Source organism: Oculina patagonica, chromosome 1 (assembly GCF_052425735.1).
Source record: "Oculina patagonica isolate OP01 chromosome 1, crgOcupat, whole genome shotgun sequence".
NCBI lineage: Eukaryota > Metazoa > Cnidaria > Anthozoa > Scleractinia > Oculinidae > Oculina > Oculina patagonica.
The window spans coordinates 10,486,518-10,774,875 of record NC_135758.1 but is presented as its reverse complement, the minus strand read 5'-3'; the positions used below and the strand labels follow the sequence as shown (position 1 = coordinate 10,774,875).

General features: G+C 38.2%; 11 protein-coding genes, 1 long non-coding RNA gene and 1 pseudogene across 15 annotated transcripts; 6 read left to right on the top strand and 7 right to left on the bottom strand.

The window, feature by feature from the left end:
- Nucleotides 1-7,928: 7,928 nt before the first annotated feature.
- LOC144656045 (uncharacterized) lies at nt 7,929-32,641 on the bottom strand. 3 transcript variants are annotated; one of them, XM_078516278.1, is made up of 21 exons: nt 32,611-32,641; nt 31,772-31,934; nt 29,931-30,043; nt 27,310-27,343; nt 26,606-26,688; nt 25,659-25,711; nt 24,859-25,013; nt 22,547-22,633; nt 21,401-21,442; nt 21,097-21,179; nt 20,883-20,943; nt 19,422-19,491; nt 18,646-18,692; nt 17,957-18,076; nt 16,628-16,694; nt 15,441-15,613; nt 13,648-13,703; nt 12,650-12,719; nt 11,392-11,448; nt 10,647-10,839; nt 7,929-9,126 (listed from the first exon to the last, which is right to left on the bottom strand). In XM_078516278.1, exons 1-21 carry the CDS (start codon nt 32,625-32,627, stop codon nt 8,885-8,887), a joined length of 1,986 nt encoding a protein of 661 aa, XP_078372404.1. In that variant the 5' UTR covers nt 32,628-32,641; the 3' UTR covers nt 7,929-8,884. The 3 variants fall into 3 exon arrangements, with proteins under 3 accessions (XP_078372404.1, XP_078372406.1, XP_078372410.1); XM_078516280.1 differs by having other exon boundaries at nt 18,646-18,689; XM_078516284.1 differs by lacking the exon at nt 32,611-32,641 and adding an exon at nt 32,487-32,591.
- A 3,858-nt stretch (nt 32,642-36,499) lies between these two features.
- LOC144644915 (uncharacterized) lies at nt 36,500-37,106 on the top strand. Its single transcript, XM_078504484.1, has 2 exons — nt 36,500-36,722; nt 36,808-37,106. Exons 1-2 carry the CDS (start codon nt 36,500-36,502, stop codon nt 37,104-37,106), a joined length of 522 nt encoding a protein of 173 aa, XP_078360610.1.
- A 1,596-nt stretch (nt 37,107-38,702) lies between these two features.
- On the bottom strand, nt 38,703-43,504 carry LOC144656470 (fibroblast growth factor receptor 1-like). Its single transcript, XM_078516692.1, has 7 exons — nt 43,432-43,504; nt 42,968-43,152; nt 42,332-42,514; nt 41,004-41,215; nt 40,055-40,095; nt 39,684-39,780; nt 38,703-38,922 (listed from the first exon to the last, which is right to left on the bottom strand). The coding sequence occupies exons 2-7, from the start codon at nt 43,100-43,102 to the stop codon at nt 38,742-38,744; spliced, it is 849 nt and encodes a 282-aa protein (XP_078372818.1). The 5' UTR covers nt 43,103-43,152; nt 43,432-43,504; the 3' UTR covers nt 38,703-38,741.
- Nucleotides 43,505-62,620: 19,116 nt separating this feature from the next.
- LOC144655797 (uncharacterized) lies at nt 62,621-75,788 on the top strand. The gene is made up of 5 exons (XM_078516029.1): nt 62,621-62,732; nt 62,816-62,891; nt 68,208-68,867; nt 70,956-71,240; nt 71,604-75,788. The coding sequence occupies exons 3-5, from the start codon at nt 68,252-68,254 to the stop codon at nt 74,489-74,491; spliced, it is 3,789 nt and encodes a 1,262-aa protein (XP_078372155.1). The 5' UTR covers nt 62,621-62,732; nt 62,816-62,891; nt 68,208-68,251; the 3' UTR covers nt 74,492-75,788.
- A 9,112-nt stretch (nt 75,789-84,900) lies between these two features.
- Nucleotides 84,901-123,107, bottom strand: LOC144655764 (DENN domain-containing protein 3-like). The gene is made up of 47 exons (XM_078516027.1): nt 122,928-123,107; nt 121,837-121,952; nt 117,771-117,897; nt 116,887-117,039; nt 116,446-116,514; nt 115,560-115,615; nt 115,197-115,257; nt 114,395-114,494; nt 113,152-113,263; nt 112,973-113,024; nt 111,952-112,097; nt 111,272-111,333; nt 110,599-110,698; nt 109,223-109,329; nt 108,610-108,654; nt 108,448-108,527; nt 108,124-108,154; nt 107,687-107,720; nt 107,398-107,463; nt 106,657-106,763; nt 106,189-106,322; nt 105,247-105,293; nt 104,778-104,864; nt 104,344-104,399; nt 104,102-104,204; nt 103,611-103,636; nt 103,428-103,468; nt 102,919-103,023; nt 101,490-101,536; nt 100,705-100,761; nt 99,802-99,872; nt 99,082-99,212; nt 98,788-98,886; nt 98,109-98,178; nt 97,641-97,665; nt 94,920-94,982; nt 93,967-94,045; nt 92,548-92,582; nt 92,388-92,465; nt 92,139-92,226; nt 91,062-91,128; nt 90,726-90,804; nt 90,144-90,219; nt 88,793-88,923; nt 87,659-87,781; nt 87,284-87,349; nt 84,901-86,922 (listed from the first exon to the last, which is right to left on the bottom strand). Exons 2-47 carry the CDS (start codon nt 121,936-121,938, stop codon nt 86,644-86,646), a joined length of 3,873 nt encoding a protein of 1,290 aa, XP_078372153.1. The 5' UTR covers nt 121,939-121,952; nt 122,928-123,107; the 3' UTR covers nt 84,901-86,643.
- On the top strand, nt 92,508-185,523 carry LOC144656441 (histamine H2 receptor-like). The gene is made up of 2 exons (XM_078516666.1): nt 92,508-92,513; nt 183,928-185,523. The coding sequence occupies exon 2, from the start codon at nt 183,951-183,953 to the stop codon at nt 184,920-184,922; it is 972 nt and encodes a 323-aa protein (XP_078372792.1). The 5' UTR covers nt 92,508-92,513; nt 183,928-183,950; the 3' UTR covers nt 184,923-185,523.
- Nucleotides 182,419-223,566, top strand: LOC144655960 (uncharacterized). Its single transcript, XM_078516163.1, has 20 exons — nt 182,419-183,069; nt 198,855-198,977; nt 201,106-201,271; nt 201,874-202,061; nt 202,734-202,911; nt 206,958-207,130; nt 207,400-207,630; nt 208,287-208,446; nt 208,779-208,951; nt 209,980-210,021; nt 213,711-213,870; nt 217,610-217,821; nt 218,256-218,440; nt 218,891-218,989; nt 219,444-219,587; nt 219,822-220,007; nt 220,272-220,483; nt 221,073-221,113; nt 221,285-221,381; nt 221,946-223,566. Exons 2-20 carry the CDS (start codon nt 198,917-198,919, stop codon nt 222,124-222,126), a joined length of 2,889 nt encoding a protein of 962 aa, XP_078372289.1. The 5' UTR covers nt 182,419-183,069; nt 198,855-198,916; the 3' UTR covers nt 222,127-223,566.
- On the bottom strand, nt 191,112-192,134 carry LOC144644901 (uncharacterized). Its single transcript, XM_078504462.1, has one exon. It carries the CDS (start codon nt 192,132-192,134, stop codon nt 191,112-191,114), a length of 1,023 nt encoding a protein of 340 aa, XP_078360588.1.
- On the bottom strand, nt 211,360-213,161 carry LOC144656634 (uncharacterized). The gene is made up of 2 exons (XR_013571340.1): nt 212,974-213,161; nt 211,360-211,876 (listed from the first exon to the last, which is right to left on the bottom strand). It is a non-coding gene; the product is annotated as an uncharacterized LOC144656634 (long non-coding RNA).
- Nucleotides 223,567-231,212: 7,646 nt separating the features above from the next.
- Nucleotides 231,213-244,443, top strand: LOC144656119 (platelet-derived growth factor receptor alpha-like). The gene is made up of 15 exons (XM_078516348.1): nt 231,213-231,959; nt 232,528-233,272; nt 233,863-233,928; nt 234,379-234,571; nt 236,340-236,554; nt 236,876-237,060; nt 237,174-237,266; nt 237,627-237,749; nt 237,908-238,087; nt 238,555-238,769; nt 239,063-239,103; nt 239,273-239,369; nt 239,514-240,633; nt 243,930-244,157; nt 244,190-244,443. The coding sequence occupies exons 2-13, from the start codon at nt 233,155-233,157 to the stop codon at nt 239,692-239,694; spliced, it is 1,707 nt and encodes a 568-aa protein (XP_078372474.1). The 5' UTR covers nt 231,213-231,959; nt 232,528-233,154; the 3' UTR covers nt 239,695-240,633; nt 243,930-244,157; nt 244,190-244,443.
- A 193-nt stretch (nt 244,444-244,636) lies between these two features.
- LOC144656393 (long-wave-sensitive opsin 1-like) lies at nt 244,637-246,316 on the bottom strand (annotated as a pseudogene).
- Nucleotides 246,317-252,205: 5,889 nt separating this feature from the next.
- LOC144655919 (uncharacterized) lies at nt 252,206-269,417 on the bottom strand. 2 transcript variants are annotated; one of them, XM_078516109.1, is made up of 19 exons: nt 269,365-269,417; nt 267,517-267,593; nt 266,865-266,980; nt 265,639-265,833; nt 264,636-264,846; nt 263,844-264,142; nt 263,011-263,233; nt 262,697-262,720; nt 261,383-261,635; nt 260,647-261,000; nt 260,039-260,065; nt 259,328-259,517; nt 259,025-259,189; nt 258,502-258,580; nt 257,983-258,101; nt 256,816-256,962; nt 256,155-256,323; nt 254,175-254,371; nt 252,206-253,599 (listed from the first exon to the last, which is right to left on the bottom strand). In XM_078516109.1, the coding sequence occupies exons 1-19, from the start codon at nt 269,391-269,393 to the stop codon at nt 253,063-253,065; spliced, it is 3,411 nt and encodes a 1,136-aa protein (XP_078372235.1). In that variant the 5' UTR covers nt 269,394-269,417; the 3' UTR covers nt 252,206-253,062. The 2 variants fall into 2 exon arrangements, with proteins under 2 accessions (XP_078372235.1, XP_078372242.1); XM_078516116.1 differs by lacking the exon at nt 269,365-269,417 and adding an exon at nt 268,448-269,057.
- Nucleotides 269,418-270,309: 892 nt separating this feature from the next.
- On the top strand, nt 270,310-273,924 carry LOC144656569 (uncharacterized). Its single transcript, XM_078516792.1, has 5 exons — nt 270,310-270,426; nt 271,895-271,942; nt 272,095-272,145; nt 272,578-272,638; nt 273,403-273,924. The coding sequence occupies exons 2-5, from the start codon at nt 271,896-271,898 to the stop codon at nt 273,598-273,600; spliced, it is 357 nt and encodes a 118-aa protein (XP_078372918.1). The 5' UTR covers nt 270,310-270,426; nt 271,895; the 3' UTR covers nt 273,601-273,924.
- The last annotated feature ends 14,434 nt before the right edge of the window (nt 273,925-288,358 follow it).

The following is a 288,358-nucleotide window of genomic DNA, read 5'->3' as shown; positions in this document are numbered from 1 at the left end:
GGTGGTAACAAAAAGATTGTTAGAGGGAGGGGCGACTTAGAATGTATTTTGTCAATACTAAGCCCACGGGAGAGCGGAAAGTGTTGCCACCATAATAAACACAGATTTCACATCACGGCAGTACGGCAATGTCGGACGGTATAAAACTATTGCAAATTAAACGGCGAAAAAATATATTCATCATCCGATAACAGACATCCAAGTTGTTGTGGATTGTATGGTTCTGTCAAGGACTTTAAACATTGTAAAAATCTCTTTGCGAAAGCTAACAAGGAGTTGCTTGCTGCGGCCGAGGATGTATACGGATGGCTAAACGGCTGATGAAAGTTTTTGAATGGCGCAAATCGAACAACGCTAGCTTAACGGCTGATGAAGATTTTTGACCGGCACAAGTCGAACGGCTCGAGAGTAGAGCACATATATTTTTGCCTGAGAGAAACAGTTAACGTTGTAGTCGTCTGCATTCGTTGTGCAATCATTATTGTTGACAAATGTATAACGCATTGGAAATGACTTTCAGTGGACATCTCGCTCGTCAGAACACTGCCGTTTGGAATGGATGACACTTGGCACAATTTATAGCGAGTACTTCGCGTTTACTTTATTAAATGCGAGTAAATTTTCATTTTAATAAAACGAATTAGCGGGCGGTAATTTGTCGGCCGCGTTGATTTGTCTTGGGAACTTTGTAAAGCGGCCGCAAAGACGCAAGGAGCTTTCGATTTGAAGCCTGTGAATAAACTTCTTTCTAGAAAATGATAAATGAAGAATAAGGAAGCGAAAAAGCAAAGCTCTCCGGAGTTCTCCCAGAGGGAAAAAAACCTCACAGGCCAGGAACAAGACAGTGTATTCCCACAGGAGATATCTTTGGACTTCAAATCAAAAGCGCTTGATATTTGCATACTGTCAAAGATCGTAACATTTTCGAAAAGCTTGTTGAATAAAACTCAAGTCTTGAATAAAACGTGCATCAATAATCGAGTATTATAAAAGCGAAGATGCCTTTGGAGCAGAAAAAGAACCGTGACTATTAATGAGGTGTTTGTGAAGCGACGCATAATGTACTAACCTCGTACGTGACCGCCAGCAAATACTATAAAGCTTCTTTGTTTGTCGTTCGATGCGAGCATAGTTACTATGATGCGAGCGAGTGGATAATTCTTTTGAAAGGATAACTCGAGTTGTTAGAACGGCTGACGATTTTTTAAACGGATATTTCGAGTTGTTAGAACGGCAATCAATCCCGTTCGCGTCTGTTGAACTGTTTTATTTATTATACGAACAGCTATCCCTTTCCAAACTGCTAGCCGTAAGGCACGTTTTCACTGCAGAGGTCACAGTTGCGGACGTTACACATTGTAAATATCTTAGCTTCGGGAAGCGTGATCAGGAATTGTTCGCTGCGGCCAAGGATGTTATGATGAACCTTTTTCACATTGCATCTATCTATCCATTTTGTATGAGCGCGTAGTAGCCTCACTTGGAATGCGACAAAGAACAACACGACAAATTTCTTGACATTAAAGGACCCCTCCCTAATGTTCTCAATTGTCCATGGGACACGTGACCAGACCCAACCAGGGTCTCTCTTCTCTCGCTCTGGGGGGCGGGGAGAGAGAGACCCTGGGAACGAGGTTGCACGTAGGGGGTGGGTCATCTTATTTATTAACTAACTTTAAATTTATCAGTATATAAAACTGATAAATTTCTCCAAATGAACATTTTTAAATGAATTTCTCGCCATTTCAGAAGGCCCAAATATAAAAATTTCCTAGGGGGAGCAAACCTTCTGACCCCCTAGATGGCTTTTGATCATAACATCAGGTTTGCCTGTCTTTCTTCGACCTGCATAGAATCACGCTCAGCTTTTAGCCTTTTAATACCAGTAAATTCAAACTCTTTGCAAATATGGATGATGGACAGTGGTTTTAGTTTCTGTTATCAATTTCCGTATAAAAATATGAACTCTTAAATAGTTGTTTATGAATTAATATTGCATACGCAGTTTCAGTTTTCGCATATGTTTTTGTCTGGACAAAAATACGGAGCTTTGGTATTAACTGAAAAGTTCGAGAAATAATGGTGTTTTTTAAGTTTACATATGAAACTCCCTTCAAAACTCACGAAATGTTATTTCTGCATGTATAATTTTCAAAGTTTCCAGGGGAGACATGCCCCCTGGATCCCCAGTAGGTTACATCTTCGGCGTTCACGTTTCAGATCTTTGGCGCTCCGAAGAACCGTCGTTTTAAATCATGCGTATAGGCCTGCTAAGAACTGGAAAAGTAACATGCATCTAGAGGAATCATTTTAAGGCGATAACGTCAGTCCATCGCCTTATATCATAGACGGTCGCTTCTGCATGCATTGCGTGCCGTGTATGATACTCTGATCGACAACAACGTGCTAGAATTGCAGAAGATTTCAGGAATACAACCCCGGCGACTGATTCACGTCAAAGTGCGTATTGACAGTGTCAATAGTACGATAACTCATTGGCTCATTGTGATAATTACATTGCGGATCTAGTGGTGGTAATAGAAGACCATAGAACGAAGAACGCTCGGGGATCGCAAAACGGCCCGTTTGCCATATAACGCGAATGCTTAAAAGGACTTATATCATCACCCTTACCTGGTGAAAAAAAGTAATCAACCTGGTGGATATTTGACTTCCCTGGTCGATTTTGGTTAAAAACCTGGTGGAAAATCAGATGTCACCAGGTCTGTTACAGAGGGGTGTATTAGAGAGGTGTCCGTATTATAAAGTTAGGTCACCACGATGGCGTCACTTTTATGATTCAACTGAAAACAGGCTCACGCTCGTCTTTTAAACTGCATCCAAGTTGATCCAGAAATGACAATGTCTATCGGTAGCCTACTTAACTTGCATTGCACATCTTATCTACATACGGTACAGGAAACACTGTTTTAAAACGATGTACAACGCAATGCTGCATTAAAAATGAAATATAAAGTGCACTTTTGAAAACTTCTTTCGATATTTTACAAGTGCAGAGTGTGCTTTAACAGTAACTTTATCATTCTATTTTCTCTTTGGTCACAACCACTGTACATGTTATGGTATTTTATTCTAAAGTTGAACTCCCCAGTTGAATATAAAGTGAATAAAGCGTTGTTGTTTTGTAACTACAAACAAACAATTGTATAACACACAACTGGCTATCGTCACCTTTTCGCCGAAGTGTCCGTAATATAGAGGTTAAGTTTATTTGAATTTGCTCTCTAAGGCCGAGATTTAGTGTCCGTTGTCCGTATAAGAGAGGGTCCGTAGTAAGGCCCGTTTACACAGGCGATTTTTGTCGCGCAACTCAATGCAATTTTTGTCGCGCCGAAGTTGCATCAAGTCGCCGCGATATCGCAGCGATAAAATCGCCATGAAATCGCCGCGAGTTTGCACGCGTGAAAACTAACAGCGATAAAATCGCCGCGAGTCGCAAGAGTTTCGAACCTGTTCGAAACTTGATGCAACTTCGACGCGACAAAAAATGCATTGAGTTGCGCGACTAAAATCTCCTGTGTAAACGGGCCTTTATAAAGGTTTTTCTAAAATATTATATGTGAGAATTTTGCCCGTGTTCTTAATAGAGAGGTGTCCGTAATAGAGAGGTTTCTGTACGGAGAGGTTCGACTGACTAGTACTTTTCCGCATTTGTAGCGCGCGAAAACTGAGAGAGAGATAACAAGTAATAATATCGGTGGAGGTAGGGGTACTAAGGGGACGGAAGAATTTGGGACGCTGCTCGCCAGCTTACTGTACAATTTTGAAAAACGCCAACCAATTTTTCACGGCTAAGTTCATACAAAGATTGACAGCTTTGCAATTGCGCTAAATTAGATTATTCGTTGAGCCACAAAGTACTATTTTTAGTATTTTAAATTGATTTTTAAAGAGCCAAAACACTCAAGATATTCAGAAAAAAGAATTGCGTTTTGTTTGCCTATAACGTAAGTGTTGACAGTTTGACCGTAACCTCAATTTAAAAATTTAGAACAGTAAAAAATATATATATATCGTTCGAGCGTACATGTTTTCTTAGAGCCAGTACCTCACTTAAAACGTTCATTTGGAAATCAATAAGTAGAATGTTCGGCTTATTTCATGTGGTCGTACTTCTACCGTTCAGTTTCGGGTTAACTAAGGGTGAAAGTTCCCAAATAATGCAAGCACAGCCTGTTCCTTCTTGCCTTTTTCTTTGCACCCAATCGTTAAAAGAAAATAACAAACATCTGAAATTAAGCTTTTGCCGAGTCCAGCTGGTAACACAGCCATCAAGTCTTTACTCTCAAAATTATAGTACGATGCCCTACGGCCTAGCGCACGCTACTGGTGAACACGAGCGTAACATTGTGCCATCGTACAAATTTCGTGTTACGGTGAAATGCATGGTTTTTGCGTATACGCACTGCACGGAAAAAAGTGTTCATTTAGGCGTTCCGGTACTGTTTAGACACAGTTCCGCACTGTATAGGGTAACGGGTCTTTTCTCCCGAAAGCCCGTTCGCCCTGAGTCGATTTGCCCGGACTAAAATTTGGATCGGCCATATTTATTTCTAAGGCAATTAAAAAAGTAATTGGCGTATCAAGGGGCTTATTTGGCCTGATCCTTCATAACTCTCTGGCGAGTTGATGTATGTATAAAACAATCTTTTCACTCAAAATGATAGTACATTGCCCCAGACTCGTACCCAGTCGTTACTCGTTTTTTTCGTTTTCGCTACGTTCGAAGAGGTTGATGGGAAGGACATAGAAAAAGTAACGTCGCTTCGCAAAATAAGTTCGTCCTTCCCTTGATGCCTTGCCCGCCGCTCAAAAAGCAAGAGAAGCGACTGGGTACGAGTCTGACATTGCCCTACGGCCTTGCTCACGCTACTGATGAACACGAACGTAACATTGTGCCATTGCATGAAATTTCACTGACGGTGAACTACACAGTTTTGTTTATACGCACGGGTAAAAGAAAGAATTAAGGTGTTCACTTTTTTCTTTACAGTTCAGGCACAGATAGTGCAGATACTCACGGACCTGAGCTAAACAAGTGCAGTGTAAGTGTTATTTTGTACAGCCAAAAAAAGAACCTTTTACTAGATCAGTTCCTTTGGCAGCTACTCAAAAAAGTTTTTTGTGTCAGGTTTTAGCTTGCATAATATACGACTGCATTTGCATTTGCTGGTACGGACACCAAGGGGACATGCCAAAGTGTCCGTATTATCGGGGTGTCTGTATTAAGCGGGCTTTCAGACAAAAAGTCACGGACACATGTTTTATCGACACGAAGACAAACTAAAAGGCAGACATTTTTACGGAAAAAAACGTTGTTCAATTGAGAGGGTCTCAATGGGGTTAACCATTAGTCGTAAAAAGGCCAAAAATTTAAGCGTAAAAATTGGAACATTTTAACTGTTAGCCGTAAAAAATCCGTCAGTAATTATAAATAAACCAAACTAGTTCACTTCATCGTCCCAGAATGGTCCTAAGATCTAAAATATGTTTTTTTCAATAATGGAAATTAATTATCAACTTTTAAGAACATTGAAAATTAAGTTAACCGTAATGGAAATAAATTAACCATTAGCCGTAAAAAGCCAAAATTTTAACCGTTTACCGTAAAAGCCAACTTACTTTAAACGCGACTAAAACTGAATTTATGTTGATTGGTTCCAGACAAAGATTGAGTACCCTTTCAGATACACTTGAGCTCTCAATTAATAATGTTCCAATAAATCGTGTATCCACAGTCAAATCGCTCGGTGTGTTGATCGACGAAAACCTAACTTGGCAAACCCATATTGATAAATTGTCTAAAAAGATTGCATCTGGGATTGGTGCCATAAAACGAGTTCGGCCTTTTGTTCCACCAGCTACACTGCTTTATATATACAATGCTCTAATTCAACCTCATTTTGATTACTGCAATCTTTCGGCTGGGGTAATTGCGGTAAAACTTTGTCGGACAGGCTACAAAAGCTTCAGAACCGCACCTCTCGCGTGTTAACTTCCTCTAGTTATGATGCTGATGCCAAAGATCTAATACGACAACTGGGTTGGAAAGATTTGTGTACCCAGCGTCAAATTCAGAAAGCCTTAATGGTATATAAATCTTTAAATGGCTTGGTTCCTGAATACCTGTCGTCTAAATTTCTAAAACGTAATGGAATTAATGCACTATTCTCTAAGGGATTCCGAAAAAAAACTGGTTGTACCTCATCCACGAACTAACTATATGAAAAATAGCTTTAGTTACAGTGGTGCAACTCTCTGAAACAGCCTACCCTGTAATCTCAGGATGATAAAATCCTTTTATCAATTTAAAAGTAAAGTTAGACACGGCATTCATGGAAAACAGGATTAGTTAAATGGCTTTACGTCTTTAATTTTTATTAATTAGTATTGATTAATAATATATTTGTATTAATTTTTATTATAACTGTAATTTAGTAGTATCTTCATGGTGTTTTTAACCGTGTATAAAGCAATGTAATAAATAAATAAATAAATAAATAAATAAATAACCCCATGGAGTCCCTCAATTGAACTATAACTGTATCAATTTATATCCATGGAAACCTTAGGGTCATTTATCATACACCCTGAAGCAACATTAATTTTATAGTAGTGCTCTTGAAATCAGTTGAAAAAGTCCGTGACTTATCTTTATAGGCGGAACAAAGCAGACATTTTTAACAGCAACAAAACGTTAACCGTAACTGTAACAAGTTTGAGCTAAGAAAACCTTACACTCATCTTCTCGTACTCTCGGACAAAAATTACCTTACTGTTCTTGAAACGCGAACATTGGAATCATTTGAAAAGGTCTGCGACTTAACTTTATACAAGGAATAAAGCAGGTTTTTTTACAGCAACAAAACGTTGTCCAGTTTTTTCTGTAACTGTTAGTCTGACATGTTAAACTAGGGAATCCTTACGCTCATTCATATATACTCTCGGACTAAAAATACCGACTGTTCTTGAAAATCGACAACGTGCATCGACAAAAGAAGTGTCCGTAAAGCGGGGTTAACGATGTTTAAGAATTTGTCACTCGGGGCACAAAAAAGTGTCCGTTGTCCGTATTAACGGGTGTCCGTAATAAGCGGGTTAATTATAGTGAAAATATGCAAGCTTCTCGTCGGGACAAACGAAACGGAGTGTCCGTAGAGCGGGTTCCACTGTAGCAAAATATCATAGTTTTCATACTTTCAACAGTATTTGCCACAAGGCAACGGTAATTTAAGCTTATGTAACGGTTGGAAGCGACTGTGTTGCCAGACTCTGTTGACTTTAGTAAACACAATTAAAGAGTTGTTTTGTTTCTTCGATGTCCGTATTAGACTGACTCGTCCCCAGTCGTCCGCCATGGGTCGACTACGGAGGGAATCACGGGATTTTTTTCGCATGAGACGACTGGGGACGAGTCGGCGTATTAGAGGTTCAACTGTGCTTAGGTAGTCAGAGGGCCAATAACTGAAATCAACCAATCAGATTGCTCCAATAACTTAAATAAACCAATCAGATTGCACCATTATCGGTCCCAGCCTGAGTATTTTCTAAGTATTGGAACCGGTATTGTCCCGAATGATCTCACCCCGCACCCCGATTCAGAAAAGAATAAACTTGACACGCATGAAAAACTCATTCGTATTTTGAACTGGTTTGTAAAACAACGCAAAGGAATTCTTTTCGAACTGAAACACCCAGAGGGTCCTCAGTCAGATTATATTTATTTTGCAGCCCTCCGAATAATTCTTAAAACGCGCTTTATCGTCGGGAGATAGGAAAAAAACCTACAGTGATAACCATGGCGTAACTGCGCCCTTACACGGGGTCTCCGACTACGGGAGGGATCCGTAAGCAAAGGTTCAACCGCATCTCAAAGCTTTGCAAACAAAACAAGCACAACACAAAACTGCAGGTCAGGTGTTTTATATTTCGTGGGGACTTCAACATTATTGTATAGCCAATAGTTCTTCTCGTTATCAACAAAAACAACACACACTCTTTTTTCCTAAAACAAAATTCTCCCACCACAGCGTTCAGTCATAAAACGGAGCGCTGAGTATTGTTACCGTATTTAGAAATTGCATCTCATAGAGATGGCCTCTCCCTGTAGTGAAACCTGTGATTTCCCAACCCAGTTTCCCCAAGGTAATTAGGTGAATAGAAAGAATTACAATTGTTTGCTTGTTACAGGATCTTGGGACTATGGTAAAAACTAAGAGTAACGGGGCGGATAAAAGAAAAAATAGCGAGAGTAGACTGGAGAGGGGTTAGCTAATCCCCTTTCCCCAGATCCCTCTCTTTTTTTTGTTTTCCTTCTTTTTCCTTGCTTGCCTTTTTACCAAACTTTTGTTCGTTTTCCACACAATCAGAGTCTTGGGTGAGGAATAACAAATTACGTACGGGTCAAAGTTCAAGGTAAGTATAGAATCAATGATTGGGGTTTTCAACGACATACATTTGAAGTGTTGACCTTTTTGTAAGGCGCTAACGCCGACACCTCAGCTTTGTAAAGTTTTGTGAAAATGTCCGTGAAGGAGGCTAGTCTTCCGTGCTCAGGTCAATGCAAAGCGTGAACACTTGTGAAAAGGTCAAGGCGGTCGTGAAGATTATGTAGAAGAGCGATTGATTGAACGCGGTGTACAAGATGTCATGGATGGATATTTTAGGGGCAAAACCTTGCAGAACCTGTTCAAAGACACAAAATAACAATTCTTGCCCATGGAAGCTGTTTTGAAATCGTTTCGCATCCCCGAATTCAAAGAGATAGTCTGTCCCCAATCCTCCCCCCCCCCTCACCCACCCACCCACCCACCCACCCACACACCACCACAAACTAAAGCCCCAAACCCAATTCTCGTTGTAATTATCTCACGGCCCAAAATGGTCGCCTCGCCGGCCCGTGTCGACTTTCACGACTGTCTTTGCTCGGCGCTGCGACTTGTTTGTCACCAGGGGAATGACTTTCTTCTTCGTCCGACGAGTCCCCTTCGCCGTACGCCACTAATGAAGCGATGGTAGATGACTTCACTTCAACGCTTTCCTCCGTCTTTGACTTCTTAGTTACAGGGGCGGGTTGTGAAAATGGCGTAGCTTCTCGCTTTCCTGCTGCCAAAACAAAAGCACAACACAACACAAAAAGACAAAAGAAACACAGAAAATAAAGGAAAAAAAAAAGTTACCAGCACCACAGAGTCCACAGGGGTTCACATGAAACAAGAACAAAAGTCATATTAGTAAGACAGCTAACAAAGTCAATTACAGTAGAATCCAGATTTTTCGAACCTCCAAAGGGAAAAAATTGGCTCAAAAAATCGGGGATAAAATTGCAGTGTTCGACTGAGTAAAAAAAAAAAAAAACAAGGAAAAGTGAAAGAACTTCAGTTCGGGATATTGGAAAGCTCGAGAAACTGAGGGTTTGGGCAATTGGGATTCCTCTGTATACTAAAAGCCCCCCAGCCCACCCCTCCTCGACTAATTATTCCAGTATCCCTGCCCAAGATGGCAAGCCACGACTTCGCCTTCTATGCACCAATTTATTTTGTTGATTTTTGACGAGATATCTTAGTCGACACTTAAAAACAAACAAAAACCAAACGAGACAGTCTCCATATATCGTTATATAATAACCTGAATTCTACGCGCATTTTGATTGGTTCTTACTTATGATCTATCAGAGTACAGACACATGGATGACGTCACGCGGTGGTGTGACTCGCGCGCGTGATCAGAGTTCATAGTCCAAATCAGAGTTGTCGGTAAAGTTTTTCAAACTTGCGGGGCCACAACAAAGCAAAAAAGTTCAGCTTAATTACAAATCTTCAGTGAGAAACAATACGCCAAGCATCGTTCACTTTTCGAAGCATTTAACTGGGCGAAACAAGCTTGAAAAAGACAGTGAATTATTCGAGAAATTATCCGAAATCGGTATGAAAGTTTGACCGATGTTGTACAGTTGGACGACGCCACGGAAAACAAACGAATTGGACGAATTGCGGTTGAACGCTTCGGTTAATGCTTACAGATTTGAACCGAACTTTCCAAATCGGAATAAAGGTTAGTTTTTTCATTGACTTTCAATTGACCATTTTTCTGTTTATTCAATCGGATTAACAGTGCTTCGTGTTAACGAAAACTTAATAGTGAAATCAAAACAACTTAGCTCATCGGTACGGCAGCATTGCTTACACAGAAGTATGCTGAAGTCTTGTGTTATTATATAAAACAAATAGATTTCATTTGCCGTGCGTCTGTTCAGTAATAGATCACAGAAGACGTCAAAATGTGGTATGAACATCAGTGACCCACTCGGCTAGCGCCTCGTGGGCCACTTCTCTGTTCATACCACATTTTGACGTCATCTGTGATCTATTACTGAACAGACGCACGGCAAAATGAAATCTATTTGTTAATTAGAGTACTGTAATTATTACAAACAAACCAACAAACAAAAAACAAACAAGCAAAAACATAAAAGGCCTAACGTTACTTATACTACAGAGATTTCAAAAGTTTTGGCTGTGATTAGGAACCACAGCGATGAAACTAGCATAGGAACACAACAGTAACAAAACTTGTTTATCATTATTGCTCTATGAGAGCTGGTGGCAACACAGTATGGACCTTACCTGCTGCTGGTCTGCTACGGGAGGAGGTCACTGCGGCATTTTTAGCATCTTTAGGAGGCAGAGGGGCTGTGAACCCAGGCTCTTTGGGTTTGGTTTTCATGACCGGCGGGCCTGGAGGCGGGGGCATCATCTTAGGCTGTTGTTTCTGATCATGAACTGCTGCAGCTTCACCTAGATTTAAGATGGAGGAGTCCTAGAAGAAAGTCATCAATCAGCAGGCAGAGGGAAAAAAGAACAGACATGTTAGCAATCGCCAGTCTTGATGGTGGGCTGCTAAGAGAGGGATCAAAATAGGCATCAGTAAAAAAGCAAACCCTCAAGAATGAGACAATTCAAGTTATTTTGCTTCATTGCAAAACCTTGGTAAAAGGGTAGATCTTCCGAATCCTAGTTACCTACAACTGCCACTACATAAATGCAGTTTCTGTGGTATGAGGGGTCTAGAAGTATTGCTACTCCCCCCCCCCCCTGGATGGGGAGGGAGTACCATACCTTAAATGAATTATTTTTTTTTTGGTTTGGCGGGTGTGTGGGACGGGGTATCTCAAAACCATTTCCATTTATACGTCAGAGTATCTGCAGAGTAGACGAATATGGGGCATGCTGGTGTGTTTGCATGCGACTTTCCACCCAACTAAACCTGGGCTGCTTCTAAAACGACACTGTGTCACATGGTAAGATTTAATTAATATGGCAAGCAGACAGAGTAAGTAGTACTGGAATAACAAGAACAAGCCCAGAGCACCTGATTTCTGGAGCCACTCGCTGAACGATCCTGCGTGGAAGAAGCTTTGAATGGAATCTAAATTTGTGTTTGAACAAACATTATCAAGTTACAGGGAAAGAAGAAAAGAAAACAACTTGTTAGCACCTGGAAAAGCAAATACTGCACATGATCTTCAAACTACATTACATTGTAAAGAAGGCACTTAAGGTTATCCTTGTAAAATGACTCCCCATTCCTCCCCTCCTCACTTGTTATCAAAAAAACCCAACTGATATACACATACGTCGACGCCAGACGACAACACTTAGGGGGCTACGAATTTTAAAAGCAAGGCAAAAGAGACAAGGGCTTTTACAATGAACTTGACTTGGGCTACTGATGCTAAGTGTTTTTAATACTAATATAAAATCGCATTATACACAGACGCGCTTGGGCAAAAAAGGTTTCAAACTAAACCCCCAGTGGGGATTGAACCCACCGCCTTTGGACCCAAGGTCCATTGCTCTACCGGCTGAGCTATGGGAGTTGTGGTAGTTTAAAATGTATCTAATTGTGCTAAAATTACTCAAGAACCACTTTAACACCCCTTTAAAAGGTAAAGCCCTGAGCAAAGTGGCCCATCCTTGCCAGAACTTATCCCGGTTTCTGTAGCATTAAGGACCTAGGAGTATTTCTATCCCCTCCCCCCCCCCCCCCCCCCCCTGGATGGGATGCTAGTCCATTGCAGGGTTACCGTGCAGCATTATTTTGCTGCTACCCATTTACCTGGGTGGAAAGAGGCACGATGAGAGTAGAGTGTCTTGCCCAAGAACACAACACAGTCACCCCGGCTAGCGTTCGAACCTGGACCGTTCGATCCCAAGTTCAGCGTGCCTAACCATTAGGCCACCGTGCCTTCCTCTAAGACCCTGTTAAGGTGCATTTATTTTTGGTATGCCTTAGACATTAGTGGTATGTACCCAATTTCACATACAGTACATGTCAGAGCACCTGGGCTAGATACATGCATTTAAGACTGTGCCTAGAAAGTCGGTGGACTGCTTAGAAACAGGTCTTAACACCACGCCATAGATTTGGTTTGCCATATTTTTGTATAGCATTGGCATGAGTACCAGTTTTTTATGTGTTGGACCACATACACAATGTGTTATGAACAGTACTTTTGTGGGTGGTATTTTAAAAAAAAAAAAAACAAACCATACACGAACACCTTACTATTACTGTCAAGGAATTTTTTTCGAGGCTGGTTCACATGTACACTAGTCAATAATGGTACCTTTTCTGTGAACTTTCTTCTTGGCGGCTCTTGAGACTGTGCTGTTCCAACATGTGACTGCTCTTGCAAACTACAAAAGAACATGGGGCGATTAATGAACCATTTCACCAACCTGTAAAAACTTATGGCTTTCGAGAGTACTAATTTTCGCGATTTTCGGGATTCAAATGTAATCGGGAAATTTAATGAGCGCAAAAAAAAACATTGCTCGCACGCAAAAATTAATACCGTATTATCAGGCTATTAGCCAGGATTTAAAAAGTGGGAGTCCAAAATTTTTATAAGGCCTGACTTTGTCCCCATAGGAGGGCCTGAGGAGCATGCAAGGTCTTTTCTGCAGTTATGAGTGCAAAGGTATCTAAAGATTTCCAAATTTGCTAAAAAAAACCCTCTGTATACAGTTATTCATATTAATTTTCTCTGAAAAGTGGCCGTCCATAGGACTCCTTGACTCCCACCTGGCTAAAAGCCTGCGTATTATTATATATCAAAACAATAAAAAAATTGAAATCTTTGGAACTGCAACTAACTATCCTTAAAAACATTTTTCCTCTTTTGTTTACGACTAGCACCCTTCGGCCTCCTCTCAATACTGTTATTTTTGAGCTTGCAAATCGGCCAAAAACCTCTTTAGTACAGTCACCAAAGTTTCGGTTTGCAGGCTCCTTGTAATTACATAGCACCAGATATTTGTATATTTCCAGTAGTTCCTTAGTCTGACAAGTGAGCCATAAAACACTGACAAAATGGCCAAATCTAATACACTTTTGCTCTAATTTTTCATGCAATCGCGAAAATTAATACACGCAAAATTCGGCTCCCGAATTTTCGCGAAATTAAGTTCAAGCAAAAACTAGTAAGAATAAGGTAATCTCGCACTAACTTCTCTGTTGTTTTATTTTTCTTGTGTCATATTTCTCCAAAACTTTATATCGATGTCTTTAAAGAGCTCAAAGCAAGTAAAAAGAGCCCACAGTTAACATACATATTAAATGTACCTTGTTGGCGATAAACTTGGAACTTCAGGTTGATATTCATTTTCCACTGGAGGAGGCTAAAGAGAAAAAGACAGGGATCTGACTCATGTATAATCATGCTTTCTATTTTCTCACAGTTACTTGCACAAAATGGAAAAGGGGCTACATTGTCTCTAAATGATCCTCCGAAATAAGATACTTGCAGAGAAGTTTGAGAAGTCTAAGGAAAAGTGAAGGAAAAACTTGATTTTATGATTTTTTTCAGATTTTTTTATTATTTCACACTATTTACAACAATTAAACAATATTAACACTATTTACAGAAAATGCAATAATTAAAATAAGGAAAATATACAATAGATACAAAACCAAAATAAAATGTGCTCAGTGACCAAAGAAGAATATGCTATCGTGTTGGTCACTGACACGTTAAAAAAAAAACAGACAAGACACATAAATTACTAGAAATAATAGAATATGAATAACAAACGTATGTAGAATAAATATGTTAAAAGATGAATAAATCATACTAAATTTTGTTAATGTTGGCCCAAACTTGGCCAGCAAAATTGTTGTTGGCACAACATAAATTAAATTTAAATCATTCCATTGAAACCTGCTGTCTGTAGAGCGATTTTCAATCCCCCGCCCCCCCTCCATCCTTGAGTGCCCTAAACATTAACCCAAGTTATCACTCTGACCAATCACAAAGGTCACAGGAAATCCAGTGAAGCAATGACAACTCAAAGTAAAAACATGTAGCTGGTACGAAGTGCGAAAATGAGTCACAATTGGTTTTGGTTTAAGTTCTGTCTGAATGAGAAAGTGGTGCTTGATTTTTAAAGAAATGATTACTAAACCTACTGAAGCAAAACCGAAGCAAATGTGAAGCACTTCCATGCTTAAATGAAAAAAATCCGTTATCATTGTAGAGTAGTTTTGCTTTGCTACAATCTTGCATATAAAACCATTCACTGCCAGGGCTCAAAATAACGGCCGATCAAAGGACGATGTCCGGCCAAGATGGCAATTTATCCGGACAAATGTTCGGTTTGCCGGACATTTTGACCGGTCATGCACCAGACCAGAAAAAATTTGTTAGAATATCAGTTTATAACGTTAATTCTAATAACTTTTTGAACATGTGGCAATATTAAGTTTTTGCTTAATATACAGTATCAGAGAAAACTCTACAACGTTCAAACCACAGATTACTCCAAAGTAAATTCCTTATCTGAAATTTACCTGAAGTATAAATGTCATTTCTATTCAGAAACATGATGCATTTTTTTCGCTAGTTTTTGATCCGTGTAGTTTTGTTCAAGTCGGTTTTATACTTCAGTATTACGCGAAACGTCGAAGAAAAGAACGGGCACGGTCGGAAAAGCGTTCAAAGCTTTGTAACTTAAGGCATCTGATTTGAGCGCGAAAGAGAGAAAACATTGTGAGAGATGTTTGAATTCTGCCTCAGTTTATTGAATGGCGCTATCGCATCTTACAAGGGTATTAAGAAAACCAAAAAAAAAACAATGCAAGCAAAAAAGTGAAGAGATGGCAGGTCCTTTTCCACCACACCAACAAAGACGATTCAACGAACAGCAATTTAAGCGACTACTATTTCAATATTTTGACCGGTCAGAAACGACATGTGACCGAGCTAAAATCGGTTTGGCCAGTCAACACGACCGGCAACTATCCAAAAATTATTTTGAGCCCTGCACTGCTATCCTGACTCACCTTAGTTTACAGTCAACAGGTTTTTGTTCATTCGTTTTGTCCATACAGTGAACTAAGATGCCCACAAAGGCACATACCTGAAGAGGAACAGGAGGTGGAGCTTGTACTGGAGCTTCTATATGAGGTCCAGATGGGGATGGACCACCTGGAGGTGCACCTTGGTGATGAGGGCCAGGAGGAAAGCCATGATATGGTGCTGGACCTCTGGCAGGTGGAGCCATGGGAGGGGGATGACTTCCATAGCCAGCAACTATATTGCCAAAAACAAAGGAAAATAATCTCATTGCTGAATTTCATATTACTTTACCGTGCTGCATTGCAAAGGTCATTGGGGAAACTCAAGCCACTAGAATCGCTGGAACATTGCCACTGCCACCAAAAAAATTAAATCAAGACTTTTGAGCAATGCATCTCATTTCTCCTCAACTAGTAAAATTGGGAAGTTCAGTTGGGCCGAAGTTGAGAACTTTGCTTCGATTTTCACAATTTGACTCTCAGCTCACCTAAGTTCCCAATTTCCCAACGAACTTTGCAATACGGCGCATTAAGAAATGCAGAATCAACTGTAACTTCAAGTATAAATTAATAAGATATCAAGCAGCAACTACTGACTGGCCTTTGGTGAATACCAAATGTCAGAGAATGTCCTCTGTTCTTAACTTAACATTTCATATACTTTGATAGAATTTTAAATCTCATTCCCTAGACCAATCAACATCTGCAAGTGTTCAATAAGATAATATAAAAGATCATAAATATAAAAGATCCCAAACTCACGATTCAAGAAATTGAATACATGAATACATGATTTATATACGCGTATGAATGATTTATGTAAGCGTATAAATGATTTTATGTAAGCGCATTGAGTGGGACGTGACTACTTGAAGACCATGGTGTTGTGTTACAATTTAGGGCGTTGGGAATTGAAGTGCTGTAGGCTTTGTATGGGGTTTAAAATAACGTAGATTAAAATTGTAACACAACACTGCGCTCTTCATTGACAAGTAGTCCCGTCACACTCAATGCGCTTACATTAGTCATTCATACGCTTACATAAATAGTTCATACGTTTAAATAAAATCATTCATACACTTACACAAATCATTCATACGCTTACATAAATCATTTATCTGATCGATTTCTCGAATCGTGAGTTTGGGATGCCTGTGATAAGTCGAGCGTGAAGTAAGAAGACGTTAATGACAATACAGAAAGCAAAATTTCTTCAAGGTCGGCATTGAGACCAACAACAGTAGCCTACCTGGCGGTGGAGGGGGGCCATAACGAGGCAGAGGTGGAGCACCATGGTGCACTGGAGGAGGTGGAGGCTGCAAATAGAGAAATAATAGCAAAGTAAGTCAATTTACTTTTATCCTAAAACATAGGGAAACCTAATGTACCATGTACAAATACTTTTTCAAGACATTTGGAGAGCACACAATGAGCGACAAAAGTCCAAGGTTGAGACAGTTGGTTGAAATTACGGGTAATACTAATTTAACATTCCCATTTTTCTACCTTAAATCTGGTGCAGCTTGTGAACCACTCCCCCTCCCCCTTTTCAATGTTGTACACAAATGAGGCAAGTCGTGCAGATAGCAAATCTAACATTGTTTGGGGGGAGGGAGGGGTAATATCGAGGGGGTGAGGGGTAAAATTTGTCCAAGGTACTTAGAAAGTGCCAAGTGTCTCAACACTTTTAGTGCCCATTGAAAACTACACATAATCTTACAAATGAAAAATAAAAAGCAAGACATTTAGAAATTCAAATTATTTGTGTTGGAAAGCAAGAATTATCTTAACTTTGGTTAACCAGAAGTCACCAAAGTCAAGAGAGGAAAAAGGGTACAAGAAAGGCAATAAAAAATTATACAAAATTTTTGGCATCATAATAAAAAATTATTTATGTCAATGGCAATTCCTCTCAAGTTATTTTTACATCATCAGCTTTTGGATGGATGTTTCATGGAGCGGCTGCAGAAACCCGTAAGGGTTGAAACGTGTAACTCCCTATGATTCGCATTGTACAAAGCGTTTGCACATTCGTTTACACTAAGTACCATAAAATTATTTGGAAAATCACGAGATACATTTAACCAATAAAAATTTCTATATTTGGATTAAATTCACAGCGCGCGCTAGCTCGCGCTCGATGGCGTAATCTTGTTTGTGAACAAGCTTGGTTGAATAAAGTTAAATTTGATTAAATATTCCTGTTTTATCTTCATGACGTAGACTGGAGAACTTCGCTTCGATACACTGAAAGAATTTCTTCAGTTTCTGTAAGAAATTTACGGCGTTTAGGTCGAAATTCAAGCAACTTACCGCAAAACCAAGAATTATGTTGCGTGTGTCATTACGTGTATAAAGCATTCGCGTACAAATTCTTTGTGTTTCCAAATATGGTACTTAGCAAAATGAATATTCAAACGCTGTGAACGCGCGTTACACGTTTCAACTCTTATGGGTTTCTGGCGGCTGCCGGTATTGGTCTGTACTTCTTCTCTTACATGTACCTTTCATCCTCTCTTACTTAAGTCAATTAAATGTCACGTTTAGCAGTGCTAGTACATGTAAACAGTGTTAGTACCTGATGTGGTGCCGCATGTGGAGGGCAGCTGTATAGATATCCAGGTCCTGGTAGAGGCTGGGCAGGCTGAGGATAACCATTACCAGGCGGGGGTGGCTGAGGATATCCATAAGCTGGAGGCTGGGAGAGAAATGGAACAGAGTAAGGTTTAAGGTTCCAAAACTTATGGCCCACTGAAAGTAGAGTGCTCCGATAAAACTTCATGGTTGTTCCCTATCCCAAAAGCAATGACCCTCCAAAAGTTAAAGCCTCTGAGCACAGCAACCTTAGTTCAAACTAGATACAAAAACAAGGTTCAACAGGCTGTATCAAAATAACTGACTTGTTTTTTATTCATAACCCTAATGTCAAGGGTACTCTGCTTTGACATACATGTATATGAATTCTCTCTGACAAGATTTATCCCTTTCATCCTCTATACTTTGAAAACATTCATTTGATGTTTTATTAGGATGAATTTACCCACATGATTAACGTCTTAGCTACCAGAACATAGCCACCCCCCTTGTGCCCCTCCTAGACTTGCCACAAGTAAACTTAATAAAAGGGACTTAGGGAAAGTCTACAACCTACTGTAGGAAAGGGCTGTTAACAAGGGCCATTACTTTTGAAACTTAACAGAATATTAGTCTATTATTTAAACTTAGTTTACAAAAAGCCAGTGTACATACACTTGTTTGTCTACCAACCTGATATCCTGAAGGTGGTTGATTCATACTGGCTGGGTTGCCAACTGCTAAACAGTTAATAAAAAAAGTCAGAACTACTTACACCATACGTACTGTGCAGGTTTATGTAACACTACCGCCTGAAATCATATGCACATTGACACGCGTAAAGCACGAGGGCAGAACGCGTGTATTGCACGTGTGAGGAACAAGACTAAACGGCGCGGTTTACAAACGAAACCCGCGCAGTTCACAAACAAAAACCAAGGTTAGAAATTTTATCTCGGTCAAATGGACGATTTCAGGCGGTACTGTAAGTACAATAATTTAATTTGTAGTTCATTCACCAAAAAGCTACAAGAATGGTTAAAAGAGCAAAAGATGAAAACAGCACATGTAAACTGTGGTCAATTTGTAGTAAGCACCACCTGATCTCATACAGTGGTGCATGTTCAACATGACCAGCTTAATATCGGAGGGTTGTATCAGCAGATGGGAAATCTAAACCATCCATCTACTTTCTTATACCTCCTTTTACGGTGCATTATTGTAATAAAACTGCACTTTTAGGTATTTTAAAAAGACATCGGGCAATTAAATGATAAACAGGGTTCCAATTGAGGTTATATGAGACATTTTGAGATCTGCTCTGCTACTGACCCCTGGATTTAGGTGTAGGACTAAGTCAAGGCCCATTAAAGCAAGAGTACATGAATTGTACCATAAGCTGCTGTAACTTTGCAGTGCCTATTATGCAGAAGGTGCTAAAATAATCTAAGCATAGTAAGTACACTAACCATTCATATATGGTGAATATCCATAATGTGATCGCCTTGTTTGCTCAAACGCTTTGTATTCTGTATGGACCTAAAATATTTAGTGGATCACTTAACATCATTCATAAGGAAATAATACAATGTACCTAGAAATTGTGACAAACTACACTGTACCTAATACTAATTATTATTAATAATTTTAATTATACGGGGTACTTCACCACACTTTCTAGAATGCGATTGAATTTTATTTGTACATGTATGGCTGCTAATGCTTTCGAGGCAGACATACAAGTTTAATATGATTCTTTTTCATTCAAAAATGTTAAGCTTTCATTTTAAAGCAGCAAAACGGTCAAATATCCAAATTCATGGCCCAGAGAATAAATACTACTTATTAACCGAGAGTGCGGTCATTACAGGGGAATCTCAGACCGAGGCCTTGATGTACTGACCGAGCAACAGCGAGGTCAATATATCAAGGCCGAGGTCTGAGATTGCCCTGTAATGACCAAACGGACGAGGTTAATAAGTTATTTATTATATGGCCTTTTAGCGCTATTCTAAACTGAAATATCTAAAAAACACCGAGGTGAAACTCGCTCTCGCTCTCTGTGGCTCTCTTCGTCGCTCATACTAAAAAAGTATCGGTATGCTAATATTTTTCTTTCAGTTGTTGAAAAGATAGACATTTTGTCGGTATTTATTGTCGTTCTCGCAATTGCGCTAGTAGCTTTTACTCACAACTCAAAAAACCGCCGAGCCGAGCAAATTGTTCATAATGCCCGGTCATTACAAGAAAATAATGCCCGCTCAGTAGCCAATCAGAGCGCGCGTACTATTGTAGCCATATAATAAGATGGCTGAACTTACATGTACATTTGTATTTCAGTCAAACTTCACGATGCTTCAACCCTCCAAGTTTATTTCTTTCCTTAGTGGCCATTTGGCCACTGACTGCTCAGGTTTGGTCGCCAGTGAAAAATTTTAGTCGCTAAATTAAGCTCAGGCTTTCAATCCTTCTTCTCAATTTTAGTTGCCAGGCTGGCGACTTTGGTTCCAATTTAGTCGCCAGCTCCAAAATTTTAGTCGCCATGGCGACTAAAATGGTCTTAACTTGGAGGGTTGTGCTTAGACCATACTACATGCAGCTTATGTGGGAGGCGCGGTGGCCTAATGGTTAGCGCGCTCGACTCTGAGTCGAACGGCCCGGGTTCGAGGCCTGGCCGGGGCGCTGCGTTGTGTTCTTGGGCAAGACACTTTACTCTCACAGTGCCTCTCTCCACCCAGGTGTATAAATGGGTACGGCGAATTTACTGCTGGGGGATAACCCTGCGATGGACTAGCATCCCATCCAGGGGGGAGTAGCAATACTCCTAGTCACTTAATTCTACGGAAACCGGGATAAGCTCCGGCTGTATGGGCCTCATGGCTCGGGGACAGAGTTTACCTTACCTTACAAGCAGCTAATTAAAAACTCACCGTCTGTATAAGATTTTCCACTAGTTTCTTTGCTGCTGCTAGGCCATCAACTTTACTGTGGCTGAGAGGGTTAGAATAACAGAATCAAATATACTTTCAGTGTAGTGACTAAATTGACTGACAAATAAATTATATGAACATTGTACAACATCCAAAGGCAAGCTTTATTTCACTTGAGTGGAAATTAGGACAAAATACAAACTCTTTTCTTTACCTAATGTAAATGTAGAGTGCTTCAAAAGCTTCTTTCCCAGAAGTAGGTTCAATAAAACCAGATCCCCTGCCACGAAGTTGAACCTAAAAATGAACAATTCAAATTATGATCAAAGCAAATCCAGTTAGTAAATGCCATGAATCCAGGGAAGTTAGACTGACACATTTAAGAGTCTACATGTACGTGTAGTCTGAAATTCAGGACTTCTTTTTGTACTGTTTCCCAATACCAGCTAGACCTAAAACTGTAAAGCTAGATTTTTCTGGCACTCTCTTGAGTGGCACGACGTTACACTGACTCTCACCTTGGCTCCTGTTTGCATGGTGATGTGCTGAAAATATGATCCCTGAAGAAAAAAAAAACGGTTAATACATAATATTACACGTAGATGAATTGAATGTACAGGTCTGTAATATCATACATAACAGGTGATTCAAGTCTGGTACAATATTTTTTAATGTAGCATTGCTTGGCCACTAATTAATGGCACCTTATTGGGCGATAACTTGCATGAAAATTGAATATTCAACACTGTGTAGTCTTCTCGATCAAAGTGATGGGTGCAAGCCCCATGTACTGTCAGTAGAATGTCAGAGCTTGTTGTCAGCCTCCCTATACACAAATAACACCAACAACACAATGCTTAAAGGGAGTATGTCACGGAGATATCACAGATTTTTGGTCTAAACTGTTCTGAAACTAGTGGTAGGCAACCTAACCCATAAAAAACAATATCTTTGAACATCTAAAGGAAGATATCACCTTAATTTGTAAATAGAAATCAAGCAACGACTATAAATATCGAGTTTTTGAAGATGCGCGGAAACAATTTGAAAACGTTTGCCTAACGTTTTCAAATTGCAATCCGTTTCCATCCGCGCCATCTGCAGTCAATAATGCTAGTTAACAGTTTCAGTGCTCTAATAGAGCAATTTGCAACAAAAATGGACTATTATTTCTAGGTTTCATGCGACACAAATATAAATTTTGGTGGTTCAAAAATCTGGTAAAATCCGTGACATAGTCCCTTTAAAAGAAGTTCCGTCTGGTTGTCCAAGACAAATTGTACCTTTTCATGCTCATTTACTCAATGGGCAAGGGGCTCAGGCAAGTCATCTACCAGCTAAAGAGAGTAAACTACTTGAAAAGCATGCAACTTTTCCTGGCAAGCAAAATTTGAGAGCTGCTTGTCTAAGGGGAAAGCTGGAGTTAAAAGTTTTTTTTTTTTTTTTTTTTAGTTTTTTGAACCCCTGCAGCAGCAACAAGAACAATCACAACAGCAAAAACATCTTTATGTTAGACCTGCAACAACATGCTTACAGCTTATAAGCAATGACAAGAATTTTGGCTAACTGTTATTATGCTTGCAAGTTCTCCTCATTTCCTGTAAACATACATTATTTATAAAGTTTGTAATTTGTAACATAACTTTGCCTTGTCTGGTACATACCCCTGGCCCTTGAAGCTTCTCCTTGAGATTAAATTCTGGCAAAGTATTATCCAGACCAACAAACACTTTGTCTTGAACATAATGCATCTGCGTTTTAAAGAACAGGTGCAGAAAACATCAAGCACACAATTATTTGGCAGGTAAACACTTGAAAGTGTTCTTGACTAGTGAGAGTTATTTTTGTACGTTACAACTGGCCGAATTATCTCTCACTGTTAAAGTAAAAATAGGAGAATAGTGATGGGGCGTTATTCACTCCTTCAACAAATTGTTGTAAACTCTCAAGGGAATAAATTTCACTGCCGGTGATAAATACATGTACATCACTGAAAGGAAATATGAACCTGTCAACACTTTTCGGGACAAATGGGGTTTGATGGCGTGTGTTGCAATAAAAAGCTGTCAACACTCTGCAGATGCTGTAAATGCACATTACATAACAAATTCAAAATGTGACTTGTCGTATCAACAAACGCTAAAAAACGCACCAACGGCCCCAACGAAGCTGAAAACACAGATACAATGTAAGCATCATAAGAACCCAAACGTGTACCATACAACTAGGTATTTTGCAATACAAAACTCAACGCACATGTTTCTGAAAGGCAATCTATCTAGTAAACAGTCACTCATGTAATGCTTTAAAGTGCCTATGAAGTAAAAATTAATTGATGCTTATATAAAAGACTTTTACAAATAAAAAAGAATGGCGTTTACTGTTTTGAAAAATCTTATTTCGTTCAGGAGATATTTAAGTTTTTGTGTTATGCAAATGAGTAAAGTGATGACGTCATAAATTGTTCCAGTAAAAGATAGTTCACAAAATCAAGGATATCTCTAAAAATATAAGATTGATATTTTTGAAACTTGGCATCGTTAGTGACCTTCCTCAAAAGGTTAAGATGGCTCATACTATGATGTTACCATGGCAACACTCTTGGTTGCAGTCTCTTTCTGTCATAAACCAAATATCTCCATTTGCAACCCTTAAATGTGGGACAGAGGGTCAGGCTTGGAACACACATGATGCTATATTACCCTAACTCTCCTCATTAGCTTGTTGGGAGTGGATCATCTTTGGTTAAGCAAAAACCGGGGATGTCGGTATTAATTAAAATAGGTATTTGCAACAAAACTGTTGCCATGGCAACGGCACGACAGGTGTCATTTTGTGTCTTTTGTGGTGTACATTAATGGTGCCAAGTTTGAAGAACACAGCTCAAATATTCCCAGAGATATTCTTAATTCAGTGCTTCATCTTTTTGTGGAACAATTAATGACGTCATCACTTTCCTCATTTGCATAATACAAAAACGTAAATATCTCTAAAACGAAAAAAGATATTGCAAAAAGGAAAACGCCATTCTTTTTTATTTTAAAAAGCCTTTAAAATAAGCGGCAATTATTTTTTACTTCATAGGTACTTTAACCTCGGGCACTTAAACACACTCAAGTAATTAAAGTGCCTATGAAGTAAGAATTGATTGATGCTTATTTGAAAGACTTTAACAAATAAAGAAGAATGGCGTTTACCGTTTTGAAAAATCTTATTTCGTTCAGGAGATATTCAAGTATTTGTGTTATGCAAATGAGGAAAGTGATGACGTCACAAATTGTTCCACTAAAAGATAGATCACAAAATTAAGGATATCTCTGAAAATATGAGAGTGATATTTTTGAAACTTGGCACCGTTAGTGGCCTTCCTCAAAGGTGCAAAATGGCTCATACTATAATGTAACCATGGCAACACTCCTGGTTCCAGTCTCTTTCTGTCATAAACCAAATATCTCCATTTGCAACCCTTTAATGTGGGGCAGAGGGTCCGGCTTGAAACACACATGATGCCCATATCTCTTTAACTCTCCTCATTAGCTTGTTGAGAGTGGATCATCTTCGGTTAAGCAAAAATTGGGGATGTTGGTATTCATAAAAATAGGTATTTGCAACAAAACTGTTGCCATGGCAACGGCACGTCAGGTGTCATTTTGTGTCTTTTGTGGTGTACATTAATGGTGCCAAGTATGAAGAACAAAGCTCAAATATTCCAAGAGATATTCTTGATTCAGTGCTTCATCTTTTTGTGCAACAAGTAATTACGTCATCACTTTCCTCATTTGCATAATACAAAAACGTAAATATCTCTAAAACGAAAAAAGATATTGCAAAAATGAAAACGCCATTCTTCTTTATTTTGAAAATCCGTTAAAATAAACACCAATTATATTTTACTTCATAGGCACTTTAATCCCTTATTGTTTTGTGTTTTATATTTCTACTTGTGCTTTATGCATTAATCTTTTATTGAACTTACCCCTACTGGCAGTGTCTGTCGGTCAAATATCGCTAGAGGCTGATTGAAGGAAGGAGTGGCCATGGGTGACGAAACAGGCATCCTCGGTGGCTGATTTGGTGGATAGGCATTCACATCGGCACCAGCCATTATCTCTTTAATCCGTTTCACAGCCACTAGGAAAAAATAATGATGAGAATTCAAATTACACCCTCTTTCAGTGTTACCTGCATAGCAGCTTTCTATCGATATCCATCTTTCGACGTGCTAAACAAACAAGACAGATCAGAATTCACCAATCACAGCCCACTAGCATGACCTTCTGAACTTGTGGGCTCATTTGCATGAAACCAACACCGGTTTGCATCAGTTTTGATTGGCTAATATTTTTATTTGGCTCATTTGGCTCATTTTGATTGGCTCATTGGCTCAACATGTCAAAAGATGATTCGAAAGATGGATGTAAAAAGATAGCTATGGACATTACACTACAAGAGGGTATAATGCTCACAGGAGATGGGGTCAGGCCTTATGGTTATCAGTAGAATTTCACAAATGTTTTTAATTAATAAAAATACCAGGAGTGATTGGCTATTTAAAGCTATCATACTCTATCAGCCATGAGGGTACAGTACACATTCTGACACTGTTAACTCAAAATTGTCGAAAGAATGCTTGCGTGCATGTACACAGCTACAAGTTTCAAAATAAAGGCAATTCACTCCACAAGTGATTTTGCTTATTAAGTATTTTCCTCAGTGGTCAGTTCTAAGAGGTCCATAAATTGTATTATATGCCATTAATGCTTGCAAATAGCTTACAATCGACTTTCTCCTGAGTGAGTCCCTGAATGCAGAGGTACAATGGTTTTACTCTGAAACAGTGACAAAATAATAGCCCTCAATCAGCATAAAGTTGAAACCTTTACGTGAGGTTCTAGATAATTATCTTTTATGTCTGGTAAAAAACAAACAAACAAACAAACAAACAACAGCAACAAAAACGTGTCAGATCTGCCAGGTCTTTGTTTTGACAGCTGACAGCTTTCAGTTCCATGTACATGTAGTGTATACTTAACAATCATTTTACGAGTGCGCGTTGGATATGAGATGGTAGATAGTCAACAAGGCGTGTAGCTCCAAGTTGGCCATAACAATCTCATATCCAACAAGCGCAAGTGGAATAATGTTTTATTAAAAACGCCCAAAGAATTGCAATAAATCATTTTTGCTCCCTTGTTTTCGTTGACACGTATCGGCTACCAGATTTGTGGTCAATGGTTTATGAGCTCATATACCATTGGCTGTCAGCCAATCAAAACGCAGGAATTGCAATACATGTATACCATTGCTAGATTTTAATAAAATGCAGTAAGCCAGTGTGTACTTGTAGGTCCTTATGGTATTATTCACTTTTCAAGAAGCATCTTCACAGTGAATCAACACAATAAAACCTGCATCTGGTTCTTTGGGATGTAAATTTTTTTGTTAATTCCAGTTAAAAAAAGATAGGTAACCTACATGTAGGATCATTTTTAATTATTTGTGTCGGCAAATAAAATGGTTTTGGTACCAATTACCTCTTGATGTGAAAGTTCTCCGTAAATTTGATTTATAAATAACCTGTAAAACTGAATTTGAACCCTTGATAAGCTTAATCTCAGTTTGGTATTAATCATAATCATTAACAATTTAAATTGTTTTTGTAACCAGTCTGCAATTCACCAAATTATTTTAAGGGTTAAAATCAAGTAAAATATCTCTTTTACCCTGTTTCTTCTGCTTCCCTCTTTTCTTGTTCAGACATGAATTTTCCTCTTGTAGACACTGCAGCTCCACTGTAACGGTTGATCTGAATTGAAAGGGATAGGAAGGTCAATTCCAGACAAAATATTAAAATGTTATTGTGTACATCTACATGTAGGGCTGATATCCAAATGCCACTAACATGACCCCCCCCCCCCCCCCCCCCCCACCCCCCGTAAGGGGCAAGAATCCATCACAGGCTACATGTACATGTATCCCACCTCTCAGACATGAGGACAGGATTTTTTTAAGCCCTTCCCCTACCCTAGAGCTCCCCTCCCCTCCCCCGTCGGAGAATTGTTGCCAAGTTGCTCCTGACCAATACTTCACCAGTGTGCATAAATTTACATTGTAAATTGTACATTCAAGTTACAGTGCATGTTGCAGTTTAAATAATTTATCATTGGTTTTAAATTTTTCAAACCAGTTTGATTTCAATTTCATGTTGTTTCGGATTATGATAAAATAATAAGTATGAGACAATGAAAAATAAAAATAAAACTGGTGTGAACAAAAGATAAATTTAAACCACAACATATACGCCAAAGCAATTGAAAAACTGCATCAGATTAAAATTATTATGTATTTCAGTCATACTTAAATGTACTTATTGTTTTCAGTTTACCGGTAAGTGCTAGACAGCGTTTTAGGAATAAACTATTTTTACCTCATCTTGTGTTGTTCCACGGCAAAGGAGAGTGCTGGCAGAAAAACAACAAAAAAAATGTTAGCTCCACTAATGACACAGAACTGAAAATGTATTACGGATACATGTTAAAGTGCCTATGAAGTAAAAAACTTTTTTGCCTTTTTTGGTAGCTCTTTATGTCTACTTTCCGAAAAGTTAAAAAAAGAATAATGTCAAAGAGAGAGAAATCGGACTTTTTGCCGCCTAAAGTGCCCTCGGTAAGACAAAACAGTGGGTCTGGAGCCTGGACACGAATTTGGCTCGAATGACGTAGTTAGTGGTTCCACGGATCAGTTTACACTTAGATTTTGTTGATACACAGTGAAGTTCACTACTTCAGCTGAGATTGTTGCTGCTTTTTCGTTGATAAATCGAAATCTTGTCCGACAAGAACGATATGTTGCCATCTGCGGACTTGGCAGAGCGGGTTTCTAGCAGAAATGAATCGCACAACGAAATATCGTGACACTAAATGGACTGAAGTAGCTAGTTGGACCTGTCCAACCGCCGCAAGCCGATCAAGCGCTCTTTCACACAAGCACTGGTCGACAAGCACGATTGAACTTCGGCGAAGCAGATTCAAATGAGAAATTCCCTATAAAAAATGAATAACTAGAATTTTTATTGTTTCTAAAAGCACATACATCGACGGGCTTTGATTTTGTGAGTGGTTTCGCAGTGTCGCAATGTGCTTCGGAATTGACACGAACGCTGCTTGCCGCGCCGAGGTTGCTTGCTTGTCGAATGTGTAAATTCAGGTTACGGTACGCCTATCCCGGTGGTTATTCGGTATTATATAACGATTTGGTTATTTTAATACAAGAAGCGATCAGTTGCTCGATCACTTTCATTTTGATTGTGTTCTTGTGTGGGAAAGTACAGTGGACTGACATATTTCTCCGAAGCGTGAGAGTGACATAATTAAACTTGACAACACGGCAAGATAACACTTCTTCAAACTCAAGATTAGCACTTTTTGACTTCAATGAACGATACCAAAATTTCCTCTTCAAGAACAGACAGAACTGCAGTTTTTGCTCTTTATGGTCCGTTAGCTCTACGGTATACAACCGTCGACTTCTTTATCCGGATACGATAAATCCTGATTACAGTGCGTGTTTATCAGCAAAAATTCCGGCGAAGGCAGCCGTAAAATTTGTCCAAGATTTTGCGAGATCTCAGTGTATTGTTTAAAAGTGCATTCGCCATAGAATACTACCGGAACTGCAGACGTGAGTGACAACATTCGAAGCGCGCTACTTGAAACACAAGCATTTCTAACTCACTCAAGTTGAATTTACATTCCATATTTTTGCTTCTTTCACAGATGCATCGTTTGCGTCTGGCGATTGATCGTTTCGAGTGTTTGGGAAAGGAAACGACTGCTTCCTTACGATTATAAAACGATCTACTAACATACAATTAAATTTTGAGGAACAAGAATAACACGTATACTGTACCCAGCTGTGTAACATATTGTAAACTCCTGGCGCGACTGCTAAATCTTTCTTCGGCTAGTCAGGGCAGAATGATATAGAGAGACCACCATATCCTTTACAGAGATACTGACTCTTTTAATAAATTTTCTCTTCGCTTCATGACTTTATCGTTTCATTTGTGGCAAGGAAGAGCTTGTGCTGAGAACAGCGATCCTTGAACTGCCGACGGAACAGAATTCGTTTCTTCTTGCGTTTTCATCAGAACGAATAGCTTTACTATACAATAGAAATTTCGCTTCCATTTACTCTGCGAAGCTTCACCAAAGGAAATAAGTGTATTTGTTGCAGTTTCGTTTGCGCAATTGCCTTTGTTTGACTCAAAAGCCGAAATATAGCTTTCGCCAGCCCTCTTTGCTCTCTTTACGCCATAATCCTGGTGTCTTTAGAACCACTAAGTACGTCATTTCCGGTGAAACCGGAGCGTTTGGCCGCGCGCGAAAAGGACCCACTTCAAATTGCGAAATCCAAACTTCAAGGCTCAAAAAATACTAGAAAAAAGCGCTTTTGATATCTTAAACACGCATATTCGTGCTAACTAAGACATAAACAAGCAAATTGAGCAAAGTTATTTTTTACTTCATAGGCACTTTAAGACAACTTTTAATTCTGAACTTGAAATGCAAACTGAAAGGCCTACCGGTACATGTATTTGATTAATTTGTACAATGTAAAATTCTAAGTTGGCTCTAAGTCTCAGGAGAATTTCAACTTTGCCATTGATCTTGCCCTTATTTTTGCTATTAATAACTGTAAATAATGTTTACAAAAAAGGGAGAAAAGGTTACAGAGAAAACTATCGCCAAATCTCGCCAATTTTAATTGTGCATAAAATTAGGGTAAGGGATGATTGTTAAGAACTGACTTAACTTCTGGCAAGGTCTACATGTTCTAAATCTATGCCAACTTGGCTTTCTCGAAGGGAAACCAACCCTTACTCAGTTGTTGTTTTGTTTCAGTGATTGGGCATCACCTAGAAACCATTCATACACTGTACTTTCCTTTAAACATTTTTGGCTTTTTCCCCTCCCAATGACTTCTAATCACCCTCTGTGGGAAGGATATGGATATTTTCTTGAATCATGCATGATTTTAATGTCATACCGAGCTGGAGAATCATTGATCTCCACTTCAGCAGTCAAAAGATCTTGAGTATTGCCATTGTTAAAAGGAACTGGTGGTGGAGCTGTGACTTTCGCTGCTGGTGATGGAACACCCTAAAAAGAAAATAATAATTTATATGCATTAAGTTGACGAGAACCTACAACAGCTGAACTTCTCACTACAGTGGAATCCCATTAATATGGACAACAAGGGGACAGGCCAAATTGTCCGTATTATCGTGGTGTCTGTATTAAGCGGGGTCTCAGAAAAAAAGTCAAGGATACATGTTTTATGAAATAAAACGATTCTTAAGCCGATCTGTTTATTTGGGAACTAAATTTTCTGTGACTTTCCTGTTCACCTTCATGAGAGTTCAAAAGTTTGTTTGTGCCTGCGCTACCAATCCCTTGCGCTCCTTATGTTATTGATTTGAAATTACATGTTTTGTTGACACAAAGACATAGGCAAACGTTTTTATGGCAACAAAAATAATTTATTTAACTGTAACAAATGCAAACTGTGAATGATCTGACTATAATGAATAGTTTTACGAAAACCTTACGATCTAATCATACCCTCGAACTAAGCATTAATAAACTCAACAGTGGAATTATTTGAAAATGTCGCAACTTTACTATTATAATAATTATACAGTGGAACCAGAACATTTTCTATAAAGTTTTCTTTGTAACTGACTGTAACCGTTCTTAAACTCTACAAACTCATTTGAAATAGTCGGTAACATCACTTTGCACGGAAGCTTTTAGCTTGCGACACAAGCGGTAGCTGCTGCAAAAGGCAAAGAAAGTAAAACTTTTAAATAGGAACAGCAGTCAGAAAACCTTATAAAAGGTCTTTGTAATAAAATGGTTTAACTCCTCGAATTCTGTTATTATTTGACCAGGGTTCAATGTCTTCAAGTTAGCAAATAATCGCGACAATGAAAATTGACCTGTAGTGCATAGATAAACAGTGTCCGTAACGCGGGGTTGACAATGTATACACCATCCAAGAGTTTGTCACTCAAAACATAAAAAAGTGTCCGTTGTCCATACTAACGGGTGTCCATATTAAGCTGGTTAATTTAAAAGAAAATGTATGAGGTTTTCGTCGGGACCAACAAAACTGTCCGTAATACCGGGGTGTCCGCATTAAGCGGGTGTCCATAAAGCGGGGTTCCACTGTATAATTAAATCAAGTTTAAAAAATGCCCCACCTACAACTGTATGTTACTGTGTTTGGTTAGTCGAGGAGCAGGCCAAAAAACAATGAGCAAAAAATTTGGCACTTTTCCCTCTTTCCATTCTTTAAGCTTCTCTGTAACTCACCAAACTTCTAAAACAGGCTAGTAGCTGTTCAATAAGTTTGAGTGTGTTCAATATGCGAGCCAGTGAGGCATGCAAGGCATGTAAGCCAAAAATCCCAATAAAAGGCCAATCACAAACTACCTAAACTAACTATAGTATAGACTAACCAGAGTATTATTTAGGTTTACCAATGTGATATTTAGGCTAACCTGAATGGCTTGCATGACTCACATGGCTCGTGGATCAATTCACAAACCACGCGAGTCAGAAATCCCTTTATCCCAATAAAAGGCTAACCGCAAGCTACACTGTACCTAAGCTAACTGTAGGCTATAACTGGAGTTCTATTTAGACTAACCGCAGTCAAGTGCTATTGAGGCTAGCCAATGTGTTATTTAGGCTAACCAAAATGGCTCGCACTTTGTCAAGACCCAAGGTGGAGCAGGCTTTGGAAAAGCTGACCACAGTGGATAGTGACCCTAATGCAGTAACTTTAACAACAGCCATGCAAAAAAGAGTACCAACAAGTCTTACCACTGATGGAGGAGGGTTGCCTTTAGCAAGCTTCCCTTGAGCTGCCAACATTGCATTCAGCTTTGCGGCTCTTTCTTTAGCTGCATCAGTTGCCGACTGATTGCTATTAGCTGTACTGTCATCACTACTGGTGGACGGTACATCCCATTTGCTTTTTCTTGGACTGTACACAATGAAAATAATATCCTTGTAAAAGTTTTAAAGCTTATGGCCAACATAGAAAGTCTCCAAAATGATCTCCATGCATAATTTCTTATAGTACTTTTAGCTCAGGAGAATTGTTTTCAAGAATAATTATACTGTAACTGCCAAAACAAAAATTATCTTGCAAAATGGATGTTGATACCTTTCAGGGAGACTAACATTGTAAACAAGAAAACCCCCTGTAACAAAGTGTGACCTAAGCTGTAATAAAGTATTTTAATGGCTCAAAAGAAAAACAGAACTTGCATTGCATAAGCTGTTGATGTAATGATGGAATGAGTGAGGCATGAATAGAATTTTCATTTAGATAATCAAAATAAACAAGTGATTTTGCTGTCCTTACAAGAAATTAGCTGAAGCACTAGCATTGTTTCATTTTCATGCTCTTACTAGTACTGTAGCTAATAAGCTTTTTTATAAGCTTACTGTTTAAACTGACAAAGATGTGAGTCACATTGAAGATGTCTTACAAATAATTTAGATCTAGCATCCCGGTCTTTGTCAAACTTACTTGAAAACCAACACATCACAACTTAAAATTACGTTATTAACACTTCATATTTCTCGTACAGATGCTCGTGTTTTGCTGTTCCGAGCAATGAGTAGAAAACGAGAGAGAATTTTAAAACACTTACCGCCGAAAAGTCGCCATCTTGGATTCTGCAACGCTCTGGAATAGTGCATGATGGGATGGATTTCACCCAGATCCCTCCTGCAGTCGCAGGAGAGGGTGGCGGTGGAGGGGGGGGGGGGGGCGGAGGGGGAGGGGGCTCAAAAGACTCGCGGATTGTTCGTTTTTGTTTCGTTTGCATGTTTCAGTTCGGTGTGAACTATTTACACAGTGGGGGCTACTATCCAATCAACACGTTTAAAACGTTTAAGCAAAGGGAAACAAACCCTGGTAAAAACCACAGGCGTCCCAAGCTCAAAAGTCGTCTTTTTGATGTGTCAGTGTTGAGCGCCCTTCTGGCGGCCGACTCTACATATGTGGTGTATCAGCGACAGAATTGGTGAAAAATGTAAATGAGACCTTTTCGTGTTTAATTGTTACGTAAACATTTTAGCTATATTTTCCACCTGTTGATTTTGTTAATTTTCCACTCGTGTTTTGTTAGCACGGAAGAATTACTGCTCAAGGGCAAAATATGAAAGCAAAGCACAAGGCTTAAGGGAAAAGGAAATTGCATGCGTGCAAAAAAACTTCACTGCTTCGCAATTCTCGCCCAATAATAATTCTCGCCCAAGCATATCCTCAAAAATTTCACAATCTCATCTCTCCTCTAACTTTCCGCTACTTACCTCTTATATTATTATACCTAATCGTACCTTTTTGGTACGCTTCGGTAGCATATCAGGCGAGTTTGGTCAAGCCATGGTTCGTATTTTGGCGAGACGCAGTCGAGCCAAAATACCCATGGCGAGACCAAACGAGCCTGATATGCAGCCGAAGCGTACCAAAAAGGTACGATTAGGTATTTACCGTACCCAAATTCAGCCAAAACTCCGGTTATATTTATCGCTCTGTTGAAGCCATGCTTGCAAGGTACGTACTGCAAATTGTGTTGACTAGGTCTTCATCACTTTTACCAAGTTCTTCTTCTGTCTTTTTTTCACTCGTTTGTTAAGAGTTTCATTCTCTAAATTTTCAAAAGCAAAATTAAGCGAAAAAGTTGGAAATTCCGACTCCATTTTTTAGTCTGAATGTCTCAGTACTCATCGGCAAACATCGCGCAATTGACGAGTGCGCTCAAGTTTAGTTTTGGCGGGAAAGTTTTTCTCTTTTTTACGTCCGCTAAACACCACTTAATTTAAATTACGAAGTTCTGTTTTATTGGTAAACCTCATTTCAATTCATCGTACAGTAACACTACTTTACTTCAAAGTGACCGTGATATGGTGGCGTATCAGGTCAGTGACTTGATATCGTAGGATATCAGGACAGTAGATCGCGCTTCTGATTGGCTACTTGCGAATTTGGGTACGGTAATTATGCATATCGCTCTGCGTCCCGGAAACGAAACACTATTTCTTTTTTGCTTGTTGAAACTGTTGTAATAGCTGCTCGTTACCCGTGGCCTGATCACTACACACTAGTCGGACTTTGTTCGTTGATAATTGATTTAGCAGTTATCCATGCCACCGGTTTGAGTTGTGTAAGTGCCTCCACATATGTGGCTTGATTCAAATTTCATAACAGTGCAAATAGTTCAAGCCCCCGGACGGAGAAGGTGAAGGCAAATAGTTCAAGAACATCACTTCACTTCAAGAAGCTTTCCCTTGAAGAACGTTAGGCTACAGGAAAATACTTAAAGGTTAATCAGAGCGTAATTTATTGAGGCCCAGTTAGGGGTTTTATGGATAAGGGATAACTCACAAAATTATCTTAGGGATAAGGTATAACAACTCAATTTTTGGGATAATGAAAATCAGATTAATAGGGATAAGAGCTTCGGTAATATTAGGGATAAGTTAAAACTGCCCTCACAATTATTGGTGTTAGGGTAACCTACACAGCCTTGACAGGGTCTCTTTATTGTAGAACAAATTATATGCTTGGAGAATTTTTGAGTCGAAAACTTTATCATACTATTGTCAGACACATTTTTGCCGCAATGTTTTTTCACAATAAGGTAGCAGTAACTGGGCGATCGAGAATACCTTTATAACTAACAAGCTTTTAGGGTTTAGCGTAAATATGACTGAAAGTGGGAAGCATCGTATCGCTGCATTTCTTGATGCCAAGTGGTGTAAGAATGTTTTAACATAGGTTTTTTCCTTCGGTTCTTTCTAGCTAACATCCAAAATGCCAACTTAGACTTTTTCCCTAAAAGTTAAATTTTTTTATCGATTTTAGAAAATAAGAACCTATTCCCAAATTAAATTAGGCTAAAGAGGTTCTTATATAGAGGGTGTCTAACTGAAAATTTTAGCCTAACAGGTTCTCAAAATAAGGTTCTTAATCGCAGGTTTTTACTGTATATTTACCACAATAACTATGTTTGGGCAGTTTAAATTTGTAATAAGGTACGATATTTAAAAACTATTCACCGTAGTGGAGGTGGCTAGTGGTGGATACTATCCGAGCCGCGAAACGGCGTGATAGATATTCACCACTAGCCACTGACAGGTCCTGGCACTGAGGTAAATTATAGTTGTTTCAGTATAATTATACTAAAACAGGGAGATAATAGATCCCGAAAGGAAGTTTTTGAACTAGTTAATTCCTGTCAAAGATTACAACTTTCTAACCGCACGTCGCTCGGAGGTAAATGGCAAAGGATATTCGGAGTTTTAGCAGCCAATCAGCGCGCGCCAATTAGTTTAAGTAATTGTAGCCTTGTGATTGCATTTGGCCCTAATAAAAAGTTTCTGGCCAAACTACAATTTCGAATTATTTACTTCCCTCGCTTCAATTTTTTGCTGTGGTCTAATGATAAAGGTTTTGAGGGGTAGTGCTATCCACCCTCCCCTCCAACTTCTTGCCCTGTTCTCCTGAAGTTGACACAAAAATGAAGTCTAGTATTGGAAAGCCTTGCATGTTTAAAGCGTCTCAGAGTTTGCAAGATGAATAGACTCGCAAAAATTATTTTTGGTTAATGGTTGCCACAAACGCAAAAAACGAAAGACTGTTTCGACGTATGTTACATTGACTTTTTAGTTTTAATATTTTCAATTCGGCTGACAACTAGTCTAACTATAGCTTAATCCTAACTCTACCAATATCAAGTGTAGAAGAGCACTCGCTTGAATACCGTGACGATAGGTAACGAGAATCTTTAATCTTCTTCTTAAGCAATCTGGCCATTTAACAAGCTAGCAAGCAAGCAAAGCTAATTTAAACTCGTAGGCGTACGGCAATTCTTTGCCAGGGGGGTGGTGAGACATTTGCCCAGAAAATTCTCGCAAGTTGCCTAAATTTTTACGAAACAGTCGAGAAGAAACGAGGGTCAAACGAGGATGAGAGTTGACTCTCATGAGAGTTTTCGTCAACTCTCATCGACTATCATTAACTTGGGCCAAACGAGAGAAAACTCTCATCAACTCTCATGAAAAATTTGAACACGTTCAAAGTCGATGAGAGCGCATGAGAGTCGATGAGAGTTCGATGAAGTTGTTATGGAACCATCCAACTTATTTAATCTGACTTTCTTTTCTACTCCAATCCTGGAACAGACTATCCTTGCGCTCAGTCAAGATGACTTTCGGACCCTCACGTGACTTCAGCTTGGACTTTTCCTTTCAACCTGTTAGTGCCGTATACATTGGAACTTTGCTTGGTAAAATCAAGAGCAATAAACTTCAACATGGCCTACTGAGTGGAAATCAAGCAATGTAACACCTGTCTTCAAAAAAGATGATGCTTCCCTAGTATCTAACTACAGGCCAATCAGTATACTCTCTGCTATACCGAAGATTCTAGAGAAAGTAATGTTTGATCAACTATACAATGCATTTCAACCGCTGTTTTCTTCAAACATGTTAGGATTCCTACGTGGACACTCATGCTGTACTGCACTTATTAAAATGGTTGATGACTGGCGCTTGGCTCTAGATTCGAAGAAGGTGACTGGCTCCATTGCAATTGATTTATCCAAGGCTTTTGATTCTATTTGTCATAATTTTCTTCTCGCTAAACTAAGTGCCTATGGTGTCAGCGATGAGGCAACGCGATTCTTACACTCATATCTGTCTGACCGAAAGCAAAAAGTGAAAGTTAATGGAGTCCTTTCCGATTGGCAGGCTACCCGTACATTGTGGTGTTCCTCAAGGCAGTCTCTTGGGGCCACTATTGTTTAACATATTCATTAATGACCTGAATTTTGTTGTTCAAGGAGCTTCATTGCGGCTTTATGCTAATGATACGACAACGTATGCATCAGATACGAACACTGCAGCTTTAGAGCTGTCTCTTAACCAAGATTTGCAGAAACTTTCATCTTGGTTTTCTTCAAACCACTTGTCAATCAATCATAACAAAACAAAAGCCATGTTTTTGGGAAAATCCTCTGACCAGCCTGTTTTTCATCTTAGCGATTCTCCTATTGATATAAAGGACTCCCTGAAGATTCTTGGTGTTCTCATCGACAATAAACTGTCCTTTAAGGAACACATATCAGCCGTTATAATGTAAGCCTGCCCATATGCCAAAATTGCGAGCTCCGAGGCGACTAAAAAGATTGGTGCCTGCCGATGTTGTACTTTTGCTGTATAAAGCTTACATCCTACCCCACATGGAATACTGCAGCCCACTTTTTATCTGGGAAATTTTAACAAAACGTTAATCAATAAACTTGAATCTGCTAACCCCCAATTGTTAATTCTTTGAAAACCCTTCTGAATGCTGGAAATAGCTTAGAATATAATTCCATTTTGTCTATAGCAAACATGCAATCACTCGAACATAGAAGGTACGATCAATCACTCACCTTGCTTTTTAAATGTATTAATGATAATGGACCGAGTTACATCTCCGACTTATTTCAAAGGGGTAGGGGGGGGGCTGCAGCCCCACCTGCCCCCCCCCCCCAACCCGTACGCCTATGTTTAAACTAAATCTACAATGTGCAAGCTTTTATGGCATCTTAGGGTACGCTCGGGATGACAGCCAAGCCTTAGCCAGGTGGCTAAAAACAAAGTACTCGGATGCACATCCCAAGCGTAAGCAGCTGACTTCCTAAGGCAAGCAAAGATTAACCAATCGAAACTAGAAAAATACGACTATTTTTAAGGCAAAGTTTGCCTTGCTTCTAATTAAGAAAAGTAGTTGTCAAGGTCGCAAGAAAGACAAAAACAAGTTCACAGGTAAGGTGTTTTTCTGAACGTAGACTGATTTCTGGGAAAACAGGAAAGGTGTGTCGGCTAATCTTAGCTTGCCAATACGCCCTTTGATCAAAAATTTAAACGAAGGTATTTTGCTTCATAACAATAGTTTAACCAAAAGTAACCCGGCAAGTTGGAATGTCAACATGATTTTAAAACTGATCCCCCTTTTTAATATTGCTTTCTTCAGTTTACAATGCAATACAATTACTATATTTACCCAATCGCAAAAGGCTTTTCACGGATTAATTTATATCAAATATCAACTAAGAGCAAAATTTTCAAGAAATTAAAATTATTTCGAAGCGTAAATGTTCTCTTTTGAGTAATGCGTACTATACAGGTACCACATTTTGTTCAAGCTGGTTTCAGCTGTGGTTTCCTTTTGTAAAAAACTCTTTTAGTTGTTTACTTATTTATATTAAGCGTTTCTATAAAGCTTTATAATAATATTCGTAGTAGTTTTTACAGTTTAATTTAAGCGCTGATTATAATATATTTTTAGTATTAATAAAGGCATTGCTGAAAGCGAATTTGCATAAAGAGTGCCAAGCTAATAAACAACTTAGCCTTTCAACTTTGCCTTTTTACAACCGCTTTTGTATCAATAAAGGCATTATGTAATCTAATTAAGCTGTTAATGATTCTAACAAGAGTTCGCTCCAGCTACTGAACTCTCGCTTAATTTGGCTTTTCAATTAGCATCGATCACAGAGGCCTAAGATATGTCCCTTTGTCATTTAGATTTATTACTAGAGCATGTATTTTTTCATTTTCAATTATACTGCTCATTTCTAAATTAAATCAGTATGTGCAAAAAACTGTTTTTAACTTACCCTTTATTTTTTTTAATTAAAATTAAAAAAGAGTGCATTCAAATTAATTGTGGTCATTTAAAGTTTTCAGTTTCGTGGTGTATTCTACCATGGTTTTCTTTGTCGCTTTTCTATACGCTGTGTTCATTAGCTTTGGCGAGCACGTTGTAGTATGCACTGGATTCATCGAGCTTGCTTACGTCACAATACGGTACATCCTTTGCCATAATTACTTCAAGTCGGTCAATCAACTGCGAGAAACTGGGGCGAGTCGATGGATCTTCCCTCCAGCATTCAGACATTAATTCATATCTATCATTGATAAAGAGATGACAATATGTGTTAAGGGACTATGTCACGGGGATTTCGCAGATGTCTGGTCTAAACTGTTCTGAAATAAGTGGTAAAAAACTTTACTCGTGAAAAACATTATCTTTGAACATTAAACTGAAGATATAACCTTTATTTGGTTGAAGGTGCGCGGAAGCAACTTGAAACGTTGGCTAACGTATATCTACAATATCGTTGAATGTAGCTAAGAAAATTACAAAAACATGCACCCAGTCTCCAAAACAATAGCAATTGCTACACTAGAGGACCATGGTAAGTACAAGGTTACGAGAGCCGCTACACTACTAAAATACACGCAGTTTCTTAAAAAAAGTTGTAGTCATTTGAACAATCATGATGTCGATGTGTCGATGTACTGCATCATTAATGATTTAATCAGAAATACTCCACACGTTTATTATTACATAAGTAATGTTTGACAAAAACCCTCTAAAATACAACTCCTTGCTCTTAATACAAACTGTAGCAATGATGAGAGTTTTAGTAAATCGTGTATGCTTTTTTATCTTTAGTCCTAGCTTGTAACAGTAAGGGTATGTCTACATGGTATTTCAAGTAGTAACAGAATTGTTATTTATACCAGAGTTCCATCAATACCGCCTGTTGTACAAACAGTTCGGGACATCATTATTTAACACACACGTATACTAGCTATAGTTCCCAGATAGCAGAACTATTCCGAAAAAAGTTAATGCAACACACACCCGTTTTTATCCACTTACACTTCATCGCAACACATATCAGGCCTTTCCATGCGATAACCAGACTTCAGCAATCTACACAGCTCGGAATTTGTTAAAGTTGGGTACGGGACAACTCCTGAATTCGGCATCAGAAAGATAAGAAAATTGAATAAACATTTTTGTCAGCAAGACTGAAATAAATCCCCACCTTAATGGTTATAAAAAATAAATAACTTCAAAAATAGAGAATTTTTTTCGGTATAAGAATGGTTAAATAACATTGTATAACTTTAAAAAGTGTATGAAAGTGTAAGTAATGTACGTGTTTTTTAGGTGTACCAATAAAGTGTGTTAATCTCAAAATAATAATATAAAAAATAACAACAAAAATATATTTTTTAAACACTTACCCATGGTGGCCATTTCCCAAAGAAGAATACCAAAGGACCAGCTATTTACATGAAAATATAAAAGATAAAGAGGCACAACTAGTGCAAGTCTTTATTCTTCTAGGTAATGTATAAATCACTTTCAGTGTTTCTGATGTTTCCAACAATAACAAAAACAATTGAAATCCTGACGACTCTAAGCAATTATGAGTTTTGTGTTCAGCTAGAACAATAATTAACTTTAATTGATTCATGCGGTTGATCTCATTGGAATTGTGCATAACATTAGACCTAAAAGTGAACCTAAAATATCAAGTTGAGAGGATTGAGGTATGGTTAGAGCGGGTTTCACTTGAGTGTCGAAAGTAAATTGCGTTTGCTTTGGTTTTGCATTACTACGCTTAGTGATTGGCTTAAAAATTTCGCGCCACTTTCTCAGCCAATCAGGAGTAAAACCAAAACCAATCGTGACTCGCTCGCGCACGTTTTCCCGCGCTTCGTGACAGCTACATGTATTTGCTTCGAGTTTTGATTGGTTCACTGGATTGTCTGTGTCCTTTGTGATTGGCCAGAGTAATTACTTTGGTTTTGGTTTTACGACACTCAATTGAAAATTGCTCTATTTAATTTGTTGGAAACCTTCTTAAACCTTTTTTTAAAGTTACTCTGAAGCACTATGTGTTCTGAAGACAGCATGTAGCGTGTTTTAACTATGTCGATGAAGGAACTTAAATCAGTTTTGGGATACTAAATTTTCGTGACATAAAAAAAAGCATTTATTTCATTTATCCAAAAAGTTTTCAATAAAAAGCACACAATTATTTATTTTTTACATTCGATATTCGGAAATGCCTATTTCTAAAATGTTGAAAGCATGACTTTTTTTCTCACCCTCGAAGGAACGGCATCAACTTTCGCCCGTGCTTCTGAGGAAAAAATACCTTGTCATTACACAGAAACAATCACTTACACGTCACTCTTGATGGTGTAAATGCTGTCAAAAATAGATTCCGGAGCCATCCATTTCACAGGAAGCTTTTTTGTCTTTTTTGCACTGTACACGTCCTCGTAGATTTGACGCATCAACCCAAAGTCCGACACTTTGACTCGATTATCACTGCCAACCAGAATATTACGAGCTGCAAGGTCACGATGAATAAAATCTTTCTCGGCGAGGTGATTCTAAGTAAAAACAAAAGAACAACAACTACAAATGAAATGCTTTTCGGTATTTCCTATCCTATTTCAATAAATCCGTGTTGAAAATGATACTTTTTGACTCCATACTTCTGCACATGTCGATGGTCTTTGCTTTAAACCATCGGACGTGCAAGTAAATTCATATGCCCTCCGTCGTACAACTCCCCTAGGATTTTCGCTCTACTATGGCAAAGGGAAATTATTTTGCACTGTATGGAAAGCCCCTAGCTTACTCTACAAGATGACGTATTTTTTTTGTTGGCTGTGACGTCATTAAAGCCGCCATCTTGGATCCACCGTGTTGGATTTCAACATTTTCTAAGAAAGTCAGAAAATAACGGAAATTGAAATCCACACGACCCCTCAAGCATGTATTTGCTTTAAAACAGATCGTGATTAAATAAAGGTTATTATTATGAAAATCAAGCCAGAATACTTATGGCATTTAAAAATAAACAAATCGTACGGTTTTGTTTAAAAAACTGGAAAATAAAGAAAAAGTTTAATAATGACGATTTTTGGCGAGACCTTGCCATGTCAACGTCAAATGACATGGACACATGGTTTACATATCAAATTTTCCGCAGGGGATAAATGAACGGCTACTAAAAGACTCAGCATTGTACAGTAAATTCTCTTTTCAAATCTTTGAAAAAATAATGGGGACCCTTCGACGTCCGAGGGTTAAGTCTATAGGGACATGTCGCACCGACATATACCAGGGAAAAACTCACATAGATTTCACACATACTTGACAATGCATCAGGGACTTGTTGCAGCGACACTTAACTTGAAAAGTATTAGAACACATAAGGGGACGCGGCGCTGCAACAAGTCTCCACTGCATTCGCTTGTGTATCAAAATGTTCTGATTTTGTCCCTGCTACACGCCGCTACCACACCGTCATGTCTCTGTGATATGTCGACTCGTGTGTCCGTTAAATCAATGCCTTGACATTACTACTGAACGCAATAATAAAGACCTTTCTAGACGAACAAAACATTTTAAGTCGTCATTTTTATTGATAGGTTGAGTGCATCAAATGAACACAACCTTATTTATAAAAAAAAAAAACTGCATGTATATTTAAAGATTACCATTCCTCTTGCGATTTGCCAAGCAAACGAAAACAACTGTTGAGTAGTAAAGCTGTCTGCTTCATCATCGTCATTGTCAAGATTTTCAGTTGAAAGCAACATGGCAGGATTGCTCTTCCCCTGCAATGTCGATGGCCACGACATCAGTTCTATGTTTTCCTGATTGTCAGAATTGGCACTGTTCTAGATGGATAAAGCAAGAAAATTCTGAACAGATAATGACATAATACAATAAAATTGTTAGAACAGATTATAGCGTGAGGTTTATGTGATGAAACAAGATTTAGATTTCAATATCAACTGAGACATGAAATAATACTAATGTGAACTGGAAGGAGGCCAGTTTGATAACCCCCCGACCGAAAAGGGGGGGAGGGGAGTCATTTTTTTTACTAGCTTCAAAATGAAAGAATCCTTAAAATAGTAGTTTTCCAAGGTAGACAAATACCAACAAAGTGATAAAACCCGAAAATAAACAAGGATGGCTTCGGATGACGAAGATTAGGACGGATTATGAGCAACAAACTTGAAAAAAAAATTGCCATTTTTTTCTAGTTGAGTTTTCCATGACCTAGCTCCTTTTAAGGAAAAAAACATCCTTGGGAAACATCTTACCATCCTTGGGAAACAGCTTACCGTTCGCCTCCTACGACGCAACCACTGCAGCAAGTCACCAAACGGAACGTACTCTATCACCAGGAACTTGTGCTCTTGCAGTGTGCAACAACCAACCAGTGATACAATATTCTGGTGTGAACCCAACAACTTCATCTGCTCTATCTCATGCAAGAACTCTTCTTTTTGATCTTCACTTGGATCATCTAGGTACAAATGCAATGAACAAAAAGGTCTTGATTAGCAGTAGAACAATGAGACTTAAAAAAAAAAAATACTCTACTTTTGAGGTCTAGGAACACTAAGACATTTTTACAGTGTTCAACTTTCTTCGTCAATTGCAAAGTGTATGACTAATGAGTTGAATAGCAAGCTATATATCTAAATCGTTTTATTATTGTCATTATTGAGAAATATATATTACAAAAACATTACTGTACTGTATTGGCTTTACTGTATGTTCTGGCAAGAAGACGGGAATATACCTTGCAAAACTTTGACAGCCACCAGCTTGCTTTCGTCTTTTGGCTTTAGCCGTTTGCTGTTGTCAAAGACTTCTATTCCAACTCGTCTCTGTAGAGTTGCTTTGTAAACCACACCAAAAGCTCCTCGGCCCAGCTCTTCCTCGTATTCTATTTGCTCTGGAAGCAGTTCCCACTTATCAAGCGGAATAATTTCGCGAAATGTTCTAAAAAAACAGGGAAGAAAATGGGTTAGTAGCCAAATAAATACACCAGTACTAATAGATGGTATGTTTGGCGCAGTTTCAGTGCTGCTATTAGGCCAGTATGTTGGAGAACATTAGCTTGCACTGCATCGATTCCTGTCTTTAAGCAACATATGATAATTTGGATCCGTGTCAAATATAAAGTGCTTCACGGGTAAAGAATTCTTCATCTGCATTTCCGCGACATCTAAAAGGCGCAGAAAAAGGGGGGAGAATCAATTACAGTAGAACCCCTCTAACTCGAACTCTGAAGGAAAACAAAAAACAGTTCGAGTTAGCGGGGTCTCGAGGTATCGGGGTCGATTGAATATTTAATTTTCCAAGTTAATAATTAAAACTTTACTTATTTTTCAGCACTTCAGTATACAGTACAGTGTAAAAAAACTTATCTCGTCAGAAACTGTAACACGATCATAATATTTTTTTTTAAACAAGCGGAGAATGGCTGTCAAATACGTGATCTGTTTGTTGCTCTAATCAATGGGCATCCGTGGCGAGTTGCAAAAACAGGAGTTCGAGTTATCGGGGTAAACTTGACCCAATTTTTCACGGGAAACGAAATTTAGTTCGAGTTAGCTGGGTTTTCGAGTTATCCGAGTTCGAGTTAACCGAGTAAAAATGACTGAAAAGTGGGCTCAAATCCAAAGTAAATGGAAGTTAGTTCGAGTTAGCGTGGTGTTCGAGTTATCCGAGTTCGAGTTATCGGGGTTCTACTGTACTAAAAGTGAAAACTTTTATGATATAGTGTTGAAATGAGGGTTGAACTCATTTCGTTTGGCTTCAAAAGCAGAGGTAACAACGACAGTTAATAACCTTGTTTCACGTTTTTGATTTGACCTTCTGTAGCACAGAAATCCCAGAACGCAACATAAGAACAGTAACATGATAGAGGCGATAGCAGAAAAGACGTAGGTCGCTGTTTTATCAGCGATCATGTTTTCTTGTATTGCTTGTGCTGTTGCTTGCACAGTCTCAGCCACTGAAAACAAAAAATATATAATTAAATCAAATTAAACAAAACAAACAAACAACAACAATAACAAGCATTTCATTTACAGTTATAATGATGATGATGATGATGATGATGATATAACAAAGATGATGATGATGATGATGATGATGATGATGATAATGATGGAGATGTCGACGACGGTGAAGGGTTAATAGGTAATTAGATAAGTGATAACGTAATTGAATTAAGACTGTCCCAGTAAAAACTAAATAGGCAAAAACTACATTACAGTAAAGTTATCAAGTTTAAAGTTATCTTACAACTTTTTGGAAGACTTCTTACAGAACGAAGCTGATACCAGATTTCATACCGTTTTCTTGCGTTGATTTTCTTAATTCTTGCACTGAAAACAAAAAGCAAAAGCAAAATAAAATCTAAAATCCCCTTTTAAAATTTTTTTTTTTATTTTAATAAAAATTTTTTGTAAAAAAATTATAAAAAAAAAAAAAACAAAAAAAAAAAAAAAAAAAAAAATTCTCTTATGAAATAGAAAACGTTAAAGAAAACTCTATAATGTTTTTTACAACATGCTCAAATCGAAACAATAGGAAATGCCAGAGCATTTCAATATTTACTCAGTTTTGCGTTTATGTTAGACAACCTATGAAGTTATCAATGAGCATTAAATTCAAGGAGTTTTGAAATAACCGCATTTTTTGTGAAAGAAGCCTAAGAAATGGTAAAAAAGCTCAAACTTAAGCTTCACTCTTATTCGAATATTTTGAAACTCGTGGAAGTCTACCTACTTCTAACGGTTTGGATATCGTATATGGGACATTTGTAAACGGAACGAGGGCTAAAGTAGCAAATTTCTTTATGTAAAGTCTTATCGTTATTTTGCGCATAAATTTTACCACCTCAATAGAAATTCCAAGATATTTCAAAATTCCTCTTGCAGATTTTGATGAAATTTCGCAGAGCCGAAGGCAAACACCCAGGGTATACGTAGCAACACGCAAAAATTACAAATGCAGTAGCTGATCTTGTAACCTGCCAGTTTTGACTTCGTCAGCTGCAACGGTTTGGGCGTGAGAGCAAATTATAGGATATAAAAAAAAAAATATATTTAAACCCCCAAAAAGGGCTTTTCAGCTCAATATAATAAAATTACAAATACAGATTAAAAATTGATTAAATATGTACTACAAAGATCGAAAAACTGTGTTCAGCCACCTTAAACATTACGTTATTTTTAATGCTTGTGACAAACGAAGAGGATGTCAATATCCCAACCCCGGGCCTAGCAGTCAGTAATGCCAAAAATGTCAAAAAATCTCTACTTAATACAATCAATGTGCACATCGTCCTCTGTTTATCTGGTGACTAAGTCGGTCAAACAATTGGTCTGAATAGAGTAAAACTTCATTATCATGCAACTTTCTTAACCCTTGGACCTACTCCCCCCAAAGGTTTTTTCAAAATTTTGTAAAGGAGGTTTACTCTACAATGCTAAAGCTTTCAGTAGCTGTTCATTCATCCTTTGCGGAATTTTGATATGTTAATCATGTGTCTATGATATTTGACGTTGCCATGGCATCGTCATAATTACAGCAGGTTTGGCCACAAATCGTCATTTTAAACATTCTTCTTTATTTTTTTCCAGTTTTTTGAAAGATAAATGCACGATTTGATTGTTTTTGCATTCCATAAGCATTCTGGCTTGATTTTGCATCATTTCCCGTTATTTTCCGACTTTCAATTCTAAAAAAATGGTGAAAAACAAGATACGATCAAGATGGCGGATCCAAGATGGCGGCTATAATGACGCGTCACATGACGTCATATGACGTCACAAGCAACAAAAATATGTCATCTTGTAAAGTTCTCAACGGGCTTTCTACTCAGTGCAAAAAATATTTCGATGCGCCTTAATAGGACAAAAACTCTATGGAGGAGTTCCATCCCACCCCCTGGAACGATGGCGAAGGTATGAGTTTACTTGTACGTTTTTTTTTTTTTTTTTTTTTTTTTTTTTTTATTTTTTTTTTTATAATTTTTTTTTTTTTTTTTTTTTTTTTTTTGTTTTTTTTTTTTTTTTTTTTTTTTTTTTTTTTTTTTTTTTTAATTTTTTTTTTTTTTTTTTTTTTTTTTTTTTTTTTTTTATTATTTTTTTTTTTTTTTTTTTTTTTTTTTTTTTTATAAATAAATATTTATTATTTCTTTTTTTTTATTGGTGTATAAAAAATTGTTTTTTTTATAAAAAAAAAAAAATTTAAAATTTTAAAAAAAAAATTTTAAAATTTTTTATTTATAGAGAATATATAAAAAATAAAAACATTTTACTAACATAATCGAGAGAGGCCTACTACATACGTCCGAGGGCTAACAAACTTACCGAGTGGAACAGCAGTGAAATGCAACACAAATCCTCTCTGCTGTATACTGCTATCTGAGTGAAATTTGACCAATGTGTAGTTGCCAGTTACCAGGACTGTTCGTCCAGTCTCGTTACCACAGTACTTGCCAAGATCATGGTCCTTTTCATTGGTAATAATCAAATAATCCCGACTGCAAAGATATTATTTAAATTTTAGTAACACTTGTCATATTGCAATGATTCATGCCCGGAGTACAAATAAATAGAACAAGGCTAAGCAAGAGAGATAACGTTTTTTGAAACACGGTAACGTTATGAAAGCCTTTTTGCAGTACTAAAATTTTAGATTGCCCTATATTGTATTGCATATCCTTACTGCGCTGAATTCGACGCGTAAACAAAATGGCGCCTTTTTTCTATGCGGCTTAGTTCTGGAGAGAAATAAATCGTTGCTTTCTCGTAAACGAGTATGGTGACCTATCAGTTTTTTTGTAATAATTTGTTTGTATCAATCACGTTATTTCTGTAAAATGAAAAATGGTAATCGGCCTTTAGGCAAAGTTTGGTTGAAAATCTATCCCCAGTTCTATTTTGGGGCAATGACGTTAGTTTAATACTTACTTGCATGATTCACTTTTCTCCAAGTAGAACTCTTTGAAGGAGACATTCATTGCGCTACTGCCTTGTGGAATAGGAACCAAAGAACTACAGTCCGTGTTATTTGGGTAGTTGCCAGGATGTCCAGGACTTTTCAGTGTATTATTTATCACTGGGCGACACCCTTAAAAATAAATGTAAAAGAAGGCTTATTTCACATGAAAATGCATTTATGTCCAGGATTGAACGCAAGTATTGTTTTATGAGCACTTCATGTTTGACTGTGTTATTTGAAATTTCCATATTACTTCATATTGGACAGATTTTGGTGTGCTTTGGTGACATTTTAATAATGAGGACACTTGGTGACGCCTGCCATGAGAACATGCTCTTATTAGCGTTCAATCCTGGACATATCTGTCAAAATGACAGTTTGCTTATACTGGATAGTTAAATAGAGTATTAACGTAGTTGCCTTTAATCAATCTTTAGCAATGATTAGCCTTCCCATTTTTTGTTTCAGTTTTTTTGATGCATTCAGCCTTCAGGTGGTTTTCAAACTACTTGAAGGTACTCAAATCACAGAGCAACTCTCATTTTATGTTAAGCATTTTTAATTTAATTCCTCATTTCTTTTGTGTGCAGGTTATGAAATGTACCTCGATCTAACACTTTAAAGGCAACTACAATTAAACTTGAAGAATGTATATCATTCTAATTATTTTCCCCATGAGATTCGTAACATGGAATAACGGATTTGTATGATGTTGGAATTATGTCACTTGTTCTGAACAGCCGCCATTCTGGATTCCACGTCTTGGATTCGCTACTAATGGTTGCTACTGTAAATCAAGTTCGAGAATAAATGACATGACCTACCAAACCTAATTGTTCTCAGCTCAATTTTACGTAGTCATGCCCAAAGTTTGTTAATGTTATCAAACACGACAGACAATGTTTATCGTTTGGAGATGTGATAAATGTCTGTGATATGTCTTTTCAATCAAAACTAAAAGGTTTTCAAAAAAAAATGTATTTTAAAAATCTATTTTGATTTAGATCAGATATAGAAAACAACGTCGAAGATTTGGGATCCTTTGTTTTACCTTGATTGATGTATGGGTTAGACAATGCGATTGCTTAATTTATATCTTCAAAGGTTTAAACTTCCGTTCGTAGTCTGTATATGGGCATATACCCAACCATATATCTTCAGAAGTTAAAATTGTTACACAGTGGGAACCATACCATTCAAGCATGCATCGGGTTATTCTCAAACTATGCAACTTCTCTCACCTTTTACTACAAACTCTTTCACATCAGTTCCATACTTGCTGGTAGCCACACAAGTGTAGTTACCTTCCTCGTATAACTCGGCTCTAGCAGTTTTTGTTGTATTGACCAACACTGTATGGGTCCGCATCAGTACTAATGCGATGTATATGGGAGGGGATCCAGTAGCTGAACACCAAACCTGGTTTCTTAGACCTGTTAGCGCTGCACGATCTAACATTATCCTGGGAGGAACTAGTATAATAATGTTAAAATTCAATTAGCATTAGCATTTTGAAAGAAATTTGAAGAGTAGTAGTTAACTCCTGCACATTTTGGGCTTGAAGGTGGCTAATAAGACACTTTTGTAACTTAAACCATGATGTCCGATTGTACGTTAACCAGACCAGTACTTTACTTGTTTAAAGTGCACCTAACCCCCGAAACAATACTTTCAAAATTGATTGTACATGAGTTAGAGAGTTGAATGGTTAAATATTTCTCCATCTCAATGTTGCGTTTTAAGTTATGAAGGTTTATTTTTCCAATATGTTATTGAGTATGACGTCTACCCAGTCTTTATTCAATATACAGATTTTGACTGGTTCACACAAGCAGTATTTAAAAAGCATTATCATAATACTCGCAATTTCCACAGTTTTTATTGTAAATTTGGTGTCTGGTAATGGCGAGCAAATAATGATATAAGCAAAACAAGTATGCTTAAAAGCATGGGTAGACGTCATACTCAATAACATCTTGCAAAAATAAACCTTCATAACTTAAAAACGCAACATTGAGATGAAGAAATATTTAACCATTCAACTCTCTAACTCATGTACAATCAATTTTAAAAGTTATGTATTGTTTCGGGGGTTAGGTGCACTTTAAGCCGCCGCATGAAAATGGAGATTAACGGAAAATTAAAGGTGGCTTAAATCTCCTTACAGTTGGTCATGCAACTTAAAGCTATCAATTAAATGTTCTTAAAGGCCCCTAAACTTGCAGTTCGCATTAAAGGAACTTTAAGTTCGCTTAACATTTGTTGTCTCTTATACCAATCTTTAAACATGCGTGTAAAGTTGGGTACAAAGTCAGCTTTAAAAAATGAAAAGGTTGGGAAAAGCTGAGTTAATTCCAGTTTTACACCAATTACTTTAAGTTTACACAAGAAAAGTTATGTTTTTGTGCTGTGAAGCATCACTTTGTTTGTAACTGTTTTAAAGGAACACTACGACGGGAATTGTTCTGCTTTCCAGTAAAAAAAGTACTAACATTAGTGAAGTACACTCGCTAGAATACGAAATGCGCCGGGAACAAAACCTCAAGAAAATGGTAAAGTAAATGGTATAAGTAAATTGTTGTTGAATGAAGATGGTAGCCGCTGTAAGTTTTTGGCTGTTTTCCAGACCACTTAAGGGCAGAACTTAAAAAAGTAAGCCCGACTTTTTCAAGTTGTGATCTAACTTTCCTGATGGCATCAAAGAATATCGTTTGCTTAAAGCTACAGTACACTTGCGTAGCACGTGTACAACTCTCAAGGCTCATACTTTTGTGCCGCAAAGCTCGCGTGACAGTGTCCCTTTAAGGCATCAGAGATGTAAATTGATTTTGTTTTTGTCTTGTGATTAGAAATCCATAAAAAAATACAAATTTGTCAAATCTTACCGTGTGGAAGAGCGATGAAATTTATCACAAATCCTCCTCCTTGTTTACTTCCGTCTGAGTGGAATGTTATCAATACCTCGTCTCCAGTTGAATAGATAGTCCGTCGAGTCATTTGTCCACAATACTTACTAAATTTCTGTTCTTTATCATGCGTAATCGTTAGATAGTCAAACCTGTGAAAAACATAATAATTAAACGGTTCAATTTTTTTTTTTTAGTCACCACATAGTAAACACAGAATCTCTGGAGAGTCAGTTGCAATAGGCAAATACATGTCGTGAATACACTAAAAGCGCACTTTTTACTATGTTTTATAGATTTTGTCGTGTTTAAAACATAACGTATTTTGTTATATCGTTATCATTAACGTCAACAACATCATCATCATCATTATTTATTATTATTATTATTATTATTTTAATTTAAGATAGGTCACCTTCTGGAACCGAGGAGGGGGCTTTGAAAGCCACCACCTTCGCCCTATGTAACTTCCAGAATATTCAAGCAATCACATTGAACCTTCTATGATGTATAGTATGACTAAACATCTAACTTTTGTGTATACATCACGTGTGATAATGACGTCATATCACGTGACAATGACATCATGATGTTAAAACAGCCGCCATCTTGGGATTCGCCATCTTGGATTTCAAACGTTTTTCCCCCCCCCCCCCCCCTCCCCCTTTTTCCCCTCTCCCCCCCCCCCCCCCCCCCCCCCCCCCAAAAAAATCCCCCCCCCCTAACTAAAAAAACTAGTTCCTTTGAAAAGGCAATATGAATTGGACGAGGAAATAAAATTATCGGGAATCACAAGCCATACTTACTCGCATAAGGAATCATACTCCAAGTCAAAAAATATAATGGAGATGCTCATCGTCATGTTTTGTGGAATAGGAACTTCCCATTTACAGTCTAGGTCGTTTGGGTAGTTGTCAGGATAGCCAGGACTTTTCAGTGTGTTATTAATAACAAAAGAACCACAGTTATTCACTGGTCGTCCAGTGTCTATAAAAAAATAGATCGATATAGTTAAAACCCGCAAGTAAAAACCTAATAATTAAGAATCCTTTAGGCAAAAATTTTCCAATTAGACCCCTTTTTTTATAAGAACCTATTAAGCATAAGCAGGTTCTTATTTTCTTAAATTTAAAAATGTTTATTGGTACTTTTGGGAAAATAAGATAAGCAACCTTATGGATCCTCTTTGGAAATACCAAACCTAGGAACCTTACCACTCCAGTTGAAATGATAATGCCATTATTGATAATGATAAAATATTATTGTTGAGCAATTAAATAAATAAACATAAAATGGTATGCAAATTTCACATAAGCAAAGGATGAATACCGCTTTAATTTCTAGCTGAAACAATGTAAATTTTTCTTCAGAAAATAAGAACCTAAATAGCCTAAATTTGTTTTTATTACCCTTTATGCAAGAACCTGTTTTGGCTAACCTGGAAATATCAGGTTCTCACTCGCTCGATAATCGCGGTTTTTTTTTACTGTATAAAGCACGTTGGACTCTTTGCAATAGTGTAAGTGCTGATCGTAAAACTAAAAAAAGAAATAAATAAATCTAGAAAGAAAAACTATTTGACTACCAGAACAAAAATTGCAAAGTTACAAGTTACCAATGGTGCTAAAAAGCTGTTTAGGAGTGGCTTTGTATTGATGATTTGATAAAGCCAGTATTTATAAAAATAATACTAGAAATGCTTAACGTATTTTGTGAGCCTTCAAAATTCTTATCTATATTTGTTGCGAATAGGGGAAGCATTTAAGCATCAGAGGGTTGTAAACAGCAGATTGCACTGAAAGCAGTTATTTATATTCGTCTTTCTTGAACTTAAACTATAAAGCTGGGTTTTTCTTACATTTATCAAATATATATGAGGCCAGATTAGTTCCTCATGACAGTAGGTTAACGTAGAAGGTATTTGCCTACAACCATTTAAAATTGGAAAATTCGATCGCTGTATTGACTATATCTGACTCCGACGGCGGTACTTACCGACTGTAATGAGTTTGAAAGTTAAATAAAATCCTTTTTCTTGATTTTTGCTGTCAGTGTGAAACTTCAACACTATAACTTCCACTGCAAAAGGTATGGTATAAGTTGTATCGGTTTTACCACATATCGTCTTCAACACGTCTGTTGTCTGCTTGTCCTTGTAGGAGATCTGTAAGTAGTCAAAGCTACAAAAAAAATACGGTTTTTGCATATATATTTTTCACGCAGAATTAAACTAGGAAACGAATATTATACAAGATCATCGTCATATCATTCAAAGAGTAATTAGTTAGAATAATAATAATAATAATAATAATAATAATAATAATAATAATAATAATAAAAATTATAATAATAATAATTAGTAATAATAATTATTACTACTATTTATATAAGCGGAAGAGGAATACCGGTAAGAGGATTTAGTGAAAAGATTTTTAACATTATAGTGATAGTTATAATGATTAGTAAAGAAACATTTAAGAGAAACATTTTCGTGGATTATATTTCAAGAAATAAAAATTGCTAATAGTTATTAAGGTACAAATTCGTTTAGTGAAGCATTGTACATAGGTCATTTTTATGAGTACTGAATAAAGTTTGTTATATTTAAAAAGAAATAAATAATGATAATAATACTAAAAGTATGTGAGGATAAGAATTTGATTTGCATATTCAATAAAAGTCAAGAAACGTATCGGTTTTACAAGGTGGTACTTTTTTTAGACCCGACATTCTTCATATTGTCCTATGTTACTAGAGACGTGGTACCCGTGTGTTCGAGTTTTGGCAAACATTTTGTTGTTCGTTTGGTTATGTGGCTCTAGTACAAATCGTGAACACTTCTCACTTCCGGCTAAAAAGGGCAGCTTTTCAACTTCAAAGCCTGCGAAAGTTCATATTACCAAAAAGTAAGAACTATTTATACCTGCACGATCCTTTATCGTCCTGATCCTCAAGTTCAAAATAGTTAAACACAATTGTCACGCGTGTATTGGTTGGAATGGAAACCAAATAAATACAGTCCATGTTGTTTGGGTAGTCTTCGGGAAATCCAGGACTTGTCAATGGCTTTGTGTAATTTACCTTCTCTGGACCACATCCTGCCAAAGAAAGGTTTTTTAAAATATGTATACATTATCTTATGTATCAGTCAATTCCAAGCGCGATCATGCCTCCCCCCCCCCGTGCAAACTCACGGGAATTTGATTTTTTCCATGTCTGATCAAATTGCCTATGTGGGCCAGTTGCATGGTCAAATGCCCCACCGGTCAGGACTGAAATGTCATTGTGAGTTGGGTTTTCTCGTTAACACTTGGTCTAGACGGACACTCATGCCCTCAGCCAATTTTCATAAGAAAAGATACTTTGAAACTTCTTTACATTAACGTAGCCAAATACTAACTTAACAGGCTTAATTAGCTTGCTAGCGTTCTAAAGTTTATGATGACACATTTTGTCGACGGTCAAATGCCCGACCATCCGGGCTTCTGTTCGATCAAATTCCCCACTATCTGGGTTTCACTAGCGGTCAAATGCCTGGGTGTTGCCCGGGGGATGATCTCGCATGGAATTGACTGAACATTATAGGTGAATTAAGTTATTGTGAAGCCCTGTTCAATTGTTATGAACGTTTTATCTAAAAAGAGCACAATAAGCAACAATAGAATACATTCTTATGAACGAGCCTTCAGTAAAAAAACAATTAACTTTATTTCAAACATAAATATATGCAATGTTTTTATCTCCCGCAATTTGCTACATGTATTAAGCTATTCGAGACGGGAGGTGAAGAAGGAAATGAAGAAAAAGAAATTAATTTCACAAAAAGGGTTTATTTATACTATTTTAAAGGAAAGAAAAAAGTAATAATATAAGAATGATATTATCAAATAACAATAGAAATAAATAACAATAATTGTGAATATAAGAGGAGATTAAGATAAACATTTTATGCAGTTTGTGATTCGATTGAATGTAATTCAACCGCCATAGACGTCCTCAGCTCAAATGATATCGTAGTAGCGGAAGCGATGAAAGGCGGCTTTTCACAGGCTATTAAACATAAAATTACAAATTGACTTTTATAAAACTGTCTTAGGTTTGTCTCGTAAGGCAAGTGCAATATTTTTTCAGACTAAAGTACCGAAACGAGAAAAGGAACGATTTTTAATTTCCAGCTTTACATCAAATATTCATCAAAACTTAATTTCGATTTAAATCAAAACCATTTTCAAACGATGGAAAAATAACACACCGTTTGTATACACAGCAAAACCTCGGTAACTCGAACTTGGATAACTCGAATTCCCCGCTCACTCCAGCTAAATTTCGTTTCCCTCGATCCAATTTTGACCAATTTTATCCTTATTTCTCGAATTACAGTTCTTGCAACTCGCCACGGATGCTCAGTGAAATATCCAATAGTAGCATAATCTGATTCTAAAACACTAAAACTAGCACTTTCTCATACTTCCACCGTGGTACAATGCTGTACTAAACCCTCTAAGCTTTTCGTTCTGTTAATTCCCAGTAAAAATTATTTTCCACTGAAAAGAAATGTGACGACGTAATATTAGAATCGCCAGCGATCACGGATTTCATCATTTTCTTATTAGAAAGTCGAAAAATATCCGAAAATGATACAAACCAAGCAAGAATGCTTTTGAAATGTAAAATAAGTAAATCTTAAGAAATCTGGAAAAAATGTCAATAAACACGAATTTTGGCCAGACCCTTTCTCAGCTGGCGGATGAGATTTTTCTATAACACCTTTTCTGTATAAGTCAGAGGAATACTTTTTTCTAATATTATATAATATTATATTCACAAAAGACCAGAGAAAATAGCGTTAAATATTATGGGGAATTAATAACCTCAAACTCTTTCATGGCAACAGCCCTTTCAGATTACGGATTTATGCAAGGAAAAGCTAAGGCTTTTCTTGTGTAGTAAACAACCCCTAAATTTGCAATTAGTTTCATAATTTCGTCGTCATAAAATAACGGATCCCCCCCCCACCACCACCACCACCACCAACGAGAATTTAAGCCCGTTGCCATGGATATGTGTTCTCACCTTCCACTGCGCGAGTAACTTCGTTGTCATTCCACATGTGTAGTAAACAACCCCTAAAGTTGCAATTAGTTTCATAGAGCAGTTTTCAATTGAGTGTCGTAAAACCAAAACCAAAGTAATTACTCTGGGCAATCACAAAGGACACAGACAATCCAGTAAACCAATCAAAACTCGAAGCAAATACATGCAGCCGACACGAAGCGCGGGAAAACGTGCTCGAGCGAGTCACGATTGGTTTTGGTTTTAGTTCTGATTGGCTGAGAAAGTGGCACGAGATTTTTAAGCCAATCACTAAACGTAGCAATGCGAAACCAAAGCAAACGCAATTAACTTTCGACACTCAAGTGAAAACCGCTCTAATTTCGTCGTCATAAAATAACGACCCCCCCCCCCTCCCCCCACCACCACCAAGAATTTAAGCCCGTTGCCATGGATATGTGTTCTCACCTTGCACTGCGCGAGTAACTTCGTTGTCATTCCACATAAGCAATAAAAGCAAGAGGAGCATTTTCATGGTCTTGAAGAACTTCCTTTTCTTTAAGTTGGCTACTCTTTACTGAAGGATCGCTATTTCTGCAGAGAAAAGATGATTGAAAATTTAAAATGTCTAACATATCACTTAACCAAAGTAATGAAGAGCGCAATGATTTTGCTGTAACTATCAAAGTAACTAATCTGTCGAAAGGATTCACTTTTTTAAAACTTTTCCAGTTGTTAATAAAGGGGCTGTTCTCGGTATTCTAGGTAATTAAATATTTGTTCATTAATTAAGAGCTCTAAACTTTAAATTGGCAGAGAAAAGTCTTTTATTTGCAAAATAATGGCTAGATAAAAAACAAGGATACTTTTCGAGCATAGTCGGACCGATTTCAAGAATACCCGAACGCAATCGTCTTCTCGAATTTTGCCCATCCATACACCTTTTTGGCCTTTCTGGGTTTCTTTTGAGTTCTTCTACAGTTTTAAGCCGTTATTGTGATATTTGAGTTAATTTTATGAACAGTTGGTCAGTGCCGAAATTGCCTAAAATTTGTGACATAGCCCCTTTAATTCATCAATAACAGTGACAAATATCCATTCCTCACGTAACTCTTTATTTGTTTCCTTCCTTTTTTGAATTACCTGACGCGCTTCACCTAATTTCGCGAGTTATTGATATTAGCCCTCCGTAGAACTCTCTAAAGGTGGATTTCCACTGGCGTGTAATTTCTTACGTGCGTTTGCGTGGTTGAAAAATTAGAGAAAATGTATGAACGACTTACGTACAAGTTTACGCAAGTCGCTCATACATTGTCCCTAAATTTTTCACGCACGTAAACGCACGTAAAAAAAATTCCTCGTCAGTGGAAATCCAGCATAATTTTCAAGAACATTCACTTGATTAGCACGTGGGACTTGAACCGAAACAAGTGAACGAGATGCGATTCAAAGTTGTAAATCTTTGTTTACAATGTTTGTCTCATTAGCATAAGCGCTTCAGTTTCTGAGCTACAAAAATATCAGTTATGAAATTGAAAGACGATGACACGATTAACTTGTGCTATAAATTTGAACCTGATGTATCAAATACTTTTTCTTTGATGCGGGTTAGTTTGAAAACTTAAAATTTTACAAAGAAAATATGGACTCATTATAATTACTTTTGCCTTGGAGAATTTTGCAGTTTTTGAAAGTTAATATCTTTTTCAAAATTACACGTAAAAAGCTGGAAATCTCGCCGATTATTAAGTTTCATAAGCTGTTAGCCTTAAACTTATGGAGTTATTTTGGATATAACAGGATGCCTTCTTTTCGCAAGACGTGTGCTAATGAGGCAAAATGTAAACAATGATGTCAGCAACGATCGCCTTCAGAGAAAAACCAAGTTACTTTGTCCACTATTTTGTACGTATAATGGGTCAATAACAAAACGCTTTGTGCTTTGAAGTTTAATTGAGTCAAAGAAGGCTCAACGAAAAATGCCAAAGCTAAAAATGTCGCAAAATGTTAAAATTTCCGTTCCAGGTTACTTTTAAGGCAGCCTTAGGCAAATTTATTGATTAAAAATTAGTACAATTGAGTGGTTGTTTTCGGTTTGGGCATAGCACATGACCAAATTACAAAAAACGTTTTGCTCCCCTCAAACCTCAAAGTCTCTTTTCAGTTTTCTCTTTGAACATCAACACTTTCAAAAAAAAACCTTCTAATAAAACTATAAATTACTGAACTCAGGTTCCATAATAACGAATTGCGGTCATTTCGTCCGTGGGTCGATTCGTTCCAAAGTTATTTCGTTCCATCACAAAAATAATCACTCAGCGAAGTATTTAACAATTATTCCACGAGCGCGCGTTGGATATGAGATGGTAGATAGCCAACTCGGCGCTACGCGCCTCGCATCGTTGGCTATCTACCATCTCATATCCAATTAGCGCAAGCGGAATAATTGTTTTATTAAAAACGCCCAAAGAATTGCAATATTTGAGCTCCCCAGCTGTTTTTGTTGACGCTTTTGCCTACTATATTTGTGGTGAATGGTATATGAGCTAATATACCATTGCCTGTTAACCAATCAAAAGTCAGGAATTGTAATATACCATTGCTAGTTTTTTATAATGTTTGTTATCTCGTGTATTTCAGAACGGGGTATATTCGTATGTTGCACGCTTGTTTCGACTCATGTTTTGAGCGCTTGTTGTAAAAAAAAATTATTATAAAAAATAAAAGTGTCTTTATTTCAGTTGATAAAATACACATCAAATGTTACAATGGTAAAACTAGTTATAAAGAGCTAAATTGTTTCGAAGTGATTATTTGGTGAAATGAAGGGATTATTCCGTGGAAAGATTTCACCATAAGATGAAAAAAGTGACTTGAAACGAAGTGACCTTGGAACGAAGTGACTGGATACCTTAATAACAACAGGTGATTTCGATCACTATCTCTGTTATTTTGGACAGTTGCCTTCCTTTGTGCTGGTTGCCAGCTGTGTCAGTAGTTATGAAAAATGACTATGTTATCTACATCTCGTTTTTTTGTTATAACTTGATAGCCGTAGTCCAAAGTTCTTATGCATGACCACTTCAGATACCTTACATTCACCTTGAGCTTCGTTCACGCCATTTTTAACTTGAAGCCCTTTTATGTTGTTTTTACGAACCTTATTCTCACTAAATTTCGCTAAAAATCAAAAGCCATATTTGTCATATTTCGCGAGTATTAAATTTCGCGATTTTGATGGAAGATAGAATTAGAGTGTATTAAATTTCGCGATTTTTTTCCATTCTTCAAAATGCTGCTTTGTCCTCAAAACTTTAACAACATAAATAATATGACCATCATCGTAAAAAACAGCAGCAAAAAAACAAGCCAGACACAACAAGCATAAGGTAGTTCACAGTCTAAATACCCGAGTGGCATTTACGACTGCAGAGGCAAGAATGTGAAGAACTTAGCTGCAACGGACTGTTCGGACAATTATAATAATAATAATAATAATAATTACAAAACTTCTAATTGAATTCAGTTATTTTATTGATATTATACGGTATTAAATTTCGCGTGTCCTATATTTCGCGAGTATTAAATTTCGCGATTCAAAATCACAAAAATCGCGAAGTTGAAAATAAGGTAGATACTTTTTGCATTTTTATTAACTTTTTTTTTTAATTACAAGTTTGCACTTCCAAAACGAGGCTTGGAGATAAATTAGTTCCTCTGTTTATAAAATGCATAAAATGTATTATTAAATGCTTATTTACCATATTATTACAAGGGTTTTTCCTATAAGAAAAAGAGGGCATCGGAAAGGCGGCGGCCGCGAACAATTCGCCATGGTTAATACTGATGTATCCTTCTGGGATAATTTATGATGAAATAAGTTAGACTTGAGATATGATTCCAATTTAAAACACATTGAAAATTTGTTATATTTGACGCCCATTCCACTACTGTAACACCCTTTTTTATTTAAGAATGTCCAATTATCGGCCGATGCTCACCGTGCTGGATAATCTTGACCTGGATAATCTTTATATAAAACCACGGTCAAATCATCAGTTGATAACAAATTATACCGTATAATACTAACCTCAAAATAGTAATTTAATTATAAACAGGGGGAAATATAAAATATATAAAAACCTGCTTTCCACGAATGCCGTACCTTTAGAGTAGAGTACCTTTTCAATTAGATCTTTAAATTGCCCAAGGGACTCCGCTTGTCATACGTTGATAGAAGGCTATTCCATAAGATGGCGCCATCATAGGTAAAGCTATTTTTGAAATAGTTAGTTAACGTCCTCATAGGTTTAAGACTAACATGATATTAAAATGTGCCTTTATTTAACCAATGGCTAATGACGGTAAGGTTACATGTCAGAATTTAAATAATTACTAACTCTTGTGGCCAATATTTACCACACAAAAACAAATAGGAAACTTAAAACTCGCTCGTAACCGAATTCCATGCAGCCTTGTGCAAGTTCTTTGGTTGATGGTCTTTAATTGTAACCTTTTTGCAGCTTTGACGTTTCTACAAAAAAGGTACTCATTTAAAAAAAAAACGTTTATGTGGTACTGGCAGACCTTGTTGGCTCGATTGAAATAGAGTTATTTCGCCTGTCTTGATTGAAAGGAGCATTTTTTGCCTGCATTACATAAGTTAATTTTATGTTTAAGTTTTGGCAAACAATCGCTATGCACAGAAATTAATTCTATGACTCCAAATGAGAAAAGCACAGCTTCATTGCAGAAAAATGTGTCTCCTGGGAGTAATAATTTAAAACTACAACCAGACAAGATTGACTTTGAAAACTGTTCCCCCGGATCATATTTCAAATACCCACTGATATCGCAATCTGTTTCAATCTTCGTGACTTTTGGCCATCCTTAACTTCTTTTGCATCTGGCGTGTTATTGAAATATTCCTCCACTGTTTTAACAGGTTATTTTATATATTTAAATAAATTTGGTCATTTCCTATGCCTAAGTTTGGCTAAAATCCGTGACAAGGTCCTTTAACTTTCACATTGAAATCGGGAATATGGTAACTGAGACTCCAAAAAAGGAACAAGAAAAAGAAACTAAACGAAAACGCCGGGTAATATCACTCTGCATGTGGTAATTTTGCATAAGTAAAGGAAATCGTTTTGTAAGCTTTTCATAATTAACATTTAAATATTTACCATTTTTTTAAGACCTCTGCGTCACTAAAACACGGCCGAAACAACGTCGACTATGCTCATTCAAAAGGTTAAGATAAATTCAAGTCGTATACATATATAGATATGAATAAGTTTGATGAAAAAGGAAGTCAACTGCAAACCGCTCACAGGTCCATATTTAATAAAAAATGCAAACGTTTCGTCCTCCGGGCTTCTTCAGTGTATATTGGGCAATACCTGGTCCAAGTATTGACCAAGTATTGCCCTATACTGAAGAAGCCCGGAGGGTGAAACGTTTGTATTTTTATTAAATATGGACCTGTGAGCGGTTGCAGTTGACTTCCTTTTTCATCCAACTTATTTAATTCTTTGAGTCACAGAATCGTGTATTCTTTTCGATCCCACTCACAAGCAGCATTTTTCGTTGGAGACACAGTTTCTTAACATTCAATCTATATTGATATAAATACATAGCTACTAGCGTAAACAGAGCTTGATAATATTCATAAGGCGTCATTCTAACACTTGCTTAATTAAGCTTGTTAAAGTTGTTTGACTATCTAATTACAGTGGCGGTGCTCTCGCGTGAAGACAGCCACTCTTACTAATTAGTCACGACGAGTCTTAAGAGGCTGTCTCTCTCATAACGGTCCGATCGGTTCCGGATCGAAAAATAAAATCGCCTGATTCTTATGCGTGATGAAAAGCCTTTATGCCAAAGTAATAAACACAACTATTTTGGTTCGTGGTTTTAATTTTGACCGATCGGTCGCTCGCGCGCGCCTAAAATTCAAAGCTTTTTTAAAGTCATCTGTGCAAAGCAATTATAGGGTGTAATGCCATAGTTTTAACATAGTAAGAACAAACTACGTCTATTTTATGTGCTGTAGGAGTTTCAAGCAATTTACAGTTAGTTGCTTAAAAAGGTTAACAATCGTGTTAGATTTTGGGCGAGCGCGAGTGATTAATCGGTCAGAATTTTTTTTTAGCCCCAACGAAAAAACTTAAAACCAAGAACCAAAATATATTATCAGTGAGACAGCATCTTAAGAGGTTGCTCAAGGAAAAAAAAGAAAATACCGAATTTAAAGGAATGCAGTATTTTAATTATATGTACGAGGAAGCGGTACTATGTTGAATAACCCCGACCACCACCACCCGCCTCTTCACCAGTCCTCATTACCCGCGTCCCTCCTGCAGGATTACACTATAACATAACATGAATAGAATACATTTAGGAAGAGGAACTTTAAGAGGCTTTGTCACGGATTTTACCAGAATTTTGAACATCCAAAATTTATATTTGTATCACAAGAGGCCTAAAAATAATATTCCATTTTTAGTAAAAACAAATTGCTATATTAGGACACTGAGACTGCAACGAGCGTCTTTAAGGTCTGTGGGCTGTGGATTGCTCGGATGGAAATAGCCCTTGAAAATTAAGGCGTAGCGTTTCAAGTTGTTTCCGCACAATTTCAAAAAAATAAGGTTGTATATTCCTTAAGATGTTCAAAGACAATGATTTTCATGGGTTTAGTTGCCTATCACTCATTTCAGAGTTTCCCAAAATGATCGCGGGTCGCGGGTCGCAGGTTTCAAGTCCTTTTAAGTAGCTACGTCTCGGAGATTTAAAAGCGATTGAGTTACAAATTATTCAGCCGTTTCTTTTTACGTTTATTGCCCTGAATATGCTCTTTAACTACATGAACTTATCAAGTACGATTGCTGAGGATACAAAGCAAAGGTGCCTAACGATCAATTTTCTGCCAGCTCCCAGGACAAAATGTTTACCCATACATAATGTAGGTAACGTTAACAACTCCAACCACTGACCCAAATATCAACGGGCTCAGTGCGACGATGTTGTTTGGGTTCGGTTGAGTAAAAGGTTGAGTTTAAAATATAAATTGCTTCGAAGTCTGGTGCTGAGGTTTTATTACATATGCTGGTTTAAAGTAAGTGATGCTTTTTCTAAATAACAACAAGTGCAAGGAGAAAGAAGCAAGATCTGATGTATTTATGTTTGTTTATTTTCTAGCATCGCGTGTACACGAAAATGGGCTAGACGATTCTTGAGGATTTACAGACAATGGACCACGCGACATGAATTAAAAGTAAGTTTTATTCAATTTTAGCTATTTGATTTTAAAAGCTCAATGAAACGATTTCACTGTAAGATCGAGAGATACCTGATAACTGAAATTTAGAGGCGAAATTAATGAATATCGATGAACATAACGAACAAAAATACTGACATAAGCTTCAGTCTTCAGTCAAATTTATATTTACATGTACACGTGTTGGCACGTGAAAGCCAAGAGAGAAATTTAAAGCTTTCTTAGTCTGTAACACGAATAGCTTACCAAAAGGTAAAGGCTGGTGGAATTCGAGGATTTAGATTGGTTTGGGGGGCAGTGCAGAGCTCTGTACATGTGTTTAAGGGCTTTACATGAAGTTTATATTTTGCCTCATGTATCATTTAATCCATCTGTGGATTGAGTTCGGCAATTGAACGAAATCAAACACCCAACTTTGAGCGAGTTTGATTTCCCAAACAATCGAACTTAATCGAACAAATGGAACCAATAATTATCCATCACGATTGAGTTCGGCAACTGAACTCAATTGAACAAAATTAAATGGATTGCGTGGCTCCAGGGCAAAGAAAGCCCGTCAAAAGCAGTTTTTTCTTGTCCTTTTTTACTATTATTTTATTCAATAACAGAAACCCCATTTGAAATAAACTGTCCATGACAGTTAAGAGAATATAACAGAGCAAAGCTATCATTATTCTGGGATTATTGTACCATTTTCATTGTAAGCTAACTTACAATTGCGAAATGACAACTCGAAGTATTACTTTCATGGAAAATACAAGCAAATCACTAAGTTATCAAAGCATTTACAAGCCACAGGTAAGCAACCAGTTTCTGTTGATGGTAACCTAACTGTCTGTGCTCGTTTGCAATTCCGATTGCATGGCCTTTCTTGCCAAATTTTCATAAAAACCTTGAAATCTTTGCCCTCAGACTTCATGTCAAAGTGGCAATCCTTGAATAGCCTTTCACTGTACATTTAAAGCTAACAATCCACAGCGCATCTAAAGCCATTTCTACAGAAGGACTTTAGGTTCACGAGAAACTCATGCTTCACTCCCGGCTGAAGTAGCTCGAGCCTCTAAGAACTGGTTATAGATTTTTAATGCCAGTTTTACCAAAATCAAGAGTTCAATAATGAAATGTTCGATTGAGTTCAATCGAATAATTTTTTTCGGTGAGTGCTATTTTTTTTATTGCCAAACTCAATCGAACATCAATCCATGAATTGAGTTCAATTGAATTTGATTAAAATGCAGTTTAATTGGGTTAGATTTACTATGCTGGGCTTTTACTGTAAAGACAGTAGGCAGTAATTTTTTGTTTTGGAAGGCCAATTTGGCAGGCCTTCTGATAGGGTGTGGCAAAAAAGCAGAAATTATGCGGCAAGAAAGTGCTATTATGTGGCAAATTATGCGATTTTATCTGAGCGATTTTATGCTTGTTTTACAAGGTTTGAGGAAATGAAAATCCATATTGTACATTTCAAAAAAGAATAAGAGCACAGAGGAACGATAAGTATCTGTATTAGAATGAAATAGATTATTTTCACCTCATTTGCGTTTATTCCAATGTAAAATGGCTTTTTGTGTACACTACATGACGTAGTAGAACGTTGAAGACTTTTGGTGACATTATATATGAGGTGTAACAAGATACCGCTGAATGAATAAGTGAAGGCGCATGTGTTTACGTATGGTGTCGAATGATCGAACACTCTATGATGTTTTTTACTTCATGGAAGGATTTAAACATTCTGAATTCAGCCAGTTTTGCATGTAAACTTCAGTACAATACAAGAAAGCAAAGATAGAAAGCAAATTTATTTTTGTGAATGTTGTTACAGCCAAGTTGAAACTGAAGTTGCGGCCAAGTTGCCTGCCCGAAGTAAATTATATATATATGGTGTTTGATAATTTGGAAACCACACCAGAGGTTTTCCAAGGTTTTTTGACAGGTAAACCACCTTGAAACAAGGTTAAAATTGTCTTAGAACTTTGTTAAAGCAAGTACCGGTATTTCCTTAATCTTTACTCAAATTGTGTGATTTTGTACCAATCACATGCAATTTTTGATAAATTATGCGAAAAGATGCGATTTGAGGTCAATTATGCGAAATTGCAACATCGCATAATATCAGAAGCCCTGATTTGAAGTTACATGTCGAGGTTCACATGGGGTCAACCCTCCAAGTTTATTTTTTTTTCCTTAGTGGCCATTTGGCCACTGAATCCTCAAGTTTGGCCACCAGTGAAATATTTTAGTCTTCAAATTAAGCTCACACTTTCAATCCTTCTTCTCACTTTTAGTCGCCATGGCGACTAAAAATTAATGGTCTTAACTTGGAGGGTTGGGGGTACTCAGTTGTACTGCCTGCATGCTTTATGCCAGCCGGCTTGATAATCCAAATATTGTATTACATGTCACATTAATTTTGTTCCATTTACAATCGATACCAAAGTTTTGTTACAGTAAAGAGAATGTTTCTTTACATACAGTGTATGTCACAAAAGTGGGACTAGGAGTAGGAGGCGGCAAAAGATGGCAACCCTCCAAGTTACGACCATTTAAGTCGGCATAGCGACTTAAATTTTGGAGCTGATGACTAAATTGCAACCAAAGTCCCCAGCCTGGCAACTAAATTGCAACCGAAGTCACCAGCCTGGCAACTAAAATTGAGAAGAAGGATTGAAAGCATGAGCTTAATTTAGCGACTAAAATTTTTCGCTGGTGACCAAACTTGAGCAGTCGGTCACTAAGGAAAAAAACAAATATGGATGGTTGAATGTTCATTAAGTTGAATCTCGGCACTTTCTGGCCAGCCTCAATACCTGGGGTTTTAAAATCGAAGAATCAACCTCCACCTGTATAAACTTAACTGAATTTAAAGTTCTTTGCTCATCTTATAATCAAACTGAGCAGATATACAGCTGTACACTGTATTGCAGGGGACACAAGCAAGCCCCCTTTTTTTGTTATGTGTTTATATTCCTTGGTATTAGAAACTATTGCTTTGAATTTGAAGCTGTTGGCCGGCATGGGCAACAAAGAACAGCTAAGGATGTCAAGCTTTAGAAGTCTCAGGCTCAGAAATTGTTTTGACTGTTACATCTCTGTTTCAAGTTTTAAAACAAGGGTCTTTCTGTCTCACCATAATCTTGGACTAACCATTCTGTACCCCTAGAAAAGGGAGTTTCATGTATGTTTTACATACATGTACTTACAAGTAGAGTTTGAGCCAGCGCAACTGCCTCAGGAGACAATTTGTCCCTCTGTTGCCTTTGCAAAGGGACAAATAGGCAATAGCAGGGGACAGAGTATAATTTATTATAACATTAACACTGTCTTTGTCCTGTCCAATAAATTGTCTCTCTGCTGCCGAGGTTTCGAATTCAGAAGTCAAGCGTCATTTCCCTCTTCATAAAATTCGTTTTCAGTTTTTTCTTTTGCTTCGTCGATGATTTTATCTGTTTCACGTTGAAAAGAACTCAAGATTTTCCTCTTGGACATTTTTACAAAGACTATAAATGAAACGAGCTGTCAACATGTGCAAATCCAGCCAAAGCCAGTCAGGCGTGAATGATGCCAGTCTCATTCAACTTCCAAAACTTAATAATTTATGGTAAAAGTGATCCTCACTTGATTATTGCTTTTGAGCTTTTGAGTTTTACAAGATGGTAGAGTGTGCAATAATTCGGCGAATAATTATATTGTTGAACAATTTCTTCATTATTTATCACCGAGCTTAAAATGTACCATCTTTATTATTTACTACAAACTTGATGATTTCGACATTGCTGATCCTAGCAGTATGCAGGACGCGTGTCACATATCAACCTAGTAAATGGCCCAGCTCTCAATGAGTCTCTCGTAGCTCAGTTGGTTAGAGTGCCCAACCGGTATCTGGGAGGCCATGGGTTCGATTCCCATCGGGGACTCAGATTTTTTCTTTGTCTCACGCTCGTGTCATGTTGAACAATTTCTTCATTAATTATATACATTATCTAGTAGAACGACAGGATTTCGTTACTACAATAGTGCAGAGTTTTATGGGAAAACACTTTGGCATCTGCTATGTTTAAGTACTTCGAAAATAACGGCATAACAAAACCGTGGATGAATCTGCATAATGCGACAACATTTGACACTCACAGCTTCTACATGTTCGTATGTCACAGGTTTGGAATGTTGTTCAAGGAGCGAAGCATGAGACAATAGTGTCTTTAAAAGCAATTTATAAGGTGCTGATAAACAATTTTTATATGAAAATGTGAAATGCTAGCCGACAAAAAATTAAATACATTTATTTAGAATAAACCAGCTCCACGAATACTTGAGAGAATGTCGCAAGTTCGCGCTCCGGCTCAAACACTTCAAAGTCGAAATACCAGATTAGTGTCTTAGGTCCAACATGAAAAAAAGTGCTCCCAGATTTTACAGTGACCAATACTATGTGAATCTCATCTTGTTTGCTCTTCTGAATGTTTACCATATAATTTTACAACTATGCAACGGATTTTTGGGTGGGCTTGTAAGAAAAATAATAAAAAAAATGTTTCAAAAGGAGCCACCACAGAGTCGATTGTAAAACGTTTAAAAGTTAAAAAGCAATAATAAAGCATATTATAGACCTTTTCAATACTGTCATCCAGCAGAGGGGGGCTTATATCTAGAGGGGCTTATAACCGGATGCACTTTTTGTCTCCAGGTATATGGGCCTATAACCAGAGGGGGACTTAAAGTGAGGGGGGGGGGGGGGCTTTGAACTGGAATTTTACGGTAGTCCCTTTTTGTAGATTAAAAAAAGTACAGGTGTACACCTGTATGTACGTTGATCCTGACCCTGCTGAAGTTACAATATTTTCCCTGAAACTCATTGTGCTTGTAGGGCTTTGCCATTTGCCAAACACATAAACTTTATCAGCCACCTCAAACTTAATAGTTTATTATTTTATAGTTTTTCAGCAGGAAAACAAACTTTAATTTGTTCCAAATAATATGATTTAACATGTTCTCTGACATGGACATGGCTCTGCTCTGTTACTAGTATGTGCATTTTGCAATTAACTAATTTAATTAATTGCCTAATTATTATCATTTTTAATTAATTCATTAATTTATTTGTCCGTTCGTTCATTGGTTCTCATTTGTCCGTTAATTTTATTCTTCCCTCTCTCCTTCCTTCTTTCCTTCCTTCTTTGTGATATCATTAAAAATAATCTTCAGTGTCTTCAGTATTAAAGCTTAAAAAATTTAAATTTAAGGATAAGTGTTATGGAAATACAAATAAAATAATGTTAAGAGTACTTCAACATTTCTTTCTTGCTTCTGTAGGATTAAATTGCTGATGACCACAAAATCAACATTTGCTATAGACAATGACATCTGATGAAGAGAAGAAGCGTTGGCTTGTGGTTGGAGTGGCTATGGTCGACGTGATGGCTCCGGCATTACGCGATACTGTCAAACAAGGAATGGATTTGCATTATAATAATCTTGATGCATACTTGCGTGGTCTGCTTGTACCTTTTAGCCTGAATACACTGACATACAGTCAAGCGAGTAAAGATAGGACCCTCCAAAGTTTGAAATTTGAGAATATCAATAACAACAGCCAAACTCATGGGAAAAGCAAGAAAAACTACAACTACAGTGTGTCTTCATCAGTTGACCTGGCAAAATTGTATCTTCCTGACTATCTTGCTACATTTTCAGCATTTGATGAGTCCCTGGACTTGAGTGCTATTGTTCGCCTACTGGGATGGTCCAGACCTGCACCCATCTTCCCCTCCCCAAATCCTCTGCTCTGTCTTCAACAAGCTGCAAATGATGTTAGACACAACAGGAACAAATGGGCACATCCAAATTTAATTGAGTGGACTCAAGCTTTTTTCAATGATTGTTTTTCAAAGCTTGAGGATTTGGTGAAGAGTGTCAGCCTGGGTCACAAAGAGAAGGAAACTTTAGAGCAGCTGTCTTACTGGCGAAAAGAAGGTGAGATTACACAAAAATTGGCAAAAATTAACACTGTTGTACTTAACGTTTCGGTTAGTTCACATTTGATTGTAGATTTTTGTACCTTATTCTAAGTGGTAAATAGTAATTTCACTTTGTATTCCACTGTGCAAACTCTGAAGTTCAAAACACAGTTAAGGATTGTGCTTTTGCACCCTTTAACCACAAAGAAAAGAAACAAAATGGATGAAAATCTAATTTACTCTAATTGTAAATAATTTAATCTAATTGTCCAAGACACGATTTCTTGAATCTGGTAAATTAAGCGGTAACCGGTTGTTTCGCCTACGAGTTGTTTCGCTAACGTCCAGTTCGCTAACGAGTTAGGTCGATTCGTTAACGTCTAAAGTCGTTTTGCTAACGAGCTGTAGGTCGTTTCGCTAACGTATAAAGATAAATAAAATAAATAAATAAATAAAATAAATTCTTCATCAACAGAATAAGACAATCGAACTCACGCTCTTGCCGAAAGACAAACTCGAATCGCTTCAAAAAGTTAAGCTTGAAAGCCCGAAGTTAGCGAGCTCTAATTTCCAAGACTTAAAGCCGCCATTTTGTTTCCCAGAAGACAAATTGTGCATTGTAAATTCAAATTTGTATTTCTACTTTTCAGAAGCGATAGTAGTTTGTTTGTTTTTTGTTCAATATTTGCTTATTTACAAAACTTCACTAAACTTTAAGTCTTTGTTATTTGCATATGTTCAGTTAGCCGACCCGAATTGGTCGATTGTTGAAAAAAAAGCTGGGTGAAATAAACTTTTGATGACGTATACTTGTCTACAATGTTGATCAGTCTTTTATGTTACGCGGAGGACTGGGACTTGACTTCCAGCCCTTTTTCGGACAAACATGGAGACATCTTTAACAACGGTATGTTTTAAACTGTCGTGTTTACGTCGCTGAATTTGATGTCATCGTCAAACTCAACGGGTCTTTAATGCGGATTGTTATGTTTTATTAGTACATATTATAAAATATGAATATTCGTAATACGTTAGCGAAACGACCTACAGCTCGTTAGCGAAACGACTTTAGACGTTAGCGAATCGACCTAACTCGTTAGCGAACTGGACGTTAGCGAAACAACTCGTAGGCGAAACAACCGCAATTCAATTAAGCTACAGTATGTTTCCTGAGAGGTCCATTAGGAAGATTGATGGCAGTGAAAAAAGCAACTATTGGTTCAAACTTAAACTTCAAAATGTGTGCATATGTACAAATAATTTTATGTAAGTTGGGGGGAAGGGGGCAATCGTCCAGACCCTGGAATAAGAGGAGGGGCCCCCACTTGCAAAATTATTTTTTCTTGGCCCTGTGGGCCATGGTTTGGCCTAAAAATAAGGTGGGGGCCCCTCCCCTTTATCCACCACTGGTAAGTGCACACAGAAGATGGAATACTGATATACCATTGGAAAATGGGCCCCACCTTTATTACACTTAATCAAAGAGGTTCGTGCATCATCTTTTTAGAATTAACAGTGTAACCTCGGCCCTGCATGTGTTATTAGAAGCGTAATGTTATCCTGTTTGGAAAGACTGGATGCTGTGAAGTTTTAGACTTGGTTCTGCACAAAATGATGTCATGTGTTTGTCTTTGCTGTGGTCAGTCGTACAGCATCAAAGATTGCAGAAATTAACATTAATTTGCCGATATTACAACAAATGAGATACAAACACTTAAAAGGAAGACAGAGACCAACTTAAACAGATTATCTCACATAGTGATGTAAACTGAGATGCATTAACATGACAAATCGTGGTTATGTCACCGAACATCTCTCACTGAAAATATTATGGATAGGTTTGTCCATTCTTTATGGTTGTGGTAATGACAAAATGAATATTTCTGTGTAGTTGATATATAAAAATGTACAGAATAGATAATCAAGTATTATTTGCTTTTTATCATTTTGAATTATGTAAAGTGATGAGTAATACATTTCTTAAGTTAAAATAGAAGACAACCATTATGGAGTCGCTCAGTAGTCTCTATGAATAACTCTCAAACTACCGGTATTTTTGTAGGGGTAGATAGGTTAACGTTGTTAGTGTTTGTATTGTTTCAAGGTTGCCAAATGATCATGGTTGATCAGAAACTTTTGACGCTGGTGCAGCAATCCTGGGAACTCCTTCGCAAGGAGCTTGCAGCATTTCAAGAAACTGTTACCTCTCTCCAGGACCAGCAGCAATCTTTAGAAGGCAACGTCGAAGAACATCAGCAGAAGCTTGATGAGATATCAGCACAGCAAGCTGAACAGGCCATGCAGATTGGTGCTTTGGTACAACTGCAGGATGAGAATTACACCCGGATGTTGGAGATGTTTGAGAGCTTGAAAGAGCAAATGAGACAAGGTATGCTGCAAGTTTTCCTGTTCCTTGATATGTGTAACTTCACTCTTTTCCTGTGAGGGAAGCAGAGGTTGAGGGTTACGTGTCTCCAGAAGAAGCCTTACCCTGAAATGGGGGTCAAAGTCCAGTAATCTTCCTACCGGCTCAGTTTTGTGCTAAAACAGCCTCTCCCCTGTTTTCTCTTAGCTCATACAGCGAGACCTTTTTTCCCTCTGCTGTTTTCTTGCCTCTTGCTCAAAGACCTGAGGAAAAAGAGCAACTGACAAGAGTGGAGCTCTGGGGCGCTTTCTGGATATTTTTTCTTGTTTATTTGATTTATGTCGAAAGTTACCAGTTTTTTCCCTTCCCTTATTTATTATCTTTTAGAATCTCTTCATGTAAGACCCTTTGATTTGGAAACCTTCCGCGCCAAACTTGCCGATCGTTATAGAAGGACAGCAACCGTACCAACGTCTGTGTGGTCAACCAAAAGCAAAGTGGACATTCGCAAGGTCTACACACGTCTGTCTATGAAGAAAGAGAAAGAAACCGTGCAAGTAGATTACACAAAACTTTTCATGAAGACTAAGAATGGTCTTGTGCCAAAGAGGATACTTGTCGAGGGCCAGGCAGGTATAGGCAAGTCCACGTTTGTGAAGAAGCTCACTCTGGATTGGGTTGAACCTGATGAAACAAGCATGTCTGAAGAAACAAATCATCTGAAGAAATTCGAACTGGTTCTCTTCATTAAGCTCAGAGATGTGTCCCATTGCCAGACCCTAAGAGATGTGATCAGGTGCTCTGGCCTTCTGTCAAAGGAAGATGAAGAGCTTACAGACACTTTGCTTGGATACATTAGAGAAAATCAGAGCAACGTCCTGCTTGTATTTGATGGCTATGACGAGTATGGAAAAGGAAGCGATTCTCAAGTTTTTGATGTCTTAAAGTCAGATTATCTACCAGATTGCTGTGTTCTGATGACGTCACGGTCCTCTCAAGCCGATGACATCCGGGAATTTGCAGATGTCCAAGCTACCGTTACTGGGTTCAATAGAGAAGACATCGAAAAGTATTTGGCCAAACGGCTTGGAGAGGCTGAGGCAAAGGATCTAGTTAAGCATCTTGAGAAACAAAGGCTGACAGATACAGCAAAAGTCCCTTTACTTGCTCTCTTTTTTTCTATTCTCTGGAAACAGGGAAAGGCAGAATTGATTTCCGGGACCAGGACAAAGGTCTTCAATGAAATTGTCCGATGCATCTTGGACTATGACCATGGGAAGTGTACTCCTCCCCAATTCAAAACTATAGAGGAAAGCAAGGACATCCTCGTTGAGCTGGGTAAGGTGGCTTTAGAAGGCCTGCTAAAAGATGATCTTCTCTTCGAGTATGGCAAGCTGGCAGCAATCAAGAGTGAAGTTAATGTAATTCATGCTTTCCTGCAAATCACTGAAGAGGCAGAAGAAGTACGACCAACTGAAAGGGTTTCTTTCATTCACAAAACCATTCAAGAATTTTTAGCCGCCTTGTATATCGACTCCCAGTATGTTCCAGAGGGTAGTCTTGGACCGTTGCAAGAGCTAGCCAACAATTTTGAAAAGTGTCTGCATTTCGAGAATGTCTTTCAGTTCGTTTCCGGATTGTCCGATCATGGAGCAGTTGTGGTTCTAGACCACTTCTTTGCCATTAAAGTGACCGATCCAACCCTTGATTTATCGAAAACAATTATTTTGCCAGGAACAAGTGAGCAAACATGCTATGATGTTACTGACCGGCAGAGAAGATTTCATGACTTGGTTTTTGCGGCGTTCGGTGAAGCGCAATGTAAAGAAGGACTCCTGAGACGTTGTGTTCTATGCACAAGTGGAATGGTCCTACTTTCCGAACAACTCGTTCAAGATCTTCTGGAAGTCAATAATGTTACCACTGAAATGCAATCTGGAGCTATCATTTTCAGGAAATTACAATGGGACTTTCATTACTCACTAGGAGAAAACTTAAGGATGTTTCTGGATAGTTTAGACGTAGCAGTGAAGATAACAGAAAGATCCGAAGTTCTGCACCTGGGAGATTTTTACAGAAAGTTTTTGAATTGTGGATTTCTTTGTATGTGCAATTTTAGCGCCATCCTATTGGTAAATGCAGATAGGCTGTCGTTTTACATCACCGACTTGGTTGTGGCTTGTTCGTTTCATGGACTTTTGTTCACTGGAACTCCTGTTGGCCCAGATCCATTTTACGATTTGGTGGCAGAGAGAATCAATAACGACCAGGAGTACCGACAATCACTTCGACTTGAGCATCTAATACCGTTTTCATTTCCTTTTCCAGCACGAGACGATACTAGATCACCTGTAGCCGAATTAAACCTTGAGCCCGTAGAGTCGTGTCTTAACTATCTTCAATCTATTGAATGCGTTAGCACTTCAAGCAGAGAAGTACATGTACTTCATCAACTTGGTGTGAGTGCTGCAAAATCCAGGTATTTGAATTATGTAGATCTACAAGTTGATTGTGATGTGTATCACTTTTTGGAGCAAGCAATGGAGACAAATAATCGCTCTCTTCAACTGTCCATTCGACATTCACAAACTTGTACGCCAGCTGGAGCGAAAAAACTTGCCATTTTGTTGCCAAAATTTAGCAACATCTCAGCTTTAAGCCTTAACTTGAAGCATTGCACTGATGAAGCTGTAAGAAGTTTAGCTGATGCTATCACCCACACTTCTCTCAAGGTACTTTGCTTGAAGGAGGTCGACTTGACTGACGATGCAGCCATGGTTCTTGGTCGGTCTGTATGCCAAATGTCAGATCTAGAGGTCCTCATCATCAATGGAAAGAACAATAATTTGCGATGTCCTCAGATGCAAGCTTTGTTTGGTGGAATTTCTAGGGAATGGCCCCTGAGAGAACTTGAACTGAGCTGTTTTCGTGTTGAAAGAGCCGGTCTTGTTTTCCTTCGAGAAAGCTTTAAGTTCTTTCCTAGATTACAAGTCCTTCAGCTTAATCGCTTAGCTATGAATGCTAATGATGTCTGTTATCTCATTAACGACGTAAGCTTTCCAGAACTGCTTCAACTTGACCTTTCTGGGAACCAACTAGGTCATGGGATAACTTCAATCAAGGAACACATTGCTTGTCTTCCAAATCTCGATCAGCTTGTCCTGTATAATGCAGGCTGTTCTGAAGAAGACATAAACAGCATAAATGAGGCCGTCAAAAAGGTCCGTCCGATGTTCAACGTTTTTACCATGTCAGGCCTGGAACAGATGTGGTAGAAACAAGATGCTAATTCTCAGCGAGATTTCTTGTAACTGTTTCCAAACTATGCATTGGCATTCCTCTTCACAAGTGATCAAAAAAAACGAAATGCCAAATTCCCCGTCAAGGTGGAGACCATTGGGAAAACGTCTTTGTATTCGTGATGGTTATTAACATTTCTTTTACCACAGATAAACGGTAACTATTAGAACATGTTCCACTGAACGATATGAAATATTTATATATACATTTATGCATTGAAGTATATTTATTGTTATCTCTTGTTCTCCGACTTCTTTATGAATATTTGTTTATATTTCGTCTTCTTGAGATCAAGAGACAAGCATAATTCCCTTCAAGGGAATTTATACTTGTTAAAAATAAGGCGGCGTTTCGCTCAAGGAACAGCTTAAAAACCACTATCAACATTAGCAGGCCGGCAATGTTCGTTCTTGCTCAATTTTAGTGTGCACTGTTTACAATACTTGCGTGCCAGTTGTAGTTTCAGAAGTCGAGTTATAGGTTTTGCCAATGTTATGAAGTCAGAGAGATGATGGCAATCAAAAACCTTCTGAATAAGAAAACTGTAAAACACATTGATCTTTTTTTTTTAATAATTGTTATTTGCATAACACATAGTTACATACACTATTTACAATACAAGCTACAACGTATACCAATACTTAACAATATTACGTTAACAATACTTAACAATATTACGAGTTTTTACAGTTCTTTCAGTACTTCGGTTTAACATAAACCTACTTACCCACTCGCTCGCTCACTCATCGCACAATCACACAATTACATACAAGAATTACATGGCAAAGTTACACCTGTTTGAGCCTTTTACAATGTATATTTAAGTTAACAACTTAGCATTTACATTTCCCATTTCTTCTTTAATATATCTAATGTATTATTTTTAGTACAAATGTATTTCTCTGTTTCATACTTTAATGCTACTTTTAATTTATAACCTCATATTCGGAAGTTCATTATTTCTTCTGCAACCCCATAAGTAAATTTTTCCTACAAGTAATAGATAATTTAGTAAGGGACGTTCCGGAGTTAGAACACCGACTACAACATCTTTCAAATTAAGATGTATTTGTTGCTTTGTCAAAGTTAAGTAATATGAATCAAAATCCTTCCAAAAGGAAATTGAGTAGGAGCAGTCAAAAAAGAAATGTTGTATTGTCTCTGATTCCCGTTTGCAGAAAGAACACAGATCATCTTCAATGTAACCGATTTTATGTAATTTTGAATTTGTATAAAGTATAGAGTTTAGGGACTGGTCAATAAGTACGGGGGGGGGGGGGGGGCGGGGTGGGTTATGTAATTTTGATCTCCATTTAGGGGGTGGGTCATCTTATTTATTCACTAACTTTAAACTGTTACAGTTCCAAAAACATTTGTATTCATTAATTGATAAATTTCTCCATGTGAGTAGTTTAGAATGAATCTCTAGCAATTTCAGAAGGCCCAAATATAAAAATTTCCCGGGGGAACATGCCCCCAGACCCCCCTAGATGGCTTGTGATCATAAGATCAGTTTTGCCTGTCTCTCTTCAACCTGCATAGATTCACATCGGGCTTTAGCCCTTTTAATACCAGTAAACTCTTTTCTCAAACACTTTGCAAAATATGAATGATGGACAGTGGTTGTAGTTTCTGTTTTCATTTTCTGTTTAAAAATATGAACTATTCAATAATTGTTTATGAATTAATATTACATACTGTTTCAGTTTTCGCACATGTTTGTGTCTAAATTTTCCCATGGACTTTACACACAAATAGGTGGAAAACTTACAAAAGACTAGTTTAGGAAGTGATAAATTCTTCTTCTCTGACTGGTGTGTTAAAAAAAGGAAAAAGACGTACATGGAACAGCAGTGTTCATCAGGAAAAAGTAGGGTGGTCTATGTAAGGAATTTCACTTTAAAAGCTGATGTCAAATTAAAAACCTCCAACCCCTAACAGATGATAAACAAATGATTGGTCCCTTTTTTTAGGAAAGGGGGTGGGTCATGTAATTTTCAATTTCTTATCAGGGGTGGGCCAGTCAGTTTTGAGCCAGAAGGAAGGGGTGGGTCACAAATTTTCAAGCCACCACTTTTCCAATTGCTCCGGCCCACCCCCCCCCCCCCCCCCCCCTGGTACTAATTGACCAGTCCCTTAATACCTTAAACTGAAAGGCCTTGACGTATGGCTCAAAAGCAACAGAATGGGGAAGAGAAAATGCTTTTTTCAATGCTTCATCGGATAAATTAAATTCACACTTAAGTTTTTGTGCAATATTAGGAAAGCGTGCCTTTTTACGGACAAAAAGAGAGTAATAATCCTTTGATTTCTTTTTAGTAACATCGAAAAGGCAGCCGTTAATCTTAAAAGATGGATTCAGTTCAGTCTGCGTAATCTGGAATAAAATTGGCATTTCTTAAATTGGGCGGTACAGAATGGCGTAGACCAGTCCATTCCAGAAAGTTCGTCTTCTCTATATGTTTCGCAAGTAATTTATAGGAGTCAATATTGTTAAGATCAAAGCGCAGATCTTCCACGGTCCGAATTCCATAATTAAAGTACCTTTTATAGAAAACTGGTTTGTTGTTTATTTTTATTTCGTGGTTATTCCAAATTAAGTTTTTCCAATTGGTATCAGCTGCATTTTCTGTGCGAAATTCAGACCACCACTTCAATAGTTCTCTATAGAATTGAGAATTTATAGTTAAATCTTTAATGTTATAGTTGCAATTGAAAAGATAGAAGCCACCTTCCTTCATTAGAAGATATTCAAAATATTTCTTCCATGTGCCGGAATTATCACTAAAGATTCTTTTCATCCAGGAGAGGCGGAGAGATTTGATCGTGCTTTCAATATCAACCATTTTGATTGCTTCTTCCTCATAGTTATTTATCGCAGATACCCTGGTTACTTTGTCTTTACCTTTCCATAAAAATTTGTATATCAATTGGTTTAGTTCCTTAATTATATTTTCAGGGGTAGGTAACAAAGAGGATATGTAAACAACCTTCGGTAGAAGCAAAGTTTTGATGAAAGTAACCTTCCCATAGAGAGATAAACCTCTAGAAGACCAGATATTGATAAATGTTTTTATCTTGTCGAGTTTTTCTGAGAAGTTCTTTAGATAGAGCAGTTTTTTATCGTATGTGAAGAAGATTCCGAGTGCTTTTATAGGATCTTGCGGCCATTTGATTCCAAGCGGTTTCATTTCATTTCCTTTCAAAGAGCCTAACCACAGTCCCTCTGTCTTTGAACTTTTGACCTTTAAACCTGAGAGTTTTCTAAATTTGTCCAATAAATGAAAAAGTTTGTGGGCTGACTCTATGTCAGAAAGAACAGCAGTTGTATCGTCGGCATATTGTAAAAGTTTAGTTTCTTGTCGTTCAATTGCAATTCCTTTTATTTCTTCGTTTTCCCTAACGGCAATCGCTAAACTCTCAGAACTCTCAACAGCAAAAAGGAAGAGATATGGAGACAAAGGATCGCCTTGCCTGACTCCACGTGTAAGATTAAAGTATTCTGATGACATTCCATTATTTATCACACAACTTTGAATATTTTTATAAAAAGTACTTATCCAACGCTTGAATTCAGGGCCAAAATTAAAAGCATCCAGGCAATTAAACAAAAAGTTCCATTCTAAAGTATCAAAAGCTTTTCGAAAATCTATAAATATCAATAGACCAGGTATATTTTATCTTTCCGTGAAATCCATGATGTCAAGAATCAATCTTACCGTCTCACCAATATAACGATCTTTAACGTAACCGGTTTGATTGCAGTGAATAATGTGAGGTAGGACATCTTTAAGTCTAGAAGCAATTACTTTCGATATTATTTTGGCATCGACATTGACAAGCGAGATGGGTCTCCAATTTTCCATTAACGTGCGATCTTTTCCTTGTTTTTCTATTAAAGTAATAACAGCTTGCTTTTGGGAGTCGGACATTTCTTCATTTTCAAATGACTCATTTACGCAATTAATGAACGGTTCACAAATAAGATTCCAACAGCTTTTATAGAATTCGATTGGTATTCCGTCATTTCCAGGGGACTTGTTGTTTTGAAAAGTTTCTAAAATCCGTTTGCATTCGTCAATTGTAATTTGGCCTTCGCATGATTGCTTCTGATCTTCAGACATGTGAGGTATGTTTAAATTATTCAAAAACGACTTGATAGAATCGGTGTTTGTCGAACTTGTTTTGTATAAGTTGTGATAAAAATTTTTCTGTTCGGTAAATATACGGTAAGGATCAGTTGTAATGGCGCCGCTAATTAGCAGCTTTCTAATATGTTTTTTGACGTGATTTCTTTTCTCTAAATTTAAAAAGTATTTAGTACTTCTTTCTCCGTGCTCATGCCAGCGAGCTCTTGCTCGTACAATTATTCCTTTTGTTTTCTCTTCATAAAATAATTCCAGTTTTTCTTTAATTTCATTCAGACAACATCTCTTCAACTCACTTGGATCATTTTCAAACTGCCTTGTTGCTTCTTTGTATTCCTGTTGAATTATTCTTTCCTTATCGATTCTCTGTTTAGCTTTGTCTTTAGAGTACTTAATAGTGTGTTTTCTGATGTTGTATTTGATCCAATCCCAAACCGAGCGTTTGTTCGATAATTCTTTTTCGCCCTCTGATTTCCATTTTGGAATATTAACACTTAGGTAATTCAAATATTCTTCGTCATCTAAAAGTGTGACATTCATTTTCCACAATCCAGGTCCTTTTACCTCTCCAACTTTACCGAGTATAAAACTTATTGCCGCATGGTCAGGTCAGTTAGTATCGCAGGTATAATGTCAGGGGAATTGACAAAATCACAAAGATTGTTAGAGATGTAAAACACATTGATCTACTATTCGCGCCAGTCCCTTACAAGAGCGAGTATAAATAAGGGCCCTGCATCTCATTTCGGCCCAGTTCGCGTAAGAATCCTTCGCTTCTGTTACCTGATGTGTTGTAAAAGCAAATATTAAACTCCGTTTTGGCCGCTGTCTTTCAAGCTCTTCTTCGACGCCTTTACACTTCTGCAGCTATCCAGTCCCAAGTCCGGCACTATCTGGTAAAGTAGCGTCGTGTATTTATCTGTTTTTACACGCTTTTCTTTTGCACACGAATATTTGTTATGTTAGTGTGCTTTGCCTCGCAAACATCGGGTTTGTGCAGTGCTTTCCTTTTGCACACATTTATTTGTTGTTAGTGTGCTTTGCCTCGCAAACATCGGGTTTGTGCAGTGCTTTCCTTTTGCACACGAATATTCGTTATGTTAGTGTGCTTCGCCTTTGCACGGCTTTAATTTGTTTAGTCAGCGTGCTTCGCTGATGCTTTTTGATGTTTTGTTATGCATACTTTGCCTTTTGTACACTGGTTCGTTCCTTCCGGCGAAACTTATGTTTTGTGTTGTTTGCCTCACAAACAACGGGTTTTGTGAAGTGCTTTTATTTGGCTGTATTGCTTTTTGATGTTTTGTTATGCATACTTTGCCTTTCAAATTTCGTGTTTGGGTAGTGCTATTCCCTAGGCGCCCATTTTTTAATTGTTTACATGTTTTGCTCTGGCATATCTGTTTGGGTTTTCTTGACAGCAAAAATCACTGTTTTTACACGTTTCGATTTTACTGCCCTATTGTCCCGGGCCATTTTTCTTTTCCTTTTCTTCCCATGGTAGCCTGAAAGGGTGTCTAATGCCCTAGTCGGATTACTGACGCTCAGCCTGCCATCCCTTGGGTGGGTTCTCTCGTGCATTTCCAGCGCCAAATATTTTTGTCCTATGCCATGTACATTTATCCTGGATTGTTTACATGTTTTGCTCTGGCATATCTGTTTGGGTTTTCTTGACAGCAAAAATCACTGTTTTTACACGTTTCGATTTTACTGCCCTATTGTCCCGGGCCATTTTTCTTTTCCTTTTCTTCCCATGGTAGCCTGAAAGAGTGTCTAATGCCCTAGTCGGATTACTGACGCTCAGCCTGCCATCCCTTGGGTGGGTTCTCTCGTGCATTTCCAGCGCCAAATATTTTTGTCCTATGCCATGTACATTTATCCTGGATTTTCTGTATCTGTAGTTCTGCCGCCCAAGGGAAGGCAGTCTATCCTCAGTTGCTTTATGATTTGTCTTTGTGGAAAAGTGCTCGGCTTTAGGCCGGGGATAGCGAACTTTTGCTTAGATAACTGCGCGTCCTGTCCCGGGCCATTTTTCTTTTCCTTTTCTTCCCATGGTAGCCTGAAAGGGTGTCTAATGCCCTATTCGGATTACTGAAGCTCAGGCTGCCATCCCTTGGGTGAGTTCTCTCGTGTATTTCCAGCGCCAAATCTTTTTGTCCTGTGCCATCTTATTTATCCTGGATTTTCAGTACTTCAAGTTCTGCCACCCAAGGGAAGGCAGTCTAGCCTCAGTTGTTGTATGCTTTGTTTGTGTGAAAAAGTGCTCAGCCTTTGGCTGTGGATAGCGAACTTTAGCCCCTGGAACCTAGTAGTTAAGACCTTGTCAGCTAGATTGGTTAGTGTCTTGCTAGCCTTTTGTCTTCAGTTATGGGTTGCTGGGAAGGATTTTTCTGGTTTGAGTTTTGGGTCTTTGGGTTTGAGTATTGGTGATGTCTTGGGTCATCTGGTTTTGGGCCATGTAATGCGCAGACGTCTGAGCGCGGGAGCATATCTCCATCTCTTATTAGCGAGCGTGAAAGGGACTGTCGCGAATAGTATGCTATTCGCGCCAGTCCCTTACAAGAGCGAGTATAAATAAGGGCCGTGCATCTCATTTCGGCCCAGTTCGCGTAAGAATCCGGGCTGTTGTGGCCGAGACCTGTTGTTTATTCCTTTCGCGCTTGCCTCTCTATGCTACCGTGCTTTTTCTTTTCCCACCCTCCCTCGCCATTTCCATTTCTGCTTCCAACTTACCAAAGCGCGGTCGCATATCTCCATCTCTTATTAGCGAGCGTGAAAGGGACTGTCGCGAATAGTATGCTATCAAGTAATAAGATTCCATTATGACTATATCGTGGTCACAGTTTCTCCAGTTTGGTCTGTTTAGTGTTTAAATCAAGTTTTTTTTGCTTTCTAAAACGTTTCAATAAAAGTTAGATGGATTGAAATGGATAAATAAGAGTACTGCGAACTGTTATGAAGTATGTGAAAATCCCAGTGCCCTAATGATTGCTCCCAGGATCGCGATATTCAGGCGTGCATTTCGGGCCAAAAATGGATTCGCAATGTTTGAGAAGTGCATGTCAGGTGTGGGCGTGGCCGCTTGTCTATTACAACGTATCTCTCCACACAGAAGTGAAATGTGCATTGGCAAATATGGTGTTGTTTAACAAAAATGCTGGGACGTTGCCTGCGATGGCCTACAACCCCAGTAAAAAAACGCTGGGAAGGTTCTTTTTAGTGCAGAATGCACTATTGTGATGGTTTGGTGGGTTGGCGTCTGCTAAACCCCTAAACCACTAAACCACTAAGCCGCTAACGCGGTGTAAACTTTTAATCACCAATTAATTAATTAATATCAATTAATTAATTATTCCTGAGGAGGGGTGGGGGTGGGGAGCACCTGACCGTACCCCTAGGTAAAACCTGGAACAAATCTACGTTACTTTCATATGAAGATTTCAAACGTACATATTTGTTTCAGAAAACCCTTTGCTCTCCTTGTGGTACTACTCAACGTAATTTACACCAAACGCATCCGCAGATTAGTCTACGTTTTAACGTTGTTTTCTGGAACTATCATGAACATCGCTTGTATTGCGTGTTTGCGGTAGGCTTCTTGTAGACTTCTTGGCGCCAAGTAAAAACCGCAAATTAATTAAATTAGATTTTGAGACTTTCACAGCGCTTTCGTAATTAGGTATGCAAAAACGTGAACCGGGATTTTCGGCGTGAACACCTGATAACCAGGAAACAAATATCCTAGCTGTACTGCGTTTTAAAAAACCTGTCGAAAAATATGTTTTTTGATTAGATTTGTTTCTTTAGTTTTTGAGAATCGTCTTTCGTGCAGTCTAAACCGTAACTTAATTAAATTAAACAAATGTCATCGATGCCGCCGTAAAACAAACAAAAAACAAAAGTTTCATGTTATCGCATTTTCAAGGAAGACAAAAGTATTTTGTTACAAACAAACAAAAGTGTCGTGTTACGTTTGCAAAGATTAGCGTAAGGAACACCTGGGAAAGGATACAAGTAGCCTGTGAACAGTTTTTCCGAAAGTAAAATATAGCAAATAAACACGAACATATATTAAACATCATACTTTCAATTGTTCCATATTGCATTCTGCACTTACCAAATCATCGAGATTTTTTTCTCTATCCCTCCCCCTTATTCAATGTTGAAGTATACCAAGAGACTTTAACCCTTTCACTCCCGAATGTTACCCCACAAACACGTTTTTTAACCGATAAACTGAATTTTTGGTGCTATGATCTTGAATTTACCTTAACGTTGCTCTAGAAGCGCTTTTTTTACACTTCAGGAACATTTTGATAAAGATTCCGTGTAAAAATGTACAATATTTAACTTTGGTGCATGCGTATAAGCGAAAATTTGGATTTTTTTTTTTTTTTGCTGAGCCGTTCCAATTTTTTTTGCTCCTTTTGCTTCCGTCTTTTTGGGCTTTCGTATTCTCATTACTTTCTACTCTTCATATCCTTTCTTCTGGCCAAAAACGTTTTGACGTTATCATTGGAAAACCCTGAAAAGGGGACCTTGATCACTTAAAGGTGTGTTGGCCTTTTTAAGCATGCAACGATTTTGCACTAAAACGGATCGTGTTTTTCTCTGATTAGCTCTGTGATGATGTAACCGATATTCAAAATGAACAGTCCTGTAGAAAGGTCGATCCAAGCACTATCAAATTCTTGTCACGAAATTCCACTGACGTGCTAATTAATGACGTAACAAGTGGTTCAATGAATGCACCTCCAAATATCGTCTAAAATGCGCGTTTAGGAGTGAAAGGGTTAAATCACACTATATTGTCTATCATAATGTTCAGTAATACTTTAACATTGATATGGGGAAGAGGGGGGCCCATACACACATTGGGGCTTTTCTGTTGGTTAGATCTATTTAAAAGTCGTTGAAATCAAGGCGTTCATCTTCAACCTTCCCAACGATTTTTGTCTGAGGTTGTAGAATCCCATCCAGGGGAGAAGGAATAGTCCTGTGAAGTGATGTGAAGTTATTACTTTATTTACCCTCCGATTGTAGTTATAGTCGCTTCACGCTAAAGAAGCCGAAGTTAAGCACCAACCTGATACCCCAACTTGCTCCTTCAATCCCTTGGACTGGAAAATACTTGAGGAATATTCTGGTTTAAGGCGTCTTCTTGCTTGGGGCAAACTCATCAAAAACTACATTAAAGCATAGGGAAGGTTTGTAGTTCGATACCCAATATGACTAGAGGAAGATTATTAACGTTCTGATTTACAAGGTTAAGATACCCAGACGAACATTTTATCGATCGAGTTTAGAGTACAGCTCTGCTGAGAAAAGTTGCATTTTTATTTTTCCATTCAAATGTCAATAAATTGTTTAAACGAACTGCTGCTCGGCTTTACAGAGATACTAATTCCGGCTTTCCCAGCGAAGCTATAACATTGTGCCTCAGATATATTCATTAAATTCTATTTTTTTTTTCGGTATCTAGTCTGTTTTAATTCATAAATAGTGCGAATTTCCTTGAAGTTTAGACATTAGATTCTCCATTGTCCCCATACATGTCCTGCAATATTTGCGGTGTTTGCCCTAAACTAAGATGACGCCAAAAACCGTCAGTATTTTACCAAGAAATCTTCAAAGGTGGGTTATTAAGGCTGGTTCTCACTGGACATAAGCACGCGCATAACGGCATAAGAATTCTTCTAATATGCTGGCCTCACTAGGAATAAGCATAGGTACAAGGCAGACAGACAATTTTATGTTGTTGTGCTTGTGCTCATTCCTAAGGGCAGCATTAGAACACGGGTGTTCGCTCTTATGTGTTTTACTTGTGCCCAGAAAAGAACAGTCTTTAAAGTGACCATTTGTTTTAGACACGATACCGATCTTCTCGAAGACTTGGTCAACATCTGTATTAACCTTTTTTTATTTGTCATAGACAAGAAAGGATTTTAAAGCCGGTTTTCACGATGGCTAGGGTCTTGGCTCTTGACCGCCCAGCCGCACGCCATCTTGAAAGCGGAGATGGGCCTGGGACGAGATTGATCAAAGAACGAACAAACATGACAGACATACAGGCGAACAACAAACACACAGACAAACAAAAACAAAAACATAAGGAAAAGAAAACATTCAGACAAATAAAGGAAAAAATGCATCAACAAAGAGACAAGGAAACAAAAAAGAAAGAAACAGAATCAACAATCAAACTTTCAAGCAAAACAAACAATAGCTTAAGACAACAATTTCTAGTATCAGATGACTTTAATTGAACCTGGAAACCGCGCATCGTTTTTTTATTCGAACATCACGTGGCTTAATCATCATGATCTAGCATTATGTACTGGTTACTCTATTAAACGTAATCAAACTTTAAAAGAAGGCCAACAGTCGGGACGCGCTTTCCACCGTGACTGTGTGTCCTATACATTCTGCCATTTGTTTCTGAAGTAAATGACCGAGATCGAAAAAAACAAAGTCGTTTAGGGTGGCTCGTATTTTTAGAATTAGACATGCCCGTCCTTGGTGTTCTATCGCAGCTATACCAATAATGTTTAGGAACATCTTTAAGTAAAAACTTGTACAAGTTTTACGAATGAACAAAAATAAGTTACTGTGACGTCAAAATTTACTACCATGACAACATCACATGAGCTCTAAGATACCCCATTTTGGACCTTTTGAGGCTAATAGCTAAAAAAAACTACCCGGAGAAAGTTCCTGTTTTTTTACCGACGAAAGAAACATTTTTATCCTTTTTTTTTCAAATGTCAGACTGTTTTGTCCATTAGACAAAAATATATCAAAAACAAAAATATCCACCATCAAATTTTTAAATCTTTTACGTTCGTTTAGCCTCACAAATAAAGCTTTTACCACTTTTGTCGTTGCCATGGTAACGAATTGTGACGTCATGCCGTCTTCAAATTGTTTACTGGCAAAACCTTCACAAAGTTGTACTAAAATTTAAAATTCAACGTTATTGGTGTAGCTGCAATAGAATGCCAAAGACGCAAATATGTAAACCACTACGAGCAACCTTAAAGTTAGACTTGACCTTGCCTATGGCTGGATGGGTCTACACGTTTCACAATTGCGCGATACCGACTGAGGACCCTACTGGCATTATTATACTGTCAAAAGATATATAAATAGTATATGCTATCTCTTTGAATAGTAATTAAAATCTTTCTAATTATACAATCTAACAATATCAAATTTTTTTCGTATTACAAAAAAAATAAAATAAAATAATAGCTCTCACTTTAAATGCTGTCAAAATTCCCTGAAAATATGTTAATTGCCGGATTTTCCTCGGTATATTTTTGATGTGAAAAATTTCATTAAATCAGTAGAGAATTAGCGAGGAGTAATAGTTTATCGTTAGCTACTATTAAACGAGAGGAATTGTATTACACAAGAGAGCAATCTTACACAGGCTGGTAAAGTTTGTACCTTTTCTTTGCCTACAAATAATTAAAGATAATCACGAACCTAAATATTCAATATTCAAACACACATCACTGAAAAAGTCTGAGCTATTACGCACCATTAAACTCTTCATTTTACATTCGTACAGAAATGGCACAGGTACATTAAGCGTTTTTTTTATAACTATTTGTTAATTGCGAGGAATCGAAACAACAATCAAGCGCTTAACACACTTTTTAAGACCTTGCATTTTGCATGGCATTCAAGCTTTCAAGGAAGTTTAAACGTTCGTAAGGATTTAAGACTTGAGACAGTTTTTAGGATGCATTGCTGAACATAAATTCATTTTGTAAATAACCTTAGCCTCGAACGGAAACAATTGGTGACATTTCTTCCTTCAAAATGGAAATGATCTTTGTTTTACGCCTATATAGAGATCTATAAATGAGAATGATCAAGTGCGAGATGGCGGCGACATGGAATTAAAAAATGTCAAATAATAGATTGTGTCACAAAATTAAACACCAAAATTGCAAAATGAATGCAGTATTTATACACTAATATGTTGATGATTTCGATATGTAGCGCGTTTCGTTGCGCTCCAGATCGAATTGTACTGTATCTTTCTTGCAAATCATTTGAAAGCCATCTTCCTCGCAGATACTAGCGACTTCGGGTTGCGTTTCCTCTTCTGGTTCGGGACACTTGGGATGATCTGTGGCAAGATGTGACCCCCACACGGCAATGCGCCCGTCCCGTGACCCGGGACCCGAAATCACAAGTCCATAGTCCGTTATGCACATTGAGCGAACCCGGTCCTGGTGTAAACACAACTCCTGAAATGAAACGATTTGTGGTCAATCCGAGAGCAAAGCCGAACAAACAAACAATTTGAAAAGAAAATACAACACAGAAGGGCATACTAAAGGCCCTTCTCTTCTGCCTATAGAATATTTCCGGTCACCTAGAAAAAAGAACAGTTTTTTCTTGTTTATTTGTTTTCTTCACAATCGTTATTCATAGGTCATGCAACGCTACTCTGTCGCCCCAATGAAACGTCGCGTGACACCCAAGTATGGGCTAGGAAGGAGACGGAGTGATCTACGAGAAATGTTTCTGACGTATGTCCCTTCTTGCGTCTTGGACTAAACAGTTACATCTATAAATTTTATAAGTCAATTTACATATCAATCATACCATTTCTACTTCACACTTTGCCGTGTTCATGACATAGATTGTGCCACTTTTGCTTCCAGCCCAGACCTGCAACAACGTGAAATGTAAATAATAATTAAAGAGTTAAAAAAAGGTCAAAATCTTGTAGCTAACATGCATAAAAAATCCCAACAATTCCATGGTTTTCCTTTAGTTTTCACTTAGCAAAAGAAAAATAAAACAAAAAAGACTAATCGAATAAAAAGTTCTTCAAATTTGTTTTCATTTCCTTTAAAAAAATAAAACTTTTTTTCGAGCAGTGACTCACTCCGCTGTGCCACAAATGTGATGTCGCTACGTTATTTCCCCACGACATGTCTCTGCAACATGTTTTACTTTTCATGATATTGACAATACCTTGTTATCCACCTTGAGCATGTACGTGAAGCCACCACATTTACAAACTACACGATTTTCGCTTTCACAAGTCTCAGTGTTCCAGATGACAATAAGACCCTTCCTGTCACAGCCTGTCCACACCTGGTGCAAAAAGAACAAAGTACCAACAATAAGAATGAATGAATGAATGAAATACTTTATTAAAGTGTCTGAAGTATTTAGCTTAAAAAAACTAATTGTGGACACTATTTACATTATTATATATCTAAGCTATTTAAAGTTAAAATATTTACACTTAACTTCTAAGAAGAAGAAAAACTGAAGAATCGTACTACATAGATTAATAAATAAATAAATTACAATAGAATATATAAAATTTTATCATAAAAATAGGTGAAAGATAAAAATTGCAGTTAAGAGTTAAAAATTAAAAATTTAAAAATGTATATCGGCTAGCTGACGTGAAGCCACCACATTTACAAACTACACGATTTTCGCTTTCACAAGTCTCAGTGTTCCAGATGACAATAAGACCCTTACGACGGCTACCTTATATTAAAAAGGACTGACTGACTGACTGACTGACTGACGTCATCTGACTTACTTAACTGACCCGACTGACTGACTGACTGACTGACGTAATCTGACTTACTTAACTAACTGACTGACTGACTGACTGGCGGACCGACTGACTGACTGGCTGCCTGACTGAATGACCGACTGACTGACTGACTGCCCGCCTGCCCGCCTGCCCGCCTGCCCGCCTGCCCGCCTGCCCGCCTGCCCGCCTGCCCGCCTGCCCGCCTGCCCGCCTGCCCGCCTGCCCGCCTGCCCGCCTGCCCGCCTGCCCGCCTGCCCGCCTGCCCGCCTGCCCGCCTGCCTGCCTGCCTGCCTGCCTGCCTGCCTGACTGACTGACTGACTGCCTGCCTGACTGACTGACTGACTGACTGACAGGCAGACAGGCAGATTGAGGGACGGACCAACGGACTGATCGAAGGACAGACATACGGACAGACCTAACTTAAAGGGCCAAAAAGGGCCATATAGAAAACCAATAATAAATTATAGAATGTCAGACCAAAACGAGTTGGAGACAAGATAGAGTGCTTTCTGCTGTTGTTTCTTGTTTTCTGCTGTCGAAGAACACCCACCTGGGTATCGGACACTTTACACATACAATCAATGCTCATTGGGTGTCCTTCCTCATTGGGACTTGGAGTTAGAACTTTGGCAGGTTTATTGACTCTCTTGTGATTAATGACGTACACTGAAAACCTTGTTGCTGTGGAGATAATAGAAAGAGGTTGTTCATGTACCAATTTAGGGGAGCAGGGATGGTTAAATGGTGAGAGACTCGCCTCCAACCAATATGGCCCGGGTTCGATTCCCAGTCCCGGCGTCATATGTGGGTTGAGTTTGTTGTTGGTTCTCGTCCTTGCCTCAAGGGTTTTTCTCCGGGTTCTCCGGTTTTCCTCTCTCCACAAAAAAACAACACTTCTAAATCTCAATTCGATCAGGAATCCGAGGGCCACAGGTTTGTTAGTCGCAAGACTATTAAGTGCTACCGACGTAAAATAAAGACGATTTATAAACGGGAAAGTGAACTTAACAAAATTAACTTTCTTAACCACTAATGAGGTTCTGCATGAGTGCATTTCGACACGAGGTAACGATCCTTCGAAAGTACTGAGCCTCTGTTATCTATCTATTAAATCTGGGGTAAAACAAATGTTGTTTTAGTGTTCCTGACGCTTCAAAGGTAGCGATAAAACGGCACTCAGGAATAACGACCACAAAAATGGCAGTGTTCGTGGTATACTGTTGTAGTGCGGATTTTTTTTTTAAACACGTTTTATCCTCAGTACCATTTCTTAATGCGGCCTTATGCTCCGCCAGGAGGTGCAGCAAGGACAATGATAATGGCTATTTCTTTGTATAGGACAAGGCCTAATGCGTTCGAATATTGATACGATTAATTGTAATCTAATTGACTGCCTTGCCCCCAGCTCTGTCGCATATTGCCGGTAAAAGGTTGGAAAAGCAAAGCGCTTGCAACAGGCCCAAAATTCCACTCGCACCGCGCTCAAACGCGCGGGCGCGCAAGGGGGGAGGGAGGTTGGGGGGGGGGGGGGACCTTAGGACGAAGCAGTCTAATTTATTTAATTTAAATTTCTCTAGTCTTTCCAGGTTTTTAGCAACACATCTACTCAAAACAGTGGAAAGAATTCTAATCGAGACAGTGTAAAGTGGAAGCTTGTTATTCTTACCAAATTGTGACCATACTGGCTGGTTGTTGAAATTAAACGACAACAGTGCCGGGAGAAATAATACGTGACAATGCCACAGAAATACAGTTCAGCTTCTGAATACGCTATCTTGCTTTATTTTTTGGTCTTTATTAAAGTATTACAAACAATAATACATTTTCAAAGAAAATGGGGTGTCTTGATTTTGTGTAAGAATACATCCGAGTAATGAGTTGCGTTATGAAGTGCCACTTACCACACCAGAACGTATCCCCAACAGCAGCAAACCACAGGAGCGTTTTCCTGTCCTTTGGGTTTAGTTGGACCTGAAGCTGTAAGAAGCAACAGAAAAAAAACATCGCAGATGATTGTAAACGATAACTTCGTTCGCGTAAGAGAATTGTCGTGTGCATTACATCTTGCCACAAGAATTATGTTAAGTGGCATGATTGTAAGTAGAAGTGACAGTTATGTAACATTTCTTACTTGTAAGTGGTGCTACTGAAAGTGACGCTATCGTCACTTGTGTAAAGAACTTTTTTTAAATGAAGAACTTAAAGCTCTGCGATGGACTAGCATCCCATTCAGTGGAGAGTAGAAATATACCTAGTCGCTTCATGCTATGGAAACCGGGATAAGCTCCAGCCTGATGGGCCACTTTACTGAATGCAGACTAAGCAAGAATATTTATGACATCACAGAAAAAAAAATATCGAAATGCTATTTTTTATGTTTTCACATGAGATAATCCGACCAAGCTGGGCGCGAAGCTGGACCGTTCAGACACATTCAAATGAAAAAGTAAACAGGACATTATATTGCGTCGTGCTATTCTTACCTCTTTCTTAGATGTGAGAGTCACAGGATCCCATCCTACGATCTGTCCGTTCAAACTGGCGCTCCACACTGTGGTTTGCCTGTGAGAGGCACGACGTCGAAATGTGGTAAGAACACTCTACTAGTTGTGTTCCACAATATGAGCTTAAGAATTTTGTTACAATGGCAACATGGTAGGTCCCAGACCCCCCCCCCCCCCTCCCATGCTCAAGACGTAAACCAGACGTTTTTCTCTAATACGGACACCCTCTTTGGTCGCCTTGGTGTCCGTATTATTAAACGTGGTTTGGTTTTACCAAATAAAAATACTGCTTCATAGCTTAATGAAAATGGTTACCCGTCAACATCGTTAGTCTTGGTTATGTGCGAGATGGAGTCGTGATGGCCTAAGAGTTGTTGATAAGCTGCAAAAAATGAGAAAAGTAAAAAAAATGACTACAGTCGAAGCTCTCTTAACGGACACTCTCGTATGAAGACAGCTCTACTTACGGCCACCTTGTTTACTCCCATACAAACTCTGTATTCAGTTTACATTCTCGTAAGCGGACATTCCCGTAAGCAGCCGCGGACACTTTCCGAGATTACGACTTAGACTTTTTCTTTGTTTTTAAGCTCCCGTAAGTGGACACCGCAAAGAAAATCATATAAAAAACCTCTGTATCTTGTATTAATCAATCAACTTCACATCGCCGTTTGTCACAATGATTTTACTGTAATTACAGTACCATATTTCAGTGTTTGTTTTGTCGTCATCCATGCGTCCGGTTACATTTTTAAACACCACTAACATGCATATTACCATTATGTTAGCTGGGCAAGCTCCCGTAAGCGGCCATCTATCCCTTACACCTCTAGTGGCCGCTTACAAGAACCATTCTCGTAAGCGGCCAGCTCCAGTTGCGGACACTTTTTTCGCGTCCCGGGGGTGTCCGCTTATGAGAGCTTCGACTGTAATTGATATTTATAACTTCTTCTGTAAGTTGTAGACATTAATTTTTTGTTTTGATTAAACATTGGATTGAAATGTACTAGCGGAAACTGAGAGTAAAGTTTTTATGAGTCAAATGAGTAAATTAGAGTAGAATTTGAAAATAATGCTGCCGTTAAAATCTAACCGCAAGCAAACTGGATTGCAACTAGCCGAAAGCAAACCAGAGTTGAACTAACCGGAAGCAAACTGAAATGCAACTAGCCGCAAGCAAACCAGAGTAGAACTAACCGTAAGCAAAGTGGAGCGCTTCTAAGCTTACTTGTATAAAGGGAAACCGTGGTTCAATAGATAATAACCAAAATTCACCTTGACTCATTGTCTTATCAGAATCATTACGCATGGACTTATTTGACTCATAAAACAGGGGACCTCGCGGGAACTGGCTTAGCTCGAAACAACAACAACAGCTTTATCTAGCCGTACCTTTTCCAGTAAGCGTGTTGATGACGTAGATAGTGGTATCTAAGGAAGCAGCCCAGACTTGATTCTTTCCAACTGCCAATAGGCAACTCTGTAGGAAGATATAGACGTGAGCAGTGACACACCCCACGCACGAGAGGTGGGCTGAGGTAAAAGGGCAGAAATATCTCTCGCAGCTCAGTTGGTTAGAGCGCCCAACCGGTATCTGGGAGGCCAAAAAAGAGGACAAAGATTCCCCTAAAAGGCACTTACCACCCTGTCTTTTGCATGTCTCATGTGTGTTTCATATTCCCACTCTGTTGCGTCTATCACAACGACATCACCAGAACCCTAGACAAAAACATTGACAGTTGAAGATGCGCATTCCTTTTTTTGAATGTAGTTCATATTGTTTCGTTTTTTCTATACTTACCATAGCACACCAGACCTTTGGTCCACTGTCTTTCGCTGAAAAGAGAAAAAGAAGAAAAGCAGCAACTATATACTAGTTTTTAGACTAGAGGCGAGCTACTTGCTAGAAATGTTCACAGAATTTCTATTTACACTATTACAGTGTTGGTATAGGTAGGTAGGTAGGTAGGTAGGTAGGTAGGTAGGTAGGTAGGTAGGTAGGTAGGTAGGTAGGTAGGTAGGTAGGTAGGTAGGTAGGTAAGCATTGGGCAATGGCATCTTCCACAGATTGATCAACTAGCCTTTGTATAAAAGAGGCTTAGGACTGACAAAAGAGTCCTTTTAACTTTTGAAGTCCGAAGAGTGACCAACATTTAATTTCTCCTAACAATATCATTACTTTATCAAAAGAAAAGGATACGAGAATTAATAAAATGATCACCAAAGTAAAATTGACTAGAACTTTGCACAACTTCTCCCAACTAATACTATAAGAAAATGTATGGAGATCAATCAAGAGAATCTGTATCTGAATATTGGGGCTTAAGGTCGCGGGGGACACCTTAGGCTCATCATTATGCATTTATTTAAAGCGTATGCACGAAGTTCAACGACTGACATCGAGAACTTTACGACGAGATATTTGCATAAAAAATATGAGCACGCGCGCGTGATTTGATGTGTTTGCGTCTGGAATTGTTTGTCTCTTTGAAAACGCATTGTTCTCATCATAAAAGCGTGGAATATAATTACCATAATAACCATTTTGAAACCGTTTTTTGATCGGGACACCTTCGGAAATCTCAAAGTTTGGACTTTTCCGACAATTTTGTGGCAGAGAATTCAGCGCGGATATAGAACTTCATGAGCTGCCACTGCAGAGAGGTAAACTAGGAATACTGTAGTGTGTTATAACAGAGGCGGAATTTTAAAAGAGCGCTTTTAGAAAGAGGTAGAAGGCATTCAATTAAAATTTGCGCATTTAAACCGCCATAACTTGCTGGAAAACTTTAAATTAAAAAATCCGCTTCTGTTATGACACTCTAGAGATATTGACTGATTAGTTTTTGACAAGATCACAGTGTGCTGTCTCCTACTCGTTCTACAAACTCTGCCACGAAATCATGTTCTTCCCAATTTGGCAGTATCGTGGCTATAACATCGCCGTAGGTACAATCTACCAAATAAAAGATGACATACATAATCTTTTATCATTTCTTCATGTCTCTGTAAAATTTGAGCCTAATCGCATTCATAACAGCCGAGGAATAAGCGTTTTAAAAGATGCAGGTCAAGCAAAATTTCGCTTCATGAATTTATTCATGCTGTATATATCCCCCGCGACCTTAAAAGAACTTGCAGAATCAATCAAATCAGAAGTGTCCGAGGGGTGCTTATTTTGCATTTCACAATAAAGTGATTTACAGATTGTACGACTTACAGCCTGGCACGTATAGGAGTGCTTCTACTGTTGTTTTCTCCATGTCCTGAGGTGACGTACTTACTCTCTTCAATAGAGTCTTAAAAATCAAAGGAAAATAACTTAAAACCAGTTGAACAGTCTATATGTCTTTGTAAGCCCTACGGCTTCCTTCCCGAAAATACCTCCCCTTATATCAGGCGCAAAAAAACTCTCCGATACTAGGCTTCCCGAATACAAGCCCATGACCTAAATGCTAGATTTAGCTCAGAAAGATAGAACTTCAACCGATTTAAAGCCTTGTATGGGTCAGTTTGTTTTGCATTGTATTAGACTTGTTACAAAACGACCTTAGATCTTGAGCGCTCTCCATTTGTATGGAAAACCGTTTTTTGGTGGAAAATCAAATGGAACGGGCCTTTCCACCGGATTTTTTTCGAAAAAAAGGATACCATCAGAGGTATTCCAATTTTTCCGTTTGCTTTAACAACCAGACCGTTCGTTCGCAGAGCAAGGTCGACAATTGAACAAAAGAACGCTAAAATCTACCCGTTGAATCAATACAAATTTATCCAAAATTCCTGTCGAGTGTAGATAGGAAAGTTTCTTCCCTAAGAGCAAGGGTTTTTTCTTTGAACTTTCTTCAAGGCTTCAGATACAGTAGAAAAGTTTCACCCTCGATCTCCGTGTTTTTTGGAACCCACGCTCTTCGCAGTACTATCGAAACGGGAATTTTCAAAAGGAACAGTTTCTTTCCATTCCGTGAACGTGATGAAATATTTGCACTGTTCCATTTTTGAAAAATTCTCACCGAAAATTCCATGTAAATGGAAAGCGCCCCTTGTTCCGTGTTTCATGTAGCTATGTTTAGTGAGTTTAACCACTAAAAGTCTATACACACTCATCAGACATCATAAATATAAAACTAGCAGATTTAAAGAGTTTATAAATGGATGGACCCATCTTTTTCTTACCTTTCTGGTATGATCCGACAGTTGTTCTTTAAAGTCAGTGAGCGTGCTAAAATAGAGGACATGCTACAAAGACAGTAATAAACAACAACGCTTCAGATTACTGATTTACAATTAATGCATAAACCTGCAATTTTGAGGTCCAAATAATAACTGATCAAGATCGATTCTAGAGAAATGCGAATATCTAAACCCTTTTACAGAGGGTTTCACAAAACTTTTGACGAACGGGTTCCGAAGTTTGTTCGGAACTTCCGAAGTTGGCGACGAACTTGGCAATTTGATCACGTAGTTACCAATCTTGTTACGAACTTCGCCACGAAGTTCGGAACTTCGTTGCGAACTTTGCTACGATTAATCAAAGTTATGGCCGATTTAGAAAATTAGATGTCGCTGTTTAGGGACAAACTACACCACAAAACCTACGATAAATTTCATTTTTCAAACTCTAGTAGCCAACCAGTTTGCCTCAAGGTTTCAACTAATGTTGCTGACATCAAAACAAATCGACTACATGTTTTCGAAAGATCTTTCGCTGGGAGCGAAAGCTCTTCTTATATATCATGTCGATTTATTTAAGGATGAATCGCTGTCACCGACGAGAACCAAAGAACAAAGGAAGGAAGTACAGGGAAACGAAACTTTGTCGGCTACAGAAACACGCAGAGGAAGTTTGACATGTACAAGTTTGCACGTGGTCACTAATTGCTGAACGTGACGAAACATTTTGCAATAAACAGATGTTATTTTCCACCAATTCCTTTGGATCTCGCTACCATAAATGTGGGTTGTATTTGCTTGCAGTACTCTACGTAGTAGTTAACATCATCAGTTCGAGCGGAGCGTATTTTGTTTCCTGCCTTTCTCGGCTCGATAGGTCCTTTGCGAACGAAGGTGTCAACAATACTAGAAATGGTCTGTTTGTCGAGTTTCAGCTCTTTTCCGAATTCTGTTGGCCCTTTACCTTGTACCTTGTAACCAGTCATCTACATTTTTTCCCCTCACATTTTTTGGTAAAGCTTTACTTTGCCGGGTGAAAGGATTCATAATTGTACCTCCGCTTCTGCAAACTTAAGTTTCCGAACTACGTTGCGAAGTTCACGTTGGAATTTCGAACTTCGCAGCGAAGTTCGAAACTTGATTTGCAACTACGTAATCAAATTGTCAAGTTCGTCGCCAACTTCGGAAATTCCGAACAAACTTCGGAACCTGTGCGTCAAAAGTTATGTGAAACCCTCTGTTATTAGAAATGGATAACATATTCAAATCAGAGACTCCTGAGCACCAAGTTGAATCCACCTTTAAATTCCCAGATTAAAGAGTTAACTTAAAACGAAAAACAAAAAAGTTTAGACAAACTTAACAAAATGAGTTATAAATTAATAAAAAGCCTGCAGAAACTAATTCTAAAGTTTCAGTTTTGGGTTTTGTTCAGCCAAAGCAGCAAAGTAATGAATAAGTAAAAAAAATAGGTCACCAAGGGTGACATGAGTCTAATGCCGTATGGCATAGTGATACAGATTGCGCGGTTTTCGTAAGCCGGTTAAAATTGGTTAGAGGTTTGTGTTCGGGAGTTTAATTTAAAATGCTTATAGCAAGCTAGGGGCATCGTGGATGATTATGGATGAAAACGAAACAGTCATAAATGTTATATGCTTCAAAAATTAAAGTGAAGGTTGTGTTACTTCTTCCGTATTGTCCGTAAAAGCAGAAACGATTAAAATTTGGACAAAATTGCGTGACGATTTACAAAAGCATGTAAAAGGGGAACTAATCTTTCATTTTTCACCATTTTGATGATGACTCTGAAGATTTTGCATAAACACTGATAGTGACTGACTTGGTAGTGAAGATTTTTTAAACGGGGGCTCACGTAAATGACCTTTTGAACGCTGGATAGGCATCGGCTACATACACAGGAGCGAAGACTGTTTATCATGTGTACAATTTCGCGATCATCACTTCCTATCATTAACCATTTTATGATTTTTCTAGCTGTAAGAAGAACTTAAGATCTCTGGGTCGTAAAAGCATGGAATTCGATTTCAGTGTATGGCAAAGGCCGGGACAGTGTAATACTGCAAAGCGGCCAAACAAACGCATTTTGATTTAGTCGCGTAACTTGATTTACATTTATCCATGTACATCTTTTATTTTTGAAGGTTTTTGTTTGCACTGTAAAGAAAAAATTGGTCAAATTCGATGACTTAAAAAAAAACGAGGTAAAGTTCTATTTTTTAAAAAAAATAAATATTTGGTCGCATTGTGTAAATAAACGCGGTCGCCGCAATATTTTTTTCTCAAACGTCTTGCTTTTTAAGCAAGACGAAAACACAAGTGCTTAACTGAACTGAAAACGAAGATTTATTTTCACAAAAGCTTACAAATGTCTTAACTGGAAAATTATTACGTCCTGTTCAAGTGTTGAATAATCGTGACTTGAGAAAGAACTTTTATATGCGTGGGAACACGTGTCGCTGATTGGCTGTTTTTAATTGAAACAACGTGCGTGTCCGTACGGAGTCCGTTCTTGCGCTGATCATTTTTTCTACATTACAGCGAACGATTATCGATCCCGAACCATTCCCTTGGGATTGCTAACAGCTTTTTTCATATAACAAAGAGTCTAATGCGCATGCGCAAAGCGCACGCAAGCATTAGACTCAACAAAAAAACAACAGAAAAACTAAGGTCATAAACCAAAAGAACTTCAAGTCATCGTACCATTGCAGTTTGCTCTGGATAGTCACTGTTGAATAAAACAAAAACAATTAATTTGAATCAATAAAGAATATTTCGTAAAAATGGTTACCTAGCTGTACGTTTAAGAGCATATTTGCTGACTTAGAAACAAATGTAGCAAACTTTCTCCAGCTTTAACATGACTGCCACCTGGTGTCATACCCTGATTCTCTAGCTGCTGTTTGTTTTTTTTATTACAGTCCAAGAAACCACTTACCGACCCATCCATACGCTCACCCTGAAATGTGTTTCAACTACCCCTGTGTATGGTCATGTGTGGACATAATCGTCTAAACTGACACAAGTTTTGTCAACAGAGCAGACATCGTTGATCGCAATCAACTTGTTGCGCTAAGATCCGACCAGTTTGAAATAACACTGTCCCGATGACCTGACTACGCACAGAAAACCCTATACTATCTTATGACTAATACTGTAACGATGGCTTACCTTTGTCTTAGAGCGTCTGCCATGATCACATTCTGAGCAGCTTGTTTTATTATCTGCGGATCCTTCCAAGCTTGAAACAGAAACGAGAAATCAGTCAAGGTGTATCTGCGTAGAGGCACCAATTTCGTCCCCAGAGGCCGCGATCTTTCTGGTCTGCGCCAGGGATCGCGGCCTCTGGGCTATTCTGAAAGCCCGCCACAAAGGTGTCTGAACATGATTGGCTGTTGAAGACTTGATCGTTTCACTATAATCTCCGGCGCACGCGCACAATCTTACCGGAACCAGGTTTTCCTGGTTCTGGTTTTGAATTCGTCCAGAGCCGTTGAGTTTCCCGACCGCTGGTTAAGGGGAACGCAGGCTCTGAGAACGAGAAGATCCAATAGGCCATTTCCGAGTTACCTTTTGCCTCTGTTTCAAAACGAGTCTACAATGTAAGTGCGAAACCCTTCATATGAAAATGAGTTTCACCTACAGGCCCATTTTCATGCAAACCGAACTCATTTTCATTTGAATGGTTTCGCACGTAGACTCGTTTTGAAACAGAGGTAAAAAGTAACTCGGAAATGGCCTATTGCAATTCATTGCTGTATTAACGCGAGGAATGCCGGTTTGGACTGTAGCAAAAAAAGAAAACTTAAGTGAGTGGCAATTGTACGGTTTTACTGTGAATTGCTCTTACCGTCAGCAATCTCGTATCCTGCTTTGATTTCCAACAAACAATTACGCCAGGAATCCTTGTCTTCTTTGACAGAAGCTACGAACGGTACAAAATCCCCACCTGCGATTAATGAGAATTTAAAAGCTTTAAACCCAAAAACTGCTGGTTTCTAGGAATTCAAGAACCATACACACGCAAAAGAATTGAGCGCAAAAGTTCTATTCGGCGCAGCTGACTCCCCTCTCGTATTCTGGGAATCCTGCCATTTAAATCAGGTAACACAGCTCTTACACAACTAATTAGACTCAAACTTACGCTTGCTGGTTATTTTAATGGCTGTAACACCACGAAGGAGAAGGCTTTCGGAGTGCAGCTCTACGCTCTTAATGTCTTTATTATTAACAATTGAAGTACACTCATGTGTTCCATTAGGCAAGAACAACAACCTGAAAAGTAAACAACACAACATTTAAGCAATGGCTATATTTGCCGAACAGTGCGTTTGCGTAGAGCGAGCTATCGTAAAGAGCAAGGCGAGGCCTTTCACAAAACGTTTTTTTTTTTAATATTTTGAAAATTTAAGGTGGCTCTGGACCGCTCTGACATTTTTTTAAAACTTGGCCAAAAGTTGTATCATAACATGCTTATCATAATTCAACAATAAAAAATCGGGGTCACCGACTCATTTTCGAGTTATTAGCACTGAAAGGCTCTAAAAGTGAGGGTGCTCTTAACAGGTTATACTTTTGCTGTGGTAACAAATAATGTCAAGAAATTGAACGCACATTGTTGACCAATGATTAAGCGTTTGTTTCGTACCATAAGTGTAATAGGAACTTACAAAGAATTGTAGTAATGACCTTTTAAAGTAGAAGTCGAACCCAAATAAGAAAGTTGAAGCAAGGAGAAACAGGTACAAACGTACATGACTACAAACACTAAAACCTCAAAAGCTACTACGTTTGTCCTGATACTGCAAAACTCCATCTGAAAAGTACACAATAAATTCCGAAATTTAAATAAAGCAAAACCAACCTGTTGACAGTGAGAACAAGCCATCCCATCCCTTGGTTCGTCTTGATGAGTTGTGACATCTTCAGCACATACTGTTGATAATGATTGATAATATCCAGTCAGCAGTTAATAGCTAGCAGGGGAAACTTTAAAAGATAATTGTTCCCATGACATTTAAGGGCAAAAAATTTAAGACGGAATCCATCAGGAAATTGACTAATATCAATTTAAGTTGGACAAAAATCGACCTTATGCGGTATTTTCTACTATTTTTAAAAACTAAATATGCAAGTTATTTTCCGTGATAACACCAACAAAAATTTTCATATCAGAGCCTTAGAAAATGAATTCAGTTCAAAGTTCACAAGATCCTTGTTAACTTTAGGTAAAGTCTCACCGTGTAGCTACTTTGTAAAATCGTCTTTTAAGCGATTTAGTGCATTTCAGTGGAACTTCAAAATTTGTTTCGATGTTTGGCGTTGTTAGAAATGATTTCTTTTGATAAGTTTAAAAAAAAAAATTTTTAAAAAAAATAAAAATATTTTTTTTATATTTTTTTTTTAAATTTTTTTTTTTTTGGGGGGGGGAGAGGGGGGGGTTTTTGAAGGGGAGGGGGGGGGGGGGGGCTTATATAAAAAAACCTTTTATTATATTAAAAAAAAAAAAAAAAAAAAAAAAAAAAAAAAAAAAAAAAAAAAAAAAAAAAGAGAGTAAAAAAAAAAAGACACCTTCACCCAAAAACAAAAAAAAGAAGGCCCCAAAGAAAAAATAAAATGGCCTATTTTAATAGGCCATTTAAAATACTCGAAGTCCTGGCGGATTCCGTCTTAAATAAAGATGCCCCATTCTTGACCTAGGTTCTTTAATTACGCGTAACCACGAGTTAAAAATCACAACAAATTGATTGTACACTAAACACCTCACCTCATTTTCTTCTAAGAGAACGTTTCGCAGTGAAACGCTTTTGGCTTTGATACTGGCCTAGAAACAAATCAAAGAGAAGCACGGTTGGTGTCGAACTTAAAATAGCCCCATGCCAAGAAAAGGCTTCGTGTGCAAGTAACAAGCTTACATGTAAAAAAAAAATCCAGCAGAAGCATGTCTCAAGAACGTAATTCAATGGCAAAGAATGAGTGACGCCCATGCGACGAGAGGGAATGAATGTGATTAAAAAAAGGGAACGAACGATCGAACGAACGAACGAACGAACGAACGAACGAACGATCGAACGGACGGACGAACGAACGACCGACCGACCGAACGAACGATCGAACGATCGAACGATCGAACGATCGAACGATCGAACGATCGAACGAACGAACGAACGAACGAACGAACGAACGAACGAACGAACGAACGAACGAACGAACGAACGAACGATCGAACGGACGGACGAACGACCGACCGACCGAACGAACGATCGAACGATCGAACGATCGAACGATCGAACGATCGAACGATCGAACGAACGAACGAACGAACGAACGAACGATCGAACGGACGGAGAACGAACGACCGACCGACCGAACGAACGATCGAACGATCGAACGATCGAACGATCGAACGATCGAACGAACGAACGAACGAACGAACGAACGAACGAACGAACGAGTGAACAAACGAACGAATAAAACAAAAACACCCTAACACCAAGTTTATGACATTAGTGGCTGAAAGCAAGGTGGTAAGTATTTTTCATTGTTCCTTACTTGGTTAAAAGCTTCATAGAACGCTGCAAACGTTTCAGGATCCACCACTAAAAGGAAAAAAAAACATTGCAACATGAAGCAATTATTACATGTAAATCAAACAACAGCAACAAGATAATTATTCAACAAATGCGTTGCCTATATATTGGTCAAAAGTATCTGTCATCCGTACATAACAGATATCGTGCTATATACGTAGGTTGCGGCATAAGTCCGTAGTGTGGCGCTGCATGATTACAGTTTTTCTAGTGCAAAATGTGTTTCGTTGACATTTTGTTGAATAATAAAACAATTATCCTACTTAAGCCAGCGGAATATCGTGGATTTTTCAGTCCGTTTGATTTTTCTGATTTTTTTCCGCGCGATTTCGCAGGAGAACTATTAAATATCTAACCAGTTAGATCAAGCGTATATTTTTTGGCTTTTTCATTCGTGCATAAAGAAGAAACAGTTCAAATTGCAATATCACAAAATATATTTCTCTCTACCGCCATTACATAATAGTGGCACATAAAGATAATGTCCCCTAGTTGATGATTTTATTTGAACACATTGGAAGTGGATCGATAACGTTCCGAGACATTTTATGTTGTTGTCTATCGGGTATTAAAGGATTTAGTGTTCTATCTCGTGTTAGAGCGGTTTTCACTTGAGTGTCGAGTACGTTCTTTGTCTCGCTTAGTGTTGGCTTATCTCGTGCCACTTTCTTCCATCGCCATCGCGACCCTCCCACGTTCCCCGCTCGCCGCTCTTTTCTCGGTGGTTCACTGTGTCTGTTCCTTGTGGTTCTGTTTTGGTAGACACTACTGCTCTATCATGCTACTTCAATTCTTAAAGGAGCTGCGTCACGAACACCTTTTTTTCGCATTTTTACTCTCCTTTGTTTTTTTCTACATTACAAAACTATTATTTTGAGGTTTTCTTGAGTTGGAAGTAATCAGAAAAATTACTCAAATTAACGTTCCTTTAAAGCCAAAAAAATGGGTGTTTGCTGTTGTTTTCTTTCGTCCGTTTGGATGACTGAGGTATTCTAACGACAGATCGCCTATAGCCACCTTGCCATGTGTGAAAACGTTTGGAAGTAAAGTAACCAAATAACATCTTATGAATGGCTGGCCATAAAATATAAGGGTTTGTGTGAAATTTTGGGAATTTTTAAAGTCTAAACCCACTAAAAGCACAAATTTGGTTGGCTCTTTGATGTTATCGAGGTTTGCATAATCGTATAGCTCCCAAAAGTTTTCGAAATGAGCATTTTTCACATAACTTGTTTTTCATATTAATTTTAGTTTCTTAAAAGTGTCCCTTGGTAAACCAAACCGAATTTACTTGGGTGGCTTTCGATTTATATGCTCTATAAATCCCTATGTACTGGTTTTCTTGTCGTATGCCTGATATCAGTAAAATTCCTTGACAGATCGTTTCTTACCTTCTGTTCTGGAATTCATTGTCAATGCTTGGAAGAGTCTTGTCCCGGCATCTTGGCTGTTAGCAATCTGTAGCATGCTGGCATGCTTCACAAATTCTGCGAGAACTAATGCAACAAGAAGAAAAGTTACTGAAGCCTTTTACGACCAACTGGCTAAGCTCCTGGCGCTTAAACCCCCAGTATTCTGCCAGGTTGCCTAAGGAATAGGCCCTTGCATTTCGATCCCGTCGGGACATGGATTCAAAATCAGCCATGTTGGGTTGCAAGTCGCGCAGTGGGACATTCAGAACAAAGGCAAGGCTGAAGCTTGCGCGGTTAGTCTTGCAGCGAGTCGCCATACTTTTATTCTGACTGTCCCACTGCGTAACGTTCGTCCCACGAAATACAGTTACTTAATAGTCATAACCTCCATGCCTGGGAGCCAATAGATTTCGCTCGTCATTGCTGAGCCTAGGACATCAATCATGGATTATCAAAGGAGCTTACAAATAAAAACAAGCCAAGCTTACCCAAAGGAGTGGATGGGATTGCAGAAGTGACCACTTCTTTCCTATTAAAAAGGGCGTAAATGTTAGGACACGTATAGGCAAAAAAAGATAACTTATATATTAGCCAATACGATTGCCGCCTTGTCGCATTGAGTACGTTGTATGATATACATAAGCAAAATATAATAAAGAGGAAACGCTTACCGATCGAGTCGGAAGTCAACTTTTTCCTGAAAGGAAAAATAATCGAAAAAATATATATTCAGAAGGATTTTATTCAAAACAAGTCAACTTAATAATATAAAATGCATAATCCCTTAACGGTGTTGCTAAACCGGCGGAAAGGATGCGGCTAACATGAAAGACAAGGAGGCAGAATGAGAACTAAATAGAGCAAAAAGTAACCTATGCAGTCAATTGTCAAGAGCAAGTCCCTGATCGTGCAAATTGAAGTTATTTTTGATAGCTTGAATACAACTACACTAGCTCTAACAGACTGCAGTCCTTAAGGCATCTCAACAAGTTTTGTTTTGATACACCGTACATGCAATCAAAGAAACCACCAGTTTTCAGCCGCTCTAAGCATTGCCATATAGCAACCAGACTTCTAACAAATGGGTCAAATACTTGAGGCATAATGTAACCCATTTCCGTAATCGCCGTTGTTAGCTGAATCTTCACTTTGTAGCCCCTACCTTGGATTGCAGTCTTAGATGTTCCGCTTTCCTCCAAAAGTGTCTAGTTCGTAGCTCTTCTACTTCGTCATCCTTGAGTTTGCACATGATTTCCTGTACGGTCCTACAAATATTCAATAACACAACATACAAATTACTGCCCAGACAATCAGCCGATATAAAGCTTAAGTCTAATTGTTAACAACAGTTTTGCCGATATTTTTTTTACCTGCGCAAGTCTTACCTTGGACATTGCTACTTACGTGGTTGGAAAGAGCTGCACATTTCTCGACGACACTCCAAAGAAGTCATCTACTGCCTGTTGAGTTGTCAAAACACCACAGGTTAAAAATACCACCAGCCAATAATAAGGAATTGTAGTCGTCGAAAAGATAATTCTGTTTTACATAAAAATTCTCTTCCTTTTCTTTTCATTACTTCGTTTGTTTGTTTTAATTATTGGTCTTAACAATGAGGGGCCGTATTAATAAGATGGCCTTTGGTAGAGTTTCACTACAATTTTACATTAATTGCACTGCTAGTTTTCGAGGCAAGAAACATAATTTTATTCCGCAAAAAGTGTTGATTTTCATAAGTATACCTTTCACTTTACATTATCTCGACAAACGTGATTCCAAAAGTAACAAGTGACATGAAGGAAATGGTAATGCAGCCACATTTTAACGAGATTGTATACCTTGATGTTCTGTCCACACGCAATTCTTAACATCCCACGAAGATACAAGTAATTGGCAAGAAGACTTGAAGAATTTTTCATAAGATCCTACATAAAAAAGAAAAATGAGAACGGTTTTGCAACAAAGCTTTTGATTTTTCTTACCTATGTGGTACGCTTATCGTCCCAACTTGCTACTTAAATGGACCCCAAAAGCTCGTCATTAAAACTTCTGTATTCCCTCAGTGAAGTAAGAGATCAATGCACCCGGGTACTCTTCAGAAACTCTTAAATTTTTTACGCGCTTTTCTCATAGTACATTTCCAAAGTACATTTGAAAACTAGATGAACGCCCTCTAAACGTTGGCAAAATGTTCTACAAGAAGTGGTGATTAACATTTTCACCCAAAACAGTTCCTCAATTTAGTACGTGCAACACAGAGATTCGTTACACATTTTATTACCATGATTATGAACGACCTTTACTTACTGCGATTTTCGCATCGAGTGACCCTAAGTATTCTTCGTAGAAACTTCCTATTGGAATAGAAAACGCTTCATTTAGCAGACAAAATCGGTGACATATCGTATTTCTTTGTGGTACCTACGTAAATGTGTTGCGTGTAATAATGTTTCATAAAAATAATATAAAAATATCTTTAAATTTCTGTTGACTTAAGAAAGGAAAACAAAACAGAATTATACTACGTAACCTCTACAAGACATCAAGAGTGTGTCTGAGAGCTGCAAGCTGATAAAGTAAGCTTAACTCGTTAAAAATAAATAAAATGACGAAGTCATGAAATTCAATTTTTAGCAGCAAATGTTTGGCAAAGCCCATGAGGTGCCAGCTCTAAACAACTGAACAAGTCACAAGGCAAAAACGTAGCAAATGCGACAGGATCTTTTGGCAAAAAGTAATACTTCCGGTTCACAAGTGGATTTGTTGCAGAGACGTAATCCGTGCGTCATGTCTCTGCGTCTTGTTCTCTCGTGTATGCAGACCTTGAAGGGACAAGTTCAGGGACAAAATTCTATCCCGTAGGTACCAGACGTTTTCACGACAACTGATACTTCAGATATATAAGGTTATGTTTACACGGGACCGGTCCGGAACTGATCCGGTCCAATTTGCGGACCGGATAGGCCTTTTGTTTACAAGGGACCGTTCTGCAACCGATCCGGAAAGGATCCAAAATTGGACCTGAAAATTAGCAGGCCCAGTTTTGGATCCGTTCTGGACCGGTTCCAGAACGGTCCCGTGTAAACAGAAGCCGATCCGGTCCGGTCCCGTTCGGAACGGTTCCGGACCGGTCACGTGTAAACGTAGCCTAAGAGAGTTGCTGCAGGGGCGTTATCCTTACATAGTGTTCCTTCTAATTTGTCCCTTCGTGTGTAGATCTTTGAGCAGTAAAATGTGACCATTCCTTACCTGTGTAAATTCCTTCAAGAGTGAATGGTGGCAGAACGAAGATACTCAGGTTTTCTTGTGGGTTTACAAAATATTCTTCGGATATGATGGGTACAGGCACGGAAGAGGAACTTCTTTTTCTCAAAGGTCCTGCCCTGAGAGATAATAATAATAATAATAATAATAATAATAATAATAATAATAATAAACATTTTTATAGCGCCTATCCAGGTCTGCTCTAGGCGCTTTACAAATCTATAAAAATTCGTTAAAATTAGCTGAATAAATCTTAAAAATTAAAAATGTACATTAAAAGTAATAAAAAGTAAAAATCACTAAGAGTAATAAGTTTTTTTTTAAAAGATAAACCAAGAATCAGGAATAGGATGACAACAGAATAAAAGCAATTGTGTGTTAACCAGTAAGAGTGGCCTAGCCACTTTATTTGAAGTATAGACGTTAGTTGAGAAAGAAAACACAACGACTTACTTGTGAACAACTCTCGTCTTCTGGGCCATGAGAGTAAAGTAGTCTGTTTTCTCTGGATCGTGCATAAGGTCGTAAAGAAACATGCTGAATGCGTGACTCTTGCATACCTTGAAAACGTCGACGAATTTGATTAAGTTGGAGACAAAGAATATAAGGTATTAATTCAGACTGGCGGTCGAGCGTACACATGGCGTCTAAATGACACACCGTATACCAATCTAAGTCGGATTTTAAGTTTAGACTTTCCCTTGGACTTTAAGCTCATGACTCCTTTTCCTAAGACGTCAGGTTTATTTAAAAAGCTTGAAGTACAACTGGGAAACGCACCAATTTACTAGCTGAGCTTTTGTAAGTATACAATAAGTCAGTCTGCAACAGCCAGTGACTGAGATAGATATCGTAACTTCTTTAACAGCTACAACTTTAATACCCCCAAAGGCAGGAGTACGCTGCTTAACATTTTTCACCAAGGACGTTCGTAAATTACAACGGAGTTAAAAATGAACTAAGACGTTCATCCAGTTTTAGCTGTTGTCTATTCCGATCCCCAAGGAAACAAAGAAACCTCCTTGTCGAAAGTATGAGACATTGCCTCTAATCACTTTTGTGTCGACTGTCGTCTAAATAAAGAGAGCTAGCAACTATTAGAAAGAACCGAAATTGTTTTCATGTGCCAACATCTTGGTTGTTGACAATTTACATAATATAACAGAAATTGTCAAGTTGTAATAGCTTGCTAACCTCACGATAAAACTCTTGGTCATCTGAAGGCTTTGACTCGATGTAAGTATCCATGTCAAAAAAAAGCTTTGGACAAACAGACAAAGAAAAGCATTACAGCTATAACAACATCCATGTCTCGAAAATATATTTACTTTTACAAATACCCAAAAGACAAAACAAACAAACACACAAACAAAAAAAACAAAACAAAACAAAACAAACAAAGAAAACAAAACAATATTGAGTAAACGTTTATAAATGTTTGTAAACATTTCTGAGGAAGAAAACCAATAAACACGCATCTTACATCTTCCTTCTGGACAATGTAAGTCTTTATGTCACTAAAATAGAAAGAGTAGTAACAAGTACAAGTTAATGTCGCGATGCCAAAAAATCTGTTCCGGGAGTTTAACTAAGGTAACAAAATACCGGAAGGGCCAAAAAATGGAAAATTATTTTCTAAAGATGGTTATGACTGGGGAAAATTGAGACAGTTTATGGAGAAGCAGCAAATTTCATTCAACATAAGAAAGTTGTTATGTAGACGTCGCAATAAACAACGCAGTTACAGCCATAATAAATTCGACAAGTCAAGACATTTGAAGGAAAAAACCGACTATCAACACTTCACGTTCAAAGTAGGGTGATTTGCAGTATTGGAATGCATTACTTACAGTTGTTCTTTATGGATAACCTTTACGAAATTTGCATGAAAATTATTTCAGTAAAGTTGTATCCACCTACCTAAACATTCGTAACATCATCTCTAACGTGGCTGAAGTGAGAGCAAAACAAAAACAGATGAACAATAGAAAAATTGCAAAAAAGTAACTTTGGCGTCTTCGTTCGACATAGCTGCAGTCTTTCCCGTATTCTCGTATTAAACTAGACCCACATGTAGCTTGCAATGGCAATTACTTCCGGGAATCTTTCCAAGCGCTAATCATGTAATGGACTATCAATTACAAATAAAATAGCAGGACTAATCACATATCATAAACATACCTTGTAGAGCATTCAAGAAAAGTTAGAAGTATACAAAAATAAAGTTTGGTTAAATTTACTTACATGCCAAAACAAGTTGTTGAAAATCTCTCACAAACTTCTCTCTTTCCTCTTGCATTTCTTGTAAGGAGTAAAACGTTTGTCTGTAATTAAAGAAATTCCTTTTTAGTTAAAAAACTGGCTGAAAGAAAATGTCAAATTTTGAAACTTGATAGTTAGTCATACCTTTGAATGAGGAGCCGGTCAAAGTGGATTTCTGCGTTTTTCATTCTGAAAAATGTATTTTCAGATTAGTACTTTAAGAGATATAACGTTTAAAATATTACACCACCTTAACACAATCAAGTTGCAATACTCTACTTTGTATTAAGTCGCTGCTTTACAAAATATTTGTTTAGCATTCTGACACCTTTTTGGCATCTTTTGGTAACTTTCAAATGGCTTTCGCCCCATTTGGCTGATTAAAAACAAGAACTGTAAGATGTGGAGTTGGTAAATTTTGCAGTTTGCTCTAAGCGAAAATACTGTCTGTTCCGTCTCTTTTTCTTGTAATTTGATTGGCCAGGTGAAACAGAAAATTGTCAGAAGATGCTCAAAAATGTGTCAAAAATTCAAAAAAAGTTTGTTAAGTACCAACGGTCTGTCTCGAAGCACTTGCATAATATTATTACCATGGTCACTCTCTACGATGCGAGGAAATTATAAATTCGGAACCACAATAAATTTCATTTCCGCACAGCCTACTTGTTATAGAAAGCAGGCTAAACGATCAAAAATGAAGCACACCTGATGGTTGCCCACGGCAACGTGAAAGAAGCCTATCAGTGTCATCAATTACCTGAATTTATACATGTCTGTAGCATAGGTTGGCAGTCGTGGAATTTTTGCATTTGGATGTAGCGTTACGGATCCATCTTCAATGTCCGCAATAACTATGCTAGATAACTGAAAAGTGAAATAAAATGAACTCACAGTGAAAACTACAACACTGGATGTCTTATCAGACTGAAAAAGAAAGAAGTTACAGTAATCCTTAAATAAAACAAAACTTAGAGAATAACGCTAAGGTAAAGAGCAGAAAAAAACATTGGAGAATTAGAGAAAGTGAAATTGTTTGTTCATTCGCATGAGTAAGATAGAAAAAAGGTCACTCAGCGAAATACATTACAGTAACTCTGTAACTCAGTTTAAACTTTACTCCTACACTGCTTTGAGCTAAACCTATTTTGCTCTACTGAAAGATCAAATTACATGTATAACAAAGCACACTACAGTCACGCATGGCAACCGTTGGTCATGTACGTTTCTTTGTGCACCTTAATTTCCGCCTTCTTTTTGGTAGTAAGAAATGTTAGACACTTAAACTTACATCGACACACCACTCATTGAAAGACGTCAAATGTGAGGGGGAAAATAAGCATAATTATTGTTCATTCAAATTCATTCCGATTGGCTTTCAATCCCCGGTTAATTGCAGCTAACCGGCTAGCGCCGACCAAATTTGGAAAAAGGTTCTATTATACGACGATTGACGTCATTTTAATGACGTCAATTGTCCTACATCAAAAATTAACCGATCGCAACCTCGTTCCCACGGCATTAACCGATCGCAACCTCGTTCTCACGTTACACGGCAACTGCTCTGATGCTGAACGACTTAAAAGCGGGGAAATAGCGAGATTTGTGCAGTAATTATTAGAAGACAAGGACAGTTTTAACACGAAAAAGGCAACGAAGGCGAGTCAAACGATTTTCAAAGCTTATCTTCAAGAAAAACAAATTCCTGAACCAGCCACAGCGAAGAACTTGGAGCAGTTTTACGAAAATTCTACGTCGAAGTAAGCAAGAACGATGATAACCTGTCGCTTTGTGTCGTCACATTTAGCTTCACTTGACACTTTAAGCAACTGTTGAATATGGACATTATGGAGGTATTCGAGTTTGAAGTTTAAATCAAATTTTAAAGCGAAAGTTGTTGTATATTGTGTACTTTTGGCTACTGTCAAAACCCTATTAAATTCATTTTGTACATTTGGAGCCCTGGAAATATTTTGAATGAATAATAAAACAATTATCGAATTCGGCTTTCGTATGTTATAAAGAATTATGCAGATCTCGGAGGGTGTTATCCGCTTAAGCCAAACACCCTCCTCGATCTGCATAATTCTTCATATTATACTCTGCCTCATCCAATAATTTCTAATTATACTTGACCTCGTCCATCTCCATGACAACCCTTTGTATCTGACTCTTGTGCTGTGTGTGACATCCCATGATAAAAGCACCGGGCGCTTCAACTAGATCAAGAAGAGCACTGCAACATAAACATATCGATCGCTGAACGTTTACATTTAACTTTCGTTTCCACAAAACCCAAGAAAATGCAGCTTTGAGTTTTCAGAGAAGTTTCCAAATATATCTTATTAACCAAGCGCGAAAAACTCGTACTAAAAGAATATCGGCGCTAATGTCGGACCCAGATGTTTTATTATGTTTAGGGTTGAGAAGATATGGGTACGAGATAATAATTATCGGCGCATGGTCTTGAACGCAAGGAACGGTCTGCGGATTGATTGATTAATTGATTGATTGATTGATTGGTTGGTTGGTTGATTGATTGATTGATTGATTGATTGATTGATTGATTGATTGATTGATTGGTTGGTTGATTGATTGATTGATTGATTGCCAGTATCCTTGTTTTTCCTTTTTTTAAGTTGTACTGTAGCAAGTAAGTAGCTACAAAAAGGGAAAATAAAGGTTGTTGTTGTTGTTGTTTCCTTGTACGTTTCCCTGCGAGCCTGGTTAATAAAAGATTTATTACACGACTTTATGATTGATATACAAGTTATACAAGTTTTAAAGGGCTTTTACTGCAGCTACATACCTTGGAAGAATTGGTACGTATGTCCAACACCACGAAAATGGTTGAATGAAGGTGAACAAGCTCTACAGATAAAGATTAAAAATGGCCTGTAAATGTAAGTTGTGACTTTGGGCGGAGAGATTTCCTGCGTCGCAGATACTGCTTCCTTTTAGTAAGGACTACTTAAAATTTTGCTAATTTCGAGTTTCTGTCTCGCACTTCGGTTTAAAGGGGCTAGGTCAGGGGGATTTCGTCCATTTTTGGTCTAAACTGTTCTGAAATTAGTGGTAGGCAACTTAACCCATGGAAAACATCATCTTTGAGCATCTTAAGAAAGGCACCGCTATAAAACATCGACATTTATAGCTACGGCTATAAATGTCGATTTTTTGAACACGCCTGGAAACAACTTGAAAAGTTAAGCCGTAATTTTTCAAACTGCAATCCATTGCCATCCAAGCCATCCGCAGCCAAAGACGCTTGTTAACAGTTTCAGTGCTCTAATAAAGCAATTTTTAATAAAATTGAACAATTACTTTTTCGGGTGTTATCCCTTCTTCGGTGTGAAAGAAAACCTTTTTACTTTGCCAGATAAAAATACTAAGAATTTGGAAAAATTCGATAATACAACGCGCCATTTTCTAAGGTTATTTCTGAAGAGAAGATTAACGAATTCTATACTATACTGCAATAATACAAACCTCAATGATAGTAGTGAGGAGGGAATATGACGACGAGAGGAAAACAATCCGTTGTTGAGTCAGAATGCAGCTCATGAGCAGAAGAATATTATCAAACGAGAAGTAAAGAAATGGGAAATGAAGATCCATGTTTATAACTCTGGTCTCTACAATGGAAACAGGAAAATAACAAGGATAAGTGCTGTTGATTCTAAACAAAGGTTACAAATTGTAACAAAATGGCCAATAAATCTTAGCATTTCATTGACAAATGCAGTTAACAAAAAATTCGCACATGATGTATTTGTTCACATTAGAAAATGGATGAAAACCAGTACTAAACGTTCGACTGAGGTCTTCCTGGTTTTCACTAGCGTCACAAGCGCAAGGATGGCTGCTCTTATTTCACCGTGAAAACGCCTCGACGCAAGTAAAAGCACCAGCGCATTGTATTTTGATGCTTCTGTTTGTGCTTGCCGCAACCACAAGCACAAGGGTCAATTAGCCATGTTCAAAACGAGCAGGGGACTGGGTACGAATATTCAATATCGATTGCACTGAAAAACTGGGCCCGTCATCTGAAAGAGCATCCAAAAATTAGTAACTCAACCAAATTTGAGAGTTATTGGTTTAAACGCAAAGGCATGGAACTCTTTTAAAAATCGTTAAAATAAGAGAGCTTAGTATGGCTGGATGGACAGCTGTCCATCCAGCCATGCCTTTGCGTTTAAACCAATAACTCTCAAATTTGGTTGAGTTACTAATTTTTGGATGCTCTTTCAGATGACGGGCCCAGTTTTTCAGTGCAATCGATATTGAATATTCGTACCCAGTCCCCTGCTCGTTTTGAACATGGCTAATTGTTTTCTTTTTTGCGTTATTCCGCATGTGCTTACGCTTGCACTTGCGTCTCTAGTGAAAACCAGGCTTTAGGACACTTCGGAAAATGTTGACTTGTTTCTTGCAACCGTGTGAGGTGACTTTACAACGGTATGGTAGTACAAATTACGGTAGATCTAGAATATGATCTTTTTAAAATTACCTGGATTTTCGGCAGGCCGTACAAGATGTTTTATTCCATACAGCTCAAATTCCTAAAATAAAAGCATGACTGTTATTAAGATACATGTATCCCAAATTACCATAATCATGGTCCGACCAGAAGAAATTCGTACGAGGAAAAAAAATCAGAATTAAAAACATGGCAATGAAAGATCTTACAATTCCAAGAGAGCCGGGTGGGGGGACTGGTACCATGGCCAATTGTGATACGAACTGCATTAAAGCCATTTTGAAGCGGCGTGCGTCACTTGTCGTAACTTGTGGTAAAAGACTGCAATATAATCCATTCAGTAGAAAATGTAGATACACCATACTGTGTACAATTAATGTGGACAATGAAAAACAATTTACACGGGATACGTTTATGTAGCACATAAGTGCCACGTATTAGCTCTCGCAAGGTTTAACACGAATGGTTCGCTACCCTTTGGGAGAACAATAGAAGAAACAACAGAAACAATGCACTAACCCCGAAAACAATAGCAAGTGCTACACTTGAAGACCAGTAGAATTACAAATTAACAAGAGCTGCTACACAAAATAAACGACATGGGCAGAAGCAGATAGTTCGTCTTGATGCATGATTCTGCTGATTAATCTTGCTGAAATGGTGTAAAACTAATTGTGGAATTGCACGCATTTTAGGCATCCCCAGGGGGGTACTCCGGGATCAAAGTGACGGGGATGATCGAATGGAGGCAAAACTCAGGACCCAAAAAAATCCTTAAGTCTCCCGACATTACCCAAAAAATTCCCTGGACCAAAAAAAACGCCCAAAAAAATCCCTAGTCAAATTACCCCTTAATTGCCAAGGCCGCGCCAAGGCACTTTAGTTTGATTTTAATACCCAAAAAAAAAACCTATTTAAATCAAGTCACCCAAAAAATACCTGCCAAATTCTCCTACCCAAAAAAATCCCGGAATCGAAAATTTCGACCCCAAAAAAATCCTTCGCACATCCCCGTCACTTGGATCCCGGAGTACCCCCCTGGGTAGGCATCCTACTGATGAATGGTTACGGCAACTAAATTTCATAGGAGCGACTATTGTATTCGTGGTCTGTCCCCTTAGAATTACCTTTGAACACCCAGACTGACTATACACAAATTTGAAGTCAAAGTGTTTGCAACGGAGCAAATCATTACACGTTTACATCCATGTTATGGACGTAAGGATTTTGTATTTTAATACATGCACATGTCAAAAGTTATTTTTGTTACCGAAACGACAGTAAAGTGCAGTTGTGTTTCAACAACATGCGACCACCTGATCCGAATATAGCACAAACTTTTTTTGAAAGAAATGGCTGTAAACACAACTTTATAACCGAATGTCCACCTACACGGGACGTTTAACTGCATAACTGCAATACTACATTGTGAAATACATATGAAGGTCTCACCTAGACAAACAGTCCTTCATCATGTTGAAGTAAGGCCACTTGGAAATCAAACAGCAACATGCCGGTACATAACATATTTCATGGGACGAATTTTCAACAACTAGAGAAAAATACAAAAAATTTAAACTTGCAGAAAGAGAGCAAAATGCCTTAATTTACTCTGTCTATAGCAGGGCATAAAACACACACGATGATAATGTCCCACCCCAATTATTTTTTCTCTTTGAACTGAAATAAAGAAATCTGTTACCGCTACACGAAAGGCTGATTTTGATGTTATTGTTTTGACAAAAGGGCATTATAACGAGAACGCATTTTGACGAGGATTATGGACCAGACTTTAGAAGCGTTGTGTGAAAGTTTTCTTATGGTGACGGTCAAATAGCTGAGAGTTGGGGAAAGTCGACATCGTCGCATGTGAAACGAAAGAGAACTCTTGTACTCTCTTAGGAACATTTTAGCAAGTTTAAATTTGATGATAGTGCACAAAAAGTGAAGTGGAATCACACTAGTTGACCGTCAAATAAAAGCGAACTGGAGAACTAAAAGAAAAACATCTTTCCATCTTCTTTCTTTATAACATTTTAACCTTTTATTTTGACATCACGTATGGTGGAACCAGTCATAATTATATCGAAACAAATTCACTAAATGACGAGTACTTTCAAAATGCCTCCACAGAAATGTTTATATAAATGCATATGCAGCTCACTTTCGTTCTGGAATATTTAACAACCTTTACTTTGAATTCAAGATAGTTTTATATCTCTACAGAATCCTGCATTATCAGATGCATTCTCACCATTTCCATCACTCTTCTCATCCGTGTAAGACAACTTATAATTTCCAGGAATATCTTCATCCTGTAATTTGAAAACATAGAGGGATACTTAACAATTATTCTACGAGCGCGCGTTGCATATGAGATGGTAGACAAGTAGAGAAGGCAGGCAGTGCCTGCCTGGCGAGAGCACTATTCTGCTCCGTGCTTTGTACTCTTATAGAGCACACTGTATAAACCAATGAGGACGATTGTCGTATAGGAAAAATTTATAACAATGTTATTATTTAATGGTATGGTAAATTCAGTTACCACATTACACTAGTATTTTTGTGAGCGTATGAATTAAATGGCTAAATTTACTATCTGAAGCAGCAAGCCTACCTCCTGGATGAGAAATCCTCTGTAAAATGTCATGCAAGTACAATACGTGCGGTTCCCTACGGGAAAAAAAAAAGAATTTGTCTGTCAAGTTTGTAGAAATATCCAAGAAAAAAAAGCTCACAGTACAGCGAAACCCTGACAAAACGAAGTGGCCACGGATTGGGAAAATACATCCATTATAAGAGATTATTATGTTCCAATACATTTTACCCTTTGTGACTTTAGCCAGGAACTTTATTATTTAAGAGATTCGTTAAACGGGGCTCTATGATAATGTATAATACTGCAAATGGGTATGGAATTCACGAGTTAGGCAAGGGCGTTCTCTGCATTTGTGCAGTTTCCATGGTAAAGAGAAAATGTAAATATATTTCTAATTTTTTTAATTGCTACGTACAAAACTTCTCCCTCTACAAGACATTTAGCTCAGCCATTCCACAGCCTTGAAACTAACATAACTAGCAATACTCGGACAGAAAGGCAAGCAGAGTGCCTTCAGCGTCAACATTTATTTAACTCAGTTTATTTTTATTTACAAATAACTTATTCTACTAAAAACATATGAAAGGAAGCCATGTTTTACAACTAAGAAAGAGAAAAACTGCACTAATTTAAAAGCAGTTTTTGATCTTTTAGCTCTGAGTTAAAACGAATACGCTCGCCACTAAAAACTAAATCGGAGTCCGGGAGACAAATATTGCAGTTGGATTAGATATACAGTGTACAGTGTACATATAGTTCCATATAAAATACCTGCAGATGTCTGTTTAAGGGAATGTCTACATGGGAAGCAATAATAATTGGCAAAAGCTACAAAAAAGCTTGTTCTACAAGTACAATAGCTCTACAATATCAGTTTTTATACAAAACTGTTTTCAACACTTGCCTTCAATATCTGTGAGAACCAGTGAATGACAAACAACTGGTTTCTTTTTCTTTGAAATGAAACCACCTTCTGCAAGAAACAGTGATATATATAGGTAAGAAAATTAGATACAAAAGTAAGTCAAGTAAGATACATGTAAATAAAAAAATTAAGAGTTTCTGGCAGAAAAAAAATCTTCATCTTTAGGTTTGGAAACCTTGCAGAGATTGCCGACATTTGCTGTTCAGTAAGTGCTTCCAGCTCTTAATTGAACCTACTTGATCTGGAGTCCATATCCATTAGTCAAGAACACCATGCCTTCCTCCAAAATGCATAATGACATATACTTGAAGGTTTATAGAGGTTTACATATACAGATTTGCAGGTTTAACTCCCAGGCATTTGATGTTTTCAGCAGACAGAAATATGAATTCAACTATTTCATAAAATCATTTGTCTTACCAGGAAAACAAAGTGGAGGCAAACTGTTGATGACATCTTGTGCCAGTGGTAACTCAGCTGCAGTGACTCTAAATGATCCACGCCGCCGGCGTGATGGGTTTCCCCCTTTAGCTGGACTACACAAAACTCCAAACATAGAGTAAAATGGCTCCCCTGCAGAAGATTAGCAATCTAATGTAACTACTGTAGCAATATGATTGCATTAGTTTGTGCATTGCAAAAAGTGAGGCCCTGCCAGGGTAAATTCTGACAAGCAACATGGCCCAAAAAGTAGCGACAGCACATAAAATAAAATTGTGACAAATGACAACCCTTCAATTTAATTACCGACAGCGACATGAAGAACGATAAAACAGCGACACGGAACATTTTTATATTATTTTAGACAAGCGACACGAGAACCAACCCCCCCCCCCCCCCCCTGGCAGGGCCTCATAAGTCTAGCTATACATTTGGCTAATGTGAAAGGCAGTTCCTATTAAATGGCAGAATGAGCTCTATCGGTTAACTTTCAAATAAAGCTACCCTTAACACCTCTCTTACATCTTAAAAATAACCCTCTTCCATCCCACACCCAAAGAATAAATTTAGATTATGTTCGTCCTTACAAAATAGTGATATTATTTGTTCTTGTTACAAGTGGATCCCTTCTGTATTATACATGTTTTGTATTTTACATCTGCACAGCTTCACAGGATAATTGTTGAGTATACCATCATGTACATTTGTGACCAAAAGGTGTTTTTCCAGAAAATATCCATACCCCTCTCAAGTGCGTTGTATATTGTACACTCTAAGAATTTGCAGTTCTCAGAGGGCCTGCTGAGGGTGTGGCTATTTTTTGGCATGCGAATATAATTATATTTTTAAGATGCTAAGCTTACCATCCAAATCAAATGTTGTATAGGGAAATGAGGCAACTTCTCCTGACAAGGCAGCCAACACATGAGTCTCAAACATAGTTGAAAACAGAAGAGGGTCAGAATTGTTGCCTTTTGAGACCTTTCTGCTCTGTTAAAAGAATTGAAAAAAAAAACTGCCTTTGTCAAAGTTCAGTCATCTATCCTACACGCAAGTTTGTAATATTATCTCCCAGCTCAGGGTCCACTGGAGACATTAGTTAGTTCTCTTCGTGCCATGAGGCGCATAAGGCTGTAACTGTCTCTTGCCAACTAGCCCTGTCTTGCGCTGCGCCCCTGACTTCCAACCAGCTGGACCACCCCTTATGTCTGCATAGGCTTTTACCCACTGAAGTCATGATGTGCATGTCCGGCCGTTCCTCCGTCCACGGCCACAGCTTCGCCATTGCTAATTTGTTCTTGATAAAGTTACAGTTTCGGTAATCTTCTGAATTTTCTTCTGTTGGCCTACCGCCCAACCCCCATGACCTGGAGGGCTAGTGGTTTTCTGTCAGGGTTTTCTTTCCTAAGGGGGTTTATATGGCTCCCCAGCCGGTGCTGCTTTAGTCTGGACCCTCACCTCGCAGACCAATCCGGCATGGTTAGACCTGCCAGGAGCACAAGGCTCCCGCCGGCATAGCCCTGGGGGTCATAAGGTCACACAAGCCTCCCCGCCACGACAAGGCACAACACCAAGGGGAAGCCACTCGAGACATAATGGTGGCATAATGCTGGGGGTGGGAGGGATGGGGGGTACCCTGCGATGGACTAGCATCCCATACAGGGCGGGAATAGTAATATTCCTAGCCGCTTAATGCTACAGAATCTGGGATAAGTTCCCGCAATTATGGACCACTTGGTGCAAGGCTTCCCTTTTTCTCCTGAAAATTTATATAGTGAGTGTTGACAATACTGTAAATACAGACCTTTTGCTGCCTAGCAAAATGTTAATTTTATCATAGCATTTTAGTAACGTTTCTTAGCCTTCTTTGTAAATGTTATTGTAATTTAGCCTAGTAATCCTTAATGTTTTAAAATTTTCATGTTCATTTTCCATCATTGTAATTTAGCTTAGTACTTTTTTTTTAATTTTTATTTTTTTTTTTTAGATGCAGGGCCCCTTTGCATACCAGCCTATTCATGAGCTGAATGGGCTACCCTGCTTAAATAAAGTTTACTTTACTTTACTTCAGAAATCATTCTTGCAGGACTAGAAAATGAAAGATGCCATCAGCAGTAGGCGAGTAGCTGTAGGCGTGCCCAAAACAAGTTCTGGAAAGACAGTTTGTTTCATTTCAAATCCAAAGGAAAAAAGGGGGTGCGGGGACAGTCGGAAACTGAAGTAATACAATAGTCATGAAGGCACCCATGCTGCATGGGCCATTGATTATCTCGCTCATCATTGGTCAAAATGGGTCACATGTAGTAAGGGAAATGCCAAAAAATCACAAAAATGTAAAAACCCAAAAAATAAATTATTACAAAAGAATCACAAAAAAATGTCTTTGAAGGTTTCTAGTTAATATGCATGGTAAAATGACTGCATTAGTGCAAAATAAAAAGGTTAAGATTTAAGGTTTTTATTAAGTTTTGAAGCAAGAGGGCACCCATAGGATAGTAGGTTCGGCAGGCAGAAAAGAACTCTTACAGTGGATTTCTTTATTTAAGTCCAATTGGAATGTACATGTAGGCTGCAGGTACTGACTTTTGTATGTGTATCCTGGTACTGGTAACTGGGTCCCACCTTCTAATGAGAACTCAGAGATTGCTTTTATAACCCCCACCAGGGGCGGATCCAGGGGGTGGATTGGGTGGCTAGCCACCCCCCTTGATCCACCAGAAAAAGGAAAATAAACATATTGAAATAGAAATAAGGACAATGTCCATCCACCTTTCATAGTCAGGCGGCCGTTCAAAGTTAAGAAAGGCCATTTTTCCAAAATAGGTGGAGATTTTCGACAGCCTGTTTTACGAACTTCTGGCTTAATGTAACAAAACATTAGATTTCTTTTTGCTTTAGATTTTTTTTAGCTTTAGCTTTCAAGGGTTGTTTTCTTCTATGCTGACGACACACAGCTTTATGTGGGGTTTAAAACTGACAGTCTTGATAGAATGGCACAGTGTAAAACTTCGATTGAGCAGTGTGTCTGTGATATTGACAACTGGATGGCTGTCAACAAGCTCAAATTAAATCAAGAAAAGACTGAAGTTGTTCTTATCATCTCAAGGTATCGCCCTAGGCCTCCTTTAGAGTCTCTTCAAATTGGCAATGTGAACGTTGTACCAACATCCTTAGCTCGAAATCTGGGCGCTATTTTTGATCATCGTTTTAACCTTGAGGAACACATCCAATCAATCTGCAAGTCTTCTCATTACCATATAAGGAATCTAGCCAAAATTAGAAAGTACATTGATGAAGAGGGTGCCAAAACTGTTGTTCATGCCTTTATTACTTCGAAGCTGGATAACTGCAACTCACTGCTATATGGTCTTCCACAGCATCTACTTTCAAGATTACAATCCGTTCAAAATACGGCAGCTCGAATTATTACACATACTAGGAAATTCGATCATATTACCCCTGTGCTTAAGAAGCTACACTGGCTACCTGTCCGCTATCGTATAATTTACAAAATTCTCTTACTAGTCTACAAAGCTCTCCATGGGGCAGCGCCTTGCTACATGCAAGAGTTACTTTACTATCACACCTCTCGGAGATTTTTAAGATCATCTACACAGCACCTTCTGGTGACCCCCAAAGCAAAATTAAAAACATATGGAGAGAGAGCGTTTGCCGTGGCAGCCCCAAGGCTGTGGAACACAATCCCACTTGAACTTAGATTAAGTCCTTCTATTGGCATTTTTAAGAGACATTTAAAAACGTACCTTTTTAAACAGGCTTTTTAATAATTATTATTTTTTAGGTACATTTGAACTTATATTTGTAAATATCCGTTTTTAAATTTTTTAGAGTTTTTAACTTTTTAACATCATTTTATTAATATTTTTTTATTGTAAAGCGCCATGAGCAATTAGTGGATTTTGGCGCTATAAAAATACTTTTTATTTTTATTTTTTATTATTTATTATTATTTAGCCTTGCTGGAATAATTTTTTTCTTCATTTACATCTTTTTTAGCGAGTTTTCTTACCGTTTTTTCGCATTGAAGCGATTTCACAAGCAAACAAAGTCGCCAAAAGTGGCCCCTGGCCATTTTGCCAGGGGCTAAAAATTTCCACGCACGTGGATGAGCAAAAAAAAAAAAAACGCAGATCTGTTCTTTCCTGTATGTTCGTAGCCTGTCAACTTTAAATTTCAATCACTGTTCATTTCATAACTGAGAACTAGATTTTTTCTCTGGAATATAACTAAGTTGAGGGAAAAAAAATATGGTTTCAGTGGTTTAGTAACTTATTTGACAGCTGTATAAAGCTGCTCAAAATCGCAGAAATAACGTCTAAAAGGCTTGAACTTTTCAAAATTTTCTGAGGGGGCATGCCCCCAGACCCCTCTAGGGGCAGGGAGCCATGAAATATGGGCCTCAGACCCAAAATAATTTGCACTCCCACTTTCAAAAAATTGCCTAAAAGCTTGAAAAAAAACTGGGGCTTGAACAATATAGTAAACAAAAATATTGGTAAACAGCCACCCCCCTGTGAAAAATCCTGGATCCGCCCCTGCCCCACATCAAAATACGTTTTTGGACAACTTGCCATAATCTGGCTTTATTCAAGCAGATGTGGTACACCTTAAACATTAATTTTAGCATCCAGATAATGCTCTACAAGTTTAATTGCGGTTTTCAGTGAAATGCGAATTCTGAAATTCAAAATCCATGCAACTAATGATTGCATTTTCTGCTGCCGTCAATCATAATTATGGCGACAACCAATAAAACAAACAAAATGGATAACAATCCACCAATCACAACAGACAGACATGACTTTTTGACCCAGTTTGAATTTCAAAGTTCGCATATCAATGAAACAGCAATTACCACCTAGAAGGTAAAATAGAAGACAAAAATACAAAAAAAAAAAAAACACGTACTGCTGGTGATGAAGCTGGTACAAGCCCTGTGTCTTGATCCATGCCTACCACAACACAAATCTCAATCAGACTGTTCAGTAACTTGCTGAAGTGATGGTCCATTGTATCTCTTTTTTCTGTAAACAAACATCACATAGTTCAATCAAAATAAATAAATAACTTAGTTAGTAACTTAGTCAGTAAACAAACAAGCAAGCAAGCAGACAGGCAGGCAGGTACTGTGGTATAAGTTAGGTAGGCAGGTTTAGGGACCCGGTCGAACAATGTACATGAATGTATCTGATGGCTCACCAGCCATCAGATGCGGCATTTAAAGGGTGTGTGACAAATGTCAGTCTGCAAACCTGGAGACTTACATGAAGCACTCTGATTATGGAAGCTTAAATACAGTGTGGTACCCCGGTTTGCCTGAATTATGCTTCAGTTAGCCCCCCCCACAATAGGTCCTTGATAGAAACCTGATGAAATGTACGTAGCATGGGATTGGGGGTTGGGTGGGTGTGGGGAACCTGACAGAAGAGTATTCAAGGTTCATGCATTGGATATCCACCAACTCAATATGTGAATGCTTTCTTGTTCCTGCTGGAGTGATTTATCTTTGATGTTATAAGTAAAGCTTAATTAACATAAGCTTAAGTTAAGGCAGGACAGTTTACAGGTCCTACGGCTGTATAAATAAATATAAACAAGCAGTTAATCATTAATTATGAAAGTGCTAATCTGTCCAATCCTGTAAGTCTCGCACAACATCGGACATCGATTTTGTTTTCAATTTCTAGTATAAATTGATTTTAAAATTGTTACAGTTGATCTAATATCGATTGATATCAATTTCATTAATAAGTCGTTCCGGATATAGCCAAGTTTTCTCCAAACACACAACTCAAGTTGCGAATTTTGAAGAGCACAATATTGAAGAGAACATTAATTAAATCACCCAGCAAATACTACTAACAAAACCTCCTTTAAGAATCTTCACTTATGCATAAAATATTAAGAAGCTTTGCCGTATTAAAGCTTTCAGGTTTGCAAACCGAAAAATCTTACTAAACGAAAGAGCTTTGCACTTTTATAGCTCGCCGGCATCATACCTGACTGTATATCGCCAAACTCTTTGCTCAGTGGTTTACGTCTTCTTCATTTCAAGAGCAGACAGTACGCAAAACCGTTTATCGATGTAAAGTAGTTCTGCGAAATAATCTCTGGAGTTTATAAACGCACGAAGGAGCTAATTCAAAGAACTATCGGAAGTCGCCATTTCGGGGGAGGGTATTTATGTACGTCATGTAATACCACGCGGTTTTTCCCCGAATCAGTGTCGCGTGACCGTGACGCATTGTCGCGTGACTGATGCATCCGACGATATGACCCTACAGGGGTACCCAAGGTTCAACACGTCAGTGAAAATGCTCGCTGTGTTTACGTTGGTTTAGCACAAGGCAGAAAAAGCTACCAAAAACCCCACAACAAACTTTTAACCAAGGAAATAATTCATGAAGTATTTCAACAATTCTTCGGTGCGTTCGTTGATCATCTATTCTGAGAAAAATCGGAAACGCGGAAATGCACACAGTGGAACGAATGCTCACGCGTGCGTCACAGCACAGCACTTTCCACGGGTACCGGCTGATAATAAATTTTAGGTAATTATTTCTAACCGAGATTTGTACATAAACAAGGATGCAACACTATTTTCGGTTCAAAAATGAATCATCGTTTTTTTGCGACCAGTGTTTAGTATCCCTGGGTTAAAAAATTGGAATATTCAATGTTCATATACGTAGATTCTTGTTTATTACATGTTCAGCACCCATGTCTAAGACAGTAGTACATGTGTTGTCTCTATAACACCGGAAATACGTCACAAATTGTCAACCACAGCAGGAGAAAAACATTTCGAAGAAATTTGCTATTCAAGAAGTGAGGAACAATAAAATTATAAGACTACGTTACATCTAATATTATTGCGGAAAGTAAAGTGAGTGCGGGCCCATCTCTCTGGTTATTGAGCCCAGTCTCCTAATCTTTCATAAAACATAAACAGCGCGTCCAAAGAGGGTCAAACGGTCCTGGGCACGAAAATAAGCCCAAGAATCGGAAAGGATTTTATTCAAATTTCATAACTTCAAACTATCTCGATTTTATAGTATTACAAAAACCGTTTTTAGGAAAGTTTCCTAAAAACGACGGTTAATTCATTACGCACAACATACAGTAATTCCTATTGTTTGCTCTTGGATTATTTAATTGTTCAAAAGACTTTGTTGATATACTTCGCCTTAAAAATGCTTCTGGTTCCAGCCAGTTGTATAAACGGGTATCGAGGAATTAAACTTAAACCCTGTTGTATTTTGACCGGTGGGGGAGGCGCTTTCGAGACCCGCTCCTGTTTTGAAACTCAGTAATTTCAAAACGATAAGGCTTTATAAGGCTTTTTAAGGATTTTTAAAAGCGGAGCGGGTCTCGAAAGCGCCCTCTCCACCCCCCCCCCCCGCTCTTGTTTTAAAACTCAGTAATTTCAAAACGATAAGGCTATAACCAACAAATTTGGTGAGGATTTTTAAAAGCGGAGCGGGTCTCGAAAGCGCTCCCCCCCCCCCATGTAACTTCCAGAATATTTAAGCAATCACAACGAAACTGATAGGATGCGTCAGTATGTCGATAATGTCCCGTTGAAGCCCTGAATTTTTTTTTCAGGCTTCTTTATTCCAATTGCTTAAATTGGAAAATTCACTGCGACGATCATTTATCACTCTCAATGTTTCTTTTGTTATATGTCACGCGGGATGATGACGTCACATCACGTGACAATTACATTATGACGTAAAAACAGCCGCCATCTTGGATTTCAAAATTTTTCCAAGATGCCAGAAAACCACCCAAAATTACTGCAAAGTACACAAAATCGATAAAGATGTGCTTTAATTAAAACCGTAAAAAGGTAAAAATAATGCCATTAAAGTTAACTTTCATTAATAGAAACACGGAAATTACAAATTAATTTTGGGAAAACATGCCTGTCAAAATGCCGTTGCCATGATGATGTCAAGTACTTGATACATCATACAACCCTACTTAATTATTGCCAGATAAATTTTAGAAAAACTCAGAAAGTTTGGCAGCGTTTGGTTGCCAAATATTGGCAGCTTTCCTCGTGTTCTCTCAACGTGAATCCCTGTGGTTTTATTAAGCCAGTACCCCCCCCCCCCCAAAGTGTGATCTATTGCTTTTATAAATGATTGTTGTGTCAAAGAGTGAGAAACAAGTTTTGATTTCGTGATCAATTGGGTAACTCTCAACACATACATAAAATAACACGGTAAACCAATCACAACAGCTGAAAGAATCCAACAGAGGTTCAGCTACACACACGATGCAAGCGATGGAAAGTTTTAGTGCTATAAAAGTTATAGGAGAGGAAAGGAAGGAGCAGTTGGTTAAAAGCAAAAATGTTTTCATAGATTTCAAAGAACTTTGAGGTGGAAAAGCAAGAAATCTTGGCCGGAGTGACTTGTTGCGAAAGTAAACGACTTCACGCCGAAAGTTTGCTAGTTCCCAAACTTCATACACTGGGAATTGAAGTTACTCGGGGATTACTTTTACCGATTCTGCGATTGGAATAAAGGTTAGTTCAAAAGAAGCTGCTTCTGAAATTTATTTTGACATTATTTACTTACGTTAAACGCTATGACTGAAGCTCGTATCTCAAAGTATTTTTAGACTATAACTTGAAAATTAGTTAATAGAAAGCAAATCATTGATCGTGTTCTGCATAAAGCTTGTTTAAACGTAAAACAAGATGAGCTCAATGTTAGCTTGTTAGAAATTTTTCATCTGCAGTTTTTAAACCTAAAGTCTTCCACAGACTCTAAAATGCAAAGCAATTAAAGCGCTTAAAATGTCCGCAGGCGTAAAAAGATTCGTAGTAGTTATAAATTCGTAGTAATTTCAAGTTAGGTTTAAATCGCGACCAATATGTGGTCCCTTGTTTTAAGCTTTGCGAGTAAGAGCTAGATAAATTTAAAAAGTGCTTATTTTTTTTTATGCCCGATCGCTAAATGCGGAACTGTTTATATGTGTTCCTCCTCGCTTTTTGTGTTTTTGTTTATTTTCCGCAAGGCCCTTCCCTTCTTTCTGCAGAGGGCGGAAAAGTTTAACAAGTGACCGACCTTCGTTAGATGTTTGCATTAAAACCGTTTTTACCGAATATTTCGATTTTCCCTTATAATCGTCTGACAGATTAACGGTTATCAGATTTAACTAAAGTTGTGCACAATTTCTTGTCGTTTCACGTAGTGCTAGGAACCGGAACAATAGCCTATATGTTTTTGACCAATCAGACAACGCGTTGTATCTCAGTTAATTTCAATTGAATATAGTCAGTCAAATAAAAATGAAACTCTAAAGGGACTGTGTCAAGGCTAAGTAATCTTATGTTATTAAATTTTGCCAAATATTCGCTATGAAACTTAATGTTTTCAAAGAAATTAATTCTATGATTCTAAATGACAAAACCATAGCTTCATTGCAGCCAAATGTGTCTCCCGGGCGTCATAAATTAAAGTTCCAAGAAGACAAGATTAACTTTGAAAACTGTTCCGCCGGACCATATTTCAAAAGCCCACATCGCAATCCGTTTCAATCTTCGACACTTTTGGCCATCCGTACCTTCTTTTGCATTCGGTGTGTTATTTAAATGTTCCTTCACTGTTTTATATTTTTAAGAGGTTATTTTATACATTTAAACAAATTTGATGGTCATTTCCTATGCCTAAGTTTGGCTAAAATCCGTGACACACTGTCCCAACATTCCCAAACACCTTACGCCAAACGAATAGTCTGGGTTTAGTGGAGGAATACACGAAATAAGGAGTAGGTGTACATGTCTCGGGGGGAGCTGAGAAAGACTGCAAAGAACAGGCAGCAGTGGCGGAATCTGGGAACGGCCTTATGTGCCCAAGGGCACGAAGAGGATTGAGCAAGAGAGTACATGTCTCAGCTACAGTCTAATGTAGTTTTAAAATTAACACCAAAATAACATTATTTTAAGTGTAATAATCTATAGCCATCTTGCTTTATTTATGCTTCAACAGTCAGTCAAGCGTCACTAAGGACCTTATCTAGACGTGGCAGTTTCAGTTATTTTTGCGGTGTTTGATATTTGGTTATGATGTTTTCCTTTTCCTGCCGATCTTGTTTTTTCCGTTTCCTGCTGCTGATCATTTCCTTTTCCTGCATCAGTTGAATCTCGTTACTCTAGAAATTTGTACACGCAGACAAAAAGTTACAAGTACGGTTTGCACGTGTTACACGTGGGTTGAAAAATATAATAGTCACGAAAAATGAAGACATTCATGTAAAGCGTAGCTGCAAGTCACTATTATTAATTTCGTGATCGAGGAACATAGTCCCTAAGTGAGTCAGTTGAGAGCAAGTTTTACTCGAAAGCGACACTTTTTTGAGGTAAATTCACTGTGATAGTTAGTAAAAAGTGAATGTAAGAAGTCATTTATACATCTAAGCAGATCATTTCTCGAAACACATCAAATTTAACTACGTTTCTCTTTTAAATTTATTTCATTTTTAGCAACTATGTTTATTTGTTGGAACAAAATCTCGCCAAGCACAGTCTAGTGAAAGCTATCAAGAAGGTCAGAGACTTGCCTAGTGCACATAAAAAGTAACCTCTGATTTTCATCATAGTAAAACGTTATTTTTTTTATTTTTCATTTTCAATGATTTTCGTGTTAAAGGAATATGAAGTGCATTGGTCTTCTCGTGATAGCATGGGTTATAACAGCTGCTGAGACATTGCCTCTCCAGAAAGAAACGAAGCGAGCTGAGGTAATGTTTTATCATTGAACTATTGGTGTTTATAAACCATTTATACTCGGGTCTCGAGCAAAATAACTGAAAAAAATAATGACACCTTGACATCTCCTCTCGTTGAAACAGGCTGTTATTTTAGCAACTAACCAACTAACAGTAAAGTTCCGAAAACAGGGACATTAAAAGCAGCAATTTCTCCAAAATTAAAGTTACAACAATTGTAAAGATTAATCGAAAGTAGCAAACTCATACGTCAACAATAAACATGCTCGGACTCATGTTTTCAGTATTTTTAGCTCATTTCAGAGGTTTTTCTTGAGATTTCAGACTTGACGCTCTGAAACGATACAGCGAGCAGATAATGTTAAAATTATCAGTTGAACATAACTGCTTTAAGGCTGTTCAGTATTCGTAACAAACGGCAGACTAGGAATAAAATTTCTTGATCACATGCAAAAACAAGACAACGAAACAACCTCAGGACCTGAAAAACAAGAACTTATAAACTTTAAAAACGAAAAATCTAGTTTGAAGACGATAGTCAAGCTATAAAATGCATTTAATTTTTCATCCCGTTGTGTTTCATTGGCTTTGCTTTGAAAACATGCTTTGATTTATACTTATGCTTTATACTTTGCGTATTCTCGCTGTATTCTGTCTTCTTTTAAAGTTCTTATTTTTAAGCTTTTTCCAATTATTTTTTACAGATGCAGTCAAAGATTTCGCAATCTCATCTTGTAAAGACACGTAAGGGAATTTTCTGTTATTTTTTGATTAATTGACTGACTGACTGACTGACTGACTAACTAACTGACTGGCCGTTTGATTGATTGATTGATTGATTGATTTGCTAACCAAACTTCAACCCGCCTACCCACTCACTTACCCACCTACTTACCTACCAACCTGTCTGCGTGTCTACTTAGTAATCTGCCAACCTAGCTATTAGCCGACATAACCCCCTATATCCAGCGACAAGTCTAACTCAATGAAGGAGAAGAGTAGATAAACGTTGTATCAAAAAGTACAAATGTTCAGCTTATTAGGTCGAGCATTGCCGGAACTTTGGGTGTCTACAAGTCTGTCCGTCCAAAAACATAATTTAGCTGCTTTCGTTACTCAATGGGATTATTTCATGAGATTTGCACTTTAGTATTAGGGATGGGGTTTTAAGGGGGATGACGAACCGACGATGAGTCGTGGCATAAAATCTGATCAGCACTCGGCTTTGCGCTTTTAAACACCTACTTCTTATAAATAAATCCTTCTTCCAGGTAAGGTAAGACGAGGCAGACATTCAAGTAATTAGACAACGATACGATCAATGACCTTTCATTTTCTCCTTTTATATTTTATGTCGGTTGCAGTGTTTTAACCGCTCTTCTGTAATCTTATGATTCAAACGTTTATCAACAGCTAAAACTAAATGCGAAAAGCTTCGTGACAAATCTGTGGATGGTGTGCCAGGCACTTCTATCCCTCAATGCCAAGCAGACGGTAGTTTTGAGCCTAAGCAGTGTGAACGCGACATTGGTTACTGCTGGTGTGTGGACGAGAATGGCGGGAAAATACCTGATACAGATACACCACCAGGCCAAAAAGAGCTAAAGTGCAGTTTAAAAGGTAAACTTAACCATTTCGAAATGAGCTCCTTAACGTTCCCTGGTAAAACATTGTAGCATCGTCTTTTCAGACATGTTCTATTTGTTTAAACATGAAGACGTCGAGAAGCTTGACTCAAGAGATCACTTCCGCTCAGCCTCTCGAAACGCAAGCCACTGACAACATTTTTTTTCTATTGATCTATCATCACTCGGACAATCACACTAGACAAATAACTGATCTTTCTGGGCTTAAACATTTTATTATGCATGGAAGCCAACTGCAGAATAAAAGCCAGAGGAAATTATATCACCATCTTTTTTTAAACGAATTAATGATGTACAATATTCATTGGCCCTTTGGCGGATGAATGGGTAAAGGTACAAAGCGCAGCATTTCTTTCGTTGAGGAGAACCTTTTCTCCATTAAAGCCTAGAATACCATCGACACTCTCCATAGTATTAAGAGCAGTCCCTGAGCTCTGATAGATGCCAAGTTCTAAATGGGGCCTGAATTCAGGAGTGAAATACCAGAATGTAAGACAAATCGTATATAATTTATACGCATGTTTAAATGCACTAACCGAAAACGAGCTAAAGAAAGTACAAACTAAGGAGGCAGAAAAACCTGCAATATACTGAACGAAAACGCCAGCAATACAGCAATAACTAGGATTTGCTACTCAGGGGAACCAACATGATAGCCACCCATTTAACTCAGCCATGATCATAAGGTAGAAAAAAGTATTAAGGCGACTTAAACAGAAAAACACCATTATATAAATATAAGGTGAAAAATTAATAGCCAAAGTTTTTATGATTTATTTTACCAATTAATGTTTTTTTTCGTGAAAATAAACACCTTCTTAACAAGCAAGTTATATCTTGACAAATTTCATTATTCTTCAGGATCAAGCTACTTTGCCAGCATCACCGTCTGTACCAAGAGTGGTCATTGTTCAGGGAGAAACGACACCGCACTCCCTACAAACATAGTACACTGTGCCAACAGAACACACTGTACAAACACCGTCAATTTCAGCAACAAAACGCACGGTCCTAACAGCACTAATTGTACGAACAGTATCCACTGTACCAACACCGTTCAATGCAGTAAAATCGACCGCTGTGCCAGCAAAGCTAACTGTAAAAGCACAATCGACCATACCAACAAGGCCCGCTATACTAACAAATCACACTGTACCAAAACATCGCACTGCACCAACACCGCTCACTGTACCAACACAGTCCCTTGTACCAAAACAGTCCACTGTACCAACAAAACCTACTGTTCCAATAAAGTGCTCTGTACAAACAAGGCCCAATGTACTAACATTGTCCAATGCACCAATGAAACCTTATGTACCAGCACAGAACACTGCACCAACGCAGCCCACTCTACAATCATAACACAATGTACCAACACAGACCATTGTACCAACAAAGCTCAATGTACAAACAGAAACAACTGTACTAACACAGCGCAGTGTGCCAAGACAGTCCACTGCACCAGTACAACGTGCTCTGCTGGAAAAACCTGCTGCACCAACACAACCCACTGTGTCAACACAGCAGACTGTGCCAACACGACCCAGTGTACCAACACAGCCCGCTGTGCCAATACAGTCCACTGTTCTAACACAAGCACTGTACCAGCACCGCCCACTGTAAAAACAAAACCCACTGTACTAACACAACCCACTGTACCAATAAAATCCACTTTACCATCGTAGCCCTTTGTAAAAACACAGACCGTTGTACTTACATAACTCACTTTCCCAACACAGATCACAATACCTACACAGACGACTGCACCAGAACCAACCACTGTACAAAATTAAATGAACCGACTGTTCTAACACAAACCACAGTGCCAGTGCAGCCCATTGTACCAACACAATCCACTTTACCAACATAGGCCACTTTAACATCAGTACGCTGTCCCAATACAACCCACTGTCCCAACACATCACACATGTACCGACACAGCCCACTGTCCCAACACATCACACTGTATCGACACAGCCCACTGTCCCAACGCATCACACTGTATCGACGCAACCCACTTTATTACCTATACATCAAAGAAGAACATCATATTAGAAGGTCACAAACATCCATATTTGTGAATGCAAAGCAGATATTGCCTGCTCTGTTTGTTACGTAAGGTGTGTGGATACCGAGTGCAATGCAAAGCTATTCCAGCAACCATAATCAGGTCACTGAAGAGTCAGTCGGAACGCAGCACTGCGTTCAACAGAATGGTTGGAAAAAATACTGCCACTGACTACGGCAACTGAGATGTGCCGATGTTCTGGCTTTTTGTTGTGGATCCACAGCAACTTTGATAATATTTTGATGTCATAATTGTACAGACTAAACATTCGACGTGAATATTTTATTTAAAGGGTGTAATTACTTTGCTGTACTATAAAGTTACTGAGAATAACGTCAGCTTGTTTTTATACAGCAAAAACACATAAAACGGTTTACAAACATAAAAAGATTAAGTTGTAACATTTCTTTTCGTAGATAATGTATTTTATCTGAGGGTACCAAAGGGGGGTTCGTGATCCCGTTTCACGCACAAGTTTTAACCAAATTCACGTGTCACGTATACTTGAAACAGCAAAATTCACGGATCACGTTTCTTTTCTAACTATTTTTCACGCGTCCCGGTCTAATTTTTGCCCTATTTTCACGCGTCACGGACTAATTTTTGCCCTTTTCACGTGTCACGCATAAACCCTTTGCCCCCCTCTTATCTGATTCAAACCTCAGTGAAGAAAACAAATCGTTTAAGACGTAGCCCCCTTTGGTGTTAATCAATTAAGCATGAGTGTGTCCTTTGCTAAAATGGAAAATTGAATCTAACAAGCCACATGGGATTATATATTCAATATGGTGATTCATCAGTTCTAAATAATGAATAATAAAACTTCCCTTACTACCAGCAGCTGTCTCAGTTCAAAAACTGACTAAGGACAAGCTAAGCTGTATTGGGGATAGAGATTTGTTTTACCCTTGCAGTAACACGTAACTAGTTCAATATCTGTCTAAGTATTCGATGGAAGAGAAAGATTTCTTTCTGTACTTTTGACTTCCGATTCGCGGACGAGATGTGTAACACTCCACGGGATTTTGGTCACTTTGGTGATGACACGCGCACGACACGTTTGCATGGTTAAAACACGACACGCTAAGCGCGTCAAGTTTTTAGATATACGTATAACTAATAAACAAAACAAAAGTTAACGTGTTTCGTGTTGGTTGACTTTGTTCCTACCTGCCTGACACGAAAAAGCGTTGTTTTCTTGACATGGTGCGATAGGCTTTGTTTCTTGACACGGTGCGAGTAAGCTTCCGTGTTATATTGATCCTCTCGAGAAGGGTTTGTTGCTTGACACGGTACAAAAAAGGGGTTATTAGTGTTCTTGACACGGTACAAAGACAGATGTTCTTGGCACGTTGAACTTCATTTGTTTAGTTTTCAACATAGCTAAATGTCTCACAACATTATTTCTGACGAAATCAAGTTCGAAATGCCGGTAGAAGCGGTAATTTAAATTCCAGTTCTAACCTTTGGCGCACGACTAAATTATGCTTGGGTATTCCGATGCTACCTTAGAGGGATAAACCGCTATGGTTTGCTCAGCGAAATCATTGTGGCCGCTGAGATAAAAAGGAAACTCTTAGTCTTGACTTAATCAAAACATTTGACTTGGAGAAACTATTTTTTCCAGCAATAATTAGCGCGGAGAACCGCGAGGGTAAAGTTTCTTTCCAAAGAACGCTGACGAGTAAAGAACACAGTTCGGAATCCGATATGAAACGTCTAGATCCGAAGTCCAAAGTTCCTAGGCAAAACACTTCGCATTTTCGCTGTTAGACAATTCCTTGGATCAAGATGCGCCATCACAAGTAATAATCTTTCTATCTGCTGGGTGATATTTTTTAAGAGCTCAGTGCATCCGTACCTTTAAACTAAACGACGTGTCAAAATTTATGTGAGAAAGCTCTAGGGCACTGACCATCAATCCGGTGAGAACTCTCTCTAATAGGCACAAAATCCTTCAGATGAGTATCAAGGCCAGTGACTTTAATTCCTCACTTACTCGAAACCCTGCGAAGTTCTTTTGGATTTTTGCTACGGTTCAAATAAAATTGGTAATAAGGTATTCTGTAAACGGGTAATATTCCAGAATACAATGTAGTGTTAATAAGCCACATGCATCTGTTCATAAGATAAGGCTGTCTTGTTCATAAGACTAGGCTGTCTTGTATCGATCCTTTGATCATCTGCTGCTGCACAGTCAAGGTCGGCCCACACGCGTCTCTTTCCAGGCCCTCAGTTTCGTTACTCAATTTGTCTATGCGGTTCAGCTTTTAACGGTATATTCCATGATAGCCATCCTGTTTCGGTATCCTCGCCAACCCTAGCTGAAACCTCCTTAAAAGCGTAAGGTATGGTTTATTCTCGTTAAAACTATCTCTTCCGTCTTCATTTAGCTTTCTTAGCCACGTTTGTGTGTTTCGGTTGGGTTTAAGTGCACATGTAGCAAAGGTTTCTTCTCGGTTCTCGTGGTGTAAGAAGACAAACATGTCTTAATTTGGGTATTATATTTAGCCAAGATCATTCCGCCGGGCTTTAGGGTAGCTGAAGCAGGAAGTTCAACCTTTTTAACAAAAAAATCAAGTCCTTCAGTTGGAAGACAAGCAAGACTCCTCGGTACCTCTCCGCTTAGCGAGCGGTGTAAACGTCTCAATACCAGTAACTGAAATGGCCGAGCCAAGTTGTCTTCGGATGTCAAATAGTCAAGTTTACAAATGTGTATGCACTTAGGTAGTCGCTATCGGCATATCAACAACTGTTGCGCTTCTTGTATGATATTTTTGATGGCTCCTCGAATTCCTTGAACTTTCCAGGCAAACAGCACCGGGTTTAATAAGGAATTGACGTAAATAAAAGTCCAAGAAATCTCAAAGATAGACAAGGGTATGCGAGATCGAAAAACACCGATGACGAGATAGGGTAGGTAACAAATTGCAAAAATAAGATACACATAAAACATGTTAATGAAGGATTTTTTCAAACGATTGAAGTTTGCGGACTCGTCGTTGGACTGCACCTGTAGCTGATTGTGAATTTGCATTTGGTGACGTCGGACTATGTGGTAAATTCTGTAGTAAAGTATTGCATTGGCGATAATGATAATACTACCCAGCACAAAAACAACTGGGCTAGAATTTGATTTACTCATCCAAAAACCAACAGCAGATAAAATTGCAATCCCCAACCAAATAGTTCCAAGGAGAAATACTGTCCTTTTGACCGTAACAAGTTCCTTGTATCTCAGATGAAGATGAAGGGCCAAATATCTGTCAATACTAAGAAGCGTTACGTTGGAAAACGAAACGACGCACAGAACGTTTCCAAAATAGGCATGAACGTTTGACAATATTCCAAGGTTTATTCCTGTGCACTGTACAAACTTCCAAGCGATATAAAGTGGTTGAACAGTCACACCAACACACAGGTCAGTCAGGGCGAGGTTTAACAACAGAATATTAGATGGTGACATCAGCGATGGAGTTCGTGCAATTGAGACAAGAATCAGCGTATTTCCGACAATGATAATGATGCAAAGTGGAAAATTAAAAGCTGCGTTTGCGATGTAGAGGGTAGAATTCAAATCCATGTCAATCAGTCAATATTCGATTTGGATCAAGAAAACACATGAAAAAAATGGGAGCATGATCATATCACAACATTTCCCATCTGGCATGGTAAAATTCGTGGGTGTTCCCTTATTTTCATATGACTTCAATTACTCCTTTTAATTGAAAAAAATAATTTAATTTATTGCTTTCCGAAAGCTTTTTTCTCGATTTTGGCCGCACGCAAACAATTTTCTGAAGTAGTTTTGATTTCAATGATATTCCGATTATAACTCCACACAAGCATGTTACTAAACATCCCGCTTTCAATTCAAAAAGAAACTTTCATTACTTTAATTTCCTTTTTGTTTGAAATAGAAACTTTCAATTGGAAAGGCCCCTGTTTACAGAGGCTTTAAAGGACGAAAAAGGCTGAATTAACATATTTTTGGAGATTTTTGTTTCAAAATTATTTTTGTAAGAATTATTTTTCGTTTGAAATATACACTTTCAATTAGAAATGCCCTGTTGAAAAGCTGAAAAACTTTGCTGGGGACTACTTCTGAAGCAAGTCAACGACAGCTTTGTTAATACCTTTGTGCTTCATGTACAATTTTAAACTTTAATAATTAAAATTCGCTACTTTAACAGATGGAAGATTTAATGACAACATTCATGAACAGCGTTTGTAATTATTTCTAATGGGAAACCAAATTTTCTTTTGAAACTGAAAATAAATTTTGCGTTTAAAAAGTTGGCGTTTTTTAACTGAATTTCGCTTTAAACTTGCGTAAAATGGTGCTTCATTAGAAAGAGAAACTGTCGTGGGTTGCGCAGAGAAATCTTCGTGGGTTTTGAGATGAAAATGAAATAAAGAAAGAAACTCTAGCCGTATAGAAATTAACTCGAAACATTTGACTTAGACCAAGGATTTTTCCAACAATTACGTGCAATAAGAACCTTGATTCTTCGAACAAAATTCGTGATTGTGTCCAGATTCGAAGGCGAAAGTTTATAGCCACCCAATTCACCTTCCTGTTGTTAGGCAATGACACTCTAACAGTTATGTCGTTAAACAGCTTATAATTGCTTTGTTTCATGTACGACTGCTGCAAGGCCCTGAACACAAACACACTGGTAAAAACTTTGTCTAATAAGCTCCAACCATCTTTACTCACCCAAATCTATGTGAAGGCTTATTGGATTAGTACTGCCTCTCGGATAAAATTGATAATGAGGTTTTTAGAAGACGTGGAAAATAGAAACCAAGAAAATCACTTATAACTGGGCCATACCAAAATCCAATAGGTTTTAAGCCAGGCTCGTTCGGGTTTTCTAGCAGAGGGTAGAAACTGTTGGTAAGAGAAAAATTTAAGTCTTCGAAAGAGAAAAAATACTCTTGCGTAGCTTCCTACTTAACGAGCAAGGTAACGTCCAAACTGGAGTCTAAAATGACTATTTAAATTTGATTGCAGCGAAGAACGTGGCTTTGAAACAACTGAGTAAAATTGTTCTCGGCTGTAGTGAAGTTACCTTTATAAATGTAGAGTTAGGTAGGTGCTATACGCATGACAATAACTGTTTTGCCATTTGTACGGTGTTTTTGATGGCTTCCAGAATTTCTCCATTTCTGCAAGCGAATAGCACTGGGTTTAATAACGAATTAATGTAAATAAAAGTCCAAGAAATCTCAAAGGTCGACAAGGGTATGCGTGATCAAAGAGCATACATTACAACGTAGGGAAGATAACAAATTGCAAAAATGAGGTACACGTAAAATACGTTAATGTAGGATTTTATTAAACGATAAATGTTTGCGGACTCGTCGTTGGACTAGTCCAGTCCCTGAACTCTCTCTTCTGCGCGCCTATTATAGGGGCTGAACACAGGCGCGCGAAGAGAGAGTCCAGGATAACTTGCGCATGCGCCAGTTTTCCCCCCAAAATTGGGGGAAAAACCATATTTGGTAGCCCTTTTGAAAACGCATGCGCACAGATGACGAGTTCAACTACGCGACCGTGTACTAAAGCAGGATCACCGGAATACCTTTAAAAAACCTAGCTTTGCAGTCAGTGTCTGCTAAAAGGTAACGGCCAAAACAAAAATCGCTATCCGTCAACGATTCCTAGTATTTTGTAGCTGTTTATTGAATTGGTTTTGGATGCAATACCCGATTCCCTCTATAGCGCGCGCCTGCAGGGAATCACGGTAGTTGTATTTATCAACCCATGCGCGAGACTCAGTAACGTGCATCGTTGTTGAGTCTCGCGCATGGTTTGATGAATACAACTACCGTGATTCCCGCGCGCGCTATAGAGGGAATCGGGTATTGAGCACAGTTCAGCACAGTTTTTTCTTGTATTTATTCGCGCGCTCGGTCGCGTAGTTCAATTCGTTATTTAAGCGAGCCAGTTTTTACCTAGCACGCGCTTCCCAAGCAACTGACGCCACACTCCTCGCTTCTGATTGGTTCGTTCTGAGCATGCGCATGCAAGTTATGCTGGACTCTCTCTTCGCGCGTCTGGGTTCAACCCCTATAAAGGGCGCATGTAAGAGAGAGTTCAGGGACTGGACTAGTCGTTGGACTGGAGCTGTAGCTGGTTGTGAATTTGCATTTGGTGGCGTCGGACTATGCGGTAAACTCTGTAGTAAAGTATTGCATTGGTGATAATGATTATGCTAGCCACCACTACAACAACTGGGCTGGAATCCGACTTAGTCAGCCTTAATCTAACAGCGGATAGAATTGCGTTCCCCAGCCAAATAATTCCAAGGAGCAATACTGTTCGCACACGGTAACATTAGTTCTTTGTATCTCAGGTGAAGATGAAGGGCCAAATATCTTTCAATAGTTAGAAGCGTAACGTAAGAAATCGAGACCGCACACAAAAGACTTCCAAAGTAGGCATGAATATTTCAGGGTTTATTCCTGTTTCTGTGCACTGTAAAAGCTTCCAAGCGATATAGAGTGGTTGAACAATCACACCAACACGTAAGTCACTTAAGGCGAGGCTAAACAGCAAAATATTTGATGGCGAGAAAAGCGATGAAGATCTGGCAATTGATACAAGAATCAGAGCATTTTCGAAAATGATAATGATGCAAAGTGGAACATTTAAAGCTGCATTTCCGATGTAGAGCGTATAATTCAAATCCATTTCAATTTGCCAATGTGCGATTAGGCCAAAGACAACACATGAAAAATGGAGCATGATCATATCTTAACATTTCCCATCTGGCATGGCAAACGTCTTGGGTGTCTCCTTATTTTCCTTGGTAAATAAAGGTGACGGGCCTACACGTTCGTGACATTTGTAACCTTTGCCGTTTTATGTTGAGTACGGTCTTTCGACCTTATTTGCTTCTGACTTCTTTCTGAGGGTACTGTTATTGTTTGGAGGCTTAATGTATTGAATAAAGCCGTAAGATTGTGGCCAAGGAAGTGTCTAGAGGTCAATAAGTCCGCGCTGCGTGGTTTCCGTTTGTAGAGTTGAATGATACCTCTAAATATAAACTCTACCACATGTTGTGCTAGTTTAGTTTGTTTTTGCTTTCCAAAGATTTTTCTCGATATTGGGCGCACACAAACACGTTCCTGTACTCGTTTTTATTTTAATGATATTTTTTATTATTACTCCGCACAAGTATGTTACTAAACATCCCGCTTTCACTTTAAAAGGAAACTTTTATTAATTTTAAAGTAATATAAAAATTAAAATTTTCCTTTTGTTTGAAATAGAAACTAACAATAAGAAAGGCCCTTTTTGACAGAAAGCTATTTTGGAACGTTCTTTAATTTAAATTTAAAAACAGAAAAAGGCGTAACGAATTTATGCTGGAGAGTTCCATTTCCAAAAAGGAAACGTCCAACATAAAGTTTTAAATAGTCATTTTAATATGATTGCAAAGATGTATAAGCTCGTGGCTTTGAACCAAATGATTAAATTTTCCTCCCCTGTTTACACTCCAGATCCAGCAAATCCGGCTACTTTGTGACTTGAAAAGTACATTTTAGGACTTTCTCGAAATCCACCATCACGTGGATTCCTCCTAATATTTATTTCTGGTCCAAACGAATCGAATAAGAAAGTACTACTTGAACCACTGATAATGACGATTTGGAGCCCTGCTGTAGAAATACCATCACGTAGATAAGAGCTTACTTTCACTTCGCATCCAGCAAAACCGGCCCGTTTGAGACTTGAAAAGTACTTTTTAAGTCTCTTTGGAAATCCGCCATCACGTGGATTCATCCTAATATTCATTTCTGGTCCAAACGAATCAAATAAGAAAGTACTACTTGAACCACTGATAATGACGATTATGAGCCCTGCTGTTGAAATACCATCACGTAGATAAGAGCTTACTTTCACTTCGCATCCAGCAAAACCGGCCCGTTTGAGACTTGAAAAGTACTTTTTAAGTCTCTTTGGAAATCCGACATCACGTGGATTCATCCTAATATTCATTTCTGGTCCAAACGAATCAAATAAGAAAGTACTACTTGAACCACTGATAATGACGATTATGAGCCCTGCTGTTGAAACACCATAACGTAGAAAAGAGCTTAGTTTCACTTCGCATCCAGCAAATCCGGCCCGTTTGAGACTTGAAAAGAACATTTTGGGTGTCTTTGGAAATCCACCATCACGTGGATTCATCCTAATATTCATTTCTGGTCCAAACAAATCAAATAAGAAAGTACTACTTGAACCACTGATAATGACGATTTGGAGCCCTGCTGTTGAAATACCATCACGTAGATAAGAGCTTAGTTTCACTTCGCATCCAGCAAATCCGGCCCGTTTGAGACTTGAAAAGTACTTTTTAAGTCTCTTTGGAAATCCGACATCACATGGATTCATCCTAATATTCATTTCTGGTCGAAACAAATCAAATAAGAAAGTGCTACTAGGGCCACTGATAATGACGATTATGAGCCCTGCTGTAGAAATACCATAACGTAGAAAAGAGCTTAGTTTCACTTCGCATCCAGCACAACCGGCCCGTTTGAGACTTGAAAAGTACATTTTGTGTCTCTTTGGAAATCTGCCATCACGTGGATTCATCCAAATATTCATTTCTGGTCCAAACGAATCAAAAAGTGCTACTTGTACCACTGATAATGACGATTATGCGCCCTGCTGTTGAAATACCATCACGTAGATAAGAGTTTAGTTCACTTCGCATCCAGCAAATCCGGCCCGTTTGAGACTTGAAAAGTACATTTTGGGTGTCTTTGGAAATCCGCCATCACGTGGATTCATCATAATATTCATTTCTGGTCCAAACGAATCAAATAAGAAAGTACTACTTGAACCACTGATAATGACGATTTGGAGCCCTGCTGTTCAAATACCATCACGTAGATAAGAGCTTACTTTCACTTCCCATCCAGCAAAACCGGCCCGTTTGAGACTTGAAAAGTATTTTTAAGTCTCTTTGGAAATCCGACATCACGTGGATTCATGCTAATATTCATTTCTGGTCCAAACGAATCAAATAAGAAAGTACTACTTGAACCACTGATAATGACGATTTGGAGCCCTGCTGTAGAAATACCATAACGTAGATAAGAGCTTACTTTCACTTCGCATCCAGCAAGACCGGCCCGTTTGAGACTTGAAAAGTACTTTTTAAGTCTCTTTGGAAATCCGACATCACGTGGATTCATCCTAATATTCATTTCTTGTCCAAACGAATCAAATAAGAAAGTGCTACTTGGGCCACTGATAATGACGATTATGATCCCTGCTGTAGAAATACCATAACGTAGAAAAGAGCTTAGTTTCACTTCGCATCCAGCACAACCGGCCCGTTTGAGACTTGAAAAGTACATTTTGTGTCTCTTTGGAAATCTGCCATCACGTAAATTCATCCTAATATTCATTTCTGGTCCAAACGAATTAAAAAGTGCTACTTGAACCACTGATAATGACGATTATGAACCCTGCTGTTGAAATACCATAACGTAGAAAAGAGGTTAGTTTCACTTCGCATCCAGCAAAACCGCCTCGTTTGAGACATGAGAAGTACATTTTGGGTCTCTTTGGAAATCCGCCATCACGTGGATTCATCCTAATATTCATTTCTGGCCCAAACGAATCAAATAAGAAAGTGCTACTTAGACCACTGATAATGACGATTATGAGCCCTGCTGTTGAAATACCATAACGTAGAAAAGAGCTTAGTTTCACTTCGCATCCAGCAAATCCAGCCCGTTTGAGACCTGAAAAGTACATTTTGGGTGTCTTTGGAAATCCGCCATCACGTGGATTCATCCTAATATTCATTTCTGGTCCAAACGAATCAAATAAGAAAGTGCTACTTAGACCACTGATAATGACGATTATGAGCCCTGCTGTTGAAATACCATAACGTAGAAAAGAGCTTAGTTTCACTTCGCATCCAGCAAATCCAGCCCGTTTGAGACCTGAAAAGTACATTTTGGGTGTCTTTGGAAATCCGCCATCACGTGGATTCATCCTAATATTCATTTCTGGTCCAAACGAATCAAATAAGAAAGTGCTACTTAGACCACTGATAATGACAATTATGAGCCCTGCTGTTTAAATACCATCACGTAGATAAGAGCTTAGTTTCACTTCGCATCCAGCAAATCCGGCCCGTTTGAGACTTGAAATGTACATTTTGGGTCTCTTTGGAAATCCGCCATCACGTGGATTCATACTAACCCTCGGACGTAGAAGCCAACTCACACCCCCACCATCGTACAAGGAGGGGGTGGATGGAACCCCTCCCCGGAGTTTTCGTTATATTAAGGCGTAGTAAAAATATTTTGAACTGAGAAGAAAGCCCTTAGCTTACTCTACAAGATGACATAATTTTAATTAGCTGTGACGTCATATGACGTCACGTGACGTCATTAGAGCCGCCATCTTGGATCCGCCATCTTGGATTTCAACATTTTCTTAGAAAGTCAGAAAATAACGAAAATTGATGCAAAATCAAGCCAGAATGCTTACGGAATGTAAAAATAAACACATCTTGCACTTCTGTTTTAAAAAACTGGAATAAAATAAGAAAAATGGTAAAAATGACGATTTTTGGCCGGACCTGCTTGTATTTATGACGTTGCCATGGCAACGTCAAACACCATGGACACATGGTTGACATATCAAAATTTCCGCAAAGGATCAATGAACAGCTACTGAAAGTTTCAGCATTGTTGAGTAAATCGTTTTTTCAAAATTTGGAAAAAACCTTATGGGGGGGGGGGGGGGTGGCATCCACCCCCCTTTGTACGTCCGAGGGTTAATATTCATTTCTGGTCCAAACGAATCAAATACGAAAGTGCTACTTGGACCACTGATAATGACGATTATGAGTCCTGCTGTTTGAATACCATCACGTAGATAAGAGCATAGTTTCACTTCGCATCCAGTTAATCCGGCCCGTTTGAGACTTGAAAACTACATTTTGGGTCTCTTTGGAAATCCGTCATCGCGTGGATTCATACTAATATTCATTTCTGGTCCAAACGAATCAAATACGAAAGTGCTACTTGGGCCACTGATAATGACGATTATGAGCCCTGCTGTTGAAATACCATAACGTAGAAAAGAGCTTAGTTTCACTTCGCATCCTTTAAATCCAGCCCGTTTGAGACTTGAAAACTACATTTTGGGTCTCTTTGGAAATCCACCATCACGTGGATTCATCCTAATATTCATTTCTTGTCCAAACGAATCAAATAAGAAAGTGCTACTTAGACCACTGATAATGACGATTATGAGCCCTGCTGTTTAAATACCATCACGTAGATAAGAGCTTAGTTTCACTTCGCATCCAGCAAATCCGGCCCGTTTGAGACTTGAAAAGTACATTTTGGGTGTCTTTGGAAATCCGCCATCACGTGGATTCATCCTAATATTCATTTCTGGTCCAAACGAATCAAATAAGAAAGTGCTACTTGGACCACTGATAATGACGATTATGAGCCCTGCTGTTTAAATACCATCACGTAGATAAGAGCTTAGTTTCACTTCGCATCCAGCAAATCCGGCCCGTTTGAGACTTGAAAAGTACATTTTGGGTGTCTTTGGAAATCCGCCATCACGTGGATTCATCCTAATATTCATTTCTGGTCCAAACGAATCAAATACCAAAGTGCTACTTGGACCACTGATAATGACGATTATGAGCCCTGCTGTTTAAATACCATAACGTAGATAAGAGCTTAGTTTCACTTCACATCCAGCAAATCCGGCCCGTTTGAGACTTGGAAAGTACATTTTGGGTCTCTTTGGAAATCCGCCATCACGTGGATTCATCCTAATATTCATTTCTGCTCCAAACGAATCAAATAAGAAAGAGCTACTTGGACCACTGATAATGACGATTATGAGCCCTGCTGTTCAAATACCATCACGTAGATAAGAGCTTAGTTTCACTTCGCATCCAGAAAATCCGGCCCGTTTGAGACTTTAAAAGTACATTTTGGGTCTCTTTGGAAATCCGCCATCACGTGGATTCATCCTAATATTCATTTCTGGTCCAAACGAATCAAATACGAAAGTGCTACTTGGACCACTGATAATGACGATTGTGAGCCCTGCTGTTGAAATACCACAACGTAGAAAAGAGCTTAGTTTCACTTCGCATCCAGCAAATCCGGCCCGTTTGAGACTTGAAAAGTACATTTTGGGTCTCTTTGGAAATCCGCCATCACGTGGATTCATCCTAATATTCATTTCTGGTCCAAACGAATCAAATAAGAAAGTGCTACTTGGACCACTGATAATGACGATTATGAGTCCTGCTGTTTAAATACCATCACGTAGATAAGAGCATAGTTTCATTTAGCGTCCAGCAAATCCAGCCCGTTTGAGACTTTAAATGTACATTATGGGTCTCTTTGGAAATCCGCCAACACGTGGATTCATCCTAATATTCATTTCTGGTCCAAACGAATCAAATAAGAAAGTGCTACTTGGACCACTGATAATGACGATTATGAGCCCTGCTGTTTAAATACCATCACGTAGATAAGAGCTTAGTTTCACTTCGCATCCAGCAAATCCGGCCCGTTTGAGACTTGAAAAGTACATTTTGGGTCTCTTTGGAAATCCGCCATCACGTGGATTCATCCTAATATTCATTTCTGGTCCAAACGAATCAAATACGAAAGTGCTACTTGGACCACTGATAATGACGATTATGAGCCCTGCTGTTTAAATACCATAACGTAGATAAGAGCTTAGTTTCACTTCGCATCCAGCAAATCCGGCCCGTTTGAGACTTGGAAAGTACATTTTGGGTCTCTTTGGAAATCCGCCATCACGTGGATTCATCCTAATATTCATTTCTGCTCCAAACGAATCAAATAAGAAAGAGCTACTTGAACCACTGATAATGACGATTATGAGCCCTGCTGTTCAAATACCATCACGTAGATAAGAGCTTAGTTTCACTTCGCATCCAGAAAATCCGGCCCGTTTGAGACTTTAAAAGTACATTTTGGGTCTCTTTGGAAATCCGCCATCACGTGGATTCATCCTAATATTCATTTCTGGTCCAAACGAATCAAATAAGAAAGTGCTACTTGAGCCACTGATAATGACGATTATGAGCCCTGCTGTTGAAATACCATCACGTAGAAAAGAGCTTAGTTTCACTTCGCATCCAGCAAATCCGGCCCGTTTGAGACTTGAAAAGTACATTTTGGGTCTCTTTGGAAATCCGCCATCACGTGGATTCATCCTAATATTCATTTCTTGTCCAAACGAATCAAATAAGAAAGTGCTACTTGGACCACTGATAATGACGATTTTGAGCCCTGCTGTTGAAATACCATCACGTAGATAAGAGCTTAGTTTCACTTCGCATCCAGCAAATCCGGCCCGTTTGAGACTTGAAAAGTACATTTTGGGTCTCTTTGGAAATCCGCCATCACGTGGATTCATCCTAATATTCATTTCTGGTCCAAACGAATCAAATAAGAAAGAGCTACTTGAACCACTGATAATGACGATTATGAGCCCTGCTGTTCAAATACCATCACGTAGATAAGAGTTTAATTTCACTTCGCATCCAGCAAAACCGGCCCGTTTGAGACTTGAAAAGTACATTTTGGGTCTCTTTGGAAATCCGCCATCACGTGGATTCATCCTAATATTCATTTCTGCTCCAAACGAATCAAATAAGAAAGTGCTACTTGGACCACTGATAATGACGATTATGAGCCCTGCTGTTTAAATACCATCACGTAGATAAGAGCTTAGTTTCACTTCGCATCCAGCAAAACCGGCCCGTTTGAGACTTGAAATGTACATTTTGGGTTTCTTTGGAAATCCGCCATCACCTGGATTCATCCTAATATTAATTTCTGGTCCAAACGTATCAAATAAGAAAGTGCTACTTGAACCACTGATAATGACGATTTTGAGCCCTGCTGTTGAAATACCATCACGTAGATAAGAGCTTACTTTCGCTTCGCATCCAGCAAAACCGGCCCGTTTGAGACTTGAAAAGTACATTTTGGGTCTCTTTGGAAATCCGCCATCACGTGGATTCATCCTAACATTCATTTCTTGTCCAAACGAATCAAATAAGAAAGTGCTACTTGGGCCACTGATAATGACGATTATGAGCCCTGCTGTTGAAATACCATAACGTAGATAAGAGCTTAGTTTCACTTCGCATCCAGCAAATCCAGCCCGTTTGAGACTTGAAAAGTACATTTTGGGTCTCTTTGGAAATCCGCCATCACGTGGATTCATCCTAATATTCATTTCTTGTCCAAACGAATCAAATAAGAAAGTGCTACTTAGACCACTGATAATGACGATTATGAGCCCTGCTGTTTAAATACCATCACGTAGATAAGAGCTTAGTTTCACTTCGCATCCAGCAAATCCGGCCCGTTTGAGACTTGAAAACTACATTTTGGGTCTCTTTGGAAATCCGCCATCGCGTGGATTCATACTAATATTCATTTCTGGTCCAAACGAATCAAATAAGAAAGTGCTACTTGGGCCACTGATAATGACGATTATGAGCCCTGCTGTTGAAATACCATCACGTAGAAAAGAGCTTAGTTTCACTTCGCATCCAGTAAATCCGGCCCGTTTGAGACTTGAAAAGTACATTTTCGGTCTCTTTGGAAATCCGCCATCACGTGGATTCATCCTAATATTCATTTCTTGTCCAAACGAATCAAATAAGAAAGTGCTACTTAGACCACTGATAATGACGATTATGAGCCCTGCTGTTTAAATACCATCACGTAGATAAGAGCTTAGTTTCACTTCGCATCCAGCAAATCCGGCCCGTTTGAGACTTGAAAAGTACATTTTGGGTCTCTTTGGAAATCCGCCATCACGTGGATTCATCCTAATATTCATTTCTGGTCCAAACGAATCAAATACGAAAGTGCTACTTGGACCACTGATAATGACGATTATGAGCCCTGCTGTTTAAATACCATCACGTAGATAAGAGCTTAGTTTCACTTCGCATCCAGCAAATCCGGCCCGTTTGAGACTTGAAAAGTACATTTTGGGTCTCTTTGGAAATCCGCCATCACGTGGATTCATACTAATATTCATTTCTGGTCCAAACGAATCAAATACCAAAGTGCTACTTGGACCACTGATAATGACGATTATGAGCCCTGCTGTTTAAATACCATCACGTAGATAAGAGCTTAGTTTCACTTCAAATCCAGCAAATCCGGCCCGTTTGAGACTTGGAAAGTACATTTTGGGTCTCTTTGGAAATCCGCCATCACGTGGATTCATCCTAATATTCATTTCTGCTCCAAACGAATCAAATAAGAAAGTGCTACTTGGACCACTGATAATGACGATTATGAGCCCTGCTGTTCAAATACCATCACGTAGATAAGAGTTTAGTTTCACTTCGCATCCAGAAAATCCGGCCCGTTTGAGACTTTAAAAGTACATTTTGGGTCTCTTTGGAAATCCGCCATCACGTGGATTCATCCTAATATTCATTTCTGGTCCAAACGAATCAAATACGAAAGTGCTACTTGGGCCACTGATAATGACGATTGTGAGCCCTGCTGTTGAAATACCACCACGTAGAAAAGAGTTTAGTTTCACTTCGCATCCAGCAAAACCGGCCCGTTTGAGACTTGAAAAGTACATTTTGGGTGTCTTTGGAAATCCGCCATCACGTGGATTCATCCTAATATTCATTTCTGGTCCAAACGAATCAAATAAGAAAGTGCTACTTAGACCACTGATAATGACGATTATGAGTCCTGCTGTTTAAATACCATCACGTAGATAAGAGCATAGTTTCATTTAGCGTCCAGCAAATCCAGCCCGTTTGAGACTTTAAATGTACATTATGGGTCTCTTTGGAAATCCGCCAACACGTGGATTCATACTAATATTCATTTCTGGTCCAAACGAATCAAATACGAAAGTGCTACTTGGGCCACTGGTAATGACGATTATGAGCCCTGCTATTGAAATACCATAACGTAGAAAAGGGCTTAGTTTCACTTCGCATCCAGCAAATCCGGCCCGTTTGAGACTTGAAAAGTACATTTTGGGTCTCTTTGGAAATCCGCCATCACGTGAATTCATCCTTATATTCATTTCTGGTCCAAACGAATCAAATACGAAAGTGCTACTTGGGCCACTGGTAATGACGATTATGAGCCCTGCTGTTGAAATACCATCACGTAGATAAGAGCTTAGATTCACTTCGCATCCAGCAAAACCGGCACGTTTGAGTCTTGAAAAGTACATTTGAGGTCTCTTTGGAAATCCGCCATCACGTGGATTAATCCTAATATTCTTTTCTGGTCCAAACGAATTAAATAGGAAAGTGCTACTTGAACCACTGATAATGACGATTATGAGCCCTGCTGTTGAAATACCATCACGTAGATAAGAGCTTAGCTTCACTTCGCATCCAGCAAAACCGGCCCGTTAAAGACATGAAAAGTACATTTTGGGACTCTTTGGAAATCCGCCATCACGTGGATTCATCCTAATATTCATTTCTGGTCCAAAACAAATCAAATAAGAAAGTGCTACTTGAACCACTGATAATGACGATTATGAGCCCTGCTGTTGAAATACCATCACGTAGATAAGAGCTTACTTTTACCTCGCATCCAGCAAAACCGGCCCGTTTGAGACTTGAAAAGTACATTTTGGGTCTCTTTGGAAATCCGCCATCACGTGGATTCATTCTAATATTTTTTTCTGGTCCAAACGAATCAAATAGGAAAGTGCTACTTGAACCACTGATAATGACGATTATGAGCCCTGCTGTTGAAATACCATCACGTAGATACCGGTAAGAGCTTAGTTTCACCTCGCATCCAGCAAAACCGGCCCGTTTGAGACTTAAAAAGTACATTTTAAGTCTCTTTGGAAATCCGCCATCACGTGGATTCATCCTAATATTCATTTCTGGTCCAAACGAATCAAATAAGAAAGCGCTACTTGAACCACTGATAATGACGATTATGAGCCCTGCTGTTGAAATACTATCACGTAGATAAGAGCTTAGTTTCACTTCGCATCCAGCAAAACCGGCCCGTTTGAGACTTGAAAAGTACATCTTGGGTCTCTTTGGAAATCCGCCATCACGTGGATTCATCCTAATATTCATTTCTGCTCCAAACGAATCAAATAAGAAAGTGCTACTTGAACCACTGAAAATGACGATTATGAGCCCTGCTGTTGAAATACCATCACGTAGATAAGAGCTTAGTTTCACTTCGCATCCAGCAAAACCGGCCCGTTTGAGACTTGAAAAGTACATTTTGGGTCTCTTTGGAAATCCGCCATCACGTGGATTCATCCTAATATTCATTTCTGGTCCAAACGAATCAAATAAGAACTTGCTACTTGAACCACTGATAATGACGATTATGAGCCCTGCTGTTGAAATACCATCACGTAGATAAGAGCTTAGTTTCACTTCGCATCCAGCAAAACCGGCCCGTTTGAGACTTGAAAAGTACATTTTGGGTCTCTTTGGAAATTTGCCATCACGTGGATTCATCCTAATATTCATTTCTGGTCCAAACGAAACAAATAAGAAAGTGCTACTTGAACCACTGATAATGACGATTATGAGCCCTGCTGTTGAAATACCATCACGTAGATAAGAGCTTAGTTTCACTTCGCATCCAGAAAAACCGGCCCGTTTGAGACTTGAAAAGTACATTTTCGGTCTCTTTGGAAATCCGCCATCACGTGGATTCATCCTAATATTCATTTCTGGTCCAAACGAATCAAATAAGAAAGTGCTACTTGAACCACTGATAATGACGATTTTGAGCCCTGCTGTTGAAATACCATCACGTAGATAAGAGCTTAGTTCCACTTCGCATCCAGCAAAACCGGCCCGTTTGAGACTTAAGACATTTTGGGTCTCTTTGGAAATCCGCCATCACGTGCATTCATCCTAATATTCATTTCTGGTCCAAAAAAATCAAATAAGAAAGTGCTACTTGAACCACTGATAATTACGATTATGAGCCCTGCTGTTGAAATACCATCACGTAGATAAGAGCTTAGTTTCACTTCGCATCCAGCAAAACCGGCCCGTTTGAGACTTGAAAAGTACATTTTGGGTCTCTTTGGAAATCCGCCATCACGTGGATTCATCCTAATATTCATTTCTGGTCCAAACAAATCAAATAAGAAAGTTCTACTTGAACCACTGATAATGACGATTATGAGCCCTGCTGTTGAAATACCATCACGTAGATAAGAGTTTAGTTTCACTTCGCATCCAGCAAAACCGGCCCGTTTGAGACTTGAAAAGTACATTTTGGGTCTCTTTGGTAATTCGCCATCACGTGGATTCATCCTAATATTCATTTCTGGTCCAAACGAATCAAATAAGAAAGTGCTACTTGAACCACTGATAGTGACGATTATGAGCCCTGCTGTTGAAATACCATCACGTAGATAAGAGCTTAGTTTCACTTCGCATCCAGAAAAACCGGCCCGTTTGAGTCTTGAAAAGTACATTTGCGGTCTCTTTGGAAATCCGCCATCACGTGGATTCATCCTAATATTCATTTCTGGTCCAAACGAATCAAATAAGAAAGTGCTACTTGAACCACTGATAATGACGATTTTGAGCCCTGCTGTTGAAATACCATCACGTAGATAAGAGCTTAGTTCCACTTCGCATCCAGCAAAACCGGCCCGTTTGAGACTTAAAGTACATTTTGGGTCTCTTTGGAAATCCGCCATCACGTGCATTCATCCTAATATTCATTTCTGGTCCAAAAAAATCAAATAAGAAAGTGCTACTTGAACCACTGATAATGACGATTATGAGCCCTGCTGTTGAAATACCATCACGTAGATAAGAGCTTAGTTTCACTTCGCATCCAGCAAAACCGGCCCGTTTGAGACTTGAAAAGTACATTTTGGGTCTCTTTAGAAATCCGCCATCACGTGGATTCATCCTAATATTCATTTCTGGTCCAAACAAATCAAATAAGAAAGTGCTACTTGAACCACTGGTAATGACAATTATGAGCCCTGCTGTTGAAATACCATCACGTAGATAAGAGCTTAGTTTCACTTCGCATCCAGCAAAACCGGCCCGTTTGAGACTTGAAAAGTACATTTTGGGTCTCTTTGGAAATCCGCCATCACGTGGATTCATCCTAATATTCATTTCTGGTCCAAACGAATCAAATAAGAAAGTGCTACTTGAACCACTGATAATGACGATTATGAGCCCTGCTGTTGAAATACCATCACGTAGATAAGAGCTTAGTTCCACTTCGCATCCAGCAAAACCGGCCCGTTTGAGACTTGAAAAGTACATTTTAGGTCTCTTTGGAAATCCGCCATCACGTGGATTCATCCTAATATTCATTTCTGGTCCAAACGAATCAAATAAGAAAGTGCTACTTGAACCACTGATAATGACGATTATGAGCCCTGCTGTTGAAATACCATAACGTAGAAAAGAGCTTAGTTTCACTTCGCATCCAGCAAATCCGGCCCGTTTGAGACTTGAAAAGTACATTTTGGGTCTCTTTGGAAATCCGCCATCACGTGGATTCATCCTAATATTCATTTCTGGTCCAAACGAATCAAATAAGAAAGTGCTACTTGAACCACTGATAATGACGATTATGAGCCCTGCTGTTGAAATACCATCACGTAGATAAGAGCTTAGTTTCACTTCGCATCCAGCAAAACCGGCCCGTTTGAGACTTGAAAAGTACATTTTGGGTCTCTTTGGAAATCCGCCATCACGTGAATTCATCCTAATATTCATTTCTGCTCCAAACGAATCAAATAAGAAAGTGCTACTTGAACCACTGATAATGACGATTATGAGCCCTGCTGTTGAAATACCATCACGTAGATAAGAGCTTAGTTTCACTTCGCATCCAGCAAAACCGGCCCGTTTGAGACTTGAAAAGTACATCTTGGGTCTCTTTGGAAATCCGCCATCACGTGGATTCATCCTAATATTCATTTCTGGTCCAAACGAATCAAATAAGAAAGTGCTACTTGAACCACTGATAATGACGATTATGAGCCCTGCTGTTGAAATACCATCACGTAGATAAGAGCTTAGTTTCACTTCGCATCCAGCAAAACCGGCCCGTTTGAGACTTGAAAAGTACATTTTGGGTCTCTTTGGAAATTCGCCATCACGTGGATTCATCCTAATATTCATTTCTGGTCCAAACGAAACGAATAAGAAAGTGCTACTTGAACCACTGATAATGACGATTATGAGCCCTGCTGTTGAAATACCATCACGTAGATAAGAGCTTAGTTTAACTTCGCATCCAGAAAAACCGGCCCGTTTGAGACTTGAAAAGTACATTTTGGGTCTCTCTGGAAATCCGCCATCACGTGGATTCATCCTAATATTCATTTCTGGTCCAAACGAATCAAATAAGAAAGTGCTACTTGAACCACTGATAATGACGATTATGAGCCCTGCTGTTGAAATACCATCACGTAGATAAGAGCTTAGTTTCACTTCGCATCCAGCAAAACCGGCCCGTACTTTTTGAGTCTCTTTGGAAATCCGACATCACGTGGATTCATCCTAATATTAATTTCTGGTCCAAACGAATCAAATAAGAAAGTGCTACTTGAACCACTGATAATGACGATTATGAGCCCTGCTGTTGAAATACCATCACGTAGATAAGAGCTTAGTTTCACTTCGCATCCAGCAAAACCGGCCCGTTTGAGACTTGAAAAGTACATTTTGGGTCTCTTTGGAAATCCGCCATCACGTGGATTCATCCTAATATTCATTTCTGGTCCAAACGAATCAAATAAGAAAGTGCTACTTGAACCACTGATAATGACGATTATGAGCCCTGCCGTTGAAATACCATCACGTAGATAAGAGCTTAGTTTCACTTCGCATCCAGCAAAACCGGCCCGTTTGAGACTTGAAAAGTACATTTTGGGTCTCTTTGGAAATCCGCCATCACGTGGATTCATCCTAATATTCATTTCTGGTCCAAACGAATCAAATAAGAAAATGCTACTTGAACCACTGATAATGACGATTATGAGCCCTGCCATTGAAATACCATCACGTAGATAAGAGCTTAGTTTCACGTCGCATCCAGCAAAACCGGCCCGTTTGAGACTTGAAAAGTACATTTTGGGTCTTTTGGAAATCCGCCATCACGTGGATTCATCCTAATATTCATTACTGGTCCAAACGAATCAAATAAGATAGTGCTACTTGAACCACTGATAATGAAGATTATGAGCCCTGCTATTGAAAAAATATAGCGTAGATTAGAGCTTAGTTTCACGTCGTATCCAGCAAAACCGGCCCGTTTAAGACTTTAAAAGTACATTTTGGGTCTCTTTGGAAATCCGCCATCACGTGGATTCATCCTAATATTCATTACTGGTCCAAACGAATTAAATAGGAAAGTGCTACTTGAACCACTGATAATGACGATCATGAGCCCTGCTGTTGAAATACCATCACGTAGATAAGAGCTTAGTTTTACTTCGCATCCAGCAAAACCGGCCCGTTTGTGACTTGAAAAGTACAGTTTGTGTCTCTATGGAAATGCGCCATCTCGTGGATTCATCCTAATACTCATTTCTGGTCAAAGCGAATCAAAAAAGAAAGTTCTACTTGAGCCACTGAAAATGACGATTTTCATCCCTTCTGTTGAAATACCACAACGTAGATTAAAGCTTATTTTCACACAATATCCTGCAAAACCTTCCAGTTTGAGATTTGAAATGTACAGTTTGGGTCTTTTTGGCACTTCAGCTCTAAATGAACCAAAAAAGAAAATGCTACTTAAGCCACTGAATATGACGATTTTCAGCCCTTCCGTCGAAATAACACCACGTAGATTAAAGCTCATTTTCACTTAACAGCCAGCAAAACCGGCCAGTTTGAGACTTAAAATGTACAGTTTGGGTCTTTTTGGAAACCGTCTTTTCGTCGATTCATCCCAATTTTCACTCCAGGTCCAAACGAACCAAATAAGAATGTGCAATTTGAGCCACTGAAAATGACGATTTTGAGCCTTTCTGTTGAAATGCCACAACGTAGATTAAAGTTCATTTTCACTCAATATCCATTATATGAGGGCAGCGTATTGACCTCGTGGCAGATTAATATGTCTTACCTGGCTGGTGAGTTACTTATGGAACTCATGTTGTCTGAGGGCAGCATATTGACTTCGTGGTAGATTATTATGTCATACTTGGGTGGTGAGTTACTTATGGAACTCATGTTATCTGAGAGCAGCATATTGACTTCGTGGTAGATTATTATGTCATACTTGGCTGGTAAGTTACTTATGGAACTCATATTATCTGAGGGCAGCATATTGACTTCGTGGTAGATTATTATGTCATAATTGGCTGGTGAGTTACTTATGGAACTCTTGTTATCTGAGGGCAGCATATTGACTTCGTGGTAGAATATTATGTCATACTTGGCTGGTGAGTTACTTATGGAACTCATGTTATCTGAGGGCAGCATATTGACTTCGTGGTAGAATATTATGTCATACTTGGCTGGTGAGTTACTTATGGAACTCATGTTATCTGAGGGCAACATATTGACCTCGTGGCAGATTAATATGTCTTACCTGGCTGGTGAGTTACTTATGGAACTCATGTTGTCTGAGGGCAGCATATTGACTTCGTGGTAGATTATTATGTCATACTTGGGTGGTGAGTTACTTATGGAACTCATGTTATCTGAGAGCAGCATATTGACTTCGTGGTAGATTATTATGTCATACTTGGCTGGTAAGTTACTTATGGAACTCATATTATCTGAGGGCAGCATATTGACTTCGTGGTAGATTATTATGTCATAATTGGCTGGTGAGTTACTTATGGAACTCTTGTTATCTGAGGGCAGCATATTGACTTCGTGGTAGAATATTATGTCATACTTGGCTGGTGAGTTACTTATGGAACTCATGTTATCTGAGGGCAGCATATTGACTTCGTGGTAGAATATTATGTCATACTTGGCTGGTGAGTTACTTATGGAGCTCATGTTATCTGAGGGCAGCATATTGACTTCGTGGTAGAATATTATGTCATACTTGGCTGGTGAGTTACTTATGGAACTCATGTTATCTGAGGGCAGCATATTGACTTCGTGGTAGATTATTATGTCATACTTGGCTGGTGAGTTACTTATGGAAGTCATGTTAATTGAGGGCAACATATTGACTTCGTGGTAGATTATTATATCATACTTGGCTGGTGAGTTACTTATGGAACTCATGTTATCTGAGGGCAGCAAATTGACTTCGTGGTAGATTATTATGTCATACTTGGCTGGTGAGTTACTTATGGAACTCATGTTATCTGAGGGCAGCATATTGACTTCGTGGTAGAATATTATGTCATACTTGGCTGGTGAGTTACTTATGGAGCTCATTTTATCTAAGGGCAGCATATTGACTTCGTGGTAGATTATTATGTCATACTTGGCTGGTGAGTTACTTATGGAACTCATGTTATCTGAGGGCAGCAAATTGACTTCGTGGTAGATTATTATGTCATACTTGGCTGGTGAGTTACTTATGGAACTCATGTTATCTGAGGGCAGCATATTGACTTCGTGGTAGAATATTATGTCATACTTGGCTGGTGAGTTACTTATGGAACTCATGTTATCTGAGGGCAACATATTGACTTCGTGGTAGAATATTATGTCATACTTGGCTGGTGAGTTACTTATGGAACTCATGTTATCTGAGGGCAGCATATTGACTTCGTGGTAGAATATTATGTCATACTTGGCTGGTGAGTTACTTATGGAGCTCATTTTATCTAAGGGCAGCATATTGACTTCGTGGTAGATTATTATGTCATACTTGGCTGGTGAGTTACTTATGGAACTCATGTTATCTGAGGGCAGCATATTGACTTCGTGGTAGATTATTATGTCATACTTGGCTGGTGAGTTACTTATGGAACTCATGTTATCTGAGGGCAGCATATTGACTTCGTGGTAGAATATTATGTCATACTTGGGTTGCGAGTTACTTATGGAGCTCATGTTATCTGAGGGCAGCATATTGACTTCGTGGTAGATTATTATGTCATACTTGGCTGGTGAGTTACTTATGGAACTCATGTTATCTGAGGGCAGCAAATTGACTTCGTGGTAGATTATTATGTCATACTTGGCTGGTGAGTTACTTATGGAACTCATGTTATCTGAGGGCAGCATATTGACTTCGTGGTAGAATATTATGTCATACTTGGCTGGTGAGTTACTTATGGAGCTCATTTTATCTAAGGGCAGCATATTGACTTCGTGGTAGATTATTATGTCATACTTGGCTGGTGAGTTACTTATGGAACTCATGTTATCTGAGGGCAGCAAATTGACTTCGTGGTAGATTATTATGTCATACTTGGCTGGTGAGTTACTTATGGAACTCATGTTATCTGAGGGCAGCATATTGACTTCGTGGTAGAATATTATGTCATACTTGGCTGGTGAGTTACTTATGGAACTCATGTTATCTGAGGGCAACATATTGACTTCGTGGTAGAATATTATGTCATACTTGGCTGGTGAGTTACTTATGGAACTCATGTTATCTGAGGGCAGCATATTGACTTCGTGGTAGAATATTATGTCATACTTGGCTGGTGAGTTACTTATGGAGCTCATTTTATCTAAGGGCAGCATATTGACTTCGTGGTAGATTATTATGTCATACTTGGCTGGTGAGTTACTTATGGAACTCATGTTATCTGAGGGCAGCATATTGACTTCGTGGTAGATTATTATGTCATACTTGGCTGGTGAGTTACTTATGGAACTCATGTTATCTGAGGGCAGCATATTGACTTCGTGGTAGAATATTATGTCATACTTGGGTGGCGAGTTACTTATGGAGCTCATGTTATCTGAGGGCAGCAAATTGACTTCGTGGTAGATTATTATGTCATACTTGGCTGATGAGTTACTTATGGAACTCATGTTATCTAAGGGCAGCATATTGACTGAGTGGTAGATTATTATGTCATACTTGGCTGGTGAGTTACTTATGAGCTCATTTTATCTAAGGGCAGCATATTGACTTCGTGGTAGTTTATTATGTCATACTTGGCTGGTGAGTTACTTATGAAACTCATGTCATCTGAGGGCAGCATATTGACTTCGTGGTAGATTATTATGTCATACTTGGCTGGTGAGTTACTTATGGAACTCATGTTATCTGAGGGCAGCATATTGACTTCGTGGTAGAATATTATGTCATACTTGGGTGGCGAGTTACTTATGGAGCTCATGTTATCTGAGGGCAGCAAATTGACTTCGTAGTATTATTATGTCATACTTGGCTGGTGAGTTACTTATGGAACTCATGTTATCTGAGGGCAGCATATTCACTTCGTGGTAGATTATTATGTCACACTTGGGTGGCGAGTTACTTATGGAACTCATGTTATCTGAGGGGAGCATATTGACTTCGTGGTAGATTATTATGTCATACTTGGCTGGTGAGTTTTTTATGGAACTCATGTTATCTGAGGGCAGCATATTGACTTCGTGGTAGATTATTATGTCATACTTGGCCGGTGAGTTACTTATAGAGCTCATTTTATCTAAGGGCAGCATATTGACTTCGTGGTAGATTATTATGTCATACTTGGCTGGTGAGTTACTTATGGAACTCATGTTATCTGAGGGCAGCATATTGACTTCGTGGTAGAATATTATGTTATACTTGGCTGGTGAGTTACTTATGGAACTCATGTTATCTGAGGGCAGCATATTGACTTCGTGGAAGATTATTATGTCATACTTGGCTGGTGAGTTACTTATGGAACTCATGTTATCTGAGGGCAGCATATTGACTTCGTGGTAGATTATTATGTCATACTTGGCTGGTGAGTTACTTATGGAACTCATGTTATCTGAGGGCAGCATATTCACTTCGTGGTAGATTATTATGTCATACTTGGGTGGCGAGTTACTTATGGAACTCATGTTATCTGAGGGGAGCATATTGACTTCGTGGTAGATTATTATGTCATACTTGGCTGGTGAGTTTTTTATGGAACTCATGTTATCTGAGGGCAGCATAATGACTTCGTGGTAGATTATTATGTCATACTTGGCCGGTGAGTTACTTATTGAGCTCATTTTATCTAAGGGCAGCATATTGACTTCGTGGTAGATTATTATGTCATACTTGGCTGGTGAGTTACTTATGGAACTCATGTTATCTGAGGGCAGCATATTGACTTCGTGGTAGATTATTATGTCATACTTGGCTGGTGAGTTACTTATTGAACTCATGTTATCTGAGGGCAGCATATTCACTTCGTGGTAGAATATTATGTCATACTTGGCTGGTGAGTTACTTATGGAACTCATGTTATCTGAGGGCAGCATATTGACTTCGTGGTAGAATATTATGTCATACTTGGGTGGCGAGTTACTTATGGAGCTCATGTTATCTGAGGGCAGCAAATTGACTTCGTGGTAGATTATTATGTCATACTTGGCTGGTGAGTTACTTATGGAACTCATGTTATCTGAGGGCAGCATATTCACTTCGTGGTAGATTATTATGTCATACTTGGGTGGTGAGTTACTTATGGAACTCATGTTATCTGAGGCAGCATATTGACTTCGTGGTAGAATATTATGTCATACTTGGGTGGCGAGTTACTTATGGAGCTCATGTTATCTGAGGGCAGCAAATTGACTTCGTGGTAGATTATTATGTTATACTTGGCTGGTGAGTTACTTATGGAACTCATGTTATCTGAGGGCAGCATATTGACTTCGTGGAAGATTATTATGTCATACTTGGCTGGTGAGTTACTTATGGAACTCATGTTATCTAAGGGCAGGATATTGACTTCGTGGTAGAATATTATGTCATACTTGGCCGGTGAGTTACTTATGGAGCTCATTTTATCTAAGGGCAGCATATTGACTTCGTGGTAGATTATTATGTCATACTTGGCTGGTGAGTTACTTATGGAACTCATGTTATCTGAGGGCAGCATATTGACTTCGTGGTAGAATATTATGTCATACTTGGGTGGCGAGTTACTTATGGAGCTCATGTTATCTGAGGGCAGCAAATTGACTTCGTGGTAGATTATTATGTCATACTTGGCTGGTGAGTTACTTATGGAACTCATGTTATCTAAGGGCAGCATATTGACTGAGTGGTAGATTATTATGTCATACTTGGCTGGTGAGTTACTTATGAGCTCATTTTATCTAAGGGCAGCATATTGACTTCGTGGTAGTTTATTATGTCATACTTGGCTGGTGAGTTACTTATGAAACTCATGTCATCTGAGGGCAGCATATTGACTTCGTGGTAGATTATTATGTCATACTTGGCTGGTGAGTTACTTATGGAACTCATGTTATCTGAGGGCAGCATATTGACTTCGTGGTAGAATATTATGTCATACTTGGGTGGCGAGTTACTTATGGAGCTCATGTTATCTGAGGGCAGCAAATTGACTTCGTAGTATTATTATGTCATACTTGGCTGGTGAGTTACTTATGGAACTCATGTTATCTGAGGGCAGCATATTCACTTCGTGGTAGATTATTATGTCACACTTGGGTGGCGAGTTACTTATGGAACTCATGTTATCTGAGGGGAGCATATTGACTTCGTGGTAGATTATTATGTCATACTTGGCTGGTGAGTTTTTTATGGAACTCATGTTATCTGAGGGCAGCATATTGACTTCGTGGTAGATTATTATGTCATACTTGGCCGGTGAGTTACTTATAGAGCTCATTTTATCTAAGGGCAGCATATTGACTTCGTGGTAGATTATTATGTCATACTTGGCTGGTGAGTTACTTATGGAACTCATGTTATCTGAGGGCAGCATATTGACTTCGTGGTAGAATATTATGTTATACTTGGCTGGTGAGTTACTTATGGAACTCATGTTATCTGAGGGCAGCATATTGACTTCGTGGAAGATTATTATGTCATACTTGGCTGGTGAGTTACTTATGGAACTCGTGTTATCTGAGGGCAGCATATTGACTTCGTGGTAGATTATTATGTCATACTTGGCTGGTGAGTTACTTATGGAACTCTTGTTATCTGAGGGCAGCATATTGACTTCGTGGTACAATATTATGTCATACTTGGCTGGTGAGTTACTTATGGAACTCATGTTATCTGAGGGCAGCATATTGACTTCGCGGTAGATTATTATGTCATACTTGGGTGGTGAGTTACTTATGGAACTCATGTTATCTGAGGGCAGCAAATTGATTTCGTGGTAGATTATTATGTCATACTTGGCTGGTGAGTTACTTATGGAACTCATGTTATCTGAGGGCAGCATATTCACTTCGTGGTAGAATATTATGTCATACTTGGCTGGTGAGTTACTTATGGAACTCATGTTATCTGAGGGCAACATATTGACTTCGTGGTAGAATATTATGTCATACTTGGCTGGTGAGTTACTTATGGAACTCATGTTATCTGAGGGCAGCATATTGACTTCGTGGTAGAATATTATGTCATACTTGGCTGGTGAGTTACTTATGGAACTCATGTTATCTGAGGGCAGCATATTGACTTCGTGGTAGATTATTATGTCATACTTGGCTGGTGAGTTACTTATTGAACTCATGTTATCTGAGGGCAGCATATTCACTACGTGGTAGAATATTATGTCATACTTGGCTGGTGAGTTACTTATGGAACTCGTGTTATCTGAGGGCAGCATATTGACTTCGTGGTAGATTATTATGTCATACTTGGCTGGTGAGTTTTTTATGGAACTCATGTTATCTGAGGGCAGCATATTGACTTCGTGGTAGATTATTATGTCATACTTGGCCGGTGAGTTACTTATAGAGCTCATTTTATCTAAGGGCAGCATATTGACTTCGTGGTAGATTATTATGTCATACTTGGCTGGTGAGTTACTTATGGAACTCATGTTATCTGAGGGCAGCATATTGACTTCGTGGTAGAATATTATGTTATACTTGGCTGGTGAGTTACTTATGGAACTCATGTTATCTGAGGGCAGCATATTGACTTCGTGGAAGATTATTATGTCATACTTGGCTGGTGAGTTACTTATGGAACTCGTGTTATCTGAGGGCAGCATATTGACTTCGTGGTAGATTATTATGTCATACTTGGCTGGTGAGTTACTTATGGAACTCTTGTTATCTGAGGGCAGCATATTGACTTCGTGGTACAATATTATGTCATACTTGGCTGGTGAGTTACTTATGGAACTCATGTTATCTGAGGGCAGCATATTGACTTCGCGGTAGATTATTATGTCATACTTGGGTGGTGAGTTACTTATGGAACTCATGTTATCTGAGGGCAGCAAATTGACTTCGTGGTAGATTATTATGTCATACTTGGCTGGTGAGTTACTTATGGAACTCATGTTATCTGAGGGCAGCATATTCACTTCGTGGTAGAATATTATGTCATACTTGGCTGGTGAGTTACTTATGGAACTCATGTTATCTGAGGGCAACATATTGACTTCGTGGTAGAATATTATGTCATACTTGGCTGGTGAGTTACTTATGGAACTCATGTTATCTGAGGGCAGCATATTGACTTCGTGGTAGAATATTATGTCATACTTGGCTGGTGAGTTACTTATGGAACTCATGTTATCTGAGGGCAGCATATTGACTTCGTGGTAGATTATTATGTCATACTTGGCTGGTGAGTTACTTATTGAACTCATGTTATCTGAGGGCAGCATATTCACTACGTGGTAGAATATTATGTCATACTTGGCTGGTGAGTTACTTATGGAACTCATGTTATCTGAGGGCAGCATATTGACTTCGTGGTAGAATATTATGTCATACTTGGGTGGCGAGTTACTTATGGAGCTCATGTTATCTGAGGGCAGCAAATTGACTTCGTGGTAGATTATTATGTCATACTTGGCTGGTGAGTTACTTATGGAACTCATGTTATCTGAGGGCAGCATATTCACTTCGTGGTAGATTATTATGTCATACTTGGGTGGCGAGTTACTTATGGAACTCATGTTATCTGAGGGGAGCATATTGACTTCGTGGTAGAATATTATGTCATACTTGGGTGGCGAGTTACTTATGGAGCTCATGTTATCTGAGGGCAGCAAATTGACTTCGTGGTAGATTATTATGTCATACTTGGCTGGTGAGTTACTTATGGAACTCATGTTATCTGAGGGCAGCATATTCACTTCGTGGTAGAATATTATGTCATACTTGGCTGGTGAGTTACTTATGGAACTCATGTTATCTGAGGGCAACATATTGACTTCGTGGTAGAATATTATGTCATACTTGGCTGGTGAGTTACTTATGGAACTCATGTTATCTGAGGGCAGCATATTGACTTCGTGGTAGAATATTATGTCATACTTGGCTGGTGAGTTACTTATGGAACTCATGTTATCTGAGGGCAGCATATTGACTTCGTGGTAGATTATTATGTCATACTTGGCTGGTGAGTTACTTATTGAACTCATGTTATCTGAGGGCAGCATATTCACTACGTGGTAGAATATTATGTCATACTTGGCTGGTGAGTTACTTATGGAACTCATGTTATCTGAGGGCAGCATATTCACTACGTGGTAGATTATTATGTCATACTTGGCTGGTGAGTTTTTTATGGAACTCATGTTATCTGAGGGCAGCATATTGACTTCGTGGTAGATTATTATGTCATACTTGGCCGGTGAGTTACTTATAGAGCTCATTTTATCTAAGGGCAGCATATTGACTTCGTGGTAGAATATTATGTCATACTTGGCTGGTGAGTTACTTATGGAACTCATGTTATCTGAGGGCAGCATATTGACTTCGTGGTAGAATATTATGTCATACTTGGCTGGTGAGTTACTTATGGAACTCATGTTATCTGAGGGCAGCATATTGACTTCGTGGTAGATTATTATGTCATACTTGGCTGGTGAGTTACTTATTGAACTCATGTTATCTGAGGGCAGCATATTCACTACGTGGTAGAAAATTATGTCATACTTGGCTGGTGAGTTACTTATGGAACTCATGTTATCTGAGGGCAGCATATTCACTACGTGGTAGATTATTATGTCATACTTGGCTGGTGAGTTTTTTATGGAACTCATGTTATCTGAGGGCAGCATATTGACTTCGTGGTAGATTATTATGTCATACTTGGCCGGTGAGTTACTTATAGAGCTCATTTTATCTAAGGGCAGCATATTGACTTCGTGGTAGATTATTATGTCATACTTGGCTGGTGAGTTACTTATGGAACTCATGTTATCTGAGGGCAGCATATTGACTTCGTGGTAGAATATTATGTTATACTTGGCTGGTGAGTTACTTATGGAACTCATGTTATCTGAGGGCAGCATATTGACTTCGTGGAAGATTATTATGTCATACTTGGCTGGTGAGTTACTTATGGAACTCGTGTTATCTGAGGGCAGCATATTGACTTCGTGGTAGATTATTATGTCATACTTGGCTGGTGAGTTACTTATGGAACTCTTGTTATCTGAGGGCAGCATATTGACTTCGTGGTACAATATTATGTCATACTTGGCTGGTGAGTTACTTATGGAACTCATGTTATCTGAGGGCAGCATATTGACTTCGCGGTAGATTATTATGTCATACTTGGGTGGTGAGTTACTTATGGAACTCATGTTATCTGAGGGCAGCAAATTGACTTCGTGGTAGATTATTATGTCATACTTGGCTGGTGAGTTACTTATGGAACTCATGTTATCTGAGGGCAGCATATTCACTTCGTGGTAGAATATTATGTCATACTTGGCTGGTGAGTTACTTATGGAACTCATGTTATCTGAGGGCAACATATTGACTTCGTGGTAGAATATTATGTCATACTTGGCTGGTGAGTTACTTATGGAACTCATGTTATCTGAGGGCAGCATATTGACTTCGTGGTAGAATATTATGTCATACTTGGCTGGTGAGTTACTTATGGAACTCATGTTATCTGAGGGCAGCATATTGACTTCGTGGTAGATTATTATGTCATACTTGGCTGGTGAGTTACTTATTGAACTCATGTTATCTGAGGGCAGCATATTCACTACGTGGTAGAATATTATGTCATACTTGGCTGGTGAGTTACTTATGGAACTCATGTTATCTGAGGGCAGCATATTGACTTCGTGGTAGAATATTATGTCATACTTGGGTGGCGAGTTACTTATGGAGCTCATGTTATCTGAGGGCAGCAAATTGACTTCGTGGTAGATTATTATGTCATACTTGGCTGGTGAGTTACTTATGGAACTCATGTTATCTGAGGGCAGCATATTCACTTCGTGGTAGATTATTATGTCATACTTGGGTGGCGAGTTACTTATGGAACTCATGTTATCTGAGGGGAGCATATTGACTTCGTGGTAGAATATTATGTCATACTTGGGTGGCGAGTTACTTATGGAGCTCATGTTATCTGAGGGCAGCAAATTGACTTCGTGGTAGATTATTATGTCATACTTGGCTGGTGAGTTACTTATGGAACTCATGTTATCTGAGGGCAGCATATTCACTTCGTGGTAGATTATTATGTCATACTTGGGTGGTGAGTTACTTATGGAACTCATGTTATCTGAGGGCAGCATATTGACTTCGTGTTAGAATATTATGTCATACTTGGCCGGTGAGTTACTTATGGAGCTCATTTTATCTAAGGGCAGCATATTGACTTCGTGGTAGATTATTATGTCATACTTGGCTGGTGAGTTACTTATGGAACTCATGTTATCTGAGGGCAGCATTTTCACTTCGTGGTAGAATATTATGTCATACTTGGGTGGTGAGTTACTTATGGAACTCATGTTATCTGAGGGCAGCATTTTCACTTCGTGGTAGATTATTATGTCATACTTGGCTGGTGAGTTACTTATGGAACTCATGTTATCTGAGGGCAGCATATTCACTTCGTGGTAGATTATTATGTCATACTTGGGTGGCGAGTTACTTATGGAACTCATGTTATCCGAGGGGAACATATTGACTTCGTGGTAGATTATTATGTCATACTTGGCTGGTGAGTTACTTATGGAACTCATGTTATCTGAGGGCAGCATATTGACTTCGTGGTAGAATATTATGTCATACTTGGCCGGTGAGTTACTTATGGAACTCATGTTATCTAAGGGCAGCGTATTGACTTCGTGGTAGATTATTATGTCATACTTGGGTGGTGAGTTACTTATGGAACTCATGTTATCTGAGGGCAACATATTGACTTCGTGGTAGAATATTATGTCATACTTGGCTGGTGAGTTACTTATGGAACTCATGTTATCTGAGGGCAGCATATTGACTTCGTGGTAGAATATTATGTCATACCTGGCCGGTGAGTTACTTATGGAACTCATGTTATCTAAGGGCAGCGTATTGACTTTGTGGTAGAATAATATGTCATACTTGGCTGGTGAGTTACTTATGGAGCTCATTTTATCTAAGGGCAGCATAATGACTTCGTGGTAGATTATTATGTCTTTCCTGGCTGGTGAGTTACTTATGGAGCTCATGTTATCTGAGGGCAGCATAGTGACTTCGTGGTAGAATATTATGTCATACTTGGCCGGTGAGTTACTTATGGAACTCATGTTATCTAAGGGCAGCGTATTGACTTCGTGGTAGATTATTATGTCATACTCGGCCGGTGAGTTACTTATGGAACTCATGTTATCTGAGGGCAACATATTGACTTCGTGGTAGAATATTACGTCATACTTGGCTGGTGAGTTACTTATGGAACTCATGTTATCTGAGGGCAGCATATTGACTTCGTGGTAGAATATTATGTCATACTTGGCCGGTGAGTTACTTATGGAACTCATGTTATCTAAGGGCAGCGTATTGACTTCGTGGTAGATTATTATGTCATACTTGGCTGGTGAGTTACTTATGGAACTCATTTTATCTAAGGGCAGCATAATGACTTCGTGGTAGATTATTATGTCATACTTGGCCGGTGAGTTACTTATGGAACTCATGTTATCTAAGGGCAGCGTATTGACTTCGTGGTAGAATATTATGTCATACTTGGCTGGTGAGTTACTTATGGAACTCATGTTATCTGAGGGCAGCATATTGACTTCGTGGTAGAATATTATGTCATACTTGGGTGGCGAGTTACTTATGGAGCTCATGTTATCTGAGGGCAGCAAATTGACTTCGTGGTAGATTATTATGTCATACTTGGCTGGTGAGTTACTTATGGAACTCATGTTATCTGAGGGCAGCATATTCACTTCGTGGTAGATTATTATGTCATACTTGGGTGGCGAGTTACTTATGGAACTCATGTTATCTGAGGGGAGCATATTGACTTCGTGGTAGAATATTATGTCATACTTGGGTGGCGAGTTACTTATGGAGCTCATGTTATCTGAGGGCAGCAAATTGACTTCGTGGTAGATTATTATGTCATACTTGGCTGGTGAGTTACTTATGGAACTCATGTTATCTGAGGGCAGCATATTCACTTCGTGGTAGATTATTATGTCATACTTGGGTGGTGAGTTACTTATGGAACTCATGTTATCTGAGGGCAGCATATTGACTTCGTGTTAGAATATTATGTCATACTTGGCCGGTGAGTTACTTATGGAGCTCATTTTATCTAAGGGCAGCATATTGACTTCGTGGTAGATTATTATGTCATACTTGGCTGGTGAGTTACTTATGGAACTCATGTTATCTGAGGGCAGCATTTTCACTTCGTGGTAGAATATTATGTCATACTTGGGTGGTGAGTTACTTATGGAACTCATGTTATCTGAGGGCAGCATTTTCACTTCGTGGTAGATTATTATGTCATACTTGGGTGGCGAGTTACTTATGGAACTCATGTTATCCGAGGGGAACATATTGACTTCGTGGTAGATTATTATGTCATACTTGGCTGGTGAGTTACTTATGGAACTCATGTTATCTGAGGGCAGCATATTGACTTCGTGGTAGAATATTATGTCATACTTGGCCGGTGAGTTACTTATGGAACTCATGTTATCTAAGGGCAGCGTATTGACTTCGTGGTAGATTATTATGTCATACTTGGGTGGTGAGTTACTTATGGAACTCATGTTATCTGAGGGCAACATATTGACTTCGTGGTAGAATATTATGTCATACTTGGCTGGTGAGTTACTTATGGAACTCATGTTATCTGAGGGCAGCATATTGACTTCGTGGTAGAATATTATGTCATACCTGGCCGGTGAGTTACTTATGGAACTCATGTTATCTAAGGGCAGCGTATTGATTTTGTGGTAGAATAATATGTCATACTTGGCTGGTGAGTTACTTATGGAGCTCATTTTATCTAAGGGCAGCATAATGACTTCGTGGTAGATTATTATGTCTTTCCTGGCTGGTGAGTTACTTATGGAGCTCATGTTATCTGAGGGCAGCATATTGACTTCGTGGTAGAATATTATGTCATACTTGGCCGGTGAGTTACTTATGGAACTCATGTTATCTAAGGGCAGCGTATTGACTTCGTGGTAGATTATTATGTCATACTCGGCCGGTGAGTTACTTATGGAACTCATGTTATCTGAGGGCAACATATTGACTTCGTGGTAGAATATTACGTCATACTTGGCTGGTGAGTTACTTATGGAACTCATGTTATCTGAGGGCAGCATATTGACTTCGTGGTAGAATATTATGTCATACTTGGCCGGTGAGTTACTTATGGAACTCATGTTATCTAAGGGCAGCGTATTGACTTCGTGGTAGATTATTATGTCATACTTGGCTGGTGAGTTACTTATGGAACTCATTTTATCTAAGGGCAGCATAATGACTTCGTGGTAGATTATTATGTCATACTTGGCCGGTGAGTTACTTATGGAACTCATGTTATCTAAGGGCAGCGTATTGACTTCGTGGTAGAATATTATGTCATACTTGGCTGGTGAGTTACTTATGGAACTCATGTTATCTGAGGGCAGCATATTCACTTCGTGGTAGATTATTATGTCATACTTGGGTGGCGAGTTACTTATGGAGCTCATGTTATCTGAGGGCAGCAAATTGACTTCGTGGTAGATTATTATGTCATACTTGGCTGGTGAGTTACTTATGGAACTCATGTTATCTGAGGCAGCATATTCACTTCGTGGTAGATTATTATGTCATACTTGGGTGGCGAGTTACTTATGGAACTCATGTTATCTGAGGGGAGCATATTGACTTCGTGGTAGATTTTTATGTCATACTTGGCTGGTGAGTTACTTATGGAACTCATGTTATCTGAGGGCAGCATATTGACTTCGTGTTAGAATATTATGTCATACTTGGCCGGTGAGTTACTTATGGAGCTCATTTTATCTAAGGGCAGCATATTGACTTCGTGGTAGATTATTATGTCATACTTGGCTGGTGAGTTACTTATGGAACTCATGTTATCTGAGGGCAGCATTTTCACTTCGTGGTAGAATATTATGTCATACTTGGGTGGTGAGTTACTTATGGAACTCATGTTATCTGAGGGCAGCATTTTCACTTCGTGGTAGATTATTATGTCATACTTGGCTGGTGAGTTACTTATGGAACTCATGTTATCTGAGGGCAGCATATTCACTTCGTGGTAGATTATTATGTCATACTTGGGTGGCGAGTTACTTATGGAACTCATGTTATCCGAGGGGAACATATTGACTTCGTGGTAGATTATTATGTCATACTTGGCTGGTGAGTTACTTATGGAACTCATGTTATCTGAGGGCAGCATATTGACTTCGTGGTAGAATATTATGTCATACTTGGCCGGTGAGTTACTTATGGAACTCATGTTATCTAAGGGCAGCGTATTGACTTCGTGGTAGAATATTATGTCATACTTGGCTGGTGAGTTACTTATGGAGCTCATTTTATCTAAGGGCAGCATAATGACTTCGTGGTAGATTATTATGTCTTTCCTGGCTGGTGAGTTACTTATGGAACTCATGTTATCTGAGGGCAGCATTTTCACTTCGTGGTAGAATATTATGTCATACTTGGGTGGTGAGTTACTTATGGAACTCATGTTATCTGAGGGCAGCATTTTCACTTCGTGGTAGATTATTATGTCATACTTGGCTGGTGAGTTACTTATGGAACTCATGTTATCTGAGGGCAGCATATTCACTTCGTGGTAGATTATTATGTCATACTTGGGTGGCGAGTTACTTATGGAACTCATGTTATCTAAGGGCAGCGTATTGACTTCGTGGTAGATTATTATGTCATACTTGGGTGGTGAGTTTCTTATGGAACTCATGTTATCTGAGGGCAACATATTGACTTCGTGGTAGAATATTATGTCATACTTGGCTGGTGAGTTACTTATGGAACTCATGTTATCTGAGGGCAGCATATTGACTTCGTGGTAGAATATTATGTCATACTTGGCCGGTGAGTTACTTATGGAACTCATGTTATCTAAGGGCAGCGTATTGACTTCGTGGTAGAATATTATGTCATACTTGGCTGGTGAGTTACTTATGGAGCTCATTTTATCTAAGGGCAGCATAATGACTTCGTGGTAGATTATTATGTCTTTCCTGGCTGGTGAGTTACTTATGGAGCTCATGTTATCTGAGGGCAGCATATTGACTTCGTGGTAGAATATTATGTCATACTTGGCCGGTGAGTTACTTATGGAACTCATGTTATCTAAGGGCAGCGTATTGACTTCGTGGTAGATTATTATGTCATACTCGGCCGGTGAGTTACTTATGGAACTCATGTTATCTGAGGGCAACATATTGACTTCGTGGTAGAATATTACGTCATACTTGGCTGGTGAGTTACTTATGGAACTCATGTTATCTGAGGGTAGCATATTGACTTCGTGGTAGAATATTATGTCATACTTGGCCGGTGAGTTACTTATGGAACTCATGTTATCTAAGGGCAGCGTATTGACTTCGTGGTAGATTATTATGTCATACTTGGCTGGTGAGTTACTTATGGAACTCATTTTATCTAAGGGCAGCATAATGACTTCGTGGTAGATTATTATGTCATACTTGGCCGGTGAGTTACTTATGGAACTCATGTTATCTAAGGGCAGCGTATTGACTTCGTGGTAGAATATTATGTCATACTTGGCTGGTGAGTTACTTATGGAACTCATGTTATCTGAGGGCAGCATATTCACTTCGTGGTGGAATATTATGTCATACTTGGCTGGTGAGTTACTTATGGAACTCATGTTATCTGAGGGCAGCATATTAACTTCGTGGTAGAATATTATGTCATACTTGGCTGGTGAGTTACTTATGGAACTCATGTTATCTGAGGGCAGCATATTCACTTCGTGGTGGAATATTATGTCATACTTGGCTGGTGAGTTACTTATGGAACTCATGTTATCTGAGGGCAGCATATTCACTTCGTGGTAGAATATTATGTCATACTTGGCTGGTGAGTTACTTATGGAACTCATGTTATCTGAGGGCAGCATATTAACTTCGTGGTAGAATATTATGTCATACTTGGCTGGTGAGTTACTTATGGAACTCATGTTATCTGAGGGCAGCATATTCACTTCGTGGTAGAATATTATGTCATACTTGGGTGGTGAGTTACTTATGGAGCTCATTTTATCTAAGGGCAGCATATTGACTTCGTGGTAGATTATTATGTCATACTTGGCTGGTGAGTTACTTATGGAACTTATGTTATTTGAGGGCAGCATATTCACTTCGTGGTAGATTATTATGTCGTACCTGGCTAGTGAGTTTCTTATAGGACTCATGTTAACTGAGGGCAGCGTATTGACCTCGTGTTAGATTATTATATCTGACTGGTTAGTTCTTGTGGAACTGACGTTATCTGTGGGCAGCATATTGACCTCGTGGTTTGTTGCTATGTCTTATCTGGCTGGTGAGTTCCTTATGGAACTCGTGTTATCAGTCCTGAGGGCAGCGCTTTGACCTCGTGGCAGATTATTATGTATAACCTGTTTCGTTCATGACGGGGGGAGGATTGTTCGGATTTTCGGATCAATAGATCAAACACGCCACGCCATGTTTTCACTTCGAGGAACAACAACATCCGGGACTTTATTGACGTCAGATCTTATACATATTAATGAGATCATCCTAACACCCCCACTTGATCTCTTCCTATGTATGTTCTAAAATCACATGAACACGGTCATATTGCTAAAATATAAACATACAGCTTACTATCAGTTGACAAATGAGTAAAACTATAACAAAATATAGAACTCTTGTACATTACTTCTACATTAAAACTCAAATGTCTTAAGAACCAAAAATATAACTCTTGAATTTTTGCAACTTAATCTTCGTAACTGGTTTGGTCATGACATAAGCAACCATATCGGCGGTGGGACAATACTTAATGATTACTTTGCCTGCATTCTGCACATTGCGAATAAAATGGTAGCGCACATCAATATGTTTGGATCTCTGTCGATTGATTGGATTCATGGACAAGGCAATTGTCCCCTGATTATCCTCAAAGATCAAAACAGGATCATTTACCTCACCAACATCATTCACTATCTGAATGAGATACATGCCCTCCTGAACTGCCGCTGCCAGGGCAATGTACTCAGCTTCACAAGATGAAGAGCTACTGTTGGCTGCTTTCTCGACTTCCAAGAGATAAGTGGACCAGCTTTATTCAAACTGAAGCAGTACCCACTGATGCTGCGTCTGTCATCTGTAGATGATGCCCAATCAGCATCACTATAGCCTATCAGTGTAAGACCATTGTCACATTTCCTATAGCACAGTTCAAAGTCAAGGGTCCCCTTTAAGTACCGCAGTACATGTTCAACTGCTACCCAGTGTTCCTTTGTGGGATTAGTTAGAAACTGAGACAGTTTAGTAACAACCCAGCATATGTCTGGTCTGGTGCATGTCATAGCATATACCAAGCTACCCACTGCTTCACGGTATCGCTTTGGATCAACAGGGTTTTCACTGCCAAACTCAAACTTCTGCTCAGAAGGTGTAGGTTTTGGTTTACAATCAGACATCTCAAATTTCTCAAGCACCTTACTGATATACCTCTTTTGGTCCATTTTTACAAAGCCATCACCTTGCTCAAAGTGAATACCCAAGAAATATGAAAGTCTACCCAGATCTTTCATATGAAACCTCTTGTTCAACATCTCTTTAGTTTTAGACAATAACACCATGTCGCTTGCTGCTATAATTATGTCATCCACCCAGACAAGCATAGCAACAAGTCCACTTCCAACCTGTTTGGTGTACACACAATTGTCAACAGGGCTTTGTACAAAATCATTCTCTTGCAAGAAACAGTGTAGTACATGGTTCCAATTCCTACCCGACTGCTTCAATCCATACAGAGATTTGTTCAACTTATACACAAGTTTCCCTTCACTCCCCGGGGGAACTTCAAAGCCCTCAGCTTGATCCATATAGATCTCACAATCAATAGGGGCATTGAGATATGCCGTCTTCACATCCATCTGATGCAAAATCAAATCGTGTTGTGCTGCCATTTGCATTAGCACACGCACTCATGTGAGATTAGCTGTTGGTGCAAACGTCTCCTGATAATCAACACCTCTCACTTGACTGTAACCCTTAGCAACATACCTTGCTTTGTAAGTTTTAGCACCATTGGAACTTTCTTTGATAGTGTACACCCAACGGCCCCCCACTGAATTTTTGCCCTCTGGCAAAGGAGACAAAGTAAATGTGTTATTCTCAGTTAGAGAATTCATCTCTTCCTTCATTGCTGCCTCCCAGTTACTAGACTCAGGTGATTCCATAGCCTCTTGGTAAGTTTGAGGGAAAGCAGAAAATTTGTAACAGTAATCTACACTCGTCAGTACCTGATCACTATCCTTCATGTTTGTGACATAATCTCTCAGGTAAGCTGGGGGTCTTCTCTCCCTCGTGGAGCGTCTCACACTTTCATCACGAGGCTGTGAAGTAGGACTAGGTTCATTCTCAGCCTTAGGTCCTTCAGCAAGTTCATCCAGACCCTCTCCGGATCTGTCAACATCAGATTCACTACAAGTATCAGGGTTAGTATTGTGTCGTGATGGCATGAAATCATCATCACCCAGTGGAATTTCAGTTTGGGTCTGTCGTTCAACATGTACCCCTCTCCTAGGGAACTTCACCACCCTGTACTTCATAATCTTGCCCGTCTCTGGGATTAACACCAGATAGGCAGGACTCTCTTTATCATACCCAAGGAAAATCCCTTTGGTGCACCTGGGATCCAATTTCTTCTTATTCTGCTTATATGCATAGCATTCAGATCCAAAAACTCTCATGTTTGACAAATTTGGCTTCTTGCCAGTGATAGCAAAGTATGCAGTTTGCTTAAGGCGGTTGTTAAAGCACCGATTGCGAATGTACGCAGCTGCCATTACCGCATAGGGCCAAAACCCTTTGCCCAGATTGGCTTGCAGGAGTAAACACCTTCCCATCTCAAACAAGGTTCTCCAGTGTCGCTCTGCCGTCCCATTTTGGTGGGGAGAATGGGGTGCAGACATTTCATGCTTTATCTTATTTTTCTCCAGCAGAGATTTAAATTCCTGAGAAATAAATTCACCACCATTATCCGATCTAATACATTTGACCTCTCCGTATGGTGCTGTGTCTGCTAAAAACTTCTTTGTTGCAGCTACAGTGTCACTCTTACGTTTCAGAAAATATACAAAAATTGCTCCTGAATAATCATCTGTAAAAGCTATGGAATATCTGAAACCCTCTCTAGAAGCTGGATCGATAGGTCCAGCCAAATCTGTATGAACTAATTCTAATGGTGCAGTAGCACGAGCATCAGGATTCCTATTCCTACTTTGGGTCATCTTTCCTTCAATACAAACATTACAATCTTGGGGTTTACTAGAACTACTATTACTTATTTTCATACCTTCCACTACACCTTTTAGTTTCAAGATGTCCTCATAATTACAGTGTCCTAGTATTTCATGCCAACCCTTCAGGTCACAAGTATAATTAACAGAGTCAGTGTCATTCTTGTCGAAGGTACTAAGATAGTACAGTCTACAATGCTTCTCGATGTTAAACTTGGTACCATCCTTGTAAACTAATTCAGCAGAGTCAGGATTGAAAGTCACTGAAGCACCTCTTTCAGTCGCAGCTTGCACTGAAAATATGTTCTGCGGGTATGCAGGAATGTATAACGCATTCTTCAGTGTTGCACTGACATACTTTCCAGTGGTATCCATGATGGTTATCTCAACATCCCCTCTCTTGAGTGCCACGTTGTTGGATCGTGTCCCATCTGCTAGCTCGATGTAGTGCTTTTCTGGTGTGAACTTGTCATCAAATTTGCTGAATTTAGACTCGTCATTGATGATGTGAGTGGTCGCACCGCAATCCACCAGTAGGGCATTTGGCTTCCCAGTAGTGTTCCCATTTACATAGGCATTGGTCTCAAATGCAAATGAATGCTCCACTTCCTCATCAGAATCCTCCAAAGTCTCAGAAGCCTGACTGACTTTGTCGGTCTTGTTCTTTCTTTTGCGTCGACATGTTCTGTCACTGTGTGATGAATTATGGCACGTGTTGCACCAGTGCCCCCGTCCGTTCCTGCCTTTGTCTTTATTACCACAGAAGCGAGCAATGTGCCCTGGCTGGCCACATTGAAAACAGGTGATATTCGGCTGGGATTCTTGCTTGTGTTCAGTTTTCATAACTGAGTGATTTCCCGTCGCTATACTCGCTCGCTCTATGTCTTCGAAGCTTCGTAAGGCCACTTTAAATTCGCCAAATGTTTGTTCTTTCTCGCTCTGAGTAATAACGACAACAAACGGCTTGTATTCTTCTGGTAGGCCTTTCAGTACCATCGCTATGAGAAGGCTATCCGTCACGGTTTCACCGGCATTTTTAAGAGCTGTCGCCGCGGTCTCTGCTCGTATGACATAGTCTGTCACTGTCTCGTGTGCTGACTTCACAAGCGAGGTCAGTTCCGTGTACAACGAGATCACTCTCGGCTTGCCTGTACCAGCGTAGTGTGCTCTTAAAATCTTTAATGCTTTCCTCCCGTCATCCTGTGCATCTCTCATTACAAGGGAAAGGATTTTGTCGTCTAGAAATTGTATTAACTCCGCGAAAGCTTCTTCATTCTTGGCTGCATTAACGTCCTCAAATTCAGCCGTAGTGATCGTATCCTTTAACTTTTGCAATCGCATGTATCCGAGAAACTTGACTTCCCATTGCTCATATTTCCGTTCATCCCCATCGAAGAGTAGTCTCCCGTACCTTGACCTGGGCCCATAACCTGTTTCGTTCATGACGGGGGGAGGATTGTTCGGATTTTCGGATCAATAGATCAAACACGCCACGCCATGTTTTCACTTCGAGGAACAACAACATCCGGGACTTTATTGACGTCAGATCTTATACATATTAATGAGATCATCCTAACATAACCTTGCTATTAAGTTCCTTATGGAAACCATGTTATCTGAGGCCAGCGTATTGACTTCTTGGTAGATTAGTATGCCGTACCTGACTGGTGAGTTCCTTACGGAACTTATGCTTCATTTGCGATGTAGAGTTCCGAATTCAAATCCATATCAGTCGGTTAATATTTTATGTGATCAAGAAAACCCATGGAAAATGTGAGTCATACCTTACCCTTCACCATCTGGCATTTCAAACTATGTGGGTGTTCGTTTTTTTTCGTGCGACTTATAATTTGTCGCTTCTTTCTATTTCAAATCTCGTTCTGATATCAAGGTTTTTTTCTTTTAATCCGCTCAATTTGGTTACCGAACATTTTGAAGAAAGCAAAAGGCTTAATAAATGTACGTTACAGATTTCCGTTTCCAAAAATAAACTTTTATAAGATTTTTTTTTAAATTTGCATTGACATTTTTTTGTTGCTAGGGACCACTTCTCATAAAAAAAATAAAGAAAAGCTTTTCTTTCAACTAATTAAATTTGCCAAACTTTATTTGCCACATTACAAATTTCTCTTTCTATTTAATCTGTTTGTGGGATCGTTTGGATGACACAATTCAGCAACAGCGTTTGAAATTGCTTCTGCTAGCAAACTAAATTATATTGTGAAACTGAAACTGAATTTTGCGTTGAAAACTACGCGTTATTTAAAATGAATCTCGTGTTACGCTTGCGTAATCTGGGGGCAACATTAGAAAGAGCAACTGTCCTGATTTGCTTAGAAAAATACTCGTTATTTCACTAATTTATAATATTTGACTTGAAACAAGGATTTCTCTAACAATAATTGGCAAAATGAACCGCATGCCGGGTAAAGCTGCTTTTCCAAGAACACCACTGTTCGACATTGCATCCCGGAGCTCTGGATCCGAAATCGATATAAATAGGCATTCAACATCGCTCAACCCCGCTGTAAGACAATAACCCTCTTTTTAAGAAGTGCGATCACAAATCAAAGTCCCATTCATTGGTACTTTTCCTCTAGAAACGAGCTGCTTTGAAATATTTTTGAACAGCTTAGTCGTTTCGTTTCCATAAATAAAACTACTCGTAACAATAAGAACATTTAACACTGCTCTAAGGCACTGACCACCAACAACTGAGCGAACTCCTCTTAATACGCACCGACCAGCACAGTAAGAATATCCTTCAGATGAAACACCGATTACTTCAAATTCTCTTACTGAGATCCCTAAGATTAAATTGTTTTAATTGGATTTTTGCTACGGCTAGAATAACATTGGTTATAATTTACCCGGAAAACGAGTAAAATGAAAACCAGTAATAGCGATTATATCTGATCCATACAAAAAACCCAACATAGTGCTAAGAAGCTGTTTTTTATAAGATAAATTTTGGGTTATTTTAAGGTTGTCTCATGTCGGTCCTTTACACCCTCTTAGGTCTGCCCAGAAGTCAAAGTTAGCCCACCCCTGTCTTTGTCTAGGTCGTTTAAAGCTTCTTTTGCTTTGACGGTTGTAATGTTTCTATATCATTGCTGTCCTTGAACCTCGGCAAAAGTTTAAATTATGATTTATTACCCTTAAAACTGTCTCTCTCGTCGTTTTCATTGGGTTATCATCATTTAACTTGTTTGCCTTGTCGGTATTTTCAGGTTTGGGTTTGAAGCTAAGTGGTATTCTCAGTTCCCTGATCGCACGGTCCAAGAACCCAAACTTGTCTCCATTTAGGTATCAGCCAGATTCACTTGGGTCTCAAAGCAGAAAGTAGAAACTGATAGCTAGAGAAAAAAATATAGTTGATGTCCTTGGAAAAAAGAAACTCTTCGTTACCTTCCCAATAAGCAGGCGAGGTTACGTCCAAAACGTAGTTTAAAAGTTAAGAAAAACATTCGGCTTTGAACCTACCCAGCCAAGTTGTTTTCGACAAAGTTGTTTTCGACAGTTAGTTAGTTGCTATCGGCATAACAACAGCTGTTTTGCCTTCTGTATGGTGTTGTTGATGGCTTCGCGAATTCCTTGAATTCTCCAAGCGAACAGCATTGGGTTTAATAAAGAGTTAATGCAAACTATGGTCCAAGAAATCTCAAAGATCGATGAAGGTATTTTTAATCGAAGAGCACACATTACTAGGTAACACATTGCAAAAATGAGATACACACAAAACATGTTCATAAATGATTTTTTCAAGCGATTGATGTTTACCGACTCGTCGTTGTAAATTAAAGAACTTGTGTCTGATTGTGAATCTGCATTTGGTGATGCCGGACTATGCGATAAATTATGTAGTAAAGTATTCCATTGGCGATGATGATGATAATAGCCGCTGGAACAAGACTTGACTTACTTGACTTTTTTGCCAAAGCCCTAAGTGGGCATAGGGCCGGACATTCTCCTCCGCCATGCTGGACGGTCGCGGGCACCCACCGCTGCCTCGTTCCACGAGCCGAAACCCAAAGCCGCTCTTTCTCTTTCCGCAGTTCTTCGCCAAGTCTCCCTCGGTCTGCCACGACTTCGCCTTCCCTCTGGGGCCCATGTTAATGCCGTCTTGGGATGTTTGGAACAAGAATAGGGTTGCAATCTTCCTTTCCCAACCAAATTCCAATCGATACCAAAGTTGCGACCCCCAACCATATAATTCCAAGGAGAAATACTGTTCGTTTGACGGTAACAAGTTCTTTGTATCTCAAGTGAAGATGAAGGGCAAAAACATGTCGATGCTAAGAAGCGTTACGTTGCAAAATGATACGGCACACAAAACGGATCCAACGAAGAAATGAACGTTTCTGAATATTCCAAGGTTTTTCTCTGTATTAGTGCACGGTACAAACTTCAAAGCGATATAAAGTGGTTGAACAATAACATCAACACACAAGTTGGTCAAGGCGAGGTCAAACAGCAGAATATTAGATGGTGAAACTAGCGATGGAGTTCGTGCAATTGCGACAAGAACCAGTGTATTTCCGACAATGGTAAAGATGCAAAGAGGAACATTTAAAGCTGCATTTACGATGAGAAGGGTCGAATTCAAATCCATGTCAATTGGTTAGTGTTTGATTTGGATCAAGAAAATATATGAAAACAGAAAAACACGTGTGTAAAATAACATTCACCATCTGGCAGAAAACTTCGTGGGTGTTCGCTTATTGCATAGCTTATTTTTATTGCGAAGATTAAATTAATTTTGCTGATTTACAAAAGCTTTTTTCTCTTTTTTGGGGCGCGCGTAAACGCTTTTCCGTTCTCGTTCAAGATTTCAATACCTTTTTATTCTTCTGTTCAATTTGGTTACCAAGCAATTAATAGGACGCATAAGGCTGAATAAATGTATGTTACAGAGTTCGGTTTCCAAAAACAAAATTTTATAACATTTCTTTTTCCTGTGAAGAGACATTTTCAATTACAACGGCCCAGCTGTACTTCAGTTTGCATCTTTTGTGGGAAAACTTCCCTGAGGAATACTTCTCAGACAGTGATGTGACAGTGATGCCTTATGCTAATTTCTGACTGAACCCCAGTAAGGACTGCTGACAGTAGAGACCAAGAACGCGCCATCAGCAACGCATTTGGCTGAAAGATACCCTTTGGTAATTAAAAATTCGTTATAAAAAGTTCCTGCGTTTATTTTTTATTTTTGAGAAATTTAGCACGGTTATCCTTCCGATCAAACGCCCGAAATAAGGCGCAAGGACGAAGCCCAGCCTAGTCTTAAATTCTTTGATTGCAGTCAACCGTTAAACAACAAAGGAACTACGTAACTAAACTTCTTCACTTGAAAATTGCGAAATTGATCGAGTCGTCAAATTTTAACTTTCAGCTATTATTTTGAAAATAACCACCAGCAAGTCATCCTCGCAGACCCAGGGGCAGTTAGTGGGGGCGGGGGAAAGTCTATACGGTCGAAAAAAAATTGGCGAAGAAACTGCTCCTGGGTCTCCGAGGATGCCAGCAAGTCATAGCGGAACTAACTGCGAATGGATAAACCTTGTCACGGTCTTGGACGCCATCGTGACCGGTAGACAACGCCGTCAGAAATTAAAGTGTTTGTATGGGAATCCGATGGCAAAGATTAAAAAAAAAAATAGAATTCTGAACAACTTTATATACTAGGCAAAAAATTTTATTCACCAAATCAAAAGGATGTAGCTGGGCTGGGAAGCGTTCATATACGTTTTCAATTTCCCATCTGACACTTGTCTGTAACCGGAACATAAATCCGCTTAAAAAATAAATAAAGACAAAAGACTCAACAGGGAACCTCATAAATTATATGGACATAAATTACATGATTTGAACAACAGCTGAACATGGCGTCGTCGGTACTTGTCACGATTTACAATTCCCTTAGCCTTGGAAATTTTATGCTGCTGTTTCTTCTGCTGCTAATGTTACATTACCTGATGGTTTTCTATGAGTTCAGGAACATGCCGCCTGGTCCACGTTTAGCAACTGTCCCTGTTTTAGGGAACGTGTTTTCGCTCGATGCCACGGCGGAGAATCTTAGCGACACTTTCCAAAGGTCAGTAAAGTAACACAGTGGCGTTTTGATCGATTCTCATTGATCACGTAAACAAAAACTGTTCCACGGTTGTAGTGTGCGAACAATAGAGAAAACTTTTAGCATTAGGGCACGATGCAGAGGCTGTTAACATGTTCTTCTAGTAAGAGCGTGAGGGTTTCTCAAGTCCTTCTCCATTCTTTTGTATGCTCCTAAATTTATGTAACATATAGTGACCAAAATGGAAATAAACTTAATCATGATTGATTTCAAGCAAAAATCCCTCACAGCTTTATTTAACTTTGCTATGTCAAAGGTGGACGTCAATTCAGCACAATGAACCGAATTACCAAGCGCACTACCTTAATTTACGCTAAAATTAATATGAATTTGTTTAAAAGATCTTTGAGAAGTGGCCATCATGCTAACCGTTTTCAAGCAGTCACATCCAGCGCATCGAAGTCGTATCGTCATATCTCGCAAAATCAACAGCAAACTACAAAATTGTATAATTATGCGAATTTAGCCATCTCAGATATCTTAAGTGTAACGGAACCTGTATACTAAAAATACCACGAAGTAGACTCGAAGTTTATGATATTTGTTCGATAATTTCTTAAATTTCAGTTCTACTCAGCGCATAAATAGGAGCGTTTGCTCACCCAATGCGATAAATTATCAGAAACCAAATTCACAATACAGACATACAGAATAGTAGAAGGTGTGCATACCGCCTCAACAACACAGGACACACACAGGAGTTCCAGAATAGTGTGATGGCTCTTCAACAACAGTCAATGTCTAATCCGATACTTGTGTTTACATTTACAATACATATGCTTTTGTTAAATTTGATTGGCATACATGCTTTTATTAAGATTACATGTCACGAGTTGCGTTACCTTGAAATGGATAAATGTTTTGCGACACACTTAACAATTTAGTTTTGCGATACTTACATCAGTGAAGTGGAAATGGTAAATATACACTGTGCAAACCAAGACTGAAAACATTGTATCCCACACACGTACCCTTAGCGTACTATTTTTTGTTCGTTTTTGCTTAAAGGTCTGCTCTGTCAGCGCTCGTTACATCCAGTTTTGTTATTGACTTTTCTGATTTACTGAATTCATGTGACTTTATTTTTTCTGGAAGAGGGTGAATATCAATCAAACTGGTGAGCCAAAATATTTTGTGGACCTAAAAGGAAACATTTAGGTCGTTATCGGCGAAGAAGCCAGAAACAGAGCGATTTGTCATTGATTCAATGCGATTGTTTTTGCTCCCCGCCTTGAATAAAAGAGCGAAATTAAAATTATGCGAGAAATGGCGCACTGGATAAAGTGACAAGCCTTGTGTTTACTTTATGCGGATGTCATGGATAATTGTCTCTACAAGCGCGGCCCTAACCGCAATGTTTAATATTGTACAAGTTTTGTGACAAATTTTCGGTAACATTTTGAAACATTTCAGAAGTTTGTTTCAAGAGCGACCCGGCCTAAGTGAGGAGATCTAGAGAATTGCCGTCTAGTCGCAAAAGACGTCGAAAAAATAGGTTCAATGCTCCTGTCTCGTAATTTGACATAACAAGCTGGTGTATGTGTGAAACACCAAGGCATCGAATACTGAGAAGCATGTATTTTGAAAGAAATCGCTTGTAGAATTGTTATGTCAGAAGGAGAACGACAATAGATGGTGACAAGTCTTGATTTTGAATATGACCTGAGCTGTATCAGATATCAGATATCACAATGTTAGATATCATGATATTAGATATCACTCACCGTTCTTCCATTGAATAATTTAGACATTGCCCCCACCTCTCTTGGTGTATTAATTTACACTCTCCCCTCCACCCTCACACACACACTTCAGTTCCAGAACCTCTCCTGATAATTATTGCACGGTCCCTTTGATTCAACAAAATCCCTGACTGATAAGGTTGTTCTAGACTATGACTAGTTGTAATTAGATGTGTTAAGTTTGAGATCAAACTTGGGCCAAGTTCAGTCTGGGCATATTCTCTACCCTGGATCAGAAGTGTCAAATTTTGAAAAAAAAATTCTCTTGCATCGACGACCTCAATCGATGAACTGTTTTTTTTTTTGTTTTCCGTTTCTAATACGGCATATGCTTTTTTTTGCGCCGACACCTAAGTAGACATAAACCAGGTGCTGATGACCCATTTGATAAGGATTGAATCATCATTATTGATCCTGTGGCCTGTTTCTTTCACTTGATTTTCAGTCTCAGAGAAAGATATGGTCGTATTTTTGCTCTGAAACTTGGCAGCTACAAGTGTGTTATGGCGTCATCTCCTGGGGCTGTTAATGAGATGTTAGTAAAGAAATCTGTTGAATACGCCGGAAGACCACTAACTTATGCTTTGTACAATCAATCCCTAGGTAAGTAACTGAAGTATAAGAATTTCAAGGGAATACCTTATTATGGGAAAATAACGCTTCATGAAATTAACACGAATTTCAAAAATATGCGTTAATTAAAGTCGCTTTTTTGTTAACGTTAAATTCGATTCCGTACCGTTAATTAAGTTCATTTCCATGACCTTGCATCCATGCATCCTTGGTTTTGGCCCCAATTTCGGGTTACAGTTTGCCGGTATATAAGCACGCGCCGACAAGCGTAATTTCGCCTTTCATTGATTGTGTTACGGCAAAAAAGGTGTTTTCAGTTAATTACATTAATTCTGGACTTCCTGACATCAAATTCAGGTACAAGAAGGGTCGTTTAAAATTAAAATAAAAGGGCTTATACAGGACTAATGGAGAATGTAGAAAGTTTCGTTTAATCAATCAGTAATTAGCTTTTTTATTTGTATTTTTAGCTTTTGGTGCCTTTAGGTGACTTCAGCCACAGATATAGACAGCTGTTTTTGTTTAAACGGTGTAAGAAGATTTATATGCAAGTCGTTGTTTTGCAATTGGTTGTTTGAATGAAGGGGCTAAGATGTGTGTCTACTTATTTTGCACTACTTACTGCATCTGAGATGGTTGTTTGCGGGGAATTCAAACATGACACTCAATCCAACAGTTTGAAAGCAACAAAAATAAAATTTGGTTGATGACGCCTTCAAAATTTTCTTTCACCTTTTACAACAAACGCTTTCTTATTAGTTCCATAATTGTTGCTGGCCACACAAGTGTGGTTACCTTCCTCCTAAAACTTACTGCTTGCATGCATTGTTGTTTTATTCAACGGCACTGTAAAGTTCAGTATCAGTAGCAGTGCGGAGAATATGGAAGAAAATTCAGTATCTGAACACGAAAAATATTTACCTGGAATTGCTCGCACTTCAGGATCTTGCATTACCTTTGGTGGCACAAGCATGATACTGTTTTTTTTTTTTTAATCAGTAAGCGTTAGAAAGGCGTTTTAAAATTGTTAGCTATACCATTGACTTCTTATCTTTAAGGTGGCCTTACAAGACACTCTAGCTATTATGCCCGATAATTGTGTTGATCTGACCAGCACTTAACAACAAACAATTCCTCTTTTCGTTACATACGATCCAAACAACGAGGTCAGAAACATCATAATCAAGAACTGGGACCTACTGAAGTCTGACTCTGAAATTAGAGGTGTTTTCACTCCCAGAAAACCCTATGTGCCTATCGCCATGATGGCAATCAGAGTGACTCCTTGGTGCGTAGCGGTCTCTCCACAACCGAAGCAGTGGATAAGGAGTCAGGATATATCACCATTCACATAACGTGGTAATATGCATGAAGCCTACATTATATTATATGAGAACCAACTGTGGTGAGAAAATGAAATGAATAAAATGATCTTCACTTTATCCTGCAACTAAAGCAATTTCCTTGTACACTGACAATTAAAATAATTTCATTCATCAGTATTTACATACAGTTTGTTTTATTATCAGAAAAGAAAGCAAATAATAGAACTGCGCAGTTTGTGCGTGTTTGATCACTGATCAAAGTTTTGACATAGAACAATACATTTAACCGATGCGAAATATATAAGGATTCAGTAATAAAAAAAAGCTTTATTGAATACACAGCGTTGCAAAGCACACAGTGACGGCCCTGTATTAAAGTCGATTTTAAAATGTTGACAAGAAGGCACTTATCATCTTGCAACTGGAGTCGGGTTAACATCTGTTTGCTCAAAATATTACCTCTTAAAATGAATAAATAACAAACACTCCGAGTGATCGAACAATCACCAAAACTAAAAAAAAATATTACCGACTTATATTTGAATATGAAAAGAAAACAAAATATACACTGACTATGAGTCTTATTTCATTTAGTCGATGAGTTTTTAATCCAATCGATTTACAGTAAAAGATAGTCCTTTGCTGAGCGTAATAAAACAAAGTTGCGTCATAGAGACATAACGGGTGTCCTTTTGAATAGAGTATTATGAAACGCTGACAGCTTAGAACTCATTAGGAGTACTATTGGCTCATGTGCCGTAATTATACCGTCAGTTGTGCAAACAGAGATGAATAAAAACCCATTGGCAGAAGGAAAAACACAATGTTAACAACAAAAGCCGTTCACCTGCTCTCGTGTTTTGCACTAAAATCATCGCAAGCTTTGATGAAGCGATCGAGAAACGAATTGAAGAAATGAATAAATCGGGAAGCGATACCAACGATTGCCTGTTTTTAGACGTAGTCAGCACAACACATGATGGTTTCACACTGGCGATCGAAATTTCTATGCTCGTTGTGAACTCACTGTTCTCAATAATAGCGGCGATAGCGAACGCTCTTATAACACACGTCATCTATAGAACGCCCTCGTTACAATCGCCGTCAAGCGTTCTACTTTGCAACCTTGCCTTGGCAGATTTTGTTACTGGACTTGTTACCCAGCCTTCATTTGTCGTCTACAAAACCGCAGAGTTGATGGGTAACACCAAGTTAGTCTGCAATGCAAGAATTCTTCACTGGGTTGCCGGTTTCACATGTACGGGTGTATCCGTGGTGACGATCGCGTCCATCGCAATTGACAAATTTCTTGCGTTGCATTTGCACTTGAGATACAACGAAATTGTGACAAACATGCGAGTTGCAAAGGTGGTAGTATTTATCTGGTTGTGCTGTGTAACTATTGTTATTTCCGTGTTTTTCGGCCATTCTGATAAATACTGGACTTTTCTTCCGCTTCCTATGCTTTTATTATCATTATTGGTCACCGCCGTGTGTTATTTACAGATATTCAGTATTTTGCGCCGGCACCAACGACAAATACAGGCTACAGAGAGGGTCGTATCGCAGCCCAAAACTACCACTTTAGATCTGAAGAAATACAAGAAATCTGCCTTGACCATGGGATACGTCGTCATTTTGTTCATTTGCAGTAACATACCGTTTCTAACTGCGATGGTTGTCCGTGTTGTCATTGGATACAGTTCAAGCGTCAAACTTGCCTACGAAATTGGAGGCACAATCATGTATATCAATTCTACTCTTAATCCTGTCTTGTATCTCGTGCGAATGAAGGATGTTCGTAGAGCAGCTTTCACTTTGATAAGGAGAGTTTTTTCGGGACAGGAGCTAGTCACTCAATTCAGTTCACAAACAAGTGCATCTTAAGGGCGTCTGTATGCAAAACTGATAGAGAATCCCGCAACAAAACGGAAAATTCGAATTTTATGTTTTTTTCGACAGCTCCTTTTGCTAAAAAAAATCACAAACAATTTTTAAGGTTACAACGCGTTTGTTAACAATCTGAAAATTCGAAATACTCCGTAGCTGCCGACAATGGAAGATGGAATTTTCGCCACACATAGTACTTTCAAAATAATACGCGGCCGCTAGAGTACAGAAAGAAGAAAACTTGCCTTGTTTTTTATTCTTTTTAACACAGTTTGTAATTCATCAGCCTTTGGCTTTTGTCGAGCTCATTATCATCTAGAAATAAATAGGTTTTGTCTACTCACTTTACCTATTTACTGAATACAGTCGAACCCCTATTAAGCGGCCACCCCCTATTAAGCGGCCAGTTACTAAAGTCCCGAAAATATTGTCAGTATAATACTGTAAATAAAACCCCTTTTAAGCGGCCACCCCTATTAAGCGGCCACGGCCACCTTTCTTCCGTCCCGATGAGCGTTCTTCTATTGTTTTTACCTCTATTTAGCGGCCAATAAGAATGTAATATACGATATTTAAATAAATTTCCAACAAGCTCAGATCGTGACGGCCGATATTTCATTCAAACACAGGTTTATTGTCGTCTTCATGTGATTTCGTTATTCCTTTTCACCTTATTTAGTATTGAAATAATGTAACCTTCTTAAAAGACCTTATGCTAATTTCTGACAAACCCCTATTAAGCGGCCAACCTCTATTAAGCGGCCAGTTGCCATTTCCCCGAGTGTGGCCGCTTAATAGGGGTTCTACTGTAATACACGACTTTAGTAAGGAAAATAATTAAAATAAGGTTTTTGTGAAGATACTGTTTTCTTATCATTTACGGAGAAACTGTTCCTGAAAAACTGAAATGGTCAATTCTGAATAAAACTTATTACTGAGCTATATAAGCTATGTCGTATCTTTCTGAACATAATCGCAATAGAAATGAACCTCTTAGCCCGTTAATACAGACACCAATGGGACATACCAAAGTGTTCGTATTATCGAGGTGTCTGTATTAAGCGGCCGCGGGCTGTCAGATAAAAAGTCAAGGACACATGTTTCACGGACACAAAGACGAAGGTAGACATTTTTACGGCAACAAAACGTTATTTAATTGTATTTTAACTGTTCTTAGTGTAAACTACAAACACCTTTTGGTCATTTTTCATACTACATGAGTAAAAGCTAATTTTATAGTACTGTTCTTACAAATGCCGTGACTTGACTTTATACAAAGAATAAAGGAGAAGTTTTAACAGCAGCAAAACGCTGTTTTTATTGCAACTGACTTTACAGTGCGGCTACTGTAACCGGGGTCACCCAGACAAAGTTAACCAATCACAAAGCAGAACTGAAACAAAAGATTTCTACTTTTTTAGCTTCAGCCAATGAAATGTCGAGTACAGAACAAAGAAATTGCAACTTCTTCGTTGCCACGAAGAAGTTTGGCCGTATGGCAGCGATGAATTTTCAATTAATTTCAATTGCATCCGTTTTGAACTTGAGTGGTTGTGACAGCAACATTTGGAAGGCAAATATTAGCGATGTTTATGTAAGAGAAATTCGAAACTGTGTAAAAACTGGGAAAGAAACGAATGTATCGTCTGTGTCAATGGTGCGTGGCGGAGTTCGCTCGTGACAATTTCAAGTTTTCTCTACGGCATGAACTGGAGTTTTGGTAGCTGTACCATTTGGAAAATAAATACACGCGATGCTAGCGAGGGAAGACATTCTGCGCTGTATAACGCACCAGTGAAAGCGACGGTCATAGGTTAGGAAAAGTGCGTGGCGTATTTGCAAACAACGAAAACACGGCTTGTTTACCAGCGTGATAAATTTAGTTTTCTGCTATGTCCGATCGTTGAGTTCCACCGAAAGCGTATCGGCCGTATACATCCGAAAGTTTCAGCAATTCAGCTAGCTTGAATAAACACGCAAAAAAAATTCAACCGTTGAAATGAATTCGTTCGGAACGTTTTTTCTTCAACATGCATTTCACTGAAATCAGTCGATTCAACAAACATGAACAGCAAACAACAACAACTCTGATTGCATCGAAATAGATCCTCGTGAAGTCACAATACAACAAATATCGTTAGCACATGTTTCAACTTCAAAATGGTATTGATAATTTGTCGAATGCAAGTTCCTGGACTGATAAAACTATATAAAGACTATAAATGGCGATAAAGGTCACCTTGATAAGTAAACAAACAGTCTAATAATAAACGCAACGATAAAGTACTTGACATGTTTATTTGTCTTTTGTTACTACTGCAGGGCTAATACGTGAGACTTTCTGAGCTTGAGCTGCTGTTGTGGAAAACACTTTGTTGTAGCGGGTTAATCGTGTTCCTCTGGAACCTTCAATTAGAAATGGCAAACGCCAATCATTGCTTTCATCGAATGGGATTTTACTCCCTAGCGCTTTCTTTAATGTCATCAAATCTCTATCAAGTAGAAGACGATCCGTTCCAGCATACTTCATTGCATTAGCTTTCTTTAACCTTGGCCTCATTATGGCAAAGAAGCTGTTTGAAGCCTTTTCACGAGCGGCTATGAAGCTAAGGAGGTCATCCTTGGACTTCTGCTTCCGTTTCTCCAGACTCTTTATAAGGTCTTGAAGCTCTGTTATTGCAGATTTGAATTCCGGATGTTTAGTTTGAAGGCTGCAGTTGCTTATTCCAGGACATGGCGGGTTTTTACAGGTCCCTTTCGTATGCCCAGGGAAGTGGCAATTTGAGCATGTCTTGGCTCGTTTTGGCGCCATATCATCATATCCATTCGCTTGTGCTTGTAACCGCGAGAACTCGTGCTTCGCGCTGGTGATTCTTGTTTGTAGAAACTGGATGTCACTTGTCATGCCTTCTTGTTTGTTTTCGAGGAAGCCGGCTGGTTTGCTAGGTTCACTTCCTTGAGTTGTTGGCCGGATGTAAACTGGTGGTGTGTTGCCTGTGTTTGTAGCTGTTGTTGGCGCCTGTGGCATAGTCGTGTCCTTCATTGACCCAACAACCCCAACTTGTTTAATCTCTTTTACTAAGATTTTTTTCTTCGCGTATGTTAGCTTTCGCGGAGATGGAAAAAAGACATCTAAATCAGACGCTTCAACATACTTTAGTGACTCTTTAGTTGTAAACCCTCGTTCTTCAAAGTCTTTGGAAAACTGCTTCAGGTCTAAACCACAAGAAATCGAACCGAGCCAGCGCGAAACTTCGCTCTCTTCCATGGCGTATCAGTTCAAAAGACCAAGTACTCTATGTGAAAGTTTCTTATAAGCGGGAAAAGAGCGGGAGTTTAACCTATGAACCTATCAAAACAATAACTCTGAGACTCTTAAGCCAATCAAATGTCTCCTTTGTGCATAGTGCCTTATACAGATCCCTACAGCTTACGTTGTCTCGCGCGATCAGATACAGGAGTTACAGAACGCGATAAGACGCCAGTAACGAGAAATTGCCAGCAGAATATCGGTGGAAAACGCTGTTGTGAAGGGTCACCACGCTTATTTGTCGGATGTCAATGTTGGACATATTTATGATTGTTTTCCAGAGGCAAACAACGTACACGATCCTCACGCAATATCAGTGGTGAATGCCCATAGCGCCGTCGGACATCTTCCTGCTGGCTTTGCCGATTGCATTTACAGCCTTTTTGCAGAACTGAAAGAAAATGTCACTGTTCTTTGGTAGGAAATGGTTTTCACTGATCGTTACTTTCGTGATGTTTTGTGATAGTTACTGGAGTAGTGTGACAAAGACAAAGTTTGATATAGTTTAATGTTCCCAACCCATGAAGTCAAAACAAGACAACAAGTTCAGTGGGAGAAAAGGGGTAAGGGATGAAGTGCTCGAGTTTCCAATCAGAATCATCAATAGGAATCATGCAGGGTACATGTATCACAGGTTAGTTGGTTGGCAACGAGAGACTGGAATCCTCTCCTTCCTTTCAGGACTGGAAGCCCTAGTTCCCAAGAACCTGGGGTCCTAATCTCTAGGACCCTTGGGAACAAACACAACCACATGCCCTGGTTCCCAAGAACCTGGGGTCCTAATCTCTAGGACCCTTGGGAACGTTCCCAAGAACCTGGGGTCCTAATCTCTAGGACCCTTGGGAACAAACACAACCACATGCCCTGGTTCCCAAGAACCTGGGGTCCTAATCTCTAGGACCCTTGGGAACAATCACAACAACCAACAACAGCAACACTGGGGGGTCCCCACTATAAGGGAAAGCTGACCCTGTGAGGCTATGGGGCAAAAGGGCGAATGGTACAGAGCACTTCATCCCCTCCCGTGGTTTATTAACAATAAGGAAAGACAATGCTTAATTAAGATGGTCTAAGGCTATTGAAGAAGTTCAGAAGAGACAGTAATCGAATAACAGAATGGTTGAGTTAGTGTATGCCAGCTCGACACTTAAGCTAACGGTTACATGTATATCAATATCTCAAAAGCAGACACATTGCTCAAGTCTAACAGCTCTAAGCCTGAGCTAGCATACAAAATGGTAACAATATAAAAAAAAAACAATTCTATAAGCAGGCATGCTGCTTAAGTCCATCAGCTCTAAACGTAAGTTAGGATAAAAAGGAAATAATAATTATAACAATGTCTACAAATACGGGCTTGCTTCTTTAGTCCATCAGCTATGGCTTACGTTTGTAAATAATAATAATAGTAAAATAAACACCCTCAACATAGCCAGATATGTGCGTAGAACTAGAACATTGCCTACATTTTTACAAATACTAAGCTAAAAGAGAACCAAAGAGGGTTGGGTGGGTGGGATTATTGTGAAAACTCTTCTAGGGAGCTCAGAGAATTTGAAGTAAAACTACTCAAGTCTAGATAAAACCGCATGGCCTTGATTGACATAATAGGAAAGGGGGCAATGTGATTGGCCAGCCCGAATAGCGCATCACACTCTAGAAGTGAATTTGACCTTTGAATGTAACGCAAGAGTGATAGTCTTGCAGCATATTACGTGACAGATCTGCATATTTGAATAGAGTGATCTTATGACTTCTCTGAACTCCTTTCATGGTTGTCACATTAACTTTAATTTATATTACATGTAAATTGGCATTTATATTACATATAAATTTGCTTTTATCAAGGTTTGTTTTTTTCCGTTTAGACGTTGGAATATTCAGTGAATCCTTTCATAAGGAATAACTGAAAAAGAGCACCTCAGTGCTATTTAATATTTCTTTGCTAGCAGTAAAGCTTCGATTTTTCCTAGAAAAGTCCCATTCCCAACTGCCGTTGTTGGTTTCATGCAAATGAGCCCACAAGTTCAGAAGGTCATGCTAGTGGGCTGTGATTGGCGGATTTCGATCCGTCTTGTTTCTTTAGCACATCGAAAGATGTATGTCGATAGAAAGCCGTTATGCATGTAACACTAAAGGGGATGTAAGAAATGATCAGACTCTGTATGTTTGCATATGGCATAATAACGCGTTTCGTTTGTAGAACTTTTTTATTAAAGAAAAATTCTACTTGTTTCTTTTTAGTGAGATTACCGGGAATCCCGAACCAAGTCGAAGGCCATGGCCATTTATGTGGCATAAAGGAGGTGGAATCATCATACCATGCAGATATATCATTTTCTTTGAAAGAAAAAAATCTTTCAACTGTACAAAATCGGTTACAGCAATCTTTACATTTTATACCTGGAGAAATTGATTTCTCAAGATGATTGACACATCAACAAACATGACAAACACTGCTTCGAACTCCCCATCACAAGTATACGTTGTCAAATAAAGACGGTGCAGTCAGATGAGCACTTTTTTATTACATGTAATGCTACGCTGAAGAATTTCGATTATAGTTGTATTTAGTATAGTCAAACACGAATAAAGAGGGCCGGTACAGTATTGCACATTTCGTTTGTTAACTCTAGATTTACTCTACAAGTTGATACTTATCTAAGCCTTCGCCACAAAAAAAACCTCTTGCACCTAGCTATAGGGTAAAACTTTACTGTACGTTTTTCTTGTTGCTACATTCTCTGACTTCTCAGTCACATCATTTAGACGTGACGCGGGTGAACACTTTTATCGGCTGTTTGGAACCTAAAAAACTAAAGGGACTATCGGTATACCAAGATCGTAAACAACTGAAAGGTAGCAAAATACACTAGTCACTGCAAATACCCACAGTGCCTAAAATATGCACAAGAGTTTTCCACTGTTATTTCACGACGTGCGTCATAAATTGCAATTTCAGTATGGTTCTGAGAAAGGAGCTGGTTTCGTTTAAGGAAGCATTTAATTTGATGGAAATACAACTCGCAAGGGTTCAGGTGTGGAGAGTAAGCAGGCTGGAAAAGAAGACGTAAGCCATACTCGGCCAGCATGTCTGTCAACAGTGGCTCCACAAAATGCCCTTGGTGAAAACCACAATTATCCATGATCACAGTGTCTCCCTGTTCCAAAACGTCATAATTTTGCAGTTCAACTGCCTCTTCAAAAAACAGAAGCATTGCGTGACCGTTTGACGGACCATCTAGGATGTTCAAGTAATCGACACCTTTCATAGAGTGAAGTAAATTTATTGTGTATGTTGCGTTCGAGGCATACCTTTGAAACTCGAATGCCGGTTGTCCAACGTAACTGCTTCCAAAGTTACGGTTTGCTGTTGTTTTTAAAACGCTACTTTCATCAAAAAAATAAAGTGTGGCAGGATTAAGATCGCTGTCTTGATCTAAGAACGCATCTTTCAGGGCAACATTATTTGCTGTTGTTGACTCCAGTGGTGTTACACTAAGTTTTTTGTGAGTCATAAGCAAATCTGACCTGATACATTCGGTAATGGCAGCCTTACGTGGGACATCTAAGGGGTGAACCACACCATCCAAAACCATTCGCTCTTGTAATTCACCAGAGTAAATGCTTGGTTTCATTAGTTTTTCAACTTCGACATAGTCTACAACATCAGGAGTCATTGTCGGTCTCGGATACGCGGACTTTGTAGGCTGTAAAGGCGAGTTTGTTACATTGTAGTCTCGGAGAACATTTTGGACGAAGTGCAGGCTTGTCCTTGTTAACTGCGCTATTTGCCGCTGAGAAAAATTTTCATGATGTAATTCCAGAACTCTTTCACGATACATCGGAGGCAATTTGCTGCTGTTCACGTACAATCCACCTCTTCGATTAACCGCCATCTTTATTACCGGCAACATTTTACTAACGTGCAAGTGAACGAGCAATTTCAAACTGCCGTTTATTTACGGCAGTTTGACGTACGTATAGAACAATACGTGGCGTATTTGAATTTTCAAGGCCTTTTAAACTTCACCGCCCTTTTAAACTTCATCATTTTGATCTTCAAAGACCAACATCTCGTCAAGCTTGTGGAGGAATTTATTTCGCAAAGAAAAAGTTTATAGAGCAATTTCACTTGTATCCTAGTCAGTGTTGAAAACAAAACCGATTTTCCTGTTTAGAATTCGCGTTGTGTCCTGTAGTGCTCAACATTGTTACATTTTACAGCCGGCGGGAAGGGAATCGAGCGGTGAGCAAATTCGCCACGCAATTTGCCAAACAAAAAGCCGTTGCGTTCACTGCTTTCGATTGACATCGATTCTCGCAAACTTGCACGACAAATGACATCCATTTATACAGCATGTGAAACTACTCGAATTTTAAATCTAAACGTTAACCGTAGCTATATTCAACATAAACTACATAAGGGTCCATAAGCTTCACGAGTGAACAAATTGAAATTTTATTTTTATTTACTCAAACGCGCACGACAAAAAATGTTGGCATCGCCACTTTCACTGGTGCGTTATACAGCGCAGAATGTCTGCCAGTCCGTTCGGAATATCATGGCCAGAACAATACGTTACAACTCTTGGAGTCGTCTTTGCTTACGATACTCTAGTTCGCCAACACATGAACTTTGAAACAAAGCTCTCTAAGCTTCAAAAAGTTTTAAATCTCTGGTCTGGTAGGCATTTAACGATTTTAGGGAAAGTAACCATTATTAAAACGTTAACCCTTTCTAAGCTTGTTTACAGTTCTTCAGTGTTACACGTCCAATCAGATTTCATCAAAAGAGTAAAAGAAACAATTTTTGCTTTTATTTGGAATTTTAAGCCTGATAAAATTAAAAGAAGTACGTTAATCGGCCCGGTGAACAAAGGCGGGCTCAATATGGTCAATTTCAACGACGTCAACAAGTCCCTAAAAATTGCTTGGGTAAAACGTTTGCGATGAGCCTGAAAACAACTGGTGCGCCTTTCTTAATTCGTTTTTGTTAAAATATGGAGGTGCTTTCCTGTTTCAGTGCAATTTCAATCTAAATTACCTAGAGTTAAAAAACATTCCAATTTTTTATAAAGAGATTCTGTCAAATTGGCAAGAAATTCACTCAAATGACCCAGTTAATTCCACAGATTTTAAAGAAGAGATCTTATGGAACAATCGTTTCATAAGGATTTGCGGTAAATCATTTTATTTCAAATCGTGGCATAAAAATGGAATCGTAAAGGTTCATGACCTTCTAACCGAGCAGGGAAACTTTCTATCTTTCGAACATTTTAAGGCCAAGTTCGGTGTCCGTACAACTTTTTTGGACTACGCAGGCGTGATCGCCGCAATCCCAAAAGCCTGGAAAACCGCAATCCTCGATACTCCTTCAGGTAATCAAAGAACGCAAAACGTCTTAACAGCAGATAATGTTTCTGCCAAAAAAGCTCGCTCTCTGCTCGTCGGAAAGTCCTTTCGCCCACCCACTGTAGAACACCGCCTACAGAATCAAAATGCTACGGACTTGAAAGCCATCTATGAACTACCTTTCAAAATCACAATAGAAAATAAACTAAGAAGCTTTCAGTACAAATTAATCCATAACATTCTCCCTACAAACCAAAGACTATATAAAATGAAGATAAAAGCCTCACCAGTATGTGAGTTGTGTAATTATGTAAATGAAACACTAGAACACATGTTTTGCGAGTGTCCTATCGTGAAACAATTTTGGATAATGGCAATCGAATGGTGGAACGTAAAACGCTTTGAAAACATAAATCCAAAACCTATTGAAATTCTTTATGGCTATAAACCAGGATCTTCTAGTTTTTATGCGCTAAACCACTTCGTTTTAATAGGCAAATATCACATTTACCTTTCAAAAATCAAGTCTGAAAATCCAATGTTTGAGGTCTTTCTTTGTTTGCTTAAAAGTAAAATTCAATCAGAAAGAGAGATTGCTATCAGAAATGGTAATAATAATAAACATAGGAACAAGTGGACCACCCTTTGTAGCAGTGAAAACACATAATTTCTTTTGTTGTTACCCAAAGCCAGCTGCTAGCTATATATTGTGTGTGTGTAGTTGTATACCTTTCTTTTGCGCTTCTAGTGTACTTTTTTTTCTTCTTCTTCTTCCGTCGTATTATTACAAGTATTGTAAAAAAAAAATCCGGCTATTGTGTATTAGTGTTGTCTTTATTATTGTTTAAGTATTGTAAATATTGTGCTAGCTGTTATTGTAAGTGTACTTATTATTGTAAGTAAGGCGTCAATTATGTAAATAAAAAAAAAATAAAATAAAAAATGTCTGCCTTCGCTGGCATCACGTGTATTTATTTTCCAAATGGTACAGCTTCCAAAACTCCAGTTCATGCCGTAGAGAAAACTTGAAATAATTTGTCACGAGCGAACTCCGCCACGCACCATTGACACAGACGATACGGTCGTTTCTTTCCCCGTTTTTACACAGTTTCGAATTTCTCTTACATAAACATCGCTAATATTTACCTTCCAAATGTTGCTGTCACAACCACTCAAGTTCAAAACGGATGCAATTGAAATTAATGGAAAATTCATCGCCGCCATACGGCCAAAGTTTGTATCGATCTGTTTTCGTGGCGACGAAGAAGTTGCAATTTCTTTGTTCTGTACTCGACATTTCATTGGCTGAAGCTGAAAATGTAGAAATCTTTTGTTTCAGTTCTGCTTTGTGATTGGTTAACTTTGTCTGGGTGACCCCGGTTACAGTAGCCGCACTGTAACTCTGACAAGTAAAAACTAGGCAAAGCTTACGCTGATGTTGATAGTGGGAAGCATATAGGACGTCGAAGAGGAAAAACAAAAAACAAAAAGCATGCAATCGCTGCAGCAAATGACCAACAAAGTGATCCCTTTAAAAAGGCACAGCAGGCAGAAAGCTTCGTAAAGGACTGCAGTATAAGGGTCAAACACAGGGAGAAAGAAATGATCAAACATGTCACACTGTTTTGCTGCTCTTTTGTAATAAAATTCCTTTAACTCGCCGAAAATAATCTGCTATTATTTGACCAGGGTATAATGTCTCCAATTGGCAAAAAATCGTAACATTGAAAATAGACAGTGCACAGATAAATAATGTCCGTAAAGCGGGGTTGACGATGTATAAGAGTTTATCAATCAGGACAGAGAAAGTTGTCCGTTGCCCGTATTAACGGGTTTCCGTAATAAGTGGTTATTTTTTTTTTGAGATAATATATAAGCTTTTTTGTCTGGACAAATGCAACTGTCTGTTATACTGGGGTGCCCGTAAAGCGTGGTTCCACTGTATTATTTTGTAAACGTATTTTGCATAATCTCCATGTTTTCTTCGTAGTTGTTTAGTTGACCCTATTCGCACATGCACGTTACCACTATTCTTTTTACTTTCCATGGCAACTGTTTTTATAAGAACGTTGAGGCTGAGATTTGCCCCAAAATTTAAGAAAATGCATTGGCCAAAATAAGAACATCCTTTGTCTTAGCCAATTTTTACGCGTTCGTATAATTTTACGCGTTCTTATAATTAATATTTAATTTATAATAAATTATAAAGTGTAGTAATGATAACAGGGCTGAAATGGACAATCCCCTGTATATTGAAAACTGAAGCAGAGATAGTGTCGTGACTCTTTTGCACGAAAGAACTGCTTCTCTATTGATATAGTCATGCAACTTTAACAAGCGTAAGCAAGGGTTAATAAAACGCCTTATTGAGGTCCTTATTAATATTATCAAACTACGTATGTGCTGGAAGCTATTTAAATGACTACGACTTGTATTGTGAACGATGTGACCTGAATTATGTTAACGGGCCATGCCTTGCACCACAGCTGGCGACCAGCCGAATAATGGGTGGCATAAAAAGGGGTTGCACAATTTTGAGAAAACGCAAAATATGCTTTGGGATATTTCATAACATTCTAAAAAGATTGTTCTGTGTAACCAAACATCACACCAGGCGTGTGTTTGAAAAACTTGATCGACAATATGGTACATGTAGTTAATGTGACATGGAAATGTATTCAATTATGTCAAAAAATACTTAATAGAACTTAACGTCGGCATATTGTTGTGAATCCTAATTACGTGCTGGTCGAGTAAAGATCGTGAATCCATCGAAATTCTTTTGGATGACACCATGATGAACGCTCGTTCGACCGTGTTTAAGTAACAATTGTATCTTAAACTGGTAAGTAAATAATTTAATGTAATAAAACGTTGATAAAACGTGATGGGACAAAAGGATTTCCTTTACTAACGCGAAATTGCCACCTGCAACATAATTTACCCTGCGTTTTCTTTTTAGTTTCTTCTTCTTCTTTTCCCTTCTTTGAGTATCAGTATCGAAGCATTTTATTTTTCTTGAAAGAAAGGAACGTTTCTTTCGACTTCAGTCTAACAGTTAAAAAAAAAAACACAAGATGTTGCAAGGCAGGCGAAAAATGCCCGTTTACATCAAGACAAGCGAAGTTTAAACATTCATTTCGACCAAGCCAACCGCGTCTCTCTTTCTATATACTCTTTGGTTCATAAGAACCAAAGCCGAGGCTGCAAAAAGGACAAAATTTAGGAATATCCTAAGAACGTGCTCACGGCTGAAATTTACTTGAGAACGTTTTTTTTTATTTGTTGTGTGGCAAATGTATGTACTAAATGAATAATTATTCAAATCCGGACCTGTTACCAACATTGTCATCACTCATTGGTGACGTGAACATGTACATATCGGTTATAGAAATAATTTTACTGCACTACTCCTTTTTTATTTTTGTTTTTTTTTAGAAATAGAAACATTTAAAAACATTTTAGGCTTAAATCTTTGAAAAATTTAAGAACGTTCAGCCTCGGTCGAAAATTTGACTGTGTATTTCGGATGTGTATTATATGTGTTTTAAAGTGATATTACAAAGCAAGTTCAATTAATTTCATCTGAAATATAAAAATGTATCAGACTTCTTTTTTAGGATCACAGCAGGATTCATTAGTAATAATAGCGTTGTGTTCGTGACCGCCGCCTTTGCGTTGCCCGCTTTTTTTCTTATTGGAAAGCGTCTGTAATAACATGCTAAATAAGCATTTAATAATGCCATTAATGTATGTTATTATACATTGGTGTCACCAGCTTGATTTTGATTGGCTATAAGCACGCAGCTAATTCTTGCTTGCTGTTTCTCTTACGTCATACCTACAGACATTAGATTTTACATATGTAGAAGTGACGTCATATCTACAGACAATAGTTTTATGCATTCAGATTTTGCAGATTTTGTGCAGATTTTGTGCGCGCTCTTGTCTTTACAAGTGCAGCTCAGGAATGTGCATAATAAAACAATTATTGGATTCGTTTTTCGCATGATAGCGATAATTATCAAGGCCTCAGTTTCTGTTATCCGCCTCAGCCTTCGGCTTCGGCAGATAACAGAAACTTTGGCCTTGATAATTATCGCTATCATGCGAAAACCGAATCCAATAATTGTTAATTATCACAAGAGGAGCTTATTTATTCGTCGAGCCTTGCTTTGGAAGCACAAACTTGTAAATAAAAAAATTGAACAAAAATGCAAAAGCATCCACGTGAAAACAACATAACAGTGCCGGAAGTCTGAAAAGAAAGATCACATAAACGAAGCTCGAGGTGAATTTTAGGTAACTGGCGTAGTCATGCACAATACCTATTAGGCTAAAACTGTCAAGTTATAAAAAAAAAATGATCGAAATGTAGATAAGATAGTCGTTAACATAACGTCTGACACAGATGGCAAAAGCCAAAATGAAGGCAACGGCACGAAATAGCAAAGCTATTAGCGATCGAAAAAACCTGTTGCTATAAATTGTAGTGATAAACTTGTAGTTTCACTAGAATGTTTTTTTGAAAGACTTGATGATCGAAGAGGAAACTGAAAAGAGATTTCGAAGTTCGAGGGGAGCAAAACTGTTTGTCATTAGGTCTTGTGTTATGCCCAAACTGAAAATAAACACTTTATTGTAATAAAGTTTCGTCACTAAATTTTCCTACGGCGGCCTAAAACATGGAATGGAAATAAATTATTGATTGTAAATTTTTAACATTTTGCGACATTTTGGGGTTTGAAATGTTACGTTGTGATAGCCTTCTTTGAGTCAATTAAATTTCTGCACGTACAAAACAATGAACAAAGTAACGTGGTTTTTCTCTTTACAACGATGAATCGCTTCGCGGTCGATTGTTGTTGTTTTAGCGCACGTGCTGATCACGTGGAAGTCCAGGTTCAAGCTGTTGTTCGACTAGGAATTTAAAGAGTTCTGTTGCTGTACGGTGTAATGCAGTTCGAGGGTCGTCGCGTAATTCAGACAACAAACAAACGAAATACAGATGTCGTAAGAAATAAATATTATTCAATGTAATTGGTTGAAAAAAGTGTGTAAATATCACACATATAATTCAACAAGTCAAACCATTTGAAAAGAGTTAATCAGTTTGCACCCATAACAATATGCACTGAATCGTTTTGACAGATTTAGTGAGTTATTTCTTTGTTCGCTAAAGCAAAAACTTGCGCTGTTCATTAAACTGTTTACTATTAGTAATAAGCTAGAGATTTTAAATCTAAATCATGTTATCTTTGCAGCAATGGCGATCCGCAGTAAAGGGTAATCAAATGTGTGGCAAAAGCACTTCTAGACCATAAAAATGCTTCTCTTGCTATTATTGCTTATGTGGAATGACATCGAAGGTGCACATGGAATGCAAGGTGAGGACACATATTTTGTCATTTAACTCTAACTTGTTAATTGCTTTAGTTCGTGACAACGGGCTTTAATTCTTGAGGGTGGTGGTGGTTAAAAATCAAAACGAAATGCAAGGCATTTAGTAATACCACACAAGAGAAGCCTTTTCAGCTCCTTTCCTTGTTAAATCTTCAAGGTCAATTACCATGAAATAGTATTTGGTGATTGACTCACCATAGTCTTTAATCCTTTTTTCCTGGCCTTTGTGGAGTTTGCAGGGCTGGGCAGAGGAGACAGAAAGGTTCCCCTTTGGAAGATAAAAAAAATGTTTGATGTATATAACGCTGAAAGTTGTTAATTGCTCAGTGGTGGTTACTTGTCTGCTGTGATGTCATATCACGGTTTGGTGACACCAATAACATGACAGTAAATTGACTATCTTGGATTCACCTCCACTGATTTCAAATTTGCAAAAGGTTCAGAAAATCTACCAAGTTCATTTTATACTATAGAAAAAGAAACTATAGAAAAAGAAAAACAGAGGACGAAAATATCACAAAAACCAAACTTTCCATATTTGAAAAAAACTGTTTAAACGACAAACAAGCTGTATGAATCGAACCAAAGCAAACAGACAACGCACACGGTTAATCACGTGATACAAATTTGTGACGTAATATAAGGTCTGCACAACTTGCGCAATGGTAGCTATATTGGTTGAATACTTGAGTAGTTTTTAGGCAATACTTGTGTGGCGCTGTCCAATGGTTAATACAATACATTTATGTATAAGGGACTGGTCAATAAGTACAGGGGGGGTGGGCCGGAGCAGAAAGGGGGTGGGTCATCAGTTTTTGAACCCTCGAAAAGGGGCGGGTTATGTAGTTTTGATCTACACGTAGGCGGTGGGTCATCTTATTTATTCACTAACTTTTAACTGTTATAGTTCCAAGAAAAGTTGTATTCATCAGTATATAAAACTGATAAATTTCTCCATGTAAGCAGTTTTAAATAAATTTCTAGCGATTTCAAAAAGCCCAAATATAAAAATTTCCCGGGGGAGCATACCCCCTGACCCCCCTAGATGGCTTGTAATCATATCATCAGTTGTACCTGACTCTCTTCAACCTGCATAGATTCACGCTGGGCTTTAGGAAATTTAAATCCAGTAAACTCTTTTCTCAAACGATTTGCAAATATGAATGATGGACAGTGCTTGTATTTTAAGTTATTAATTTCTGTATAAAAATATGAACTCTTCAATAATTGATTATGAATTAATATCATATACTAATTCAGTTTTTTGCATATGTTTGTGTCTAAATTTCCCCATGGACTTTACACACAAAAGGCTTGTATGAGAAGTGATAAATTAATCCTTCTTTCACTTTTAAGAACATACATGGGGAATTTCACTTTAAAAGCTGAAGTCAAATAAAAAATCTCCAACCCCTAACAGATAAAGAAATTATAGGTCCCTTGATTTTTTCTAGCAAAGGGGGTGAGTCATGTAATTTTCAACCCCCTGTCAGTGATGGGTTAGTCAGTTTTAAGCCAGACGGAAGGGGTGGGTCACGAATTTTCGAGCCACCACTTTTCCGATTGCTCCGGCCCACCCCCCCCCCCCCCCTGATACTTATTGACCAGTCCCTAACTACCTGCAGTAAGTCAAGTTAATATAATTAATTTCTAAGAAATCCTGAGCGGGCAAGGAAATTCCTTCCTTAGTATGTTCACAATATTTGCCGGACTGTGAACGAAGATTTTCACTTAACGTGATTTTTCTTTTTTTTAAAGCTCTTGTGTGTACTGTAAATCAAGTAGCTCGTAGGATATGTGGCGGTATGCCGCTCAAAAACATTTCATAACTAGTATATACAAACAGTTTGATATTTCTCTATCGTTTGCAAATGATTTTGAATTAGAACGAAATATTACCTTTCTATAAATCTATCCCCTCGTTGTTGACTAAAATATTGAGTACTACATGACGTTCTTTGGAGTTGTTTTCATACTTTGTTACTGAAGGCTCGTTCGTAAGAATGTATTCTATTGTGCTATTTTCAGATGGAAAGTTCATTTTGATCGAATTGGGCTTCACAATTAGTTAATCCACAAAGATAATTTAAACATATACTTTTTCTTTAACAGGTTGTGGTCCAGAGAAGGTAAATTACACAAAGCCATTGACAAGTCCTGAATTTCCCGAAAACTATCCAAACGACATGGACTGCAACTATACGGTCCACATTCCAGCGAACATGGGAATAACAATAATGTTAAACTATTTTAAACTTGAAAGTGGAGGAGAATGCAGGTAAATGGGGTCATAAATGGTTCTTGTTCTTTTTTCTGATTGCTACTCTCACAAGCTTTGAAGCTAAAAATGCTTCTTTTTGTTCGGTGGGAAATCTTTTACGATATGGAGTCATATTACTGGTCATAATGTTATCATTTTAGCAAGGAAAAAAAGAAAGGAAAGTCCAAAGAGGGCGTGGCACTGCTATTCGAAGCTCGTTGCTGCCTTTCTTGACTGTAATTGAAAATGGAAACTGGCATGTAGAGAATTGTGTAGCATTTATCCGAGATATTTTCTTCTTCTTTTTCTTCTTCTTCTTCTTCTTCTTCTTCTTCTTCTTCTTCTTCTTCTTCTTCTTCTTCTTCTTCTCCTTCTTCTTCTTCTTCTTCTTCTTCTTCTTCTTCTTCTTCTTCTTCTTCTTCTTCTTCTTCTTCTTCTTCTTCTTCTTCTTCTTCTCTCTTCGCCCCTACTGCATAGAACGACCTTCATTAAGATGTTTGCATCATAATCGTTTATATTGAATTACTCCTCGATTGATATGAAAATGATTTTCTAGTAAATTCTGTATAGTCATCGTTTTCTGCGTGAAACATTAATGTAAAAATCTATTTTCGTACCAGCTTTGACTACTTAAAGATTTTCCATAAGACAAACCAGAAAACAAGGGTGTGGGAAACGCTATGTGGAGATATGACCGGTAGGGAGTTCTTCAGAGCCAATGCAGGAGGAGTTGCAGTGTTTACGTTCCACACCGACCACAAAAATCAAGAAAAAGGATTCAATATAACTTTTAAGTTTACTGAAGGTGGTAAGTACGATAAAAAAATGTTTTCCGGCCGTTTTCCCGCCAAGGGAAGTAAAAGTATTGGAAAGAGTCAATGCAGCGAATTTACTACTTGTTAATGGTGGCATGCAAACACTTTACACGTTTCACCGACAGCCATAATTAGGCGAAACCTCCTTGGCCAGTTATTCAAAACCAACTATACAATTTATTTTTGAGAAATTCAATGCTGTATCTGAATAATCGCTCTGTCTGATATGTGCTATCTACCGCCCATTTTGGTGCTCGACTGTTCCCGCGATTCACTACAAATAAAGGGCAAAAGAAGTTCTGCATTTCTAGTCATGTGGATCATAACTGCATGGCCTTACCAAATCATAAAGTTAAGCTACTCCTGAACAGCGTTTTCAGCACAATTGGTAACTTTGCACAGTTTTGCTTCGCGATGAATATTTATTGCTAATTATAAGCGACATTAAAAAAATCATTTAACAAATAGTTTGTCCTCACAAACCTACATTTAAATTCTTCGAAAATATTCACCTTTCTGAAACTGCACCATGAAAGTTTATATTAATTTCGTCCTAATGGTCAAATTATGTCTAGATTTCTGTTCTTTTTTTGTCTGCTTCTAATTATTGTTATGATGAGCTGTGATATCTGATGCAGTGAGCTTATCGTGCTATTGTTTTATAGACTCTGTATGGGACATGGATAACTGTAGCTCGTTTGCAAATAACACCCTTAAAAGTCCTGGATATCCTAACAATTACCCCAAAAATGTTGACTGTAAATGGAAAGTTCCTATTCCACAAAACATGACGATGAACATTTCCTTTACTGCGTTTGACTTGGAGTATCATTACTCATGTAGGTAAGTTTGTATGGCGTTTGATACCCGTCAATATTGAAGGTGCTACGTCATGGGAATTTCGCAGATTTTTGGTCTAAACTGTTCTGATAGACTAGTCGGTATTTGCGTAAAGTCATTCTCAGATAAATCAAGGAGCATTTTTTAGTAAAAGTTGGTAACAGTAGTTTTCTTTAGTAATTTGACCTGCTGAAAACGAAAATGCTTGTTACCAAAAATTTTTTTGCGATCTTCAGTCTCAAAATGACGTTACAAATAAAGACACCTAAGATGACGTCATTACATCGTTAACCCTATCCGTAACTTCCTGAATATTAAAGCAATCACAATGAAATTAAAAGGATATATAGTATGTCCAAAAATATATTTTTTGTAATACGTCATGTGTAATGGTTACGTCACATCACGTGGCAATTACATCATTATGTCAAAACAGGCGTCATCTTGGATCCGCCATCTTGGATTTCATAATTTTCCCAAAACGTTAGAAAATCGCCCAAAATTACTAAAAAAAGGTACTCAAACGGGCTCATAGAGAGGGGATATGGGATCTGTACTTGCAAGTTTCCGCCCGATGTTGCCATATGAAGGGAAACTTCCTTTTTAAATGGAATGCAAGCAAATTCAGCCAGGTCAGTGCTGATCACAGTCTTGAATGGCTACATGGGATAGGGAAAAGAGCAGGAGGGATCGTGGACATATCCAAGAAGTAATCAGCATTGAGTAGAGCGGCACTGTTCTATAATCCCCTGTCACAGATTGCTGATATTACACACACAATGTTTGGATTGAGCCAAGAAGTTTTCCCGCAACAAGTCTACTCTGGTAGGAAAGATTGGGGCAAGAAGGATGAATCTTTATTGCTCGCCATTCTTAAGTAATTAAAAGTATTTTCGCTGTTAAATACCACAGAGTTTGGTCAAAAAAGGAAAAAACAGGTGAAAGAATTTGTGGTGCAAAAGGTTGGAAACTGTGTCTTGATAGGAGCAAGATGACTCGCCAAAGATGAAATTCTGGGACACGATGCACAAGAATAACGCTCCCCATTTCGATAACTTAAAAGCCTTATCATTGCCTATAAAGCTGGTTGTTCAGTATTTTTATTTCTTCTAAGATATATTTGAAGCAAAAACACCGCCAATATGAATAAGTATAAGGCAAAGATGTAAATGACTATTTCCTCAGTAATAGCGAAACGTCCAAGGAATGTGTTCGTATTTTTTAAATGAAACCGTTCCTCTTCATAGACCCAACGAAGATTCCATAACGGTTTAAGGAATAGATCTCAGTTGTTTCTTTAGCTTTTAGCCACAGTTGAACAGCCTATAAAGTCGACAGTATTTATTATGTTTTTCATTCAGCATTTCAATTATCCTGTCGCTGTGTAGTTAAATGGCAAGCTATCTGTGGCGTCATGACATGACGCCACAGGTTGCCTGGAATGCTTTCTGTGGCCTATTCTTAAAAAGGCAGGAACTAGGTTGGAGGCAATTTTTTTGGTATGACTGACTTATTCCTTAAGGCTCGTGGTGGAGCAAAGGGCGTCAACAATGCTTCGCCACCGAACTCTATTTGCTGCCGCCTTCTCTGCTGCGTTCCAGCTGATGTTAGCTTTCTTTAACTCCTCCTCAGTTGATCTTCTCCAGGTCTTTGCAGGTCTTCCCACCTTTCTTTTACCCTGCAGATTCCAAATAAGGCCTGCTTGGTGGTGTCAGTGCCTGGTTTACGTAGTGTGTGGCCGATCCAAGCCCATTTCCTTCTTGCTATCTCAGTTGGTATGTGCTCTTGTCCTGTCCTGCTCCAAAGTTTTTTGTTACTGATCTTTTCTGGCCAGCGAATCTTAAGGATCTTTCTGAGGCACTTGTTGACAAAGCTTTGTAGCTTATTTGATAGAGCTTGTGTCACTTTCCAGGTCTCTGAGCTATAGAGAAGCGTAGATTTTACATTAGTGGTATAAGAAAGATGCAAATATAGTGCATACGGCTTAGAACCTTTTTTTTATTCACAAAGTTAACCTTATCCAGACCGGTAGGGGAAGGTAGGAGGGGGAAGTAACCGCGCTTACTTTAAACCCCTATAACTTTTTCAAGATTTAACCGAACGCTGCCAATTTTGCGAGTTTATCTAAAATTTATCTGGGAATAATTTGGTAGGATAGGTTGTTGTTTGGGGAACTTGACATTACAATGGCAATGGCATTTTGACAGGAATGTTTTCCAAAATTTGTGATTTTTGTGTTCTATTAATGAAATTAATAGAACACAAAATTCGTTTTAGGTTTTTTTGTTTTGCACGTTTTATTTATTTTGAGTTCTTTTCAGTAATTTTAGGCGATTTTCTGACGTTTTGGGAAACACATTTGAAATTCAAGGTGGCGGATCCAAGATGGCGCCTGTTTTGCCATTATGATGTAATTGTCACGTGATATGACGTAATCATCCCACGTGACGTATAACACAAGATAGATTTTCGGACAAACTATATATCCTCTAAGTTTCATTGTGATTGCTTTAATATTCTGGAAGTTACGGTTAGGGTTAACTGTGCAATGACGTCATTTTAGGTGCCTTTATTGTGACGTCATTTTCAGACTGAAGATCGCAAAATAATTTTTGGTAACAAGCATTTTCGTTTTCAGCAGGTCAAATTACTTAAGAAAAATCCTGTTACCAACTTTTACTAAAAAATTTAGCCTTTCTGTGTTTTGTATTGTATGTAATGAAAGAAGATATATTAGTAATGTAGCGATATTGTATTGTATTGTAATGTAACGTGTAGGAGACGTCTTAGTATTGTAAGTAGCGGAAGCAATTATACTGTAAATGCTGTTAAAATCATCCTTGTAACGTAAGTATTGTGAGTATTGTCAGTAGTTAAAGTATGTAATTATGTTTTTTTGTGTGTGTGTTGCAATAAAAAAAAAATAATAAAAAAAAACTTTTACTAAAAAATGCGTCATAACTTTCAAATTTTATGAAAGTCGTCTAGTCTATGAAACTAGTGCTAGGCAGCCAATGAAAATATTATCATTAAACCTCTAAAAACTGTATTACTTTAACATATGTGGATGGCAATCAAACTATGGTTATGAATAAAGAAAAAATTGAAGACGCGCGTGGAAACGACTTAAAGAGTTTAGCCTCAGTTTTTCAAGTTGTATTCCGCTTCCATCCTAGCCATCCACAGCCATGGACGCTTGTTAATATATTCAGCGCTCTAATACAGCAAATGTTAATAAAAACGGACCATAAGTTTAGGTTTCCTACGACACAAATATAAATTTTAATTGGCTGTTCAAAAACTGTTAAAATCCATGACAAATCCCCTTTAACTCATTCAATTTCGTATTGCCTTCTTAAGGACCATTCATTTTTTATGAGGTAGGCGGGGCTAGTTTTTTTTTTTTTTTGTGGGGAGGGGGGGATTTAAAATTAAAATCAAATTAAAATCTATGAATTAAAATCTATGAATTTCTGGAATATTCACCAAATTATGTTCTGTTCTCCCAGTTTGGTTGCACCAAGTTCTATTGTATGACGTCAAATTCGATAACCCATCAAATTCGGTAATATTCAATTTTAACATGTAAATTCAGTAACAAGAAAAATCTATTATCCGACATCATATTCTCCAAATCACCATTTTTTTTCTTAGTAAGATTTAGCTTCTACTACAATATCTTTAAGGTACTTGCATTTTATTGTGTGTTTTTTCTTTTCGATTTTCCAAAGATGGTGATACAAGATAACTAAGGTTTGGAATATATGATTTCATTTTGGGGGGTTTCCGGAAAGCTACCTGTGAAATGGAAGATTAACCATTTTTACCACCGTCAGAAAAAACAAAATGAAAAAAGGGCAAGAACAATGCCCTCTCCTTTAAATATAAATCAATCAATCAATCAATCAAAAAAATATAAAGCAAACACGTTTTGTTTTAAACACGACAAAATATAGGAAACAAAGGTGTATTCGTTACAGGTATCTGTCAACTCAAGCTGAGCAGACTCTCCACATTGAACCGTTTGATTATTATGTTTTTATTCATAGCTTTGACTATCTAACGATCAAGGATGATGAAGACCAGACAGCTGGTACGTACTGTGGAGAGAAGACTGGACAGAATGTTTATTTAACTGGAAACAAGGTATTGATAACGTTTCACTCAGACGAAAACGTGCAAGAAAGAGGATTTGTGATTAAATTCACAGCTGTTCCACACGGTAAGAATTGACACAATTGGTATTATTTCTGGATTTCTGATGACAAGACAAACACAAAATCAGTTTACGTCACTGATACATTATAACACTTACAAAAAAGTGATTCTTATGTACTTTTAAGTGTTGTTCTGATCAATGTTATCAGGCAAAATATTTTAAGTTAGGATGATGTCTGGTTGGGGCACCTAGAAACTAAGATGTGCAGGAGTTAACTGGTAACTTTAAAATGTTTTTTAAATGCTTATTAAATTTCAACATTATTACGCTAGTTCCACCCAAGATAACGCTAGATCCTGCAGTGCAAGGAGTTCCAGGTACTCAATTTTGGTGTTCAGCAACCGGAACTCCTCCCATATTCACCGCATTGGTACTGATGCGAACCCATGCAGTGCTGGTGAATACAACAAAAACTGCAACCAGTACGTTATACGAGGAAGGTAACTACACTTGTGTGTCCAGCAGCAAGTATGGGACTGATGTGAAAGAATTTGTAGTAAAAGGTGAGAGAAGTTGCGTAGTTTGAGACTAACCCGATGCATAATTGAACGGAGTGATTTACATAATAATTTCTGTTAAATTTAGAGCTCTGGACTGACAAAATTTGTGTTGTATCTACCAAATTCAACAAATTTTGTCTCTACCAAATTTTGAATTTGGTAATCGTGGACACACTTGCAAACACCAAATTATTTGATAAACCGTACACCTTCGATAACTTTTCTTTCGCTGAAAAAAAGTCGTATTTTCTGACTTAAAATAGTTGTATTTTTTCCGGTTGTTTCTTAGAGTTGTCCCTCTTTTCCTGCTTTCGTCGTGTTGTCTAGTAATGGCTTACCGCGTTTTCGTTTTGATCGCGCAGAAGTACTAGGGTGGTTTGAAAATTGTGCTAATCTACGAGTACTTACATCCCAGAGTGCAATGGAAAGCAGATCAGCCAGCCATAATAGTTGTATTGAGTCGATGGTCGATACAATCTTTGCCGTCTTCCATGTTCACAGCTCAATTGCCGCGCAAAAAAATAAATTGGTTGTTTGACGTTTAGGGTAAAAGCTAAATGCATCTAAATCTGAAACAAGGAAAAAGCTTATCATTAGTCTATTATAAACCTAATTTCATTTTATTATCGAATGAGCCTTTTATACTTTTATTTTAAAAGGGTCCTGTCAAGTGATTAAAAATTCACTGAAAAGTCCTGGATATCCAAAAAACTACCCAAATAATACGGACTCTACTTGTTTAGTTCTTATTCCAAAAGGCAGCAGGGCGATGAATGTTTCCTTTAAAGAATTCAACCTAGAGGAGAGTAAATCTTGCAAGTAAGTATGGATTTAACAGTATTTAAATTGTAATAGTTATAGGCAAAAATAATGTTACCGTGTTAAAATAAGGCTGTCTTGACTCGTCTGGTCTGGTCTGGTCTGGTCTCATATCTTTTGTAATGACCGATCCAGGGTGGGGCGGGAGGTGGATGGGGAGCAGGGGCACGGGTCCCCCCCCCCCATAATATCAATCAGATTAGACAAATCGCAGCGACGCACCTTTAATGGGAATAAACTGGGGCTCACATGTGGAAATATTTCATTTTTGATTCTATGTTCCCGAATTATGCGTTATATCGCAGTCGCTAATAAATTTTTACTCTTTGCAGCCGAGATTATTTGATGATTACCAATGAGAAGGACCGGGTCTTTGGCAAGTACTGTGGTAATAAGACTGGCCAGACAGTTCTTGTAACTGGAAAATACACATTGGTAGAATTCCACTCAGACAGCAGTCTTCAACAGAAAGGATTTTTGTTGTATTTCACTGCTGTTCCACTCGGTAAGTTCATTAAGAATGTAGTGTTATATGCCATAATAATGAATATAATAACCCAGGGATGTTATTTATAAGCACGCTATAGTTTTTTTATGGAATAACTCAGAGATACTACTTCCAATATCATGTATCTGTGATCAACTTTGAAGCGTTCACCCGTGAAGTGTTCGGGACCGACTTTCGTAGGAATTTTTCTTTCCTGCCAATTCTTATAAGCCATATTTGGAGCAATTTTTATTTTAAATATAAGAAGACGGTGAAAAGAAATACCTCTTTTGGAGCTCTGTTTAAGCAAAAAGGAGCTGCATAAACAGGCATTTTGTCAAACAAAAGCCACTACAAAGAAACAAGGAGTTTCGAGTATTTTCCGCTAAACTTCAAATAGATAGATAGATAGATAGAAACTTAATTAAAATGTCATAAACCACCTAGCGGGGGAAAACTCCTTCACTAATACGGGGACATAACAACAAAGGGTTAAAATAAAAGAAAATGCTAAAAAACTATGGCTATTTACAATAATGAAATTTAAATCTAAGTCACAATAATGATGTTCGTCTTAAAAAGGCTGAGCTCTTTGACGTCACGCATACATTACCAGCTCCAAGATTGCGGCGTTCAGTTCTCGAGTTTTGGCCTACTTCAGAGAAAGATTTCGTAGCGTTTTAGCGCTCGTTTGAAGCTGAACTTTTGGTGAATAACATATCTTAATATAAAAGCTTTATTGGCGTAAAAAATATGGTCATTTTGGAGTGAGCTTCTTCTTTAATGTCAACAAGGGCGGCATTCATCGGGAGACCTATTTCTGGAGTATGGCCACCATGCTGCGCAACCTCATGCATGCGGCGCCCTCGCCCTCGCCCACGGACCATGTCGCTAGCCACAATTACCACGAAAAATTAAATGCATGGTTCTCCTATTTCTATGCATGCATAATTTTCTTACCTCTATGATAATGGGGCTCCGCTCTGCGGCCCGAGCTTTACTTTTATAATTACGTTTGAGTTTAATGTTATATTTCTGTCTCACAGAACCATCAACATTGCCTCGTACAACACAAACAACCATAGCAGGTAAAACAACTGTACAAAACAAGTTTAGAATAAAAAAAAAAACTGTGCACTGTAGGATTCTTCCTGTGGTCAGGCACAGACTAAAAAAAGACCCAAACGGGTACAGTGAATGTTGAGAGAGACTTTACCAATGGGTGCATTCTACCCTTTCCTAACCACGCTCTTAAGGAAATAGAATTAAAACCTTGAAATATCACAATTACAAAATTTTCGCGTCATACATTTTTGACACCGGCTGTCGTAAAACGCAACGAGCATTTCACGACAACACGACAGAACTAGAAAGCACGAACATGGCACAAGCGTTTTCTTCACTTGTCTGGCGAAGCGTTATTGAACGGCTTTTTATATTCTCTGATTCAAATTCACGGCATGAAAATGGATGCTACTAAAAGTGGTAACGGGGAACCAGAAACGACCGGGAACCGGGAACCGGGAACGAGTGTACAGCGGTAATCCGTATAAGAGTTCAAAATGGCGGTCGAAAAACACAGAAACGGAGTAAAATGTAGCTTACCGATAAAGGTAAATGCTTAGTGTTACCAGTCCAGATTATCCCAATATATTAGGACAGGGCCATCTGGCCTTTCAGCCAATGGGAAGGTCCGAAGCCGCCTTTTGGTTCACCGATCGTGGCGGACGAACGCAGACATTTGCGAACTTGTGGACGTGCCGAGGTGTATATGTATAAGAAGAATTCGAATGTTTATTTCTTTCTAGAAGGAATCTTCCAACAAGGCCAGTGTTCGAATCCACATTTACACACAACGCAACGCAAAGGACGGCTGTGGGAGCAAGGAGCCTGCACGCTGATCAATAGCTTCGAAATACCTCATTTCGAAAATCAAATTATGTTTTATTGAAATGCAGTCGAATAGTAAGTCGTAATATGCTGTATTTTCCACTGCAGTTGCGGGATTGGTTTCATTTGACAGGATGGAACCTATGTGTTGCGTAACATTAGCAGATATATATTGGCTTGGTTGGTTATCCGATCGATCATACGTTCGTAAATTGTGGCGTGCTAGTCATATTTATGTATTGTCCCACTCTCGTTAACAAAGTTCCCAAGTACATCTATCTGTTGACTTAAAAACAATTCTTTTTTATGGCATTTGTAGGTCGTTAGATAGTAATATATGACTTTTATTTTGCTTTTGAACCAAACAATTTTTGTAGGCAACACTGAATATTTGTAGCATTTCCAAAATGCTATTCAGTATAATACAATGTACATCATTGTCCCTGAAAATCACTTTTTTCTTCGTACACATGGTATTGAATAAAAGGAAAAAAATATTTAAATTTAACATGTGCTATTAATGCTGTACTGTAAATTATACTTGTAGTTCTCCAGGGGTGTATAATTACACTGATTTACCTTTTTGCAACATCCGCCGAGTGTTAGGATGGACATTGAAATAAAGACAACCTTGTAATGTTGTGAATATTAATTTTCTGTATATGTCATTCCCCAACTGCATGCATTCATTCTGAATTCATATCATTGCGAAAAAAATAAAACTGGTTGCATGCCATAAATAACAAACTGCTTACAAATGATGTGTTGTGCTGTCCTACCGATAATTTGTACAAAACACATAGTGTTTGGAATTCATTTACAGATTCGCCAAAATAAACTATGACACAGAAATATACCGTAATGCAACACACTGAGCTTTGCAGGAGGCTGTCAAGAGGTGTGGGCTGGAAAGATCATCCCCCAGTCACTTGTACAAAACACAAAATGATCAGCAGATAGAATGAGAAGAAAAGAATTTTAAATTTATCTTCATTTTACAGTAGGTAAACACTAGTCTTTATTTGTTGTCTGTCCTTTAGTCAACTGCCAGATCTGCAAAAATAAAATACAGCTATGATCAGTGTGCTGAAATATAACAGCATACAATAAACTGGTGAACAGCCATCACCAAATAGTTATTTTCTTTACATAAACGGAACAAATCTTCATGCAAAGTCCAAGATACTATGCCATGTTTGAAAACCAATGATGAAGCACGCAAAAGACACAATCTGTTGTGAGACGTACATGTGTATCGTGATTGCAATAGGGGTTACAGACTCACAGCTGTTGGTTAAGTCTGAGTGTGAGCCCAGTGGCCCATCAAGCCTGAACTTACCTTGGTTCCCATAATCAATTATAGCATTAGCGACTGGTGGTTTGGGGAGGGGTGTTAGAAATTTTCAGAAATTAATGCATGGACTCATTTGGAGTTTTGTCTTTTCTATTACTGGCCACAAGGTAAAAATTGACATTGTAAAAGTATTTCAACAAGCAAAAAGGTGATTTCCAAGTGAGGAATTATGCTTGAACTTTGTGTTAACTAAGCATTCTTTAAGATTCAATGTGGTTCACAATTGCACTTGCCATAGTATAAATTGGCAAACTGTCTAAATAATTTCTTATACACAGGTGCATGTCCTGCTGACATGAGGTTTACAACCTTGTGACAGAAGTTCTCTATTTCCGTTATCATGAAATAAATACTCAAACAAATTTCCTGCAATTTTCGTAATTATTGTTGCTTAATAACAGCAGCTGATATCAGCATGCATTTTAGATGCACGGCGGATGGAAGTTCGGTTAATCCACCAGAATGGAAAATTCCACATTCGATTATTTTCGTAATGGCCTTCGGGCATTTTGTCGGCGCAATTTATACTCAGTGCGCCACGATGTATCACATGAACAGAGCTTAGCCCAGGAAAAGAAAAGAACCGACTGAATATAAAGAAATTTTGGTTGTTCGTGGAGCAGTTGATTTGGTACGCGTAGTATTGCTGCGTCATGATCATCGAACTTTTAAAAAAGTCTACCAAAAATCCAGGTTGTCTTCCTTGCCCAGATTGCACACGATGAAACTTTATGAATGTAACAATCGGGGAAAAATATTTACAACTCCAGGAAAATATTAATGATTCTTCACCTACCTTGCAACTCGTCCCAAAATTCCGCCTAAACAGCACCTTCGTGAGTCCTTTATAGCGAACAAAAGCACACGAAAAGTCGATTTGCTCCGACAATCGAATTCTAACACTAATTCCCAGTCCCTTTTCTGTGTTTTCGTCCGCCATTTTGAATTCTTTTACGGATTACCGCTGTACACTCGTTCCCAGACTCCGGTTCCCGGTTCCCCGCTCCCCGTTACCACTTTTAGTAGCATCCGCATGAAAATAGAGATTTACGGAAAACTAAAGTTGGCTAAAATCTCCTAAAACTTGGTTAACCAACTTTACTTTATCAATTACATATATTTATTTATGTAATTGGTCGTTAAACCGACATTATTATCAATATACACGGCTAAATAAGGAACTGCCTAGACAAAAACGCGCAAGAGTGGCCGACAATTTTGAATATGACGGGCTGCAAACGCATGTTCGGCCCTGTTTCTAATTCACGGTTCATCATCCAATGAACGTAAACCAATAAAAATACGTTTATTGATGCGGGAAAAAACATTCAGGTGCGAACAGCAAGCTTTAAAGTTACGCAGTCTCAAACAGTTTCTCGCTGAGCAAAAAGTGTTCGGAAAGAATAACCAAAGGTTATATGTTACAAATGTGACAAAATGAAGCTAAAAAAGTCGGATTCAGAAGCAAAAGCACAGTTGTTCTTGTTGTTGTTGTTTTGAATCATTTAATTGTATTATCAATTTTGTTTTTAGTGCCGGAAATATTGTACGTACAACCAACACAAGAAAACGACATCGCCGATAAAACGATGATCTACGTCGTATCTGCCATCGCCTTCATTCTACTATTGGTATTGTGTTGCGTTCTGGGATTTCTGTGCTACAGAAGGTTACATCACAAGCGAGAAACAAGGTTATAATTTTTTATTGTTACCTCTGCTTTTGAAACGGAACGGAATAAATTCAGCGGTTTCTGAACAAAACACTAAACCAACAAAATTGAAAAAGATCGTCGGAGTTCAAGCATATTGCACTTATTAGCTAACATCCTCGGAGACCCAGGGGCAGTTAGTGGGGGCGGGGGAAAGTCTATACGGGCGAAAAAAAAAATCGGCCAAGAAAAGTCAAGAACGAAAAAAATAGCCCCTGGGGACAACCTCTTACCGGACCAGTTCCAAAAGGACGCCGTCGTTCTGGCTTCTGATTGGTGCCAGAAAACCTTTGTTATTTTCTGCCCAATCAGAGAGCAGCAAGACCAGAAGTCGTTTCGTGTGTTCTTACACGGATAGATACACGAAGCCCAGTTGGTCGCCATGTTTTCTGTTCGATGAAGGTACAGTTGTAGGAGAAAAGTTGCAGTCACAGATGTAGGGGAAATCGTTCGGCATATCTGCAAGAAACTTACGCGAAATACGCTGGATCTTCGTAGGTATCGTACACACACCGATTAACTGATGTCGATATATAAACTTGAACGTGTTTCGAAATTCGGTTTCTTTGGCTGGACGAACAGTTTCTTTCTCCTGCTTCCTCGCATCACTTGCTGTGACTGAAACTGTGTCAATGCAGAGTATTTTCTTTATTGCACGGGCCAGGCAGGTATGTCAAGCAACGGACAGCTTCGTGTACGAGTGCACCAATGCTATCGAGCGCCATGTGAGTACTTGTTCACGATGAGTAATATTCATTTGGAAGAAAATTGCCATGACGGTCGAGTCTATTCTTTTGCTTTTGTTAATAAAAAGAGAAAGAGAAACCTTGTGGTCGAGTTTCTGAAATTATTTAAATTTGTCATTATTTAAATTTGTTAGAGAGTATGGTGCATATTTACATAGTAAAGTTTTGCCTGTAAGAGCCTAGAAGATTTACAAGCCACAGCCTGAAATTTACCATTTAGACACCCATTTTTATAAGAACCAATTCCATCTAAAATTTGGAAAATATTCTTATTTGGTAGGCAAGTATTATTTTCATTATTCCCCAGTGTGAAATACTACCTCTTAGTGGTTCACTGCACCAAAGTGGCGCTGCATTTAAAGTGTAAATATGGCAGCCCTGTTTTATACTTTACAAAACTGCTTTGTTGCATGCCCCTGCATGTAACTTGTATACCTTATCTTTCAAATATGAATATTGTCAATTACCCCAGTAAAAGCATCATACATGATGAATGAATTACCAGTAAATTTGTATGGCCTGATAGACAACAAGGATTTGAATCCAAAGGACTGTGTCAAGCACAGATCAGTCACTCTTGCTTGGAATTGGACAAGGAATGTACGAATTGTTTGGAAAAAGTCTTTATTGAAATGCATTTCACTGGAAGATCTCAAAAAAATTAAATCGTCAAAGCAGATGAAAGAATGGGAATGCAGTGCCATCACATTGCATTCTAAGAGGTAAATGTAGACTCTAGTACTGTTTAATACTTGTTCCACCTAGTGCTATGTTCATCTGTTTGGCTTTGAGGTTGTGTGTTATTTTTTTGAAGTGACAATACTGTTTCAAATTAAAAAATGGCTGCAAAGGCAAATGGGTAGCCTTTTAAGGCAAGAAATTACACAAATGCCTGATGTTCTACACCTTGTTGGTCTTTCTCCTTTTCTTGTTTGAACACAAAAAAGGTTTGTTTAAAGATCTTTATGTTTTGTTTACATGTTTCATGATTGCAGTTGCTAAAAACATCACATCAATCCTGGCAGTAAACAGGATATTTCTCATAGGGAACTACAGTGTAGGGTTAACTTTCACAAGCCTTGTAGGTCAAAAGCAGAGCATCTGGGATTTACTTACTAGGATGTCATAGGTTCATTGAATGTTGGGAGATTTGAAATTACAAGTTTGCCTGTGTCACTGACTGAAAAATCACCATGATCATTGAATTGCCAGGCATGTTTCTATCACTGTGCAGCACAGCTTGAGTTAAAAATATAACAGTGGCACCTGATCCTGGTATGAACAACATACCCGGTATGTAAATACATCAGTGATCATTTTCACCTGAACTCTGAAGTTCAAAACCCAAAGATTGCTTTTTTGCTGCCATCAATCATAATAATGGCAATAACCCAAAAGCCTTAAAAAACAAAAGAAAAGCCAACAGATTTGACCTGGTTTATTAAATGTCTCCCGTGACTGGTCCGCTTAGATGATTGACAGTAGCCAAAACTGTAAACCGGTTTAGCGGTTGATTGAGCTGAGTTCATGTTACTGAAAAGCACAATAGATATACAGTATCTCAATCTGTATTATCAAATGAAGACGTCATTGTTTTTCAAAGGCATTTTGAAAACCACTTGTCAATCAATCAATTTACTTCATCCCATTTATCATCACGCATAGACTGAGTTAGACTGGGCAGAGGCACACAGGCTATAAATTGTTTTTAGTTATACAATTAAAAACACTACATCTCAAAAAACAGTCAGGTCCATTGATGAGGAGTCTATTAAAACGGCAGACATTGGTATATACGGTGGTTGGGAAGAATTCTGTGACTCAACATCATTAATTATAATAATATTGATTTTAATTGTGCAATTTTCATAAATAATAATCATTTGCACTTTACAAAATTAAAATGACATTTCACGAATAAAAATCAGTGAAAACATCAGATCAGAATAAAAAACTAAGATTTTTAAAATAAACAAGTTAAGCTTATAAATAAGTGCATTTACATTTAGCTTCATTTGCACGTTTATGCCAGGGGAAAAAACCGAATTACATCATGAAATTCACTGTTCTCAAAGAAAGCTGGAGAAGGTTGTGCTTCTCTCGTACACGAAGCTGTCCGTTGCTTGACATACCTGCCTGGCCCGTGCAATAAAAAGAAAATACTCTGCATTGACACAGTTTCAGTCACAGCAAGTAATGCGAGGAAGCAGGAGAAAGAAACTGTTCGTCCAGCCAAAGAAACCGAATTTCGAAACACGTTCAAGTTTATATATCGACATCAGTTAATCGGTGTGTGTACGATACCTACGAAGATCCAGCGTATTTCGCGTAAGTTTCTTGCAGATATGCCGAACGATTTCCCCTACATCTGTGACTGCAACTTTTCTCCTACAACTGTAGCTTCATCGAACAGAAAACATGGCGACCAACTGTGCTTCGTGTATCTATCCGTGTAAGAACACACGAAACGACTCCTGGCCTTGCTGCTCTCTGATTGGGCAGAAAATAACAAAGGTTTTCTGGCACCAATCAGAAGCCAGAACGACGGCGTACTTTTGGAACTGGTCCGGTAAGAGGTTGTCCCCAGGGGCTATTTTTTTCGTTTTTGACTTTTCTTCGCCGATTTTTTTTTTCGCCCGTATAGACTTTCCCCCGCCCCCACTAACTGCCCCTGGGTCTCCGAGGATGATTAGCTAAGTGCTCAGTAACTGAATTTTCCCTCTTTCCCTACGCTTTTTATATTTTAGATGCTGCGAATATGCAGATAAAGAATTCGTGACGTTTAAGGCATTTCACGTTAAGCCCGCTAGGTCAGTGAATCATCACATGTTGCTTAAAGGCAACGATAGATGTAGTGCGAGGTAATTTTGTCTCAACATTTCGACTAAAACCTAGCACTTGCAACTGCACTTTAGCATGCCATCTTGTGGTACTTGCTACTCTGGTTGTTGATCTTTATTTGTTTCGTTTTTCAGAACACCTCGCTCAGCGCGCGACATTATTCCGCTTGATAAGTGGGAACTTCTTCCCGAGCAAATAGAGTACGAGGAAGAGCTGGGCCGAGGGGCGTTTGGTGTGGTTTACAAAGCAACTCTACAGAGACGAGTTGGAATAGAAGTGTTTGACACTAGCAAGCGACTTGAACCACAGAGCCAGTGCAAGGTGGTTGCTGTCAAAGTGTTGCAAGGTATATTTCCGTCTTCTTGCAAAACACTACTGACAGTGAAGCAAGTTTAATGTCCTTATAAAAAGATGTGTCTTAGACAGAAATGTTTTAGAAATTTATTTTCTGTATTCTGTACGCTAGGTATTTGCATAGCTCGTGTATTTCAATTGGACTGGCAGAGGTGGGCATAATTAAAAGCCTTATTTTCTTTCATTATTCGATAAAAAAGAAAAAAAGTTTCCTTCAAGCTAGTAATCAATCTGCTAACAGAATGTTCCATCCCTTTTTCTTATCAACTCAATAACTTGGTAATTAACTCATTAGGTATTCACTTTGCAATTGTCGAGGAACTGGAAATTGTCGAAACGTGGTTATGAAACTCAAAAGTGTTGTATTGTTTCTTAAAATTTTATTGTTTTAATGCTCTCGGAACCTTTCGTATCATTTGTACACAGATGATCCAAGCGATGAACAAAACGAAGAGTTCTTGCATGAGATAGAGCAGATGAAGCTGTTGGGTGCACACCAGAATATTGTATCCTTGGTTGGTTGTTGCACACTGCACGAGAAAAAGTTATTGGTGATAGAGTACGTTCCGTTTGGTGATCTGCTACAGTGGTTGCGACGCAGAAGGAGATCGGTAAAAGCTCTTCATGGATCTTTAAACAATTTTTATGTTGTTTCAAGTGTTTGGTGGTAATGAATTTTACACTTCTCTCCAAAGCAAAAGAAGCAAACCTTCTCAGATTGTTCATGTTAATGATTTAAAGCTCCTTGCATATGTTGTGGTTTAATTTTATATTTGGTTTAAAATTTTTCAAACCAGTTTGATTTTTTATTTTCTATTGTCTCACATTCATTATCATAATCTGAAACAAAGGGAAATAAAAATCAAACTGGTTTGAAAAATTTTAAACCAGAGATAAAATTAAACCACAACACATAAAACCATCTGAAGAGCTATCATGACTAGAAGTTTTGGTAAGTTCCAGATAAACAAACGGATTATGTCTTTAATGTTCATCCCTTAATTGGAATGGCAATAAACTGTGGTGATAGTTCAGAACGATCCATATTCATTTCTCTATAGATCAATCGCAACCAGGCCGCTGAAGGCAAAGATAAGGACAAATGCTATGACAGCAAAGAAGTGTTTAAAGAACGAACAGAAATCAGCAAACGTGGCCAGGTGGGTGTTAATAATATGTCTGCATAGACTAAAATGTGGCAATTTTAATAGGTAAACAGCGAGCGTTTACATTGACTGCTATGACCGTTCACTTATAGCTATGCATAGCCTAGCCCAATACTGTCTCACTGTTCCTAGCGCACCCTACAAGTGCCAGTCTCCGGTGGCTACTATACTTTTTTAAATTAAAAAAAAAAAAAAATATATTATAAAAAAACTCCCCAAAAATCTACACTCCACCACCTTTTTCCAATGTTATCTAACGACAGACTCGCACACGTTTCTATCAATTAATTATAAGAGCAAAAACAAGAAAGAGTATTCAAATCTTTTGAAACAGCATAAAGCATGTATTAAAACATTAACATATGTCAAACTCTGTCGGGTGTTTCCAACAAATACGTTGACGAATGTTTACGGTATTTAAAAATATTTCAACACTTTTACCATGCAGAAAAAAGACGATCAGGAGGAGGTCGAGGAATTCGAAGATGAGGCATTGGCAGAACAAACCTCGCTGATGATGGAATCATCTGCGTCACGAGATACCAGTGATGTCATCCTTGACATAACCCTCTCCCCTGAGAATCTTGCAGAGGTGAGAAATTTAAAGCCTTCAGCTAATGATTTTTTTGGATTTTATTCACTTCAAGTTTTCACATAATGCTTGAATTGTAAAATGGCCTCCTTCACATTGATGTTTCATGTCTCAGTTGATATTGAAATCTCAAATCTTGTTTCGTCATCTGAACCTTACGTTATAATCTGCAATTAAAAGTTTACTTGTATTATATTATCTGTTAAGAATTTTTTTCTTGCTTTATTCATTTAGAACAGTACAAATCCTGCAAATCAGGAAAGCACAGAACTGTTGTCGTGGCCATCAATATCGCAGAGAAAGAGCAATTTTGATGACATGTTGCTGTCAACTGAAAAAATTGATGATGACGATGATGGAGCAGACAGCTTTACTTCTCAACAGTTGTTTTCTTTTGCTTGGCAAATAGCAAGAGGAATGGTAATCTTAAAATATATGTGCAGATGCAGTAATTATCTTTTTTAATGACTGTTTTCAATAGCCACTCTCGATTTTCTCCCTCAAAAATGATTTGCCAAAAATTATTTGTTCGTCTAGAAGGGGTTTTCGAAATTCGTTTATATATAGTAATAATAACAATCTTTCTTAATTAAAGGAGCTCACACGTGAATTGCCAAAACAACAGGACACACTTTATTTGCAACTATTTATCAATGTGCATTTTTATTTATTTCCCCTTTTTAGAATCACCTCGCCGAAAAAGACTTTATTCACCGTGACCTTGCAGCTCGTAATATCCTGGTTGGCAATGATAATCGAGTCAAAGTGTCAGACTTTGGGTTGATGCGTCAAATCTACGAGGACGTGTACAGTGCAAAGAAGACAAAAAAGCTTCCTGTGAAATGGATGGCTCCAGAATCGATCTTCGACAGCATTTTCACCATCAAGAGTGATGTGTAAGTGAAGCAGGGGGCAGTGGATGCCATCTCAACAAAAGGGGTTTCATTATCATATGGATTTAAAGGAAAGACAACTTAAAGAAAAAAAATCGATGAAGGAAATATATTTCTTTTTTATGTCACGAGTTAAGATAAAATCCGAAACGGCAGTCCCAAGATTAAAGACTAAAGCAAGCTAGAGGTTGTTTTCTAAACACATAATGCTTTCAGAGTAACATAACAATGAATTCCAAGAAAGGTTTCCAACTGCCTAAAATTCCCACACGTGCTGCTGTTCCCCAGTAATCGTTATCTTTTTCGTTTAAGCGCGCTTTCTGGTCTAATGATATTACATGGTTGTTAGTTTCACACACAATTCAAATAGGATCTACTGAATGAATCAACTGAAGTAAATATATTCGAGTTGAAGGCTAAAATCATAATTGTTTGGAATTTTCAGATTACATAAAATTTCATTATTATTACTTATTTTCTTGTTTTGGGAAACATCAGAAACACTGAAAGCGGTACATACATCACCTAAAAATAGAACTATAAATCTTGGTAAAGATATGGCTCTTTGTGTTTTATATTTTTGCATCAATAGCTGGTCCTTTGGTATTCTTCTTTGGGAAATGGCCACCATGGGTAAGTTTAGAAATACTCATTGTTAAAATTTAGTATTTTTTTTAATTTCTTCACTTTTTTTAATAAATTATTAATTCAGTTACGAACATTGAGATGGGAATTTAGTTCGGTTTCACTGTCTAATTTGTCGTTAACGTTTGTAAACTTTCCTATTTTTCTGATGCCACTCAGGAGGTGTCCCGTATCCTACGTTGACCAATTCTGAGCTGTGTAGGTTGTTAAAGACTGGTTATCGCATGGAAAGGCCTGATATGTGCTGTGATGAAGCGTAAGTGGCTAAATTCGGTTGTGTTATAATACCTATCTTTCGGAATTGTAAGGACTGATATTTGAGAACTAGCATCTATGTTAACAAGAAGCCTGACTTTATGCCCCGAACTGTACAAGTAGTACAACACGCAGCTCTCTTGTTACATTTGTATGTACTATCAATATAACGAATTCTAATTAACAATGAGATTTGATTTCGAGATTTTTGTCGCCTGATAGTTGATGGGAGTGAAAAAATCAGGAACATCTTAATATTTTCGGCTAGCCCTTATATAGTCCATAATAAAAAAAAGAGAAAATAAAAACTGAAAAAAAATTAATCTTCTCATAATCGTTTCTTATAATCCTGCAACGGTTATAATTGTCTCACGCGCGTTGCTCGGAGGTGAATAGCAAAGGACATTCTTGGTTTGAGTTATTGAGTAGCCAATCAGCGCGCGCTAGAAACGCTTTCCACTGTTTTAGTATATACTAAAAATCGATATTGTAGATGTTTAATATTGACCATGTTCCATCAACAATACAGCCATTTATCTTACTGTTGTCTAACAATCTAAAATAGATATGAATTGATGTCTGAATGCTGGAGGGAGGATCCATCGACTCGCCCCAGTTTCTCGGAGTTGATTGAGCGACTGGAGGTGATTATGACGGAGGATGTGCCATATTGTGACGTAAGCAAGCACGATGAATCCAGTGCATACTATAAAGTGCCCGCTAAAGTCGATGAACACAGCGTATAAGATAGCGGCAAGAAACCCATGGTGGAATGCACAACGCCTAAAAGGCCCACATTTACCCTAGATGTATCGCACCCCAAGGAGCAATTTTCAAAAATGAAAATTGTGCCCCGGCATTTAATGTGAGAGCGAGTTGAAATGCTCCAATCCTCTTTCATCCTTGTTTTTATTGCTTAGTAAAGCGATTTGACTTTTTACCGTCGATTTTTATGTGTAGTTTTCAAGTTAGGAATGTTTTGAGACAAGGACAAGCTATTCAAAACAAAAGTAAACGGTCGCAAAACATATCGGTTGAACGTGGGCTTTTAAGTAATTGAAATATACTCCTTTTAACACGATAATTTTTAAGAAACAGTTAAAAAAAGTTTTGAAAGCACCCTTCTAATTTAAAAAGGAGCATTGTTGCAAATGAAATGGAACTTGTAAAACTAAAGTCTTAATTGACCACTTAATTTATTTAAATGATAAAGGGACATATGTTATCCCGCTTCGATCGATGCTTTTTGCTAAGCCAAATTAACCGAGAGCTAAGTAGCTCAGTATCTGGAGCGTCATATTATAATAATTATATTCTAAATATATAATCTTACATATCCATTATATACCCTCGGATATGCAGGGGGTGGGGAGGGGGGTTTGGATGCCTTTCCCTGACTTTTATTTTTAGTTTTTGAAAAGGGGATTAACTCTATAATGCTAAAACTTTTCAGAAGTTGTTCATTTATCCATTGTAATATACATATATATGTGTCCATGATTTTTGAGACTTTCTTATTGACTACTTAGTGTAAAATAATTTCGCTGCGCCTTGAAAGTACGAAAACCCTGGGGCTGGGTTCCATCCACCTCCTTGTACCTCGGTGGGTGTTTGATATTGCTTATACGCCCAAGGGTTAATACTGAATACTATCATTAGCGATTAAATTAAAAAAAAAATCGAATCGTTTTAAAGTACGTAAAAATGTTGAAACAATAAATACTTCTAGAATTATCATTATAAAGCTTCATAGAATCTCTAAAATAAGTAGACAGTTAAAAGGAATTTTACCAAAAAGAAACTAGTTTGAATAAAATGTGGTACTTTTACGGTACACAGTACCATAAAGAGAACATGTAAGCCTCGTAATGTAGTATGTCACAAGCAACAGGTGACTGTCCTAGTCATGTTCACATAGATTTATTGAAGTGCTATATCAGGTAACTTTAGAACATCTTTTTAGTCTCAAAATGCTAAAAAAGAGCGTTTTGCTTTAATAACAAAATTAGATGTTCTTATAAAAATAGAAATAAAATAAACTCAAATAAATAAATACGGAAGACTAGCTTGAAATAAAACAAGTATAAAAAATATTTTCAATGTCTCGTATGTCTGATTCGCTTGTCGTGTACGACATAAACTGAAAGAAGCAATAATATTGACATTCTAACTTTGGCCAGATTTTTGGTTAAGGTGGCCCGCGGCTAATTCCGGGCGAAAAAAAAATCGAATTTTGGGGATGAAAACCGTAACCGATTTCTTTGATGTTTGGTAGTCGTAATAACAAATGTTTAAATTTTATAAATCTTTACCTTTTAAAGCCCAAAATATAAACAATTGCGAGAAATAAGCACTTTATGGAAAACCTTTTTTTCGAAAATATGCGAATATTTTCAAAACGCGAAGATAGATTTTTTTCTAAATTAAGGTCAATTACTTCAAGTAAGCCTAGGTTTCATGTGAGCAAGTTTCAACTAAATCGGCTGGGTAGAAATTGCTGCACAGTTGACTGTTTATTTTTCGCATAAAAATATTGTTATTGTAATTATTGAATTCTTGGATAATTTGAACGTATTGAAAGCAATAAGAAAAAAATCTATCTTCGCGTTTAGAAAATATTCGCGTTTTATTAAAAAATAGGTTAATTTAAAAGTGCTTATATTTCGTGTTCACTGTTGTTGTTTGTTCCAAATTTTAAAGCTTTATTAAATTTAAACATTTGTTTTTTTCGACTACCAAAAATCAGAGAAATCGGTTAAGGTTTCCATGCCCAAAATTCGATTTAAAAAATAGCACCTTCGCTCCCGGAATTAGCCGCGGGCCACCTTAAACTAATGTCTGTTTATATTGCTAAAGTTCAGGAGTGTAGTTGGAAAATGCCAAAGTTACAATTCTAGCTGTAGTTAGACTAGTTGTCAGCCGAATTGAAAATATTAAAATTAAGAGTAAATGTAATCTATATCGAAAATGTCTTTCTTTGTTTGTGTTTGTGGCGACTATTCTCAGCGGTCTCACCAAAGCGCATATAAAACAGAGTTAGCAAATTAACATTTTGTCACTTAAACTAAAATTGCTGCGGTACACATCGGCTGTTCTCTCTCTCCGTCGTAATGGCTGAGCAAGAGCATATTCTCCATGCTCCAGAGAACCGTGTTGAGGACGCCTTTATTCCTGGTGCGCCTCCTACATAAGCCTTTTCTGTGGCTGTTAATGTTCCCGCGAACGCTGGAAATCTTAAGGTATATGCGTTTTTGTCATTTCTCTTCTTCTTCTTTACACTGTATTACTTAATCTTTCCACGTGTTCGCCCTCTTCCCGTTCATGTCGGCCCCGTTAGCTATTCCTGTTCTTCCGCTCTAGTCTTGTAGTTTATTATTTTACGTTGGCTTTATTTTGTCCCATGGCTTGTTGTTTTTCACATGCTTTTGCTGTTGTTTAGCGGAGCCCAAAAGGTTTCTCGCTTTCGCCGTGAGCTAATTAGCTTTATTTTGTCTCATGGCCTGTTGTGTTGCTTATGCTTTTGCTGTTGAGCGGAGCGAGTTTATTTGGCTTATTGTTTATTTTTGGCCTTGACTGTTTGCATATTCCCTCGTCTTTTGTTTTTAGCGGGGCCTTTATGGTCTTCTTCCAATTTTGCTGGCTTTGTTTTTATAGGATCGTTTACTTTTATTTGGTGCTTTATCGTCAAATGCACATGGCCGCTCGTTTGTTTATAGGTCTCTGTCTGTGTGAAGTTTATTTTATATAGGTTTTAGTTTTTGTTTTCACAACGTTACAACTTTTCAATTAAGACGGCATAGTATTATATCGCTTTTGCGCGTGTTTTCTTGTCCTTTTGGGCGGTCCCAGGCCACTTTACCGCTCTTGTTTATTATTGCCCATTTTAGTGCAGCATTATTTGCAATACGCCCCTGTTTTCTATACCATTTAATTTTATTATTTTGTCTGGGCGCTCCTCCTCGTTTGTCGTCAACCAATCAATCAATCAATGTTATTTTGTATGTTCATTAGCTTCTCCGTTTACTTCAACGAGTCCAAGCCCTTTAGAACCGCCAGCAAATGGCGTTTAAAGTGGTTTGTCCAATCTTTTAGCCTTTAAGCCTACTTTGGCTTTGGCTAAAGACCCTGTTGTGGTCACCCGGAGTGCGGAACACGGGAAGGCGACTTTTTTGTCTGCGGCATCCCAGGGTCTGGGTTCGACTTTAAAACCAGTGGAACAGTTCCAGGCTTACTCATGGTGTTGTTCTGCGACAAGGTTTATTCCAAAGTTTTGGTTTGGATTGCTAAAGTGGTAAAATCCCACTCCGTCTGCCTCCTACTCTACTTCGTCGGCGACACGTTCTACTTTTAGGAACACGCGTGTTTTTGTGTTTTTTTTTTTTTTTTTTTGTGGAATTCCTGGCCACTCTTCTCCGTTCTTGTTTCAGAAGCGCCGTGTTCAGCCAGGGGCAGGTTTCCCCCTTATCAGCTAGCCCTCCCCCGCTAGGGACAATTCAAACATCCAGTTACCTTCTAGTTTTGTTTTACGTTTGCTTTACGTTAATTTCCGTGAGGCATGTCCTTTAGTTTTTTGTCACCTACGTTGAATAAATGAAGCCTTCTTTTGTCATTGTATTTATATATGGTTTTCTTTATTGTAACTGCGAATTCGCTGCGTTTTTTCTGCGTTCACTTCCGTTTTCCCTCTTTTCCTGCTCTGGGTTGGCAGTTTTATAAGGGAGTTTCATTCCCTCTCGGATTACTGAGGCATAAAACCGCCATCCCTTGAGCCGCGCCCTTCATCAGGCTCATCCTTGCGTTTTTCCCTAGTTGTTGCAACCCCCTGCTAAGCGTGTCAAGTTTACTATCCGCCTTCGTCCAGTACCCAGCTGGCCTGTTTGCCATACACCTTTATTCGCTGTGTTCTTATGGTGCACCTCCCTCTGAGGCTCAAGGAGTTGCGCCTCATTATGCGCACATTTCCTATAGCTTCGTTTATTCTGTTTTGAACGGCTATGCGTTAGCGGTGTCTCCGTGTTGGCCTTCAGGGTCCCAGAGTCCTTTGTAGCAGGAAATTTCCATTGTCATTACGGATCTTGGGAGTTCATGGATCGTTCCGCTCCGTGCGATTTGGCCAATTCTGTTTTTAGCTGTAAGAGAGTAAGCCTTTTAAGGGACAGTTTGAAGGGGAGTTCTTTAATTCTTATATCCCTCTGACTCGAATTTTTTGTCAATAACCCATCCTGTGTGTTGTTCATAGACTTTATTAAAGACTCTGCCGCCGCTGGCTTGAAATCGGGAGCCTTTTCCCTCGGGATTATAGTGGAAGATTCCCCTTATTTGGTCATGCCCCTCACTTTAGAGCCTTCATAACCGCGGTTGTGCCACGATAATCGTTTTCTCAACCTTTTGGTAGGGGACGCCCCTTTTCGTCTTTAAAACCTCTTTATGGTTACTAGATATGTCTCTAAAGGCTTCTCGTAATCTGTCTGTCATATTTATCTGGCTACACTCTTATTTTTCTCTCTCCCGACAGTTAAAAATTCTCTGGTTTTCAGTCGAACGGTTACTTTTACGTCAGTAACGCGATCTCTTTCAGTTGGAAGACTCCAGCATATATTTATCATTCCACATGTCCGTTTAGCCACGCATTATTTTCATTCTATAGGAATTCAGTGCTTGTTTTATACATAGACAATCTACATACTGGCGTGATCAGTTTTAGCCGGGTTACCCCTTTTTACGCTGCCTTGCCTTCAGATCGCGAGCGTGCCTTCGTCAGAGCCTCTTCTGCTAGTTTTTATTGTATGCTTTACTCTGTCTTTGCTGGGCTATTTTATTGGTATCAAAACGTCCATCTTGGTTCCTAGGCGATTTTGTCCCGTACCTTCGTTTTGGCATCGTCTCTGTCCGTCAAGCTTTCGCCCTTCTAGATAGAAACAGACTCAAGTTCTTTGCTCTTGCGGAGTCTATTTTATCTTCTTAGTCGGTGGATTTGAAGGCCTTACGGCGTTTCGCCGGGAAGTGCATCTCTTTCAATTTTCATACGCGGTCCCAGGCACGCGTTTGTTTACTAATGAGGTCAACTTGCATTTTTATTAATTCATTCACAAAAACGATAACACTTATTACACGAAAAAAACTACGTAAAAAATTACTTACGTTAACAACATACAAGAAAGAAAAATTAAATAAATAAAGGTAAAGGTCTGCGTTCCTCGCGTCCTTTCAGGGTTGCCGGTCCTTTGTTAGATTAAATTCAACATTGGAATTTCCTAAGGGGCCACAGGGCTCCTTCCCTGGCTTACGGAGTGCCATGCTGAATTTATAAACTCTAACCGTTGTGAATGTTTTAGAGGCGGCCTTCTCCCACCCACCCGAGGCGCGGTGGCCTAATGGTTAGAGCGCCGGACTCCGGATCGAGCGGTCCGAGTTCGAGCCCCGGCCGGGTTCACTTGTGTTGTGTTCTTGGGAAAGACACTTTACTCTCATAGTGCCTCTCTCCACCCAGGTGTATAAATGGGTACCGGCGACATAATGCTGGGGGGGGGGGGGGACCCTGCAATGGACTAGCATCCCATTTAGGGGGGAGTAGAAATATTCCTAGCTGCTTAATGCTACGGAAACCGCGATAAGCTCCGGCAGTGTGGGCCGCTTGGCTCGTGGCTTCTCCTTTAATTTCTCCCACCCTGTGCAGGGTCATCGCGTTGACGTCTTTACTTATAGTCAACCTCTTATACGATCCTGGAACCGTCTAGGTGCTAAGTCTCACCGGCTCACTGACGCTCTAAAGAACCTTTTTTTGGCTTTCTATAGCTACTAGTCACTTTTTTCAACTTAACCTTTTCTGTGTCCCGTCGGCTCTCTACCCGGCCGACCCACCGTAGTGTGCTTTATCACTTCCAGAATTAAGCTTCCGGAGATTCCTGGCGTCGTATTCGTTCTCTTAAGTATTTATGAACGTGTTATTTATACATATTTCCCCTGTTTTTTTTGCCGGAATTTTGACTATCTGTTTAGATTTTGTTAGCTGTTAATAAATGGCTCTTTTGTATTTCGCAAGTGTTATGCTTGGTCTCTCTATCTTCTTTCTCTTTCAGTTTCTCTTGGGATTTACAATGACGTACAATCGTCCCAAGAGAAATTGAAAAAAATGCTTATCCAAAAATTTTGGGGGGTAAACAAGATGTATTATGGGATCGTGAAAAAAGCGAATAGATCTGAGAATAAATTAAAATCAGTGCCAACAGGTGAAGAACGTCTACGCGCGTAATGCTTCGTATGTTTTTTTTTTCTATTAAATTCGCATTATTTTTAAATTATGGCGTAATAAACACCCGTATTATCAGACTTTTTCAGTAGCGTTCCATTCTTCCTTAAGCTTGTAAAAGGTAATTCCATACAAAGGCCGAGTTATAAAGAAAGCTATGTTATCTTTAATTCTCTAAAAAAAAAATCGGAGGTTTACCTCCCCCTCTCTCCAAAGTTTTAGGGATTTAAAATTCTAATGTGCGGTTTGGGACTGGCACTAGTCCGCGCGCAATATCAAATTTTTCAATGCAGTTGTCCTCCTCACCATAAATTTACCGTTAAGCATTACTAAACGCTCCAAAAAATTTTGCTACCAAAATCCATCTTTAGCAATTTCGTAACAACTACTCTAGATCTGCAGTAAAGGACTCTCCTTAAATTGCGTGACAAGAAACATAACTGACACTTCCTACGTAGAAAAGCGACAGCGTTTTATCTCGTAACTACATTCGTCACTTATTGCATCGTGAGCAGGTGTATATCGATTTTGCATGTACAAAGTGCACGACTTTTTGAACGTTGGTAAATTAGAGCAAAGTCTGCGTTATCCGATAAAGTACAAGACAGATTTTAGTCATAGAGGTCTGCTTGGTGTAAAACCCTGGGAATAAACATGACTTCCCCACGATACAAGATGTGAAAACTCTTTAGTTCCAAACACCTGCACACAGACATCCATAACATGTTTATTTTGAAATCCATCAAAATGTCATGTTTTGAAGCAGAATTAATCTAGTTAACAAGCGACATAAATTACGCGGCTAATAACGGTGGCGTTTGGTTTACCGCCCACACAATTTACCTATCACAGAAAGACGTCATTTCTTCGTCAGCTAATCGGTTCAGGGATTCTTATTTTTATTAGTGGGACGCTTGCATTAAGTTTTGGATTGATAGATGAGACAATAAATTATTTGCTCTTGTGGTCCTTACATTCATTAGCGAATGCGTACAGCCACTAGTCCTTATTCATTGCCAATAGGGAAGCGCGCGAGTGACGTCATGACTCAGACAAGACTCAGACAAACAAACCGAAATGGCGGACGATTTTCTTAAAACACTTTCTAAGGCAACCTGTATTCCTGAAACAGTTTTAGAAAACGAAAGCTTCACCTAGATCCCTTCTATTTCTTTCAGACGACGCTGACATGTTTTTAGCCTTGTGGCGGTTATATACATTTGTATTCTATTTTTAGACCTCGTGCGCTTCGCTATTGCTTACACGTTTATATGACATCAATAAGTTAGTGACGCGCTTAGTGTTTTTAGGGATTCAAGTTCAAGTTTTCCATTTCAAATACATTAAAAGGTATGCTATCGCATTTACCGTCATTTTTAGTAGAGAACAGCTGCTTATATTTTTACCTATATTTAATTGCATTCATTCATGAACGTGCTTCAGGAAATTTTCCAACCCACGTCTTGTTCAAACTAAGCTTCTGTTTTCCTTCCGCATTTTGCCTATATATAGAAGCCTGGAACGACATGCGTAGTTATTATACACATAATCCAGCACCAATTGGTATAGTTCTTGCTGAGTTGACCGCTTAGGAAATTTTAAGTGAGTAAAGTTACGCTGAGTTTTTTTTTTAATTCCACTTTTGAATTATGATTTTTAAGGGTCATAACAAGGCTTTTCCTCTTGAAATATGGTAGCAAGCCCTTTTTCAATAGACCTCATCACGGTTTTCGACGCCATCTTGACGAGTAGGCAAGCGGGTAGAAATTTAAGTGTTTGTTTGGGAATCTTGCACAAAAAAATTAATTCTGGACAGCTAATGAATTGTAAAGTTAAGATACTAGGCTAAAGATTTTATTTGTTTGCCAAGTTTGAAGGATGTAGCTGGGATATAAAGAGTTCAGTTAGGTTTTTTTAATTTTTCCATACATTTTTCTGTATTTTCTCCGCATGATTGACGCGGTTCGCGGGAAAAGACTGCTTCGGTAAAAACACTGTTTGTTGCAAACAAGAAATTTGTATAGGTCTGTCGAGAAAACAAGGAAAAGTCCAATTTAGAATGTTCCATTCAGGAGGAAAAGGCAGCTAAAAAGTCACACAGAAACGGTCTAAAGCGAGACGTTTCGGTGCGACCATCATAGAGCCACCACTGAGGAGAAATTCGTGCTCGTTTGGCTCTCCGTCACAACCTTTGAGCAGAATGGGCAACAACAATTTCAAGATCATTGTACTCCAATAGAAATGCTAGAAAATATCGAATAGCTGCGAAGATTACTAATGCATTTTTAGCAGCATATTCTTTTCGAGAAGAGCTCAATTTCCCGCGTATACCGTCATTTGTCTACCGCCTACTTAAGTTGTCCATTTCTGTGTAAACAGCTTCTCTAATTACCAAAAAGAGAAAAGCCCAACGCATAAGTGAGAAGCTTTGCGAATGCTAACAAGGAGAAAAAGGTACGAGTTTGGTTCTAATATCATCATGCTTTTTTTTTTCTGTACCCATAATATAATGAAATGCTCTTGTTTTTTTAATAACATTCAAATTATATTTTTATAATCTTTTTAGTAAGATGTGCGAAGTTTTCCACCTGCAATTTCGTTACTCCTTGGCCATTTATTGTTTTTATATTTATAAGTAAATTACCTCGTATGTTCTGCTGAAATGGTTTCTTTTTTCTAATATTAATATTATTGTTATTTTTTCATCAAGCCCCATTTGTGAATTAAATTTAATCGAATGTCCTCTGTTTTGCTCTCATTGATTTTTCCTTGATCTCTTTATTTTTTCACTTCTCGACAAATGCATCTAGGCCAATGTTTGACACTTTTCTGTCAAATATCTGGGAACTTCCTAACTTGTTTCAAGGTCACGCTGGCGATTTCCCCCTCCATTTAAATATAACTTTCCTTTGATTTCCGAAAAGGCGAAAGCATTTCTGAAAGGCATCTTCTTCCGTGCATCCGTGCTTCATGTTTTGACTTTAATATAAGAGAGAAATGACCATGTTAACTTTGAGAGTTTTCAAATAATTTTCCTGTAAATACGACAGCGTCGTATTTACATAATTTAAATAAGACAGCGTCTTGTTTAATATCAAAACAGAAAAATACGGGAATATATCTCATGACTTGTGTTATTTTTTCTCTTCCAAGATATGTCATCGAGTCAATGACAGCTTTAAATGTAAGGTACAAAAACGAGTCCCAGTTAGAAGTACTCTGAAGATGGCGGGGAATCGAAAGACAGTCCATTAGACTATTACTTCAGCTTCTCCGGTTTCGATTCATGTTTTAGAAGACCAGTATCTTAAAAAGAACATAACACACACTGTACGATATCAAAGCACGTGCACCGTATTTAAATGCAACGGGAAGTGCTTCCAAATACGTTTACTTCTTTAAGGGAAATTTACGTGGTGTGCTATTTGATTTCGGCTGTCGCATGTTACATATACAAAAAAAAAAAAAAAAAAAAAAAAAAAAAAAAAAAAAAAAAAAAAAAAAAAAAAAAGAAAATAAAAAATTCCCAAAAAAAAAAAAACACCAAACCCCCCAAAAACCCCAAACAAACAAAAAGGTACATTAGGTATAAATATCACAATTTGGTCTCATTGCCACCTTTCTCGCGACATTTGTTCTTAGCAGTTTAGGTCACATTGAGCGAAACAATTTTTTGTCCTAGGCTGGTCGCTTATCAAGTTTTATGTGACAGTTATAAGCAATATCGTGCAATCTAAATCGCTTCTCTTAACGATCGCTGGAGCTGGTATAAGTTGATAACTATCATAAGCTTGAGTTAAATACGATGTTAAATGTTAAGAATAATTTATGGAAACGGTTAAACTAAGCAAAGTCTTGTTTATCTTAAAAATGATAATAACATATTTTTCCCTTTCAGGTTTTTAAACCCACACTTCCCATAATGACCATAATCTTTTGGCTGGAAAGCAGGACAAAGTTTTTCTTGCTCCTACTTGTTACTTCATTTTTCTTATCTTTCCTTCCTCCTGTCAAGTGTCAATATTGCAATACCAGACAGAGGTAAGTTCCTCATGGACATTCTCAAAGGTTGAAGTAATATTTCAGGTTTCTGTTGTAGCTTGTTGTTATTGCAAGTTTTTTTTAAGCCACACAGTGACACGTTATTTCTTTTGGTCGCATTGTTTGTTTGCAAAAATTGAGAGCAAATACCATTTTCACGTTCACAACCTGTTTCTCAAGGCTCTAGGGATGGTGGTAAAACTATACATACATTTATGCATGGGCATGGCAAGTCAATAAACATACAGGTATACGTATTTTATCGTTATTTTATTTTATTTTCCATTCCTACCAGATGCTCCTCAAGTTGAAATCTCTTCAACTTGGTCACCTACTGGGAAATCAATTAATCTGACATGCGAGGCGTCGCAAGCTGATGGAATGGCGCTTCGCGATCAGACAAAACCACGTTTAATTGAATGGTTTGATCCACAAGGTAAACAAGTCCGGAAAATGCAAGGCTGGATCGCCGGTAGCTAATGTCATGAGCTGTACTTTGATCATTGGTGTACTTACGAAAGATAACGTTGGAAACTACACTTGCAAAGCAAACGATGACAGACACCACTGCAGAGTGAAAACATTTGAGGTCGATTTCCAAGGTAAGCGTGTTTGAAGTAACAGCAATTGTTAACCTGGAGTACAGTGCATGTTTAATAAAGTCTCACTATTCCACAGGGAGCAGAGGAGCGAAACTCGATCTTTGTAAATATTAAAATGTTCGATCTATTTCGTAGCGCTTCTGCCGCCCTGGTTATCTAATCTTTTTGTTTACGAGACGGTTAAACCAGCGGGAATCCTGTTGCGGTTGGCGTAGCCGCAGGCTCAAAAGGTCGGATGACGTATGACAAGCGCTACGAAATAGATGAAACATTTTTTTACAAATAAAGGTCGAATTTGCCTCCTCTGCTCCCTGTGCATGACTAATCCTCAGCTTTTGCATGCCTTCGCTATAATAAGATCAACTGTGTGTGTGTGTGTGTGTGTGTGTGTGTTTGTGATTAGCATTAAATTTGTCCGCCTTATTAATGTTTCCTATGCTTACTCTTTTATTCACTTACAACGTGTTTTTAGCATTCCAGGTGATCTTTTTGCCTACAGAATTTAACCGTGGCTGACGCATGCACAAAATTCCGAAGCCCGGGTTTTCTTTAATTTAATTTAATTTAATTTTGTTACCTTTCCGTTGCAGTGCCTGCACATTTCAACCCAGGAGCAGAGTCAGCAAACAAGAGTAAAGCACAACCAAAACATATAGGTATTGTTATAAATGCTGGTCACTTAACGGGCGCTCTAGTTGGTTGTGTAGTCCTTCTGCTTCAGACGCGACTACCAGCCGCTTTTCGAAAAAATAAGCCCGCAAACTTTCCCCTAAGATCGGATTCAAGATTCAAGTGGTGAAAATTGAGCTTATTAAAACACGCCCGACTTTATAATTATATTTCTGATAATTAACTATAGCAGTATGTATTCCAGAAAGCAACATTAATCTGCATAATAATAGGTCATTCCTGAATTGCATAATGTCCTGTTTTAAATGAGCTTCATTCACACAAATGAAAGTTATAATGCAGATAAGACTCATTTTCATATAAAACGTTTGGCATCAGGACTCGTTGGCCATAGTGCCTGTCGAAATTTACCGTGGTAGACGACTTAGACAAAAAATGATACTCCCGGTTTTTAATCTTGTTGCCTTATTTTTTAGTGCTTGGAAATGTGAACGCAACAACAGAATCAACAACGCAGAAGCATGAACCAACGCAAGAAAACGGAATCTACGGCTCCAGTAAAACACCAACTTACATCTTATATGGTGTCGCCATTATTCTGTTCCTGGTGTGTTGTTCCCTTCTGAGCTTCTGGTTAAACAGAAGGGCGCAACGTGAGCTTATTAAAAGGTTACTCATTGCCTTTATTACTTCTGCTTCTAAAAAGTCATAAATGCATCGGTGATATTTGCACAAGAAACTAAACCAAAATTGAATAAAAAAAATATTCCAAACCTTTCTGTCCTTATTGCCTGCTGAAGACTAGCGGTTTGGAGCCGAAAAGTCGCGATTCCCATCACAAGTGAGAGTATGCTGCAGATAAAAGCTTGCAAAATGCTTCAAATGCTCAATGCTTCAAAGCGATGCCTCAAAACAACAACAACATCCTCTTTATTTCCTTGTTATAAAATTACAGGATTGTTATTTCTCAAACTCATTAATAATTCATGACGTTATAAGCCAACCAGAGCCCCCCATTCGGGTCAGGTGGATGAGTTGGAAACTCAATGAAACACCAGTTGAAAATCACTAGTGTTTCATCACGTTTTCATCACTAGTGTTTCATCACGTTTTCATCACTAGTGAAAAAATTGTTCTTAATCTGCATATTCATATATTACTCAAACACAGCTTTACATGAATCATTAATTTTTAATAAACAATGACCAGGAAAAACATTTCAAATTACAAACTGACAAGCCTAAGTCATTTGAAATTAAAGTTTACAGTACATTTCTTAAAGTCGCCAAAACAGACTGGCATAGTATCCATATCCACATTCTGAGAAACTTAAGCGGCGTAAGCGGCGTAAGCGGCTGAACTTAACGGCTTAACGGCTTAGCGGCTTAACGTAAGCGGCTGAACTTTGTGCAATTCATACTCTTTAAAAACTCCACCAACCTCGAGTATTGGAACATTGACACTTCGCACTCGTTGCCAATCCTCAAAAATCCCTATTGCCCACTTATTTTTATATCTGGTAGACTTCGGTACTGCTCTCTCTACGCAAAGTTCTTCTTCCTCGATTGTTTTCGGGGAGCGAAACCTTCCTTCGGCCATGGCAAAAACAATATGTAAATCCCTTCAAGTTCACAACGCTTTTAGAATACAAATTTGGTGCAACGCGAAACTATTGGATAATTAAAAACAAAAGCTCACAAATACAATGAATGCCGACTGAATACAACAAATCACACATACAAGGCATTTTAAAGAAAAATGGGAAAAAATACGACACTGCATAATTTTGTATTGTTTCTTAAGAGAAGTCATTTCAAAAACTCGTGCATCGTGTTTCATCACGATTTCCAAACACTCGAAAACAGATGAAAGCACTCGGCCGAAGCAGCCTCGTGCTTTCATCTGTTTTCTCGTGTTTGGAAATCGTGATGAAACACTCGCACTCGTTTTTGAAATAGTACATAAAATATATTGCTAAAGATAAGGGGTTCTGGCAACCCGAAATAACCACTAGGTTAAAAATGCCGGGTTGTTAGTTTACAAATTGAGTAGTCAAATTTTGGCCAGACACACACACGTTCACACGGAAACACATACAAAATATAATATAGAATATAATATATACCAGAAAGTAAAGAAGAAAAGAAGCTGAAATTACACGCGTAATCTATTACCTTAAATAAAAAAATATATTAAATGAACTGAACAATGAAGAATATCAGAAAAATAATGGTAAGGCGTTGCAAAAACAGTGATATTATCTTAATGTGAAGAAAAATGAAAAGTGAATTGACTAGTAGCTTTGGAGCATTCAATATCTTATGGCCTTGAAATCGAATATTAAATTTTCCATAATTTGTTCTTGCTTTGGGGAAAAAAAAGCAATAGAATAGTGTGCTATGCCTTTACCAGATTGACCCTATTTTTGCATCTCTAGCAGATCCTCTCGTTCAGTTCGTGAACAAATTCCTCTTGATAAATGGGAAATTCTTCCGGAGCAAATAAAATACAAAGAAAAACTTGGCCAAGGAGCGTTTGGCGTCGTGTACAAAGCGATATTAAAGAGACGAAAGGTAATAGAAGTGTTTGACAGTAGAAAGGGACAGGAACCAACGAGGGTATGCCAAGTGGTCGCTGTCAAAGTATTGCAAGGTACGTATATACTTTTTAAAGTACTTTCGGTGGCCAACAAACGGGCAGACAAGACTAAATGCAGGGGGCTGTACATGTCTCGACTTGGCCTTAAAGAAGCTTGAATATATGAATAATTTTTTTTATGTATCCCTCTTATTTAACATGCTAGTCGATTGTAACTTTATTGAATCGCAGCAGGTAAACCTGAGAAGCCTCGGCAAATTATTGAAGTTTGCTTCTATCCCGAGCGACTCGAAGAATTTTAATCGATGGCCTTTGACATGCATGTTGACAGCATGCTACATTCTTACCTGAAAACATTTTCTTGGTTGTGCATAGATGATCCCAGCGACGAACAGAAAGAGGTTTTCTTACATGAGATAGTGCAGATGAAGTTGTTGGGTTTGCACCAGAACATCGTATCTTTAGTTGGATTTTGCACACTGCAGGACCAAAAGTTCCTGGTGATAGAATACGTTCCGTTTGGTGATTTGCTGCAGTGGTTACGAAACAGGAGAAAATCGGTAAGAAAATTATCAAATAGCTGCCGTTCGCGTTCTCAAACCAGGAGGCCCTGTTTCTTACATAATGTAGCTGTGACAATGCTTTCTCGACTAACCAGATTGTTATACTCTAGATTATTCGATACGGGACTAATGAAGAAAACGGGAAGAAAGAATATTGTGAAGGCAACGAAGCTCTGGATGATCGAAGGATCAAATCTGTTAAAGTTAGTGTTGGGAACAATCAATCAATCAATAAATCACTCGATCGATTAATCAATTAGTCTTTGAAATGAGCAAGCCGTCAGTCAGCTAACAAAGGTAATGGAAAAACGAGTGAGCGAAGGGACGAGAGAACGAGCGAACGAGCTGACGAGCAAAAGAGCGAGAGATAGTGAGCTAAAAGCAACAACAACCAACCATATCTGTGCTCTACACTTTCTTATCTTCAAGACCCTAAAACGTATGCGTGGACACGTACGAATAAGATGCTTCTTACACAAATCAGACTGTTATGTATCATTTTTGGAAATCCAAGTTTTATGGCCATTTCTGATTTTATTATAATGTCATTATCGTTGCTTCAGATACAGATCATCGAAGATCAGGCACCGGTGAGGGACGCCACGCAGAAGATGAAAGTGAATCCATCAAAAGACACAAGAGACATTATCTTTGACATGAGCCTTTCTGCTGAGAATATTGCTAAAGTAAGTGACTAATACACAGACCAAGTTACGTAACACTTATGTTTTCATGGCACTTTAGAGATTTTAGTCAGATTGTAACAGTGCATTCGAGTAACAAAAAATATATATTATTCAGTCTCTTTTTTAAATCTCCTTTCTTAATTTATTTATATTTTTAGCCGCAAATTTGTGAAAAATCCCTTCATCAAGAAAACATTGCGTTGGGGCCGATGCCATCAAAGTCACAGCGAAACAGCAACGCTACTGTCATGTTGCAAGTTGAGGATGGTAACAAGGAAACAGACAGCTTTACCACTCAGCAGTTGTTTTCATTTGCTTGGCAGATAGCAAGAGGAATGGTAATGAATAAAAGCAATTAATTTTCAAGAAGATGCTTTAATAATAATAATTAGTCGCACTCTACTTTGTCGAGCATAAATACGAACATGTTTATCTAACCAAAACCTTGCAGGTCTTAAGTAGTGTGTTCATTGGAAAGCCACATTCATAAGAAAGCAAGGAAACAAGGTTGTATGTCAATTACAAATCTTCTTAACCTTATCCAGACCGGGGGGGGGGGGGGGGAGTGCCCGCGCTAACTTTGAACGCTTATAACTTTTTCAAGATTCAACCAAACGCTGCCAAACTTTGCGAGTTTATCTAAAATTTATCTGGGAATAATTTAGTAGGATAGGTTGTTGTGTCAGGAAATTGACGTCACCATGTCCCCCCTCCCCGGTCTGAAAAGATCCCCCCCCCCAAAAAAAAAACGGTCTGAATAGGGTTAACAAAGTCCCCGCTTATATTTAGTTGATCCTTTCACTAGATTCATCTCGCAGAGAAAAATTTCATTCACCTGGACCTGGCAGCTCGTAATATCCTGGTTGGCAGCGATAATCGAGTCAAAGTGTCAGACTTTGGGTTGATGCGTCAAATCTACGAGGACGTCGTTGACAGCGGGAAAAAGCGTACAAAGCTTTCAGTGAAATGGATGGCTCCTGAATCGATTTTTCACCAGTCGTTCACCATCAATAGCGATGTGTAAGTTTAAATTTTCCTGTAATTGCATGGAAATTAATGTATAGGTCTATATCGTTTTCACTTATGTCGGTAATGAGGATGGAACACTTACTCAGATTTACCCACCTTTGAATCATGTTTCACAGTTTTCAGATTAGGACTGGAAGCTTTAGGAACACTCAGTTATGGATTTTTGTTTCCTTTATTTAACCGTTGCTTACACGCTTCAAGTATCAACTGTGCTTATTTTTTTTTTTTTCAAACACAGTACTACTGCGTCTTATGTTTCCTGTTTTGTGTTTTTTATCTTACAGCTGGTCCTATGGCATTGTTCTTTGGGAAATGGCAACCATGGGTAGGTTTAGAATTTGCTGTTTCATTCTAATTTTACTTCTTAATTTTTAACAGAAATAAGTTTCTTTTTTATGCAAAGGTGATACTTTCAGTTTTACTGAGGTAAACGGAATTGTCCTCGACATTTTCACGGCTATCTAACTTTTTCTCATCTTTGTGTTGTCATTCAGGTGGTGTTCCGTATCCCGCATTGACCAATTCCGAGCTATGTAGACAACTAAAGACTGGTTATCGCATGGAAAGGCCTGATATGTGTTGCGATGAAGTGTAAGTAGATGAATTAGTGTGTGTTTCATTGGCTTCTTTCTGAATAGAACTGATACACGTAGCGTGTTGTTGTGCATGTAGATTAGCCGGGTTTCAAGTTCAGTTCAGCAATATAGTTAACTTTCTTCTCTTAATCCATGATAGTTATGAACTGATGACTGAGTGCTGGAGGGAAGATCCATATTTTCGACCGAGTTTCTTAGAGTTGATTGACAGACTGGAGGTGATTATGATGAGGGATGTACCATACTGTGACTTGAGCAAGCACGATGAGTCCAGATCATACTACAACGTTCCCGCCAAAGATGTTGAAAATAGCGGATAAGAAAGTGACAATGAACATAAGCTAGTAATTGATATAGCAAATAATCCAGCTTCCGAAAATCGGTCTCTCTTACATCCACGGTTTAAAAAGACAACATGACAACTGTAACAGACCATCAATACTTTCTTTATTTTAATTGCTTATCTTGTGTTTTAAATTAAACTATATTTTTGAAATTTTCAACCCAATTTGACATCTATTTTGCTTTGTTCAGATTACGATATCGTAATAAAACGAAGCTATGAAATCGAACTTTTTGAAATATTTTAAACTGGAGGACTAGAAATGCTGCGTGGTAAAATGAGCGGTAGGCAGTTGATTCCACATGCTGTTCGAGTCCCTCCAAGCGCTTATGAGTGTCTTTCAGCTAGACAGAAACACGGTTAATGTTTACTATTTTCTTTGGAAGATACCGCAAAAAAAGTAAAGTCCGTTGTATATTGTAACAATAAAATTCTAGTTAGCGCAAGCATATTTACAGAGAATTTTCTAATTTTAACTGTAAGATGTGCATATTATTGTGAAAACGCATTGCTTTATTTATAGAATAAATCTTTTATCGTTAATCTTGTAGCTTTATTAAGTATCTATCAATCTGAAATAAAAGCTACTAACTTAAAAGGAAACAACTTGTACAGAATCAATTCTTTATATTGTACAAATTGTGTACTTAAAAGGGATGGTAGAGAAGAAACGAACTGTGTGGATTTGATTTAATAAGACTAACATATTACGCTAGCAATGTGCTATTTGCTTTCATCTGCTCGTGGACTGAACTTAACCTTTTAATTTAATTTTTTTTCTTTTTTTTTTCTTTTTGACTAAGAAAAAGAGGAACTGCTGGTAGTTCTTATATACAACGCTACTAAAGTTGTAGCTATGCTTTGACGAGGGACTGGCAAATGAATTTAGAACATGTTTGAAAACCTTAAGCATTTAGTCCAGTCAATATAAGCCATTTCGTTGTCTGATCCAAAACAAATTGCAACAAAAATAAAACATGCCTTATTCGACTTTGTATATATTGAGGAATAACATACTAAAAGTCACCGTGAATCGGAGTATTGGAACCTCGTCTTTTTTTGCTATATTTGAACTACAATGAAAGATGAGAAATTTAATTTATGCATAACTAATGTGATTTTTACAAGTAACATTGAAGGGTCCTTATCGACAGAAATAATCAAGCTAGCAAAACCAAACAACGACAAGCCAACAAATCAGTTTACAACAAATGTAGCAGTTATTACTTATCCTATTTATTGCGTGAAATGACATTACTATTCTGCCCTTTTTGATACCTTAGAGAACGTACTACCAGCGGCCGGATTCTGGCATAGATGCAAGTATAGTAACAACGTTCGCTAATCGGATATTTCACTAAAAAAGCTGAGTTTTCTTCAAAAACTAAAGATACTGAAAACTGATTAAGTATAATTATACCTTTTTGATGAAAGAATAAACGCTGGTCAAAAAAGTTACCGTCTGATAACTAGAAGTGCGGCAAACAATTATGGCGGGAGTCTTGGATGAAACCCTTAACATCATCTGTCAGAAAACGTAATGCGTGAATTTGCTCCCCTAAAACCCTTTCTGCTTATTGGAAGGTGCCTATAATTCCAAGAATCAACACTGATTGATCTTTGCAAAAGTCTCCCGAGTGACTGAGCCGTCACAGACGCCGGGGACACAACCCCGGCGTAACTATGGGCACGCCTCCATCTCTGCACTTAATTCTTTTACAAAAGGATGAACAAATTCTTTCAGAAGTAGCAGAATGATTTTGGACAAAAGAAAAAGGGTTAAAACATTTGGAAAAAGTTTGGTAACAACCTGCAAATGACTTGATAACAACAACAACAACAACAACTTTATTCACCCTAAATATTACAAAAGGAAAAGACATATATATGGTATTAAAAAATAATTAAGGGTCTGGTGGCCTGAAATAACTGAAGAGTTTAAAAGGGCAGGCAGGCAGTGACAAGTATGGTATCACTCTATCCGCTCAATATTAGCATTTATACAGCCACGTCAAATGCTATACAGTTTAGTACGCCAATCGTCACATTTGTTCAACCACTGCGGTGGAAAGCATTAACTCATCAACAGACACGCCTTTTTCTCGCTGTTTTAAAATCCTTTTTAAAAAATAAAAAATAAAACAAATATTTTAACAGGATTAACCCATCAGTACTTTGGAGTACTGTTACCTTAGAGGTCCTGTAAGATATTAAAATTTAAAAAGATGACTTATAAAGTTTAAAAAAAAAGTTTAGAAATGTTAAAAAGACAACGGTTAAAAACAAATAAAAACTTATGAATAAAAATTACAAATAAAAATGTTCTATAACTTTTTGTTTAAAAAGAAGTCTAGAGTTCAATTTTTTCATGTCCGACGGTAAAAAATTAAAAACTGACGCTACTAAAAACGAATAACTCCGACGAAAACAGCTATTAAAATAACTGCTAGCTGGCTCTGAAGAGCGGTTATTTTTTTCCCACGGTAGTTAAAAATTAACTGAAAATGCCTTTGCGCATGCCCATTCATCATCTAGGTTACTGATGAATGGATTTTGATAATAACCTTCGTTGGGTACTTCTGCTAACGCTGTTGCAGTGGCTTTTACGGAAAGGATCATTTCCTAATTAACAAATACATAAGCTGAAATGAGCTCGAACTTTCACGTCTCACAGATCCTCAGTGCAACTTTATACAACAACACCTAAGCAAAGTAAGCTTATACACTGCACCCGTTTGGTACCCCAGTTGCTTTTGCAGTCGATTGCTTTTAACAAGTACGCTTAAAGTGACTGCGTGTTCAACTGCACAGGAACCATGCTTTCTTTGATTACCTTCCATCGGTTTCCATCCCCAGTCCTCAGTGCACTTGTTGACTCCATTCCACTGCTGTACTTGATGGTAGACCCTCAGGCTGTGCTACGAATAGGCATTATATCCCGACGTGTGGGTATCATGCTGGGTAAAACTTGGCTGCGAAAGTGCCTCACTTGAAGGACATCCAGCTTTTCTCCAGGTTTATCATTTTAGAGACAGAACAGGGGGTCAATCTCCTGCTGTATATAACGGCAACCCTAGTGGCTTGTTGGTAGTTAAATACTTCAGAATATTTCCTGAAAAATGCCCCAGAGTCGAGTTTCTTCAAGGAAACAAATTCTTGAATGCCAATGCCAATATTTACGTTTTGAGTTAATCATAATCATAATTTATGTCCACTGCTCTTGAACAGAGTGAAAGGAGGAATGTATAATCTCCAACTATTACAGTGTTGCATCTTGTGACAACTGTATTTTGTATCAAGAGGACTTCGGTATTACCCTACGCATGTAATACGTCATTACTATGCCGTTTAAAATGCAGAGGTAGTAGCGCGACGAACCTTATCTTGTTTCACATTTTGGAAAGGAAATCTTTTTTTATAACATACACTCTTTCCCGAGTGAATCTAACATCATGCATCGCTTATCCCACATCTGACCCTTTTATCGGGGGACTTTTGCAAAGATCAATCAGTGTTGATTCTTGAAATTATAGGCACCTTCCAATAAACAGAAAGGGTTTTGGGGGAGCAAATTCACGCATTACGTTTTCTGACAGATGATGTTAAGGGTTTCATCCAAGACTCCCGCCATAATTGTTTGCCGCACTTCTAGTTATCAGACGGTAACTTTTTTGACCAGCGTTTATTCTTTCATCAAAAAGGTATAATTATAGCAATTATACTTTATTAGTTTTCAGTATCTTTAATTTTTGAAGAAAACTCAGCTTTTTTAATGAAATATCTGATTAGCGAACGTTGTTACTATACTTGCACCTATGCCAGAATCCGGCCGCTGGTAGTACGTTCTCTAAGGTACCAAAAAGGGCAGAATAGTAATGTCATTTCACGCAATAAATAGCATAAGTAATAACTGCTACATTTGTTGTAAACTGATTTGTTGGCTTGTCGTTGTTTGGTTTTGCTAGCTTGATTATTTCTGTCGATAAGGACCCTTCAATGTTACTTGTAAAAGTCACATTAGTTATGCATAAATTAAATTTCTCATCTTTCATTGTAGTTCAAATATCGCAAAAAAAAGACGAGGTTCCAATACTCCGATTCACGGTGACTTTTAGTATGTTATTCCTCAATATATACAAAGTCGAATAAGGCATGTTTTATTTTTGTTGCAATTTGTTTTGGGTGTAATACTAAGTTGACTGGACTAATTAGGCACTCATTCCCGTCCGGCCCTTTAAATATCAGTCGCTGAAGTCTGATGACCGAAAAAATTCGCATTTATTAGCGTTATATCCGATTTTCATCACACTCACCAAAAAGCGTGACTAGATAATTACCCAGTCCCTCTGCAAGTTTCAGCTGAAACACTTCAATGTGGCATACACGACGAATAAGCCCGCTCAGTGTTTGGTTCGATTTCACACGCGGTGGAAGTTATCAGTCGCGGTCGATCGCTACTAGCGCAGAGAGAGTTCTCTAGCTCCTGGAACAAAAGGATTACACCAAAGATGGCATTCCAAGTGATGAAGAAAGTGATTTGGATCGACAGCTGCAAATTTAAGCGACGAATCGGGGTAAAAATTGAGTAAACATTCGCGAAGTGAAAACTGAGTCGCACGTGTGAATACACACGCGTGGTCTGAAACGCGACGAAACGCTGTATTTAGTCGACTTCTTACGTTCAAAACCTTGCTGATACTTTGAAATAAATGTCTTGGTTATATTTGAGCTTTGTGAGATCGACATTTTAGGAGGAAAAGGGTTTTAGGACAACAGATCAAAAGATAATTTGAGTTGAAGCTTTGTGTCAACAAGAAGCTCGAATTTCACCTATCACGTTTCATCTGCGTCAATTCAAAAAATTGCCAAAAATTTCAGAATTAATCTTTATTAACCAGAATTGCTGCATACTTTGGCAATATAATATGAAACATTTTTGTTTTTAAGCTATTCTTGCAAACTTTTACCATTTTTAGGTTTGTTTATTTTTGTCCATTATCTTTTGCAAATTTATGCTAATTTATGTAATTAAATTAATGTATTCAAAAGTATTATGGGTGGTTTCGGACAAAATTTTTTTTTTCTGGAAGCCCATTTCATATGCTTTCAAATGAGGTATGGCTCTTATATCAATTCTAAATCCCAGCTGAGAAATAAAATTAAGGAGGACAAAGGTCAATTTTGACAGTAATTTGATCCAACAGCAAGAATAATACATAAGTATTGAAATTTTAAAGAGTTGGTACAGCTAAGAAAAAAGCACTATCGTCTTGCTAGTTTATCTGCTAAAAAGAGGGGCATCGGCTATTACTCGAACTATTTATAAACCTGGGTTCAATAAAAATGAGCTGCATTTGGTACTAAAAGCAAGACTCGTTAGGTCCAGCATGTGCCAATTTGTGGTGAGCCAGAAAATACTTTCTTCGTCGAGTCTGTGGTTCGAACCATTACCAAAGCTTACTGACCACGGTTATAAATCAAACTAGACTAAAACTTATACTAGCCTCACGTTTACGCTGAGACTTACAATTAGACTGCACCTAGTTGCTATGGCCACGAGCGATTGATGATGTCTGAGTCGCTTGATTCCTTGCTGCGGTGTTCTGCAGTGGCATAGCGCCAACACGTCGGGAAGGGCGATTGCAGCAGATCAGTTCACGAATTGCGCCACGGAACTCCGGAATTCGCAAAATATATACAAGAGGATTCATAAAGGAGTTAGCTAAATGCATAAACTTACATGTCAGGGAAAGATCATTAAATAGCTTCATGTTAGAAAATACACATTTCAGACATAGATTGATAATGCTCAAGATTATTGGGTAAGGCAGCCACGAAAAGACAAAAATCACCGTGGCTATAACAAGTGTAATCGCCAGGCGCTTGTCCTTTTCTCTGCTTCTTTCCTGTCCAGGTGAATCGCTGCTTCTCACCTTAAGCCAAAGTGTTACGTAGGCTATGACAGTCACGATAATTGCGACGCAACATGATGCTAACACCACGTGAAACATAAAAAGGTGTGGTAATAACCGAAACATGTCTAACACGGGCAAAGATGCTACTATCGATGCAAGAAGCCACGGAACTGCAATAAAACCAGCGTACGTAAGCGGTGAACTGGTTCTGTGATGCAGTGGCCAACCCATAGCGAAAAGCCTTTCGAATGATATGGATGCCAAAGTAAATATTGAGGCCATTCCTCATAGAAAATCACTGAACCAGAATGCAGCTCTTGATTTCAGTGTAAACTTGGCCACCCCCAGGATAATACAGATATATATCGGTACTGATACTGATGCAACCATAAAGTCTGCACAAGCCAGTGAGATAAGTATGTAGTGGAGAGGTCTTTGGAGTCTCTTCCTGGTAAAGGCTGCAATGGTGAGGGAGTTTGTGGCAAGTGCTACTATCCCGATGACACCGAGCAGGACACTCCATGTTATCATCGCTAATGTTGGAGGAGCAGGGCCAAGATTAAATGTTGAAAAAGCGAAATTTTGTTCAGTGTATGACGTGCTGTTGTTGTAAAACATGTTTTAAACCCTCTGTAAGACAAAGGAAAGGCGAAAAGTAAGAATGGAAGACAGATGGAAGAGCTTCGGCAACTAACAAGATGTTCAAAATAAATTTAACTAATAATTATCTGTCTGACTTCTAACTGTCGCTAAGGCGTAAATCACATCATTTTTTTGTTTTTTCTTTTTGTTTTGGTACACACTGTCAAAGCAAGTAAGACGATAAATTTGTAATCTCTGCCCATATATAGTGACTAAGCTTTTTTCTCTCCGTATGAGAAATAAAAAAGTCAATTTGGTGCTCATTTAATCAAAAACTTGCGATGAAAACGAAGTTTTAATTTCCAGGAGATTTAATTTTCCGTGTGGTGTGTGTGCGGTACGCATATTATTTACGAAAAGATCGGCGTAACTTGATCTGATTTTTAACTATTAACGTGATTAATTGCTTCTAAAAATCAATAATATTTGCACACACTCGGCTATAGAGAATTCTCATTGCACTTTGTTGGACTGTACCCCGAATGCACGAAAATTGAAATATACTATTGCGAGGAAATCGGGACTAAAAAAATCAGAACATATTGTGCTGTTATAGGAAAAGTAGAACTGATATCGTCGTGTTAAAAAAAAGCATAGCTATATGTCAACACCTGGTAAAACACGTTAAAAAGTGATATTTATCTTAGGCTGCTGGACATGACGTCACAATTAAAGCCTTTAATTTTAATACTGAGGCTGGAAAATGCATTCGCTTAAACGACAAATCCGGCAATTATGAATTAAGAATGCTATGCCCTTGTCTGCTTGAAATTGTAAAAGTACTAGCACTCTACAATATTCATGTACTAATTGTTTTATAGGCTTGTAGCAAAAATCCCTTAATTTACAGAGAGAAGAGTTGTGTCGCTTACTAAATGCAAAAACAACCTGTACTTGTAGTTTTGAATATTTAATTCTAGGAAAAAACATACCTACCGAACAAACTAAGTCACATTATAAGGTGTAAAATTTTTCATCAATTTTTCAAACACCGAATGTATAAAAAGGATGTCAGTCTCAGGATGCATTTAAAATCTATGTTATTGAACAATGCAAAATTAATTGCAACTTATCTAACAGCGAAGGCAGGAAATCTCCGTCCGCTTTATTCATAATGAAGTTCGAGACGAAAAGTCGACGAAATAGGTCTGGAATAAAGAACATGCTGAGAATTTTTAAAACCTTTGAATGCACCCATTAAAAAGCAGAAATCTGCGATGAAGCGAATGCGTCCCACTATATTGGTTAATTAGTATTAGGAGCTTTTTCGACGGAACGTAAATAAAACAAAATTTGAAGCCCGAACGATTGCCACATTAATTAAAATATTCTAACTGCACAAAGGTTATCCCTGGTTTCTTATATTGCACAAACTTTTAAGTTTTCTGTCAGAAATAGGCTTGAGATTTTGGCCTGTTTATCATGGCAATGCTGTATTGTGTAACTGCTAAAATTCTGTACTAACTGCATTTGTAATCCATCTGACAAATACTTACTTTCATTCAAGTCTTATGACTGAGGCCTTATTTCTTGTGTTTCAGTGGGTCGTGCTGGAACTGCGTTTACAGCCCCAAAACTGATACTGTGTGCTATCGTGCGATAAAATAGAAAAACGATCGGAGAGCCGGAAACACAGTAGATATATTATTTTTAATTAAGCTACCTTTATTCAGTAGAGTTTCCTGTGTTTGTTAAGATCTCAGCTCTAAAACTGGAGTTCTCGATGACAATAAAGAAAATATTTGCTGGCGCTAATATGAGAGTCGTTTTACTAATTTTTTCGCTTCGCGATTTAGGCTTCAATGCGGTTTTCAGATTGGCATGCTTGTGAAAACGTCCTTTACCAAACCATATCGTGGCCTTATACTTTCGGGGTTTGTTATCCAGTTTGGTTAGTGCTTGAAGCGTTCACCGCGAATTCATTATTGTTTTGCACTTTGTTTACATGACGTTACATAACGTGAAACTTGTGAGAAATCAAGTGTGAACAAAATGACAGGTGTACCTTATCCTGCTGTTGTTGTAAACTAGAAATTACTGTTCCCTTATGATGGTTCGTTGAACTCAATAACCTGGGCCAGAAAGGGATTGTCAACGATGTTAAAAGATTACCGCCAAAAACAATAATAATTAACCCTATTCAGACCGGGCTTTTTTTGGTCTTTTCAGACCGGGGGGGGGGGGGCGGATTCCGCCCCCCTCCGTAACTTCCAGAATATTTAAGCAATCACAATGAAACTTACAGGATATATAGTATGTCCCAAAATCTATCTTTTGCTATTGTCACGTGGGATGATGACGTCACATCACGTGACAATGACATCATAATGTCAAAACAGCCGCCATCTTGGATCCGCCATCTTGGATTTCGAATTTTTTCAAAACGTCAGAAAACCGCCCAAAATTACTGGAAAATACTCAAAACCAATAAAAATGTGCTTAAAACCCGTAAACAGATGAAAATAATTGCTTTAAAGTTATTTTTCATTAATAGAAACAGGAAAATTAAAATTTGGGAAAACATGCCTGTCAATGCCGTTGCCATGGTGACGTCAGTCCTGACACAACAACCTACCCTACCAAATTATTCCCAGATAAATTTTAGATAAAGTCTCAAATTTGGCAGCGTTTGGTTGAATATTAAAAAAGTTATAAGCGTTCAAAGTCGGCGCGGGCACTTTCCGCCCCCCCCCCCCGGTCTGGATAGGGTTAAGAACCAACTTTATGGGAAATAAGTCCTAAAGTGAAAACTGAGAACTCAATAGTGAATTATCGACAGTACCTGACAGCGTTGATGTCGAATGAAGATATACGTTTCTCATATAACTGCAATAAGATGTCAGTTCGGATGCCAATATTAGTATTTGGAAACATTTATATGCAGAGTATGTTCAGGAGTCGTATGCCGAACAATTTTCTGCTTCAATTTAACAAAAAGCGTGGACTAAAAAAAACTCAGAATGAAAAAATGGCGGCCAGGGAAGCATTGGGTAACTGTTTTAAAAGTATCATAATGAACTTTTGCCAATATTTCAAATTTAATTAAGTTATATTTTAAGCAAATGAAAGATCATAGCAGTAATGTCCCCAACTTAGGCAGTGCTGTACTAGTATCGCAGAGGTCATGGGTTCAATTCCCGTTCAAGCCTGAATTTTTTTTTTTAGGCTTGCTTTACTCCACTGCTTAACGGTAAAAAAAAAACCCCCCCCCCCCCCCCCCCCCTTTACGTCCGAGGGTTAAGTTGAGAACATTGCTGCGATGATCTTTCATTTGCTTAAAATGTATATACGCAGTACAAATATATGAATTGTATATATTCATTTCATATCTTAACTAAGTTAATAATGCATTTTTCACGGAGCTGTGATAAAACCTTTAAAGTCGAAGAGCAATTTCCTGGAGTTGCTGACATCATTTCATCTCCTTCAGATGCAATAAAGATTTTTAGTCTTGTTTGCATTTGTACGGAAACCTATTTCATTATCGAGTGTTCGAAATCTTCCTTTCAAAATGGACACATAATGTGTTCAATTTTTCGGGGTCGAGTTTGTTTTCTCTTCTTGTTTAATCGGATTGTTTTCCGTCTTCGGCGTTATTTGAAATGTTTTAATGTTGATAATTTGCAATAAAAAATGACCCTATTCGCTCAGAGGAGAGCTGAGATATATCAGAAGAAAAAAAATTATAATAAAAGCAGATCGTGCAGCTGTGTGTTGAACCGTCATTGACTGTAAATGATTTTTGTTTTGACCCTTTTGGACTCATAACAGTCAATAATAGAGAGATAAGCTTGTCGTTATACGGCAAACGGCAAACGCGAGCTTGTCTTTCATTTTCTACCTTTTGATCGATTCTAAAATTAATCCCTCATAAAAATAGGGAAAAAATCCCACGTTCAAACAAACAAAAAACTACTCATTTTCGCGTACGAAAGTCAAACGGCAGACGGCAGAAGTTGAATTTTGCCGTTCGCGGGAAAAATAAACGTCATGCTTAATCTCTCTAATATAGAAAACAAGGAAGACAACTCTTTTTTTAGTGAGTACGGAAGGTCATAATTTGACGTTTAATGATTTTTTTTTACCCTTTTGGACGTCATAACAGCCAATAATATAGAAAACAAGGAACGCAACTCTTTTTTAAGTGAGTATGGATGGTTTTTTTGACTTTTTAACATTTGTTTTTTTTACAAAACAGCCAATAATATAGAAAACAAGGCAACTCTTTCCTTAAGCGATTTCGGATGGTAATTTAGTTTAGTTTGTGTTTTAGTGGAAAATACGAGGAACTGTGCAGCTTTCTTCCCTGCATTTACAAATAAAATAAAATACCACTCCGAACAAGATATATCAAATGCAGCAAAACATCAAATCCTAATATTTCACAGAAGTTCAGCTTGTTGACGGGTTATTTGCAATCGATCAAAGCAATCGCGTAAGCCTTAGGCAATTAATTATTCATTCTCCAAATATACAGTCAGTATAAGGACTGCGTTTGCAGCTGTAAACATTGGAAAAAGGGCTATGGAATTATAAAATCCATCAAAGAGAACCATCAGAAAACAAAAAAATAAAACAGTTTTGAACAAAGTGAAACTTCCTTTACACTTTCCCATCTTCTGTGGTCGTTGATTGCAAAATGTCAAAGCGTTACTCGACCTACCTTCAGACTCAAGTGTAAACATCTGAGTTCACAATAAAGTGTGTCTTGCAGTGGTGGAAGTATACCTTCCTCTGAAAGACCCTTCAATGTAGATGTAGGTATCGCTCGCAGTTTTAACCCTCGGACGTACAAGCAAACTCACACCCCCACCAACGTACAAGGGGGGGGGGGGGGTGGATGGAACCCCTCCCCGGAGTTTTCGTTATATTAAGGCGTAGCGAGATTATTTTACACTGATAAGAAAGCCCTTAGCTTACTCTACAAGATGACATAATTTTAATTGGCTGTGACGTCATATGACGTCACGTGACGTCATTTGAGCCGCCATCTTGGATCCGCCATCTTGGATTTCAACATTTTCTTAAAAAAGTTACAAAATAACGGAAATTGATGCAAAATCAAGCCAGAATGCTTATGGAATGTAAAAATAAGCAAATCTTGCACTTCTGTTTCAAAAAACTGGAAAAAATAAATAAAAATGTTAAAAATGACGATTTTTGGCAAGACCTGCCTGTATTTATGACGTTGCCATGGCAACGTCAAATATCATGGACACATGGTTGACATATCAAAATTACCGTAAAGGATGAATGAACAGCTACTGAACGTTTCAGCATTGTAGATTAAATCCTCTTTTCAAAATTTGGAAAAAAACCTTATGGGGGGGGGGGTGGCATCCACCCCCCCCCCTTGTACGTCCGAGGGTTAAAAGCATAACGTCAGCCAGTGTAAGGTTTCGTCTACACTGAGACGGTTTTAGCTCGTTTTCGTCGATGCGTCTTCAGCGTTTTTGCTAAGGCGATAAAAAATGCAGCGTTTTCGAAAGCCTCCGTTTTCTCTGTTCACACTGATACGGTAAGGCTCTGTTTCCAATAGATTCCAGCTTGAGCAGCTTCTTCAAAAGTATGGTCGATCAAATCGACGAGCGTTTCGATAAAAACGCATAAACGAAAACGCTTCTATAAAAGCGCATCAACGAAAAACGCATCAACGAAACCGCATTAGTGTAGAAGAGGCCTTAGACATTTGAATAAAGGAAAAAGTGACGCGCGCTTTCGGTGTCTATGAATGGCACAAATATTCGGCCTCGACATGATAACTAACTTTTTTTCTGTTAGCCAACTTTCCAGCCAAAACACTTCCCGTTATCTTTTCCTATTGCACCCCTTTGACTGAGGCCATCAGCAAGGGATCCAGCAATGCTTCTTTTTGATCCCTCCACGAGTATAGACACGCTTATACTATACTGAAACAAATACTCTCTAATAAATATTTAAATGAAATATTTATTGATTAAAACTACTTTAACTTGCGTCCATACCCGATGTGGCCATACAAATCACACGTGTTAAGCTAAAAGGTTAAGTCTACAATGAGTATACAAACATTATTATACATAATAAAGACATAATACCAAGCGCTTATTCAAGTTTCCAAACCTCTGTGAAATATAATCGTTGTTGCTAATTCCTGTATAATATTATACTTAACTTTTATCTATCAGTTAAATGGGCTATGTCACGCAATCTAAAGCGATTTCTGCACTTACCAACTGGTCATAGAATTAACTGATGCATCACAATAACGGCTTAAAACTGTTGAAGAACTCAAAAGAAACACATAAAGACCAAAAGAGAAGATCAAAACGGATTACGTTCGGGTAAACTTGAAAAAAGTCGGTCCGACTTTTTTAAAGTTTATCTCAATTTGTATTAAAGTGTCATTTACAATGCTGGAAAATCATCCTTGTTTGTTATTTGGTCGTGATTTTGCCAATAAAAGACTTTTTTCTCTCCCAATTTAAAGATTAGAGCTCTTAATTAACAAGAATAAATAGAATTTCCTAAAATACCGTGACCTAGCCCATTTAAGACTCACGTTCGACGGATGCATTGTATATGCAAAGATCTAGATCTAGCAATACAAAAGTTATAGAAGTCCACATATACAAGGTAGGCATATGCTATACATGATATAGTTATATGCTAAAAAATAGGCCAAACAAAGTAATCTGACCTGTCGAGTTTTAATATGATTCGCCAAGTAATCATGTATTCGTTCGTTGTAATTATAATTGTAGATATTTTAAAAATGCTTATTATTTTTCCATCAGTTGATTTTGCATCTATTTTCGCCAAATCGCAGAGATCTTCATTTCTTTCTCCAGTTCCTTTCTCAAATCGCTAAGTGCGCGGGTGTGTTTTGCATTGTCTTCTTTCACAACCCTTAACGTCTTCAATACTGAAGCTAAATTTTCGCTTGTGGTATTCCCCAACCAATGCACTTTCTCTTCAATCTTTCTAAGCAAGTCTGTGGTCGATAACTCGTTTTCATAACGGCTTTGCTGTTGTAAATTGCTCGAGATACTCGACAAACTTTGGCTATCCTTTACAGAAGAATTTGCGGGAAATGGTCGCTTATGTAAATTTATGTTAAGTTGAGAACAAATTTGAGATTCTAAGAAAGAGAATTCCTGGCCAGCAACATCTAGCTCACTGCAAATATCAAATATCTCTTTGCTTACATTTGTAACATTAGCTTGGAATGTTTTGTCTATCTCGTCTAGGCCCCTCAATGTAGACTTGATCATCTTTTGCCCTTCCTGGCCACTGGCTTCGAGTATGCATGCATTTGCACGATTTGAACCGTCGCTATAATTCATCTAAAATTGATAGAAATGTACGTTAATTACTTCAGAGTGTAATTAAATAACAATAAACATACCTTTTCGTGTAGCTGCACTGTTTTACAAGTAGCGTTTGATCCTTCGCTGCTTTTAAAAGACTATACCTATCTGATTACTTAAGAAAATAACTACGCAAATCCATTAAATTGTGTAAACTATTTTCCTCCCAACTCCAATACAAAAGTTTTTTTACGCTTTTTAATAGAAGCGTTTAAAAATAATTTATACATATCTCATTTTATTGTTATATTTTTGTACTGCGATACGGGATTTTGGAAACCTCGCCAACATTTGGATAAACGATAGGCAGCATAGATCGCAGCATAGACAACACCGATAAAGTGTTCTTGAACTTACTTCTATAGTCTGTGCTTTGACACTGGAAAGCTTACGTTGGTGTGGCGTTTTGATAAAGCTAAAGTTGAAAAGATGTATACTTCTTTGCTCACGATGCAAATAAAAACTAGATTGTCATAACTGTATGTATATTAACGTTACGTCTGAATGATTTACGCACAGGCTACTGACCATAGTAAAACCTACAGACCTACCTTTGCCAGTACTCTTATCCCTTTGTGTGCCATGCCTATGTAGGGGAACAGAGGTTTCCTGTCCGGGTTGTGTATCGATATCTCGTCATGAGTGATTTGTTTTCCATTCAAAGTAAACGCAACCAGAACTTTTCCTTCCGCTGCTGAATCGAACTGTACGGTGCAACCAATAAGATCGCCTCTGAATGCCATGGCCTCTAATAAATGCAAAAAAGAAACATAGTAAATTCATAAACGTGGGGGGAAGGGGGGAAATTGTTCTGGATTTCTTGCTTAAAGGTGTTTTATCTTTTTAAAGCGAGTTTGAAGATTTTGGTATTAAATTTGATGTTTAATATTTATAGGTCTACCCCAAACAGTTTCAATTTTACTTGACATTTGCTTATATGTGTATTGGCAATTTTTCCGCCTTGGAACCTATACTGGTTGAAATAGTGTGCACCTTTCTTTCACTTGTATAACTATTCTCACTTAAAACTACCCATAATCATATCATTGTACAATATCGTCTGTACAACATCTCGTGAAGCCAATTCTTGCTACGCCATTACGCCGTTACCAGTTACGCGTCTTCTTCAACAACCAATTTCATTCTTCGACCTCGTAAGATCAGGAGGAAAAGTCTAAGTTTGATTTTTCCTGTCTATAATCCTTAAAAATTATGCGTAATTCTCATCTCACGAAAACGAGAAGTTTTATTTTTTATCTACAATTGGGAACTTAATTTTTAAATTGTGAATTATTTTTATTTGTAATTTTCCATTTCAATTTCCCATTCCCCGGAATCATTCCATTCCCCATTCCCCGTTTTAGTAACATCCGTCTGCGTCTTAGAGTGACCGGTGATTTTAAAATCTGCCAAATTCTATCAAGCCTTAGCAAACTTCAAACGGGCCATCGTCCTGCCTCCGAGCAGGACAAATTTTTGTCAAACGTCTAAACTGACAGATTTTTCAAATGTCAAACAGATATATTTGATTTCGCTTTTTTTAGCGCGGCTATTGAGCTGTGAAGATGGAAGACGGCAAAGATTGTAACGGCCATCGACTCCATATAGCTACTAATTCACTACTATGGCTCGCAGATCTTCTTTCCATTGCACCTCCAGGATGAAAATACAAGTGGATTAGCACAATTTTCAAACCGCCCGGGAACAAGTACCGCAGCTGCACGATCAAAACGAAAACGCGGCGAGCTATTACTACAAGCATTCAATACGCGACGAAAGCGGGAAAGGAGGAAAACGTCTTAGAAACAAACGGAAAAATAAAACTCTTTTCTGCCGGAAAGAAAACGACTTTTTTCAGTTAACGGAAAGTAATCGAAGGTGTACTGTTTTAACGTGATTGATACTTTGAGGTTATCAAATAATTTGGTGTTTTCACGATTGCGTCCACGATTACCAAATTCAAAATTTGGAAAAAAAAATTGTCGAGATTTTTGGTAGAGCCAAACAAATTGTGTCAGTCCAGTGCGATCAAAAAGTCTTGTTCGTATATCTTCATCTTAATTGTGCTGGGCAAAAGTCCCATGTAATATCTTAGTGTGTGCGTCCAGCAAAAATTGTACACAATTCGATTTCTTTGGTGACGAGGAAGGTCCTCAGTGATAAAGGAGCTACGTTGTTTGATATAAAAGCGATGTAGGGTCACTATCGTCCATGTTTAGACAGTTAACCCTCGGACTTACAAGCAAATTCATACCCCCACCATCGTACAAGGGGCGGGGGTTGGATGGAACCCTCCCCGAAGTTTTAGTTCTATAAAGGCGCAGCGAAATTATTTTGCTCTGAGAAGAAAGCCCGTCGCTTACTCTACAAGATGACATTATTTTTGTTGGATGTGACGTCGTATTACCTCACGTGACGTCATCGGAGCCGCCATCTTGGATCCGCCATTTTGGTTTACACCATTTTCTTTGAAAGTTGCAAAATAACGGAAATTGATGCAAACACACAAGAAAAGAAAAACAGAGCCATACCTTTAATTTCCTTTCCCTTTCTTTCATTTCTGGCGTCAAAAATTTTACCATCATCAACATGGTATCCAACTGTTCCATGTTGCCATCCCGGCATGACATGGCAGCCGTAGTCCTCCCAAACAATACCAACCGCTAAAAACCTCTTTTCGCCACTTTCTTGTATTAAAACCTAGCAGAAGATGATGTAGAGAAGATGAAAGTGGTCAGTTTTTGCTTGCTATCTCAAAACAGCACTGAAATGCTACCTATGTTATGGCTCGATTTCCCCCCCCCCCCCGAGTCCGGTCTTTGCGGCTGGAAATCGAGCCTAATGTTTAGTCAACTAATCAAACAGTCATCATGGTATAAAGACCAGGGAAGTCAAACTGGATTTATGTTTTTTTTTTCTATGGAGACACTTAGGAAATGACTTAATTCACACTATCTTATCACTTCTTGGTTGCGTACAAAATAATACCTAGTTCTCTGTATATAGCTCAGTGGTAGAGCTTCCGACCGGTGTGTGGAAGGTCATAGGTTCGATTTCCGCTGGGAAAACGCGGAATTTTTTTTCCAAATAGCTATAGCTTGTGTCACTGATTGAATAATATCTTTCTTGGTGTCTTTCTCCAAGCTAAGAATATGCCATCCCTTTTTTCCATGCAAAATCTAGTAGTAGTACCTCAAAATGAGGATGTTCTGGAGAGAAAGGGGTCAGATATCTTGCTCCGTGGCATTCAGTTGGATCATCTTTACATGTTGGACAAGCCTCCGCTCCTTCACACGTCAGAAGACATCCTTCAACTCTTATGCCCATACTTTGCCACGCCTTAAACAAACAAACAAACAAACAAACAAAGAAGCAAAGTAGACAAGAAACTTGAAGAAGCTTAAAACGGAGCGGTTAAAGTTTAATTTCATTTTTAATTGAAAGACAAGGACAAAAAGGATTCTGAAAATTAAAGACATTAAAACTGAGCTCTTGACGTTTAAGTGCAATGAAAAAAAAAGTTATGTAAAATCTGCACAGGAACGCTCGCAGTACTGACTTACAACTCAGGTTGCTACAGCTTAAGGTGCCTGGGGTCATTTTCTAACACCCAGTGAGATTACTGGGAAAGCTTATGGCCATCCTGGACTGCCCCAGCAGTTTGCTGACTGACGTTATGCTGTGCAGTCGACAAAAAGGGAATGTGAAATCTGGAGTAATAAGTCTTGCTTAGCACGAAAACACTTAGGCCTCTGTCAGGTTTGAATAGATGGGCCAGATCAACAAAAAAAATCAAACGTTTTGTCAGCATAAAATCTTTTTTTGGCTTTTTGTCTGACAATTCATTTCATTGTGTTTCTTTAAATGCTGACAAAAATTTGCATGGAAGCTGGATAACTCCTCTATGTTTTTTCTTTCTTAACAGAAAATAAATGTCATTTGCGTGGCTGTTTTGCCTCCATCTTACCTCTAATCACTGTTTTCGGTAGTTACATGAAAAAATATATCACCTACATTTGACCTTTCTATGGCGTGGGACCAATACTATTCAGCCGCTCTTTACCATCCTTGAGGCGAAATATGTTACATTAATGTTCAAAGGAGAGAGGGAGGAAGGGAAAGTCCATACAATGTAATAATAAGAGAACAATTTCAAAAAGTTTTTAACGAGAAAGATATGTGATTGAGACAAGACGTTTTAACGATTTAGTGTCGTCATTGTCTATTTGATCAAGATGGCGACATGGTTTTGTCAAGACGTCCTGTTTAATGGCTTTTTTTATCTGTTAGTTCTGTTTATCTTTTTCAGTTTTTTTCTTCAGGCTACCGTAGAAATGACATTTTTTTTTTCAATATTACCTTTTCACCAATAGGAAGAACTTCTTGTTGGCAGCCATGTCCCGAGAAGATCCTCTGAGTAATCTGATTGGTCATTTGTCGGCTTCTTTGTGTTTCTTGGAGAACCTGGTCAAGTTTTTCTAAATAGATAATATTAAAAAAAGTCTTTTTAGATAACTAATACCCGATTCCCTCTATAGCGCGCGCCTGCAGGGAATCACGGTAGTTGTATTCATCAAACCAAGCGCGAGACTCAGCAACGATGCACGTTGCTGAGTCTCGCACAAGATTTGATGAATACAACTACCGTGATTCCCTGCAGGCGCGCGTTATAGAGGGAATCGGGTATTGCAACTTTGTAATAACTACAGAAGCAAAATCTGTGTTTCATTCTGTCAATAAAAGACAAAAAAAACGGGGATTTGACAACTTAGGAAAAACATCATTCTACATTTTGGAAATGTGCTAAACAATTTTAGCGTCCTTGATAGCGGTTTCTTGAATAAGCGCCCAACTTGGCTAAGGTTTATAAATACCTACCTGTTAAAGGAAAAACATATCCATATGTTGCCAAGTACGTCCTGTAAAGGTCCTCAACAACTGCATCTAGAGCCTTCAGCTTCAAAAAGAAAAAAAAAACGCTTGTAGAAAACCGTGATTATTAGCTAGAATTAATTGCAGAAAAGAAATACAGCAAACGCCTTTATTTGCTTCTTTTGTGAACTTAACTAGTGTTTCCATGATGTTTTATGTAGATTTGAGCGATTTCATCAAGTATTGGTTTCACTGTCTTCCGCTTTTTCTATGAATGGTATATAGAGACCAAACCAATAAACTAAAAATCGCAACTGATCGCAGTGAAACGGCCTTAAACTCCACGGAAACACGAGAACCACGGAAAATAAGCAAGGGGGCGCGTTTCTTTTATGATGTTATCTTCCGTTTTTTTAGCTGTTAAACCCCAACTTTAATACTGTACGCTGTTTCGCAATGTCAAACAACGAAGTCACAGTAGACTACATACACTCACCGGTACCTAAACAGTATATGTATTGCTACTTACCCGCTCTTTTTTACTTGGAGTATTGGATCTGGTACACTTTCCCAAATAACAAAATGCCATAAAGCAATAGGATATAAGGTTCAAAGGCACAGGGATCGGATCATACGCGCTGTAAACTTGGATGGTGATCGCTTTCTTGTATGACCACTCCATTAGAGAATGGTCCTGAAAAATAACGCAAACAGTGCGTTATGCTCAACCAAAAAAAAAATGGGCATCAATGAAGGGATAGGAAGGAGGGAAGGAAGGAAAGAAGTGTATTGGGGGTGCATTTTATAAACAGCTATAAACCTCAGCACGTACCGCAACTTGCTGGTATGTGTTTGATAAAAGAGCAATCATCATGTTGATCAGGAGAATAACTGCCATGATCAAAAACACGGCGTACAGGAAATAGGCGAGAATGACTGAGGGACTGTCAACTGAATCAAGAGGATCCAGATCTACTTGCCCCAGCAAGGACCATAAGAGGTGTTTCAGCAATGACCACCAGCTGTTAAAATAAAGAAGATAATTGTTTATTGTTTTTGTTTAGTCGTTAAACGGACATGATAGCTTAAACGGTAACTGATTTTTTTTTAATCGCCTTGAGGTTACCACCCCTTTCTTTCTTTGTTTTATTATTTTTTGTTAGTTCTTTCACTGGGTTTCCCGTCAGCAAAAAAAAAAGGCGAACTCAAAATTACTCCCATTCCTAAAGGGTCCCGGGGCGCGCATTACGAATTAATCCCCCTGTCAACATCCATGATTAAACGTTTTCCATTTTATGGAGAAATACTAAATTTCATTGTAAAATGTGTAGTAGCTTTTCTTATTTTCAAGACTCTAAAGGAGGTGTACTCGAAAGCGAGCCCTTACTTTAACTACGCTGCTGGAAAATTTGATCGCATCAAAAACATATTTTGGTTTTGATAGTTATGCTTATTATATAACATTCTCGATAAAAATGAAAACATATCAACCATTCTAGCTAACAATAATATTAGACATATACAGGTGCTATCAGGGACGTACCAGTATATTCCGGACGTGCTGCACGCACTGAAAGGAGAGAAGAACAGATTTACCAATTTTAGATAGAACAACGTTAGGGAATGAGTACTTTTAAAATTGTATGGTCAAACATTTTAACATCGACATAACATTAATTCAACACACAGTTGGCTTGACATTATTGTATCACGAGAAATAATGTTGAAAGCATGGGTTTGCAATTTGCCAACATTAGTTCAACTTTCGTGAATGTACTATTGCATCAAGTTTCATAATGTTAAAAGTATGTGTGTTAAAAAGAAATGTATCAACATTAAGTTCGTATTATACAGTTGAATCATTGTTGCTTCGTTTTTAAGGGTGATGAAACCATTCGTCTGTCTAAAAGGTTTCAGTATTGTATTACAATCCTCATTTAAAGGTGGCCTGTCGGTTTGCATGTTACAAACCTGTTCGCCGAGTCCCACTACGTTAAGAAACCTCCGGCTGCGATAGCCCGCACTGACTGGTGTTGATTTCAAGAATCAAAAGCTTGAGTTGAGATAGAATCTGTTTAGCTTGGTAAATCGTAACGTTAACTTCCTGGCTAAACTGAATCTCAAAATATCATATAAAGCAATTATACTTACAGATCTTTGCCGCTTTCGTTTTTCATAACATATGATTGTTCGGACATGTAAACCTTGGTAGCAGCCAGGGAAAAGGCCAGAATAGTTGCTATAAACTGCCAAAAGATGGTGACCACATCTCCAATTATGTGAAACAAGGCAATCTGAATGGCACCAACTCTTTTTGTGGTCTCCATCACGTGACCAAATGCTCTGAGCGTGAGTATCATGGTATTGAGCCCATAGAGATAACCAGCTATGACCAAGACTCGGTTGTCGGTAACCGGACCTGATGAAGCCCATGTGACCATTCGCAGTATGAATGTGGTAAGGTAAATCGCGATAGCAGTAGTGTCCATGATTTTCCAGCAATCGCTGAAAAGAAACGGTGCCTGTTAACTATTGTTGATATTAATGTCTTCATGCAGCGTAAACGGCTTACACAGAGTTCCCACGTTTATAATAAACTAAGATTAAGTAAGAAAAATGGATTTTACGATTTTTGATTTACAATGGCCTTCCAGTTTTGATAAAGCACTTAGGTGCACTGGCCAAAAATAGCATTGGCCAAGCCATTGTAATCGAAATGCCTAGGGGCCAATTCGCGCCGAAAACAAAATATTACAACAAAAATAGGTTGAACCATCAATTTTCATGGTGAAAGCTCCAATTAAAAAAACAACACTTGGTTTTGGGTTCAGTTCCCCTTTAAATTGTAAAAGTTACCAATTCCGAACACCTAAAGAAAAAAAGTTACCTGAAGTATGTGTTTAATTCCCACAGAACAACGCTGCCTTTGTGTCCTCTGATCATGCTAGTGCGAATGAGCTGTTTACCTTCCATTGCCATGCGGCCCATGAAGAAGACAAAAATGGCCCACTCTACTCCACTGAAGGGAATTTGTGATGGCGCGAGGCATATGACAAAATGAAGACCAAGCAGGGCTAGATAGCTCAAAGTGTCACGAACAAAGATGAAATACGGAGTCACAAAGTTTTTCAAGTAACGATCTGTAAGAGACGAATCAGTATTCAATAAACGCGAGTTCCATGTAAATTGCATATTGGTATATGGATGGAAAAACATGTCTATGCAACAATAAAACGATTGTCTTTCCTTTCAAGTGTCATTTTAAATGAAAATCGTTTTTGCCTTTTTAAAAAAGCATGCAAAGTTTGTGAACAAAGAGAAAGATCTATAGCATGAACCCGTCCAATATGAAAGAAGCCTAATTTGCAACTGAATAATTAAATGAATAAACGAACAAACAAACATACGAACGAACGAACGAACGAATGATTGAATGAATGAATGAATGAATGCATGAATGCATGAATGCATGAATGCATGAATGAATGAATGAATGAATGAATGAATGAATGAATGCATGATTGAATGAATGAATGAATTATTGAAGTATGTGCCTAATTTCCACAGTACAACACTGACTTTGTGTCTTCTTTCTTCTTCTGTTCCTTCGTGATTATCGTGAATATTAATTAATTAATTAATTAATTAATTAATTAAGTGAATGAGTGAGTGAGTGATGGACTTTATTGAAGTGTCAGTCTAAAATAGCAAAAAACGTCCACTAATTATATAATACTATTTGAAATTAAGTTCAAAAAATGCCGATTTTGCCTCCTAATACAGCAGTTTGAAAGAAGTTGTAAAATTCATTATTAATTCGAAAGGAATAGATCCAATGAAAAGCTTTATCTAGGTCACATGAATACGTTGTAAGTCCAGTGCTGAGTAGGAATTCTGTAAATTTAATACACAATATGCATTTTACTTTTGATACATAATGGAACCCATCGATTCAGCAGACTACTTCCTAGCTGTTTTTTACCTCAGTGTCAATTCATTTTCGTATGAAAAGTTTTGCACGACGGCTCGTTTTGTCACTTAGCAAAAACACATCTCAGAAACGGCACATTTACATGTCCAGCTCACAAGTCTGACACAATAATTAATTCGACAATAATCGCGTCATATCTGTATGGGTATTTACAATGGCAAGCCGAAAGCAAGCCATAAATGTAAAGGGGACTAGCTGTGCTGTACTTGCCGTAAAGGTCTCTTCCCTCTATTTCTGTGAAGAAAAAAATAGCAAAAATCAGATTAAAAAAGAGGAACGGTCGCTTCAGCAGTTTTGTGTGCTTTGGGCAGAGTGCAGGGTCAAACCAAATATCATTCATCCAACCAAAATTCGAGTTTTGGATCGAGTTCCGTTTCCGAAACTCTCCAAACAAAAAGAGGAGTATTAAAGAATGAAGGTATTCAACATTTTAAATCCATACAAAACATCATTGTTATGCAAAATGCTTGCCCACTTTTGGTTGTAAATGTATTGTAATTTTATATTACTGTAAACACACATACCATGAATAATCTTCATTCCAATTTTCTCAGGATCGTCGTATTCTCCAAACATAGGAACCTCGCGTCCATTGTTGATCTTCTGCAGCTCTCTAAGGTTGACATTTCTTCCGATTGCTATTGGTAACAACTTGACAGGCATTGCCTTTATCTCTTCAACTTTCTCCTTAACTCTCTTCTTTTCCTTTCTTTCGCATGTTCTATGATCCGTTAGTACAATCAAAACCTACAAATATAATTTAGTGTCTTTGTTAAACTGTTTCACCATAAACATACAGCAATTTAACTGAGTGCTATAAGAAAGACTTCATGTTAGCCCTCTATAATTTTGTCTTCATACTTCATAATTGTCTTCTTTTACTTGAGCAATCAATAATCATATGGCCTCTAGTCAACCTGTCAGAATAAGTGGAATACTCTGGTAGCGACGGGTTTGGGAGGCGGAGTCGGAGTAATAATCAGAAGTGCAGAGCGTTACGTTTTAGTGAAAATCAACTGAAGTCGACGGGGTCGTTAGCACAGTTTCCGATGTCCTTCTGCGCTTGTGGCTCCATCAATGTAGTTTTCATTGGATCATGAACGACGGAACCATATGTGGGATTAAAAGGAAATGGAAACGCTCTGCGCTTTTGACTTTCCTGTTGCCATGATTGTCGATTTTCACTCTTTCAAGCATTTTTCTAAGCTTTTCTATTCCCTCATATCCCTTTGAATCTGAATTGTGACGGGACATAAGACTGAACATTAGCGGACTATTACAACCCTTGCTTTCAGTATTAGTAACTGGGTAGCCGATAAATAGTGCTCGTTTCTCTATAAAACCTATTGTTTATCACCTTTTTGGAATTGCTGAGGCATTTGTTTTTGAGTGCCAAAACTGCTTTCTCCAAATCTTTATGTAGTGCTGGGATACCTTCGCGTCCGCCTTCAAGCTCTTCGACGCTCTCTTCCAAAGCCGCCGGGTCTGAGAAATTGCTGTCAAAGTGAATTTTATCTTCTCCTTTGGTAATGACGTGGAACTTGACGTGCTCAAGATTGTACTTGTTAATAACAAACTTGATGGTGTCTTGCATCTGTCGGAAGGCCAGTCCTGCAACCTCGGAGGTTGCGTTTATCACAAATACAATTCCACGTTCTAAAAGAAAGGTAAATAATTCTGATTTTTCTTAACATTCATTTAGGTTGTGGTTCTGTTATTATGGCTACTGCGGACTGCATGAAAGGCTCGTCTCATGATTATACAGTAACCTTACGTTTTGATGTAAGGTAGTACAACGTATTTTGTTGCTAAAAGCAAGGAAGTTCATAAATTAATACGGAACAATGCAATCCAATGAAAATCTCTCGTAAGCGATGTGTGTGTTTAAAAGAAACTGAAAAATTAAAAATATAAATTGTCATGACTTTTAGGCTCTACTTTATTTCTAGATTTTTAAATTCCTTTGCCGAAGATCGAATTAAAGAGTCTCGTGAATTCAGGTCAGAGTTTCGAACATTCCCTGTTATTGACAGTCAAAGTGCTTAAAAAACTAACATTGAGTCCCCAAGGAAGTGTTAAGTATAACGTCGCAACTTAAACCCCAAATAACTTTCTACAATTGTTGATTTGACTTAACCCCTGAACATACTTTTGGTCTCCCGCGCCTTGTCCCTGACTCGGTGAATGAGGTAGAGTATCGGGAAGAGAAAAGGGAACAACACCAAATCAAAAAGACACCAGATGTTAAGAAACAGCCATTTCCAACAGTTTTTGTTCCGTCGTAAGGATTCCCTTGATTCTCTTGATTCGCCAAGCCATTTGTCGTTCATAAGGCTATAAAGAACTGGATGAGCCAGCAACTGAGAAATAAACAAATAATGTGATGTTAATCTCAAGTCTTAGGTAATTGATAGTCGGCTGTCGCAGTGATAATTACAAAAGCTGAAGATAGACCCACTTTCCATTCACTGTCTTTAAAAAGTGGCCATTTACAATACCCTTACATACACAAAAGGCTACGTACCCCACTAGTAAGGTCATTTTGCATAAAAGTATTGCTTACATCCGTTCCCAAGACCGAAAAGGACAGGCCAGTTACTAAAGTGGTCCTTGCCGTCAATCCCTAGAACTCGTACTAGATGGCTTTGTAGCTTAGTGGTATAGCGACTACACAGAAATGGAGGAGACAATTCCACATTGTTGTCACAATTCTCTCGTTCTGGGCCACCGTAGCCCAACGCAATCACCGATAACTAAATAGCTCAATGGTAGAGCATTTGAGCCGGAATGGCAAGTTCTCGTATTCAAATCCACATGGAGCCCCGGCCCTTTGTAGCTGCCTTAGTTGATGTTTAAATGCACAGACCTCATTTTCTTTCGTATTTAGAGTCAGGTTAGCATTCTGATATTTCGCAAGCGGCCTATTCACGATTGGTTTTTGGTTTTATTACGTACCGGCTAAATTCCCGAAAAACATGTTTGTGTTTATAGCTAGGTTAGCATGTATTACAAATGGCTCCCTTAACCATTTATAGACCGAAGCAAACAAAATAGAATTAATATAAAGCAAATTACGACTGCTTTTTCCCTGTCAATATATATAATGACAATTTAAAGGTACATGTGTGCTAATTAGCCTCAGGTGTCTCTACCTTCTTTTGTTCTAACTCAATAGCAGTTTCCATAACATCGTCCAAAGAATCTGCAAGAATACGACGGCTTTCTGTGTTAGACTTCAAAGGGTTTAGAAGAGAAGAAGTAAACGCGTCCATGGAATGAGATAACTTATTGAGTTCTTCTTCATCTGGTCCTTTTCCGTTTGCTCTTCGACGAAGTTCAAAGTTCATCTGGTTGTTAAACAAAAATAATAAAAAAACTGTTGCTGAACAATAGGGGTATCAAATGGTCTTTGCGAGCATTTGCGAGCATGCGAGCACAGCGTTTTTCTTTGCGAGCACGAGCACTGACAAAAAATAGCCTTGCGAGCAACGAGCACGTTTCAAAAAGCTACCCCACTAAAAACCGAGCATGCGAGCACTTGTAAAAATGTGCTAGCACGAGCATACGAGCAGCCCACTAAAATTTTGCGAGCATTCCGAGCAAAAGCCTAATTTTGCGAGCACTGCGACATTTTGAGGGACCATTCATGACCCCTAACAATAGACAAATTTTAGGAACACTAACACTGTTTTTTTTTTTTATAGAAAACCGTCTCTGACATAAGCATTGAAATTTTAAAGTAAGAAATTTGAGGTTGAGAAAGAGGCCAAAAGTTAAAGAACATATACTGATAATGCACCCAATGCCAGAATGACTGAGATTTGGCTGGCGAGCCAAACCTGGGACGGACTTTTTTTTCACCTGACAGTAAAGTGGAAGTATATATACCATTCAAACTGTCAGTTTCATTGGGTTTCAGTTTCGTGTAATAATAACAGACCGACTGCCATTTTCACTGAAAAAAAGCTTCCCGCGAAAACGTTTGTCTCAAGTTTTGTCGTTTCGCTGGTGGTCGGGTTGACGGATGGCCGTTCGTTTAGTATTTTTCTTTTTCTAAACGCAGGAATTGAAAAATTAAGGAAACATCTGTAGTCTTGTTGCTCCTACTTCCCACTCTTTTTTTTTTTTTTTTTTTTCGGTTTTAGTTCTTGTTTGCATTATGATAAGTCAAACCCTCGCACCTGCGATCTGGATAACAAAATACCGACTGCTCGCTGTCTGATATAAAAGCAACTCCATGAATACATGTACATGTAATGATAAGAACAAAAGTTGCTATAATCGCTTTGTTGATAACACAAGACATACCTAGCAAACGCAATGTTTGGCGGCTAATATAATCGCTTAATAGCATTTTCGCGTCTCTTACGTACGTTACCTTCATGGCCATAAACAGTGCATTCGATTTACATTCCTTCAGATCCTTTGGGGTAATTCCACTGATCTCGTCAGCATCCCCGTACTGAATCTTCTCTATTAGTTTATTCTCAAAATCTGCCAAAAGTATCAGTAGATAACAATGAAGTATGAGCATGAAAAAATGCTGTATTTTAGCTTTTGCTGTTCCCCTCTTTTCGCATGGGTTCGAATATTAGAGATTTAGAAAATGTCAGCATGGCTAATCACGAGAAAGATCTCAGATACTATGTGTTCGACTTTGAGAAGTCTGAGCTCGCATTACATAACTTTTTGGTACATGACAGAACAGTTGGCCGTTCTAGAACTTACAACGAAACAACGAAGACAACAAGTACTAATTATGCGATTTCCTTCTCATATAATATTTCAAAATGACTAAATTAACCAAAAAGCACGAACAAACAACATTGAACACACCAATAACCTCCTTGAAGTAATTTTCAGAGAAAACTCTTTAGATGTCAAAATATGTAGCAGTTTATGGTATGTTTTTTTTTTATTTCACCTTTACCTTCCTTCGTGAAATGAAATACTTTATTAAAGTGTCTGAATATTTAGCTTAAAAAAACTAATTGTGGACACTATTTACATTATCTAATTATCTATCTTACCTTTCCTCTCCTTATCTCTTTCTAAACAATCCATTTCAATCCCAGTCACTGATTCTGCCATGTTGTAACAACACGCTCTGCCAGAAGAATGCGCAACATTTGTAAGTGGCAAAACCTGCTCGTGTATTTGCCATAAACTCCCATCTTCATTGAAGCCTGGGCATTACCCGTCCGTTATTTATTCTCGTTTTGGTTTCGTAAGATTTTCTTGTCTATTTCTTGCCATGTGCTTGATACGTTATGTTCATTTTCGCTATGCCAGCTATAGTTTCAGCTATATAGCCAGCTATAGTTTAAGCTAGTTTTTTGGTTTGTTTTTAAGTCACGAGTAAATAATAAAAAAAGACTCTGTAAATCGTGTATAATACTTTCTTAAAACTTGTCGGACGTCACGATAAAATATGCGTTCAGTCTCAACGTATGAAACTGAAATAAGCGACTACATGACTAATTGCTTATATCACTTTACATCTACATACTACTTTATAAGTAATATTCTCTCATGGCACACCATTAAATACTAACCATATATTTCTTGAGTTACTTAATTTTTCAGTATTATAACACAAATGATCCATTATAGGAGTGTGTTTAAATAGACTAGAAAGTCGAGACACGAGTTATCTTAAAAAAAAACCTGACTTTTTTTTTAAATTGCAGGCGAAGAGCACCAATCGCCACGATAAATATCTTCAAGGAGCCTACAGTAGGAAGCAACTAAACTCGTTCAAATTCAATGCACTTACCAACAACTGGTTTCCAGAAAATACGCCGAAGCACTATGTTACTGTTTGTGATAAGGTTTCAGAGATCGAGTTATCTAAAAATCCTAATATTACTTAATTGTGTTCTTTATCATAGCATGGTTGGAAAAGTGACTCTCTATCATTCCTTTTTATTATTACAAAAAAAAAATCTGATAATTTCTCACCGTTTCTCCCAGAAATGCATGACGGTGTGACAGGCTTACTGAAGTATTTCCAAACCGAAATGCCAAGGAAAGTTAGAGTTCAGCGTGATAATGTTATGTGGCAGCTATGCATAATGTTATATGGCAGTTATGCAGAGCACATCTAATCTATGCTGTATTTCAATTTCAATATTAATGTTTGGTATCCGGAACGAGCTTCCCGGCGCCAATATTCATGTATCCAAAATATTATCTAACCAGACCCATACAATACAAAATTACGTGCAGTTACACTATTACACCAATAACGTAAAGTTACAGTTTGTCTCTGATTACTTAAAAAGTATTCCAAACATTGCGACCCGATACAGTTTCTCTCATCCGTAGCAAAATTCAAAACAATTGAAGCATGTAAAAATTCCACTTTCGTCAGTTGCTCGAGTTTTGATATCAATTAATTCAATGAGTCATGCCAACTATTTCTAGTTGTGACGCCCTGTACGCCTTTGCTGGGTCAAAGGCTTAGAACATTTTAAAAACCTTTTGTTTCATGTCATTCATTCAAATTTTGAGTGACACTCGTTGCCCCATTTCAGTTTTTACCATAACGAATTTTCAATCGAGAAGAATTTCAGCTATTGCTAGCGATTTTTTCCTCAACTAGTGATTTAAAGGAACAATGTTACGGTATATTAAGTCATTTTCATGATTCCTTTCCAATTGAAGGAAACCTTGAAATTATTGTCTTCTTACAAAGAAGATCACTAAAGAGGTAATAAAATGGCAAAACCAACCGAGAATGGTTTCGAATGATAAAGATTAAGACTAATTTCAAACGACAAAATTTGAAAAACTTTGCCTTTTTTTTAAAAATGCGTTATCCGTTTCATAGCTCCTTAAGAGTGGCACTTTATGGATTTGAATCTAAGAAATTTAACCTTAATTTTCTGAGCTTGGCATTCATCATCCGCCCTTCTTCTTTACAATCGTAATCCATTCTTGTTCCTTCTTAGTTTGGTTCATTATTTCTCGAATTATTACTTGGTGTTTTTCTAGCTTATCAAACTGTTTTGGAAACTGAAAGTTTCAAAGCATCACAAATAGCATCATTCCGCAAATGTCATACGTCAATCATGGCAGACCTGTATTATTTTATGGCATGGGTAATGTACTTTGCTGTTTTTCACTTTCAGGCAAAAATTGAATTTAAAATAAATGTGCTTTAGAAGTGAGAAATGTATGCTGGTGACTTCGGGAATTACCCGAAACGCCCTTTGAGCACGTTATTTAGGCATTTATTGCAAAGTGCTTTGTGAAAGTTGAAAAATTAACATTTAGTAGCGAGAAAGGTTAGATAGCTCCTTGGGTGTGATAATACAAAATTTATTATAACTTAAAAGCATTTGCCTTCACAACGTTTGCATGTTTACATCTCACTTTACAAACTAATTGCGTGGTTCTTATTTTCTAGCTAATTTTATCGCATATAAACAGCACTCAGCTTAAGTATATACTTAAATTTCAGTTCTCTTCCTAACACGTTTAATGGAAATTTAGTTGAGTTAATTAATTAATTGTAACGGGAGGAGCAACAACTTTTAAAAGTCAAATTTAAACCCTTGATTATTAAACCTGTGGGAGCTTCAAGATTGGAATTAATTTTTGATCCGGGTAAATTTTCGTATCTATTTAAGATAAGCGTTAAGGTTAAAAAATAATCCACGAACAAAATTATCTTACGTTTTCACATGGACGGAAACATTAACATATGTAACAAAGCATTTTTAACAATGAATACAAGCTTTGAAAAGACTGATTAGAAACCGAAACTTCTGGAACGAAACAATAACTTCCGTCATGAAACAAAACAGGGTGAGCTTTAAAATTCACTGTTATCTACAATCACAAAGCACTATTCTTGCTGTTATCTACCAGCCAACAGCTAGTAGCAAAAACGTTCTAGTAGGTGCGCTTGGTGTGCTGCCGTGAATCTTCTCAGGGTAAGAAAATATTGTTACATTTCTTTCACGGCATATTTACAGTTTTCTTACTTTCTAATCGATTGTCTTGTTTTTTTGGTTGCTTGCTTTCTTGCTTGCTTTCCCGTTTGCTCAGTTCTCGCTCGCTCGCTTGTTTGCATTGCTTAACGCTTGCTTGGTCGCTCCGGATTTTTCTTTCATTTCATTATTATCAAACAAACTTGCAGAAAAAGCTTTGGTCCAGCAATTTATTTCAATTTTATGGTATTGATGTAACAGCACAACTAAATTCCTGGACCCATAGTTTCTTTCTTTCTAATTATAACGCTGTTATAACGCCAAAGAGGAAACAACTCGCATTCAGATTTGTAGAGCCAACTTAAAACCTAGCGACTTTTATGTCGTTTTCATGTCTCGCGCAGTTCAGATTAATTGTAACTGCAGAACAGAATAAGCTATTTTCTTGTTAGGATAAAATTACACCTTCATGCGATAATGTATATGCGATTACAGACTGTGCTAAAATTAGTCTTATGTAAATTTTTAAATTAGTATTATAAAGACAAAAAGGTTCGTGACCCGCGTGGTCTGGAGAAAGTCCATTTTGAAGCTGTGAGTTTTTTTTTTTCTCTCCCTTTCTTTTTTGTGTGAAAAAAAAAAAAAAAAAAAAAAAAAAAAAAAAAAAACCCCCCCCCATTTTTTTTTTTTTTTTTTTTTTTTTTTTCAGTTTGCATCCTTAGGCAATATGCGTCGTTTTTTTTAGCTCACCTGTCAATGTTTGAGCTGTGAATAAATACTTCGACCCGTGTTTGACATATTACACCGACTTGTTCCGCGTCATAGCTTAATTTAGATCGCACGAAAAGGAATCAAAATAACTATGTAGAAAGTGTCATTAGATTCCACTTGGGTGTTTGATTGTTTTTATTCACATTATTACTACTGACTCACTTTTGTATTCAGTCATTCTTCCTTTCATTTAACCCCCTACAAAAACTAAAACCACCATCCGTCCGTCCGTCCGTCCGTCCGTTCTTTCGCTCGTTCGTTATTTTGTTCGTTCTTTCGTTCGTTTTTTTCCCCAAAAACTCTCTCCCCCCCGTTCGTTAGTTAGTTCGTTCGTTCGTTAGTTAGTTCGTTCGTTCGTTAGTTAGTTCGTTCGTTCGTTAGTTCGTTCGTTCGTTCGTTAGTTAGTTCGTTCGTTAGTTTGTTGGCTCGTTCGTTCTTTCTTTGTTCTTTTTTTTTTTTCGCTCGTTCGTTTGCTTGATCGCTCGCTTGCTCGCACGTTCTTTCGTTTTTTGCATCCGTTCGCTCGTTTTAAACACGTTGAAACAGCAAGCGGAAATAGATCATTTCTCGCGGGCTCCTGACGTGAAGTATATATATAGAATTTCAAAAGCTCTCATCTTGACACGTTTAGCAATACGAAAACAGAAACACTGCTTTAAGAACGTAACATGATTCCATCTTTGTTTGTTTCTTGTTTTAGAATGGGGTCCTCTACAAGTTGTAATGATGTTCCTCCACCAGATAATCAGTAAGGACTTAGTTAAAATGTTACGCAACCCGTTCTATATTAAAGGTTATTGTTCATTATCATCAATCCTTATCGCGCCATTGGACGCATAAGGCCTCAAAGGTTATTGTTACCTGCTTATATTACTATATTTTGTTTCAATGTTGAATTAGGGCATCCAAGAGCGATGGCTACGAAGATGAAGAACCTCCAACAGACGACGAGTAAGAAATTGTTTTAGACAAAAGTAAATAGGCGTATGAATAAAACATTTGCTATAGTTGTTATTATTTATTGGTTTATTTATTTAGTCTGCCTGTTTTTGTCCGTTCATGTGACAATTTAAGTTGTTTTTTAATATAAGCTTAAAACTTATCTTCATCAAAAACTTGTTAGCGATTTTTAATTTTTATTACTTTAAATGCTTATTTTCAATTGTTAAAGATTTATACAGCTTAATTAAGTGAGTTTTTTTTTTTCTAAAGATTTAGTTATTCTATTGTTATTTCGGTAGTGTTTTTCTTAAATAAGCGCTAAGAGCAGGTCTGGATAGGCGGTATACATAAATACCTTTTTATTATTTATTTATTTATTTATTTTAATTATTTATTTATTTATTTATTTATTTATTATTCTTTCTTTGTCATTATATTTAGAACGTCTGCGTCTCCTGGCCATGACGACTGCGAAGACCGTGTTTCTCTTAAACATAATGAGGTAAGAAAAGCTTTTCCCCTTTCTTACCCCCTTACCGCCGCGACCTCTAATCGACGTTATCCTCGGCGCCGATAAAAAACATTTGTTGTAAAAAATCCCTTATTTGAATTTAACACGGGCTCCAGTACTAGTTATAATGCGCGCATGCTCTGCCATTCATCTATGGCCGATGCCGCGTATCGTTTTCAAATTTACCCGGGTTAGTGTGGACGGTGAACATTTTGAAAACGATACAAAAACGATAGTGTGGACGGAAAACATTTTAGCGGCGTTTTCAAATTTCTCCGTTTTCAAATATACCCGGGTCAGTATGGATGGGGCCTAATGACTTGAATCATAAACAAACGATGTTTTTCATCGATGACGTGTTCAGACATATCAAAAGGACGTTGAAAATCAGCCGCGTCGACGTAGGTGTGGAAGTACCGCCCAAACGTCTATGTGCTCTCAGTTGGTTTTCAAGGCACACTGTAGAAGGTGTTTTGGGATGAATGTCAAAATACAATCTTTTCCATTTGCATTATTTTAAATTTTCCCGTTTAAGACAAAAGGGCTAATGGCAGAAATAAGATTCATCAGGGCAAAGAGAGTTTTAAGTAGTGGATATATCGAGTTTTAGGTTTGCAGACGAGTTTTGCCCATTCCTCCAATCCTTGAATGCAAAAAGAAAATATTAAAACTACAATATGGGGATGTGTTTGGAAATTGTTTCCTCTAGCCTACAAGAATTAAGAAATGAGAGTAGTATTTTTCCTTTGACCTAGTTGGCCGATAATATTCCAGAGATTGCAGACCTGCTGCTGCCAATACATAACCCACTGGAGCATGTAAACTGGGAACACCTTCGCAAGGAGGACCAGAAAAGATTCAAAGAAACGCAGAATAACGAGAACGAGAATGGGAATCCTCAAACAACCAACAACAAAGTCAAAGCTCCAACCTCAGCGATGTCGCGATCATGACCAGCTAGCTGGGAAAGGGAAGGCTGACATTCTTACCTGCCGACCTTGCACATTACGAATCGTAGAAACTAACTATTAATACATAACCTGACTTATCCCCAGGCGTCTTTATACAGCGCAGAGAGAGATTGGTACTGAGAAAGTGAGTGCAATGTGATATTGGTCCCATCATCCCTTGCTCCCCCACCTCGTGCGCTTCTCCCCTTTGATTTGCCGCGAGCAGTATGAAGACGACTGGGGACAAGTCAGATACATAACTATGTAGTTTTAGATACAAAACGACAATCTTGAATAAAACAAACATGTCTCGGCAAAACGTCTGCCTTGTCCATCAATCCACAACTTCAACTTTTTTTTTTCTATTTTTATTCCTTTTCTCATTAGCATTTACTAGCTGTATGTCTTCGAAATTAATTTGCACATCCTGGAAATCAAAAGTCAAACTGGTAAAATTGATATACACTGTATTCTATCCACCAATTATAGCTAATTATTAGTAAACCATTTTTCATCCACAACGAAACAGCGAGGCGAAGGGTCTTGGTGGTTCTTTGCCGTTATATAAATATATCACCTTCATAAGAGGCGACTGGGAATGTAAGGCATATAGTTAAGTATTAAAAGGGCCTTTCAAAATATTTCGAACCACCGAACAGGCCATTCATTTAAGTAATTTAAAGGGTTATTAAAGTGAAATAATTAAGGAAAGAACCGCTAAGACTCTTTTGTATGTCTCCTTTTTCTATCAAAGGTATATATATATATATATATATATAGAAAAGGTTACCTTTCCTGTCAAAAAAATGGTATATGAAAGGGTGAGGGTTTGCAAAGCTTCTAAATATATAAAGACATTCGATGATCAAAGCCGATATCTGTATCAGGAGTAGGGTCTTTTGTTAGCATTGTAAAACACAGTAACAGATTGTGGATAGAGTGGTGAAGCTACCTGAACAACAACAACAACAACAACAACAACAACAACACAAATCTTTATTTAAACAATCAAATTATTTACAATATTTTTCACCTCCCGCAATTAGCCTAGCTATTCGAGGCGGGAGGTGAAGAAGAAAATGAAGAAGAAAAAAAATAAAATAAATAAATAAATACATAAATAAATTTACAAAAAGGTAATACCTTATCTTAAGAAAAGAATAGTAAATATATTCAGTATATTGCAGTGAGGGTCGAGTTTGCACAGTTTGCCCCAGATGGTTTTTTGAAGTTATTTAGTACACCTTGACCTTTAAATCATAATGTACTAAGGAGTTTACACCCAGGTGTAAAACGGCACGATGTTTAGAGAAATCTATATCCATGTTCGACGATTTGGAACAAAAAAATAACTAATTCAGCCACAAAAGTGGGTTTATCTCCAAATGTTTATTTATTTAGGAATACACTGCATTCCTTGGCGTATTAAGTTAAAAATATGAAAGAAGGTCATTTCCATTAGCTGGCTAGCATCCCGAACTTAGAAACATGTTTTGGATCACGTTGCGGCCCCGACGATAACCAGAGAGCTGTTGGAAGTTTCCGTCCGATTGAAGAAACTAGAAAACGGCAGTATGACAATGATACAAACATGTAAGAAAAGCTAGTTTTCGGTTCGTTTTTACCTGCATGTTTCTCTGTGTGTAAACCACCGTACGCGCGCGCGCAAAAGAAAATGAGGTTCCCCAGGGGTTTCAGGGAATAAGGGAACAGGGCCATAAACTGTTTGGGAACATGGGAACTAAAATAAAACAAAACTGGGAACACGGGAACAAAAGTACATTTTGGGGAACAGGGAACACAAATATCGAAGAAATATTTTTTGGGAACGCGGGGACGCAAGGAAAAATTTGTTAGTAACAAGGGAACATGGACTTCCCTGGGATGCCCTGAAAATCACTTCGCACGAGGAGACAAGTTGCGTTGCACGAAAAGTGATTTTCTCGAGAGCGCCCACTTGACCTACCCAGTGTCAACTCTGTTATTGGTATGAAGGCAAACAAATAACATTATAACTAATTGATTTGTATTGATGCATGCTGCAACGCTCACACAACAGTAGAGCAGATGAAAATTGGTGCTAAATCCAATCCTGTATTCAACAAGCCAGCTCAGTAAGAAGAGTCTAACTCGTAAAAGCTGACTTTGTTGGCATTTTCCAATATGAAGCTTTTGACGACCAGGGCAACAAAAAATATATTTTTTAATACGTACTCGCAATTTTGTTAGCAGGCTTTAGAAGCGTCCAATTAATACATTCTTTATTTTTTTTTTCCACGGTGTCGCCTATGTTAGCTTATGTTGTTGCAGACTGCACGTTCAGGGTCATTGAACTGCTCATTAAACCTTTGTTTTTTTTCATGATGCGGTTTGTAAAAGCTTTCTCAGTTTAGTGGAAAAAATGTGCCCATTGGCTGTCCGTCGTGATTTATGATTGGCAGGATAAAAGTCATCTATAAATTAGAAGTTTGTGGTTGCGTTGTGTTGCGACGAAGCGGATGGACTTTTCCCCGTTCCAGTAGAGAGGTAGGCAATTTATCTTTAAACGTCTCCAAATTGCTGTTTAAGTGTTAAGGATTGAAAGGTGTTTCATTAACTGTGTTCCGGGCAGACGGAAACGAGTTCTTCTACTTTTTTTTTCCGGTCGTTGCGAAAATTGCGCCATCAGCTTTCAAGCGCAATATTGTTCTTTTTGAACTAGATAAGCATAGTCTACTGGGAGAATTTTTACTTTTATGCTTTGAAGAGGATGGTGAAGCAGGGGCGGATCCAGGATTTTTTAAAGGGGGGTGGCTGTTCATAAACTTTTTTGTAGTATCTTGTTTAAGCCTCAGTTTTTTTATGGGGGGGGGGGGGTATCAGGCTTTTAGGCAGGATTTTTAAAGTGGGAGTCCCAATTATTTTGTGCCAAAGACCCATACGTGGGGCCGCATGCTCCATGCCCCAAGGGGGTCGAGGGGTATGCCCCCCAGAACATTTTTAAAAAAGTGAAGCCTCTTAGACGTGATTTCCGTGATTCTGAGCAGCTTTAAACGTCTTTCAATTAAGCTATTAAACCGCTGTTTTCCCCTGGTAATTGACAAAACTACTCTTATCTCAACTTAAAATGTCAGTTTAACATTGAATTATATTTGGGACAGAAACTCTAGTTCTTACGAACAGTGATTGAAATTTGAAGTTGAACTTACGAACTTACACGAAAGAACAGATATGGGTCGTTTTGTTCACCTGACAAGCGTTTTTAGCCTTGCTAAGGGGGCGGATGTTAACAAATATTTCAAGTTTTTTTCCATAGACTAAAAAGTTTATGTAAGCTTACTCCAAAAAATAAATGTGAAATTACACTGGCTGCCTGCTTAACGTATGTACTTGCTGCAAGAGCAAATAGCAACTAGCCTATCAAAAAATTACAACACTTAAAGTATTGCTGTGATTGTACTTTTACTTGCATGCTGAAATACCACTGGTACTACAAGCTTAAATTAATATTACGGCCCACAAGGTAATTGCGAAATGGGAATGACATATATATACTATAGTTGGCAGACTGGGCAAGACTGCCTGGGCCCCAATACCTAGTTTCTGATTTAGACAAGCATCACCATCCGCTGATGCTTCCCATTAATTTTTTTTTCACCTTACCCAGTGTCATTGTCCTTATTTTCTATTTTTATGTGGATTTATTTTTCTTGTGGATCAAGGGGGGTGGCTAGCCACCCAATCCACCCCCCCTGGATCCGCCCCTGTGAAGGGTATTTTCGCAAGTCGCGAAAAGTGAATGCTGCGCTGGAGTTTGTTAGAAAATTTAAAAGTTCAAGTTAAAAATGGGTTCGACTAGTGGAAACAGCTGTGGTGTAAACAAGGGATAAATGCAATCAGAAAATGGTTTTTGTTTGTTAGTTCGTTCTCGATAACAGGATCGGGGAAGTTTCGCAAAAGGTTATTTTATAATGAAAATTATTGCAGTCGCGCTTCAAGATTATACAGTTTGCGTCATTTGATATATCTGGTACATTCTGGAGAGTTATACCAGAAAAAAAAAAAACTACAGTAGAATACCGATTTCTCGAACCCTTTGTTTTATCGAAACTCCCAGTAACTCAAACCAAAACTTGTTTCAATTGGATTATTTTCACTGTTTTTTTATTTCGATCTTTTGAACCCTCGATTATTGGAAAATCTCGCAGACTCCAACCAATTATGGCTCCCATGGGAAAACTCGACCCTCGATAACTCGAATATACGAAAATATAGAAATCAGTAAGTGCCGATTTCAGTTGTATTCGCTCCTAATATTAAAACAGGTTTAATAACACTTCTGTACAAGTTGTATTCTCTATTTTTTGACATGTTTTGGTATACGTAAAAGCTGTTTGCTGTTCGTGGTCTATTGCATGCTGTATTGCAAGACTCCTTGAAGAAGTCTGCGCTAGTAAAAAAAAAAAAAACAGGGTTAAAGTGCGCATTGTGAAACGTTTTGGTAATTGAAAGTTCCTCGTGCTGCTCCGCTACTTCTACGTCTACGTCTTTTTTAAAGACGTTTCTCGGTTGCAAAATTATCACACATTATTTCCAATAAGGGTTATGTTTTACTGTAGTATATGATATAAATTAAAGCGCTCTACAGAAACAAGACTAGACTCTGTATAGCCTGTTCTGTCCTTTTCCGGATTGTGTTTGTTGTTGTTGTTTCTGTGCGTTTTGTTTTTAAATGAGGATCTCTCTACAACAAAAACGTTATTACTAAAACTGTACTCTATCATGATAAAACAATACGTAGGCAATTGAGCCAACATTTGATTCCACTTTCGATTTCTCGAGCCCATTTTCGTTTCCCTTAGAGGTTCGAGGAATCAGGATTCTACTTTATTGATATAAAACGATTTGCGCTGGGGTGTCTGGAAAACCCGAATAGCGAATTGTGATAGTGTGGGAATTATTTGCAGCTTTATCACTACTCTGCAGCTAATACGCCAGATAATGAAACAAGCAGACAAGCAGACATGATCCGAATACGCTCATGAAGTGGTGCAGCTTACTGGTGCTTATCGCAACTGCAATCAACCAGAGCAGAACAAAATGCTGTTCGAATGCTCTACAAGTAGCACTGACTAATGCTTTTCAGTTGTACATCACCTTAACGCTATATATCGATTATGCCATCACAATGGGAAACAAAATTATCGGCGCTGTTATAATTTCGATTTTACGCGGCTTTGGAGGCAGAAAAACTATGTAAAATATGCACACCCTTCTCATTATCCAAGGCAGCTTGTCCCAAAATAGTTTGGGTCTAAAACAGTAATCGAGGTTTTTTGCAAAAAAAAAAAAAAATAATAAAAAATAATAATAATTTCATTTCGTTAAATCCTCAATTTTCTATGCTTGGTTGAAGTTCAGCTTCGCTTCGTTCACGACATCTGTAGAGAGCGACTTCGTGTAACGTGGCACGCTCAGTCAGTTTTCTTCAATTTCCTACGAATACCTCTTGGGCTTTATGCAACGAAATTCGATTGGGGCCCCGTTGTCGGGGCAACTGGACATTCGCGCATTCACGCACTTACTACAAGTAAAGGCCTCAAGCTAGTTTATTGCACTTAGTAACAAATATTTTTCACATGAAAAGAGCACTGAATCAACTTTTTTTAGAAAAGCAAACTTTTACATAGTAGAGTCAAAAGAATCCTGACCTCGCGTTACGTGCGTCTGCTCATATCGATACAGCTTACAGTGCGATGTACCAAATCCCCAAGACATTACGTTTTACTCTTGTGTCGTTTTCATCAATTATCGACCTATTCGGCAGTTCCTTAACTTCAAATGCTACGTCTCCCCCTTTAGCTAAGATTGCTGAACGGATGTTTCGGAACTCACTTTCCTAAGCGCGAGTCTTGATTTCGAGCATTGAAGGTCACGTTTGTTGATTGCTTAAAACTGGCCATCTTTTATCACCTACTTGAAATTGTCTCAGTGGGGGAAGGGGAATGGGACGAAGGAAGTGTTTTAAATTTCTTGCCACTTGAGGGATTAAAATTACGTGCGTTATAGTGCAAAATAGAATTGCTGTTCAGTTAGAAATGACCAGTACGAGATATGAATTATAGAGTCACGTTATATTTTATGAGTTTTGAAAGTAGAACGAAAACAACTCTCTATCTCTATCTTCAAAGTCTTCATAGGCGATCAAAGTGCCTTTGACCTTTAATACTGACGGTTGTGTATCGAATATCGCATGTCACGCTTCAAAATAACGCGTTCTTGTTGAACACGTTTTTTGTCGGTAGGGCATTGAAGGTCTCGTATGTCGATTGGCTTAAATCTGGTCATCTTTCATCACTTGAAACTGCCCCGATAAGGGAAATGGAATGGGACGGAGGAAATGTTGTATATCTCTTGCCACTTGAGAGATTAAAATTTACGTGCGTTTTCTTTAAGAAATAGAAAACATGTTCCGTGTTTCTATCGAGTTATAGAAACACGAGTGGAAGTTTGGGAGAACGAGAAATGCTGTGGGAACACGAGTCGATAGACGAGTGTTTCCACAGCTTTTTCGAGTTCTCCCAAACTTTCACGAGTGTTTCTATAACTCGATAGAAACACGGAAAACATGTTTTCTATTTCTTTTAGAAAACAGCACAAAGAAAATAACGCACATCAAAGTAATATTTAGCGCTTTATTTAACATCAAAACGTAGATTCCCTTCACCTCGCGGTTTTACGTCATGAACATAATCAACCAATCATAGTAAGGGAGTCGATGAACAGAAATAAATCAACTGTTCAACTTTTGCTTCAAGGCTAAAATCCACCGTTTTTTTGCCAAAGAAACAAAGAAAACAGGCCCCAAAGTTAACGTAATTATGAGAAATAACTAAGCTGATGGTTTAACTGAAGTCCAGCACTGGAAGGAGTCAAGAATTGTGGTTTTATTTCGCTTCATCGAACTAACCGAATGGTTTGACGATCGACACTGCCGATCGAGCTACTCGAACCTTGGAGGTGAAAGTGCATTATTTTTCTGTTAAAAGAAGTTTGACTCGGCATTCTGGACGAATAACTTGTCCTGCTGAGGAGCTGTGAATAGTTTTGAAGTGCTACAAAGCCTAGAATGGAGTGAAGTTGCGCCAATTCATAAACTTCTTTGAAAGGTCAGCCGCTTCGATAATTTCTTTCACAGACAATTTTTGAATGTTTAGCGGGCTCTGTAAACATCTTACTCGCTTGTTTTCAAGTGTGCAAATATTTGTTTAGTCTTAACCTGGTTTTTGTCAGCTGTGACATTAAAATTTGGCACAATTCTTAGTTGTTATTTTTGCATTGCTTATTTCAGCGCCGTGAATATTGATTGCCGTGTCTACGACAACTGTCTGTGTCTCCATCGAGTTATAGAAACACAATTTTTAACCAATCAGCGCACGTATTTACTTTGTGCTATTTTCTAAATATATTTAACTCGACAAGGAATCCTCGCCAAAAAGAACTACTGGGCAATTAGGACGTCAATTAGAAATGACCGGTACGATAGATAAATGAAAGAACCACGTTACATGTTATGAGGTTTAGTAGTACAAGGAAACACCTCTGGTATCTCTACCTTCAAAGTCTTCAAAAGCGATCAAAGCGCCTTAGACCTTTAATACTGACGGCCGAGTATATATAGGTTATTCACCAGCCGGGAGGTCCGTATTGGGCACAGTTTTTCCCAATACGGACCGACCTAGGCTGGTGAATAACGTTTTTATTTTTTTCCCACTTTATTTGTTTTTAAAAGAAACCTAGAAAGATTGTGTCACAAAATCTTTGTTCGTATACGCGCGCTATTTAATTTCAATGTTGAGTCGATCGACGGGTTAGCAAGAGTGTAAAATGCTGTTTGTTATTTAGTTCGAAATAAATTAAATGAACCGTATTTACAGAAAGGTTCAGCATATTAAATTAACACTGAAGGGATTCAATCAAAGAAATTGAAGTAATAAATATATCATAAATGTAAAATCGAGCCAAAGCGTTATCATTGACAAAACTAAACGCCGATTCCGGCTTCCCGATGAATGTTTTGATAAAGAACTCTGTTCGCAGGATGCTAAGTTTGAGAATTTCCCGAAAAAAAAACTATCTGACGGAAAGACAGTTTCGGTATAGCTATACACACTTGTATTTAACGAATTAATAAGCTCTGCGTTAAATCCCAGCATAATTATTTTGAGATAAACAGTGCGAAAGTGAAACTAAATGAAATGCGAAGCTTGGACGTACGGCACAATATTGTCAGAATTATTTTGGCTGTTTTTAATTAACGAATCTCATTTTCTTGAATGATGGCAACTAGTGTTTTGTTTTGGCAAAGAAGTGGCCGATAAAAAGACAGTTTTTACTCAAAATTGAAGTTTAAAACCGGCGCAGCTTATCGTATTAAAATGGCGTGCAAATGATTGCAAAATGCACAAACAACCACAAACTCAACAAACTATCAACTAGAACTTAATTTGTCGATAAACAAAATCAACACTCGCCTTAAGAAGAACTTCGAGGCCTTTATTTCCACTTCTATTCTGTCTTTTCGCATTTACAACAGTTGGTGAGCGGCTATTTCGATTTTGCTGAGCAAATCTTTCATGTGTTCGTTCGTACAACGCTGCAAAATGATTTCGCGCGGAAAGTACACTCGACGATTCATCTCGCAACGGATACCGCCCGCTGTCGAGGGCCGGATTGGAGAATACCGCCCGCTCCCGGAACCAATCAGATCGCAGGATTTGTAGAATACCGCCCGCTCACGAACAAAGAAAAAAATAATATATCGTATTCGGCTGTCACGCTTCAACATAACGCACTTTTCATTTTGTTCGTGGGGATTGAGGTCACGCGTGTTGATTTGCTTAAAACGGTCATCTTTCATCGTCCACTTGAAATTGCCTGGATAGAGGAAGGGGAGTGGGACAGAGGGATTGTTTTGAGTAACTTGGCACTTGAAAAAATTATTTCGTCATGGGCTACTGATTACATGCGTTATGAGTATAATTTCAGAGGTGATTATAAGAATTGAAGCATTTTAATTGGTCGAAAAGCTCAGCTTATGAGACTATAATCACCCCGCGCGAGGTGATTATAGCTTAGAAGGCCTGGTTTCTTAGCCATGCCACCTTTGACATCCAGGCAAGTAAACATGGCCGCTTTTGCTGAATGAAAATTTCTTTGATTTGAAAGAAACCAGTCCAAGACATGGGTTTTTAAAACTTTGAGAATTTTGAAAAATGACTAGCAAGGCTTTTGGACTGAAAATAGTTTCAAGGGATGGTTTTCAAGGCATTAGAAATGATCGTAAACACGTACGGCGGTTTTAACGATCGATGAAACTCAGTCAGATCGATTGAGCAAACTTATTTTAATAGTTCTCTTCTCACCGGAGCTACTTACTTTCGAGAGGATTCGCAAATTCGCTTAGAAGTCATCAACAATCATGCAAAAGTACCGGACATTTGTCTTTCTCATAGTGTTTGTTTTGTTCCGTTTTATTGCTTTAACTTGATAAATTCTGATTGCAATCGATGAATTAAACTGGTTTACACTGTATGCAAGCGAACACTTGTGTTTGCTGTTTTCTTGTTTGCTATCGTTATTTTTTTAGTTCTTGATGATCACATCTAAAAATTATACTAAAACAATTATTCACCTCAGGCTCAGTGATTATTGTTGAATAATCCCCTCGACTTCGTCTGGGGGATTATTCAACAATAATCACTTCGCCTTCGGCGAATAATTGTTAAATAATACCCATACTTACCACTTAAGACACTTTAGGGTTTAAAAATCCGTGCGTTACACGGATTTTGAACGGAACGGGGTAGTTAGAAATGACCAGTATAAGATATAAATGAAAGATACATATTATATTTATGAGTTTTGGTAGAAGAAAGAAAACAGCTCTGACATCTCAACATTCAAAAGTGATCAAGGCAGATTTGACCTTTAACCCTATTCAGACCTTGAGGGGGGGGGGGGGGGGGTTAAGGCCCGCGTTGACTTTGAACGCTTAGAACTTTTTCAAGCTTCAACCAAACGCTGGCAAACTTTGCGAGTTTATCAGGTAGCAATTTAGTAGTACAGGTTGTTGTGTCAGAAACTTGATATCACCATGGCAACGGTATTTTGACAGGCATGTTTTCCCAAATTTGTAATTTTCGTGTTTCTATTAATAAAAATTAACTTAAATGCATTTATTTTACCATTTTCCTTTTTTTAAGCCCAGTTTTATTGATTTTGAGTACTTTGCAGCAATTTTGGGTGGTTTTCTGGGTTTTGGAAAACAATTGAAATCCAAGATTGCGGATCCAAGATGGCGGCTGCTTTGACATCATGATGTAATGACCTTTAACCCTATTCAGACACGTGATGTGACGTCATCATCCCACGTGACGTATACCAAAAGAAAGATATTTGGGCATACTATACACCCTATAAGTTTCATTGTGATTGCTTAAATATTCTGAAAGTTATATTCGGGGCTTTCAAAGCCCCTCCCCCCCCCCCCCCCCTTCCACGGTCCCAAAAGGTCCAAAAAAGTCCGACCTGTTGTGTCCGGCCTGTTGTGCTTTAAACCTGTAAAAATGTAAGTTGATTTTTATTAACAGAAACACGCTAAATTACAAATTTGGGAAAACATGCCTGTCAAAATGCCGTTGCGATTGTGATGTCAAGTTCCTGACACATTATCCAACCCTACCAAATTATTGCCAGATAAATTTTAGGAAAACTCATAAAGTTTGGCAGCGTTTGGTTAAATCTTAAAACATTTATAAGAGTTCAAAGTCAGCGCGGGCCTCAAAAGCCACCCGCCCCAGCTTGAATAGGGTTAAATATAAAAATCTTTAAAATAGTTAATAAATAATGTCTTCGAAAGTGCGTGATACACGTTTTTATTAACAAAATACTTGCGTTTGAGCCATTTTTGAATCTAACAGCTCTCACTTGCACGGCCAGAAAATCGGCCCATTTTTTTCCTTAAGGTAATTCCCTTGAAATAGAACTGCTCATAGATTTCCAACCAAACTTTACCAGTTGGTTGATTACCTTAAGAGAAGTTAAATTAAAAAATTAAAAAGGGGGGTCACAGTATTCGTTTAGGAGCAGACCTTGTATTTATTATATAATTCCTTATATTTCCTTTGCGAGTACTGGCAAAGTACACGTTTTCGGTGATAATGTATTATTCTGTCATAGAAATTGATCTGTATTCATTTTATAGAAATAATTTGATGGCTACTTTTGAACTAAGAGAAAAAAAAAATGATAGGTCACCTCACTCGTTTACGAGAAAACGATGATTTCTCTCTCTCGCGAGCCAAGCCGCATAGTAAAAAGCCGCCATTTTGTTTATGTGCGAGCGCTAATAACGAATAAAATTCTGCGCAGTAAGGATGCGCAATGCAATACTAGGGAATCACCGTAATGGCAAATTAAACATGTGCTCTATAGACTCCCCACTTCCATTTCATAAAATAAAAAAGTAGAGGTTACCACGTTTTTTTAAAAGTTTTTTCAATTCTATGGAATCGCTTTTAGGATCTGCTACATTTTTCCTATTCCATTCCTACCGAGTTGAATATTTCATTTCCCCCATTTTTTTTACGCGGGCACTACGCCATATGTAGTTAGCATTTTTCGGGTTACGTTTGAGCTCTTAGCGATTTGTTTTTAACTGTTAATGTGAGCCATTTTTAGAGGTAAGCGGTCAATTGTTACTGATATGTTGTTTTTCCGCTGTTCCCGCTGCTCTTGGCTTAGTAGGTGGGTTCATACTAGCTTAGTAAGTAGGCCTTAAGTATACTTGAATCTTACTTCAGATGTGAACGGGTCTAATTTCAACGTAAGTAGCCTACTTTGTATCCGTGACAACGCATCTGTTTCAAAAGAGCCGAAGTATACTTGTAAGTATTTTTCAACCATCCTTACGAGCGAACTTACGCACTGTCAAAACAAATTCAGGAAATTGAATGTCAATCAAATGCGTTTTTCGGTGAGATATTAGAAGACGTAAAGATTTTCTCGACACACACATCATCAAATTTAGCACTGGATTTGTAAACTTAAAACAAATCTACGGCAAACTAAAGAACCAGTTTTTGGACGTGAGAAACCCAGGCTTTTCTTTTGCGTTGCGCGTTTTGTTGATTCATTTGGCTGTAAAGGTCTGTAAAACACCGGGAAAACCATCAACATTATATATTCCACAGCGATGGTTTAAAACTTCCTCCAATAACGAGAAAGTCGGATAGGCTTAGTGCAGTAGCAAATCTTGCTGTCGATGAAGGTTTTATGAAATGAAGAAGCCAAACAAGAAAAGAATTTTGACCTTTCGAGGTTGCGTGATGTAAGATAGACGTTAAAATTTTTGGCGCTCTTTCTCAAATTCTTGAATATTTTTCTGTCACCTGAGTCACCTGAAGTATACTTATAACATTAAATGTGAACGCTTATCAGCATAAAGTTACCATATGTGATTTGAAGTATACTTGAGCTCTTTGTATACTTAGGGCCTACTTACTAAGCTAGTATGAACCCACCTAGTATAATTATGTCCATAAACTGGATTTCGTCACAGCAGAAATCTTTCTTACTTTTTAGTCGCGCGCTTGATGGCGTAGTTGAATTCGTCATTTTGAGCGAGCAAATTAATTGAAAGCGCGCGTGTCCAGTGTGATCGATGCATTGCGTGATGCACAGAACAAGTGTGCATTAACAATAGGAGGCACTGTCCTTAATGTGGATGCTCCCCTCGCGCTCCCTCGTCGCGCGAAAGGCGAGCGCGCGGGTGCTCCGCCAATAAGGACGTATACACACTTTTTTAACACTTATGATACCGATTCTTTTACAGAAATCTTCTGGAGGGAAAACATCTCGCTGCATTTACAATCCTTTTTACGATTCAAGGTGTTCAACGAAGTGAAAAAGATGTACACAGTGTACATAGTCCCTTGTGGACTATTTCTTGTGCTTTTAATACACACGTTTGAGGTCCACGGACATTTTTATTCGAATGGACTAGATAAAGGAGGGTATGTCTTGACTGTACTTATTCAGTTAAATGTGCTCGAATGATATTCACTCTTCTACTGTAGATGTTGCTGTTGTTGTTGTCGTCATCGTCTTTGTTTTTGTTATTCATTTCGTAAACGACATTTTTTTGTTTAGTTACTTTAATTATTTCTTACTCGGGAGACGGGGACAAGTCAGAAAACGTAAACTGCAAATGTATATGTCCCCGAGCTTTTTTTAGCATTTTAAAGCCAAAAAGGACTTTTCTGGCCCTATCTCACATCTGTATAGGAAAAAGAACTAAAGCTACGCTGAAAAAAAGACCGTTAGCTCTTTTGACACTAAAGCAGTTTTTAAAACGCTATTTACTTAAGAAAACAAAATTTTAAAATCTTTTAGTGCGTGTAAACATACGTTGCTTCGTCATTATTGTATCCCTTAGTGTAATGTCTTCAAGACTTAACGTTTACTTTATTGAACATTTAACTCAGTTTAAACTAAAAATCAATCGAACGAGAGCTACAATGAGCTACAATGATCTGAGATTAAGCTTGCTCAAAATCGACCATGCATTAATGTTTTGGCTGAAAAAAAAAACCTCTCATGAATTGATAGCACGTGTTGAATGCATTGATGTATAATTGATTGTCTTTTCACAGACAACATGTCTGCGCCTATCGTAGTAGTAAATCAGCTTCAAGATCTGTAAGGTTGACGACAGTCAGATACACAACGTATTATAAGAAATGTGGATTCTTGAACTGGAGTCGCTGCAAAAGATCAAAGTAGGTAACATATAATACACATATTAGATTTTTCGTTAAGTCGAGATTTGAATGTATACCGAAATCAAATCCATAAAATTGAATTAAAATAAATTATATTCCACAGAGCCAAGAGGCTCAAACGAAAAAAAAAAAAAAAAAACAATCACTAAAACATATATTTATCTGGTATTAGGGTAACAACTATTAGGGTAAGAGGAGGGTATGGTATTACAAGTAAGCAAAATATTATTCCCTGATCAAAATTTAAGGCATCAGATGTCGAATATTTCACCTGCTGGATATAATATGATGATCTACTTGAAGCAAAAGAAGATGAAAATCAAGGCACTTATGTACAATAACAGAAAATACAAAGAAGATAAAAAACAACTAAATTAAAACGGCGGATTGGCGAGGCCTACCATGATCTGAAAGCCGCTTTCGATGCCGTCTAGCAGAGTAGCCTGACAAAGGACGAACACTGTTACCGCTTTATTTGGATGACTTCGTCTTCTCCCAAACGGTTTTTTTTTAGAGCCAAGCAAACGGCTTCTTTAAGAGCCACCAAATTGTGGTGAAAGTCTCGGCCAACAAGAGCTATATCAAACTATTTCCATTGAAATATATATCTTTTACTCCTCACCTGCTATTTTGGTATATTTTATTTTAGTGGAACTCCCCTGTCACCCCGCCCTCGAAAATAAAGAAACGTTGACAGAACCTATGTAACAGCTGTAGCGTTTTGAGATGACAGCAATCGCAAGCAGTTCAGATTGCACGTTTTTCATGTTTTTCTTTTTGATGTCGCTTTTGCTTTCATTTTATCTAGATGCCAAGCAAATTCACAAAATTGTTATTGGCTTCCAAAGCCCTCTCCCCGGTCCCAGAAGGTTCAAAAAATCCCGGTCGGAATGGAGGAAATGACCATACCACGGATATGTGTTTTTGTATTTATGTGC

Excerpts from the sequence above, each read along its gene's own strand:
- LOC144656045 (XM_078516278.1), bottom strand. Across the intron at positions 18,077-18,645 it reads AACCACCTTCAGGATATCAG|CCTCCAGCTTATGGATATCC; the intron begins GTTGGTAGACAA and ends TTTCTCTCCCAG. Across the intron at positions 13,704-15,440 it reads CACCTCCTGTTCCTCTTCAG|CCTCCTCCAGTGGAAAATGA; the intron begins GTATGTGCCTTT and ends TTTTCTCTTTAG.
- LOC144644915 (XM_078504484.1), top strand. The coding sequence starts at position 36,500 with ATGGTTGATGACTGGCGCTTGGCTCTAGATTCGAAGAAGGTGACTGGC. Across the intron at positions 36,723-36,807 it reads TTCCGATTGGCAGGCTACCC|GAGCTTCATTGCGGCTTTAT; the intron begins GTACATTGTGGT and ends TTGTTGTTCAAG.
- LOC144656470 (XM_078516692.1), bottom strand. The coding sequence starts at position 43,102 with ATGAAGTTGTTGGGTTCACACCAGAATATTGTATCACTGGTTGGTTGT. Across the intron at positions 41,216-42,331 it reads GGCAAATCGCAAGAGGAATG|AATCACCTCGCCGAGAAAGA; the intron begins GTAATCTTTAAA and ends GTTTTTACTTAG. Across the intron at positions 40,096-41,003 it reads TACACCATCAAGAGTGACGT|CTGGTCCTTTGGTATTCTTC; the intron begins GTAAGTGATTGT and ends TCATGTAAATAG.
- LOC144655797 (XM_078516029.1), top strand. The coding sequence starts at position 68,252 with ATGACATCTGATGAAGAGAAGAAGCGTTGGCTTGTGGTTGGAGTGGCT. Across the intron at positions 68,868-70,955 it reads GTCTTACTGGCGAAAAGAAG|GTTGCCAAATGATCATGGTT; the intron begins GTGAGATTACAC and ends TATTGTTTCAAG. Across the intron at positions 71,241-71,603 it reads GAAAGAGCAAATGAGACAAG|AATCTCTTCATGTAAGACCC; the intron begins GTATGCTGCAAG and ends ATTATCTTTTAG.
- LOC144655764 (XM_078516027.1), bottom strand. The coding sequence starts at position 121,938 with ATGGACCATCACTTCAGCAAGTTACTGAACAGTCTGATTGAGATTTGT. Across the intron at positions 109,330-110,598 it reads TTGTCATGGAGATGGACGAG|TTATCTAGCATAGTTATTGC; the intron begins GTCAAGTATAAT and ends TTCACTTTTCAG. Across the intron at positions 107,721-108,123 it reads ATGATGTTACGAATGTTTAG|TGACATAAAGACTTACATTG; the intron begins GTAGGTGGATAC and ends TTTCTATTTTAG.
- LOC144656441 (XM_078516666.1), top strand. The coding sequence starts at position 183,951 with ATGAATAAATCGGGAAGCGATACCAACGATTGCCTGTTTTTAGACGTA.
- LOC144644901 (XM_078504462.1), bottom strand. The coding sequence starts at position 192,134 with ATGGCGGTTAATCGAAGAGGTGGATTGTACGTGAACAGCAGCAAATTG.
- LOC144655960 (XM_078516163.1), top strand. The coding sequence starts at position 198,917 with ATGCTTCTCTTGCTATTATTGCTTATGTGGAATGACATCGAAGGTGCA. Across the intron at positions 213,871-217,609 it reads CATCACAAGCGAGAAACAAG|AACACCTCGCTCAGCGCGCG; the intron begins GTTATAATTTTT and ends TTCGTTTTTCAG. Across the intron at positions 221,382-221,945 it reads GATATGTGCTGTGATGAAGC|ATATGAATTGATGTCTGAAT; the intron begins GTAAGTGGCTAA and ends AATCTAAAATAG.
- LOC144656119 (XM_078516348.1), top strand. The coding sequence starts at position 233,155 with ATGAGCTGTACTTTGATCATTGGTGTACTTACGAAAGATAACGTTGGA. Across the intron at positions 238,088-238,554 it reads GGCAGATAGCAAGAGGAATG|ATTCATCTCGCAGAGAAAAA; the intron begins GTAATGAATAAA and ends TCCTTTCACTAG. Across the intron at positions 239,370-239,513 it reads GATATGTGTTGCGATGAAGT|TTATGAACTGATGACTGAGT; the intron begins GTAAGTAGATGA and ends AATCCATGATAG.
- LOC144655919 (XM_078516109.1), bottom strand. The coding sequence starts at position 269,393 with ATGATGAATGCCAAGCTCAGAAAATTAAG. Across the intron at positions 262,721-263,010 it reads TGGAATGAAGATTATTCATG|AAATAGAGGGAAGAGACCTT; the intron begins GTATGTGTGTTT and ends TTTTCTTCACAG. Across the intron at positions 261,001-261,382 it reads GAATTAAACACATACTTCAG|CGATTGCTGGAAAATCATGG; the intron begins GTAACTTTTTTT and ends GTTTCTTTTCAG.
- LOC144656569 (XM_078516792.1), top strand. The coding sequence starts at position 271,896 with ATGGGGTCCTCTACAAGTTGTAATGATGTTCCTCCACCAGATAATCA. Across the intron at positions 271,943-272,094 it reads GTTCCTCCACCAGATAATCA|GGCATCCAAGAGCGATGGCT; the intron begins GTAAGGACTTAG and ends ATGTTGAATTAG. Across the intron at positions 272,639-273,402 it reads TTTCTCTTAAACATAATGAG|TTGGCCGATAATATTCCAGA; the intron begins GTAAGAAAAGCT and ends CCTTTGACCTAG.